This window comes from Amyelois transitella, chromosome 14 (genome assembly GCF_032362555.1).
Source record: "Amyelois transitella isolate CPQ chromosome 14, ilAmyTran1.1, whole genome shotgun sequence".
Lineage (NCBI taxonomy): Eukaryota > Metazoa > Arthropoda > Insecta > Lepidoptera > Pyralidae > Amyelois > Amyelois transitella.
Genome location: NC_083517.1, coordinates 4,009,731 through 4,298,088, shown reverse-complemented (window position 1 = coordinate 4,298,088; position 288,358 = coordinate 4,009,731). Strand labels below are relative to the sequence as shown.

Here is a 288,358-nt window from a genome sequence, read left to right as displayed (position 1 = left end):
AATAATTTTAATATCAAAATGTAATTTTAAATTATTTAAAGCAAACTTATCATCCTTTTGCGACGTAACTAAGTCTATTAGATAAATAATAATATTTAAATATATGAATGTGACCAATGGGAGTATACGTTAAGACCCGAGAGTCTGTGTACTACCATCTTTAAGGAAAACGAAAAATACAAGGGAAAAATAAAGTCTTAAAATAATTTCAGTTTGTTACTAAATTGGTAAATAATAATTGTCTTAATACTTTTATTTTAGTAAGAAATAGTTTCTAAGTATTTCAAGAGTAAAATCTTCTTCTTTTTCAAACTTTTCATGAACCAATTTCTCTATAGCCCAATGTTTTTTTTTTGATAATCGGTGTCGACTGCGACATTTCTTTACTAACTTTTACGAAAAGTCTCACTAATGTTAGAATTTTCAGATGAAGCCTATTCTGAAGGTTTTGTCTATCTTTGTGCCAAATATCATCCAAATTGGTATCGGACTTGTGTTTCATATCTATACTAATATTTATAAAACTGAAGAGTTTGTTTGTTTGTTTGTTTGAACGCGCTAATCTCAGGAACTACTGTTTCGAATTGAAAAATTATTTTTGTGTTGAATAAGACCATTTATCGAGGAAGGCTATAGACTATAAAACATTACGCTGCAACTATAAGGAGCAATGAAATAATTGAAAATGTGAAAAAAATCCTTGAGGGCTCCAATGATGCCCAAAATAACAATTCTACTCGGACGAAGTCGCGGGCACAGCTAGTAATAACATATTTCTACTAAAAACTATCAGTTTAGTTTCAACAGCTCGCCTAATCGTAAAACAGGTGCCTTTTAAACAGAGCAAACACCACCTCTGGATGGACAGGACGGTCAATGCTTTGTGCTTTCCTGAAGCTACGGGGAATTTGTCGAATATTTGCCATTGAACTTTATTATTAAGCTCCCAACTAAAGAATAGTCAAATTGTTGATCGCTTCATATTGATTTACTATCGCCTATTCCTCTTTAGTATTCAATATATTATCTCGCTTTTGCTTTTGCCGGGGGCTTTGCCCCTGAAGGAATTTTCGAAACAATTCGCTATTCGCTGCGTGTCACGTTTCTCAATCTCAATTCCATAACTTGGCTGCTTATAAATTATCCTATCAGGTCCAGTTTCTTCGAATCGTATGACTATTCACTATTCACTTCAGCTCTAATCACTCCGTTAGGGTTAAAGAAGTGGTAATATGTTAAGATTTGCGTGAAATAATTTAAGTTTGTTTAATTTATATTATACAAACATAAAAGCGCTCACTAATTACAGTAACAAAAATACGGTATTTATCCGTACAAGTCAAAAGGCTAGCAATATTAAATTTCAAACAACTTTAGTAAGGGTACGAACTACACAAGTTGTCACCAAGGAACGTCGTAAAATGAAGTGATTCTAAAACTTAACTCGTTTGAGGCCCGCAACTTTTCACATGAGGTGTGGTCGACGTAACCTGAGCGTTTGGTCCAAATTACACCGACCTTCGCTCTGAAGTGCTTTTTCTTCAGGTTTCTGTTTCAAATTGAAGCCCTGGTATTTATGTAACCTTTTGCAAGTCTCGGTGGTTAATCGTTTTTGGTTTCCCCGAAAAAGGGGATGTACACTATTTTGCATAGGTACCTACAAATCTTACTGCCGACACGTACTAACAACTTTTTTTTTCATTTAAAGTACCTACTTTTTTTTAATAGCTTGATGCTCTAACTCGTTACAAAAGTTGCTATTGATTTGGCTATGGCTTCGAAACTCGAGTTCCATTACATACAGTTTCTGTCAACGATAATTCCTGAAATGAGATTTTACAGAGATATTGAGACAGTTTTAAAGACAGCGCACTTGTCACGTCGTACATCCATAAACTAATAAATAAATGGGACAACATCCATAAACTATTCAGTTTTAACCTTTTATAAGTAAAACAAATAAATATACCTATAATTTACTTAACATAAAACAAATTTTAAAAAAAAACTTACAATAAAAGGTCTGAAAACTTATTCGAAATTCACTAAATGTCTCGGAATTTTGCAGCACAAACTCAACACAAGTGGCTTAGTTGCCTACTTAGGAGTACAGTCAGAGTACTCTGTTAGCAAGCAAAATGTACAAATAAATTGTTGGTGACGGAAGGCTTTATCTCAATTTCACATTAACGTTTTTGCGCTGCGTTTATTCTAACTGACTATCTCTTGCCGAGCATCGGTGGTTGAACGAAGCACGAATGAAGTTTAATTCTCGCTAAGCCGCGTGAGGATTAATACTATGGGTACTACTGATTACCAATGATTATGACTATTTTATTTGATTATGATTCCTTTATTTATATACAGTATCGTTTCCATATCAATAAAAAAAACATAATTTAACGATTTTTTTTATTGCGGACATTATATCATTGCCCTAGGTCTTGGATGTTTATCTATATAAGTATTTATTATAAAATATAGTATCGTTGAGTTAGTATCTCGTAACACAAGTCTAGAACTTACTTCGAGGCTAACTCAATCAGTGTAATTTGTCCCGTATATATTTATTTATATTTATTTATTTATCATTAGAGTACCCGAAACCGAAGCGAAGGAAGTATGCAGAGATCGTGGCAAGTGGAAAGATGTAGTCTCTGTATCCGGGAAAGAGGCGTGAATTTTATGTATGTATGTATGTACATTATATTATAAAATGTAGGACACTGCAGAATGCTATTTAAACATACTGTACCTATTATAAAAAAGACTAAAGTAAACATTTTAAGTGATCAATTTTTCTTGGAATTCTACATAAAAATTCTAATAGAAAAGTTTTGCGCACTCGCTCGCGGTATTCTTCATATCAACGCATGAATTTTCATCGCTCCATTCTTCACAGCCCTGAAATAATATTTATAATTATATTTTGCATTTTCTAACATTTTAACGATGCTGTAGTTTAAAAATTAAATAAGTTATTCTTTCTTTTTGCCTGAATAAGTTATTTTGTTTTAAGTAAATTAAATTAAATTATTTTGATTTATGCAGTCTGTATTAAAAAAGTCTCATTATTCTTATTCCTTAAGAAATTTTAGGAATTTGGTATTTCTTTCGTATTTTTCAATACAGAAATATAGCAAAATACTATAGAATTACCGGGGGTAGCCAATAACTATAATCCTGGAATGGTTAAGTATGGATTTTCAAGGATAATGGACCTAATATCAACTGATAGCGTTTTTTTGTTCATCTTATCCATTACAATATACTTAGAACATTTACTCTTAATACGAATGTATGAACAACATACCATAATATACTCCAGTTTAATGCAATTTTCAAAGTCCATGAGGTAACAAGAATCTTTGATCTTGTACTTGGAGAGGTTATCGCCAAAACAACGTTTCATTATATTATCGTAAACTTTAGTGCTTAAGAAAGACCTGAAGTGTTCTTCCATTATCTGTTTTACTTTATCTATATTGACATCACCGTTTTCATTCAACACACCTTTTTTCTTTGACCTACACTTTTGGTATTCGGAACACTGAAAAAATTAAAACATTAAAAAAATGACACTCATGTGCGCCTCAGTAAGTGCTTGTTCTCTTTGAGAAAACACGAATTAAAAACATATTTTTTTTAAATGTAAATTAAAAAGAGAACGGTTAATATTAGCCTCTCCCCCCTTGGATTCTGTACCGATCAGACGTGTCGAGTTTAACTCTGTGTGGAATATTTTCAAATATTTTTAAACAATTACAAAAGTTTTAATAAAATTTAATTCAAATAATTCGTGTGTGATTTACTAGGCGCTCAGAAGAACACAAGAGGCAGTTCAACGTCTAGTGTAGCGTGAGTAGGAAAGAATACGTATATAAGACAGTGACAGATATATTTTGCGCGGCTTGCCATCCTGCCTGCATGTAACTACTGCGCTGCCTGCTCAGGCGCACACACCCGCATCATTCATTAAACGCTGCTGACGTAGGAGCACACATCACCGTTACACCTTCCTTGCGCTTAATAATTGTGGCCGCAGCCTCGCCCCGTCTCTGTCTCGCTTGTACGGCTCTGCTACAGCCTGCTCACCCTTTCATCTAATTGACACATACTTCCGTACGTGCTGTTAAGTTCTCGTGCACTTGCACGCACACTCGCACCTTAAAGCATTATTATGTCTCTGCAACGCACTCCACCTAAAGTATCGCCTACTTCGCTAAGAGCAAAAAATCAGGAATGTTATGGCTCGGACTCCGCATTAAATATATCTTATTTGGAAGTTGATAAAGAGACCAGTGCGGAAATTTTTGGTAATATTACAAAAAGGTTTAAACGTCGTATTAACGACCCGCCAACCAGCTCCGACAGTTCTATGTGGGAAATTAAGGAAATGTTCAACACCATCCAACAACAAAATTCCGCTCTTCTTTCCAAAAATGAAGAACTCCAAAAGTCAGTGAAATTTCTCTCCAGTCGACATGACATCATAATAAATAAGGTGGACTCACTTGAGAAAATTAATAATATGCAAGTAAAACACATAGCTTAATTAGAAAATCGTCTTGAATTGTTGGAGAAAAGATCTAATGTTACTGCGATCGAAATGAGAAACATACCTAAACGTGGCAGGGAGCATGAAAATAAACAGACATATATTGGGTACGTAAGTGAAGTGGCCAAAATAGTGGGCATCGAGGTAAAGAGGGCAGAGACATCTATCGTACTAAGTCAGAAACTATTGTCGTGGACTTTGTGACCGCTACTTTAAAGGAAACGTTTGTCACCGAGGTCAAGAAATTTAATAAGAGCAACTTAATGAATAAAAAACCGCAGCTCAACACGGAATATCTACGCCTCCCAGGATCCCAGCGGCCAATTTATATTTCCGAAATGCTTACTTCTAAAAATAAACGACTGGCCTACCTCGAATTATTATAATAAAAAAAAAAAAATTATAATTGCTCGATGTCTGGTAAAGGAAAGGAAGCTGCATTCTACATGGACCTCCTATGGTAGAATTTTCGTAAAACAATGCGAGGATCAAGACGCCATTAGAATCCACAACGAAGAAAACCTTAAAATTTTTGAATTGTGACTAGTCAGATTTCCTCATGTCCCTTACTTTACATGTTCTAATTATTATTTTTTCATTCATATGTCTATCATTTATTTTAGTGTAACTTATAGGATAGAAAGCGTAGTCAAAGGTTTAGTTATAGTAATCCACACATCTCTCATAAATTCATATATTCACACCGACACCCAATTTACACAGTACTTTACAAACTCACTCACTTACCCATCCGACTTCCTTAAAAAAACTACTATTATTTACATACTTTTTGTATACCTCTTTCCTGTTTATGCCTATTTGATGGTTTGCTTACTTTGTCTATATCATTTTCAATCACAAAATAAATTTTTTCTTTTTAAAAATTTAAACAAAATATAATATGAATTGGAATTTAAATTCAGAACTAGACTCTCTGTCTATTTCAGAGAGTTTTATTTAGATATAGACAACATAAGTAAAGAATTCGACATGGGTATGAATAACTTGAAGGTTATCTCACAAAACATTAGAAGCATTTCATTTAACTGGAACAACTTCGCGACTTTACTAACTCGTTCACAAACTGACTGGGATATCATTGTTTTGACTGAGTGTTTCCTTCCATCGACAAATAACATACCCCCTTTAGATGGTTACAGTTTCGCCACGTCTGCTCCCTCATCTCATCTCACAAAAAATGAAGGTGTTGTTATATATTATAAAGAATCTCTCAAAATTAAGACGGATCAGGTTTTTATCTCGGATTCCAACTCTGTATTAGCTTATGTTAATAAGGACACCTGTCTTATTGGTATATATCGACCACCTCATCATCTGTCAGCAGTTAACTTCATCAATTCATTAGAACTACTTCTTACTAAACTCTCACATTACAAAAATATATTCATTATCGGAGATATAAATCTCAGTATCCGTCCTGAAAAATTTGATCCAAGATCTCATGATTATCTAAATATGCTAGCGGCCAATTCCATACTAGCTGGTCACACATTTCCCACGAGGGAAAAGACCTGCTTAGATCACATTATGTTAAAGACCAAATGTCAACCTCAATGCTTCATTTCTGAATCAACGATTACGGATCATAGAGCCATAGTGCTGAATATTAATCTTAAATCTCAACTCTCACTAAATAAAAGCTATAAAACTTTAAAGTTAATTGACTATGATGGACTAAATAAATCAATTGTCGATATTGACTTTACTCAAATTTACCAAATGACAGATCCCAACACAGCCGCAGACTTTATCATTAACTCATTACAGAAAGCTTTAACTGTTAATACTAAAATTAAGCAAACCACAGCTAGGAAACGAATTCTCAAACCATGGATAACAAATGGATTACTCCGATGTATGAAAAATAGAGATAACCTACACAAAAAACTTAGACGAGATCCTCAAAACATCATTTTAGCAACTACCTATAAAAGGTATAGAAATTATTGTAATATGATATTAAAAAAAGTTAAAAGAGATTATGACAGAAACTTAATACACGAAGCGGGAAACTCTCATAAAAAAATCTGGAATGCAATACGTGATATTACACAATCAACCAACAAGACTGACCATTCCTCAAACCTGGTCTTACCTGGTGAAGCTATGAAGAGTGTCAATAACGTTAACTCGTTTTTTGCCAATATGGGAATCAACCTTGCAAATAAAGTAGTTGCTAGAAAACTATGTATTACTGAACATCGTATAAGCAATACTCCACTTAGCTCATTTGTCCTACTACCTACCGACGAAAAAGAGGTTAGAAGTACTATTCTATCTCTCAAAACTGATAGTGCCGCCGGTATAGACAACATTCCTAGTCGACTATTAAAACAATATGTAGATTTACTCACACCGTATATATCATTTTTATGCAATCTTATCTTTACAACAGGTATTTTCCCTCGCGCATTGAAAGTCGCTATAATAAAACCCATTCACAAGGGGGGAGACAGAAGCTGTGTCGACAATTTTAGGCCTATATCTATATTACCTGCTCTTTCAAAGATCGTGGAACGCCTTCTCAACATCCGTCTGGTTAATTATCTTAAAAAAAATTACATATTGGCACCATCTCAATATGGATTCAGAAGAGGCAAATCTACTGATGATGCGGTACATGATCTCACAGATCTTCTTGTTCGGAATATTGATAACGGTAGCAAAAGTGTTGGTATATTTCTAGACTTTGCAAAGGCATTCGACACGGTTTCTGTCCCCCTGCTTATCAAAAAACTTGAAGCTAATGGGATAAGAGGACTTCCATTGACACTATTTATAGATTATCTAAGTGACCGTTTTCAGAGGGTTAAAATTGATCATCTAGTTAGCGACGAGCTTCCTGTGACTATTGGGGTTCCCCAGGGGAGTATTCTGGGTCCTACTCTTTTTCTCCTCTTCATAAACGATCTGTGCAAACTGAGTATACCCAACTGTAATATATTTACCTTTGCGGATGACACCGCTCTTATTTTCACTGGGAGGAATTGGAGTGAGGTTTATTGCAGTGCCCAGTTCGGTTTTGATATTGTCTCTTCCTGGGTTAGTGATAGCAAACTAACATTAAATATATCAAAAACTAAATATATGTTCTTTGCTATAAACAAAACCCAATATCCTACTGGTGGCTCCATTACTGCTCATATATGTGATAATAGCCTTTCTCCTTGTTCTTGCCCGGTTCTAGAACGTGTAGATTCCATCAAACATCTTGGTGTAACCATTGACACAGCTCTCTCTTTTAAACCTCACTTGCATAACCTAGCAGCGAAATTGCGTAAACTCATCTATATTTTTAAAAATCTTCGCCATGTAGTGGACCGCAAAATTTTGAGACTAGTTTACCAATCTCTGTGCCAATCTTTTATTGGATATTGCATAGGCACTTGGGGTGGAGCTGCTAAAACACACCTAAAAGAGGTCGAAGTCGCCCAACGAGCAATTTTAAAGGTGGCTGCATTTTTGAGTTTTCGACACCCGACTTATGATCTGTATCAGAGGTGGGAGGTTCTTACGGTCAGGCAAATGTTCATCCTCTCCATTCTTCGGAGAATGCACTCACAAATTGGCTTCAATCCGAATCTCTTTTTAAATAAAAGAAGAAAAACCACGGTTTGCTCTATTGAAAAATTCAACACCTGTTTTGCGCGAAGATTCTTCTGTTTCTTGGGAGCCCTTCTTTATAACAAAGCCAACAAAGTTAATAATATTTACTCAATGCCAAGAAACTCGTGTAAAAGATCTCTGACAAAATGGCTTTTATCTCTTGACTATGACTCCACTGAAGAAATTCTCCAAATCTTATCCTAATGTACCGAACTATTTCACTGACATAACACTGACAATGACTTACATCCACTAACATACCCTATCATCCATTCATACCGTCTCACAATCTTATACTGAACTTTTTTTCTACGCTTAGTTATAGTTTATTTAGTTATTTGTGTTAAAACAAAATTATTCTTCCTATTAATTTCATTTCTTCGATGTTTCTTTTCTGTGCCATGTCAAATTTTACTTAGTTAGGTATGTATCGTTAGGTGTGAGAGAGCCTGGTGACTTGTAATACAGGAGGTTTAATCCTACCTAGCTCAGGCACCAGTTCTCTCCACTATAAGTTTTACAACAGAAGTCTGTACTTACCTATATTCACCTATGTGGAGAGAAAATAAACAAATTTTTAATTTAATTTAATTTAATTAGTAAATTGTCTGCATTGCTGCATTAGTGAATTTTATATGCCGGTTAATAGTTAATTTTATACACTCGTGCTTTTAAGCGGTAATTACTTTAACACCTATAATAAATAACGTTAAACGTCAATATAAATAAAAAAAAAATATAAAGAAACTGAACACAAACACGTTACCATTGATACATCTGCAGGCAACTTTTCACATTCCTCATATTTTTCGTCTTGATTATGATTTTCAGCTATATTTTTTTGCACAGTTTCACGGTTGATAGGTTCGGCTTTACAACATGTGAAATTTTTTTCAACCTGTAGTAAATAAGTTAGTAGTTGCATAACAGAAAACGTATTTACTAGTTAAAAAACAAGCACAATACTTACTTTTTGTAGAGTCCTAGTTGTATATAAGGATGTTATTTTGGGCAACTATCAAATCAAAGCCACTGTGTGACTAACAGACACCGTACATCCTAAAATGCTAAGCGAAAATAACCAATGTTTGTCATGCTTGTTTCTTAGAGTAATAGTAGTCTTAGAAAATAAACTAACAGGTGTTATTGTTTACGCGGGCGGAGCTGCATACTTTACTAGTACAAGTAGAACATTTTCATAAACTTTGCATGGAAGAAACTATAAGTACTCACATTCTCGTAGAGTTTCATGCAGTTATCGAAGTCATCAGCATAGACCTAAAAAAACATTAAACGAACTTAAGAAAAAGAGGTACTTCCGATACTACTGACATTTTAACAGGAAATTTCTATTGATTTATTTTAACTTGGAATTTTACCCAAATTTTCCTTGTTATATTAGACAAGATTTGACTTAATGAAGAATAAAAACTATATATGTAGTTGCATAGTTTCAAACCAATACTTACCCCCGTCAGAAATACAGCTACTATGAAATATATAAGGCAAAACATATTTAACAAAAAAATATTTTAGGTGTGTAGGTAGCACTCAGGTTAGCGATTTTTATATCGTCCGTCAGCATAATACCACATTCTACCTATAATGATTTTATATATTTCCGTGTAGTTATAAATAATATGTTCACGTTCATTCATTATTACTATAATTTTAAAGTACTCTTTGTGCTCATAAAATGTTGCGCGCGGAAGTGTGAGATTTGAAGATTAAATACAAATAACGCTATTTTGTAAGAGTGACAAGTTGTCGGCATTTTATTTTTAAAATTGGTCACGTGAAATTATAATAAAGTACGGGTATGTAAACATATGAATCAAATCAGGCCGTCCTGGCGAAAGGTCTGGTCAAGAGGACACTAAACCGATTAGCTTGCATGTAGATAATGTAACGACATGTAAGGTAGCAAAATAATTAATTTGCATGTATAATAGTCGAAGATTGTACTTAAATATTAACCAATAGGGAACGTAGCAGCTTATTCATTATGGAAGGAAGAGATTTCATAAAATACATGAGAATAGCTACGTAAAGAACAGTGACAGTAACAGAAAGTTGAGTGCTTAGGCGGTTTGCTCATGCTCATGTTGAGAGAATGAATGCAAGCAGCCCCGTAACATAATTTAGCTTTCTATTATGACGTAAAACCGCGATAGATTTTCACGGGATAAAAATGGCGCGAGTGTCATGCTACGGAGGCAGGTTCGCTCAGCAAATATGCAAATCAAAATTAGATTAGGAACGTTGAAAGAGGAAAGCCTCGACGAACCTGTCTTGACTAAATCCACGAAAATCTCGGGAAAGGTCAGGTCAAGATGATCCTCAACCGCCAAACTTGCATAAAAAGATTGATAAGAAGAAATACTATAAGAAGAAACTATATGATTTCATTTTTATTGTGAAATAAAAAGTTAACAAACAAGAAGTTAGCGGAGATCGTGGCAAGTAACAATATGTGGTAGTCTCTGTCTCAATAAAATATAATTAAAATTATGTACATACAAGCTTTTTCCCGCGTCTGTGGCATGTTTGTTCTTATTTTTTAGCCTGCATGAAAAGAGTTATGAATGTGGATAAAGCGAAGTATGCAAGGAGTGTGACAAGTGGAAAGATATAGTCTCTGCCTACCCTTATGGGAAAGACGCGTGATTTTAAATATGTAAAGTAATATATGCCATACGCTAAGGGTACTTTTTTCGAAAAAGAAAAATGAATTATGTCTTTCTCACTACTCCATAAATTGAATAACTAACTATACGAAATTTCATTTAAATTGGATTTGTCAAATAAACCAGAGCTGACTAACAAAAAGAAACAGTTTTCTATTTAATTTAGAAGGATTGATTGTCACGTATTTAGTGAATGATAATCGTGTCTCGGTGTTTTCTCAAAATATAATTTGCCTATTTGTTTAATTGTAAACTAAAAGTTTAAAATGTGTACATTTAATAATTCGAATAAACAATAATTTCATATTATGGACGCTTGTTGTTTTTTTATTCGTTTATGTACGAGTATAAGACCAGTAATTTGTTAGTTGAAAAGAAAGCTACTCGTATGTCTTATGGATATTGGTTCTGTGTTGCTAGCCTTTATTTACAGAAATATTTTAGTTAACAAAACTGGGCAACAAACAAAATATAGTGATGGAGATAAATAGAATGGTCGAATCGGTTAAATGCTCGGTTAAAATTCGTGATGCGCAAAATAGAACAGGTTCGAATTCCCCCTCGGTCATGTACCAAGTTTTTGAGTTTATTTGTTACAAACATACAAAAATACAAATGTTTTCTCTTTATTAATCTTCTTCCTCCTGGCTTTAGTCCCGGTTGCATCCTCACCTGCTTGGAGAACAGCCCAGGGTATGCCTTTGACCATGGATTCTAGCTAGATTGGGTGCGTCAGGTTTTTATACGAAGCGACACCCATTTGACCTCCGCATCCTTTGCAGGCAAACTGTATTGGATCCATGGTTATACATCCAGTTGCCCGAATATGCAGGTCTCCTCACGATGTTTTCCCCCACCTCACCTGTGCCTTTCTGCACATCACGTATTTTAACCGGGCACGCTCTTGTTTCTCGTAAGTGTTATCAAGGGAAAGGCTACCAAACTTGTGATTCTTCATTTAGGCTTGCAACTTGTCGTTATTTGAATCTCAATTAGATCATGCCGTACAGCTGAAGTTGACCGTTATTTCAAAGCTGTTGGCTCTAGGGATAAAACAGTGATTGGATGAAATTTATGTATGTATATATATTTATTTATTTCATAACAATAAAACATCAAATAGAATGCAGACGTTTAATTAAAAAAGCTTTATATACCACGTTCAAAGAAACACAATTTAAATCACAATGAGGCGATTCAGGCGAATTTCTCGATACACTCTTCGACTAACTCTTGAATTCCTTCACAATGTCCCTCGTTATCCCATTCAGGGCAGCTCTGAAATTAAAAAATACATAAAATAAGTTTATTGAGCCAAAAATAACACAGTAGTTACATTCAAAGATAAAATAATCTTCCGTCAAACGAACCATAAAGTTACACGTCCCTGAACTAGACGCCTGTTGTTTTGACTACTCCTACGTATCACTATATCAAACGTATGTATGTCAGACATAGGTGGTGTGCCGTGTGAGTCCCGACATATGAAAATAGGACCTCCTATCTAGGAGTGATCTCTATGGCTTGATCCCCTGTATAAAAAAAAAAATATGTGATATGTGTGTATTTATTCACACTGTTGTTAAGGCTTTCTTCGAATGGATGTATTAAAAGACCACTAATTCATTTAGAGCAACTTTTACCAAGATCCAATAAAGGGTAGGTTCTCCAGGAAAGTTTGGTCTATCTCACTACATTTAAGTAGTCCCATGGTGGAACAAGTGACACCATTTTTTCCCATGAGACTAGTGAGACTAACGAATTCGCCTTAGTTGTCACTCAATGGCTAGTATAGGCCTGGCAGGGAATATTTTAGTCTCGAAAGTCCCATTAGTTAGCGGAGGTTAGACGGGAGACACCTCTTGTAAAACCTGCTTTACCTTATCCAAGATAAGCGCACTTCGGACTCCTTTTCAGAGAGATGAAGATTTACGCCATACAAGCATACAACGCACGTCACGTCTTTATCCCTCGCGGGATAGATAGAGCCTTGAAATGACTGATAGGCCACGCTTAGCTGCTTTAATCAATGATAGAATTGAGATTCAAATAGTGAGAGGTTCCCAGCCCATCGACGTAAGTCAATACTGGGTTTACTGCATGTATGCCAGAAGAAAGAAAATACTGTTTTTACTCACTGCAGTCATTTGTATCTCCATACACATCTTTAGCTTCAAGACGTCACAGTCGTCTTCCTTGCCGTATTTAGAGAAGTCCCCATCGATACAATTGTCTTTCAATAGTTTCAACAACTCAGGATCATTTTCGAAATCAGTTTCAAACTTTTTCTGTACAGCTGCTTTGTCTATTTTACCCTCGTTTGAAGCCACACCTTGCTTTGATGCCATGCAGATTTCGCGTTCGCACTGTAAATAAATACATAAATATAAATAACTATCTTTTACCCGTAGATAAGCGTCACCTACAAAAGAATACAGGTTTTCGCAAATTCCATGGGAACTGTAGGTTTTAACGGGATGAAAGTACTTTATGTTATTCTAGACTCTTCATTATACATATATACGAAATTTCAAGAAGCTTGGTTTAGTCGATGACGCGAAAAAAGGAAACAAACAAATAACTGTACAGTCGGACGCAGTTATTCCTAACCACACACACACACTTCTCTGCCTCCGACCATACTGTAATATAAATTAGAAATTTAGTACATTTTTTCTTTTTATAACGACTACTTATGATCTAAATTGTTTTGTAGATAAGTTGATAACAAAATTACTTACAAAGTCAAAAAAACTAAGTGCCTAAAGTTTTAAAAAATCTATCAAACTAAAGATTAAAGATTGAAAAACTTCTGTTTGAAAAAAGGTCTACTAGAAAAATTTTGATGAAATTTATAACGCGAGTAGCCGGTATAAATTGGTATAACATCATTTTTATCCCAAAATTCCCATGGGAGCGAGCCCCCAGGCGCAGCAAGTGACAAACAAAATTAATGTGGGTTTCAAACTTACAGTTGGTTTTCCTCCTTGCAAATGCATACATTCTTTCACAGCACTGTGATCATGCATTGGTGGCTTTAATGAATGTTCCCTTTTGCAACAGTGCATTGACCTCTGAAAATTTTAAAGTCTTAAAAACAAAAAGATAATAAAAATATAATAATAAAAGTGACAGCAATGAAATCAATTGATATTATAAATCATATTGCATTGTCGTAGAAAGTGGAAAGATGTAAGTTTCTGCTTTCCCTTTCAAGGAAGAAGCGTGGTTTTATATTTTTTTGTACGTAACTCGCTTAAAAATTCATCTCTCATTGAGAATACAAACAGAAATATGATATGATAACAGAGACGAATGCTTTAAAAAGTAAAATTCCAATTTGACTATTCCGAAAAATTTTGATGTGTAATAAATAATTAACAGGGGAGTACATATACTCACTGGATGAAATATTCTCATACATTTCTTTACATCGCCTTCGTTGTCAGCCTGTGAACAGCAAAATTACGTTTCAGAAAATAATAAGAAGAACAGTAACTAAAACAATACAACACACAAAAATACATGAGACATTAACGAAACGTTGTTCCTATTAAATGAGTTTCTTTTGGGGTTTCTTTGTAGCAAAGTTCTGTAGGAATTCCAGGAACTCTTGCCTCTTGTCTTCATCGCAAAGGAAGCCACTACGGAGTTTCAAATTCGGGTTACGTTATGGTAAGACTTCTTGTCGGCGCTTTTCTGTTAGTTTAATTTGTCATTTAAACATATTTTGTCCGCTGATGTATCAGTATTAATTATTCCTATATAACTCTTTAAAGATGGTGAATTTTAAGTATTGTGGATTCATGTAGAAATCTTATCAGAAGGAAAATATTCGCCTTTTTAAAGTAATTAATGTAGATATGTATTAACAGTTTTTAGTAAATACCGTCGACTACCAGCAGTGAATTCGTCTAATTTTTTTTTCAGCAAGTCAATTAACACACTATTAAACCTTTAAGCCATCTTAAAGTAGAAAGGGAGAAGATAACATACAAAATAAGATAGCACTAACTGTTTTGAAGAATGACACTTACCCAAACCGCTGCTAACAGAACAGTTGCAACTAAAACACGATACATGTCTGTATGTAAATAATTTTGATACAAAATTCCAAAATCAATGGTGTTTTATATAAAACTTCAGAAACGACGCTATGGTTAAATAGCAGAAAATTGTAGCACTTTATACACGGATAGACAGATTAAAATGTTTATTGTGATGACCCTGTACGTACCACGCAAGGTTACGCAGATCATTAGCACTTATTTTCATTAAACTGTGGATTTACTGCTTACTCATAATTTACAATTTGCGTATATTTTTCAGCAACAACCAAAAGAGAGCTGTTTTGCTGTCGGACTCTTTTGGGTATGACTAAAGTGACCATACGACCCGCTTTCGGCGGGATTGTCCCGCTTTCAGGCTGCCTGTCCCGCTGTCCCCAGCGAGAGCAAAAATGTCCCACTTTTGCAAACAAACTAAATTTTTATACTAATTTTAAATCAACATTGCACTCATATCTCGCTGACGACAACAGTCAGTCAAAAATACTAAATGTACAGACAAAATATTTTTACTGTTTTATTATAAGTATAGATAATTATTCATAATTAACTTATATATTAAGTATATAGTATATTTTTTTATTTACTTATGTACAAAATTCTGAAAGCGTCCCGCTCTGACGCAAAAAAGAAATGGTCACGTTAGGTATGACTACTTATAGATTATATTTGCGTTTGGGGGGATTGGTCCAATTCGCGTGTCCAATAATTGAAAAAGAAAAAACGTTACGTTGGACGTCAATGCATCAGTCGTGAATTGAAATAATAACCAATTTTTTATTATACCAAACACGAATTGGACAGATCCCAAACAAAGTTTATAATGTATCAACGTTATATTTCCAGTAGCGAGATGGTTCATCGACTGATCGAATAGAAAGCTTTTCATAGCTAACAATGACTTATTGATATTAAGTAATAACAGACTATGAAACGGGTTTTCATTCGATCCGATCAGATGAAATCCGGATTATACTCTCTCAATCACCTGTTTAACAGTCGATTGGGAATTGCCGTTAGATAGTCCACTATCGATATCGTGTTGATAGGCTATCGATAATATAAGAAAAAATACTATCGATATCCGTTTTTGTTGCAATGCTACCAGTAGTAAAAAAATAATTACGCGACAGGCGACATCTCTACGCTACAAGTCGCAACCGTCTTCTTCCCTTTGTGGCGGTCGAGCCCGAATCATCGCTCCCGCTACAGTATAGTTTTGCTACTTACTAAAAGTACATTATCTTACACTATTGGTATTTACGAATACAAATAGTATTTCTCTAAAATAGTTAGCAATGCATTGAAAGTCCTATCGGTAGTATAACATTTTTCAGTTAAAACTATCGATAGTTTGGCAACACTGATGAAAGGAAATCACCGCAAAATATTAATGTAGTCTAGTCGAGTATTATCTGGCTTGTTCAGGTAGCTAAAACTATTGTACAGTCAGCAACATTAAAGAGTCAAGAAAAGGAGCGATATAAAAAAACACGTAAAAAGCCGCACAACCAGAAGGTTGGTATAGGCATGAATGGTACTGGAACAGTACAGTCAGCAACATTAATAATTATAGGAAAATTAATACCATTTATCATTGAATTTAAGATCATTATAGCTTTTGATTATTTCTTTAAGCATTAGCTTTTTTGAAGTAAATATTACATAATAAAAATTAACATCAAACTAAATGAAAGCAAAATAATAAGGTTCTATATTTTTAATCGTACTTTTAAAAATACTTAGGAGTAAGTAAATAGCTTAGGAGTATGATTTACAGACATATTATGTATCGTAAATATTATAGTTTACTGTAATCGCGTAACCTTTTCAAATTTATATAAATAAAATTTACTCAACCTACTTGATATTTAATCATCTAGATAAACAAGATAAAATATAATTTCCTACCGCCAGTAATAAAGCGGTGAAGGAAATCGAGTTTTCAAAATCGAGTAATCACAAGAATATTCAGGTTAAACACGATTCTGTGAAACGGCGTCATATTCTGAAATCGAGAAATTCAATTTTATTACGTCATCCCGCTATCTTGCCGCGGCAGGCTTAAAATACTCGAAATTCAAATCTTCATAATAGTTACCAAAATTGACACGTTTGGATGTTATTTTCTTACTTAGAAAATGAGTAAGAATTATTCATTTTTATGTTATCTGATGTCCAGTCGTAAATACTTATTTCATCATTTAGGCTAAGCTTCTTACCTTCTTTTCTTATATTTACGGTCTTACTATTGTTGGTGAAGTTAAGTGGAGCATCCAATTGATCTCTTTTCTGTGCAATTTTTTTTTTATTTGTACGTTTCCTATTTCTGTTATTTTATCAAAATAATCTATACTGCAGAATTTTGTAGCTATTTATTAAATACACCCACCTTCCAAATTTCAACCTCATAATCTCAGAAAAAAATATCTAAAATACGTACGGATGGACACGGTAAAACTTTTCAGCTTTGCCATTTGGCTACAAAATCCTCAAAAGTTAAAAGTACAAGTTTTTTTTTTGGACAAATTACACAGATTGAGTTAGCCTCGAAGTAAGTTCGAGACTTGTGTCACGAGATACTAACTCAACGATACTATATTTTATAATAAATACTTATATAGATAAACATCCAAGACCCAGGCCAATCAGAAAAAGTTCGTTTCCCATCATGCCCTGGCCGGAATTCAAACCCGGGACCCCCGGTGTCACAGACAAGCGTACTACCGCTGCGCCACAGAGGCCGTCAAAAATTAAATAGAACTTATTCAACTTATTAAATAGCAACTTATAAACTTATCAAATTATTAAATAGAACTTATTCAACTATTTTGTAGCATTGGAGATTAAATGTTAAAGTTGCCTGCGTCATATTTACATTATATATACAAAATAAATTGAAAATATGTGAATGAAAATATTCGTACACTGAACAATTGAAGTTTTATTGCGAAACAGTAAAGAATTTCTGTGATGCATGTTGTCGTAGAAATATTCGCAATAGGACTTTATTTGTTGACTCTAGTTAATATTTTATTTTTTACTGAATTGTTCATGTTCCAAGGTCACTTTGCCAAGCTCCGTTAAAAAAGAGAAATAATGATTTTTTTATTAAGAAACAATTCTATATATACAACCTCCTACACAACATCGTCGGAGCCGCGGTTCCCCAGACATGACACCTAGCCTGGCGGAAGGTCTTCCCTTTGGTGGCGGTCGAGCCGAATCATCGCTCCCGCTACAGTATGAACATAATTTGGTTCACATTAACATTTAATATTATATAAACATTTAATGCTTATTAAATTATTTTGTTACTAAACAACCCTACTACGGCAGAAGCATAGAATTTTTATTGGTGCTGGTTAAATTAAATTATATTTAACTAAATCTATTAATTAAACCGCTTGCTGCACCACTTGAAATTTTGCTTTTTAATGTACCTTTAGAACTAAATTGCAACATGCAACAAATAAATCTAAATCCCATCCCAACTAATAAGTATTATAAATGCAAAAGTTATTGTTATTATGTTTCTCCTAATAGATTTCACGGGTCTATACACCCCGGATTTTTGAGAGCCTTGCGTGGGGATATAAATCTAACACGTTATGTTCTTCAACTGCCAAAACCCGTTCCCGGGCGTATCAATAGACGATATGTCCATGAACAGGTCTCGGCAGGAGGTGGATCTATTACCAAATAAGGAAAAGAATGGTGGGTTATGGAGTTGATGTAAGAATGGATTTAAACTGGGCTATTGCTGGCGAAGTTCGGACACCTGCCATAATCATTAATACGTGACTATTATGTGGCAGGTGGTGACTCGCCACTCACTAAATAGGCCCCTCATATCAGTCATTATGATTGGCAACAAAGGAGCAACATCGGCGTGGGTAGCTAAGGATGTCGAGAGGTGATACTGCGGGGCGTGAAATCCTGGTGATCCAGTCAGGCACCCCCGGCGACATTTTACACTTCCATCCTTCGAGCGTATAGCTCTGGTGACTCCACTCTGACCGACCGATTAAGGCAAGCCAGAGGTAGGAGTCCTGCCCCTCATCGGTTTCCACTCCGACCTTGGCGAAGGAAGATCGAAGGCGAGGAAGAGGGGCCTCCCCTGGCAGCACTCAGGTTCGTGGTGTCGCTACTCCCCAACAGCTCGCCACAACTGCCCTGCGGAGACTGATTGCACTGGGAAGGTGACCCAGGGGGCGATGGGGTCGTCATGTCCTTATTATTTTGTTTGTTTGTTACCTTTTCACGCGTTAACTACTGAATCAATCTTCTTGAAATTAATATATTAATAAGAGTCTGGAAAAGGGCATAGTGTATTTTTCATCTCGGTAAAAACTAAAGTTCGTGTGGGATTGGCGAAAACCTGTATTATTTTGTAGGTGGCGCTTAATTCGCGCATGTTGGCTGTAGAGTATCTACTTAATCATAAGTGAAAAATGAATTTAGCAATAATATATCATCTAAATTCGCGTTTCTAGATTACGCGCTTGTACATACATATTGGTAACAACAGGGAACCAACCAATTGGAATTTGAAGCCCCGTTTTGGTCGGATGTTGACAATTGGTAGAAAATCTAAGAACTGTTATTTTTGTTCCATTCAAGCGAAATGAAGACTTTATTTTTGCTTCGTGTACGATTGTTTGTTCGGTCAGATATTGAGACTCTATTTATAAAAGAGTACCATTTGCGCGTACATTGTTGTTTGACGCAACAAAACTTTATTACAGATGAAAAGGTGTTCGAGATGTTTATCTTCTACTTTCGAAATCACATAAAGATTAAAAAATTAAAGTAAGTATAGTAGCAAACCACCACACTTTGATGCAATGTGAAGAGGAAAACGATTCCTGGCGTTAGTTTGTCCCGGGTACATCCTTACCTCTCTATAGAAATATTCTGGGAAAGATACTTTCGATAGGGAATCTTGCAGGTGTATGTATTTTACTGTTAATCTCAACAATGTATCTTTTTTAATTATCATAATTGGAAATATAATAATCAATGTGCAGAGATCCAGAACAATGTAATCATTCTACAGGATAGACTTACGACAAAGAAACACATTCAATGGAAGCTTCCATATTAATCTATTAACGAAGAAAAAACAAAGTACTCGTAGGTATGTATGGCTTGCTTCCGGCGCAGACTGATTTGACAATTAAAGCGACGGGATAGGAACTCACCAATGTTCCACCAAACTTCAAATTTAATCTCTAAACCAACTATCGAAGACCACGTCTAGGGCATGAGGTTATGAGGTTCTTCAACTTCCAAATTTAAATATTTGACACCAGAACGACAGAGGAAAGAAATAAAATTAAAACTGTTTTATCACATTTATTTATTTCTTGCTTTCATGTTCCACATATATCTATAACACATTTTATAAGGAACGAGAGACACATTTTACTCTTAGTGATTCGTGAATTCATCTATTTTGTTTCTACACTAGATTTCAACATAATGTAATACGAAAATGTCGATTTCAGTATCTGGAACAAAAAAAAAATATTTTTCAATAATCTTGTAATAATCCGACTCTATTTCTAGATTTATTCAATCTCAATTCATTCATTTCTTATTTTAAGGAGTCAATTATTTGGTTATATGTTTAAATAATTTTTCACCTTAAAAAACTTACCGACATCATCGGTTTAACACCAGCTTTGAGGCCACAAGCGGCCTTAAACGACAAAATTGGTTGGAATCTCAACAGAACTAGTTTGAAAATCTTTTGATTAGACACGGACATGTCTTCCCACGGGATGCTGTACAACACTTGGGGTAAGTCATCACTCTGAAAGATAAGAATTTAATTTATTATAATCTATAGTGTAACTTTTTGGCTCGGAACTTCAAGAATCAAAGTAGCCTTTGTCTACAATTCAGCTATATTCTGTGACGCTCTGATTGTTATAATACAGGTGGTATTGTGCCAATTTGCGACAGTCCCAAGTCGAGAATCGTTTATACTAGAGTTTATTACTTTAGTAATTTCTATGACATACCATACGAGAAAGAAAAACTCTTCTTTTCTAAAGTACCTTAAAATTGAGACTTTGTGTATCCTATTTAATTACAAAAGTTATAAATATCTGAATTGAAGAAAATACATATATCTTACCTGCCTACGAACCTCTTCCAAGACAAACGACATTAGAACAAGTTCACCCATGTACACAATGAGCATTATACCATAAGTTATTTTAAACCCTTTCTCCTGAAAAATATTTATAAACATATACGAAGGAGTTTTTATTAAACAACAGACATTTCCAAAATTTCTAATGAGTGCATGAGAGAGCTAACAAAGGCCACTGTATATGTAACCAAGTAAACGCTGTGGAGGTCAGACGAGTGTCGTTTCGTGAAGAAACCACATTTACCTAATCCAGCATCGTGGTCACCAGGACTAACGCCAGGAGGATGATAAGAACAATGAACACAGAAGCTTCCTATTGAAATTTAAGAACTTAAAATTACACAGAGTTCTGCTGATCGACCTAATCATTCAGTTTGTTAGGTATGATAAATGATATCTTTGATATTTCAGTTAACATTTCTTCCAAAAGTTACTCCTAAAATTTGGCTGGTTTTTGAAAAGTCACCCAGTGCGTTAAAAAAGAACTTTATCGCTTGACGCAAAATTCATTTCTAAAACAAACAAAAAGTTTACCGCAAACATCAACTGGTATAACAACAGGCTGTCTTCTAGCAAATTCTGCAAATAATTTCCAGCTACATTTATTCCATAAGCTGATTGCAATTCATCAAATGTTCTGAAAATAATATCAGTGCCCTATATTATACGATGTTATGATGATTCATGAAAATCTGATGATAATGTTACATCATCTTAAACGCATCACCCATATTATGTTCACTTGTAGGAAATATGAAGTATTTCCATACATTTACATTTAGGCGCTCTATGCAATATCACATCACATGACGCAGCATTAACACCACTTACATATAGGTATCTATAAAATATCATGTCTCTTTCCTTTACAGGGTAGACAGAGCCACCAATGTCAAAATAATTACTGATTTATTTTCACCGGTACTATTACGCTCGGTATATTAAAAATAACGGGTTGCCTCTTAGTGTAACCTTAATTAAGACAAAGTTTGTTAAAAAATCGCATCGAAAACATTTTTCTTGACATCGTTTGTCGTATTCCCGGGTTTTGCCTGGTTAGGCTTTATTATTAATAAATTCCTACCGAACCACCGAGAGCTGACTCAGAGTAAAACAAATATTTGAGCAATTTATTTTGTGGTTGCTTAAAACGGGTTTCAAATCAGTTTGTTGGTTGAGAGCTTTTGGTGCAAAAATTTTTTTTGTCCGGTATCCTTTTGACATATTAATTGGTGTATTTTACTTACTTGACAATAAAAGTGTGGGTTTTAATAACTTCCACCAATTCCTTATAATGAGCTTCATTCGTCATAGTTTTATCTAAAAATCTATTTTTGATAGTATATTTTAATATCTTTATATGGGCGATCAAGTTGAAAACGAATGCTAAATTTATAGTGTCGAAAACTGTTATCAATGAACATCCACCGAATGTTAAATATGCACTTAAAATATGCATCAGGATCCATCTATTGTAGTTGTAAGAGTAATCAAACGGCATCCATAGGTACAAACATGTTTGTAGTCTTGTCGTTTTGTTCGCAATTAATTCACTGTTTTGAATGTTATTCAGAATTGGTATAATGACCCACGAGCACCAGTCAGTCATTAAGAAAACGCCGAGGAAATAAAATGTGCGTCGCGTGTATTTCTCAATTTTTATGATGTTCTGTAACAAACCAAAGAATGTGACATGTCCCCCACCAAGGGTCTATTCAAGAACCTTGTTGACAAAGTGTATGTCTTGTTTTCTCTTTTCTATTTTTACAGTTTCCAAAGTTTGAGGGAAAACACGGCTATCTACGTTTCGTGAATAAATTTCCAAAGAATAATCCCATCACCACCATTCATTTACAAAACTAGCCAAAACTAGATAGAGAGCTTGTTTTTCTCTAAAACGTAACAAAATGACAAAGTTGAGACATTATTATTAAGAATAGAATCGATTTATTTTCAAGAAGGTAGCACTTACCTATTGACGTCACATTATTCATAACTAAGACGACATTATTAGTCAAAGACGTATTATTACTAACTGCCTGCGACTATGATCGCCGTTAAAGTTCACTAACTATATATTTCCTCTTCTTCCAATTTTTTCGCAATAAAAGTTATTGTTCTTCTTCAGGGTCAAATCTATCTCTATAGCAAATTTCATCAAAATTGGTTCAATAACTTAGGCGTGAAAGCGTAACATATAGAGTTATTTACTTTCGCATTTATGACATTAGTAGGGATTTTAATATTACCTACATACATATATGGCTCGGCTGTTGATGACAATAAATAAGATGCACAGATTAAAATTCTACCTAGGCCATCACGAAAGTATGAACATGCTTTTTTGTTAAATCTAGATTGTGTGACATACCAATTTCACAAAGTCGTCTTTCTTTTTCATATAATAACTGCGCAGATGAATCTTGTCATTAAAATCTCTCATTAATTTTTCATAACTTTTAAATCGTGCAGAAATAATTTTTATCTAAAAAAATACAAAAGACTTGAACACATATTGATCGACCAATCCATCATAAAAATAGCCTCATTTTACGAAATATATAATGTATCATTTAATTAAAAAATAAAAGTGTACTTACAAGACACACCAAGGAAACAGGTAAGACCGAGAACATTATGCCCAAAGTCTCAAAATTTAGTTTTTCGTAATCAAAAAATGATATTGTCAACATAAATAATACGGTAGGAGCAAGAAGTTTCACTAAAGTCGCATGAGTGTAAAGAATACTTTGTAATTTTGGTGAAAAATTAATTTCCCACCATTTATTGTCGGCTAACCCGAAAATTGTCATTATAAATATTACGAAAATGTAGAACAGTTGGTCTCGTGGTGGTTTCCTGGAATTATATAACGGTTTTTGAATTAAATGTAAAATATAGTTGCCGTGTGGTTCCCGGCACCAATACAAAAAAGAATAGGACCACTCCATCTCTTTCCCATGGATGTGGTAAAAGGCGACTAAGGGATAGGCTAACAAGCTTGGGATTCTTTTTTAGGCGATGGATTTAGCAACCTGTCACTATTTGAATCTCAATTCTAGCATTAAGCCAAATAGCTGAACGTGGCCGTCCAGTCTTTTCAAGACTGTTGGCTCTGTCTTCCCCACAAGGGATATAGACGTGACCATATTTAATTATGTATATAGTTACATACTACTAGGGTTGAATTGAAAAAATCACAAACGAAGAAGTGTTATTCAGAAGAGAAGAATGAACGATTTTAAACGATAAAAATAGGAAATGGCAAATGATAGACTATTTAATCTTACATGACCAATTTTTCGAATCTATAAAAAAAGGAAAATGAGTGGAAGAAGAAGGCCAAGATAAAAATATAACAATTAAAAAAAATAACAGAGAAAAGAGATGAATGAAGGATGCTCCATTTAACTCCGCCGACAAGAGTTAGCTCTAAAATTTAATGATACAATTATCGTTAATAACATAGGTTTTAAAATTCTACGAGAGAAATATTATAGAAGTGAGTGGAGAATAAACAATACATGCCCAGGTACATTTATTGACTACACCAAGCAGAGACTTAGTCAATAAAACATACATCTTCATACATAGAGACTTCAGAGCCAACAGTCTTGAAGAGGCTGAAAGGCCAGCTGGTCGGCTTGAGATGAAATTGAGATGCATATAGTGACAGGTTTTTTTTTTCATAATAAGTCAAATAAGAAGCGTAGTCTTAAATATCGGTATTTTGATTATATATACCTAGTCTTTTATCGGAAATTCTGTTAAAAGCTAATATTGCGTTGCGCATGATTTAAGTGGATAAAATACGAAACGTTACTAGTTACAATTTACTTGAACTAAATTGATAATAAAAATAAACAGCTTACAAATAATACTCCTCTGCCATTTTTCGGCACAAAGGCGCTAGCGGTACTAGTAGAAACCAAAGCTAAGAGGTTATACAAACCGCGTAATCATGACAGGTGTCCATAACACAAGACTATATCACTGCAATGTTTTTATATCGTAAATATCAAAGACAAGCTTTTGCGCAGGGCATCGCTCCCAAGGGAATTTTCAGAAATAAAGTACAACATACATATAAATAGCCAATGTTTCTCATGAAGTTCTAAATACCTCTGTACTTAATTTCGTCAAGTCTGTTCAGTAGCTTTTGAGTTTATTCGTCAAAAACAAAACTACAAATCTTTTTTCTTTATAATATTAATATGGATACAGGTACGCTGAAATTTTCTTCGATAGTATTACCACATAAGGGCCACTAACAGAAATAGTATTTATTGGAGAAATATGTGAATCTGCTGTGATTTTAAGTGCTTTTTTCAATGTTTAATGGAATAAAAAATTAACGATTTAATATGAAGACATTCAATGTTATGGAAACAAACACTGACCATAAAGAAAATATGGCCGTCTTCAGTTAACGTTAATTTAATTAAACGAGCTTTGTCATTTGAGTAAACACTCGATTATAGCCCAAGATACTAGGAGGCGATCATTTTATAAACAGAAATAACTTTTAACTGGTTGTTTGTAGTTGAATCGTGTAATTGATAATGAACAGTTTCTGGTGGAAGGTCAGGTTTAAAGTACCCTAAACCTTCAATGTAGGTCAGATCTACCGTCACTGGTTACGAACCTACGATTTTGTACGCGGTTGAAGGGCTGAAATCTTGTAAAAACTTGACTTTCCCAATCCGGGACCGGAGTCATTGCATCTCGCCATAGAGGTGAAGGCGACTAAACCGAGGCGGAAACGATAAAACGTATTTTGGCACAACCACCACGCGTTTCATCAACTTTACAGGCTTCCTATTTCAGTCCACCATTTTCTTTTGCACATATTGCAAAAAAGAGAAATTTACACATCAATGTAGTTTAATTTGAACTTAAATCAAAATTTCAGTACACTCTGTACATAAATCTTTTTAAAATTGGCAATCCATAATATATATATATATATATATATATATATATATATATATATTTCTTTTTTCAATATTAAATCTCATAAATATATAAATCTCCCGTGAACAATGTATTCTCCCGTCCACATTCTATTCTAAGTATAATTTAATATTGTGAAGTTGACGTTGTTGATGAAAATGCTGCAGTGCAGTTTGTTACCGCTTCTTCTGCACTGACGCCTTGGAAGCGGCAGTAAACTTAGTTTTTAAGTAATTTATTTGACGTCAACCAAGTTGTTAAACCATACGACAATTATTAAGCGATATAATAATATCCTATAATAATGAATAAAAATTTTGAATTTTGAATTTTTGAATCAGAATTCATGCACCGAAACGAATACAAATCGCACCATATCGATAACTTTCCAACATTAGTGCAGATTTCAAAGGGAAATCCAATATCGATGATAGATGGAGCACATTAGACACTGACGACTCAACTCATACTTTTGAAATACCCGTTCAAAATTGTTTTTCTTGCTTATTCAATACAATACCGATGAAACATAACGGTTTATTATTATTAACTACAAAAGTATACTAGCTTAACTAGCCTAGTCAAAAAAGAGAAATCACGTAGTTGACTTTCCATAGCAACCTTATTTATAAAAGTCTGGAAGTATCTACTCATAAAAAAACGAAAATATTTATGCAAAATTTACATTAACATAATACTGGAAACCTCCTTTCCCGATCTTAACAATTTTTGTTCAATGAAATATGAAAGCAGGTAAATCCATGCATAATATATTACCTCGGGAATTCGACATTACGCGAACATCGGAAATATGAGCGATTGACCGTGAAAATGGTTACCTATACAAATTCGGGGAACATTTACCTGTCTTTTTATAACATATCTAATATTACATTACAATGTTAGGTATACTTTTTAGGTTAGTGCGCTTGTCTGTGCCACCGTTGGGCCCGAGATCGAATCCCGGTCCAGACATGACGAGAAATGAACTTTTTCTAATTGGCCTGGGTCTTGGATGTTTAGGTATTTATATAAATTTATTTTTATATATAGTATTGTTGACTTAGTATCTCGTAACACAAGTTAGAACTTACTTCGAGGCTAACTCAATCTGTGTAACTTGTCCAGTATATATTTATTTTTATATTTGAGTGGGAATTCTTAGTGCTTAATTTTGAAAAACAAGGTATTTAATAAATACAAATTTCGCTGCACATTATGCCCCTAAATTTTGGATTTCTGTATGAACATTGCTTAATTAGCTTTTAAATAAACTATCGCTAAAGATAAAGGGTGTTTTACCATAAAATTTTACTTCTGTCCTCCTTCAACAAATTTTATTAAAATAATAAGTCGTCGACGACGAGCCGTGAGTTATAAATGAGATAGAAGAAGCTTACAACCCCAAGAATCATCTAACCATATACATCAAATTATAATTGAACCCAAAACATAAACTTCCGGTAAAATAATGCAAAACAGGAAAAATCAGGTCTGCCCAAACTTCATCCATATATTATGAAGGATAAGGATGTCACAGAGGTAGGGAATTTGCGGCAATGGGCCGATTTTGTCGTCCAACGAACCATTCAGTTTTCCGGACTATGCTATTTTATGCTTACGAATAAAACAGACGAGAAATCTAGAGCGGTTTCAAAAGATGACCCTATATTTTTCACCTTAACCCTTAACCACTGACGTGTATTTACTTGCACTAAGGCTGACGTACGTCTCAGGGACGTACTCTTTTTTAAAATAGCTCTAAGTCAGTAATTACTTACGATAACATGGTTATTTCTTTATATATCGTTACCCCAGTTTATATTATACTAGGAAATAAAAGAACTGTCTTTTTATTTTACATTTATTTATACTTTTCATAACAAAACGAAAACTTATAAAAAATTAACTGAAACAAAGAACCTTCTCTCTTTTGGCGCAAAAACTTAACTTATCAGTCTAAAATGATCACAGAACTGATAATATCTTTGTACCTAAATTATATTCTATGAAATAAAAACAAAATAATGGCAATTTATAAAGAATTAAATTTCTATCTATCACTGACAATACGTCTCACAGACGTAGCGAAGTGTATATTTGCCTATTAGAGGTGCACCGCACATCCGCTCACACCTCCTGCGTGTGCGTCACTGGAAGGTAGGAAGGTACAGGAAAGGAAAAGTTCATGTGGGTACACTGTAAAAAGTTATTGTTATTCTTGTCGCGCGCCTACGTCTCACAGACGTACGTCAGTGGTTAAGGGTTAAGTATATCTTTAGCTTTTATTTCGTTTCTAGTCTGTTAAGATATCTCTGCTTATCTTTTTTTTTTGATATCATAAATCTGTACCCAATAAACTATTGAAAAATAGTAACTTTTGTAATAATAAAAATAATTGTTGTAAAAACAAAACTACTTTTCGAATTTCCGAAATAATTATTACTAGATATATCATGGGATAAATAACCCATAATGAGCTAGCCAACATTAAACAAGACTAAACAGAATTAGTTCCTTTTCTATCATGACCTCACCGGGATTCGAAACAAAATCCTTACGTTTTAATCCCACATAAGTCGTCAAAGGATTGCATATAGAATTTTTGTATCGGTTTAAAAATATACCTAATAAAATATAAAGTGTGCTTTAATCTGTTCACGTTTTCAGGTAACTTCATACCTCCTGTATTTTGCATCTGCACTCATCACTTCATTCCAATTTCCTGTGAGACTCGTTCTCGATCCAAGCTGTTGTTCCGGACAATAGATAATAGAGATGAGGAGATGTGAATCATAAAATCACGCCACTTTCCCGGTTGGGTATGCATGTACTACATTTTTCACTTACCATAATCCCTGCACACTTTTTTTGCTTCATTCAAATTGAATTGTAGATTTGTAAGAAATAAACACAATAACTACAGGACTGATTTTTGCAGAAATTTTTCAGACTTATACATCACAAATGATAGTTTTGTTCTGGAAAAAATTACATTTTGATATTGAAGAAAGTGATAAATATAGATGAAACTAACGAAGTATTCAGTAATCGTACGTGACAAGTGGAAAGAAGAGACCTGATAAAAAGTATAAATTTTAATTCATGTTTATGTTATTCAAAATATGTTACCACCACCACCTATTTTACTGGGAAATATTCTAACAAAGCTACTGCTATCAAAAAAAGAAACAGGTTCATTTCGCTTTCTTTCTTTTATCTGAGCTTCAGTCCGACTATGCTAAACTATATGGGTTCCACTTATATTTTATGTTTTTCCCTTGTGTAGCACAATGAAAAGTAGTATTTAAACAACTGATATCTCCATATCAGTTGTTTAAATACTTTGATATGATTAATACTTTGATGACCTTATTTAAATCGGCCTCTCAGATCTCCATCTGAGAGGCCGATTTAAATAAGGTCATCAAAGAAGACTTTTTTAATTCCTTTAAACTTCGACCTAGCAATGAATTTTCAAGAGTTCCTTTTTATTTTAGTTTACTCATACATATGTATGTATATGGATCTGTATTAAATTTTTTGAAAGCGTAAAGATTATTTTGTTGAAATATGTACATGCCGTATAATCACATCTTTCTCTTTTACGGGTTAAACAGAACAAACAGTCTCAAAAAACTGAAAGGCCACTCCAAAGCCATACAGGTTGCCAGTCCATGATCCAAAAAAAGAATCCCAACGGGAAGAGAAGTTTTTTTCGATACCATGCCAACATTGAAACTAAAGCTTTTAAGGTCTAATAAAGCTAAGTAAATAACAAAAAAGGCAAAATAATAATGACAAACGCAAAAATAAAATCACGATCTTCGTACCGAAAGTAATTACACAAAAAATACTCGCAAAGTCCTTGTATTTAAAATGCTGGCAGCTTCCTACGTGCTGGTTCAAAGGTACAAAATAAAGTGGAACAAACCGCGACCTAATTTGACCATCCCGCACTCACTCATTTACCTGAGAGCTCTTTACAAGTACGCTTATATCTCACAGCAAGGAGATGCAAAAACTCAAGTCACAACATCCCCACAGAATCAATTAAATTAATTTTTTTTATTGTACGTAAAATGTACGACAGATGGACTAAATGCCGCAAGGCATTCTATGCCAGTCGAACTTTTGGACCAAACTGAGATGACTGAGATGTACGGGTAGCGCAATAACTGTAAAAGATATAAATATTAATAATAGGTAACATATTAAATATATGTATATACCTCAAATAAAATAAACATACATATACTACATAAGTTGCATGATTGTGTAGAGTTTAAGAAAACTGGTCAAAAAAGAAGATTATGCAGTTACTCCAAGTAGTCAATACTATAATATTAACTTTTAATCGAAGCAGTCAACGTTCCTTTTTAGGAGATGTACATCCGATGTGACCTTGTATTAAAACCTACTCGAGAAGAACTACTTATATTGAACGTGGAGAAATTCTTTTAGAACATAGTGATTGTTCCCTATATAATTCTCTCAAAGCACATACATATTTCACTAAGGATAAAGTTAAACCCGACAATTTTTTTCTATTATTTTATCAGAGTGCATTATGTTCGTCATTTTCGTCATTCTTCTTTACTTTTATACCAGCTTTAAAATTAACTTAAAAAGAGTCCATGTCTGAAAACTAGTAATTAATTATATCCATACAATATTTTATCAAAATTGAGCCAAGCAACGGTTAAGTCATGAAAGCGTATTTATAAATGTGGATTAGTTTACGTATGGATTCAAAATTCAGGAGGATACTCGGACTTCCAAGTAGGTACGGCAATTAAACAGTTGGAATACATTAATGGTTATCCCCCTATTTGCATACAGCCTTCGTCTTGTATGTTGAAAGGATTATACATGTACTTCCCCGCCACTTAAATTTTAGAGGGTTCTCTTGTTGGTACAATTGGCTAAGTTTTACCTTAGAGTTAATAGCTTTTACTAATCTATGTATTATTTTCTCCTCTGAATGTAAAACTTTATTTTGATGACACTCCTACTTTATCAGTAACAACGTACGAGTACAATGCAAGCAATGCAGTGTTTAAGGATTCGAAAGGTAGGTATCTTCTTTACAATACAATACAAATGATCTTCTTTGTGTGGTCTATGGGTGCAAAAGGAAAGGAATTCCCGAAATTCCCACAGAAACTGGGTATTTAGTTCTAAGTAAGTAGTTTTACATAATAAAAACAATTACAATATACATGTATGTATGTCGCTATAGGATAGAAAAAGCCGTGATATATATACATATATCTCTAGTAATTTATTGTTAAATAAAAGCGATTCATTACTATTTTACTAAGCATTTAATTACAAAACGGATAGTTGTCAATGAAATAGAAATCTATCATAGATTCAAATAAAACAATAGGTATGTTTTTTATTATAAATTACCTTTTTGTAGCCTGCCATTAATTAAAATACTTTTATTAGCAATAAGATCTAACAATTATTGATCATATTTTGTATTTAAACATTAATATTTCATAGAATTGCAAATGGTTATTACAATTACTGGCTGTTGCCTGCGGTCCCATCCGCATATATAGTACAGATTCTAACTCATCCCAGTACCTCAAACAATAAAAACCTGTTCTGAATACACCATGATAATAAAGAGAGAATAAAATGCAGATGTTCATTCAAAATTCAATTTGCACATGCGAATATCAATCAGACATTCCAGATGAAATATATTGGCGAAAGTAATAATTGGAAATTACGATCCAAGTGTAAATTTAAAACGTAACATTCACTGCGTGCCGCAGTATGCTTTAAACCGATTCCAGTTTCAGTTATTAATCTTTTAATTATTCACACGTCATTACGAAGCTATTTATTATTCATCTATTTTAATGAATATAAATCAGAATTTATTGAAATATAACGCTTAACATTTCTGTTTGTCGCCGTTGTCATCGAAAAGAAAGCATAAATATCATCCATTCTCCGTCTCTAATGTTAACCGATGAATTAGGATTAAACTCTTGTTTTAACTCTAATTATTCCCAGTTGCAAAGTGGTACATAAGCTCTTGACGTTCGGACGGACACGGTATAATACTCAATGTGTCTAACATCTTGTTAGAACAAGATACTTCCGCTGAAAACCGACAGAACAAGCCTAGTTTGCTACGAAAATTTGAATTGGTTCAAATGACATGGTTTATCCCAAATAGAGAGTAAGAAACAAATTTTTATGCATCAATGAATATTTCATTTATTTATAAATATATATATATATGTACCTATATACATATAGAAACCGCAGAATCGATTTAAGTATCATAAATCAAATTCCACATGTATCTATCGTCTAGCTTTAAAGATATGATTGTTTATCCCAATTATAATTACTGATTCCCAGCAACGCGTGCCTGGCCATCTAAATTATAAAATTATCAATCCATTAGCCGTTATTACAAAATTTTGAGCTTGACAATAATGAACGAACAAAATTTCATTCTAAAATTAGTATAAAAAGTTTTAATGATTCAAACTGAGTAATTAATCCCTAGGATTTCTCTGCAGGTGGACACAATTTAAAATCATTGATTATTACTAAAAGGTAGATTTGTCTTTAAAAATATTGGTTAATTTTTTCTTTTTTTTTGTATAGAACCATTGAGATTTTAAATCTCTTACAGACTGAAGAAACAATGCAGCGAAACTAACGATAAAAAAATTAATCGTATATTACTAGTGGCATTAAAAAAGAATTATAGGGTTAAAGCTGTGAGCCAAAGGTTGTCATTATACAGGGTGACATTTAAAACAACTGCATCCTTTTAAACAAAGACTATAGCCATGCTTCTGAGCCGTTTGAGCCTATTTTTATTTAAATTAAACGTCATCATTTTCACATTTAAAAAACCCTCAAAAACTACGTCACACGCTTTATTAAAGACCAATACTACAAAAAGAAATTAAAACTAAACATGTAAATAAATGTCTGAAAAATAAATTATTTTTCTAGTATCAAGATCAAGTAAAGTACAGAGTTGTCGAGATCGCTCAGCTGAATGAATTGTGTCGTTGACCTCTGAATCTTACGCGTCGCTTTTCCGCCGGCCGGGGTGATATGACGTATTTAGGATCGTGGATTTTGATACTTTTATTTTTTTCGTCCTTTTTGAAATATGAACCGATAATTTTCTTTTAACGTTTTTAAATATCCTTGAGATGAGTACACTTAACAGTTAAATTTATGCAGTTTAATTAAAAGTCAGCCTGTATGCATCACATGAATAAATTTGAAGTAGTTTACAATTATTCATTAATGACATCAGATTCATGAGATTTTTTCAACAGATAAAAACCAACAAATGTGTTCGCGGCCAGTTTTGCATTTAAAAATCATAAAATGTATGTGTAGCCACGTGTGGTACATTAATAGCAAAAATATACATAAATCAAGAAGTACTTACACGAAGACTTCACTAATTAAAACAATATTGTGACTTCAGTCGGCGTATCTACAATTTTCAGTCAGAGCCAACCCATCAGATTTTGCATATAATTTCTAAAATCCCCAAAACTTTATTGCCTTGGCAGACTGCTCTCACGAAACTTGTTCATTTTCGGAATACCGCAAAATAAAGTTGAAATATTGTATCTTCAAGTTACGACACTGTTCAAACTTGTACCGCAACTTGGCGAAAATTGTGTAGTTAAGTATTTCTTTTATGTGTCGTTCTTTTCGGATATCATGAATTCGGATAAAATGAACATTGTTGCGTTTAGTTTAAACCTTAGGTTTTACTGCAGTGATAAAATTTTGTATGTTTGTCTCTTGCTTTCTTCATTTACTTGCATGATGTGATTCTTCAACAAACCAGCCTCAATAATTTTCTCCAGTATGTGCAGGTTTTGTCAAGAAGTTTTTCATTTACCAAACATATAAAACGAGCGCATGTTAAATAGTAAAGAAACAAGGTGTGTGTCAGTTACATTTCTTCCCGCTCAAAATAAGCTAGCTTCCTTTTATTATTTTCGAATCTTAATTCCACCATTCAACCAACCAGCTAAACTTGACCATCGAGTCTTGTGACTGTTGGCTCTGTCTACTCCGTAATGTATTAAGACATGATTTTGTGTGCGCAAGAACGTTCGCAAATTTATGTTTTTAAAATCATATCATCATTCATATAAATCGCAATGGAACTGCAACTGTCATCATTTCTTTCGTTTATGCGACATTTGGAGTGGAGGCTCGAGTAATGCTCTTTGTAAGGTAATCTTCTTCCTTGGAGCGAGAAGCTATTTCATCCTCTCCTTTTCTGAGTATACTACAATCTTTATTGATATGTGGCTGTACGCGAGAGCACCTGGAATATTATATGAGATGGCAACTTCGCTTACTCGTATAATATGAAACCACTTGTTTACTTTGTTGCTGCATACATAAACATGAATAATTTTTGTATAATACAAAATTCTTTAATAGCCATACTAATATTAAAAAGAGATAAACTTTTCTGTTACATATATCTCCAGCAATGCCCTATGGCATGGAAATGAAATAACGGGTCAAAAATAATCTAGTCATTATCAATAAATAATACGGATATGCACACGTAACGTACGTTTATTTTATCTCGGATGTTACGAATCATGTACAATGATCCGTGGTCACCGAGCAACTTATCGAAAGAATCTAAGCGATGAAAGTCGGAATATATACCAACTAATTAAAAAACGGAAATATTTTTCGTAAACAACGAAAAGCCTAACAGCTATTTTATTTACATGTTTGTTCAATAATTTCAATCCACTTCCGGTTGTTTGAAAAAATAAAAATAATTAAAAGTCAATAAATGACGGTAAACAATCATTATAATGAATTATAACGAACGTTTCAATATCACATGAGTAGGTTTATAAAAGACTTTATAAACGAATGCAATTGCTGTTAAAATTTGTACAAACAAGCCAAAAAATCTACACGCATTACTACAAAAATAAGATGTGTAATCATAATCATACATGAGGCAAAAATAAAAATCTAGAATTTAAAAAAAATCCACAAAGTTGGTAGTAAATTCTGTGAAATTTTAAAACATTTATTTTTTCTTAATTGGAAGATGTTTGCAATTCCACCGATACAGCCATCTTCGTGAACGTGGCTTTCAAGACTTATTCATTATATAGACGCATGTGTGTACTAAGGTGTCAGTTATCTCAAGTACAATATGAATAATACAATAAAAGCATCAAGTAAAAGTAGGCGCATAAATATTTAACAAAATATTTTGTTGCATATTGGCTTTTATGAACGCTACTTTATTTTTGGCTATAGTATTTTCCTCGAAATTTCTGAAAACACGTCGTATTTTATTTGTGAGGTTTCATAATTATCTGTAGTAAGTGACGGTTTGTTGGAAACTTACCAATTTTTATGTGATACTTAGCTTAATGCATGTTGCAGTGATATTATTTTTGTGTAACAAAACTTTACATCGTAAATATTCGTACAAATGACATAAAAGCAATATTTTTTTTTTTAAATAAAACATTAATTTACAATTAAGTATTTAAAAATTTTAGTATGTTTTCTTGGGATGATAGTGAATTTATACTTTAATAAGTTATTGATAAAACTGTCTACGATATAAGCTAAGGACAAAAAAAAACTTAGGTATTTATATAACAAATAATATATATAACCACCACCGCGAAGGAAATAGCGAGATGATCTCGATTTACGCATCTTATACCGTACATATGTGCAATATTTTTTTATTTAATCATTCTTCAGGTTAAAACCTATGAAATATTCTGGTTGTAAGCACAAACTTGTCAAAAGTCGAAAGATAGTAAACCAACCACCCATTACCTCCGAACATAAGGTTTCAGATAACATAATTGCGACATAAAGGACATATCACACAATGGCAACATAATACCTCTAAAACTTCGCGAACAACTGAGCTAGCGAACAATGCTTTCCGGATGGCGTCCTGAGACTTGAATTTTGTTTATCTACAATTTTACAACGCTATATAGCACGCTTAATGCAATGGAATACAGTATCTTTGGAATAAAATCTAACATAGTCGTTTGTAACAAAATTTAAGGAATCTCGAGTAAGGGCTTAAACGAATTTTAAATCTTAAATGTTGCTGAGTTTTAAATTGCAATATAGTCACAGATAACAATGTATTTTGATTCCTAAAGATGAGTATATAAGTTGGTTTGATTATTCTTTTTTGTTAATAATTCTTCTAAATGTTTATATAATAGCAAGTTCAGCAAACATTTAAACTAAATCTCAGATTTTACTAAAAAAGAAGGAATACCTACTTTTTTGAATATCCGAAATTCGACAAATCCATTTTACCAGGCGGTAAAAAGCCCTTATATCAAACAATCAGACAAATTGGAACATTTCATCTAAAGTAAATAAAATAAAATAAATATATACGGGACAAATTACACAGATTGAGTTAGCCTCGATGTAAGTTCGAAACTTGTGTTACGAGATACTAACTCAACGATACTATATTTTATAATAAATACGTATATAGATAAACATCCAAGACCCAGGCCAATCAGAGAAAGTTCGTTTCTCATCATGCCCTGGCCGGGATTCGAACCCGGGACCTCCGGTGACACAGACAAGCGCACTACCGCTGCGCCACAGAGGCCGTCAAGTGTGTCGAAAGTTGGAATAACTGCGAAAAGGATCGCGGACGAGAGCATATGCCAACTTGGAAACTTTACAATTGCTCTTTGGAAAATCTGTTTTGTATCTGTTGCGAATTCATTCACAAAATATTCGAATATAAATGGAAACGCGTTTTCCAGACCATTTTGCGATTTGGTGACTTGTTTGTGAGATTTTGTGATTTAATATACGATTATAAGGTAAACATTTATGATTATAGGCAACTCTAGTTTATTTTATAAAAAAAGTAAAAGAACGTGACTGCGTGTCTTTCATACGTAAATAATTTTTTCCATATGCGTCAATTCGCACGCGCTTCAACTTCAGGGAGATGAATATTCTCATTTGGATGTTGCGGGGTTTCATGGAAAATCCATGTGAGGAAAACACGCCCATTCTTGGTGTCAACAAGATAAGACAAAATACAGTCAAAGTGTATGATGCTTACAGGCAGAGCAAAAATGTCCTATAGGTTTTTCGTCACTCGGAATGATAGTATGACGAAGTAAAGGAAATATGTTTTTCTAAAAATTTAAGATAACCCCTTGGTCCTTAATTTAAGAAATAAAAGATTTTCCCCCTTTTATCCTGTAGCAGCCGAGCAGTCTTCAGCAGGCCAATTATACGGTCCATTAGTCGAAATCACACACAATTAATACAAAAACTCCATCGGACATGAAGCACTATATTAATTTGAAACTACAGCTTAAGTAGTTTAAAAATACAGGCTACATCGACATGATATTTTTATATCCATCTAATGCCAACTATTTGCAGCAAAAGCTATTCTTAATGGTACGATAAAATCTTTTATTTATGGTTCAACTAACGGCGCTGGACCTACATCCTGACTTGGCTCTTACCGAGGTGCTTTCTCTGTGAAAAATAAATATTTTTGAACATTTATCCTTCGTGAGTAGTTTGTGCTTATCTGTAGAGGTTGGATATGTTTCCTTCCGGTCCAAGTAGGGGACAATCAGCTGTTTACTATGCTTGTCGCAGTCATAGTATGTAAAGTATTAGATATCAAGCAATGTGTCGATAGGCAGTATTTGGCATAAGGAAGCCTGATTCTTCTCTATTGAAGGCTAAAATTATACAATTGTAAATAAAATTAACTGAAAAAGGCCTTTGGTTAGGTAGCTTAAAAAATTGACACCAATGGCGGCCACATTCGATAAATTAACCAAATGAGTTTTTAGTAATTAAAGACCTAAACTTACAAAATTCAACTTTTAATACCGAAATTCCTTAATATAATCTCGGGTAAAACTGTACTATAATGACAAAGGTTAAGGGATAAAGATCAAATTTTACTTTATAGAAACACACACTACCCGATAAATTTAGCTAATAAAGTTGACGAGCAAACAATTAGTTTGTATATTTAGGACCGTTGTCTTTGTTGTTTCACGTCCTAATTTGGGGTCAGGACTACGTGTTTGCCTTCAGTATCATATTGTAGGAAACAGAGGCAAAGTATAATATTGCACAAAGGATCATCGCCAATTACTAATAGTACGTTTTCGTATGGATAATTACGGCAGGTAAGTGCCCAACATTAGATTAATCTATTATAGATATACATATGAATAACTTTTAACACATAAGTATCCTTTTAGACTGTAAATACACATGATTTAAGTAGATTTTGAAATTTTTAAATCCATATAAAACATGTGACATTTATTCGAATTATTAACGTGGGTTAAAGTTTTAAGTGCATATTGAAATCAGTATATCAATCTATCTGTATATTTTTATAGATCTAGATAAACTTTATCAGGTCTTCCAATTTATATCATCTGGCATTCGTCCCGGATGCACCATACTCGTACCTGGAAAGGAGGCCAGGATACACGGAATGACTCCTGTTTATACTACTCTTTGATCTCTCTGACACTATTTTTTTACTTGGCGTTACTTACACTGTCATAGTTAACATCATATTATTAATCGCCAAGCCAAATAAGTAGGTAGTTCAAATTTAATCACCTTTATAGAACGCGACCAATTTTCCAGCCTTTGCAAATTTATTAAAATTGTGTGAAAATTTTAAATATTTAATATCCTCCGTGTATAAATTTCATAACAGCCTGTGTGTGTTTATAATTGAGTAAATAACAAAACAAATTTCATGCATGTTAAGATTATATTTCAGTTTCAAAGCTTTGTTTTTAGCAAAAGCGTGAACGGCATTATGGAATTACTTGCATATGACAAATTTTCGTGTCGACACGTTATTTTTTGTTGATTTTGCTATATAACATGAAAATTAAAAAAAAAAACAATATTGCACACTGCACACTTCTTATTATCGAAATAAATTAGCATCATTTAATCAAGCTTATTGTTTATTTATGCATAAATAAAGAAAACAGATCACACCAATCTTATAAAATCAAATTATTTCATCTGATTTTGTATTTTTTTTTACTATAAATAGGGTGTTTATTTATAGTGATAAATAACAAAATGAGATACAAAATCCCTTAATCTCTTGACACTATCGATATAATTATTACTATTAGTATATTTATTTTTTAAGCCCCAGGTTAACACCTAGGTTAACCTCGGCCTAGACCAGTAGACTGAATTAACATTCAGTGCATATTTGCCGAGGTCTTCAATTGAGCGCATGTAGTGCCTATTGTTATGCATAATTGAACAAAAGTTATGCAAAAATTCATGTTAATAGGAAACAATCCGTAAATACTAATCTGCGGGCGGCGGATCGTAGTGTAGTCCAGTGCATCGTTGATTGCAGCCACCAGTTCGTCGTCTGAAACATAAAAACAGTTATATAAAGTTTTCTTTAGTTTAAGTTCTTTTTTTATTTTGTTGAACAATAGTATAAAAAATAATAGTATTTTATTTTTCAAACTCTTTCAAATGATGGGGCTTATAAACTTGAGGTTCTTCTCTTAGACGATGTGCTAGCAACCTGTCGCTATTTGAATCTCAATTCCATAACTAAGCCATACAGCTGAACGTGGCTTTCAGTCTTATCAAGTACAGATATCGATCAGTTATTATTTTGTTATATATATTGATATGGATTTCAATCTTATACCAGGTTTCATGAGGAATTGATCAGATAACTCTATAGTTATTTTGTTCCATTCATCCATTGCGAGTTCTGCTAAGATTCCCAAAGGCCATGGAAGCAAAGTGTAGAACAAGACTTCAATAAGCAATATAGAGGAATATGAGTTTATAATGGAATGCGAGATCTGAAAGAGATTTAGTATGTTTTCAATATCTTTATAACACTTGTTGTTAATTAAATGTACCTTAAAATAAAGACCCTCTCCAGTTCCTTTGTAAGAGAGCACAGCCTCCGTTGCATGGCACGCAAGATGACGTTTTTATCGCTCGAAAAATTATAGTTGCTCTGTTTCACGTCTTAAAAAAAGCAAAATAGCGATAGTTTTTCGGGTGATAAAAAGGGGGTCACGTATGCTATGCTACGGGGGCAGGTCCCAATCCAATCTGACCACTTCCGTGACCATGTTCAAAATAAAACCTAACTGCTTGTTGCAATAGGTGAATGTCCTTTTTATTACCTTGGTCGTCGAAATCAACGAAAACTACGCAGCATTTATCTATATATTAAGATTTAAAAACAGTTTAATATACCTTGCTAGAATACGTCCATAAGGAGAAAAGAGAGAATGTTTTTACTGTGTTGAAAATTATAAAAATAAGCATCTGAAAAGTAATAATTTCTAGAGTTAATTCATATCTTAAATCTACATTTGTTAACCTTTTCATGCAAGCATTGTTATTCTGTATATGATATATTATTTCATATGATTTTTTCTTCCAAAAACATAGTTTAAAAATATTAACCTCTTATAATTTAGGTACGGTGAAAAATTTTAGGTTTGTATGAAATGGGTTTTTGTAGGTTCTGTAGTCTACTCTACGTCGTTTTCTGTCCGTCATAGCATATGCTGGCAAAAACATTTAAAGTGCCATCTGCTTCTTTTTCCGAGCAAATTGTTAAAGTGAATCAAGACAAAAAAGAATAGGTCCACTCCATCTCTTTCTCATGGATGTCGTAAAAGGCGACTAAGGGATAGGCTTAAAAACTTGGGTTTCTTCTTTTAGGCGATGGGCTGGCAACCTGTCACTGTTTGAATCTCAATTCTATCATTAAGCCGAATAGATGAGCGTGGCCGTTCAGTCTTTTCAAATCATTGACTGTTGGCTCTGTCTACCCCGCAAGGGATATAAACGTGACCGTATGTATGCATGTATGTTAGGATATGGGCTAGCAACCTATTTGCATCTCAATCTATCATTAAGCCATACAGCTAAACGTGGCCTTTTCCTGTATAGGATTAAAATGTGATGATTTAAGTATGCGTGTATGTCATAAGCAAAAGCCACACACACAAGTACTTACTGTATGTTGCATGGATTTTGTAACAGCATTTTGGTTATCTAAAACATGCTTATAAGCGTTAATGTATTTTTTGATACATTTCATTTTCTCTGAATTGCTTCGAGGCAGATTGTCGTATAGCGTCAGATTTCTACTTAATTTCAAACGTATTTTTCTTAATTGTATACGAAATAAATCGCAACAAATAAAAGATGTTATGTTGCCTAAGCAATTTGAAACTATAACTAGATCATAAATGAAATCGTTGATTGAAGAAAAGTTTAAGTAATAATTGACAGTATAATGCCAAACTAACTTTGATACGATAGCAATGTATAAATATGAAGAAAGATTGCTTTCGGCTTGTTCATATTTAAATCCCAAAGTAGCGTATGCAATTTCAACATTTTTACAATATTTAAAAATGAACACATTTCGAGAGACCAACGAAGTGATGCAGTAGAATACGTATTCTACATAAATAAATATATATACAACAATAACATAAACTGCAGTTGAGGAGTAGAAAATGTAGTAAATAGAAAACACGAAAGATATTAATATACAAAATGTACAATAAAGTTTCATTAAGACATCTAAAGGCTTGTATTCACGATTATATTTTTCAAAGTAGAAACCAAAAAACATTCGCGTTGACATAATTGTAATAATTGACAACATTTTGTAACGAAGTAGCGGAGAATACTTGAAACGTAAAATGACACAGTGAAATTACGAGTAACTTTACATTTTCATGCATAACATTGATTAACACGTGAAAACATTAGTGCTATTATTTTATATTGCCTCTGACACATGCAGGTTCTGTAGTGTTATTTTATATGAACTTATTTTTTCCTCTAACTAGTAATACCTATATTTCAAATTTACATACCTACCACCTAACTCAAGAATAAAGAATTATTGAATTTGTACTTTTCTTACTTATTTCTTTTGTAATAGAATAAAATAGAATGAAAAATGAAAATGAAATAAAAGAGATATCCGGCGTGCGCTTATGACCACTATCCTTGGGTACTTACCCAAGATTACCCAAGAAGACGGAAGATGCTTTCTGTAAAAAACTGACTTCAGTTTTTTACAGAAAGCATCTTCCGTCTGACCTCCGCATCCTTCGCAATTTTTGACTAACGATATAACAGACGAGACACTTTTTATCCAGGTATTATTTAGAGTATAAATTTACCAGTTTACATAAAGTTTTCCATTTTAATTTTAGAAATAGAACCCTAAAGATAATATACGTATAATCATCGTTGATAACGTTAATAGTACCTTAGTATATACATAGTAGTATGAAACTATATGCTATTAGTCAAATTAAAAAAATATTAATGCGTCGTTGTATAATGTATGCACCGCTGACTCTGTTCATCCCGTCAGAGAGAAATAAATAAATTATTTATCCCACGAACTTCGAGTTTGCGTTACGATATAATAACTCAACGATGCATTATTTTATAATAAGTAAATACTTACACAGCCAATCAGAAAAAGTTCGTTTATCATCATTCCCTGACCGGGATTCGAACCCGGGACCTACTGTGTCATAGACAAGTGCACTACCACTGCGCCATGCCACGGTCGTCAAAAATAAAGACGTGATATATATATATGGAATCAAACTTTTTATTATTTAAAACAGATTATCAAAGTAAGCTCTGTAATTCAGTATTAATTTTTTTAATTTTATCCTTCTTAATTGAAACTCCTACGCACTAATAAATTAACATGAAAAGCTTTTTTGAATAGCATTATAAGATTAATAGCTTTACTTGACGTTTTACAGGTGGTTGGTTCTTTAAAAAAAAATTTGGGATACTCGAATAGATATTATTCATTGCAATAATAATTATCGTTACCTTCTAAAACGTATATATAATATCACTCAAAATTTCTAAGTTTGCAAGTAACTTAATTACATAAATGAGTCCCAATAACGACCTGAAATTCAAAATGTAAATTAACTGTATTTTTGAATTCCCAGCTTTTCCACAATTATCCGCATTTAATAACACTTAAGGCGTCGCAATATCGGATTACGTACCGATACCGAAGCAATAGTTTCAACCCGTTGAGCGCTGTTGCTAATAAAATGTTTTGTTTATGCGAAAACGACATCTGGCGTCGGTTGCGATGTCTCAATTACGTTCCCTCGCACTTATAAAGAGCACAGGCATTTGCCGAAATTGGATCAGAAGATGCTCTTGATTTTGGGATTTTGGTGGCCCATTTGGGACAATTGTGCCCCCCGCAATTGGCGGGTTAGGCGCTACCTCGGTTTAGGACTGATTTCTGAAGTTACAGTTATTATTGTGATAACATGTGTTGTCGTTTAGATTAAACAACTTGAAAATTATTTACTTACCATCAGTTATGTATCTCGCATATTAGTATTATTCTGAGGATAGCGCTCAGCCTGTGTGACTTTTAACGGTATTTCAAAAACGCCTAGTAGGTTTCTAGGCAAATCTGAAATCATTTCATAAAGACATTAGAAGCATTGTTATTTTTCCGAACCCCTTGGTAAATATATGCTAGTTATTATTTTAAATGTTTAAGTAAGTATACAAAATACACGTTTAGTCCAAAATGTATTGAAGGAATAAATTTTAAGGAAGCAACACAAAATAAATGAGTGTAGATAATGTAGCACATTCGTGGCGTAAGACTTTGTTCGCTTTAGTTATGTTTACAAAATAATAAAAGTATAGAGACTATTATTTTTTCACACCTTTATCTTTGTACTTTCTCTTGAAAATCATATCTTTTATTCAGTCTTTCAACTAAAGAATTGTTCTTTAAATTATAAAAGCACACTTCTCTATTTATATAATTTTGTTGTCTATTTGCTACAGGTCATTACAGGATTTTTGATATTTTTTAAAAGGAATCGATTAAAAATTTTGAAAATCTTTGTTAATGAACTTGAAGCCTGTTTTTCATTCCCGTTAGTGGCACAAGTTATTTCACCACGTGAATATTATTTCTCATAAACAATATTCCTCAAAAATAATGAGACCTTGGATTATTTTGACTGATCTATCTGGACTCTCAATATTTTGTGTCTGTTTTTAACAAAGACAATACTGAAACTCCTGAACAATGGGGGCCCGATAATCTGTTCTAATAAAGGAGGTCGGCAGTTTAAATAAAGTTTGCTTACATTGTCTACGGTGCTCGTTATGCTCATTTAATATTTATCGCATCTTACACGCTATTGTCGAGAGTGCGTGAGCAGGTTTTATAATATAAGTTGTAAGCATATTGTATGTAATCTCTACAATAGTTGAAATTATAACAAGGGTGTTAGTACGAGTAGCAATTCTGTGTGCACGTTGGGGATTTCAAAGATATATAGTTCAACAAATCTAATTCCTTTTTTCATTTCGTATGTAAAGAATTTGTTCGCCCAAAACAATTATGGAAAGCCCACGATATAACTGAAAAAGCCCTAAGGCACAATTGATATCATGATTTGATTTGAACTCTCGCAGCGCAGAACATAAGATTATGAACAACAATGTTATCATAACACTTTCCTAAGTACGTTTTTCTTTCTTAAAGATGTAAATGTGGCAACAACATAAGTATTTAACTTCCTATAAACATATTAAGTAATCATTCAAAAAAATTTTTATTGTGAACAAAGGTTGTACAAGTAGTACAAGAAAAACCGTCCGGGGTTGCCTTTATCTATTACACTTTTGAAATAATGTACTTTCACTCGTATCTGCAGTGTAGTTTGTTCCGCCGCTTCTTCTACACATGCGCTTTGAAAGCGGTAGTAGTTATAATTATATTAAAGTGATGTGACGTCAATAAATGATACCTTGTATCCAATTTTGAAAATAAATCTATTCTATTCTATCTAAATGCCCAGCGAAATATCTACGACCATGAAAATAATACTTTCCAAAATTTATTCAAAAGGAAACAAAATTATTCGTTTATAGGGAAAGTTTGGGATATACAGGGTGCCTTGCAGGTTGCATATTCAAAATGGGCAATCATCTATTCTCATTCCAAATAACTAGAAAAAAGAAGTATGGGAATCCACGCGGGCAATGTGAATTCAAACGACGACGAATCGGCAGCTCTGCTGTGCCGGCACTCCAACAGTTAGCTACGTCGCTGGATGCGCGAGGGCACATGTCCAAATGATCTGAGACTTTGTGCACTATTTTGATTATTTTTCTCTATGAAGAAGTGTGATTTTGTTTAGATTTTATAAAGTTAGGCTTCATTATTGCATGTACTTAAATATGAAACGCTATTTACCTGACACTCTGTATGTATAAGTCAAACACGCGCGGATACACGTAAGAAATGTGAGAAACACCCCAGCAATCCCGTATGCGTTTAACATAATGCTACATTGATGGACAGCAAAAAATCTTCGGATAAGACCCCTTGCGAGGTTTAAGCATGCAAAGCCGAGGTACAGACAGCAGAAATATTTAATGGCAATACTTCAGTCTGATTTTATTTTCTAAGCAGAATGTCATAAAGTACGGCCTCTGTGGCGCAGCGGTAGTACGCTTGTCTGTGATATCGGAGGTCCCGGGTTCGAATCCCGGCCAGGGCATGATGAGAAAAGAACTTTTTCTGATTGGCCTGGGTCTTGGATGTTTATCTGTATAAGTATTTATTATAAAATATAGTATCGTTGAGTTAGTATCTCGTAACACAAGTCTCGAACTTACTGCGAGGCTAACTCAATCTGTGTAATTTGTCAAAAAAAAAAGTTACTTTTCTTAGTTCTTAAAACGAATATGACTAGAACACGCACGCGGCTTCGCCCACGAACACGAAATGTTCTGTTAATTCCTCTTCCTGTTGGAATTGACGGAAATTCTACTGCTAAATTTTAAATTCCTAGACCCTGCGATTTGGGCTGTGCGTTGTCAGTCAATGAGTGAGCATCTAATCTAAATAGAACCAGTTAAGCTTGGAAATTATGCATAATAGGAGAAAAATCTTATTTTCTTTTAACATACACCTTTCTAAACAGAACAAATTAGGATAATACTTATATTTGGACAGGTTGTATAATCAATCACATTTTTATTGTATCAATTTTAAGAAAGAAAGGTTTACCATTTCAAGTTGCAGCACGGAGAAATCCTGCGACAGTCACTTTGGGCACGCACCAGATGGCGCTACGTAAATAAAACGTTTTATCGCCAGCACTCATCGATAGCTTACAAAGTATACTCTGACCAGTAGTTTAGTGTTGTTATTGATAGCAACTTGTAGGGCAATGTAGAAATAACTTTTGAACTATACTCATACGTTGAAAGAAAAGTTGGAATGCAATAGATTGTATTTTGGCTTTCTTGCAGAAAATAGCAGACATACATACATACATTATAATCATTTCTATATCCCTCGCGGCCATATAGGCCTGATAGATCACCCAGTTCTCTGTTCGATAATGAGATCCTTTAAATTATCTAATCAAATAAAGTTACAATACATTAAATGGTACCTCTTAATCCATCGATTATAGTAAGTGACTAAAAAGTGTACCAGTTACATACATACATACAGTTTTTTTTTGTAATCAGTACTAGTCCAAGAAGTGTCCACGCTGACTAGCTACTTTGTCATATTATTTTATGTAAATTTTGGCCCTCACAACCTCTAGGGAAATCTGCAGGAAGGCATGCATATTTTTATTGGAATAAAGGATTATATCACAGAGTTAAACGGCTACAATAACATAATTATTTAGAATTTCGAAAACGTACGTACAAAACTAAATGCTTAAAAACTTAATGTCAAAAACATAGATACTACGTACAGATAAATGCTTGTTTTTTTTTTTAATTTTACAGATGTACCTACTTGGTTTTTAGCGGACCTTACATAAAATTCTTGGGTACTTATTCTTTGCTTATTCTGGTCCCCAGAAAAATAGTTTATGTGGTACTTAAACAGATATTTCCAAGAACCAGGATCCCTCTAGGAACTCTACACCATAGACAATGCTTCGTGAGGGAGCAAGGATGGTGCAACTAAAACTAATCCAGCACTTTACGCGATATGAGAAAATATCACTCTTGGCTTCTTACTAGGTCAGCAGAGTTGAGGATGAATGATATTTTATCGATGTCTATTAACGATATTGTTTTAGTGGCACACACTGAGAAACCTCCACCAGCTACATTGCGAAAAAAATATTGATAATTTCTTACTCTGCAGTTGCATGGATGATATGAAATATACCAGGCAAATACTATAACTTTGACTCATCGTTATTTTTTTTCTTCTGAAAGCCTCGTATTTGCCAATCCCAATTCATATTAGCGAATATTTTCAAAATTTTCATTGTTGTACCAAAAAGGAGTGTAATTCCATTCGTACATTCCATTCCACGAACCATCAATATAAGCGTAATCTCTGCCGAGCCGACTATGGGCTAAATTAATTTGCGTGGAATGAAATGTGACGACCTGCCGAGTGGACAAACAAAATTTCGATTTGGCGCCATTGCCCGTGATTCATTATACGTAATGGAACGTTGCGATTGCGACACTGGCCGGTCAGTCATCAATGTTTGTTATTTTCAAAGCTTTGGTAATTAATGTGTACGTGGTTTTGCTCATGTTAGATTTTTTTACTTAATTATTGAATGTCTGTAACTCTGCCCATGTAAAAAGTGAAATCTTGTTCATTTCCAGTTCTTGATGAAATTTTAGGTATATCCTTCACCTTTCTGTACTAAATGTTATGTACCTAGATTATTATATTAAATTTAATCTTCCTACGTCCAGCAGTTTCAGCCGTAACTTGGCACTCAATTACCATGAGCAGCATACATTGTCTTTATATATTAATCAGTTCAAACAAAACCTACAGAACAAGAAAATACATTATTCAGATTTTTTTTTCCATAAATCATCCAAAGTGGAGATTTCTAAAACCAACATGAAATCAACAAGGGATTGGACAAATTTATCTTTTATTAATTTCTGTGCTAACTTTTCAATTTTTCTGATCAATTTATCTAATGTAAATGTAGATTCTGCTTGGTCAAAAAAACATAAAAGCCTTTTCATCATTATTCAAATAAACGATAGCAAATTACTTTGGTAACGATATCTGCCAAATATTACGGGTCGGGCGATATCTGATAAAATATTACATGCAATATTGCGTGACGTAACAGCAGCCAATAACCAAATGCTGTTATACTTTTTATCCTAATCCTAATTTAGACACAACAGATGCATACATAAATCTTTTTAATCACGTCTTTATCCCTCATGGGGTAGACAGAGCCTACAATTTCAGAAAGACTAGTGTGACGTCGTGCCGCGTCTTCATCTTAGGACCACTTTAGCGCTCACGAACTTAAGCTCGCTATCCTCTGGCAGCTACTTGCTGGATCTCGTGTCTATAGCTAAAACTACGCCCTCTTAAAATTTGTAAAACTATTCTATCAAAGGTTGTAGTAATTCTATGGATTTTTAAATAATTTCTTACTAGCTGTGCCCGCGACTTCGTCCGCGTGGAATAGTTAATTTGGGCATCATTGAAGCCCTCAAGGATGAATAATTTTTACCGTTTTTTACACATATTCCATTTTTTCTTCGCTCCCTATAGTTGCAGCGTGATGTTATATAGCCTAAAGCCTTCCTTGATAAATGGTCTATTCAACGCAAAAATATTTTTAATACGAACCAGTAGTTCCTGAGATAAGCGAGTTCAAACAAACAAACAAACTCATTAGCTTTATATATAGATGTTATTAGGTATAATGCTGTAGAATGATATGATAAATGATTTTGAATTTTAAATTTCGTAATTCGCAGGCGAATTCATGCCTTGAGTTCATTGAAATGGCGATAACTTTTTTTTAGCCGATTTTGATGAAACAAACTTTAATGTTTGAAGAGAGTTATGAATGTGGATGAAGCAAAGGAAGTATGCAGAGATCGTGGCAAGTGGAAAGAGGTAGTCTCTGCCTACCCCTCCGGGAAAGAGGCGTGATTTTATGTATGTATGTATGTAAACTTTAATGTTTTTCTGAGTTAAAACAAAGCAATTGGTGAATGTTTTAACTAAATCGGTTCAGTACTTTCGGAGATAAACGTGATCATACATACAGACAGACAGACAAAAAATTAAAAAAATATATTTTTGCATTCTATTATTCATTCTAAGTGTCCCCTCTATCCTATTCAGTCAAAAATACTCAATGTACAGACAAAATTTTTTTACTGTTTTTTTATATGTACATATATGTTACAGTTAAAACTAGTTTTTAGATAGAACGCGTTTTCCCTAGTTAGAAATAGTTTTTACTAAATGCCTTTGTTAAAACTAGAATTAACTAATGCTCAAAATTAAATATCAGTTAAAACTAGTTCTTACTAGACAACACGCGTTTTTCCAAAGAGAGCCAGTTAAAACTATTCCAGTTAAAATTATATTGCAGGTATGTAACTATGTATTACTTAATTGTTTTAACATATAATTATATCGCGATTTGATAAAAGATGACTATTTTAATTTGGTTTTCAGGTCAGAATTCAACAAGTGCAAAGAAAAATTTTTGCTTCAAGCACTTGTTATTACAAGACAAACTATCGTGGCACTTTGAGTTACAAAGGCAACCATTTTTCTTGCAGAGACACCTTTTTGACATCATCCTTTTTGCATACACAGCGCATAAATCCTTGGCCTGTTCCTATGGCTACTTCCTTAGCAACAGTTCTCAAAGGTAAATTTGTATTCGGAACAAATACTTCAAGCAAAAATTTTTCTTTGCACTTGTTGAATTCTGACCTGAAAACCAAATTAAAATAGTCATCTTTTATCAAATCGCGATATAATTATATGTTAAAACAATTAAGTAATACATAGTTACATACCTGCAATATAATTTTAACTGGAATAGTTTTAACTGGCTCTCTTTGGAAAAACGCGTGTTGTCTAGTAAGAACTAGTTTTAACTGATATTTAATTTTGAGCATTAGTTAATTCTAGTTTTAACAAAGGCATTTAGTAAAAACTAGTTCTAACTAGGGAAAACGCGTTCTATCTAAAAACTAGTTTTAACTGTAACATATAGATCAATCTGACTTGCGACGTTTTACCAAAACGTCACACTAGACTAGAGCAACTTGTTACTATTATTAATTACATAAATTTCAATACAAACATATATGATATATGTTTTATGAAATGTATGTAATCAGTAAGTAACGTAAAACTTATAAATTTTAATTGATAGATTTTTAGGATATGGCAGTGTAGGCAGATGAGTGCCTGCTTACACTAACAGAGTTGTTTTAACCGGTTTAAAAATGTAAATCACAATTTTTTTCAATCTGACCTGCAAAGTTAATTTAGAAAATTCAACAAAGTATCAATAACATCTTTATTGTTATTTTCCTAAACATGCAAACTCCATTAGTGCAATTTTTAGTGCAATGGCTGAAATTACCAGCTCTCTTAATTTCATTCACTCGTACATACACGCTTGCGATATCACCACAATAGTTATCAACAACATTAAAACTTGCTTTACATTTTAAAACAGGCATTTATTAACGAAAATAACAGTAAGAACCAAAATCCAACCATGAATAAACAAAGTATTAAGATTTTTTTGTAATAATATAGTATAAAAAATATTTCAGAATACAAAATATCACTTTTCCTGAAAAAGGATTTTTACTGTGGAATCCAATGTTGAGATAATAAAAAATGTTAAAGTATCGCCCACGTACTGTAATATGTATATTTCCCTAAGGAAAATCCTACCTGAAATTTGCATAAAGTACATAATGTTATATTGTCCATATACACCAAGGTTTATGGCCAAAATTCAGATTACAAATATATTTACGCAGTTCATTTATTTTATTCGTGTAATAAATGATTTTTTTATCTTTATTGTACGTACTGTACTTGTAACATTTACAATTTGTAAAGTACAATAGGCGGACTGAAAGCTAATAGCATTACCTATAAACAGTCCACCATTGGGTTGACCATTGTGTGGGCGAAAATAAATAATGTATAGTAAATATGCTTACTTATTATACATAACATACCTACATATGCAGAGATTATTAACTCTGTCATGACTGCTATTTTTTTTTAATAAATCTACACTTCATCAATCAAAAATATCATAAAATTGTCATTTTATTTTTATCAAGCACTTACCTTATCATAGTAAAACCTTCCAATGTACTTTACTATAACGGGGTAGACAGAGCCATTGTCACAATATGTCAAGTTTATATCTCTTTTCCAATGATTCAATTTTAAGAAAAGCTTTTCTATAAAATCTAATTCTATACGGAAAACGAGAAGCACTTTAGAATATCAGTTTTCAAAACTACTTATAACATAACGAAATGGTTAACACGCTAGAACGAAAATTAAACCAGTCTAAGAATTGTGTCTCGCGAGGTATATTAAACCGAGAAGAGAACTTCAGAAAGGTGTTTAATTTAACTTTGTCTTTCAGTGAAACCTCGTAACTATGGCACAAATTTTATAAAGCGGTAATGGGCCAAAGGTACTCGTACAGTGGACCTCAGTGAAAAGTATTTTGCTTCTAGGTTATGAACGTGGTGTAACTTTTATATGGCCCACTGTACCTTTCGCCGTAGATTTTAGATATTTTAGATTTTGATTTTAGTCTTAGATTGGCATTAGAATGTACATAATTACATTTTTTTTGTAGTTTGTATCTTTGCACGTCTTTATTCCTTACGGGTATCGTGATAAGGCTTAATACCACGTTCAGCTATATGGCTTAATTAATGATGAAACCACCTCGAAATATAAGACCTTTATTATATATAAATTCTTATTATGAGCATGATATCTTAATACCTCAATTAAATAAATCTCATATTTGTTCCAATACACATACAATATTACACAAGGTATATAACCTATTACGATGCGATGTTATCCCTTAAACTCAAAGGCCCAGGTTTGTAATCCTAGGATTGCCGACAATTCAATAGCAGTGTTTGAAGCAGTTGGATTAGGTTAACTAACATCCAAGTATGTCCAAAGGTGTCCACATTATTCCTGTATGGAACATGTGTTCCCTAGAAATTATAACAAGGATAATAAACTTTGTTATTTTTCGAATTAGTTTAGAAAAACATAAATGATTTGACAGATTAAAAACAGAAGATTGGTTTGTTTTTGGTGTGAGATGGACTAGAATTGTCTTGTCCAAATATTAGTCGCGTCAATGAATATGTCGCAGGAAAATGAAGTAATCAGAGATTTCGCGAAATCCCTAGGAATATCACGAAATCACGGCATATGTTGAATATTCTTATTTACGACGCCTTTTTACTAAAATAGTCAGTGAAATGTCGTTTAACTATATTAAATCTAGTGAATGTCAGAAAAACGGATACCTCCGAGTAAAAATCGTCCAATGTATCTCTCTCCCTCTCTCTACCCAAACGAACACAAGTGGGAACGGAAGGAAGCCGCCGTGGAAGCGGCGCCGCGTTACGAATATGAGCGAGGGCAGCTCATAATCCTGGCAACGAAGCGGTAGGCGATGGCACCGTGTGGTTTTAGTGGGTTCAAGCCACACATAACCCTAACTTTAACCTTCCCGTACCCGGCCGGGTAGCCGAAGGTCTTTCCACACGTAAAAAAAAGGTTAGGTTAGGTTAGGTTAATAATTATGTAAGTACTTTTAAAAGGACTTAGCACGAACCTTTTTCATTCTTTATTTCACTAGATTTAGATTAGTGAAATGATATATCACTAGATTGAAATAGTATTTTATCATAAATATCACTAATAATTTTTTAGTAAGAAGATGTATAAAATAGGAATATTCACCATCTTCCGTGATTTCGTGGTACCTATACCTAGGGATTTCGTGAAATCTCTGAAATCCTCATTTCTCTGCGACAAATACATAAAAAGGGCTTTTGTCGGAAGTCCTCAAGAACAACTCCGATTTTCAAGACATTTAAAAAAAAATTTTTTTTATTTTATTTAAAATCAGAAATAAATCAAGAGGGGGAAATAATTATTTATATTGTTTTAACAATATATATACTTTTTGTGTGAGAATTTTTTTGCGAAAGATTCAATTATATTATGTACTAGCTGTGCCCGCGACTTCATCCGCGTGGAATAATTATTTTGGGCATCATTGAAGCCCTCAATGATGCTCCTTCCCCGATTTTTTTCACATTATCCATTATTTCTTCACTCCTAATAGTTGCAGCTTGACGTTATAAAGCCTTAAGCCTTCCTCGATAAATGGTCTATTCAACAAAAAAGAATTTTTCAATCCGAACCAGTAGTTCTTGAGATTAGCGCATTCAAACAAACAAACTCTTTAGTTTTATAATATAAGTATATATTAAAATTAGTATTGATAAATCTAAGTGCATATTTAAACTAAAAAAAAATATATTCTAATAGAATTATAACCAGAAATATGTACCTACAACTTACAAAAGAAAAAGAAATTAAAATAAAGTTGAAACGCCTGTGCAATACTATCTACTTAAACCTATTTCACTTAAATGGCTTGTTAGCGTATTTCATTTCATGTATAAGTTTGGTGTTTCTATACCGATTTCGGTGATTCTTTTTTATTGAATAGGTTTTACTTATATTATTTTTTAAGAATAACGAAAGAGTGTGAGTGTTATTGGTATTATAAACGTCAGAGTAAAGAAATATAATCGGAAATCTCCGAACTGCTAAGCTATTAGGAATTACACGTGTTATTGTGAGTCAACCATAAAAGATAGACTAGACTTATGCTGTGTTGGGATATTTTTTTAATAATTATATGTAGAATATTTCTGTTGGTTACATGGTTTCGCTGTAGCTTTAACCATTAAGGGTGCACACCCGACGGAAGCTTAAGAAATCAAGTAACTTCTCCCGTTTTCCCAACATTTTCTTTCACTGCTCTGCTCCCACTGATTGTAGCGTAATGAAAAGTATACTACAACTTGCTCAGGAGTATGAAGAATAACTGTACCAAGTTTCGTTAAAATCCGTCAAGTAGCTTTTCCTTAAAAAGCATAAATGCTGATTTGGATCCACAGCATCTTCAATTTTATTAACTTTAATTTTGCTGCTCATGCTCAATAAAGATTTAACTGTATCTTTCGCCGTCATCTTCATATCCTTAAAGTTGAAATCTTTCATTTTTCATCTTAAATTGATACCAATATCAAATGATTCATAACAATTTATAGTTTCGTTACCTACAACTCATATGGGTTTAAATGTTATATTATTACGGGAAATTTTATTTTTATATCTATTTTTTTGTATTACAACTAATATGTGAACAATTTTGTAAGGAAAAGTAATGCATACCTATATTTTTTATATAATTTGCATAAAAACTATTTAAAAATATAAATAATTATATCCCCCTCTTAAAATGTTTCTGATTTTAAGTAATATAAAAAACACAAAAATTAAATAAAAACCATCAAAATCGGAGCTGTTCTTGAGGACTTCCGAGAAAAAACCTTCATTGACGCGACTATATATAATGTAATAGCGTTTTAAGATATTCTTTGTAAACTCTTATTCCTATCTATACTAATATTATAAAGCTGAAGAGTTTGTTTGTTTGAACGCGCTAATCTCAGGAACTTCTGGTTCGAATTGAAAAATTATTTTTGTGTTGAATAGACCATTTATCGAGGAAGGCTTTAGGCTATATAACATCACGCTGCAACTATTAGGAGCGAAGAAATAATGGAAAATGTGAAAATAAAACAAGGGCTTGAAGGCATCCTTGAGGGCTTCAATGATGCCCAATATAACTATTACACGGGGTTAAACGGGGACGGAGTAGCTAGTTCAAAATAAAGAAGTAATCCCATGTAATCCCAGGATTGTTTGCCTCGATTTACTTTTAAAAAGCAAACCAGGTAGTTTAACTTTAACTAGAAAGTTTAACTAACTAACTTGCCGTGTGGTTCCCGGCATCAATATAAAAAAAGAATAGGACCACTCCATCTTTTTCCTATGGACATCGTTAAAACTTAAAAGTAAAGACACATGTGAAGATCGATATGTTTCATTCTACGTTAAGTAATGAATATAAAACAATCAAAGGGAAAATTGCAATCCTCGCTTATAACCAGAATCGTTTGTTTGAATCCAATATTACTAAATGCAACTTTGCTCAAAGTGTTCCGAGGCGTCAGCGTCAATAGCATTCATACGAGATTCGAGTGAGTAGTTTGCATTGGTAGCTCGATAACAATTGAATTGAAGGCACTCACGGCCATTTTCCTCTACCCACTATTTCCACGTCTAGGTACACATATAATAAGACAGTACAAATAAATTGTCTGTATATTTAATATTTTTCACTGAAATGTATAGATGTCTGTTTATGTATATATATGATTATGCTTACCTCCGAAAGTACTGAATTGATTAACTTAAATCATTCACCAATCGTTTGTTTAATCAAATCGGCCTGTAAAAAATGTTATCATCTTTTGTATGCTCTTAAGGCAAGAGTTCGAAATATGAAGAAGATCCATCCATACTGATATAATAAATATGAAAGTGTTTTTGTTTGTCAGTTTTTCAAGTCAAACCCACTGAAACGATGTCCATTAAATTATAATGTTTTAGCATACATATAGAGTACGATGAAGGCTATTGAATATTTTGCACGCGGACAGAGCCACGGGCTAAATCTAGTAACCAACTATGCTGTTTTGAAAGTAACAATGCGAGGAGAAATATAACTAGTTTTTGTTTCGCTACTTCGCCCACCTGAGTAGAATTCTGCACACTGTCCGTATGTAGTCTGATTTCAAACACAGTTCTGCGAATCGGGTATCAGGGGAGGTTTTAGAAATGGCTTTAATTGCTTTGTTTTATCCACTCCGGTGAACTTATCATAGCAGGTTACAAAATCACATATAGTTATATTAGAAATCCGAAAGTCTGTCTAACTGTATTAGCTTTCAAAACTCAACCATTTTTTTATGAAATTATGAATTATTAGCCGTGTGTTCCCCCTACCAATAAAAAAGAATATGACCACTCCATCTTTTTTCCATAGATGTCGTAAAAGGCGACTAAGGGATAGGCTATAAATTTCGGTATCTTTTAGGTGATATGCTAGCAAAATGTTCACTATTTGAATCTCAATTCTATCATTTAGCCAAAGATCTGTCTATCCCGCAAGAGATATAGTCGTGATTATTTGTATGTATGAAAACTTCATTATCTGGGGTGTAACATACTTCAAGAAATAAGGCGGACCCCGAGTCAGCCTGGACAGCAACCAGGAAGACGCAGAAATGAGAGAGAGAAACTAGGTTACTTTCTATAAATTCTCATGGGAACGGGGTATTTTATTGTATTAAAAACACGGGCAGACCTACAGGTCAAAACTTGTAATATATGGATAGAGCCAAAAGTCACAAATCGGCTACGTTAAGTTGGGTTGAGTGTCAGATTTTAACATTCTGTGCGAGAGAGTGACTTTACATACAGTACCTAGAGGATTTTTTGCCGTTATTTCTATTATCATTTTTTTTCCATTGATACTCATATTCTTTAGATTAACTCGGCAGAAGCATTGATCCTAAGGGAAATTAAGCTTACTGAAACCCGCAATGAATTATTACCTAATGAAAATTACGAGAAAACTCGAATGTAAAATATTTTTATTGTTAGGTACGCAAAAATGGAAATTATTAAATGTTTGTTTGTTTGTAATGTCTTTATTGCACAGAAATTTACACAGTTACAAGAAATAGTACAGAGTTATAAAAGAAATATCACTTGCAATGGCGGACTTATCCCATGAAGGGATCTCTTCCAGTCAACCGGCAAACAATGAAGGGAATAGATAATTAATTTAAAAAAATGTACTTTAGTTGTGTGCCAAATATTTGCATGCCTACATATTTATCGCGTCTTTATTCTTTACGGGATAGACAGAATCATAAGTCGCAAGACTCGAAATTTGTGCCCGTATAATAGTGGTATAAAATGTAGTGGTAGGTTCCTAGCCCAATGCCCAAAAGAAAAAATGCCAAGATTTTAAGCATTTTCCTTTATTGATATTTTAAGCATTTACTTAAAATAAGCTCAGGAGGGAAGAGTAGCAGATATAAGCCATTAGACTTACAAACTTAGGATTGTTTTCTAGATGATGGGCTAGCAACCTGTCACTTGAATCTTAATTCTATCATTAAGCCAAATAGCTGAACGTGGCCATTCAGTCTTTTCAAGACCTGTTTTATGTTCCTCTACGACTATTTCAATCCCAATACAATCATAACGTGGCCTTTCAGTTTTTTGAGACTGCTGACTCTGTCTACCTCGTAAGGGACAAACACGTGTGATTATGTGTATCTATGGAATAGTTGCGGCGGTCAGGCAGGAAAAAAAAACTGCCTTACCCAATCCAGGATGCTGGTCTAAAGGCGAACCCCGGGCTCCTCTCCTTAAAAGGTATAAATATAACAGGGATTTAAGAATAAGATTTCAGTTTTTGAGACAGCTGACTCTGTCTACCTCGTAAGGGACAAACACGTGTGATTATATGTATGTATCTATGGAATAGTTGCGGCGGTCAGACAGGAAAAAAACTGACTTACCCAATCCTATAAAGTTTGGAGTGGTCAGATGGGAGCCGGTTCACGTAAAAACCTGACTTACCTTATCCAGTGTCATGGCGTATATCACTTCTAAAAGGTTATAGGAAGCAGCCGGAACGAACGTAAACACATTCTGTGGTATACTTAATACTAGCGTGAGTATTCCATGTTATTTTCCGCACTCCAAACTATACCTGTCGTGTATACAAAATTTCATGGAGATCGGTTCAGTGTTTTAACTGTGACGAACAAACAAGTGCCGTGTGGTTCCCGGCGCCAATATAAATAAAATAATTATAAAAAACTTTGTTTTAAAAGTTTTTTATTAAAGCTTTTATTTAAATGCCCTAAAAATATCAAAATATTTTTTTAATCACATTAACCACATTCATTTATGATTTTACAGAATTGAAATTATAATAAAAGCTGAATTCTGATAATAGTTAACATGCATTGTCATCGGTTCTGGACCAGCATGCAAAATTTCAGCTCAATCGGATACCGGGAAGTGGTTCAAATTAAAGATTTGTTAACATACAAGTCCAAATAAAAAAAAAGCTTTTTTAATTAAAAGATTTTTTTATTATTATTATTGATTAGGACCACTCCATCTCTTTTCCATGGATCCGTAAAAGGCGACTAAGGGATAGTCTTATAAAATTGGGATTCTGTCACTATTTTGTATCACAAATTTATCCTTAAGCCTAACAGCTAACGGTGGCCTTTCATCATATAAGTCTTTCAAGACTGCTGGCTCTGTCTACCCCACAATAGATACAGACGTGATTATATGAATGAATTAATGACGAACAAACAAAAATGCTATGCTTCCTTTGAGAGTTGTTTTATTTGGTACAGGAATTAGCATTGCACCCGTGCGAAGCCGCGGCGGGTCTCTAGTTTATAAAACGAGCTTGCGTCTCAAATGTGCATTATTTAACTTTAACTGAGCCGGTTAGCTCGGGCTTTCAAATAACTATTACACGGCTCCTTAACTCACAGCAACAACTGAAAACACGCGTACATACATCGCGTACTGCACCGCTTTGAAGAAAGTTAATTTTGATTGTGCTGGCTAAATGTTTCGCTGTAAACAAACGTGTAGTCTGTTCAGTAAACATATGTACATATAATCACGTCTATATCCCTTGCGGGGTAGACAGATCCAATAGTCTTGTAAAGACTGATAGGCCACGTTCAGCTATTTGGCCTTAAGATAGAATTGAGATTCAGTCAATACATATACATTATAAAATATATAAATTAGTTATGTTTTTTCAATGTATAACATATCACAATATAGATATTTAAATGCCGTGTGGATTCCGGCACCAATAGAAAAAAGAATAGGACTACTCCATCTCGTCTCCATGTATATCGTCAAAGGCGAGAGGCTAGCAACTTGTCACTATTTGAATCTCAATTCTATCATTAAGCCAAACAGCTGAACGTGGCCTTTCAGTCTTTTTAAGACCGTTGGCTCTGTTTACCCCGCAAGGGATATTTTAGTTCTACTATCTGTGGTGTTATTTATTCATGAAATATTAAGAAAAAAGCTGATTCCCTAGTGGGGATAAGTTTAACTCTTAGGTCTTATATAATAGCCTGGGAGTTAAAAGTAAGACCACTCCATCTCTTTCCCATAGATGTCGTAAATTGCGACAAAGGGAAGCTTCCATGGTGGCCTGGTAGTGAAGAAAATTAACAAATTGTGTGCCAATTTGCCTTCCCGTTGGTCTAACTATCTGTAATTTTCTAAAAAATAAATAAATGTACCTGTACACTTTATCTCTTAATCCAATCATTATATCCAAATGTGGTCTCTTAGACTATACGATATTATTGTAAAAAATAAAAACGTGTTCTATGTATGTATATTGAAAAGTATCTTAATTACAGTTACTATATCCTACAAAGGGTTAAGTATTTACTTATTTCAAAAGTTATCTCTTTCACAAGTATGTTTTTTTAAATCCACATAGTTTAGTTCATACAAAATATTTCGTTAAATACTATTTTCTTTTAAAAGCAATTTTTTTCTCAAAGCCGAGTAGGGAAAAAGTTAATCCATCCGGCTCAGTTTAATTATAAAAAAAATATCTAAATTGAGTCATCACAGACGATAAAAAATCAATTACATAACAACCCGAAAGCCTTGAGCAAACGGAAGAAAAACACCGTACAAAAACTTTGACCTGAAGCAGCCTTGGTCAAACTCCTATGTAAATTCGTCATAAACAAACAAATAAACAATTTCCTTATTTAAAAAAATATTCCGGTAATTTTTCCACATAAATCTTAATAATTAAGGGTTGAGTTGGTTTAATACAAACACAATTTTTTTATAACCTATGTTTAACATACGTTTGTGTGATACATTTACAAATTTACCTAAATAATTGAGCAAGTTACGTTCGAAAAACCTGCATGCAGCTTTATTAAAAGTAGGTTATTATATTTTGCATAATTTTATATCTTCTGATGAAAACGAAATATATTTAAAATGGTTTTAACACGTGAAAAGCATTTATATAATCTGTGTTGTGGTGAGAAATTTTAATTTATTTATTAACATCCCATACATACATATAGTCACGTCTATATCCCTTGCGGGGTAGATAGAGCCAACAGTCTTGAAAAGACTGAATGGCCACGTTCAGCTATTTGGCTTAATACTAGAATGGAGATTCAAATAGTGACAAGTTGCTAGCCCATCGCCTAGAAAAGAATCCCAAGTTTGTAACCCTATCCCTTAGTCGCCTTTTACGACATCCATGGGAAAGAGGTGGACTGGTCCTATTCTTTTTTGTATTGGTGCAGGGAACCACAAGGCATACATCCCTTTCGGTAAAATATGATTTTAACTACGAGTATAATTACAAAATAAAACTTATGCTGCCTACCGCATATGTTTTTTTCTAACGAGGAAAAGATAATCCTCTTCGTAAAAATTTACCAAGGGAGCAAAATATTCTAATACAATAGTCATCTTCGAGACGTCCGAGATAAAATAAAGGTACGTTTAATACCTGTATTATTAATATTAAAATAACTTCAATTTTAACAACTAGACTAAACTTAATTAGTCTATTTGATTTCTTAACAACATCCATATTATTTTGCCACATAAAACAACCCTCGCATGTGTGAAAACGATACACTTTTTCTTTTATTTTTTTGGAATTGATAATTTACGATGTTTGCCTTCTGCTCGGATACTAAATCAAAGTAAAGTCGCAGATTTATTCCCGGCGAATAGTTTTCTAAATCCATGCGATATTTATACGACTGGAATAGGTAGGGTTTTGGCAATTAACTCTAGAGGTACTTACTTAGGTGTATTTGAAGTCAACATGTTTTGAGTACTTTTAGTTTTCAGTAATAGTTCAAAATTGATTTTATAGTTGGTAATACCTGTACTCGTTTTTTATGGAGCAGTTAAAATGTCTGAAGGTCGTCTGTATTTATCCTTACGATAAACATAATAAATATAAATAAATATATAAGGGGCAGATAACACAGATTGAGTTAGCCTCGATGTTAGTTGGAGGTTTGAACTATAATTTATAATAAATACTTTTGAAATTATTTTATACCAAAATAAAAGTTTAATATAGAGCACTACAATGTAATAATGAATGAATGAAATATGAAATTCAGTTTTCGTGCTTCACCCATAATTTCAAATAAATAATAAGTTCTGCTTGGAACAATGACATTGAACCATTTCATTCAAAGATTACGTAGAAATTAATTTTAAGTAATAATTTTATTATTGCGTTTCCAATAATTTCGTCTGTTTCAATAATTTTATTTACGTCCTTATATAATCACCAAACTAATCTCGTTTTCCCTTTTATGATAAAACAAAAGTCTATTCTAATTACCAGTCTAGATTTCAGAATGAAATAATAAGAAGCTTATTGTGAACAAAGTGGCACAATAACGATCTCATAATATAGGTACTTAATTATGCCCGTGGCTCCACACGCGTAAAACGAATAAACACATTTCAGGATTAAATAGAAGAGAAAGAAATGAAATGTAATGAAATGATATATTGAAATATTCTTTATTTACTTGAAACATGGCACAAATGGGTGTTAGAAATATATGTTCATGTTCCGCCAGAAGTTTGGCATGTAAATATTGTTTTTAAGAGTAGGTAATTTCTTGGTGACAAAGTTATTTCAACGTGAATTATAAACATAATTTTTAGTTGTAGGATCGAAAACAAAAACCATGGTATTTAGTTTTTGTCAACGAACATGGTGATTGACGTGTATTGTGTTATTAGTTATAATACTTTTTGTACACTTGACATTGAGAGATAGATGAGTAGATTATTTAATGAGTGTCTGTCGGTCACAATAAAAATACAAACACACATTTGTTATATTACTTTTCTCGAATATTTGTACATATTCAATGCGTTTATCATATTCAAAAGTACTACGTCTCATCTCATTTCTATGCTAATTAATGTAGGTACCTAAATAAGCTTGCCCCAAAGTTTGAGACTTGTAACTATAGTATATTAAATCAGCGATACATGCATATAATCACGTCTGTATCCCTTGCGGGGTAGACAGAGCCAACCATATTAAATAAACTGAAAGGCCTCATTCAGCTGTTTATTATTATAATTCAGCGATAGTTTATTTAATTATACTGGAATACATAGATCTTCTTCTAACTACTCCTAGATAATTCCGTCTAACCTCCGCAACTTTTGTTGGGGGACCTATCCCACGATTAGATCATAGTTACACATCTAGTTGCCTAATTATGGTGGTAACCTTACCATGTTTTACCTAATTGTTAGCAAACCCAAAACCACTCCAGTTAATTTACCGTGACATTTTAACTGCCAACTATAGAATTAGGCCATTTAGTAAAAAAAAACCTACTGACTAAATCCTAAAGCTAATTTTATTGAATATAAAAAACAGTTTGAAGGAATTCTCAGCTCTAACATTTTATTTTAGTAATAATTACTTTGAATAATTAAATAACGGTATCTTTAGAGACAGTCTGGATATTTTTTCCTGGAATCGTATTTAAAAGTCAGATGTCATTTATTTAATGTTGTGTTAATAAGCTCAGATTGAAATATTTTAAGCGAAAAATTTACAAGAATATTTAACTACTAACATGATATAAACAAAAAAATCACCGAAAAAAGATGATTACAAACAAAAATTTAATTTACAAATTGTACAGTCCCTGCATTTTTAGATTTTTGATAATATAAATCTGTCAAGCCAAGGGAAATTCTTATTAAACATGGGATTCTCCTTTTAGGCGATTAGCTAACAATCTGTCACTATTTGAATATCAATTCTATCAAGCCATACAGCTGACCGTGGCCTTATAGTCTTGTAAAGTCTGTTGACTATGTGACGTTAGGGATGAAGACGTGATTGTATGTACCTATGTAATTGTGGTATGAAAGCCACTGCTTAACAAGTCCCTCTTCGTTTTCTCTATTCTGTTCACATTAAAATTACCATAATTGACGTGAAGATAACAACGTTGATGTTGCTCGGTCCTTACAATAATGACATGCTATATATATTTTAGTATTTTTACTAACGAACTTCATAATAAAATGTTCTCAAAATCTATTTTATTTGGTTAATGAAAAGAACATGATCAACTTTTTAAAGAAATTCCGGAATAGGGAAAAAATAAGGAATTTTTTTTTGCAATCTCATATAATTAATTTTGGCTAATACTACTTTTTATTTCACTAAGATTAAAAAATACCTTAGAGTGTAAATACTTTTGCTGAAAAAAAACTTAGAACATAAACAAAGAAAATATAAAGAAGAACAGGTGACCTTTTCGCATCGCTACATTCTCGAAAGTTTTTGAGTCTATGTTACTTATAAGATTGTTCAGAAAATTTGTCTAAAATGCCTTCTTGTATCTTTGTTGTTTAAAAAATCTAGTTCCATTCTAAGTGTAAAGGCAAATTAGAATTAATCAATTGAAGACCTTACAGGCCTTGACCCCGCGACCTTCGGACGATCAAGACCTTTCAAGGTTAAATCCATTATGGAATTTATTGCTTTATGGACAACTGCCAAAAGTGATAGCTTTAGTAATTTCAAATACCTCATACAAAGGTAAAGATGTAAATTTTAGGAATCCTATTCTTGGCCACCCTTCAAAGCTTATTTATCTTGCCCGCGATCAGGAAGAATTAGGTCAAATGCACTCCAAAATTTAATAACTTTGAAAAAATCGTAAAGCTATAATATATATTTCTCCGGTTGATAGGCTCCCTTCATTAATTACCTTACTTAAAACCACCTATATTTTGGATCTTGGGCATAAGCTAGACCCTGGGAGCCCCTGAAGAAAACGCAACCGGTACCAACATGTTATTTTGTGTTGTTTAAATCGGTATAATAACAAATTCCTTAAACCTAATTTTCACGGTTAATGTGTCCTATTTTAATTGGTGAAATACATTATTAATTATTTACATACATATGGTCACGTCTATAGCCCTTCCGGGTAGACAGAGCCAACAGTCTTGAAAAGACTGAATGGCCACATTCAGCTATTTGGCTTAATGATAGAATTGAGATTCAAAAAGTGACAGGTTGCTAGCCCATCGCCTAAAAAAGAATCCCAAGGTTGTAAGCCTATCCCTTAGTCGCCTTTTACGACATCCTATGTGGTCCTATTCTTTTTTGTATTGGTGCCGGGAACCACACGGCACCACACAACACACACACAACCACATTATTAATTGATTATTTTAATTTACTAATGAGCATAACATGTTTTACAAATTCTTCTAGAATATAACAGTCCGTAAAGTGTGTGACGGATTTTTTGTTAACCCTGAACTGTAAACTCGATTGAAAATACGTCTCATCTATTTTTGGTGAGTCACCATTTTAAAAATCAAACCTTATTATCTTGCGGGCAGTAAAAAAAGGGTGAGGATTTCAAGTTGTTGCGATCATTTTTAACTACCTGAGCGACAACATCATCATTATGAGAAACCCCGTTTACACCATAGGCTGCTACTTAACTTGCTGAATGATGCTCCTACGGGGAGCAAAAACATCTAAGAATCCTTAAAATTTAAGGCAACTGGATATGTAATCACGATTCCATTAAATGTATAAAGTACTTAGCAGATATACAAGGAGAGTGTGGAGGGAAAGGTCGGAGTGGGAAGACCTAGACGAACGTATCTTGATCAAATTAAGGACGTCCTGGTAAAGGGTCAGGTCAAAAGTACCCGAAACCGCCGAGCTTATATGAAAAGAGTTATGAATGTGGACGAAGCGAAGGAAGTATGCAGAGATCGTGGCAAGTGGAAAGAGGTAGTCTCTGCCTACCCCTCCGGGAAAGAGGCGTGATTTTATGTGTGTATGTACTTACTGCAAATGTTGAACAAGTCAATAATTATTTTTATGATCGTGTTTCGGGTCGTGGCCTAAGGCAGAGAGTCCAGGGTTCTTTCCATAAAAATGAGTACACATTAGGAAGGATGATGACTTTGACCGGTTCTCAGGATCTGCAATTTGGAGTCTATTGACCCTGGGTATCATTCCCAAACGTAGTCAAACCAAAATTTTCTTTTGAGGCAAATCAAAATTACCTACTTCACCAGACTATACCGAAAAATTCTTGGCCAGTGAATTAAATTTTGGTGATGTTACAGGTACTTTAATTATAGAGTCAAATTAAGGTAGGTACACGAGATTAAATTTTGTACTATATTTTCAAGACTAATTCTCATTTGGTTTATAGACAAAATCACCGATCTATAAAACTGACAATATTTTTGTTTTTCAAGTAAAAAAAAAATATCAACCATTTGGTTCTACAATTTTATTAAAGTTTTTTCAAGTAATCACAATAATAATTACCTGGTCAAACACACAATTTTATCATTCGTAATGAAAATATAAAAATAGGTGACTCCATGTGTCTCAGGCACTTACCACTAACAACCTTTATAATTTAGATAATGCCGATGTTGGATTTCTATTAATTTAATAACCCATACAAGAGTTTGAAATCAATCTTCACTTAATTAATCATCAGTTAGCTGCGTTTACGTCAATGTATGAATTAGTATCGTAGCGTCTTTAAAGCCGGTCACACGCATGCGCGGTGTACCTGTCTTGTATACTCGCGTAACTATGATCGGTGTCCGAATTTAGGGTTAACTTTTTTAATTTAACCTAAATTATTTTAGTTTTTAATTAAAAATTAAACTATTATAAAATTTGACACAACGATTTATTTAAAAAATAATCAAACTAAATAAAAAGAACTGTTTCTGTTAAAGAAGCCAGCTTCGTTATTTTCATAATTTTGTGATGTGAAAACTGATAAACAAAATGTCTCAAGTACCATTAGTTCGCCGTGCGATCGTTGGCGCTGCTTTAGCCCATGGGAGTCCTAACCCAGATCAGGGTAATCCTTTGGTGATCGACAGTAACCGCCCTTCTGACCAATGGACCCCGGCTGCCTTAGAGAGGGCTGGATCAACGTTAAAAGCCTTGAACCGCATGGCGAAAAGACCACCAGTGCACATTTTATTTGAAGACATTGGATTCACTGTTAGTTCTCACAAAGGTAAGAATTTAAAATAATTTTTATGTTTTTGTACATACTTCTTTTTTTCTTTCGTATCTTCTATATTCTGCTCGTTAACTATAAATAAATACATGAAACATTTGAATAAATCGACTGAATGTATAAATATGCAAAAAGCTTTTTTATTTTACACACTCATTTCGCGTCTTTATCTTTCACAGGGCTGATAAATTAATAACGGCTGATAAATTAAGAACGGTACATAAAAAATAGGAATAAAATAAAAGGCCTGTTAAACTGTTTGGTTGCCTTTTTAAAATATCTATTTAAAAAAAGAATGAGATTGTTACTATTTTTGTATGTGATTACTCTGCCAACCATGATTTTAATAATTGTATTTTATTTTCAAAAAAATTTTAAACTATTTTTATAAAACCTATGTAATTTTTGTTTTAAAAGGAAGCCTGTTATATAAGTAGCGCAAATAGAATCTGCAAAATCTCTATATTATTTCATGCATCGCAGCACCAAAACAATAGTTAATACTTCACGTGGTGGATGCGGCTGGGTGGACATGGTCAAACCAGAAATGTTCGCTTCTGAAACATACCAGTAAATAGATTACAAATTATAGAATCATTGCTTCGTGGCAAAAATTGCTAAACCCTTTGGGATTTATGTTTTTGTTAAACGATTACGCTGTCAACTACTAAATGGTTTTGATCATTATGACAATGTTTGATTGAATAAACAATACTACCGATGTGGCACATTAAAAATTAAACCTGATTTATAAATACCCCAAATGGAATGCGTGAAGTCGCAATATTATTTCATCATGATACAAAATAAAATATTTGCTTCTGAAACCAACAGTTATAATAACGAATAATTCACAAAGTAAAAAAATCATTGCTACGAGGCATGAAAGTAGCCGAACCCTAGTGAAACTTAAATCTCATGAATACCTGAACATTTTTATCACAGTCCTTCATTGTTCACGCACTTATCTAATTATTAACGCTTACTTCCAGTTGCTTCTTTAGATGTTTTTACTTATATTTTTGAATAACGCTAAGACCAACGAATAAACTGTTGTTGTGTGTAATTCGTGGAATAGTTATTTTCTATTCAAACAAACTCTTCAGCTTTATAATATTAGTATAGATACGAATGATGATTTTTATTTGTTATCTACCATCTTATGATTAAAACATTGGCATCAACTGTGTTATACTCTCCACATGTGTTAGGTTTGGAGACTAACAAATAAGAAAACAGAAATGTGGAACGATAAGTGAAAAATCAATTATTTCATTAAATTTATCTATCTAGATCACTTTTATATCAGTTGAACATTTCTAGACGGCAATGATGTCACCATAAAATTATTTAGATGTCAGGTCATTACATAACTATTAGATGAACATTAACAAAAGCGCCAGCACTCAATTAGTCTGATTGACTAATTGACTCAGAGGTTTCAAGGAAATTGATAAGTTACTCCATATTTGTATCAAGTGAGATAAAATTGTTAAAGTATAAGTTGAACAGCAATATCGAGGTCAAATTTTCAAATTATACAAAATAGTTTGTTATATGGTCATTTTGTTTTTGTTTCCGGAAAACCTTGGCCTAATGATTGTCACCCATTGAGGTTTTGCTTTTTATGGCTGTTGTGTCTAAAACAAATTTTAGGCGAAATACTTTTTTTAATTCGTTATAAAGGTCCAAAAAATCTTATATCTATTTGACTACTCATAACACAGTATTTAACAAAGTCGCCCTCCGCCTCAGCTTTTTCCAAGCTTTCCTCTTTTAAGCCACGCAACGAATTTTGAAAGAAAATTATTCCCGTTATAGGTTTATATAAATAGAACTTTTCATAAGACACGGTGCAAACAAAGCTAGTACGGTAGTTTAAAAAAATGAGTTGTGTCTTTATTTCAGTTCCTAATTCTTAAAATATTATCCGTAAAATATAAGTTGGAAATTAACATCATGTACCCGATATTATTGCGTTTATTTGTTATTATTTCAAACATTTTCTAAAGTGATTACTTATAAATTGCCGTTTTAATTATCATTGTAGCCATATGAAATCTCGTGTTAGAGTTGATATGTATGTAACATTCTCGCTGATCCAGAGGGGCAGGTAAAGGCTTCATCTTTCCATTAACCACGATCCCTGCATCACTTCTTTCGCTTCATCTTCATACATCACGCTCTTGATTCAGACACGCACTGCAACCAAGAAAATCCTATGATAGAAGGAAGACTAGTTATGCCTACACATTCTGATTGTTCCATAGTATGCGGCAAAGAAAAATTGATAAAAAATATGAGCGGTTTTGATCCCGTTATCACCTTTCGAATTCGAAACCCAAAATCCAATAGGCTCAAACCTTCCAAAAACCAACAGGAATCGATCCCCGGACCCGACCCTCGACTAAGAGTGGGTACTTCACACATAACTAATGAATAAAGTTTAAGCACTAACCTATTGTTTAACTTTCGCTTTCAACGCTCGCTTTTATGTACTTACTCACTTCAGTCATCAATTTTATGGAGTGCAAATGGATTTTCTGGAAGGAGCGTCGGGTGTTCTGAAAGGTTTGATAAATAAGAATCGCCACATCGCTTACGTTGCTTATCGTGCACATTTCTATGCCACTAGCCATTAATAGCCAAAAGTTCATAGCGCCCTAAAGTTCTAAATAAATAGAATAGAACCACTACATATCTTTCCTATGGCTATCTTAAAAGGGACTACGGAATAGGCTCATAAACTTGCGATTCTTAGGCTCTTGTAGGCGATGAGCTCGCAACCTGTCACTGTTTGAATTTCAATTCCATCACAAAGCTGAACGCAGCCTTTCAGTATTTTCAAAACTATTGGCTCTGCCTACTCTGCAAGGGAATATAGAAGTGACCATAAAACAGAATAATACATATATAGCGATACATGTTACGTATTAAACCTTATAAGGATAACATCCATCCATATTATTTTTTAGATATCAATTTGCGAAAACCTTGAAAATGTGTTCCTAGATATTTGTTTGCAACATTTCTAGTTAGATATGATGAACTGTTGGTGTTCCTATTAAAATAAAATAAATAAAGAAAATAATGACAGAAACTCTTACGGTGAGGGTAAGTACCATATGGGAACCTTCACATTCAGGCAACTGAATTTGTAAATTTATTTCGGGTCAGACTCCCCTGCAAAAGTTGCGGAGGACAGACGAAAATTGCTTCATGTAAAAATCTGACTCACCGAATCCATGGCCAGCCCAAGGTCATGGGCAAAAAAGGAGCATCCCGGGCGCTTTTCTAGAAGACGATGTAACTGGGACAAAGAAGTTATAAAAAATTGCTAGCCCATCGCACGTAGAAAATCTTTAAAATATGCACGAAAGCTCCAAAATAAAATGGACTATGACGCAGACAGATATTTTTGTTGAGCTGTGCTTATAAAACAAAATAAAAACATAATATTTGAAACATGACTACAGAAATCTTGTTTTAATTTAACAGTATGGAACAGGTTTGTTCGCCGAAGATGATTAAATGTAGTTTCAAGATTAAAACCTTTTTTTGATTTCGTGTAATTCAAATTTTTTGAGCATTGAACGGGCCTTTTTTATATTTTCGGTATTAATTATTTTATTGTCTCTTTATTTTTAAATTAATACAAACCATCAATACTGTTAGGTAACCTCAATAAACGATGACTTTTTTTGAATTTTTTTTTTATAATACGTCATCTCGCCAATCATCGGTTGTTCATCAGAATTAAAATGTGAATTGCCTTATTATTTAAATTCATGCGACTCGTGACACAAGATGAAGAACACGAATATAACATAAATACTATTATCCTAATTAAATCAAGTGGTTCTTATATCTAAGTCTATAAAGCTAAGTATAAAATTCAAAAATTAAAAAAAAATTTACTATTTTTAACCTATTTCAAAAAAAGAAGAGATTCTCAATTCGACAGTTTTCTTTAAATTTTTTTTTTAACTAAAATACTCACGCCTCTTTCCCGGAGAGACTACATCTTTCCACTTGTCTGCAGACTTCTTAAATTTTTCATGCGACCTCGTTTACTACTCCTTTTTTCTGCCACAAAATGAAATCACAATAAGAAGAGCAACTTGTATCCAAATCTTAAAGTTGGTTGCACACTTGTGTCAACAGCGTACAGCGAAATGTCCGAAATGCAGAGTTTAGATAAAGGGCGGAAGTTTTCCCGAAACTCGGACGGGCGCATACAATAGCCCAAATCACGCAAACTGCGCGAATTGCGGACGTCCGCAGTGTGCAACTGACTTTACAGAATTGCGTTTAAAATGGATCCCAAATTTGATTTTTGCGTATCTGCCGAAATGCTCGTGATGTGTATGTAGTTGTTATGTTTTCAGATTTTGTGTTCCGTTTTCAAAGTAAAATGTGCATACTTTAAATGTGTAAACTATTCTGTATAAAAACTGACGACAAATGAGTATTTAGTTTGATACTAAAAAACTATAATAGCAATTTTATTGCTTCCATATTGATCTGGTAGCTAAGAGAAAGCATAGTGTGTTCCAGCTGTTTCTCTTCGCCTGCAGATTGTAAAAGTCAATCAAGGAAAAACTACTCAATATAGGAGATTCATCATTTAGGCGTTGGGTCAGGAACCTGTAATTAAATATTTAATTCATGAAGCCAACACAAAACCAAGCCAACATAGCTGAATGTGGCCTTTGTTGACTCTGTCTATCCTTAGTCTTATAGTGATAACGGCATGATTATATGAACCTATGTATTTTTACTTCTTTGTTTGTAATTTTGCAGTTTAAAAATGATAATTGACATCGAAGCTGGTGGTTGAAAGTCGCATTTTAAGTATTATTTACGAATGTCCAACCGACACTGAAATACGAGTATCTATTGTGATGCAAACGAAAATACACATATATACCTATTTTCTTTTCGGAATGCTTTCTTTGCTTATACACGTAACATGTATCGATTCTATTCTAGTTCCGATTGTAAAATTTGATATTCCATTTTATGGCGACAGTTAGCATGCGATGCCTCGTTGCATAAAAATGTGGGGTTCAGTCATAGAGAAAATATTTTTATTTTCGTTTAAGTATAACCATGTACATGAATAAACTCAAAAACTATTAAACAGATGTTGATAAAATTTAGCACTGATATAGACTTCACCCTGACAAATTATATAAGGAACATTTAATTTTAAAAATTAACAAATGGAGCGATGCCCCAAACTAAGGACAGTTCGTGGTATTTAGTGAAAACTATCTTTTCGGGAATGCCGTACAAAGTCTCAAATATGTTTTTAAATATACCTATGTCTTTCGCGTAGTTTAAGGTAAAAAACTAAATATTAGAAAATTTTGTAATCGTAACTTGTTTATCATTCTTTCGGAAACAAATTAAAAACATTTCGTTTTTAAAGTCGCGAAAAAAATAACATACGAGTAACTACATACTCCTTCTTTCATTCATCTTTTTAAAAATGGATTGCCATAACAATGTTGCTGCCAGTAACAGTGGGTCAAGTTCAACCTGTCGATAAGTGGATATAACCATTATGAGACTATTAAAATAATACTTTTAATGTAAATATAAAAATCTTCGCTACATGCGATGTGGGTAGCAAGGTCTATTAAAAAACATATTTAAAAATCAAGATTCTGTTATGGTTTCCATAACAAACAGCCAATTAGTTATTCTGATAGAAACTTTTGCGTGACTGATACCCAGGTGTCTACTTGTATCAGCTGAAAATATTCCAAAATTGTCACGGGAACGGCAAATAAACAAGATTTTTCGTTTTACGAAGCTTTTTATTATTTTGCTCCTATGACATATTTATCCTAAACTGCTCGTTTCAAAAAGTTGTAATGCTGTAGCCAGTACCTACCCACAAAATGTTTAGCGCACCCGCAACTGTCAACATCTTTGAATCTCGTGGCCTTCTTTTGACTATAAATTGGCGCTATTAATGACTTGTATTTATATTGCAGCTTTCGTTTTTACTACGCTTTTATTAGCTTGGGTTGTATGTATGTATGTATGTATGTATGTATGTATGTAACGGAATCTTTGAGCTTAATTTTCACTGATTTCTAAACGTCTGATCAACTTGAAACTTTGCACACGTATCAAGGACCGATGACAATGCAATATTTTGATAAGAGTTTCTCATTATCCTTATTAAAACTGCCAGGATTAATAAATTCATTTTTAGATCCTTCGTATGAGAGTAAGAGAGACAGAGATAGCACCAGTGCCAGTAATCTCCATACAAGAAACCAAGAAGTTCTGACGTATAAGGAGTCCAAAAAGAGATGTAATATATTTCCATATAATGTTACTATTAACCTGAGGCTTTTTTATTTCATCGCATCGCTCCATTTAGAATTACCATTAGAAACAATAGTAGAATTAGTAGAATATTTTAAAACAATAAAAAATATATAAGTAATAAAACAAAAGTAATAAATGAAAATTGAACAACTAAATTTACAATAATACAAGAATAAAGTTACTACCTACAGAACTTTGCGATATTTAATACGTATTTAACATATTAATGAAATTCTTGAATTAACATTAGGTATCTTTTGCCTATTTATAATAGCAACACTGTAATACTGGTTTAAGAAATGACTGACAGTTTATTTTTTGTCAAATAAGTTTTGCAGTAAGTTTTGAATTCGATTAGAAAACCTGTAAACTTTCTTTCTGTTTTTTATACCGGTGCCTGTGTATTTACCTATTTGCACTTTGTTTTGTGCTGATAACTTGACGTTATTTGTAGTTTGGAATCTTCCGTTGAGTCGAGCTTTGTTCTTCCGGATATTCGTGTGATTTTATCATCTGAGATTGGACTATGACTGTGTTCACTGTGTTGTGCAGATATTTCTTAGATAGGACTCCTGTAAAAAGTACCTGATTATTTGAGATAGGAGTCCCAAGTTTGTGTTTGTTTTTGTGAAAGACAGTTTTACAACGAAAGTGCCACGATGTCTTCAGATAAACATTGTTGCGTTCCTGGTTGTAAAGGCAGTGGAGGTATGTTTGAAATATTTTTGTTCCTGTATCAATCTGCCTCTTAATCTTGTGGTTTGATTCCTAGCAAGGCCACAATCGAAAATTATTATGTTTGCTGGATAGTCAAAAATATTATTAACAGTGATTTATCACTATAAAATTCTTTTCAACTGGGTTTAACAATCATCATACATACATATAATCACGTCTATATCCCTTGCGGGGTAGACAGAGCCAACAGCCTTGTAAAGACTGATAGGCCACGTTCAGCTATTTGGCTTTAAGATAGAATTGAGATTCAAATAGTGACAGGTTGCAAGCCCATCGCCTAAAAAAGAATCATCATTATGAGAATATTATGAGGTTTAATCCAATCAGGCCACATATAACTTTAAGAAAGTTAGTTGTGAAAACCTCTGGCGATGGGCGCATGGTTGCAAAAGTCTTTTCTAGTATGATAGTTATACTAGAAGTGTTAACTTCCAAAAAATAATTGTTTAAAAAAACTAAAAAACTACGCGTTTTATTGTTGAACTAAAAAATAGAAAATAAAAATTAATGACAAAGGAATTATAAAACAGTAGTAGCAAGTCGAACAATCAGTTATAGTCAATTACCTCCGATTAAAATTATAACAAAATTAAATTTATAAACAAAACAATTTAAATCGGAGTAAAAAGCGTGGGGTGCATTTTACTTCATTTTCATAACTCTCTTGTCATAAATATATGCTAATAGAATGATTTTAATATTTACTACATCAAGCACCCCACGCTTTTTACTCAGATTTAAATTGTTTTGTTTATAAATTTAATTTTGTTTCAAGTATAAATTGTTTCCCTTTCAATGCTCAAATTGTTAACGGGCGCTTAAATTAAATTTAAGACGAGTATAATTCTACTCGTATGTTTGGCTACGGGCTAGTCCATATTCAACACATAAGTTATTATGATCTGACTTAAATCATTGAATATAAAACCTTATTGGAAATTATAGTCAAAAGAAAACTCCTTCTCAGCTCAGTCAGTCAGCTCCTTCTGAAAAAGGACGCCACTACGCAAAAAATCAAGTAAATGATACAAGCCTTACAATTTCTAAAAACTAATAAGCATTCATAATCAAATATGCTTTTGGAAAATGTCGCCAATCTTACGCGGGCAAAACCGAGTGCATATACTAGTGTTGGGTATAACGACACAAAATCCCAACACATCGCCGCACCTCGTTAGCTATGGAAAAATTAATAAAACCCAAACGCAGAATCGCGCCCGAATGCACCGCGCCGCTGCTAACCTGACTTGCATGTACAATATTAGATTCTACTGGAACTGCCTGCTTACTTTAACAAGTTAACGTACTTTGTGTGAGACAGGACGGTCTTAAAACTGAAACCTACAAAGTAGCAAGAGAAATGTCGGAAAACGGGCCTTAGGACCCGAAGCTAAGTGGTGGAGGTGCAACTGGGAAAACGAGATCGAATCGGAGACGTTCTAGTAATAGGTCTAATCAAGTGTATGCTAAGTACCCTAGCTTGCACGAAAATTTTTATGAATGTGGATGAAATAAAAGGAGTATATCTCACTTGGCAAATCGAAAGATGTAGTCCCTGCCCTCCTCTCAGTCCTGATCTGCAATTCCCGGAACTTAATATGGCCAGCCCATATCTCTTCCGTGGATGACGTAAGAGGCGACATCACCTGAAATGATTGACTGTGTGTGAGCATCGGTGAACCCCAGGGCGGAAGCAATCAAGATAGACGCCAACAAACAGGTACAGATTAAATAGTCCTATTGTTATATAATATGTTTTTTTTTTATATTGTACATAATTTTTTCTTAATGGGCAATGGCCTATAGAGATATACTTGTTTTGGTTCATAGTTAGGTTTAAACTTTTCGGTTATATTAGTTTGGGTATTACATTAGCAATTTTAGGAAGACACTTTTATTTGCTTTGGGGTTATTGTAAACAGATTTCATTTTGTATATTAAAATTTTGTACAATATTAGGTATATACAGAGTCTCTTTGTCTCAGGTTTACAAGAAAAAAAATTCTTTAGATTTGAATAAGTTTTTAATAAATTGGTTTTTTTTTTTAAATCATTTCACATTTAAAAGTCTGCCCTGTTATATTTATATAAATAAAAATATAAGACACCTGCCCTAGTTACCCGCCCGCAAATGCTTTGTAACGATAACAGCAACGACCCACTGGCTTAACCTGTCTTCAGCCGCACTCCTGTATGACATTCACAGATAAACCCTAAGGATTAATAATACATCACAACATAGCCGAATTCTACCCATCTCACTCAACTATACATGATTCTTTATTTGGATTATAATATAGATATATTTAGCATTTGTTTATACCTTTCTTAGAAAACCCTCTTTCCAACATTTCAAATAATTAACGCATACAAACACTTTACTGGGGTACTTTCCTTAATAAAATGTAGTAATAAAAATCATGGAATTATAGATACTAAAAGATAAAAAAATAGATTTTATTTACCTAGGCTACAATCGCGTGTTTTACATTATTATCACGGAATAATAGACGGCCATGCTCCATTAACCAAGAAACATAATGTAATTTATTATGTCATTTACAAGAATAACACAGCGAAACTATATTTATTATTACATAAAAAAAAACTCATTCTTATGTGATATCATAAATTCCTAGATTAAAAAATAGAACTCGTAACCTTGACACGACATTTCGCAATATCAAATTTCTAAACTTTATTAGTATGATGATATTACTTTACTAGCCTCGGTATCAAATTTTTTATGCTTTGCTTATCCAGTACACTACGCCGCATATATACATAATCACCCTTCATTTACCCCAGAAAATAGTCAAAGACTTGGATGCCACGTTAAGCTCAACTTAAAGATGGAACTGAGAAGAAATATTATCAGGTTGCCGGTACATCGCCTAAAAGAATTAACACAAGTTTTAAGCCTTTTCCATGTTTGAATTTTAATTATTTTTACAATCTGCGTGGGAAAAACAGTACTTTGATACTTGTAACCTCGCAAGCATAAGCTTCTCAAACAGTTCGAAAAATGCGAAATTTTAAATAAAAGGTTCTAAGTTATTAGAATTTATAAAGTTTTCCTGCGACTCAGAACCGTTGTAACTTGGTACAGTTGTAAATATCTTACCTTTATTTGGAACTTTAATCAATATCAAAGTAAAGAGAACATCTGCTTGATTGGTCCCTTACATATTTATTTATTTTATAATTTCCATTGATTTAAAGAAAATAACAATTTGATAATAACAACTTATACTATTGTTCTTAACAATAGTATAAGTTGATATTATCAAAACATGAATGTCTCATGAGTTAAATTCAGGTGTGCACAAGATACAATATCAAGAGATAGCAGTTCGATGTTATTGTGAGTTAAATGCAATGTCACTTCTAGTGCAGTCTCCCAATCCTGCGGTACGTTTCCATATCGATATGCAATTTGTGTGTTTCGTGATATGGACTAGACGAGAGAACGTGGTATTCCTGGTGCCATTGAGTTAGAATTTCTACTTAGAGGTGGAAATTACGTGTTACTTAATTGATATATTTATAAATATTCATGCAATAAAACTATATGAGAGCTTAGACACGAATACCGTGTATTTTCATGATGCGCGCGCATGGGACACACCGCAGATAAATAATAACCTAACAAGAACGAATTTATATGACATCTCAAAACTAACATCCAATCCTTAAAAATTAAAGATGTGACGTTTGTACCTATGTACAATCTAGCTTATCATATTGCTTCTGTCTCCCTTGTAAAGAATGAAGAAGTGATATGTGTGAAATTTAAGCCTAAGGCTGCAACCAGGAAACCATAGGAAATTTAGGCACTGTATGTTTTAGTAGTTCACCTCAATGGTGCTATGAAAGATCCGCACGTCCGATATATTCTGGAAACGTGTGGAAACGCCGCTTCTACGTTTCTCCTGGGTTATACTCACTCATCCATTTTTGAATCCCGAATTCAAACCAATAGCCGTCTAGTGAGCAATATTTATAGTTAAAGCCAATTCTTCATTTTTAAACTTGCAAGTGAATGTATTTTTCGTGTTATGAATATGAAGTATCAGCTTGTAGATATAGTTTTTGATTTTTTTCAATGATTTTAATGCAAAGTATACAAAAAAGCTAGTGGCAAGTTGTTAGTCCATTCTCTCAAAAAAGGAATCCCGAGCCTTTCCCTTTATTAAATTTAACAATTTACGCGAAAAGTAAGCGGCTGGCAAAACACTACCTTTTTACCTCGCTACCTTTATACTTTAAGAAAAAGAATAATTTAAAGAAAAACATTTATTCAGACTTCTTACTGCGACTAAAAAAATAAGTTCATCAATCTAGTAAATTAATGATTCGTTAATGAACTATGACATTTTAATTGTATCTCGGAACTAACACGTGAACTACTAATTGTATATCAAGATTACATTTTAATAATTAGAATAGGGAAAACGATTAATGACTATTCGATTGTCGAGAATTAAAAAGAGGCCAGTAGACTGTGACCTGAATTTATGTTCCAATTAAATAGTGTCCGACCGAAGGTCTATTTTTGGCCGAAGCCGAAGCCGAAGCCGATTAATCGGCTATCGCCACAACCTTCGGCCGAAGCCGAAGCCGAAGCCGAAGGTTTATATTCACTCAGCACTCAGTAATTAATTTTGTTCAATATTGTCTACAAGCTACAATTAATATTAAAATCATTTCAAAACCTCAATATTGAAGGTTTATATACATATTGACTGTCTCATATAGAAGTTGATGATATATCATAGAGGTGGTTGGTTTAGAGATAAACTAGCTGTTGCCCGCGACTTCGTCCGCGTAAATTTCGAGTTGAATTTTAATCATACAGTCAGATACAGACAGACAAAAAATGTAAAAAAAAAATTCTCTATCCGTTTCAGTCAAAATATTAAATGTACAGAAAAAATATTTTTACCGTTTTATTATTATATGTAGTATTTTGATATTCAGTTTTTTTACATAAAATACTCAAACAATACAAAAAAAATATATTTTTAATAATAAAAAATATCTTGTAATTGTTGGGATTCGAACTTGGACCGCCAACTTCACTGGACCATCGAAGCCGTTGCGTTGGTGTCGAAATTAAAGTAGACTACATACATATGGTCACGTCTTTATCCCTTGCGGGGTAGATAGAGCCAACAGACTTGAAAAGACTGAATGGCCACGTTCAGCTATTTGACTTAATGATATAATTGAGATTCAAAAAGTGCTAGGTTGCTCGCCCATCGCCTAAAAAAGAATCCCAAGTTTGTAAGCCCATCCCTTAGTCGCCTTTCACTTATATTTATATGTTATAGGTATAATGTCGTCGTATAATGATAAATGACTTTGAATTTTTAATTTCGTAACTTATTTGCAGGCATACTGATGCCTTGAGTTCATTCAAATGTCGATAACTTTTTTTTTGTGAACCGATTTTGATGAAACAAACTTTAAATGTTATTCTGAGTTAAAACAAAGCAATTGGTGAAAGTTTGAAGTAAATCGGTTTAGTACTTTCGGAGATAATCGTGATCATACATACAGACAGACAGACAAGAAATTAAAAAAAAATATTTTTGCTTTCTATTATTCATTCTAAGTGTCCCTCTATCCATTTCAGTCGAAAATACTAAATGTACAGACAAAATATTTTTACTGTTTTATTATATGTATAGATAAAAGTTTGTGATTTACCTACTGGTAAAAAATAATGATTTGATTTCTTACAAAAACACTCGTTTAAATACACGTACGGACTTGTTTTGATGCATGCAATCAGCAATGTGATATTTTGACAGTGACTCCCCGCCGCCTCATGACTTTCGTAACAGTTCGTTCAATCTCGACGGTCGCTCGGACCTTCGGCGAAACCTTCGGCTTCGGCCGGATTTCGGGCCGAAGCCGAATGTTTCGCCGAAGGTGGATTTTTTGGCCGAAGGTGGCCGAAGCCGAAGCCGAAGCCGAAGCTTCGGTCGGACACTACAATTAAACAAACAAAGATTTGAAAATGGAACCAAAATTGTTCGATATAGCTGGTGGCAATCAAATTAAAGATTTAATAAAATGTTGCGTTTATTTTTTTTCTCGTAATTACTTAGTGAAACGACAAATGGTTTATTTTTTCAAGTTCTTACGCGGTCAGTTTAAATTTATTTTTATATAATTATATATCTATACATATGTGCCGTGAGGTTCCCGGCACCAATAATAAAAAAAAATAAAGAATAGGACCACTCCATCTCGTTCCCATGGATGTCGTAAAAGGCGACTAAGGGATAGGCTTATAAACTTGGGATTCTTCTTTTAGGCGATGAGCTAGCAACCTGTCACTATTTGAAACTCAATTCTATCATTAAGCCAAACAGCTGAACGTGGCCTATCAGTCTTTTCAAGACTGTTGGCTCTGTCTACCCCGTAAGGGATAAAGACGTGATCATATGTATGTATGTATGTATCTATACATATCGCTTTTTATAAGAGTTATAATTTTTTGCTTATCCCTCCGGGAAAGCCATACCTACTTATATTGAACATATAGATACACCTATTTTACCTCTCAACCTAAAGAGCTGTATTACGTTTTTGATAAAGCAAATAAAACAAATGGTGGTATGTTAAATTAAAGCTCGCCATTATTAACAATATACCACCAAAATTTTTTGTTTTATTTTGTTTTGTTCCTGTATGGCTTGTAAGCTTTGGTGTTTTTCGTAGAGCGCCATTTATAACCGAATAAAAAACCATAAGTACATAAGTTACATTTACTCTAACAGTAAATGCAAAATATGGAAAATTATAATAAAATTAGTCACCATCTATGCAAGAACAATACGCCATAGATTTACGACAATCTAGACATGTCGCGTCCATAGTCCATAGTAATAGTTTACACACACCGTTATCGACATTCCCCAGCCACTTGATACCATCTGTTGTTTAATTGCTGCTGTATGTCACGGTAATGGTCGGCAAACATATCTCAGACAATGTTCGGATAGATCAAACTTGGCAGCGACTTACTAAGAAAAGAATAAAACTTAACATACAGGAAAAGAATAGAACATACCATACATAGTGCCGTGTGGCACTTTAGAATAGGATCACTCTATATAATTCCCATAGATTTCGTAAATGGCGACTAAGGGAAAGGCTAATAAACTAAGGATTCTTCTTGTAGCCGATGGGCTAGCAACCTGTCACTATTTAAATCACAACTCCAACATACAACTATACGTTTTTTTTTTTCTCAAATCTGAAATTGGACTGTTTGACCTGTCTACTTAGCTAGGAATAAACACGTGATGTATAACTAGTAAATAGATAATTTAACAAAGAAAACTACCAAACTACTCGATATTTCCCATAAATAAGTTTAAATTCTCATCTCACCAGAGAGAGTAAGAAATAATCTACAGCTTGTCCAAACGACATGATGTATATAAATTGGAAGAAATATCCGAAAAAGCAATATTATTAATACTCCACAAAGAAATATGATGCTTCAAAGTCACAGGACGCTAAAACAAATTACTTCAATTTCCAATCCCTAGGGTACTCGTATCCCTTTTGACTGATATGCGACGTAAAAATCCTAGTTCTTTATTTCAAACGAATTCAGTACAAAGTGTAATATTTTACACTAGTGTCCGTCCGTGACTCCACCCGCAAAAAACTCTATATCGCGCTTATTTTCCTTAACGGGAATATTTTTCCTTTAGATCACATAAGGAATCATATGCCTAATGTCAAATCTTTAGAGCCAGCGGTTTTTCCTGTGCGTTGAATGAATGAATGAATGCTTTATTATGCAATGAATTAGTTGATACATCAAAAAGTCAGTAATATACATATGTTTAAATTTAGAGGGACAATAATATTTCATACAACAGGTTGTCTCGGAAGATATATATAATAACTTTTATTGCAAATTATAACAAAAATAACTTATCCTAAAGTTATCCTAAGGTGAAGTACAAAATGCAGCCTTATTGCATAATGCAATCTCTTTCAGTCAACTACAAAAACATTTCATGAAGAGAGAATTTGGTGTGCGGTAGGTACTCTACTTCTCAAATTTTTACCCGTAGTTAATTATTTAATTTAAGCCTTTGTTCAATTATCTCGGTTTCTTATTTATTTGTCTTTTGAAACACTAAGTTTATGAACCCTTAAACTTAAACTTGTATACTACTACGAATCATTAGCGTAAATAATTTGAATAATTTATAGGCAAAATTAAGCCTTCCGTTATGCAGACTGGCGGTTCTGACTGGTTTTTGGAAACGTTACACGTGTAAAGGAATAAAGGCTAGCATAATAATTCTTTTCTTTTTGAATCATCATCTAACTGGCGCTTTTGCCTCGAAGAGAAACTCCTTTTCTGACCAAATTTTTCTTTAATTTTTATTACCATAATATGTGTTTGTATTGAAACTTAATGACTGATTTCTAAGGAGAATAAGATTTTTATTATTTTTCTCGTATTTTCTCTCCAAAGCTCAGCGTGGTCAATCATTGTTTTCGAGACAGTTGACTCTGTCGAGTCCGTAAGGGATATAGACGTGACTATATGTATGTATGTTTCTCTCCATAATGGAGGGCAACCCATGAAGCCGTCAGATAGCAAAAGGTTAACCACTTTTTTTTACGCAAAACCTCCCCATTTGAGTAATGTAATTCTGTCTAGGCCTTAGGCCAATTTTAAATTTCAAAAAATACGCAAAGAAAAGGTTGTATATTTACTTAAAATTTATTTTGGCGAGAAAATAATAAATATTTCAATAAACAAAACCGTAAACAATTCATATCATTAAAACGATATAGTCCAATGATTGTGTGATCATTAAAGCTGTCGTCCTTTCACAACGGTCATCGACATAAGGAAGCGTCATTGTTCGAAGAAAGGTACGGAGTGAGAATCTACCATTTATCTTAATGGTCTCACAAAAAATATTTTAGTGTTAAAGAGAGCTTAAATACCTTTTATATACTGGGGCGTTTTTATCAATGTGCTGCAATAAACGTTTAATTTTTATGTAAATGTACGTTTTTTTTATTTGGTATTGAATAATTTTAAGATGAATATTAAATAAGTGACACAGTGAGTTAGTTTCAGACAGTTCTTCATGATTTTGTAGTCGGTTGCAAAGTATTGTAGGTAGGTATTTCCCCAAATATTCTCCCAAAGGGTCTCTGATTGCATAACAAAATCATCAAAAATATCTACAATCACAAAAATGGACATCTAAGTTTTCCTACCTACCTTATAATATTGTGTAACTTTATTCTAAGAGATTAAGGGAACAACGAACTATTGTTTTTTACAATGTTGAGTAAAAGCTTACACAGGTAGTAAAAATGTAGACATCAAAATCCATTCTGTACGTAGAGTCCACAGGGAACTTGGTGAGAAAAGCTCAGAGGTGCCTCTGTGATCTCATTAATACGTGAGCTACCTTCCTTATGTAGGGCTGCCTCCTATTCCACTGAAAAAAAAAACAAACCGTCCTTAAAATCAGAAGAACAGAATAAATAGAAAAGTGTGTAGATATTTTATGCGAAATTCCAGTAGTTTCGGCTGAGCTTGCATTGTCTTCAAGTAACATAGTAAGTTTATATTAATAAACTTATTGATATCTTTGTAAGCTCTCGCATATATTAGACGATAAAATGTATTTTATAGTTATATAATAAGACCTCCACAAACTAGTTTTGTGGAGAGGAGTAATAGTCGCACATCTAGAATTTGCATAATGCATGGTATATGCATAATCGTATATCTCATAAAATATTCAGTTGAAAACCCCTAGAATTTAAGTCCGCTGTATAATAATAAAGTGAATTAAAAACTTACCCTGGAGCACAGTCACGTTACTCACTTAAGTAGACACACACATATTTTGCCCTATTAAACCACAAAACCAAAATTCTGAAAACAAAGATACAAAAAAGCAGAATTTCCACAACCCTGCTTTAGACATTTACTTACCCTTACGTACGTGTTAACATACAAACTGACCAATGCTAATATGAACGCAGCAGACATACAGACACCCGGTTTCCTATTACAGTTCCAGATATTGCATATTACTAACACTAGAAATACAGAAATACCTACAAACAGAAAGCAATCTTTGCTTTCAGAGACATTTTAGATAAAAGGACGCGGTACCGCCATTTCTCACTGGCCACAAGATAGAATCCATTTTCCATTATTTATCTCTAGACCATTCTTTTGTTCTACAATTATTATGGCTTTTGAGAAAATAAGTCGCAGAAGTAAAGTGTGGAAATAATGTGAATGCCTAAATCCAAAAAAGTTATGTCATAGTTTTTTTTATTATCACATAATAAACTTGATCTAGATTTAAAACCACGGAGTGCTAAAATACATGGTAGGACACAGGGCTTCGCTATCAAGTTGCTTTCATAAAATTACCACCACGATATACCACGAAAAAATTTTACAATGTGAAATAGGTAACTTACTTAATGTTCAAACTGCAAAGTACCTTGTTTCAAGTTATAAATCAAAGTACTTATGCAACCACAATATACAAACATCTGCACATTATAGACACGCCTGTAATAGCTTTCACCCTTGGCCAAAACTGCGTGCCCTATGTATTGCGTAATTTACACTTTAAATTTGCAAGATTTCATGGAGATCGGTTACTATTATGGATATTCCGTTAAAAATATTATACAGTTGAAAATGATTCTCAAGTATTTTTCCCCGAAATCACTTTCTAAAGTTACATTTCCTATGGGTATGGACGGTAATGACTACTCCAATATTCAGATCTGGCTTCCAATTGCATCTAATGCATTCCTAACTTTACCCGAGGGATAACTGTCCTATTTTCAGTTCTGCACAAATGAAATCTCATAAAAGAGCTCAATATATTACAAGTCCAAAAGGAATTGGCTTCTACGCTACAAGATAACAAGAAATAAATTTTATAGGTATCTATGAAGAGTAATGTTAAAGTATTTTATAGACTTTGACAAAGAGCGTATTTGATGTAATCGAGTGTGAAAAGTCTCTCACTATTCGCTTCATCATTACTGTGGATCATAGCACTGAAAGTCAATAAACGCACAATCTTTCACCATCAATTTGTCACCTTTGTTGATAGGGATGTAACCCTTTTCAATTAGACATGTTGGTGACCAGCCACGTGATCTTTTTCCTTTGGTATTGCCAACAATGACCAGGTTTTCAAGAGCATCATCATCTCTTGGCAAAAAAGTACCTCAAATCTTTACTATCTAAAGTAGGCATTAAACTCACACAGTAAGTAAATCCAAACATAAACCTATACTCGAATATTTTGAAAAAAACATTTAAAAATTTCAATTTTTTATACGCCCCTGGTGATACGAGTAATACATAATTTTTGATTGTTTTTAACTGGTTTTAGTAGGAATCATATGTGCAATAGAAATTCTAGTGAAATGAAACTGACGATATATACCTATACTGTAATCATGATAAAGTTACCAAAATGTAAAGACTATTCTACTTGCAACGTGACATGAAGGGTAGCCATGCATCTTGACTGAGACACGGCCGGTAATGTCTGTCGTATATCTTACATATCTTTCACACTGGGAGAGCTAAGTGGTGAGTCGAATCAAAGTTACAGGGTACATAATCACCAAATAAACATTTAAATTTAATAAATTACGCTCACATTTTTTTATAATAAGTAGTTAATCATGATTTTCTTAGGAAATAATATTTTATAATGAGAACGCCCACTTTCTTTTGACTAAATTTTTTAAAGGAAATTCTAATGGAAAAGTTGGTTCTGAGGGATCTAGTAATGAATCGAGGTGAACCAAATAAGTTATTTTTATATTCTTATTCTTGAATGACTAATAAAGTAGCCTACTTAGTAAAGACTTAATTAATCTCTGATTAATGAAGTTATTAGGGAGGTACTTTACCGTATTTTTCTCGCGTAATCTGTTTTTCTTTTGTCCGTGACGAAAAATATTTTAGTTCTCATCCTATAAGAACTAATAGCACGGCGATGTTGAGTGTTAGTTGACACTCAACTCAAGGAAATACTCAACTGATGTATTGCAAATTTGCCAAAACTTTTGTGACAATAAATTTAATAGTGGCTTTACATAAATAAGTTTTTTATTTGAATTTAGTACCTACATATTATGAATTCTTTTTGTTTCATGTTCCCCAAATTAAAGAATAAAAAAAATGTTTCTATATCGTGATGAAAATTCTGCAGTCACAGATTTTGCATAATAATTCTATATCTGTGGCTGCCATTTAACTTCTTATATACCTACTCGCGCATTAAAAGCAATAGATAAATTATAAGTTTAACGTTATAAAGTGATACCTTGTATCCCACTTTAAAAATAAATCTATTTCTTTTTCTCGCCTAGTTGACTCTCACCTTGTGAATTAGGTTTCCTTGTATCTAGAGATCGCGTCGACCGGGCGAATATGCTTTTACTGTTTTAGGCATCCATCACACAAAACGGTGAGACGCGCAGCGAATCGCCGGATTTCACCGGCTCTGATTTTTATCGCGAATTGTCCCCATTTGTAGGGTCGCGGACACGTGACTGAAATTTAGGTGCAAATTAAAGTAATATGTCTCGAAAGACACAACATACATAATTTTCAAAAAATTTTTACGTTCACATTTTTTTGGGTCGCTGAGAACATGCTTATAGGTACATACATTTTTCAAAAGATTATTTTCGCTCTTATTATACTGAATCAATCCGTTTTAATCATACTTATGATAAGTTATAACCTGCAGAGGGTACCTGAATTTGTAATTTTTTTTATGAAAATCCACAAATAATTATATATAATATAATTTTTTTTTTTCATTGAAAAAAATCAAAAGCAATTGATACATATCATAAAAAACCTATGTCTGTTTGTGCACGCTAATCTTCGGATTTATTTATCCATATCGACAGACAATAAAACCAGCAATGCGGAATACCTTTTTATCAAACAATCCATACAAATACGAGTATTATAAATATGAAAGTCTAGTATGTATATAGGTTTATTAAGATTTCGATTAAAGCGTCTGGCCCAATCTTGATGAAAATAATACGGAAATAGCTGGTAAACCGAAAATATAGGCTATATTTTTCTTAAAATTCCTATTCAATTCTAACCCCGGACAGAAATCTAGTAGATTAAAACCCAAAGTTCTTTTTGTTCAAGTAACACTTTATGTTAGCATTGAATTAATAATAGACCTAATTAGAGTCAAAGTAGTATGAATGATTAAAGATTTATGAGATCATTAATTTTCCGCTTAAACATTAGAAGATGATATATCAAACTATTTTCCTCAATTTAAATTTAATTAAGCGCTGGTATGGTATTTCCACGACAAGGTTTCTATATGATGCGTAATTTGCCTACGTGTCCTCATACACATACTTACAAATTCATCTTAAAAGTTCAATATGAAAATCCGAGACCTTTATTTTTTAATATATTTTGTCAAGCTTAATGGATAAACGCGTACCAGATGGACGGACGATTTGGTCAAGATTGCTGAAAAGAAATTTGCTAGAGAGAAGAGGAATTAGCAGATTTACTAATCAAAAAAGACAAACAACATGGTTTGCGTAAAACCCGGTCGGAACCTCTATTATGAGAGAGATTATACTTATTTAGTCTAAAAATAAAGATATTTTTTATGTCTTGGTCCTATGAGAATGCTAGGATATACTTTCTTAGAAATATTTCCAAGGAACATAATATGTCACATTTATGTTTCTATCAGTCTAAATAATGCAAGAGATACATTAAATGTGAATTAAACTGAATTTTTAACAGATTTTTCTAGAAAGCCAAAATTACCTTCCAGTTATGTGACTATCAATTCTTAGAATACTTGATCACTTTATATTCACGTTCGCAAAATGTCTTCTAAAATACGGTGACGTCACAAATTTAAATGTAACCCGCAACTCTACTAAAATATGTGACAAGTTCAGCACAGTTGCGAAATTGAAAAGATAATGTTGACTTGGATACTTATAAAAGTTTCCCTCTACAAATGAGATAAAAAGATACTTTTATTTTATATGTTCTTAAAATAGGAATGTGTTTTTTCTCAAGACGCTTGTATCATTTAATTCATTGACTTAGCCAAGACGTCCCTGATTTGATCAAGGTACATTAGTCTTGGCGTTACGGTTCTCATCCACCCTCTTTTTGTGTAATTGTTCAGTCAACCTGCTTTCATTCATCCTTTCCACGTGACCAAACCATCTAAGTCTTCACTATTTTAAGAAAATTTGAGTAAAATGGACCATCATAGATTCTAAATAAGCTGATCCAAGAGTTTTGTTTTTTGATCTGATCTTAAGAATTCATGCCCAAATCGGAATCGTGTCATATAACGGAAATATGTTTATATTATTTTGACGAGTAACTTTATATGATTTAACTGTATATGGAAATCGCAGATCTGGTTTTACGAATGAGACGCGTTCGCGGTCAGGGCCGATGGCGAAATTGCGCCAATGTCAATAAAATACTCGTGTAAACTACATACATATTTGACATCATATAACTCTAGCAGTAACAAACGTAGCTTGATAAAATGGATATTGTTCTAAATAAATAATAAATTTAAAGTAATAAATAAAAACTGTTGTTGGTAAGTTTTATTCGTTTTGTTAGGAATTATCTAGTAGTACTTACTACTAAATAATTTCATATTGTAATGGATTCTTAACAGCAAATTCTTAAGAACGATCTTTGTGAAGTGAGATTTAATTTAAAACTATTTTTTCCAGCTCTGTAATTAATAGAGCATTAATATTTATGTTTATCAAATAAAGAGTGCTTTGAATCTTATAGATGGCAAATAATTATGTACCTAAAAAGCCTTATTTTATCAGTCAGTATCTCCTTCTAAGAAATTAAATTTGTAACAAAAAACATAACATCGCATAATATCGCAAAAAAATGCGGCCTGCTTAAAAATGCAGTAATTCCAACTGAAATAAATTTAGTCTGAATCGCTTTGAAACAAGTGTTTGGGAACCCTGAACTTCTTATTCAATTAGTGTAAATTATGAATAAGCCGCGCCGCAAAACTTTGGTATTAATAAATTGTGTGGGGAGTTATCTTGTGTGTTTATAAATAAGAGGGCCTTTACACTAAGATTAAGAAAAAAAAATCTACCCAATTACTAAAAGATATTTTTATATGTCGTCATATAGGGATTCTCTGTTTATTTTTTGATTTTTAATTCCAAGGTTTTAGTTGCTTTAATTCAGACATTCGAGTCTTTTGTTATTGTATTTTTACATACAATCGCTAAGGTCACAGTATCTCGAACACGCTTCATGTAAAATGGAGTAACTGCCATTACTTACAAAATGACAAACCAAGACTTTTATATATCCTACATATATGTAGAAATATCAAAATAGAAAGAACTTGCCTTTTTTCTCCGTAGTCTGAGATTTCTCATGAATGTGTATCATTCATTGAGTAGGTATTTTGAATATACATACGGAGGATAGAATATTCATCATTTGAAGTAAGTAATTAATAAAGTGGTGGTATTTATCTTTCATGTCTTTATTTCTATCAGTTATCTATTTAGTTTACATCAGATGGCAAGTATGATAGTGATATTGAAAGGAGAGTGAACGCGGGGAACATGGTGAATGGAGCTTTGCATGCCTTTATGAGCAGTCAGAAACTATCCAAAAAGGCTCGACTGGCTGTGCACAGGGGCGTGTTGGTCCCGACATTAATGTATGGGAGTGAAAGTTGGGTATGGCAAAAGAAGCATGAAAGCAGAATAAATGCGGTGGAAATGAGAGCGTTAAGGAGTATGATGGGTGTGAAATTGAGTGACAGGATAAGGAACAGCGTGATAAGGGAATGTTGTGATGTGAAAGAAGATGTAGTTACAGGAATAGAAAAGGGTATGTTAAGATGGTTCGGTCATGTGGAGAGGATGAATGAAAGCAGGTTGACTAAGAAGATATACAAGGAGAGTGTGGAGGGAATGGTCGGAGTGGGAAGACCTAGACGAACGTATCTTGATCAAATTAAGGACGTCCTGGTAAAGGGTCAGGTCCAAAGTACCCGAAACCGCCGAGCTTGTATGAAGAGAGTTATGAATGTGGATGAAGCGAAGGAAGTATGCAGAGATCGTGGCAAGTAGAAAGAGGTAGTCTCTGCCTACCCCTCCGGGAAAGAGGCGTGATTTTATGTATGTATGTCTTTATTTCTCTTGCATCAAAGTGGTTAGCAAATTTAACAAAGATGAGCTTAAACATGAATGTGTTTTTTCTCAAGACGCTTGTATCATTTAATTCATTGACTTAGCCAAGACGTCCCTGATTTGATCAAGGTACATTAGTCTTGGCGTTACGGTTCTCATCCACCCTCTTTTTGTGTAAGATGATATATATATATATATATTCTATTTATGTCATGTGGAGAGGATGAATGAAAGCAGGTTGACTAAGAAGATATACAAGGAGAGTGTGGAGGGAATGGTCGGAGTGGGAAGACCTAGACGAACGTATCTTGATCAAATTAAGGACGTCCTGGTAAAGGGTCAGGTCCAAAGTACCCGAAACCGCCGAGCTTGTATGAAGAGAGTTATGAATGTGGATGAAGCGAAGGAAGTATGCAGAGATCGTGGCAAGTAGAAAGAGGTAGTCTCTGCCTACCCCTCCGGGAAAGAGGCGTGATTTTATGTATGTATGTATGTATGAGCTTAAACATAAATAAAGCTTAGGAATTTTTAAATTAGAGCTTTTTAGAGCCATACGGTTGAAAGTTATGCTTTGCTTTTTATTAAAAAATGACATTTAGATGATATCCTTTGATTATTGAATTCAGAAAAATCCTCGCTTATGCATCCGTAGACCACATAAGGATATTTAATGCTCAATTTTAAATTTATACACCCAGCAGTTTGGGCTGTGCATTGATATGTAAGTCAGTCAGTTTCCTCTTTTGTATATTCAGGTATAAAATCATATTAAAAGGGCTATGTAAAATACCTCTACCTCCAGAAGACGGAGGTCTGTACTTCCAAGTAATCGTTTGACGGTAATGTTCAGTGATGCGCGAAGGACGGCCGAATACTCAAAAGCATTTTAGCTAAAGACTTCCATAACTTCCATACTAGTAGTTACTATGTAACGCTCCTCCGAATTTAATACATTAGACTTATTACGGCTACGCTCTTTTGGGAATTTCCTTATCATGTCCAGTCCATGTTTCTTATTCCTCTTTTATGCAATGGGCTGGTAACCTGTCACTATTTGAATCTTATTTCTTTCATTTAGTCAAACAGCTGAACGTGGCCTATTTGTCTTTACATGACTGTTAGCGCTCTACCCCGCAAGGGATATGGATGTGATTATATGTATGTATGTAGGCAAGTGTCCATTGTATCCTTTTGAACAATGAGTCAGCATGGAACCCTGGTAGGGTAAAACAGTTTTGATGTTGGATAAATACAATTATAAAAAACCCTAATTGTGGATGTTTGTCTATATAAGTATTTATTACAAAGTATAGTATCGTTGAGTTAATATCTCATTAACATAACTCAATTTATGTAATTTGTCCCGTAATTATTTATTATACGTACTAACCTTTATTCTAATCACGTCTCCTTTCTCGGCCGACATGCTGATATTGTTCATCGATTTACACTCTTGGCCTGATCTTTCCTAAGACTGTTTATACCTTAGATGTGAATCTTAATCCACCGTATATAATTCTTTACAAAAGGGTCAACTTCACGATTTATTTGTCGTCTTAATTACTAAATACGCACCAACGCAAAAGTTAGTATGAACACCTGGATTTTATTACTTTTTGTGAAAAAGAAAGTAAATAACTGTTCAGGTTACATAATTTACTCTTTAAATAACAAAAGGTACACAAATAATCAACTTAATTTATCACACAAAGATAAAACAAAACTAACTAAAACTACAAAAAAAAGAACATGTCGAATAAACACAAGGTATCTGGAAAAATTTAGAAGAGAACCAAAAAGACAAAATAAATAGGTTTTCACTAACGTTTTTCACACCTACGAAGTCGCAGTTTAACGCTAGGAAATATAATTTTAATTAAATCACAGCTTAAACAGTCGGAAGAGACATCAAAGACATCGATTTATAGGTATTTACATTCATCCACCTTTGTTTCTCTCCCGATTCCCGAATTATCCTGTACCGTTTATTTGAGCGACACACAAAAATGGACGGTGTTACAATGACGATATAAATATGGATAACCGTTTCTTGTACGGAGCTTATAAATGACGGCGAAAATAAAAACATTCGTTGTTAAAATTGCCATTGATTCTTAACATACCTACCGACATATAATTACGACTATATTCCTTGCAGGGTAGACAGAGCCAATAGTCTTAAAATTATTGAAATGCCACGTTCAGATGTATGAGAAATGAATTCATCGCTTTCACGGCAATCCGTAAGTCTCAGTTACAATCTGGAAACCCTGTTAGTACACCACGTGTAGGTTCGTAAAATGACTAGGACCATAAGTTAGTCTAATAAGTACATGGTTGTGCAGAATCAATTGGCCTGACACTCACTCGGTATGCAAGCGAATACTTAAGAAATTTTCCTCGCCTGTTGCTTACCTAATTTAATTCAAAAAAATTCTAAATTTAATTTTTTTTATTCATTATTGTAGGATACTTCATATCGCTTAATAATTGTCAAAACGTATGGCTTAACATTGGTTGACGTCAAATAAATTACTTAAAACTAAGTTTACTGCCGCTTCCAAGGCGTCAGTGCAGAAGAAGCGGTAACAAACAAAAATCCCAACAGTCTTTTAGACTTGTTTTTAAATGTTAAAAAAACGTTTAATTTAAAAAAAAACGTACTATAAGTTGTTATAAAAAGCTATTTTGATAATTATGAAAATGGTTATAAAGTAGTTAATTCCTACTACAAAATAATACATATTTAATGAAGAAGGCGGGGGATTGGAATCTAATCCAGGAAACTCCCAGATTTCAAGATTCCAGGACACTCGCCCACGAGTACTTTTCTAAAGGTCAAGTTGGATTTGTTTTCAACAAATGTCACTACAAAGCGAGAATCAATTAAAAAATAATTCATTTGAACAGACTGTCAGCACTGAACTGACACTCTAACGCCCTCAGCATTAACAAGGGTGATCGGATTGTAAGCAATCAATAAAGGTCCCTCTTTTTGCCACACAATCTTTCCGCGTCGCCCTCAAACCCACGCACGCGTTTGTTCTCCATTGATCCTTTCTTTTGATATCACTGAATCCGTGAAACTTAGTTAATGAAAAATTCAATAGCCCTATTTACGTGAGCGTTTGAAGTGCTTACGCATGTTAAGCAATTCCGGGTGCAGGAAACTTGAATGGGTGACCAACTCCGCAAGTGGCACAAAATTTTCCTTAAACCCCTTCGTGCCATCACTAGGTGGCAGCCATGCCAGATGACTCTTGGCGGCCTTCCATTTGGCTGAAATTTGCCATGTATGTTCTATGAGCGTTCCACAAAAATCCCACAAAAACAGGAATACCAATCTACAGCTGACTAAACAGAAAAATAGAAGATGGTGCAAAGTGCTCATAAGCATGTTGTTAAAAACGATACATGTTGCTGATATCGAGATGTTCAACCAAAACTTTATAAGTTTCTGACTACAAAACGTAAGGTGCAAAGGGAAACCAATCCGGCTCTGATATTCAATCTCATGTAACGCACACAAGCCATATTGTTTCCCATCACTTTGCGTTTCCGTTGCCGTCCGTATGTATTTTTAGCTTAGCATTTTTTGTTTAATACTTTTGATGAAATGCTATGTCCGCAATAAATACGCATTTAAAACGTGCGTATTTACAGGAATCCTGTTGTTTGTATTTTTGAATAGAATTAATACCATATAACGCCTTCCATGCAGTTTGCATACGTCGCAAGGCCAAATTTAATTTTATTTTGAAGTGTGTTTATTGTTCTTTAATACGTTCTATTCTTTGATTATTCTATGCAAACAGTAGCATAAAATTAAGGTTAAGCTAAATGTTTGGCATTCGTCAGGATGCCAAAAATTTGGCGGCAAAATTCGGGTAAAATTCTAACTTAAAACTTCATAAGAAAGTTCAAAGATACAAATTGTTTAATCTTTCAGCTGGCCTAAGAACGTTTCAGCAAATAGGTATAAAGCAGAAATTTTCTATTTGATCATTAATTTTATTGAGCCAATTTAAATTTCGTGTAGAGATATAAAAATAAATTAAAAGCAGAGTAGAGAGAACAGCAGAGTAATTGGATTTCTTATTGATTTTTTTCAATGTCATAACATCTTACTCACATTTGAATAATTTCTTAACACTACTTAACTGTCTACAAATATTTCCATACAAAGTCGATAAGATACAAGTTCATATTAAAGTTTTGCCTGCGTATTTACTCTCTCAAGCTCAACAACAAAGGGCAGGCAGAGTTTCCTAAGTGCAAACCGTAGAATATAAACTGTAAGAAACTTCTGCCTAGTTATACAACAAAGTCCTAAGATGAAATTCATTGAATTTCAAAATGTGCGTACATATTCCATGAAGAATAATTGAAAATTTATTTCACTTAACATTGAATATTGCTTGTAGGACATACAGAGATTGATTAATTCAATTTCAAGCTTTTTCAATTCCAGAATAATTTACTGTGAAAATAATATTATTAAAATTTATTCACAGAAACTATTATTTTTAACGGGACTTGCTCTTCGGGGCAGTCTGCAAGAAAACTGCAAACAAAATATAATATTTTTACTTCATCGAAGTAGAGTTACGCATTTCAACCGCAAAATATTAAGGTTAAAATAAAGTCACGACATTCACGAATAACATTGCTTATTATGTCATAAAAAACTCAAAAGCGTAATATAATTGTATACGTTTTAACCCTTTATACATACTCGTGTGAAGACCTCTTTCCAGGAGAAGAAGCCTTTTTTATTACATTGCAGTACAAGAAGTATATTTTTTCGCTTCATCTACATTCATAACTCTCTTTCGTAAAACTTGTCATTTTACATAACTCTTTTTACTTTTTACCAGAACGTCCCCGTTTGCATTAAAGTTTATTCATCTTAGCCGTCACCGTTTAAGAACACTCTTCTTGCATATTTCCTTTGCCATTTCTATCACTATACTTCTCACTAAACGATTTATTACAAACGCTTGACGCATTAATACTCTATGACAAAAAATTCATTTGACGTATATTTTACTTGAACCTCATGGTATGTGTAGATAATAAAATGTTTGCAAATGAGCCTAATAAGTCGCATATTTGTCGAAGCATTCAATTGGAAACGTGAGTGAAATTCACGAAAAATTTAAATGAAAGACAAATATGGAAGAAATGAAACAATTCGAATATACGTTGAGAACAAAAAATCAAGAACATTCCGAGTCATTGCTTCCGCGCTCGCATCACCCTTATAAATTTTTATAATTTTGCTAAAGCCCGGCTTACTCTTTGTTCTCGTACATTATGAGTCTGCGCAAAAATTTTGCTCTCTAGCTATTTAACGTTTGCACCCTCAATGAGAGATGCTAGTTTAGCTGCACTCAAAATATTGTAGATACCTACTTCTACCTCCAGGCGCTAATCCCGGTTACATCCTAACCTCTCCGTAAAGAAGACCGAGGTGCGCCTTTTGCAGTCAAAAATATTGTACTAAAGTGTGGTTCATATTTATTGTATGGTCTTATGTGGTGTATATATGTATTTCAAATCGGATGACTTTGTTTTGTTAATTTGTTATGTCCGACAAATAAATCTGTTGTAAGCATACTTTATAGATCACAACTTCATAACCATCACATTTAAGGTCTCTGCTGATGCATGACACTCACTGCAAAATAAATGATTAAAAACGATTCACTCTTTTAATACTTTTGACAAGATTTCAGCTTCATTTTCGTTCCTTAGAATTGGTAAAACTTTCATTTTATTATCCCGTTACCAACCAATGGTTTACATAGGTCGAGTAAGGCTATAATTACCGACGCGGCTTCCTAGGTAGCGACGGATTTATCGCCAGGAAATGCCTAGCCACTCACATTTGCGTCACGGTACCATGACATCAAACTAGTAGGCTACCTGTTTTCTATTCGCATACCTTTACTGACTAGGCGACTTGCAAAACAACGTTGATAATCAAAAATACAGTCGTATCAAATAGGTACAATGCCTTTTTCGAGAATATATTTTTTTTTTACGGTATTTTCCATTAAACATAAAAATAAATTATCACTAAATGCATTTAAATCGATGTCTGCTTTACAGATATTATCTTTATTACTTTTGTTAGGAATCATCACTATGAAGGTACATAACGTTTAAAAAAATCTCGCTGTTATCTAGTTCAAATTCCCTACATCATATCTCGATTTAGATAACAAAAAATAATTCAGCATTTAATACTTAAAACATTTACTTCAATCTATAACAACTTACTACGGTGGTAGCCTAACTTTGGGCTTTAAACTTTGCTCAGCAGAACTAAGTAGTGTAGTATTTTATGTGCAATACTAGACGCACATTTCCGTTTGTGTAACCTGACCCACCAATCTGCATAACTTGGCCGAAGTTCACATTGGTTTAGAGTTGTACTGGCTTTTATCCAACATCCAGTTATTTGTTTAAAAAAAATTCTCACCACCTACAACGTTATTGCACTATACAGTGTTCTATTCCAATGTAAAAAGTCTTACGTCGTAATTGTTGCAAACGCGAAATTACGATGTTAGAATTCTACAATTATTATATCTGCAATATGCCTATTTAAATGTAGTTATTTTCAGTTTATTAACTACATTCTTAATATGAATTTGAAAGTGACCTGTCAGTGATCTCAAAACTGTTGGCTCTGTCTTTTCCGTAAAAAATAAAGACGAGAGTATAATATGTATATATATGTTCAACATGCTTCGCCAAACTTTCTACAACCTTGGTCTATAACAAACTGTATTCTATAAGCTTATTTCATTCATCTAGTTAGCTAGAACATTGTGAACATAAAGGATCATACTAAGTTAAAGTTATAACTACGACTTGCGAAACTTATACCAGTAGGTAAGGTTGGTGCGCTATGCCCCAGCTAATTAAAAATACTAGTACACATTACAATTTTAAATTGTAGGCAGTAAGATAGCCGCTACGTTCAAATATACATTTTAAACACATAAAAGTATCACGTCTTTGTGTCTTACAGAGCATATGGAGCAAACAGTCACAAGACTAAAGAACACAAAGTGACAAGTTGCTAAGCAATCGCCCAAAAGGATTTCAAGCTTATAAGCCTTTTCTCCGATTAATTTTTACAATTGCACAGAATAAGAAGCAGCTGTCACACACTTAATTTTTATTCGCTACTAGATGAACATGGAAGCAATGAGACTCAAAAAATAAACCTGAATTATACAATTAGCGATTTCATTATATACTCACGGCAGTATTATTAATGTAAAAATCACTTAGTCTCACTGTTTCTTTCCTATAAACCAAGAGCTACTTGTATTGTATAGGTTTCCGCAATTAAATAGTTAACCTTTACACCTTTAAGTAATGGGTTTACGTAGAAACTGACCATGCTATTTCGTAGTCACTGCGTGAAATGATGGCTCACGTGTAGACGTTCACGTTGATAATAATAACTTACGATCATTTATAGTACATGATTGAGGCTTGTACCGAGACCAGTATGGAATCATCTTTAACTACACGTTCGTGACGTAGATTCCCTTTTCTGTAACAAGGCTTTTTAAAAGCCGTCAAATAATCGGCGTGTTTTTAGTTATCGTTATGGCATTACCTTGGATGCGGTCAAAAATGTAATTATACATTGTCTCGATGTTCTTAGCCCTATTTGGCTCAATACATTCATATCTATTTCACCTCAGTTTATTAAGTAATACCCATATATCTCAGTGGCTAAAGAAAGCATGAAATTAAATATCCCTTCCTTTGCTTTTAACTGACCGCTTTATTGTATAAAAAAACACGCATTCCACTTATACCATCTACCAATGACTGCATTACTTGAGGCGTCACGCGAGCGTTTTTGCATTGCATTCCGTTTCATGCACTGCTTTGCAGTAACTATTGCATAATCTATTTGCACACACACACATCCATTGACATAACCAGCAATCAATTAGTATTATATCCTTTATTTCTCACTCTTGCTTTCATGTTTCCGGTGGCTCCTTTCGCCGCTATGCTTCGTGATAGAGTCACGTAGGGCCAGTTCACACCAATACGACACTGCAATCCATTATATCAGAACAACTCAAAAAACACTTTATGTAGTAGACATTTCCACCATAAAAATGTTAATTGCCTCTATAAAAATATCGCGTCGCGTCTCGTCTCAGTGTGCACTTACCATTAGATTGCATTAGGTTCTGTACAGTACCTCAAGTAAGTACCACCCAAGAACCCGGACATAATGTATGTCTATTTGTTTCAGGAGAACGTAGAATCCTGCATAATGTGTCGGGCGAGTTTCGGTCTGGTGAACTGACCTGCATCCTCGGACCTTCAGGCGCCGGCAAATCTACACTGCTTAACATACTAGCTGGATACACGTAAGTTGAGAATATGGGAAAAAAAAATAAAAACATATACTTACGGGGTAGACAGAGCTTGAACAGTCTTGAAGAGAATGATAAACCTCGTTCAGCTTTTTGGCTTAATGATACAATTGAGATTCAAATAGTGACAGCTGTAAAAAATTAAAATTGGTCTCCGGAGCCCAATTGACACCACGTCGTTATTTTTACAACGAAATTTGACTTCTTGCACGGTATACCTAATATTTGTACCTTTTTAGAATTTCCTATCTCAAAGATATTTCTTTTAAAATCATTTATTTATCTAATAATCAAGTTTATTTTTCTCACGACGCTGAGGAGTATCAAATTGAATAATAAATACCAGCTATATCAAATCTCTAGTTTGCGTTCTCGAAATACTAAACTTTTGTTCAACCCAATCAAAAGAAGACGTACAAGGTTTTTGTTTAATATTTTGCCACGAGGTAACCAAAAATGCTATTAACTAAATTATTTAGTACCGTAAATTTTGGTTATTGAAATCCTCTTCTAAATAATTATTGTGAAACATACGATATTAATTATCCACCATCCCTTCAGTTTATTACAGTAATTATATTATGTAATGGAGCAATTTTGCCGGCCAGCGTAATTTTCCTCATGAAAGATCAAGGTGTAGAGTAATATATAATGCGTTTAACATGATCCACATCGTCAGCAATTTTTATTCATGCATGGACTGGCCATTATAGTTTCAAATAGAATAATCTCTCTCTCATCTCAACGAATATACTCCATTTATATCGGTTAGTTTAAATTTTTCTTCTTTTAAGTTTGAAAGATTTCAATGCAATATAGCTATAAACGATAAATAAGGCTCTTAATTGACTACTTCAATGTACTAACTAAATAACAAACAAGTACGAGTAAATTACACTTGAAAACTTTTAGACAATTTCAACACCAAGCTTATTTAGTATAAATTAAACCCGATTGAAACTGCATACTCTAAAGTGCACTATAGAATAATCTTCCAGTCCACCAAATTAAATTAAAAGGAAGAAGAATTCCTATTAGGGGGATAAGTCCGCCATTGTAGTAACATATTTTTTAACTCCATTATCTGATTGTAAGTCAAAATTTATACATATATTATCTTAAACAATTAATCAAATATACCTAATTAAAAAATATACATTAATATTAATTATTTAATAATAATAAAAAAAAAACTATTCTAAATTAACAACAAACAAACTAAAAACATTATTATTCAAATTTTGGCCCCTAGAAAGGGTTCCCATCACGGAGGCAGCATTATTATCTGATTATGTTTCGTTGTTTTAAAAAGATTTTACACACAAACAAATCTCCCAGAGGAAGAAGCTACGGCTTGTCCATTTACCAATTCATCACAACATGATAAATATAGTTGTTACATTGGCTACTTGACTACCATTTTATTGCAAATACTCATGTCCGTGAGGCTAATGATAGACTCTCCATTGTATTTCTCAACCTCTGCCCTTACATTATCCGAGAAAAAAAATTATACACTGTCACAATCAAACAATAGCCACAGTTTATCAGTCATTTAAGAATTAACACATAGGTACATCCTTGATCAAGTTATGTGGTTTCTGGTAGTAGACTAAAGGATGAAAGAAATAACAGGTAGTGAAGACGAACTGACAACTCTTTTGTTAAAGTCTGTTGGTTACTTACATACATACATACATATAGTCACGTCTATATCCCTTACGGGGTAGACAGAGCCAGATGGAGTTGGTTACTTAATACACATAATGCACTGTTGCACTGTTTTTCTACACTGAAGGCTGTAGGTTTTGCTATCCTCTGGGTCACGGCAAACGCGTCGTAAATACATGTGTATTTATTTATCATATTCCATCGATAATCAAGGAAACTTAATGTATTCATTACCTACAGATAAATACATTGAGGTAAGCACATAATTCTTTGTCTGTGGAAGTAAGCATAAGTTCATTAAAATGTTACTGAGAGCCCGATAGCTTAATTGGCAGGAGCATTAGAGACGCTTACGCATATTAAGCAACCCCAGATGCAGTCTTCACTTGGATGGGTTACCTCCAGAAAAGACACATAATTTTTTCAAGCTCATCCATGCTTCAGGAGGCACGTTAAGCCACGATCCCAGACATTTAGGCCAAATACATGAAGCATGTTGACTGCTGGAATTAACTTCCTAATTACTAAAACTTTGCTTAGGAAAAACATGCTTAGTGCGTTTACAGTAGTGAACGTGTACTTTGCCTTTAAATTTCTAACCAAAATCCAAAAAGATAATAATTTTACATTAAATTTAATAGTCTTTCGATTACTAGCTCCATCATTTAGCCCTTGAACTATACATGAATACCTGAAATACACATATATTTTCTCTTTGAATTGTACATCTAAAGTCTACAACAGTGTCATCTCTTACTGTCTGTCCTATTCAAGATTGCTTGAATGCAATCATAGCACAAGTACAATGCTTTGTGAAACTAGCAAACTCGGGTACACTAAACTGAACTATACACAATGTAGTACGTTATTGTGTGTGTTTCTTAATTATCGACTTAATAGATTGAATCACGGCTCATCAGAATCGATAACCTTATTCATCTTTTTTATACAACTTTTTACTTTGTAACATAACCATATCACGTCTACCTTACGGGGTAGACAGAGCCAGTGGTCTTAAAAGCCTCAATTAATAAAACAAAAAGGTAAATAAAAAATTACATCTTTAGGTACCACTGAATCCGTTATATATTTATTTTCTCATAAACATTTTATTAATGTCTAGTACAAAATAAACATAAACTTGAATGCAATTGAATTTTAATTGGAAAATAAATAAAACTGGTTAGATTACTATGATCGATATATATACCCTTTATTATAAATATTCATGAATGATATCTATCAAGTACACCCAGGTAAAATTATACAATTGAAATAATATAATTGCTTCTAAGTCTACCGTAGACTAGTACGAGTAAAACAATGAACTAAGAATATCCTAAAATTGTAATAGAAATGTTAAGTAGACATTTAAACAAATATTATCAACTTTAAAATCCTAGACCGCTAGAATATTTAATAATTATAAGTCAAATTTCTCAAGTATTTCTACATTTTATTTTTAGGACAAACGGAGTCAACGGCCGCATCACCGTAAATGGTCATGCCAGGGAAATGAGAGTTTTCAAGAAACTGAGCAGCTACATCATGCAGGACGACCTCCTCCAGCCTCGGCTGACTGTGCAGGAGTCCATGAGGGTCGCAGCCGATTTGAAGCTGGGAAAGGAATTGGGAAGGGCAGAGAAAGAACTCATTGTAAGTTACTTTTTCTATAAGTAGGTACTATATTTGCAAGCTAAAAAATTTACATGCTTAAACAGTTACATGAAGTAATAAACGGCAAAGAAATATTTAACTACAAATTACCTATATTTTCTTCATCATATTTGCACGCCAAGAATGAGAAAAGAGTAGTATTTGCGTGGTAAGTCTATGGGGGTAGTAATCAACCTTAAACTGAGAAAGTTATTAAGAAGGGCGGAAATTTTTTTGTAATATTCGATATTCGATTATCAGATAAATAAATGGACAGTGTTTATCAAAGTTAATTATTTACCAGAACATGCCATGTTTAATGTATTGGGGAAGTTAAAAAAAAAGAAATATGTTTACTTGTCACAAATGTTTAGCGATAATGCTTTGGCAAGCCTGTAATAACACCCCATAAAATATAAGCTTCAGCGCAAAAGGCACAACGAACTTTAAGCTTTACAAAGGGCTGAGAAAAAGCTATAATTATATGAGTTACTCTTTTACCGAAACCAATTTTGGAGAAAAAACACTTCTTATTTAGAAACGGGTTTCGGAATTTGATTTCAAAAGTGACCAAAGGGTTAAAACTTGCACTGCAATTTTGATCATTTGATGAACATTGCAATGCATAAACATGATTCTTGGTATTCTTCTTTTAGGCTTGGCAACCTGTCACTTTTTGAATCTCAATTCTATCATTAAGCCAAACAGCTGAGCGTGGTCTATCAGTCTTTTGGAGACTGTCTGTCTACCCCACAAGGGATATAGACGTGATTATGTGTATGTTTAAACATGATATAGGATATGGATGTATTAGGTTACATCAATATTCCGCGGATGTTTTTCTGAAATAACACATTTCAAATTTGATGGCATAATCTTCCCCGACGATTTCAATAATCTATTTCTATATATTACAAGCTGAAAGAAATTTGCAAATACATTTCTACGCCAAACATCCGGGTTTCCCAGAAAAGGACGGAAAGTACAAACATCCTTATTCTAGTCCCAAAGTAATGAGGACACAGGTGTATAGCTCAAATAGGAATTGCTTACTAGCATATATTTTCGACTAAAGTTTTTCTATTACTGTTGATCAAACCCTTAATAAGCGTAGGATTCCCAAAAATGAATACAATTATAAAAGTTTTTTTCAAGAATCTGCAAACATAAACAAGTATAAAGTATTCACAATATTCAATTACTGCTGCAAGAACACATTAACATAGTTATTATTTTAATGTTTGTAAATCTATTTTAGAATAAGATAATTTTAAAAAGAATTCAGAAATTTTGTACTAGCAACCTATCACTATTTGAATCTTAATTCTATCACTAAGCCAAACAGCTGAACTTAGCCTATCAGTCTTTTCCAGACTGTTGGCTCTGTCTACCTCGCAAGGGATATAGACGTAATTTTATGTATATATTTATAATTTTGAAAAATCCTTTTCGAAGTTTCCACGGCTTCGTTAATAAATTGAATTTAAGTTGATCAGTCTTGTGTGAGATAAAGACAAACATCCAATTAGATTTATGACCAGAGATAGAGTTACTTCCACATCTTCAACATTTTTAAGGTACAAATAAGCTAACATTTGCTGAGGAATACATGAATCACATGTACCGTTGCCAAGTATCGAATGAAGGACATCGATTTATCACTGGAATATGTTTGTTATTCGATTGAAGAATTGAATCAGTTAAGGAATATATGCTAATCAATCCTTTGTTAAACTTTCCTCCAAGTGCAATGTGCGCAACGGAACTAACGAACATAAAAATTATTAATAGAATTAAAACCATTATCAATTCGAATAATACCCATCAAGTGTCATCGCCATATATTCAGATTATTTTACTAGCTGTACTAGCGTCCGGTGCCTCAATTTACAAGAGTCCTGTTGCGGATTCGCTAACATGGAAATTATGTAGTCCATGTGTAATTCATATGTAGAACAGTGCCGTGTAGTCACCGGCACCAATACAAACAAGAATAGGACCACTCCATCTCTTTCCCATGGATGTCGTAAAAGGCGACTAAGGTATAGGCTTACAAACTTGGATTCTTTTTAGGCGATGGGCTAGCAACCTGTCACTATTTGAATCTCAATTCTATCATTAAGCAAAATAGCCGAACGTGGCCATTCAGTCTTTTCAAGACTGTTGGCTCTGTCTACCCCGCAAGGGATATAGACGTGACCATATGTATGTATGTATGATGCTTCTTTTGTAGTGCGTTCTTATTTAGGTAATGGATAGGTATTATTGTCTATAAAGTTTCATTCAAATTCCTTCAGTGCATTTTGCGTGAAAGTGTAATAAACATACCGACACAATAAGTATGTGTAGGTATTTTATACTCGTTTCGTACTAGTATTGAGACAAAAATAATATGAATTTCTTAAAAACTATGCAATTAAAATAAAACAATTACTACGAAAAAAAGGAAATTAGTATTAGTAGTTATGAAATATGAAGTATGATTATAGCTCTGAGTACCTACTACTAACTATACTTTTGAAATTAAAAAAAAAAACTCATTAATTTAAATAGGTAGGACCAATAACTCATTATATATGGTAATAATGTACGACTGGACATTACGTTAGGGAAAAACGCACTATATGCAATTACCCACTTATACCTACGGTGAGTACTGATGAGTAAGTGCAACAAAAAATAAGAAATGTCATTGTGATTGTCAATGATGAATTCATTATTAATCCATAAACGTACGCGCAGACAATGCCCTTGACTGACCCGACGAGCATGTGACCCCGCAGCTTTCTTGTATCTTTTTAGTTCTTTTTTATTTTTATTTATTTAATCAGATTATTACAACAGGTTTGGATAAATAATACTAGTTTTAACGCCCACATATATTCAAAAGTAACTTGGTTTCTAAAAGACTAGCTCCGTAATGAATAAGGATGTGAGAAATATTTTTATACATAGTAGGTACTCGTATAGTAGGTATATACAATAGACATTTTATAAGATCTAGATAAGATTTTATTTATTTCTTTTTTATTTTAACTTTATTGCACAAAAAAATTTACAAAAGGCGGACTTAATGCCGTTTAGCATCTATAACAGGCTACTAGCCTTGATTGCCGTAAAAAGTATTTAAAATCTATCATATCTTAATCTTATTGCAATAAAAAAATGCTCATAAAAAGTATTTCACTCATGTGAAATCGCGCGTAAGTCCTGGTTAAAGATGTCTCCAATATTATATATTAAGTGTATAAAGGTGTGCCGTGTGGTTCCCGGCACCAATACAAAAAAGAATAGGATCACTCCATCTCTTTCCCATGGATGTCGTAAAAGGCGACTAAGTGATAGGCTTACAAACTTGGGATTCTTTTTTTAGGCGATGGGCTAGCAACCTGTCACTATTTGAATCTCAATTCTATAACTAAGCCAAATAGCTGAACGTGGCCTATCAGTCTTAACAAGACTTGTGGCTCTGTCTACCCCGCAATGGATATAGACGTGATCATATGTATGTATGTATGTAAGTGTATAAAGGTACATTACCTGTAGGTAAATCTGAGACCTTTTTTACATATCGCCCAGTACAAGTGAGTGACTTCCCTTAATTGGATACGGCGTTCGTGTAGGGCACATAATGAGCTATTTCGGATACCTTCAAAGATCGGGGATTAGATTGCCCTTTTTAATTCGACCGTCACGGTGAAACGTGACGTTCAGAGATCACAGATTGTAGCTTAAAATGTTTGGGGTCACGGCTGAAGGATGACTTTGTTTTGATATTTTGTAAGATTTTTCAACGTCGCAAAAATACCTACTACTTATAATGACATATGTTTGTAAAGAGATTTTTCTTAGAAGGATAATTTTGTAAAACAATCAAGGTCTCCTTTGCTCAATTATTTACTGAGAAATATTCACACTCTTTTTGATTTGACCAAATGTCGGAAATCGTACTCCGGTTTCTGAAACCTTAGGGTCGAGCCTAGAAAAACGTAACGAAAAGAGTAAGAGATTTTAACGTATTCACTTTCCGTCATTTATAAATAAAGCAGATATTAAATGCGCACGTAACGTAGGTAGGCACCTTTATTCCACCGCGACCATTCGTCGCTCGGTGACCACGGATCATTGTCATATGATTCGAAACATCCAAAATAAAATAAAGGTATGTTACGTGCGCTACGGTGTTTAATTCCTAAAGCTTGCATGAAAATATTGATGAATGTAAATAAAGCAAAAGAAGTAGTATAAGCTACATTACCCTTGTTCCATCATATTTAAATGGTTTTTTTCTTAACAACAGATAGAAGAAATCCTACAAACACTCGGTCTATGGGATCACAAGGACACGAGGTCGGAGCGCCTCTCGGGAGGCCAGTCCAAACGCCTCTCCGTAGCCCTGGAGCTGGTCAATAACCCACCCATCATATTTCTGGACGAACCTACCACGTGAGTTCATTGATTTAATATTTTAGTTCTTGATTACTCTCAATCCATCATTAAGCCATACAGCTAATTACCCGCGGACAATTTCTTTGGAATTCCTTTTTTTCTAATATATGGGTTTTGTTTCGACTGTGCCTGAGTATTTATTAATATTTGATAGTACTAAAAGAGAAGACCCGAAATTCCCTAGGGAACGGGATAATAAACGACATATTTTATTTTCGCGATAAGAGAGGCGGGCATAATCTTGTTGATATTATACTTTTCTTAAATTGTTAGATAAGTTCCATACGTGCAAATAAAATTTATGTACGTAGTAGTATGAGTATATTTTATATTATTTCTTACATATAATTTTTGCCAGTGACCTATCTACATTACAAATTAGGTATTGGTAATGTAGATAGGTGGTATTCATTTTTATTTATGTTTTAACTAATAAGGTATGTTATTAAAATGTAAAACTTGTCTTTCTCATTTTTAAAATAATGCCATAGTAGACTTAAGTTGTTTTAAAAATAACCATGTGTGAAATTTAACATCAATTTGTAGTTAGCTCATTAGTTTCTTGTGTTTGTAACAATATCCTTTGTACAAATAACTTTATGGCACATTCGTGTGAATCAGTTAATAGGCTTTAAGGTTTTAAGTAACAATCTGTGTTTTGTTGAATACTAATTAATAAAAAAAATTAAATACTTATAACTAAGACGAACAAAAAACGTTTATAAGTAGGTAACATATGTTAGCAGTAAATTTCGTACCTACTTTATTTTATTTTTAATTTACATTGAAACAATAATTTTAATGCAAGGATGCTATCAGAAGAGATATAGAGTAAGTGGGGGCTACCTAATAATCCTACTGCTATTATAAAGGCGAAAGTTTGTATGGATATTTGTTACTCTTTCACGCAAAAACTACTGAACCGATTACCATGAAATTTGGTATGTAGGTAGCTGAAGACCTAGAATAACACATAGGCTACTTTTTATCCCAGAGTTCCCGCGGGATTGATAGGGTTTCCATGCGGACGAAGTCGCGGGCGGCCTCTAGTATTATCATAGTTTCAATTTAATTGAAATTGAATTTTTTTATTATTTCACTAACTACCGCATACACCATTTCACCATTTCAGGCTTCTAAAAACAGTTAACAACATAATAAGCCAGGATAATCCTATACAGCTGGGGAAAAGCCGGGATTGTCTAAGAGTAATCGTTATAATTAATTTCATACGGCCTTTCCTGATCAACCAAAAAATTAAGACGCATTTCTATTAACAGAAATAAAAGCAACGTTTTTTACTGTTACCAATGCACTATCATTTTCTTTTTTTTTTTAGATTTGTTATCATCAAAATTTCTGTGATCACGAGTGTCAATTTATCCGCACCTTATTGATTGGTCTTCATTTATGACTCGGATTCTGCAGACATGATATTATTATATTGAGTAGGTACATAATAATTAAAAATCATGTGTTTCAGTGCTTTAAACATATTTAAAGATTTGGTAAAGGTAGATCACCTTTACCAAATCTTTAAATACTAATCTTGACATGAGTGAGATAAAATTTTGATGAATTAACATTAGACTCCAAATGTCTCGCTCTCTCTCACTACTATCTCAATAGTAAATATAAATAAATAAATATATACGGGACAAATTACACTGATTGAGTTAGCCTCGAAGTAAGATCGAGACTTGTGTTACGAGATACTAACTCAACGATACTATATTTTATAATAAATACTTATATAGATAATCATCCAAGACCCAGGCCAATCAGAGAAAGTTCGTTTCTTATCATACCCTGGCCGGGATTCGAACCCGGGACCTCCGGTGTCACAGACAAGCGCACTACCGCTGCACCAGAGGCCGTCAAATGTCACAAACACAAATGTACAAATAGTAGGTACATAAAGTTTATATCTTATTTAAAAAGTAGCTATATTTTTGTAACATCGAAAATTACTTAAATTTCCTAATTTTACAAAAGAAATTAAGAAAAATTTGTACCTGATTGTCTTATCACAGATCTAAAAGTTTTTTCCTGTAGCTTTTCATTGCGGAGCGGCTTAATTGTTTTCTTGGCCAGACCACTTTGAAAATACAATTATTGTGACCGCCTTAGATTAAGGATAAGAATAAATTCAAGATATTGTTCTAATTACTTTCTACTATATAACTCTTATGTATTGTATACTTATTCTTTGTTTGCGATTTACCGTAGTACAATTCATTTAAAAAAGAAGGGCCGCGGTCGTTTCAAAATTTAATGAAAAAAGCATGTACCTTTTAATAATCGTCAAGTTATCGCGGAAAACAAAAACTAGCCTACCAAGAAATGAGGGTTACGCCCGAGACTTTATTAATTAATTAAATCTTTATTCCGGTAGGTAACTAAATAAACCAAATCAGACTCCATTGAAATAGGTAAACAAAATACACAATGAGCGGTAATTGGCTTAATCACCGACCCAGCTATAAGACTTTATTGATCGTAAAAGTCGCTCGTGTTTAGAAAATTGAAACATGTTGGGCCGGAACACAGGAATAAAAATCAATTGCATTCACCAATATAGGGCTTCCTACATGTGCTCATTTGCGCTGAGAACTTTGACTTTGACACACGCAAAAAAGGATTTATACCTTACAGGATGGACAGCGCAAAACTCACAGAACTCAATCATATTCCATTGCCTAAAAAAGGATCTTAACTTTATAAAATATTTTTTTACAATTTGAGCGGGAGAAGAAGTTAACACAAATCCTGTACTTTCTTGGCATCCAAACCATCATAGATTCATAAATCATGACCATAGCAAGTTTTACTATTATAATTGCTACCAGGCTCCTCCCCAGAGGTGAGGATGTAACCGGAATTAACGCGAGAAGGTAGAAGAACCATCACTATCATGGTCATGAAGTTTAAGGCTGCTTTCCAAATGCTTGTGTTCAGAACATATTATTAACACTTCCACGTGAAAAACGTCTTGAAATGAGAATCAGACTAATCTGTTCATTTGATGCTGACAGGTTGCGTTAAACTTTGACGAGGGTATCCAAAATTACAATAGCCAATTATCGATTTGGCGAAATCAACATCTTCCAGAATGGATGTACCTATTGTTTGGAAATAGATACTTCTATTGTTTAGAATACAAATAGATACATGTTTATCACGCCTCGAAGGGATAGGTGGAAGATATGGATCTCCACCTACTGCGTCGGACCCCTACAAATTTCCCTAGCTTCCTCATGATTTTCAATCATTCAAATGACGTGAAGAGACACAGTAATAAAATTATCTTACATAAGTACTTTTTTTTATACAGATAGGTTAACTGGCAGTATAAAAATTTAAAGAGGAAATTACAAAAAGGAAAAGAAGTGAACTTGGCTAATCGTAAAACCATTGCAAATCAATGAATAATTGGTTAATATCGGAGTCAACTTCAGATTCAATCGTCTGACATAATCTGGAATGGTTTCAGCTTAAACAGAACCAATTACTGTTATGCACCCTTTTGTAATCTTGTGTTAGAACACTTCTCACAATCAGAAAAAGCCAAAAAAAAGTGATAAATAATTTGTTTCATTTGTACAAAACTGAAAACTATTTTATAATAACTCATAAATTCTGTTGGGCCAGAAGAATTGATTGACTTAAATTTTGTTAACCTCGTTAATTCAAAGTATCTACCCCATATTTTTATAAATACGAGAAATGAGAGCAAAAAGTTATTAATAAATAGGTTTATTACAACATAATCTGGATGCACAGAAGAACGTGGCCTTTCATTCATTTTGAGCCTCTTTGCTCTGTTTACCCCATAAAGTATAAAGATGTGATTATTTGTATTTATGGAAATCTGAAAGAGCTGAATAAAATAAATCCTGGAGCTAAAGTTAAAAGAATAAAGGGAGCATATCAACCACTTTGAAAGTTAGGCTGCCAAGGAGCTCTCGCCTCCATTAAAATTGAATAACAAACATTAATTCCCAACGACATTTTGGGTTAACGGTTTAAATTTATTAATCCTATCTATCATCTGATGTATATACTGATTACATTGGTTTTCTTTGTTATTCATTATATAAAAAATATGGCATGTTTAGTTGAAAAACTCATTATAAGAAGTAGGATTACTTTGTTGAAATTCATGTTTAAATTGGAGTTAAAAAAGATTACACTGACTTTTCTTACCTGAATATGACGATCATGATGCTAATCCATTTTCGTACAAAAACATATTTCCTACACCACTCAAGTCACAGGTGCAATTAACATTACACATACCTGCCAACGATTTGATTCTTATTTTCATAATCTGAATGTATTGGTTAAATCTTTCACTGATATATTTTCTGTGAACTAGACATTGAATAAACCAAGTCATTTATATTACAAATTCTCGTATTTAAGTCGATACAAGTATTTAATTAACGAGAAACGCTTTTCACCAAAGTCATCTCACACTTAACCTTTGCATTTCATACATAGAATATAATTCTGTTTCTTGGGATCTCGGTAGTTTTTAATTAATTCCCTGCTCCTTCATTTAAATAAACTATATTATATCTATCTCACAATATTTCCTATTACATTTTCTTGGAGAAAATGACTGCAGAACCCAATTACCGAGCTAGTGAGCTCTGCATCTAGATTTATTTAATTTTCCTTCTGAGAACTGAAATTAGCTATAAAACAAAAACAAGAGCTACTGAGAGCATTCGTTCATTACTTAATTGCCCGACTGTACTTGTATTAAATAAGAAATGTGCATTAATTACACGAACTCTGTGGTATTAAAAAAGAATGAATATTTATAACAAAAGAACAGAAAAGCTTTATATTATCCCTTACTTCCTTTTTCAATCCTTACTAGTCAAAGCCGTGAATTCAGAATCTTTAGGAACATCAAAAATATGTGAGACTGTCATGAAAATCTGAGTGAGATGGTTTATACGAGTATTATTAATACATACGCAATACTTTTAAAACAAGATATCCGTGTTCAGGTCATGTCCAGGGTCAGATATTGGAATATAATGAACTGTAGTTATAATTATCAAATTTGATTGATATTTAACCAAACTCATCATAATATAAAAGAACTAAGTAAAAAACAGTACAAATCGCGCATCAGGGTTACACGTGTACTTTTTTATTTATTTGTAAACAGAATTTAATTTAAATGTGGAATTTATTTTTATTTTTTATTTTTTGTAGCGGCCTTGACGTCGTATCCATCAGACAACTAGTAGTACTACTTCGGCTTTTGTCGCGACAGGGGCGGACCATCGTGTGCACTATACACCAGCCCTCGGCCTCCTTATTTGCACTATTTGACAGAGTGTATGTGTTGGCTCGCGGTTTGTGCTGTTATCAGGTAAGTTTGATCACTTCTTTTTTTAATAAGAGGTAGCTTTGTTCGGCGGGATTTAGAGGAGAGTGTAAGTCTAATATTTTGACAAAAAATTCATTCATACATACATATCTTCACGTATATATGTATACTTTGCTGGGTAGACAGAGGCAACAGTCTTGAAAAGACTGATAGGCTTTGTTCAGTTTTTTGGCTTGATGATAGAATTAAGATTCAAATAGTGGCAGGTTGCCAGCCCATCGCCTAGAAAACAAAAAAATGGCGCCAATATTACCAACTCCCAATCCATGAACCACCGACACACACATTAAGTACATCGATAGTCGGTATACTAAGTTTTAGGTTAAAAACGTAAATACAATTGTTTTTTCAATAAAACGTTAACTTACCACATTTTTTTACGTTAAATTATCCCCAATTATAGAACTGTTCTACATCGCCTCGGCCTTTTTGAAAAATTAAGATATGATGTGATCTCTAAGCAACATTTTGCTAATTCGTTCTGCCAGGCGTGATGACAGACAGTACGGTCTCAAGTATGTAACTTAACTCGATTTAATTTTCGTCAAGTAACTTCGTATATGCAAGCGGGGTCAAATTAAGCTTGGTTCGAAGGGGAAAAGTTAATTAAAGTTGTGGACTTTTATAATTAAAGTGCAGAATAGGTTTAGATATAACGTCACCATCCTCCTGTTTGCCTCGGTTACGTGGGCCGCCCGCTAATGACCACGATCCAGTTGTGGATAAGCCAGATTTTCACACAAAGATTGCCGTGTGGTTTTCTGCACTTTAGAATAGGACCACTCAATCTCCTTCTCGTGAATGTAACAGGCGACTAAGAGATACATAGGATAATAAACTTCAGATTCTTCTTTCAGGCGATGGGCTAGAAACGTATCACTATTTGAATTTGGCCTTGCAGTGTTTATGAATCTGTTCTGTCTACGCCGTAAGGGATAGAGATGTGATTTTAATGTATGTATTTTATTCCCGCCCTTAAACTGAGACATCTAAGAGACGGAAATGCTAAACCAATGAAAACCACAAATTTTATTTTAAGAATGAAAAATCGTCCGATCAAATTTACATTAGAGCTCTCATTTACTGAAAATATCATATGAATACGAGCGTAGTTACCATGCGAGACCGTATCCGATCATGATAGCATATAATTCATCGGAATTCTACTAAATGTATAATCGACAAAATAAAATCTATACATATATTATAAAGAGGTAATAAAGCCTGTAGCTTTCATTGTTTATTCGTAAAGACCTAACTTCGAAAATACAGAACTGATCATATGAATTATTTCATCGTTAAAATGGTACATTTTCTGCGGGTGTCATAGGCTATCTATCACAACAACTACTTTAATTATTTTTTGTAGCTTAGGTTCAAATAATTATTAGTTTTTATTTTATGTTTATTTTTTAAAATTTATTATAGACATAAACTTATTTCTTGAATCAGGTTCGAAGATCACTTTCGGGAAATCACTATATCTAAAGTATTTACGATTGACTGTACTTCGGGTATCGAATATCAGCAGCGGAATGTGTCGGAAGTTCCGGTGTGTACCGTACCGATACCGATAAAATACAAACAAACCAACACGGAACGGTATTTCATATATCACGTGTTTATCCCTTCCGAGATCGACAGATCCGCCAGTCTCCAAAAGACTGGAAGGCCTCAGTCGACTGAAATGCATTGCATTAAAAATTTAATAGTTACAGGTTGCTTGCCCATCGCCTAAAACAGAGTACCAATTTTATGCATTTTTTCCTTAATTGACTTTCACTATTTGCACGAGAATCGAAGCAGCTGGTGGCACACACTAGCTATGGTTTTTATTTAACCGAACAACATGGATCTTTTTTTCAATTAAGGTGGATTTTTTTTCAGTTAAACTTTTAATACGTTAGGTGCAAATGATCTCGCGTGTGAGTTATTTGCATGATGGTTATTTTTGTTTGCGAACAAAAATTCACCTGATATATACTCGTATTTTGTTGAAATAAATGTTAATTTGAATTCCTGGATTTTTATATTAAGTTTGTTATGTGTTAAACTTACCAAATATTTTAGAAGATTTCGTGGCAAGCAGGCGTTGGGTTGTAAAATCTGCTAAATCATTACACAACACAGCCAGCATACCCAGAATGCAATCAAGAATTCAATATGATTAGAATCATTTCTAATTCTGATCTCTCTCATTTTAACGTGTCCCCGATTGTAGGTTAAATATGCTTTGTACCATTATCCACTTTTGAAGGCAGCATGTAACTTGCGTAAAATCTGTTGCTAAAAATATTTATTATAATTTTACTGGTCGACGTCGTCTGCCTGACATTGGTACCTTGCGAATTTTCCTCTACTCAAAATACGTCTCAAGAGAGAGATTTCCCTATTCTACTCTTCTGAACACATAGCTAATCCGATTACGATATACATAGATGATTCGTAAGTTATTCCCTTTTACACCTCAATCAAACCGAAATCAAAACAAAGAAAAATTGTATTTAAAAAATTAAACCCATTGTGTGAAAAAAGCCAGTGAAGTTAGAAGAATTTCTCAGTAAAGAACTGTAACATCCGAAAACGATGTTTGATACGTCAAATGTCTCGGAAAATATTCCATTAACTTAGGCGTATTTGTTCGAAATAAGTGATGAATGGAGAATTAAATAAAGTTATTCTTTGTGACTGCGAGCACCGTTATTTTGTCTAACGATTTCCTCGTTTCATTACACTTTTTGTTGGCTAAATTGCATAATATCGTAAGAATATGATTGGGTATCGATAGAATTTAAAGGTAAGATTTTAGAGTTTAATAAAACTATACTATTATTAGGTATTTTGTGTATGAACGGGATGACTAGTTAATAATCCCGATCTAAACTATATTATAAATGCGAAAGTAAGTTTATTTGTTTGTATCTTCATGAATATATACCTAAATAAAGAGTCAGGAGGACGTAGGGTACTTTTCATTTCGGTAAAAACTTAACTAAATTTAAAGTTAAAATTGAAATTTGCGAAAGACGTGTATTCTTTTGTGGCGTTAAACTTGTGCGTGAAGGTGGCGCAAAATTCTCATTGTAATTTCCTTAATAATTTAAGTATGTACTTAAAGTATCAAATTAAGTTCTAAATCCTATTAAACGTAGAATATCAAAAAACATTGATGTAAAAAGTACGAGGACTCACCTACTTACTCTAACATTTTATAGGCTATGAACCTACTTTGAATAAATCTCTAACTTATTCCCCGCCTGAATAATTTCGAAGTAGTTTAGAACAGAAGTAATTTATGAAATCTGGGACAAAAGAATTTCTCAACTTGGAGGTTCTAAAATTTAAAACAATTGAAAACCTGCAGCGCTATTACATTATTTGAGTTTTATAGTTTTCAAACGACGCGGCATTAGGTTGATTCTCGATATTTCTGTAGTATTTTATTAACTTTTATTTGCCTAGCAAAGCCGTTCGTTAAATCAAAGGTATTCGATTTCCATCAATGCTTGCCAAAACCTTTCAATCCTTTAGTAGATTTTGGATGATGCAGAACAAACAGACGAAGTTCCCAAAAAGTAGTAACGTACTTTTAGCTTCGGTTCAAGCCCAAATATGTCCATAATATCACAAAAATCCACACAAGTACGACTTTTAGAATTTGAAAACCGCAAAAAGGAAAATGCGCGCCATTTTGTGAAAAGAGCAAAAATATTAAATTCAAACCAGCATAATAAGTGAAACAGTCTTTATTAACTGTAACTTTCTCCCCTCGACGAACAATGTACTTTAAGAACCTTCTTTAATACCTCCCTGTAAAGACCATTCTCTTTGGAAGACAAAATAAAATAAATACTCTTATAAAATACGAGAGGTTCGCGTAATACTTTTGTTCAGTAATGCTTTTCTCATTCGCAAATACTAGACACTAAGTAGCAATTTTGATGAACTACATTGTCTTCTAAAAAGAACATCATCTCACTCGTCTTATTACCCGATCAAAATGTGGATGGAATGTGTGGTTGACTGTGTCTTATTGTGAATAATGGTTTGTATTTATTATAGTAAGTGCCAGACTTAGGTGATTTTTTTAAAATCAAACTAACGTCGAACTTCTAATTATTTGGTCTAGAATTCTGCCCAGCTCTTAATTCTCGTAGAAAAGTAGGTTAAGTATGTTGCATCTTACGTTGAGTCTATGTTTTCCCTAAATTTATTTAAATCGGTCTAATACTTGTTGTCCATTACAAAAGGAAATAACAATTGCAGAATGTCTGAAAATAAACCTTTATTTTTTTATCAACAACATGAATACTTAACCTAAAGCTTGTTTAAAAGCTTACCGTCCATTACCTGACAAAACCTTTTTAATACCGGCTTTTAACCATAAACTGATCGTTCGATAACAGCCTGTCATGACTTCCGAGGGATGATTTTGTTTAACCCCTAAGAAAATAACGGGTCTGATGGAAATAGGTTTCCTATCTCCTATTTTATCAAGAACTTATTAGACCGATTCTGTTACTATACAAACTTTGGTGTTTATCTTCAGAATTGTATCGATGACAGCTATTTTGACTTGTTTTATTCATCACATTTACTAGAAGAGACTGCTTTTTGAAATTTAAGAATAATGTATTTAGACATTCATCGTCCCTTTTGGTTGAATTTTGAAAACATCTGTTACTTTAAATTTATATCTATTCTATGGACGTTCCGATACATCCAATACATCCATTGTACAGTACAGCTTTAACGCATGAAATCTCAATGCCAACAAAATAATACAAAGTACACAACGCAGTGGAACTTTAATAAAGTGAACGTTCAGCTATAAAAATAGAGAGCGGATGTTTGCAACGGACGTAGGAACTCTGAGCAACAGTTTATTAAAGTTTCTGGAATCAGGTGTAGGTGTTGCATTGTCGCAGGATAACGTCTAAATAGATATAGCGGCTTTAAGCGTCAGTGGTTGAATAAATAAAATAAAAATTCGTTTATTTCATTTACCACAAAGTGTACAAAGATACATTGTCAGGACTCTCTAGTAAGCAAAAAATGCTTGTGCCAGATAACCCTGCTCTTGCTTAACATACATTTCTAATACTTGTTGATAATCTAATATATTTAAACGAGCAATTCTTTTCTTGTATATATATAATCAGGATCTCGGAAACGGCTCCAACGATTTTCATGAAAGTTACAGATTAGGGGCTTTTCGGCTCAAGGAATCGATTTATCAAGGTCCTAGGTTCGAGAAAAGCTCGGTTCCCAAGATATATAAACATTTTAAAAACCGCGTTTTAAGAAACTATATCAGCGCCATTTCTGGTAGACCGAGCAAAGCTCGGTAAACCGGGTAGATACTAATACAAAATAAAAGTAAAAAATAGGTTTACGTGTTTACATTACACATCTTTAATGGCTAACTGATGTTATTACGGTTACGAAAAATATCTCTTGAAGAAAAGGAACAACTAGAGGTGTAAACATGGAAGAACCCGACCCGGACTACTACTAATATTTACGGAAAAACCACCGTTCTTTGTTTCCTAACATGGAGTTAATATGGAGACGCTCTGAAATTTAAGAAGAATACTATATTCCTATTTCCCCATCTACGTAAAAACAACAATTATTAGTGACTTTACCTAGATTAGTAGCTGTTAATTAAGCTATTTTGATTATGATTCGCATGATTCGTAATTAAAAAACTTAGATGCTGCTTAATTACAGATGGCGGACTGATTTTATTCTAAAATATGATACGTTTTGTTACAATATTCTCCGTATGTTCCGTCCGATTGTGTACAGTTTTACACTGAACTCAGTATATAATTACATGAATATTTACAAGATTAATATTTTATTACATTTGTCCGTAGGGCGCAGCTCCTCTCCTGGTACCGTACCTAGCTGAAGTTGGCCACGTATGCCCCACGACCCACAATCCAGCTGACTTCGTACTGGAAACTCTCCATGGAGACGTGGAGGTACCAGCTCATATGTCCGAACTCTGTCAAAATGGGAAACTATGCCGGAAACTGGATAGAATGACTGCCAGAGGTGGAAGGTAAGATAACTATATAAACTTAAAATAACTGTGAACCACCACTACATACCAATAGTCTATTTCCTTTGCGAGGTAGACAGAGCCAAAAAAAAAGGCCGATATGTTCAGCTTTTTGTCTTGATGATAGAATTGAGATTCAAATACTAACAGGTTGCTAGCCCATCGCCAAAAAGAAGAGTTCCAAGTTTATAAGCCTATCCCTTAGTCGCCTATTACGACATCCATTAAAGAGAAAATGAGTGGTCTTTTTCTTTTTTTATTGGTACCATGAACCACACGGCACCACCAATCTATCAGAAAGAGCAATAAAGCAATTTAATTATATTTACCGCAGTTTTCGAGAGGACGATAAACAAACAACAGGGCTGTGTTTCAAAATAATAAAGGTACATTTCCCCTTTTGACACCAAAGCGTTAAATGTAAACGCAATGAAAACAAAAAGAAATCGTTAAATCGAGCGCTTTAAAATACTGCCACTAAAATGTACACTGAAAGCATCGCACAGCTAAGCATAATTTATAATTAGTGGTTTCACTGAGAGTTTAAAACTTCTCCGCGAAGTTTATACTTAAATTTTCGTTTGTTGCAGAAAACCAGTACTGCACTCAGACGAGTCTATACAAAGGATATTCGTTGAGCACGTTGCTAAAGAGCAAATGCAGAAAATGGAATTCCCGACTACCTTCCTCACTCAATTTCTGATTCTCTCCAAGCGAATGTTCATTCAGACTAAAAGGAATTCAGTACGTATAAAAGCTGTCAGATGCATGAATAACACTTACAATTGATACACCTAGAGGTTGTAAAGGAATTGTACAAAATGGAGAGGCAGTGTATTGCACCAATGAACTTGCGGTACACACAAGAGTCATCAATACACGGTCGCAGAGGGATTTGATCCTGTTGCGAGTAACATACTACGATATAACCACTCGTCCACTGATACACTCGAATGCTATAGCTTTTTACCGCGACGACGCACAATCCCACAAAAATGAACCACCTATTTGAATTGAATATCGCACTACAAATAACTTATACTTCTCACATATTTAACCCTGTTAATTTTAAGGACTCCCTTAAAATTTAGTTTATTTAATTTGAAATTAACTAAATATGAGAAGTCCATGTAATACGAGCACATCAATAAAATTTTCAAAATCGCTTAACATTTTTAGATCTACAGTTGATTCGTTATGCAGCTGAAAATCGGAGGTTCCACATTGGATTTATAACTCTTTGTTCGGCGTAGGTGTACAGTCAGACACGACCGACATATTTGTTATTGGCTAGGTTTTTGCCTGCGGTTTCCCTCGCGCACTATAACTTTTGCCACAAACACGAAACAAACTCTTCAGCCTTATAATATTAGTATAGATAGAACGAAGTGTCATAGTAATCACCCGATAGGTACTTCCTAGCATGAGATATTTAAGCAAACAGACTGATATTTTAAGTTGTTAGTATTTATTCATCATATATACATACATAAAATCGCATCTCGTCTCGGAGGGGTAGGCAGAGACTCCGTCTTACTATTTGCAACGTTCCCTACATACTTCTTTCGCTTTATCCACATTAATATGCTTTATCCAAGCTCGCCGGTTTAGTATTCAAATAATGAAATTACTTCATTTAAAGTTACACTAACTTATGAAGAGTAATTTGAATACTAAATGCAAGGGTAAATTTGTATACTTAAGAGGTATTGTTTTATATGCAACTAGCGACCCGCCCCGGCTTCGCACGGGTGCAAAATTATAAATGTTATCTATACTTATAATAAATCTGTAGAGAGGTCAATTCTGTACATGGAATATATTTTCAAAATAACTATCAGGGGGTGATTAGTGATCGATAGTGATGCCAAAAATGCAATCAGTAAAATTTTTGTCTGTCTGTCTGTCTGTCTGTCTGTCTGTCTGTCTGTATGTTCTTTATAGAAACAAAAACTACTTGACGGATTTTAACGAAACTTGGTACAGTTATTCTTCATACTCCTGAGCAGGTTATAGTATACTTTTCATTACGCTACAATCACTAGGAGAAGAGCAGTAAAAGGAAATGTTGGAAAAACGGGAGAAGTTACTTGATTTTTTAAGCTTCCGTCGCGTGTGCAGCCTTAATGATTAAAGATACAGCGAAACCATGTATAACGGAAATATTCTACATAAAATTATTAAAAAAATATTCCAAGACAGCATAAGTCTATCTTTTATGGTTGACTCAGAATAACACGTGTAATTCCTAATAGCTTAGCAGTTCGGAGATTTCTGATTATATTTCTTTACTCTGATGTTTATAATACCAATAACACTCACACTCATTCATAATTCTTAAAAATTAATATAAGTACCTATTCAGTAAAAAAAGAATCATCGAAGTCGGTATAGAAACACCAAACTTATACATGAAATAAAATACCCTAACAAGCCATCGCGCGTAAATACTGAATCATGCTATAAGGATTATTTTTGCGTAACGGTTGCCGCGCTCGACGCGGCTAGCGGAGGCAGGGTATAAAAGGGGCAGGAGGCGAGCGCAAGCTTCATGACCAAGGCAGCCAGGGGGAGACTTCACGCAGTTCTCTCTTCCAGCCTCCCCCTGAGGACGAAGCTCGGGATCTACCAAACGTACGTCAGATCCCGCCTCACGTTCGCGGCCCCGGCGTGGTACGCATTCTGCTCTGAGACCAACAAGAGAAGACTCAGAGCCCAAGGAAACCAAAGTCTCAGAGCAGTCGTCGGAGCCCCGCGCTACGTGAGGAACTCGACGATGCTCAGGGACTTGAAGTGGGAGAACCTAGATATTCGAGAGGGCGGACGCGTCATCACACAGCCACCTGCGCGGCATCGCGCCGCTGCACTCCGCTCCCTCCGGGCCGTCGGGTGAAACCCTCTACTCGCTGCCTTGCGGCTGACGTCGTCGACCAGTGACGACGCCGCCGCTGATGGGAACTCCCAGTGTATGAAGACGTGAAGACCCAGGCCGTCACGGCCGTCCCATCGACCTGCCTACAGTCGTAGGCAGCGATGATGCCATTGAAGAGGGCCAAAAGCCCTGACCAATCTACTCCGACTCCACTAAGGGAGTATGGGAAGACCCGACGACGCGACGGCAAGACAGTATTGCACAGGCGTTTCAACTTTATTTTCATTTCTTTTTCTTTTGTAAGTTGTAGGTACATATTTCTGGTTATAATTCTATTAGAATATATTTTTTAGTTTAAATAGGCACTTAGATTTATCTATAATAATATTATAAAATTGAAGAGTTTGTTTGTTTTTTTTAATGTGCTAATCTCAAGAACTACTGGGTCGATTTGAAAGATTATTTTTGTATTGAATAGAACATTTATCGAGGACGGCTTTAGGCTTCCTCGATAAATGGTCGTTACATTATATAACGTCTAGATGCAACTATTAAACTATTAGGAGCGAAGAAATAATGGAAAATGTGAAAAAAATCGTGGAAGGAGCATCCTTGACGGCTTCAAAGATGCACAAAATAACTATTCCACGCGGACGAAGTCGCAGGCACAGCTAGTTATACATAAAAACCTTCCTCTTCAATCACTCTACCTGTTACAAAAAACCGCATCAAAATCCGTTGCATAATTTTAAAGATTTAAGCATACAGACAAACAGACTAAAATAGCGACTTTGTTTTATAAGTACTATGTAGTGATAATTTAATTTTTACAGTATTATTATTACTTTACCATTTTTTTTTATTTTACTATTATTGTGCGTGGCTGAGTGTACCCGCTGCGTAAACTTTGAATATACGAATAGTATTTCGATATTAACTTTATTGAACCTCGATGTTAATGCACGAAGCAAGTTAAAAGTGATTCGAAATAATTCTTGAACTCTTTATTCCTTTTACCCCTAAAACTTCTTGTTGGTAATTTTGAAGTATGCATAGTCTACCTCTCTGCTAAAAAGCTAACCATACTCCATACCATTATTATAAAGAGAATAATAATGTGAAATTGTTGATTTCTTTTTATAGCGAATAAGCTAAAAACTACTAGACCCATTTTGACGAAATTTGGCACAGAAATATTGAATAGACCTTTTAGGTCTTTAAGGTCGAGGTTTAAGATGTTCTGGAAATTTCCACGGGAACGACGCCCCGAGCAAGAGCTAGTGTTTTTGTAACATTCAATTGTTTCAGTCTTGTAACTCATGTTCATTCCAGTTGACGCTCTGGATCCAGTTGCTCCACCATGTGGTGTCAGCGTTCTTCCTCGGCAGCATATTCTTCCTCGTGGGCAACGACGCCAACGCCCCCATCACCAACTTCAAGTTCTGTCTGAGTTGCCTCGTATTCTTCATGTACACATATATAATGATTCCTGTCTTGCTGTGTAAGTTCATAATAGTTTCTAGAATACGTTCGCGACTCCACCCGTGTTATACGAAAAAGAGAGAGAATTTCGTAAAATTCTCTTTGAAATGTAGAAAATGCCTCAAGTGCAAGTGCAATTTCAGAGTTAATCTATTACAAACGAACAATTCCTCTTCAATATTTTTTAAAGCTGAAACCACTGGGGAAATGAAATGTTTGCCTCTCTTATCAAACCTGTGCAAGGGAACCTAACCCTTATTGGCTCATGGTTAAACAACATTATGTGCAATACTTTTTAACTATTAGTGACCTGCCCTATTTACTTTACTATTACAAACTTAATTCAGAAAACCCTTTTTCCAAAAATTTTAAACAGGAACAAAATCTGTCCCACCAAACTCTAAAATTATACTGACAGAGAAAATAGAAGGACTTTACTGTATTAATGATTTAATTTTACAGTTCCAACAGAAGTTCGCCTATTACGTCGAGAGTATTTCAACCGGTGGTACAGTCTCAAGGCGTATTACGCGGCTCTCTCCTTCTCTTCTCTACCTGTAATGGTAAGCATTCATTTTCAAATAGGTATTTTTATATTTCGATGTTGGGATATTTTTCACAATCATTATTTTGGTCAGACGGCATGGTCTGAACTACCAAAATAAATTCATTAACTTAGTAAGTAATTATTTTAGTTCATGGTTCCTCTTATAAACCTATAATAAAATTTTAAATCATCCAATTGGCTCCATAAAAAATACACTTTGAAATAAGTAGACGCCAAAAACTTTTAGCAAAAACATAGTATTATATCTGAAATTCTTATTTTTCTGCACTGTACCATTATTTTATTTACTTATCTATAAATGTCGTGTTTAAACTATATAGCCTACAAATTGTTCACTATTCTGAAGTCCAACCTTTAATAAACAACAAACTGACAACCAAATGATAATACGGTACAGGGTACGTCCCAATAACAAGTACCTAACTACGAGTAGTAAGTAATTACCTATATAAATTCAATCGATTTCCTACATCATTTCTGTTCTAAGCGGCAACTTTGTAAGAGATTTTAAAAGAAATAGAAAAAAAAAAGTTTTTGTGTATCTCGTAATAAGATTTAAAGTACCTCGACCTCGACGGCTTCTGTGGCGCAGCGGTAATACGCTTGTCTGTGACAACGGAAGTCCCGGGTTCGAATCCCGGTCAGGGCATGATGAGAAACGCACTTTCTTTAATTGGACTGGGTCTTGGATGTTTATCTATCTAAGTATTTATTATAAAATATAGTATCGTTGAGTTAGTAACTCAATCAGTGTAATTTGTCTCGTATATATTTATTTATTTATTATTTACCTACAAACTTATAAATACTTGAACTGGCTCTTTCGTATTATGGTTCAAGAGATAACTTTTAACCTTATCTTCTTTATTACCGGACAAACAGCAAGATCGATGATAATCGTTTCAAAATATATTTCTTGTAGGTAAACATAAGTTTTGTAAGATTTAAAAAACCATACTGTAATTGAGTCCAGTAGAAATTGCTAATACTAACTTAATTTTTTACCGTACCTTGCACCATAAATCCCTAAGTAAATATAAGTTCCTCACGTGTAAAATAAAAAGTAAAGGAAGAACATAATTTAAAAGAAGTATATTTTTCAGCAAATACATACTTATCGAAATAATTTTTTACATACATACATACATAAAATCACGCCTCTTTCCTGGAGGGGTAGGCAGAGACTACCTCTTTCCACTTCCACTTGCATAAATTTTTCATGCTTTTTTTTTCAGTACATATAGATAGGAACATAATATGAAAAAGAAAGTAGGTATGTCGTACAGTTACAGTAATATTATTTTGACATCGGTGACCTCATTGCTGTTTTATTGGGAGTTATTATTATAACTACCTTGTATGTTATCGCATTATCAAAGAATAAATTCATTATACATACCTAACTATACTTTTTGGTTGATCATTACATCAAGAGCAGAGATAAAAATTATATCATCAAAAATAGGTTAGATAAAAAAGTCATGATTTAAAGAATGTGCAACTTAAAAGAGATGGAAGAACCAAGGTCTCGATTATTTTGAGTTTTCATTTTATAAGATGTAACTGCAATACTAAGTATCTAAGTCTAAGTAAAAAATATTAGGTATCTACTTACTTGATATTTTTTTTTGGTTTTTACAATTTGGATTCCGAATCCCTAACAATAAAATAAAAGAACAGAATTCACACAACATTTTGCAACTATTTCAGTCACGTTCATTTTAGATTTTCCAATACGATAACTACAAATCGTTTCTGTGAAAAAAATTGGTAGCTTTATTTTCGTATTTCGCTATTTGTTTTAGTATTCCTCTGTAATATGTAATGCTTTTAATAGAGAATAAACCACTAACTTATTGTCAATACAGAAACTGAAAATAAATGGCAGAAATAAAAATATTAATAAATACGGGATCACACAGATTGTGTTAAAATAGTTCTAGACTTCTGTTATGGGATACGTTCTTATTCAACGATAGGAGTACCTTATTTTATAACATGATATAAACATCCAAGACCCAAAGATCATAAGGTCAAAAGGAGCACAGGGCTCCTCTCCGGAGAGATGTCAATGTAACCGGGATTGACAACTACAACAGCAGGAAGTAGAAGATAAACATCCCGATATTTGCATCTAGGTCAATATAATACAAATTTATATATTTTCTGTGTGGTACCCGGCACCAATACAAAAAAGAATAGTACCACTCCATCTCTTTCCCATGGATGTCGTAAAAGGCGTCTAAGGGATATGCTTACAAACTTAGGATTCTTTTTTGGGCGATGGGCTGGCCACCTGTCACTATTTGAATCTCAATTCCATCATTGGGCCAGATAGCTGAACGTGGCCATTCAGTCTTTTCAAAACTATTGGCTCTGTCTACCCCGCAAGGGATAAAGACGTGACCATATGTATGTATGTATGTTGTATATAGGAGAGGGTAGACATAACCAAAAATAATTTACCAAATACTCATAACTTATTAACAAATACCTACCAAAAGTCTTATAGTCATTCTCTCCTTTCAGGTGATCCTAGGACTTCTCTTCGTAACTATCTGCTATGTGATGTCTGGACAACTTCTGGAATGGGACAGGTTCATTCTGTTTTCAGTCAGTGGAATTCTGACAGGACTGTGCTCTGAAGGCCTGGGGCTCGCTGTTGGCTCGGCATTTAGCGTTACGGTAAGGAATTTCAATAGTGATAAAAACTAGATTATGTCTATAGTACGCAAAATCCCCGTTCGCTTGAGTTTTTATCAATATTCTAAATATTGCTAAATTCTCACGCGAAATTGAAACTGTGATGAACCATGAAATTAAATTTATTATGAAATCGAAATTTCAAAAATCCCGCTGGGACTAATAATCCCTCTGTAAAGTCGAGTAGATTTTTAATTAACCTTATCATTCGCGTGTAAAATACGTAATACTTATCTTTAGACTTGTTTCAACTTATCACAAATTTTTATCAAAGCTTTTATTATTTGGCTAAGGAACAGTATTCCTTGTTCTATCAATCATTAGAATTTTGGTACCAATTACTGAGTATTATAACTATTTAACAGTTTCGGGCAATCTCTATCAACCTACCTAAATACTTTTGCCGCCTTGCTAAGAAACTCCTGGATTATAAATAGTAGTGCTTTGCTTACAGTAAAAAATAGCATCGTATTGAAAAAATCTAGGTCTTAGCGTCTTGGCCTTGTTGCGGTGCGTCACAGTAAGTGACTAATTGGTGTTATTAGCTGCGACCTAGTGCTACATCGACTAACGAAGACGATTGTGATGGTGTAGTTAGCTGGCTTTACAAAAGCCGTTTTAGTTATAAGTTTATACATACATACATATACTAATTAAGTGCCTACTTACCGTTCTCTTCAAATACTTTACATACATACATATAATCATGTCCATATCCCTTGCGGGGTAGACAGAGGCAACAGTCTTAAAAAGACTGATAGGCCACGTTTAGCTATTTGGCTTAATGATGGAATTGAGATTCAAATAGTGACAGGTTGCTAGTCTGTCGCCTAAAAGAAGAATCCCAAGTTTATAAGCTTATCCCTTAGTCGCCTTTTACGATATCCATCGGAAAGAGATGGAATGGCCCTATTCTATCTTTTCTAATGGTGCCTGATACTTTATTACGGCTTCAAATACTTTATTACAACTTGTTTTTTGATCATTTTCTAGGTTTTCTTGTTTATAATCGGTAACTTGTAATCAACTCAACTGATACCGAATTACTCAATATGAGATGTTGCCGAATTGCCATAAACTGTACACGAAGATGTCAACAATATCGGTTCAATTCCATGAGTAGTATAATTCAATGGCGGGGTATAACTTGGAATGCCATTTAATAATTTTATACTTTTAACACCTACCAATACATGAACCTCTTTGTATTTTAACAGTCTACTCGTAACACCTGCTATTTTCCTTTTTCCAGAACGGATCCATTGTCGGGCCAGCCACTGCAGCGCCTCTCCTATGCCTCTGCTGCTACGGGATGGGTTTTGGGCCCTACATCGAAAAAACCATGAAAGCTTTGATGTCAGCCTCCTATTTAAGATACGGCTTATCGGGTCTATCCTTAGCTCTTTATCAAAATAGAGGCCCCATGCAATGCAACGAAGACTTCTGCCTTTACTACGACCCCAAACTTATTTTACGAGATGTAGGAATGGCAGATGACAGTTATGGAATGCAAATGGCGGGTCTATTAATATTCACTTTCATACATAGGTTACTGGCGTATCTAGCTCTAAGGTATCGCCTCACAGCAGAATTTTCAAACAAATTCATGGCCTATATAAGCAAATTTCTAAAGCATAGATAATAAATCACAATTTAAAAAACAGTTACCTTCTCGAACATTAAAATTTAAAACAAATTGACGACCAAAAAATACTTGCCAAGATTAGAAATTTAATGTTACCGAACTACTTAGATCAATATAACTTCAATATACCTATACCTACGTAGTTATAGTTTTGGATTTATATTATTTTAATAGTTAGTTAATCCTTGGACAGGGTGTAGAATAATAATTAAATTCAGCTCAGGTATCGCAAGTATTATAATTAAATTAAAATTATGTAGGTTTTAATTAATTTTAGACGTAAACATTATCATATTTAGGTATAGAGTTATCAATAGGTGAAGTTTGATGTAAGTTATTTTTTTTTTTTCATTTTACATAATATGTCGGTAACATTTATCCCTGAGAAACCCCGAGAATGTTAGGTATTTTAACACTCAATAATGGTTTTTAAGCAAATGTTACGCTACCTAACCTGTATAAATAACATTTGGGAATTTCTTTATACACTCCATTAAGTAAATCTTAATATCAGCAATATTACAAAGTTTCTAATATTGACCCTGTTCGTAAAAATTTGTAACATAAACCGCATTTAGATAATCCGTGCCGTGACTGTATAAAGAGTTACTTGTCAAATAAAATCAACGGACTTGCTTTCACAATGAAACATTGTTTAACAATCGCATTAATTATACGTCGTTAGGTACATTGTATGCACATGGGTCTAGTGGGTACGTCGTAATGTATAGGTGACTATAGTATCCTTGTGAATTGTTTTCAATAAAATAAAAAGAACAGTTTGAGTATGACATGACCCATACAAAATAACTTTTGTGATTTTTAAGTATATATACATATATATATATATAAGATAGAAATTTTGACTTGTAGGTAACTGAAAATTACTTGATACAAAACTGCCCTACATTTATTGTGTGATAAATACCTAGTACCTCCTCATCATAATTTTATTATAATTTCTATTGTATCCCTTTGAAATAGCGCGTAGGCAGGTAGTTACCACTAAGTGTATCTGTGATAGCAATTTTTTTAATAAGGTTTTGATACATATGTTTTGATAAATAAAATCTAAGTAATATATCAAAGCAAGGCATTAGTAGTCTAAGTAAAATACCTAGTTATGATACTTTTAATTAGTCCGTCCAAGAATAAAAGGTAAAGTAAATTAAAAATAAGCCTGACTCTTGTTTTAATTTTCAAATCTCTTATTCTTTGAAATGCCATTTATTCCCACAATATTAAATAAAAAATTTGAATGATGTAGTTCAAATCAATGCGATTTGATATCACGTACATAACTAGAATCATTTTATGTTACTACTAGGAAATAATATACGTAAGAATATATAGTTTAATTGTTAATTTAGCTTTCTTTGGTAGGTAGGTATCCATGGTTAAGTTTTACAAGCAAAGCTGATAAACTGACCAACGAAATTGACTTAGGTACCTATTTGATTTAATTTTCTGTGAGTACCGCATGTATCTACTTTATTCCTACGTAAGTACCTACTTGGTAGGTTTTGGGTATAACGTTACAACATTATGAAATTAATGACCTAAAATATGATTACATGTTTTATTTTTATAAAGGGTTTTCAAAATTTCAGCATGTTTTTATTTCAAAGGCACAAAACGCAGAATCACAAAAATAATGCCAGCCTGCACATTGAGGAAAATGAAAACTGGATGAAGTGCGGTTAGAATAAGTGATGAATATTACACGTCCAATAGTCAAAAAATAAGTTTGAGGTTTTTTCGCGTAAGTATAATCACTTTGTCATTTGTCTATACTATAGTAGTTACAAACAGATTTCGGACTCAACCGGTAGGTATCCTCACTCCAGGAGAATGATGTAGCCGAGACAAAATGTCTAAAAACGATCATTGAACATGAGTTTTGAATTCTTCAACTTTCCCCAAAATGTTCATGAATGTTCAACATTGAACAGATTTTATAATAAAAAGAAAAATTTATTTTTATATATGGTTTAAAAGTGCTGATAAATATCGGTTCTAACAGCTACGTGAATGCGCGGGAGTGGCTCGCACCTAGTCTAAAATCTGCATACCTTCATGCCAATACGAAGCTATTTCATTTACTTTGCCAAGTGGTAACCTGGCAGTCATGCAATGCTTCCGGACTCCCCCAACTGCGATAATAACCTTTCAATGTCATTTACTTACGCAATGAATGTAATAGCTAAACAAAAATACTTTGCAAGATTTTCGCTTAGGTGGGTACTTACCAAAAGTTCTACAAATGAACGTGGTTGTGTCTAATATGATATTTAAAAAATCATGGCAAATCGTTGCGTTGTATTGAATTTTGTGGAACAGCGTGCATTATTTCTCTCTTCCCCGACTTCTATTATAATGCGCAGTGTGGAGCCCGGTACTTTAGAATAAGATCACTTCTTCTAGTTGCCATGGATGTCGTACTTGAGATTCTTCATTATGGCGATGGGCTAGCAACTGTCACTATTTGAATCTTAATTCCATCATTGAGCTGTACCTACAGCTGAATGTGGCTTTTCAGTATTTGCGAGACTGTCGGTACTGTCTATCCCCTAAGGATATAGACATGACTATGAGTATGTCTCTCTCACTCTTACACACTCGACGCTATGCAGATTATTAACGAACGTTGATCTTCTTTTTCTTCTTATCTCACTATCAATATTAACCTCAGAGATAGAATATACATACCTATGTTTATTTCTTGTCAAAGTTATTAAATAGATTCGCCTTATAATGTCTTGAACGCTCGGCTATATTTTCTCGAACGCTCCTGTTATAGCTGCTAACAGTAAGCTAACATTCATAGTTACACATTTCACTCGTAATGACTGTATACAGAGCATATTTTTAAATACGAGGAATTAACTTTTTTGGTGCTCCTGAATGTAGGTAAGTACCTAACATGAGTTCCAAAAAAAATAAACGACATCCTATCAAAATAATTAATTTTAAAACAGAGGTAGGTAGTTACTATGCACGAAATATTCTTTTTAACAATTCTTGTATAATAAAAATAATATATGGGTTGTAGTTATTATTTTTATTACAAGATTAATATCGTATCGTTACTCGATATCACTTACATGTCATGTAAATTATGTTCTGCTGACGTACAAACTGATACTTATTTCTATCGATAACAGATAAGAAAGATCAAATCTTCACTGAATCAACTAGTCATAAACAGAGATAAGGCTTATTTTAACGCCGTTCTTGTATCTTTAACCTTTAGAATTCTCTACCCATGGCACCGAAACCACAAATTTAACTACATTGCACGAATTAGAATGTGAACGAACAAAAAAACAATATATTTTAGATGTAAATTATTGCATACACCAATAACTAAACCTTTTAAGCCTTATAGTTTGTGGTACCCCAGCAAGAATAGGGCTACACCATCTCTTTTCTGAGAATGGCGTAAGCCCTCCAGAGGCGACTAAGTGGATAAGCACTTAAAACTCGTGTAACGGATCGCATTTACCAAAAGGGTTGACACAGGCAGGAGCAAAATCTTTTATGCGGACCCTGTGCCTCGAAGCATAGTGGTTGAAGGTGAAACCGGGAATTTTTAGATATGCCTAATGAATTAAGGGGCATTTACTTAATAAAACTGTGTGAAATATTTCTTCACTGAAAGCTGTTTCAGTTCTGGCAACATTGATGTTTTCAAATAGTATCTTAGAATAGTATGTTACTATCACCGCTACCGACACTTATAGATCAAAGCTGTTGGTAAACAAATTTCTTGGCTCAGTGTGTGTCAACACATTACCAATTGCATTGTTTTATCGAAACTTAGAAAAAATAATAATCAAAATATATGAATGGAAGCTTAAAAAAAACAATACAAAAACAATCAAAAATAATATAATATAAAAAATATGATGCATAATATATATCATAAACTTAAAACGAAGCAGTGATAACCATGGCTTGACCTCGATAAATATTTTATATCTTACACTTGAACTGATATTACATAATTTTACTGAAATTTTTGTCAACTAAAAATATTTAGCTTAAAAAGTGATCTTATAAGTTACTCAGTCAGTCCTTGCAGACATCTAAAGCATCTTGCTTTTCTTCTGCCAGTTCCTTGCCAGTTTCATCCAACATTTTGCGGGCGAAATCACTGATTGTGAGCCCTTCAACAATCTTCCATTTGCCATTGCTTACGGTTACAGGGAATGAGAAAACAACATCTCGAGGTGTGCCATATGATCCATCAGAGACCACACCCATGCTCACCCAGCGGTCACCAGTACCCAAAAACCAATCTCTCATGTGATCTGAAGCTGCTTTGGCTGCAGACAAAGCTGACGACATCTTCCTGGCAGCAATGACGGCAGCACCACGTTTCTGTACTGTGCTTACAAACGTGGTCTTCAAGAATTCATCATCATTTATAACAGCTGGCACTGGTTTCTCAATACCTCCTACATTGACCAGAGCATTGGATGCATCCGGGAACTGTGTGGATGAGTGATTTCCCCAAATGATGACATTCTTAACGTCACGCACTGGCACTCCAATCTTAGCCGCAAGCTGAGACTGGGCACGGTTTTGGTCAAGACGGGTCATAGCTGTGAAGTTCTCTTTAGGAATGGATGGTGCATATTTTGAGCAGATCAATGCATTTGTGTTTGCAGGATTGCCAACAACTAGTACTTTGACATCTTTGCGTGCAACTTTGTCAAGAGCCTGTCCTTGTTCTTTAAAAATCCTTACATTAGCAGAGAGAAGGTCCTTTCTCTCCATGCCTTCTCTTCTAGGCATAGCGCCTACCAGGAAGGCAGCAGCAACATCTTTAAATGCTTCCTCTGGGTTTGCAGTGGGAAGTACTCCAGCAAGGAGGGGTAGGGCACAGTCAGCTAATTCCATCACAACACCCTCTAGGACCCCCATCATTGGAGCAATATCAAGAAGGTGGAGGAACACAGGCTGGTCAGGGCCAAACACAGCTCCTGATGCAACTTGGTAAAGCAGAGAATAGGCGATTTGTCCCGCCGCACCTGTCACCACTACTTTAATTGGAGCAGCCTGAAATATAAAAAAAAATTAACAATTTAATGACATTTTTAGAAAACCTGAGATCTTGTGTAAATTTTAAATATATATTTGAGAAACATTTGCTTTGCAAAATTAACTAATTAAAAATCAAGATGTGAACAAAATTTGTTAAATGAATTATTATTTTAGTACATAGTTATTATCATAATAAGAAAATAATCCTTATTGTACTAAATTAATTGAATTACCATAGAAACAGAATTTTTGACAACAATTGGTACTGTATCTGCGATATTCGAAGTATTTGGGGCACAGCAAAAACATGCCATTATCAAATGCAAATATTATTGCTACGACCTATGTTCTAATAATCAACCTAAAGTATAATCTCAAGCGTAAATGATATTTTTATCTTAAAATCAACAGATAAAACAATACGTTACCTATCTTAATTTAACAAAATTGCGATAAAATAAAGCGCTGCGAAAATATTAGACATGTAGGTAGGTACCAACTATCATTTTGTTTACTATAAAAATATGGGAAAGGTAAGGTCAGCTCAATGTCGTTGAAAGCAGTTATTATCACTATGTAACTATTGAAAAAGCAAAGCTACATACCATTATCCTCGATATTTCTGCAAATAATTTAAAATCAGAACACGTCTATTATCAAATGTAACCTTAGACTTGACGACCTTGTAGTTACTTCAAGTGATAAATAACGAAACGAAAGAGCGAGTACTCCGGTCTCTAGCCGGCTGATTTATTTAGTTGAATGGAATTGATTATATAATCGACCAGCAGAATCCACTTCACAGAATGTAAAGCAAGAAATATTCGTGCTGACGACACGAACAACTTTTTCAACAACAATGCTATACTAGTCAGTATTTTGACAATAACAACTCTGTTATGTTAATGTCAGTGCTATCAATGTCAAAATGTTGAAGAAAAAGAAATGTCATTCATCTACGACGAGGGGCATATCCCATTCCGGAATTTATTTAGACTTGAAATGAATGGAACCCTATCTTACACGCACAAAAAAATCGGATATAAAAAATAAATTATACCTTTAAATGGTCCATTTCCATAGCCTGTGCCCTATTTGTATGTGATAAATAAATACTAAACATATTGCTCTATAATAATAAATAATAATCTATGTAACTGACTACTAGATCTTTAGATAATACAGCTTAAACTTTCAATGCCTGTTTCCCAACAATTTGATTTTTGTAAGTGTGAACTTTGAAAATTTTTTATTCCAATAAATGTTATTATGATTAATTTTTTTTTTTTATTCCATATGATCAACCAACTATTTAACTATACAAATATGGCCTTAACTCAATACCACCCAAGTGGTACCTTTATGCTTGGACTGCCACAAATAATTGTGATGATTCTGTACGGTACACACATTTATTACATTTTTATTCATTTTAATAGAGGATGATTTATATTCATGAAATATAAGTCTAATTTCACTGATTGAGTTAGGCCCGAAATAAGTTTGACATACATACATTCATACATATGGTCACGTCTATATACCTTGCGGGGTAGTTAGAGCCAACAGTCTTGAAAAGACTGAATGGCCACGATCAGCTAAATAAGTTTGAATTTTCATTAAATAGTGGTTTAAGTCAGATATTATTTTACTGAAAGGCTAATCATCAACTTTTACTTATGATTTTTTTCTAGGAACATTGTATTAATAATAAACGCTAAGGATTTATAAACGAACAATTGTTGTTTGTTATAACACAAAATGCAGTCTCGGTACGGCCTCATTAGATTTGAATTCTTTGGACTTGGTTCCTCGACCGTATAAAACACTACAATAAAAAATGTGTCAATGTGTGTGACACAAAGTGTGACATAACAATATAACCTCAAAGAAAATCTTTTTCTTTCGTGAACCTGCCTGCAGTACTTATAAAGAGTGAAATATTGCTGAAAAGTAAAAGTATTTAAATGTATTTATAATTTCAATTCTACAATGTCGTTGCTCCGATCCACGAAGTTTGTGCGATACTTTACTGGTGCGGCGAGAACACTTATCCTTAATAGTGCCAAAGCTGCCGAGACAAATTCTCTAATTAACCCAAAAACTTTATGTGGAATTAACAAGTGAGTAGGAAATTGTAACATAAATTGTTCTATTGTTTATTATTAGTTTTTAGCATTCATAACAATAGATAGGTCATCAACGTCGAAGAAGGCAATCCTTCCACATATCTACTATTTACATAAGCTACTATATAGCTCTATTCTCAACATGACTTTTGACTTAATCACTAATTTTCAGTGCACTAGTAAGAGACTATGCAACATCCAAGAAGACAGAGAGCTTAGAACCACTGCTACAGAAATTGGACTCTGAAGTTCGAAGATTCGGCAGGATTTCCAAGAAAGATATTGATGAAATTTTTGATGAAATAAGAGCCAAAAACAATATTACCAGCTCACAATCGTTACTTGTCATAAGATGTTGCGGTATGTTTTAAATACCTACCTTTTTATGTAACATTATCTCACAGTAATGGATCCATCTTTTTGCAAATAAAATACATCAGAAATTTTGAGCAAATAAGTTAGTTTTCCTCACCCACCAGAAACAAGACATACTGTAACTATGTTTATTTTTCACAAATTAGCATCATCCTTCGAACAAAATTATCCACAAATATGTCAAAGTTAAACACTAAACTGCTCTTTAATCAATTGAGTATGGAAATAGTACCTTCACTACAGAAAAAAATATTATATTTCTAATTTATATTTTTAGGAGAGTTAGTACCAGAAGAATTGCCAGAACAAAGAACCCTGCTGGTCCAGAAGATATGGAATGTGCTCACAGAGCGAGGGATTCCAATGGATATCTCCCACTACAATGCATTGCTCAGGGTGTACATCGAAAACGAACATCCATTCTCACCGGCCAAGTTCTTGGAGGAGTTAGAAAAGAAAGGATTACAACCAAACAGGTAAGCATCCTTGAGTTCATTTGAACACATGTTTTGCAGTAGTATAGAATACTTTTCTTATTATTTTTAATAAAATACAAGAACAATAACCAATACACAAAACATCTTTTACATGTTTGTTGCTCAAATCATGTCAAGCATGTTTTCACTAAGCAAAGAGAGTTGGTACTGGTATTAATTTGATGAAATACATCTCAGCCAAGTCAAACATTATTTTGTTTTAGAGTTACATACCAAAGGCTCATGTGGAGATATTGTCAAGAAGGTGATGTAGAGGGTGCCACTAAAGTTCTTGAAAAGATGAGAGAACTTAACTTCCCAGTGTCAGAGCCAGTATTGAATGCCTTAGTAATGGGTCATGCGTTCCATGGTGATACTGAAGGAGCAAAAGCAGTTTTACAAACAATGGCCGGTGCTGGACTGGAGCCCTCAAACAAAACTTACACATTACTGGCTTGCGGCTATGCTAAACAAGGGGATATGGCCAGTGTTGAAGAAGTAATCAAAACTGCTACAGAAAAAGATGCTTATTTTACTGATAAGGTATTATTTCAAATCAATTTGTTCTTTACAAAAATGAATATTAAATTAGTCATCCCCAATTCTATATATCTGAGGATGAGTAAAAATAATCAATTGTTAAAATATAGCTGTGATTCTGTTTGTTATGTCCCTGCCCATTGATTGAGTGTGTGTCTATCAGGCCCACAACTATTGGCTGTTGAGTGTTTCTCTATGAAAAATAACATTCTCTCTTATCTTTGGTCCTTGTTAATTTTCTTATGATAAAGGTATTTGTTTATATATATTTATGAGTTTATTTATTAATTTCAGGATATTCTAGATATAGCAGAACAACTAGCTCTTGGGGGTCATGGAGATAAGGTGGAACAACTGTTCCCACATCTCTTGAAGAGTGTTGGGTACAATCAAGAAGTTTGCAATGTTATATTCCGTCTTCTCAACAAGGGTCAAGATGAGACTGCCAAGAAAATCATGACAACAATGCCTAAATCTACAAACACTGAAGACACATTGTTCAAGGGAGCATTCTTTGTAAAGCACCTTTTGAAACTTGGTAGACCAGTAGATTCTATTATCAAAACTTGTAAAGACTTACAAGATGAAGATTTGGTACCGAACGCATTTTACATTGCAACCGAAGTTGCGCTACAATTAGGACAAACTGAATTGGCTCTAAAACTGTTCAAGGAAATTGAAAAAAGCGGCATAGAAATTCGCCAACATTATTATTGGCCGTTGTTAGCACAGAAAGGTAAAGAAGGTGATGAAGAAGGAGTACTGCAACTCTTGAGGAATATGGCTTCAGAGAATATTGTGCCATCAAGTGAAACTCTGAGAGAGTATGTCATTCCATATATGATTGGCAAAGACACACCTCAGAATATTATACTGAAATTGCAAATCAGTGGCATTCCCACAATAGTGTGCGCAAGAAATGTAATGTTAGAGCTTTTGGAATCTGGAAAATTGAAAACTGCAACTGAAATCGCTGTCGAATATCATCCTAGAGGTCAATATAATATACTCGCAAGACCTCTTCTTAATGCGCTGAGTAAAACAAAAGATATTGACTCTTTTGTTACAATTTTGCACATAACTAGTAGTAGACAACTGTCCCAAGAAGAGGACTCAAATGATGAACTCCAAAAAGATGAGAGAGATGTAATTGAAGCAGGGCGTTTAGTAAAGTCTGCTGTGAAGCTATTGTCAAAAGGAGAATTGTGTGAAGAACTCCTTAGAAAGGTTTATTCAAAAGGCATAAGAATAAGTTCAGAGTCTGCAGAAGCTATTCAATTGTATTTAGGCGAAAAAATGACTACTAGTTTATCTGAATTGCTTACACAGCTTACATCAAGTGATTTAGAATTAGCACCCGTCGAAAGCGTGAAACGCGAGTCAGGACCATGGAATTCCATACAGTTAGAACAACTAATTAAACGCCTGAAAGGAAAGGAGGGTACAAACGTAAATCGCCTTCAAAAACAATTGCTCACAGCATATATAAAGGAAAACAATGTTGCTAAAATGAAAAGTTATCTAGAAGAATTAAAAGCAGATAATTTCCAACTCAGTCCCGCTATTTTAGCGCAACTTTATGAATTTTATTGTCAAAATGATGAAATTGAAAAGGCTAATGAATGTAAGGATCAAATATATGAAAAAAATCCAGATTTTGTCTTGAACAAGTTTAAGTTGGTGCAAATGGCTTACGCCTTGATAAGGGCCGACAGATTTGATGAAGCTTTGAATTTTTTGAAGGAAAACAAATTACCGCAGGATGATGATGCATCTGGTTTTGTATACAATTCTAAATGTTGGCAAATGTTGAACTATTTGGCAGAGAAAAAAGAAGATGCAAAAGTAAGCAACATGTTTTTATTGAATCATTTTAAGTAGTTTACAATTTAAATAATATTTATCAGTGTTTCTTCAGCAACTTAAGATTTTAATCAGTAATCTGTTTTTTAGGTGAAGGAATTAACCAATTTGCTGATAGAAAATAACTATGTCGAGGCTTCTAACGTGATGTTGGGACCAAGCATCAAGGCTCATGTGTTGAAAGACGATATAGAGGGTGCTCTTAACGAGTTTGAAGAGTGTTGTAAGAAGTACAGAAGCACTCCTTGGAAAGGAGAACTCATGAAGGCACTTATTTTAAAGGAAGATGCTTCTAAGCTGCAGTGGTTAGCCGATTTAAGTACTCAGGTATTAAAAGTCCAAATTTTTTATTAATTTATATATCTTTTAATTTGAGCTTCCATGCTGGCTTGGTAGCGAAGAAAAAACATAGTGTGCTAGCTGGTTCTCTTCCCGTGCAGATTGCTAAAGTCAATCAAAAGAAAGGGGGAACTTTGGATTCTTCTTTTACGCGACAGGCAAACAACCTGTCATTATTCAAATCTATCATTTAGCCATCCAGCTGAATGTGTTCAAGTCTTTATTGGCTCTTTCCAGTCCGTAAGCGATAAATACATGATTATACTATATGTACATATTTATTTTGAAATTTACACATTAACGTAAACATAATAAGGTCAAAGAGCATTAAATGGAAAATATATTTCGAATCTCACATGGTATATGATAAAATTATACCTTTACCCTCCTGGATACCTTTTATCATCATCGTTGACAGGGCGGTATTTCTCATCATCCCTCTCTCTAACTTTATGGTTATAAGGAGAGAAGATAATACATTGCCTTTCACCATTAATGAATAAGGGAGTTGGTCAGATAGCTGGTAAAAATAAAAAAAATACTGTATCTTTAAATTATTCAGATCCATGGTGAGGTGAACATCCTTCACGATTTGGTCCTCGCTTTCGTTGAATGCGGTCGCCTGAGGCAGGCGCGCCGCATCCTGGAGACTCCGGGCTTGCAGACGCGGAACAAGAGACTTGACGACGCCTGCCTGCGATATGTCGAGGTAACTTTTCTTGTCAATGTTCCTTATGAGCTTTCGTCCGTGACTCCGCCCGCGTGTCAAGTACCGTATGCCCCTACCACTACCCTAAGAATATGCTAAATAGGATAAACCTTACAATATTCTTTATGTAGGTATTTTTCACATATTTTTTATATTTTACCCATTATAGCTTTAATTTAACCTTTGCAGGAAGGCAAATCAGAATACCTCGAGGGCTTACTGGAAGCGACTAAAGAACTCTCCCATATTGATCGTTCCAATATTTTCTACCACCTCCTAGTCACATACTGTAAAGCCGATGAAACTGACAAAGCCATAGGGCTCTGGACTGTACTTCAAGAGGAAGGCGAGATACCAAGCGATCAATTCCTCATTTATCTCGGAAAACATCTGAAGTCAAAGAGCAGAAAAGTCCCGTTTGTTGTTCCCAATGAAAAAGAAGAAAATGTAAAAAAATCTGTTCTAACTGAAGCGAAGCCAAAAATAGTTGCAGATAAACCAACCAAAACCGAAATAAGTAACCAAATCGAGAGTCTCGTCAAAGACGGGAAACCCGAGGAAGGAATGGATTTGGCAATAAAGTGTTTCAAAGAAGGTGTTACACCCAAATCAAACGTTCTCAAATTTCTGTTGAAAACACTCTCTGAAAAAGGTAATGTTGAGAAAATAAAAGAACTTGGCCAGTTTGCAAATGAATCGCTGAGAAGGAAGATAACATATGATGATAAGCTGACTTTGGCTGTGTTCAATAGCGGCTCTGGATCCCAGCATATTAATAGTTTGCTGGAACAGGTGAATAATGCAAAAACAGAGGCTGAACTAGAAGAAGCTTTGAGGAAATTCCCCAGGAGTAGTGCTTTAGCTTCAATCGTTAGTGATGAGAATTTAGTTGCTAAATGTAAGTTCTTTTCATACTTTTCAATCAAAGATGTAATAAATCTTCACAATAAAATGGAAAGTGAATAACTACCTCGAATGGAGACAGCACTCATATAGCTGGTAAATGTTCCATACATGAAGGTGTAAATAAATAGCTAAGAAGTTGATGTACTTAATTCATATAATTTTTTTCTCTGATAATTTAAACATATCACAACTTAATGTTTTTTTTATACCTGTAAGTATGCATTGTTTAGCAAATTATAAAAAATAGTTATTTTCTATTTTCAGGTCATCAAATTGCAGAAGTGGCAGCATCGAAAGGATTCTTCACACCTGCAAATCTGTTGTGGATGGAATATTTACTGGCTGGCAAAGACCAACAGGCAGATTCTCTATGGAAAAGTGGTCTGAACAAATCAAACGTTATTGTGTTCAGAAGACTTCTTCAAGAATGCCATATAAGACAGGAGCCACAATTAATTGAAAAACTTATCAGTATCTTGAAAACGAACAAGGAATTATCATTAGGTTCAGTTGGCAACGCATATTCCCGCCTTATAAATATTCATTTGATCAATAACAGAGTCGAAGAAGCAGAGAATGCCCTTAAAACCGCGTTAGATTATGGCGTAAAAACTGAATTCTTTAATAGAAATAGCTTGGAACGACTTAAAGCAGCAGTGGAAAGTGCCGGAAGAGAATTCAAGTATTCTGTCAATTAAGTTTTTTGCATTTATCACATACTTGTAGTATCTCTTGTAACCACTTTCATTTCGTGTGTAGTTTTTTTATAAGTCTCAAATTCCTTTTGTTGTACAAATGCTAACTGTCTATAATTATAAATAAATTATTAGTTAATAATTTTGATTTCAATTTTATTTTGGAAAAATGTGACTTTAACCTTTTCCAACTCAGCCAACGGAACTCAACAGAAAAAGAATTACCAGCGAAACTTACCTACTTATCATTATAATAAGAGTATAAAGTTGACAAACCTTTCACTTGACTGATATTTAGTTCTAAGCTTCTTTAGTAGGAAGGAAAGGAAGGAAAAGGAAACATATTTTATAAAAATAATCTCAACCTTGGCGTTTAACTTCAATCAGTCAGGTATTAAGCAAGATGATACCTCACGCCAACTCGAATAATACCTTGCCTTGAAAATCCCCAAGTTGTATATGTCGCAGGAAAATGAAGTAACCAGAAATTTCCCTATAATCCCTAGGGATATCACGAAATCACAGCATATGTTGAATATTCTTATTTACGACGCCTTCTTACTAAAATAGTCACTGAAATGTCGTTTCATTAAATTAAATCTTGTGAAATGTCAGAAAAACGGAAACCTCCGAGTAAAAATCGTCCAATGTATCTCTCTCCCTCTCTCTACCCAAACGGACACAAGTGGGAGCGGAAGGAAGCGGCCGCCGCGTCACGAATATGAGCGCAGCTTAATGCTCCTGGCAACGAAGCGGTAGGCGATGGTTTTAGTGGGTTCAAGCCCCACATAACCCGTCCGACTTCCCGTACCTGGCCGGGTAGACGAAGGTCTTTCCACACGTAAAAAAAAGGTTAGATTAGGTTAATAATTTTGTAAGTACTTTTAAAAGGACTAAGCACGAACCTTTTTTATTCTTTATTTTACTAGATTTAGATGAGTGAAATGATATATCACTAGATTGAAGTATAGTATTTTGTCATATCACTAATAATTTTTTAGTAAGAAGATGTATTAAATAGTAATAATATTCACCATCTTCCGTGATTTCGTGGTATACCTAGGGATTTCGTGAAATCTCTGATATCCTCATTTCTCTGCGACATATATATCGGGAAAGAGATGAGGGGCGGGGAGGGAATTCCAGGAAAAGATTTGGCGAATCGTAAGGTAGAACGGATTTAAAAAAAATAGGTCACTCGAAATCATTTTTCAGTCTAAACACACGGATTTAAAAAAAAAAGCTTATACTAAATCATTTTATCATTCTGAATAATGAGTAGGTAATTATGTAGTTTCCATTCCAGTTCACATTTTAGTGTAGAGTCGACAACCAACGATTAGGCAGCATGGGTTTTGATCTTGGCCTGTCCCTAAAACTTATTATAACTAAAAATATTTGGCGGGAAATTTGGCGTCCCATTCCATTCCCTCCTTCCCAAGACAAGGTTTATCACCGATGCGATTGAGGATTTCATTGGAATTTTTAAAATATCAAGCTTTTTCAAAATGTTTTATCCGGCTGAGTCGTTAAAAAGAGGAGGAAGATTTTATTTGTGTTGGCTTGCTGATTCGTGGCCGGAGCGTTTTGCTACGATATCGCAAAGACAAGTGTGGTCTCACGATGTTAGAAAAATATGGTAAAACTTATTACGTATGCTATAAATATTATTATTGATTAATTATAAAAATGTTAAGTGATGTCATGACGATTTACACCTTTCAGCGACGATTTGTTGCATGTTATGACAAACGAATCCGGGCGGCCAGTCAATAGGTTTTCTCTTCGTCTTAGTTCTCAGCTATTGCGCGGTCTTGTGAGGCTTTATCAACGAAAAGTCTCTCTATATCTTGGTAAGTATGTTGTTAATTTTGTATAATGTAGGTTTTAAAAATTATGAATAAAGATGTTTTCAAAATAATTTCTTAATTCTGTATCTGTTTTGATTTCAGTTGATCTATGTATGACAAACGCTAGCGTATTCAGACATGCCAATAAAAAGTAAGTATTTATTAGAGGTACCTTACCTTCTCTACTATATACACAAAGTTTCAGGTAAAAAGTTTAAAAAGTTAAAGAAAAATGAAGTTCAAACTGATTATGTGTCTTGCTTGCCCTAAGGGGCACTTGTGGTGTTGGGGTTGTACCTATTATTGGCACTATATACTAGCATTCGTCATAATACCTGCCCTAGGATACAAGAAAACTTGTTTTGAGCATGACCCAATTTTTGTGTCATAGTGGCATGTATATTTGCCACCTTTCTATTTTTTGTTCTTTTTTAACAGATGGCATATAGCAGAGGTAACATTGAATGAGCATGCCCTACAGCCTTTACTAATTCTTGAGCAACCACAAGAGGTAGTACCGGAGCCTGAAAATGAGCAACAAATAGCCCAACTAATTCAGGTTTGTAATATTTCCAAAAAAACCTGCCTGAATATCCACTCAACAATAAAAACAATTTCTTTGAGAAATAAACCTACTAGTACTGGTGTTACAACTAATATAAATAATAAAAAAGGTTTTTTTTACAGAATAGTGGAAATGTAGTGGATAACATACAAGATATAACATTAAAAGAATCAGCAATACCTGATTATCAACTGCCATCGAATGTAAGTACAAACCTTTTGTTTGTGTAGATGTTTAGATGGCAAAAAATTTTTGATTTAAAACATTAGCAATGGTATCAACATCCTTGATTCGAGAAATAGGGGGATCTCTCTGCATTGGCTTTGGCTGACATTGGCTCTATGAGAAATTGCTTCGGTATTCCCGTTTGTTGCCTCTTACGACATCCATGGGAACTAGATAGTGTGGCCCTTATGTTTTGCTTTAACCTTATCTTTAACTCAATTATTACCCCACAATTCACTCAACACTCACCCAACTCACAGGAACAGGAACTAGCTAGATATATGTCTACTTACGAAAAGACTTAAAATCCTGGGACATTAAGATATAAAAAATGGGAAATTATTACACAGGACGGATTCGGTGAAGAGCATCCGGGACAAGCATTGCAGCTGTTGGTGGACCGCACAATAGAAACCATGCTGCACGCGGATGCGCCCGCGCAGCAGCTGAGTGCGCGCGGCGCCGCGCTCGACGTGTCCGAGCTCGACAAGAGCCGCCTCGCGGCGCATGACTTGCAAATGGAAGCTGCCGCGGAATTGGACCTTACTATGTTTCGTAAATGTTTGTATACTTACCTACTTGCAGAGTTCCTTCTAGTCTAACTTGACTGTTAAATGGTTTCAGAGAAAGTAATTTTGTAATAGATAGATTTCATTAAAAATTACCTATGATGCACGCAGATCGAAACTTCGTTAGAAAAACTGCACGTTCAGGCAATTGAACCTTGTCCCAATATGGAATCCCTATAAGGTTGCCTCATAAGGAGGATTTATATACAACCCTGACCTGACACCAGGATCGTGCCTTTTATGCCTTTAGAGATTTCAATACCTATTAAGTGAAGGTAAAAATTCTTCAAAAAATTCTAATTTATCGTAATGTTATTTCAGCAACCAACCCAGATTTATTAGCTGCTGGCGATTTTGAAAAAGGTATGTAAAAACACTTCATTTTTACATTCTCACGATCCCTACGGGAACCTACGTAATTAATTTAGGTAAAAAATCATTGGTAACATCACTCACTAAAAGGCTATTGCTATATTTACCATATCAAAAGGTATTAAGTAAGATAAAAGGTGCGTAGTGGAATGCACTTTTAGTTCCTTTAGTATTGGTTACTTTTACCTATCTTATCCAAATTTTTGATTGATGAAACACTACCAGCTCTATTTTCAAAAATGACAATCGATTGGCAACATTGGCAAATGGTTCGGGGGACTTATAATGGCCCAAGAGTCTTGGACATAGTCTTAACAACTACCTACTCGTTTCTTTATTGGTAGCTACTATTGGTCATCTCTGTTGAAGTTTCTAAGACAGATAGTTTTTACACGTTCAAGTAGATTTCTGAAGAAGATATTATTTACCTTAGCGTAAGAATTAAGTATCCAGTTTTTATGTTTGTACAGAAATTCCTGAAATTCCCGAAATCTCGATCCCTGACATTCCTGTTCCTGTTCCCCAAACAGATAAGTTAGTACTTATTTTTTTCAACAATGACGCTAAAATATCACATTTGAAAAAATAGTTTTAACTTTTTGCGCCACATCTTTTATTAAACCTAATCAATTAATAGATGTGGCATTTTTATATCAATCGTATTTTTTCGTAACAGTTAACTCTCAGAAAAAAAAATGTAGATCCTAGTGTTACAATATAAAGTCAATGATAAACTTAGATACCTTATTTAAATTCAATAAGTTAACATATAAAAGTAGAGATTACTAGAGAATATTATAATACAATGCTATGCATAACTTTCTATTGCACTGCAAAAGCAAATTCACATGTAGGTATTGAAAAATATCCCACATCCCACTTTCATTATTTTCCGCCTACTGTCCATTCTTTTCCTGTTAACAGCCTTTTTTTAGTTTGTAAAATTATGAAAAGTGGATCTTCGTGGATGAAATCTTAGCATAACCTATCCTAGTAGCCGCGTCCGCTGCGTTGCGGATATGGAGTTAGAAATTTCATTTATTTAGGTAGGTACTTCTTTATTTCTTACGATTAAAAAATATACGCGTAATATTCCGTGTTACAGACCATCCCCTGACCCTACAAGGATTGAAGCGCCGATAGTAACTGAAGAACAAGCAGAAATTTCGCGCATGCAGACAATTCCAGAACCACCAGCTGAAATTGAACTGCAGGTGCCTTAAATTTTGGTTTGGATTTGAAGTGCTTTGTATGTTTTATTTCAATTGCGTCCTTCTATGACCACTATCTAGAAGTGTGTAACCAATTTTAAGCACTCTTTTGAAGCTTTCTAGTAGTAGATGAAGAAATTTAATGGCTACAAACGTAAAACCACTTTGAAATCAAAATAAAACAACTCCTTTATATCAAATTTTAACGCGGGAAATTACAATTTTTACCAATTTTTTTTAAATGCCTTCAAGTTTTTATTATCTGCGGAGGGTTTAATAAATGTAGATTATAAAGTTCCGGTTGGTAGAGTTTATAAGATATAAAATTTATTTCTTCTTATCCCAGGAGCTGGAAGAACCACCAACAAAGCGTCGTCGCATGAACAAATTGATAATTGACAAGAACACGAAAATTAGCGCCAATATACTGCATGCAAGAATTAATAACCCCACAGTTGAATTACGATGCGAAGTATAAATAATTTTTTTATATTTTAATGTATTTTTGGTTTATTTAAAAAAAGTTAATATATATGTGTAATAAAGACCATTTACGATGATAGGGTCATCTATCGCCTCTTGTTTCAATGAAAATCCATTCTACCTTCTTATTAGGAAATTTCTACCAAAATCAATTTTTCTTTTTATGTATTTTTTTACAGTTTTGTCATCTACCCTCATACATTTTACAGGACCCTACAGATGATGTGATCCAGTTAAGACTACCCGTAGACTTGTATTTCCGAAGGCCGGCGCACGGCGGTTACAAATTTAAATACAACATTGCGAACGCAATAACTCGGCTGTTTTTGAGGAATCTAGGAGTTGTTGCGAATCAACTGGCCGTCAAAAGGGAAATGGAGGTTAGAACTTTTAAATTGATATGTAAACTGTGTTTTAAGAAAAATTGTGTTGTGTTAATTTTCTGTACCTACCAAACAAAACCGTGACAAGGAAATAGGGCCAACAAACGCAAAAAGAAAAGTTTTTTGGAGATGTTACTAGTCTTGTTCTGGCACTCTGAAGTCGAAAGTGTCGGTGCATTTGAAAAAACATCACCTGGGTAGAGTTTGACCGTTGGAGTTTGAGAATCGAAGCGTTGATAATTCAAGTGTCGGAGTAGGTATTGAGAATTGTTGTTCATAAATGTATGTCCTGTGTATGGTGCTAACCTATGAATTACTTACGTGATGTTTGCAATGTCTGCCTCAGGAAAGCCTAGCATTTTATGAATGAATTCGAAGGGATGAAACCTTTTTCAGGAACCGAGAATACACAGATCGCTTCGACCCCGCGAAAGATCGGTTCTTGAAAGAATTGAGGAGGAAATCGTAGTTCAGGGTGTCCTTCAACCAACTCATCAACCAGTTGATCAACAAGTCGAGCCTCCGGGCGAATTGGACACTACCAAAGAAGCGGCAGGGGTTTTGATTGATCAACCGATGCAACCAGAACAGCCTGTACAGATAGAAGTTGATATATCAGACATGCCGACGCAAAAGTTGGACACTCTCTCACAGGCTGAAAAGAGGAAATCTGATGTTGATACTTTATCGGTAAGAGGCATTTTTCAAGTAATTGCTGCCTATTTTTTTATTAAACCAAGGTCAAAATATAACCTTTTATTCCTATCCAGCGTAAGAGACTTCGAGCCTCAGATTTTGCATCATTCAGACTGAGTCAACAGCTGGCTATTGAAGCAGAAGTAGCTACTGCAGGTAAGTGAAAGATTTATGTATTTGTTAGCCCAAAAGTCTGAAATTGATTAAGGATTTGGGCTAGTTTTTTTCTACTCGGGTCCGATTATCAGGAACACTTTTTATAAGTATATATACCTACAATAATTTCGTTGTCACTTTTCAAGAGTTTTTACGTTCTAGAAGCAGAAAAAGAGAACATACCACACCCATTGAACCAGCAGTCTCCCACAAAATCTCCTAACAAGTCCCAGAGGACTGTTCTGAGCATGTTGGAACAGGCTGGCTTAGCGGATGTATGTGAACCGCGCGTTACTGAAACAAATCCTGAATCCTTGACGGAGAGGACCGCAAAGAGAGGTGGAAGTGAGGGATCTGAAACTCCTTTAGGGAGCTTAGATAGAACGAAGGTGTCCTTAGGGGACTCGGATAAGACTACGGATTCTATTAGACAAATTCGGTAATAGCAACTTGCATTTGGTTGAATCTTTCTTATGGCAGTAACTTCATTCTTATTATAAATGCATACACTTTAGCCGTCACGCAAGATATATGGAACGGATTTGAGGATTATCAGAAAAAGGATAGATTATCAGAAAAATCAGGCCACAATTTACACGCGAATAAAGCCGCGCAGAAAAGGTCAAATGAGCGTCGGTGGTAGAATCGATAAGTGTCCGGTTAAAATGCGTTTTGGCATAAAGGCAAAGGTCCAAATCCCACATCGGCCTTGAACCACTGATAATGTTCGAAGTTATGTACATTAGTTTAAAAACTAACCAATACTCTTACGGTGAGGAAAAACAAGTGACAAGCATGTCTAATACGGGAGGTCAGATGGGAGTCGCTTGGTGTAAAACCTGACTCATCCAATCCAGCATACGTGGTCAAGGGCTAACCCGGGGCTCCTCTCCAGAGTGATGAAGATGTAAACGGGACGTAAATGTAAAAGAAAGCCGCGAAGAGAAGCAGCTATTCTTATGAATAATGAATATTATGATTCAGCCGGATAAGAAGGCAAAAACAAAAATATGTATTCTTCTTCGCAGTTCTACACTGCTAAGTAGGTACTGCTTATGTTAATAAAAGCTTAAGCTTGCTTGCTTTTGAATTAGCTTAATGATGTTATCTGTTACAGCGAACAATGGGGAACAGTAGGAACTATGACAAAAATCATGAAAGCCATAAAGCGTGGTCCCAAACAACCAATCACTGTGTGGTACCTAATGAACAGAGGACCGATTTTACAAGAATATAAAAATGTGATCGCCGCTCGCTGTTTCAGCTCTATTTTAAGTAAGTACCTGAGCAAACGCTTTCTTTTTTTTGTTTATTTGTTGGTTCCAGCAGTATTTTGGTCAAAACAAAACTAACGACCTGAGTTTCTGGTCTGGAGGGTTTCGTTCATATAAAATTTATTGGCTGCAAAATTATTAACAAATAATGTAAAATAATGTAAAAATATCAATTTTTACATTATTTGTTTTACTGATAGGTACAATGCGTATATAATTTTATAATTTTTGAATCTGTATCGAATAAGGAATGCAGCTACATTGCATCGCCTGCCATCTGTAAGTATAAATCATCAAAATTTGCAAAAAGCAAGCCGATAGAGGGAGCGCAGGGTCTTGTCTCGTAAATAAAAAACATTTTCTGCTATAGCTGCTTCTTTCCTCGCACTGACTGTTAAATCTAATCACGGGAGTCTTATAAACATGGGGTCCCTTTGTAAGCGATGATCCAGCAAACCTATCTCTATCTTGGAATCTCAATTCTATCAGTTTTCCAAAAAAGAAATTGGCCTTTGAGTCATGACTAATGATTATGTCAATCCTTTAAGGGATAAAGACGTGATGTGTGTAGACTTTATTTTTCTTTTTTTACAGAATTAAAACATCACGGTTTTATTATAGTCCGTAAAGATCCAGAGACTTTGGAAATAAGAGATATTATTTTGGGACCCAGATTTGATTAATAAACATTTTTTATTCATTTTGAAGTACATATGTACCTACCTATTACAATTTAGTTTTTGTTTACTTTCGACTAGTTTGAATTGTTATGTCTTGTTATGTTTTCGTTTTGTGATGTTATGTTTGTCTAATAAACTATTTGAATGAAACAAGCATTTGATATGAACAAATTTATTTGAAGAATTTGTATAATGCGATATGATTTCTGTACAATTTACATACGTCATCAACTAGATTCAAGTCAACTAGATATTATTATGAGTATCTTAAAGTGGCTTAATATTTTTTACAAATAGAGTGGATAAAGCTGTACAATAAACAGTTGACTTATTATTTTAACGTTAACCTTAATTTACATAAAATACAGTCATTTACACTATTGAATTGAATAATAATATAATTAATAGTTACTCTTTTAAATTCTTAGCATCTATTTTTACAATGCATAAGCTTTAAACTTAGGTAAGAAACATTTTCATATAGACTCTTAACTGGAGTTTCGGCTCCCTTGGTATAAGCATATCACTATGTTTTAGATTTATACAAAATCAGTCTCTACTATATGTTACCGAGCTCTGCCTTGTAATGGAACGTAGGCTATTGGATCTAATTTGACAATATTACAGTTAACTCAGGCAGTCATGTCGCTTTAGGACGATCAGATTAGGACGTTTGGACAAAGTTCAACAACAATAGTATAATTATATATAAGTTAATCGCCACACCAAGTTTTACCGTGTGAACCATTTAATTTATTTGCTAATTATCGCTAATTAATCTTCACCAGTCAAGCACACTTCAGTTTTCACAGCCTTGCTACAGTCGTTCCAAGCTCTCACTCATTTGATTCTACAGTCTGTCTTTAGCTCATTACCAACCAATCGAACAAAACGATATAATTTTTGGCGTATGTCCGACTGCCGGTAATGTTAAAGACTTAGGAATGACAATAATTGTGTTAAATAGCTACCATAATTCGCCACAGCAGCTTATGTTTTAGTAAACATAAATAGCAACAGACGTTTGCATAAAACATTTTTAAATTCATTATGGAATATTTCACTAATATTTTTTCTAACGTAAACATAATTTACAGGAGAAAAATTTCATAACTTTAAATGCCATTATAAAAAATGAAAACATTATGATTAGACAGTACTTATTACATTATTTAAATGGAGTATATATTGCCTCGGCTCTAATTGCAGCATTTTATTACATCCGAAATAAATATCACAGATCACTCGAAACATTCATAAAAAGGTGTGCCTTTTGATATGGAATGATAAAGAAATAATGGAATTCAAAGAAATATTAAGAAAATACTAAGTAGTAGTAGTTACACGCACACATTTTAAATGTATCGAGTCGACCCGCAAATATAGGTAAAAAAAAACTGTCGCGAATGCACTGCACTTAATCGATTACGCACTAGAAACCGCCGATGTCTAGAGCGTTGGTTCCATTTTTGAATAAAAATCGTTAACGTTGGTTAAAATATTGCGCGTCACCCAATCTTACGCATTCACGCTAGAGAATCTGTATCGTAATCCTCGTTATCTAAATCGCCGCGCGCGTAATTCATGCTCTCAAAATACTGCTGCGGCTTGCCGTTCCACAGCGAGTCGTCGCGGGAGTTCAGCGACTTGATGGTTCTGTCTACGGAGTCTGCGTTTTCGTAGAGGATTGACTTGGAGAGTTCTAGCGCGAGGTTGTGCGGGCTCTCGTAGGCGAGGCGGTAGAGGTCGGCGGGCAGCGGGCGCGCGCGCAGCGCCGCGCTCAGCGGCTGCAGGCGGCCGGCGCGCCGCACGTACTGCGCCGCGCACTGCCACGCCGCGCGAGCCTCCGCCGCGCTCTGCCAACAGTCCGCACTCATTACGCGATTCCCACATCGCGCACACGTCACCAACATGCCAGTTTTAAACCGATCAATTTTTTGTACTAAATTAAATATACGTTTATTGCGTGTGCGACTTACGAACTTTAAATTTGAAATTTTCTAGACATGTTGATAGCATGTGTGGCTCGGATTAACACTGCGAAAATCGTTTCTAAACCTGAACTCTTTTACCGTAATGTCCTAATCGGACAATACAATGAAACTTTCATTACTTACTTTTTTGTATAATAGTCTCTAAGACTGTTTATAATTCTCAGATTTCACAAACGTTTCACATATTATTTAAGTAATAACGCGGGACTCGCATAAATTATATCTTAAAAAAAATTACATCATAATGTCCATATAAATTTTCCTAACCCATATTTTAAAAATATGCCTTTATTTCAGCGTTCAGCAACGATTTACAAATAACAACATCACAAACAGTGCGATCCCATTTCAATTTCAGTGCTTAAGCACATGGTGGTGTGCAACTAACTACACCTTAAATCAGTTCAAAAATCTTACCCTGTATATAGCCCCGATATTATATGCTTAGTTAAGATCAGGCGGAAAATAAGCCTGTTAGCAGTGGGAATAGCCGAAGCATTAGTTAGCCTTATTTCAGTATTAGGTATAAAATTATACTTTTACTACGTTACCCGGAAGGGCATAACACAAGAAAGTGTGATTTGTGCACCAAAAATCGTCTAAACTCGTTTTGATCAACTGTGCACAGCATCGTGGGTATTTTAAAGTTTACATCGTGGTTAGCCAATCTGCCATTATGCCACTATGTCAAACAAATTAATATAAGGAGCCAAACAAAATAAACACAAACTAAAGTGATGTTTCTAATTAACTCCAGTGGCAAATACGTGATAATGTATTATGTTTTGTTTTACACTTACCATTAAGGTCAGGCCTGAAATGTGTTCATAGTTTCATTGTGTAATCATTGCGATTTCTATTGATTCTAAAACTTGAAATATAATTTATACTTAATGAAGGAAAAAACTTAAAACAAATTTATAAATGTAACCCACTCCAACGAGTTTCGAGCAGGGCATTGGCAGAAAAATAATGCGACGGAAAAATAGAAAATAAACAGCAAAGGTTGCAAGAATTCCAAACAATGAAAAATTGAATAAACTAAAAAGGTCAATAAATATATAAATAAAAAAGATTAAGAACTCATTTAAGTCGTATTTTCAAACAGCCAATACCGTTTCACGAAACCCTTACAAACAACAAGATATTAGTAGGTATTTGGGTATTTTATGTATGTGTGGCATAAAAATCTCATAATTAATAACTTATATTAATAAAAAAATTAGAGCATGCTATATAATGCGGGGTTGAATATAGTAATTAAATTACTGCACAAAATAACCCCTTTGAAATCAAGATTACAAAATGCAATAACTAAGATTATGTATACCATTAGGTATACAATACAAGTATACCAATATTTGACAGCACATTGTTAAACTATAGGTAAAGGATTTTTAAGCCATCACAGGTGTTCTGTTCTAATGATCATTAGTAACAAACGTGTTATTAGTAAGAGCATGCTTCCTGCACTACGCACCGAAACGATCTACTAAATAAGAAACTATATCGGATTTACGTAGCTCTTCACGAACATTGACAAGGTTTATATCTTATTTCTTCTTCCTTTTTATATATTCGGTAACCCTCCAACATAGAAAGAAAGCAAAGATAAGGCATGTGCTTTATCAATGATCGTAAATACCCATACTATGGTAAAACCAAGGATCTAGAACTAAAGCGAAAACGAAAACAAAACTTACGATCGACATAATGGCATGTGCGACGCGGCGGCCGCTCGCGGTCACGGCGCCTCGCGTCCCGCGCGCTTACAACCAAAACCAACATGAGATTATAGGGTCACGACAGTTAGCGAGTCATAGTGCACGATCACACGGTGGGTTTAGGGTTTAGCACTCGGCTACGAGCCGGAATCTTTAGAGAACCAGGTACTCCAGAAGGGGCGGCCGCGCACCTTGTTGTCGTGAGCGGCGGCCGCGCGCCGCGCCGGCGCCGCGCCCGGCTCGCGGCGGCCCGGGCTGCCGGGCGGCGCCGACGCGCGGCTGCGGGCCGACGCGGCCGAGCGCGCCGACAGCGCGGACGGCGGGCGCGGCGGCGCGGCGGCGGGCGGGCGCGGCGCGGCGCCCTTGTGCGCCGTGTGCAGCGGGATGCGGCTGGGGCGGCCGCGGCGCGGCGTCTCGGAGATGCGCGCCTCGTCGTCGTCGGCGCCGTCGGGGATGGGCAGCGGCTCCATGTCGCGCATGCTGCTGTGCGCGTCGCGGCTGCGCTCGAAGCTCTCGGCGCTGCGAGACTTGCCCTCCAGCTGCCGCACGCGAGCTCGAGCGCCTTCTAATTCTATACTCTTCTCCTCGAGCTGCAATTACATCGAGGGTACTTAGTAAACCTTTACATTAAATGACGTGTTAACGCAAGACAAAAATATCGTTGTTTTAAGAGCTGGTCTGACCACCTACTGCAAGCTCATTAGACATTCTGATAACCCCTTAAATAGTATAATTTCATTCTATTTTCCATATAATGTGTTTGTTTGTACAAACCCTAAATTTAAGGTCCTCGTTCAGATCTCGCGCCCGCTCTAGTCTTTCCAGCAGCAATGTTCGATGTGCTGCCGCGCGTCTTAATCTATCACAGTACACCTGAAATAAATAATATTGCATACGCTTTAAAAACAAATCCAGCGTTTAAATTGTACACAGAATTATGATAACCAAAATACACATATTTCTTAATTACAAAACATGATTTGTCTAGACAGATTTGTTTTATATTATGTTGATTTTATATAGTTGATAGTCACCGTGATAGTAAAAGAATGAATCTTTAATAGGAACAGCAACGAGGTAAAGCGTATCTACGGGAAAAATATGTAAAGAAATTATTGCTTTCATTCATTTTATTATGTTTCATCCAAAACATTGATGTCATTCTATAGACACGTTTGAGTAAGCTTATTATTAAATCCTAACTGTAAATCGACCCATTTGAATAATATGAATATTAATCATTGTAATTTAGCCATAGGGGGTTAGCGCGGTATTATGTAGGAATTAGAAAGCAGACAAATTGATCAACTGTTCTTGCTTATTTTCAAAAATATGATTCTTGGCCACAAAGTCAAAATTGCGTATTCGATTAAATAGGTGGTGGGGCTAAAAACTTACTAGGTACCTCCAATCAACCAAATGTTAGTAAAATAAAATCTTTTCTAATAGCTTACACTGGTTAACCGCCATTGATATCATTATATTAACATTTAAAATCGGATTTAATCGGGACAAAAAGAATCCAAATGCATTTATTTGCAATTTCATTAGACTTGCTGGCCTTTTCAATGTCTTAAATTACGTCATTCTCTGCTGAAGTAGGATTATATACTTTTGCCCACGCCTACGAAGACACCAGTTGCCAAGCTAATTTACTTAAGTATTTTTAGAATTCAGTGTAAGGAAAAACATGGCATTTTTAAAGCAATTGTTTTTGTTTCAAAATCGAAGTAAACTGTAATTAAGACGAAACAAGCCTTAAAAAATGTATACCATAAATATACCTCATGAATCTTGTCACAACTTACTTACTTTTTCAATAAACTTCAGAAAATAAAGAAAAAAACATTCACATACATTTGCATAAACAAAAGAACTAAAAGAATGCGATATGACCTTAAAAATCAAATCAATCTGAGTGCACTTACGTAATTTTTAACAGCTAAACACAAGGAAATCCTTAGCAATCAATCAGTATATGCCAAGGTTTATGACGTGGTTTTAAATTAGAAATGATTGTTGAGCTTAGATGATTATAGACCAATTATCTAAGAACTGCAATCATTTCTTTTAGGTTTAGTAAGTACGCATAAATTCAAGGTTTTATATTCTCACTCGCACATGGGTTTCACGTATTATTTTATTTTATATACACAATTAGCTACCAGTTTCACGTTGTTATTTATAACAAACTACTTTCTGCAAAAATCTATTTACCTTATTAATTATTTTTTAATTAGGGCATAATAACCCAGAGTAAGCGAGCATTAATTAAGTTTCCTTATGTAATAAAATATTTTACTCATCTATACTATCTCTCTAGAACTTAGTATACTATATGAAAATAATGGACGTTCTGAAATAAAACAGTTATCTATGTTTTTCCGCAATTTGACTATTTAGTTCAAAGCAATTAGAGAATGCATGAGGTTATCGTACCGTCAAGCTTATTATTAGATTATCCCTCGTGTAATTGAGAAAGAGCCCACCGGCGTTGTTTACGCGAGACTACGTAATTCTAAGGAAATGCAATTACCAGCTTGCTGAAAACGTGGGCGGCCGTTGTGACGAGACTATAGAAGACCATTAGCGTATTGCCCATCTGGTGTTGTGTGCACCAACCTTAATGATGGCGCTTGGCCACACTTCATTGCTTCTTCGTCAGTTCCGCGCAATTTTGCCGAAACCACGATTACATCACGGCATTAGACTATCCTCGTTAAAGAAACGATTTTCGGCAAGCAGCACGTACTTAGTTACCTCACTTGTTCTGAAATTAACGACCTCATGCAATTCCATAAAAAAAAAATTGTGACACACTTTTTTCATTCCCTCTGTGTTAATTGTCATGATGTAAGTTTCTTTCCAACTGTTTTCCCGCTGTGCTGTTTCCTTAGACGTGTCTATACGTAACATGTAAAAGGTTTTGTTAATTTAAGCAACGTCTACAAAACTGTTTGTAGAAGTAATAGGTTTCGCACTGTGATACCTTTTTGTCGCTTAACGAATCGATGGGAATTGCGATGTTTGCGTAATTTGACGCAATCTTACTAGCATAATGACAATACAGCATTCAAACCATAATTTCAATTTCATTTTTCCTTTGTCCCGGTTTTATAATAGATACTATCGGTAGCAACATGAGCTGACACAGTGAAAAAAAAAATGCGCCAAACATACCTGATTCTGAACGGTGGAAGTGAGCAACTGCCGCTGAAGTTCCACGGGATTGCTCTCTAGTAGAATCGCCGCGAACTTCTTGGAGTCTGGTGTTGCGACGCGCGGCGGCCGCGACGGCGTGTCGAGAGCGGAGTCCAGCCGGCCCAGCGGCGACGACGCGGCCGGCGCGGGCGCGGGGCTGGCGGCCACCTCCGCCTCCAGTTGCGCGGCCCGCGCCAGCAAGGCGTCTCGCTCGCATCGCAACCTTTGGATGTCCCCGCAGTCTGCACATCCACCTGATGTCAATTTTGGATACTTGTGATAAAGAGCAGAAAACAAACGTATAGATTATAATTTTCGATATGAGAAAGACTGGTACGTAGACAAGATTAACTTTACATTAAAAAACCAGACTTACATAGAACAGCAAACAGAAATCAAATTTTGCCTTCGAACCTTCGTTAAAAAAGTCTCATCGACGGTTCTCACGTTAAATCTTACCTGATAACGCCCTCGCAAAAGACTCTTCAGCTGTATCACCAGAAGGTCTCTCATCGAGTTCCCCTCGCAACAGCTCCGCCTCATCTCGTAACCGCACGCCTTTCCTTTGGATGACATCGAGTAACGCCCAGAGGTCGTCCTCCAAGGGTCTAGTGCGGGAAGTCGATGCTGACGCCGATGCAGATGAGGAATGGGCGTCTTTCCCGCAGGAGGTCTCAGTACTAAACCCCGAGTCTTGAACGGATGGCTGTGGTTTCGTTCTGGTGGCGTCTCCGCCTCCGCCGGCGAGTTTCCGCCGCACCCGCACCCCTGGCTCCCAGTCCCGGCGAGTGTCGCTGGCGGGCGTGGAAGGTGCCATCTTTGAGCGCAGGTTCGGGAATGTCTCGATGACGAGGTCGCGGAACTCGAGGAGAGCGCCGACCTCATTCTGAAGTTCCTGTGGAGTTTTAATTTTTTTTTTGCTAATTAACTAGTTTTATGCAAAAATTAATAAATATAGGAATACAGAAGATGGAGAAATAAAAAAAAATAAACGAAAGGATAAGACGAGCAAAATAATTTATTATTGCCGACGCATCTTCTGTGTGAAGTGCATGAAGACAGAAGATTCGACGGACCACAGAGCTCGAACTTAATAGATTAAACAGAAAGCTTCTAATAGGAAAACAAAATTAGTCAGCTAATGAAAAACTTGCATTGATATTATCATTCATGTACAAAATCTTAGAAATCTGGAGTCATGTGAGCCGGCTATCTCTATTTCATATTTATTTACTGCTGACTCCAGAACCAAAGAAACAATTTAAAAGGTTAGGTTAAGAAATAAAGTAGTTAGGTTAGTTACTGACCTGTAATGCGACGAGGGACTTAGCTTGCTCCGATATCAGGTAGTGGAAAGGTCCGGGCGGCGAGCGCAGTTGCATGCACTCCATGCCCGACCCGCCGGAGCCTCCGCTGGCGCTGTCGGCACCGCCCGTCTGAAAACAATAACAATAGTAGTTAACACTACAGAAAAATGCAATCATGACATGCATACAAAGGCGTCAATTTAACGCTGCTTTTAATTAAAACAATTGCAGTCACAAAGTTACGTGTTACAAGTAAAACTTGGAATTCCTTCAAATTCTGAAATTTTGGATAAATCTCTCTTATTACACCCGAGATCACATGAATCTACATGCAACATTTTAAATTTCTTGACCTGTAGCGGTTTAAGCTGTTTGACATTTCAGTTAACCAGTGTCCTCTTTTATTATGTTAATAAATTGGTAAAGTTTGACGAAGTTTATTGCTGATTATATCGCCAATGTTTTATCAACAATATTAGCAGCAGCAGACGTCGACATTTTAACTATCAATCTATAAGATCTCTACATGAACATAAAATAATCTTGTAACATATTTGGGCATGAACACAGCTTTAAAAGTTGTGGTGTTGTTTTTGCCTGGTTTGGCAATAGTTTTATAATGCAACGAGACAATGGTCGCAAAGGAAGAAAGACAGCGGACGCGCGCACTCAACCGAGACTCAATTTTACGCTAAGCAACACCACGACATTTTGTTTTCCTTCGCTAATGTACTCTATGTACACTTTGGACTGTCGTCGGTTTCAGTAAGTAAATGTAGTCAGCATCACGTGTTGTGAAATCTAATAGGTATTTAACTTGAAATAGAATATGTAATCCCAGTTCTACTTAAAGAAAATGAACCTGATTTGCTGTTGATTGATGGAGCAAAATAAGTATGTAGAGATTTATTTAATGATTATACATCCGGGAAAATGGCTTGATCATATATTATGTATTCTAAGCCTATCCTTTAAATGTACAAGAATTAACCTATGTAATAATACTGATACTGCTAGCAGGTACCCAAGTTTTTGTGCAATTCACAGTACATGAAGCAGTTCATTCTAGAAGTAACGAACTACGTAGTATACAATTGACGTCATCAGAAATGAGAAGCGACTACAAGAAATAATATCACTGGTAAATTGGAAATCGATCGCTTGCCTTGATTGAGGTGTAGTTTCTATTGAGCACCGAGAATCGCCACTGTTTCACTTTCAATCTTCCGATTAAACGAGTTATTTTCCGCAATGCTCGAAAATCTTCCTTCTTTTAACTATTAAATAAATTAATGATTTGATCTTGACAATAACGAATGTACGATACCAATTTTTGTTTTTATATTTGCTATATAAGACTTATATCACGAAGATTTTAGAAAACTAATTCGAAATTGTTTGATCCTGACCATCAAAACTGAATCACTGTTAACTGTTATTCATTGAATAACAGTTCTGAAAATCTATTTACATTTTTAGTTGGAAAAGAAGGCCTCTTTTCATTCTGACGACGCCATCAATTTTAAACAAATACTCGTATGTTGATGACGACAAAACACATGATTATCCTTACGAATTAAATTGAAAAATGTGGAATGTGTGATAATGATAAACTCATATTATTTTTATGAATGTGATAACATTCCTACACTAGTAAACACTGCTTGTTTGTGTAAAATAAATATGTAACTTTTGAATTTGTATAAAAGCTGTCTAAGGAAAAGTCTGATTAATGAGATTATGAATAGGTATCACTTATACCTAATCTTTTACGCCTCATTGTCGATTATTTGTGCTGCAAATTGTTTTTTAGGATTACATATATATACCAACGAACGACATTACCCGTGTGAACCAGACCCAACCCATGGTTGTTGATTTGGTTGCATTTATTTTTTCCTATTACCTACAGTTCATTTCAAAATGACTGGGCGAACCAGGACGTATTATTTGGTCTCTAAAATTTTAGAAATATCACTCTCTATACCCTTTTATTCTAAGACCAATGTTGCATCTATAACGACTGGAAGTGGAGACAATTACACTGGCTTTCTAGAATGAAATTAAATCAAATAAAATAAACTATCCAACTAACCGAAACAGCAGTTATTGACATCCGAAGCACCTATCGAAATCAATCAGGAAGGCAGTAATGTTCATTATGGACTATTAAACTTATTAAACCAGAAAAATATTATTCTGTGTTGTTAATTTTAATGTTTTTTGTATTAAAAATAACAACAATTAAAAATTGCCTCAATATATATAGACGTCTATGCTATGTAGGATAATTTTGTAAGCAATTGGTTGCGTATATGGAAAATAATGGAAATAATCGATTAACGTTCAATTTTCGTTTCGTTCCACATGCAATATTATAAACTTCGTATTTATTTTTAGATTTGAACGAACACTAGAATCTCGTAACAAAAATGAACCATTTTTCCTATATCGTTATCTAAATTATAATGATCATGTAGTATTCTGCTTCTTAATATTGCAAGTAGAACAAAACTGACCTTGATGCCTCGATGTCGCCAATGAAGATGTTGTCAATCAAAAAGAAACTATCAACACATTACATCATGATTAATCAACATATGTCAACATCATTACAGGTATTAGTAGTCCACCTATAAAATTACGTCGCGTAAAATTAGCACGGACGTAAAAACATACACGCAATTCCGGCCCGTGTCCGGTGCGTGATTCCAACAAAAATCTTAGCAAAAATTGCGGGTTTACAATTATTAGTTGGAAACTTGTTATGTCCACAATGGCTGTGAGAAAGCGTGCTGCAATTACCGGGTGGCATGCCGGTTGGCTGTTGACAAACCAGCAAAAAGGCTTTTTATCCAACGAAGCGACCACGTTTTGGTAGCAATTTTTAGTTTCACTTTCTTCAGTTGCGTCAGCAAGGCCGTTTTACACGGTGTTATTATAACAATCCACTAATGCGAGGTGACATTAAGCCACTCACATGATTAGATGACGCTGCCGGATCTGCCGATTGTTTATTTTCACTCTTCGAGACAACAATATGTAAATTATGACTGACGCATAAAGATTAGCATGAGTTCATGCATAATTAGGCACTTTCGAAATATTTCTGACCGGTACCTTTCATAGCTTGAATATCTTATAAATACTAACGTTAAAGGATAATGTATATTTTTTATAATTTATAAAGCAAAATTAACTTTTTCAGAACATTATTATCATCTTATTCTGCTAACATATTTAGGTGGGTATAGTTGTCAAATCGTTATTGTTATTGTTAATTTATCAAACGAATGAATAAGAAAAACATCTCTCAATTCAAAGGGTCATTATCTGTGAAATTATTATATACCTACGTTGTGGACCAAAGGCTCTCTAATATTTAACACCCTTCGGCACTATTAATTCTTTAAACCTCGTGAAAGTTAACTAATATAGCCTAGAGTACCTAGTTATTATAATAAAAGTTAATAATTCTGTTTGACATAGGAAAGCAACTGTGTGGTTTTTACTTGGTTTAAATTTTAAACCAAGTTAAAACTTTAATAAAGATAGTAAAAAAAGGCATGCAGAAAACCGGAAGGACCTAAGGTGTCGCTAACTGACATCTGGCGCTAGCCCGTAGAAGTCAACAAGAAATGGGGCAATGATCAAGACTTTACTTTACAAGATTCTACTTCAGTTAAACCTAAGTAGTGATGGAATTAAAAATAACATTCGTGTTTTAAAGTAAGACATAACAAGAGAAGTGATTGATGGCTATTGACAACAGATAAATGACACAAAGGCGAAACAGATAAAGACAAAGATATGAGTTGAGGACCCGGGATGAACGAGGTCAATAGATCATGATAAGATATCAAACGCAAACATATTGACAATGCACAATTGATGGGATGATGTATAAATAAAATACACGAATGAACGTCGGTGCATTGTATTTTCATTCTAATTTTTCTTCAAGTACAATGTATCCATTTATGCACACTATGTTATTTTTGTTAGTTAGTTACCCGCTTAAGAATACATTTAATTATTTTTTAACCATCCGGAATTGACACAACAGTGCAACACCCGCTATAATTTCAGAATAATGTTAAGTACATCGGAATCAACAACCACCGTATCGATAAAAAAATAAGATACAAACATACATATAATCACGACTATATCTCTCGTGCGAGAGACTGTCTGAAAGAAGAATTCCAAGTGTATAAATAACAATTATAAATAAATATTCAAATATTTGATGAAGTAAGTATGTACTACTGAGAAAATAAATGAAAATATCACAATACATATATGTCAGACGAAAGCTTAAGACCAATTTTTCTCGCGTATAACCTACATGACTAGAAATTAAAAAGAAGAAAGCATCCAGGCATCCAAGAAAAACGAAATATTTACTCACGTCACATAAAAATAAATATATAGAAATTCAATCTAATATTTTACCGATTACTCCGTCATTTATCATCATTAATTTGGCTAAAGATATTTCAAAACACTCAATTGAAATCGTGATACTTCTCCAACGGATTAGCATGTCATAAATCTTACTTTATTTTTATTAAATCCAACGATACTTAAAAAAAACACAAACAATTGTGATTGATGCGTCGTAGTTCAAGCTCCACACATCACGACCGTACCGTTAGTAAATTAGAGTACTTAATCGTTTTTCTTTTACGAAGTCGTACATACTTGTTACCGAAGTAACTGTTCACTGTCTATCATCAATACACAATATTACTATACCTATAACAAATGTTATTACCGAGTTAAATAGCTCTGATGATAGTGTGCTTTTTTTCTTCGATGGAGAAATTTGTTTCAAATATTTGTATCGTAGTAGATTGTAACGAGTAAGTGATATTTTTTTATTAAAGTTGGAGTATAAATTTAACGTACGTTTTTTTTTTATTAAAACAATTTATTACATTGCCGACGAACTAAAGCAAAAATAAATAACATTTATATTTATGTCTGCTGGAGAAGAAATTTAAAAATATTTAAGTACAATAATTTTCGTAATACGACGATTACAACATACACTAAGACAAACGGAAAGACTAATAAACGTAGGGTTCTTCTTGTTGGCGATGGGCTAGTAACCTATCACTATTTGAATCTCAATTCTATTATTAAGCCAAACAGCTGTACGTGGCCTTTCTGTTTTTCAAGACTGTTGGGTCTTTCTACCCCGCAAGGGAAATAAACGTGACTATATATATATGTTATGAATGTACCAAATGAGAAAGGTTTCGAAGAAAAGGACGCTGACAGATACCAATGCTTACAATGAAGATTACAAATCCACTGAAATAATGAGATAAATTGAACGATGAAGAAAACTAATCACCATTGACCCAAAGGTGTTGTACTCGTACCTAACACTTTGCGTAATAGAAAATTGAACATATTAGTTTGTTTACAACATTGAGAATTTATAGATATGAAAATTAACAAATTCGACAGGTTAAATTTGAAGTACGCAGTGTTAAATGATTACGTTTACAAAAGAATAAATGTTATTTCGATTTCATAACAAAATTACAAATGCATTTTAGGGGCACGTCACTCAAAAATGATGCGTCTGACACGGAATCACAGACCCGATTGTTGCAAGAAGACTAAACGAATAACAAAATATTAAGTTATCTTTCTACATACATATTTATAACTGGCGACTGATATGATGAACGGTAAATAAGCTTTTTGATTAGTATGTGTAGTGTCTGACAACAGATTTAGTTTTTATGATACAATAATAATAAACCGTTATTAAGACATATTAAACTCTAAGACGAATTATCTTCAACTATTCTGAGGCAAAAAAGAAACAAAACAAAGTCTGAATAAAACCAGGAGCAAAAAGCAAATTGCTATACAATGTCGGTTATTAAGCGAATGAATACTTTGCTTAAATAACACATGATTGAGGTACATGTTATCCGGTAGATTAATATTACCTCATTACGATGATTGATATAAATATAGTTGAATTGTTGCCAAATGGAACAATGTATTTAATCTTTTTTAAAGATCGTCCATGAACGGCTCTTATAGGCAACACAGCATATAAGGCCAGACAACAGTATTAAAATGGTGGTGAAACAGACTGCAAGACCGGCACCGGAGAAAAATCGCGTGAAACCATGAGGATTTAATCTTGAGAGTACTGACTAAGAATTACCTCGGATAAAATAAGAAGATTTACACATTTTACTTAGCTTATTTCCTACTGATAATCCGTTTGGAAAAATAGGAACCGATACTACAAATCATAACTGATGAAAAAAATTATCAACAAAGATCGCCATACATTTTTCTTAGAAAAAAAGCACATAGCTTAGTTATATATCTCCTTGAAGGGCAAGTGACTGGTAGCATTGCTAGATAAGCATTAATAATGAAACAACTTTGCATAATACAAATATTAGTTACAGCGTTGGATTTCAAAGTCATCATTCTACCATTAGGTATTCGTAACATATGGCGTAACTTGTTGATGGCTGCAAAGATAATAAAAGCGGAATTAAAATTGTATCTTACAGTTGTATCGTGTAGTAGAAGAGTTTGTTACAAAATTACACGTGGTTCAACCAAAATGTTAAGAATCGGGCACACGGAACTTGTATGCCGACGATGCAGAGCAAACTCCGGCCGACCAAACCGTCGTGCGTGAAACAAGCACATATTGTAAACGAATGCTTCAATGAATGCCAACAATTTCCTTCCTGCACTATTGCATAATATAGAAATATGAATAAAACAATAGAAAGAACATAAAGTTATGTCATTTAAACAATGGGTTGTGTATGCCGCCATATTTCATGTTATTATTATGCTTCCATGCTGGTATGGTAACGAAGAAAAATAATGCCAGCACTTGTTTTGAGAGTCAATCAAAGGCTCTTATGAAACCTTAGCTAGCAACTTGTCAATATCTCTGAATTTCGATTAAATAATAAATAGAAATAAACATCAAAATTAGGAAACTCGTAGGATGATCATCAAACACGGCGAACATTTAGGGACATTCACGGTTCATTGTTTCAACAGGCGTGGGTGACCGATTGTTGCACCCACCAGCCGTTGCGCTGATGAATTGCACCGTGCGAAACGAATTAATCCCAATTAACTACACACAATACAACGGAAACACCGACTAAAGAGGTCATTATGCCTTAAATATTTCCTATAATTATTAACCAACAATACACCAATGATACAAACATATCTATATATACAACCACACACGTAGACAAAGACTATGGATTTTCACTTACAATACAATCCTACAGATTTCTCTTGTTTCCTTTACATTAATTATTCTTTTATAAATATGCGACGATTTTGTTATGTTCCATGTGTGTGTAATATATGAGAATATGATGCTAATGACGGGGTATGATACGGATATGTCAAAATAACAACTTGTATAGCAATTTTTCATCGCTCAACCAGTACATTATTCTAAATCGGCTCAATTACGCTATAATTCGAGGTCTTGTGCGTATTGAGGCTACGGCCACTAGTATCCGGCGAGTGTTATACACTGAGTCACGGACCGTCCGAAACTGTTATAGTTTTAATTTGTTTTTACTAGCCAACTCAGCACCTATCGTAAATTTGGTTTGTCAGTGGTCGCATAATATGGACTAAATTAAATTTTAAATAAAATCTAGGCATTCTTTGTTCGATTTGTTAGTTATTTGTCGCCTTCATTCACGAGTAACAGACAAAATCCTCCACAATTGTTCGTCGCTGATTTATATTGAGGACAATAATCCTGTCAAATCTTTTGGTCATCTAGCTTTTCGACCCATTTCGTGATTTAGAACAATATGCAAATTAAAATATTTATCTTTTTAAAGAGAACACCTACTCAATTCGGGAAAATCATTATCAACACAGAAGAAAATAGGTAATAATATATCTTCCCGGAAGTTTAACGACCATCGATGAGATACGAGAATTTCCTCATTGGCTTTAATCTATATTACATTACAAGTGTTATGTATATTGTAATGTATGGAAAATTAACTACCGCGTTAGTATTTTTTGCTACTGGTTGCTAATGACACGGCACTGTTTAAACTTTCAGTAGTTGTGCTGGGTTGGGATTATTAGGATAATCGGAAATACATACATTCCTAAAAATTATCTGTTAACTGAACTACAGTTCAATAAGATCGCCTAATCGCTGTAAGAGATAAATTACAACAATCTTTCCCAACTAGTTCCGATGAAGTCATTTTAGAACTTGAACACTAAGCATCGCTATGGTTATGTAGATGATTTTTAATCTTACGCTCAAGTACCTAACCTGGGCGACCAAGCGAACTTTTAATTTAACTAAAAAAATAATTGCCGTGTGGTTTCCGGCACGAATAGAAAAAAGAATAGGACCACTCCATCTATTTCCCATGGACGTAGTAAAAGGCGACTAAGGGGTAGGCTTATAAACTTGGGATTCTTCTTTTAGGCGATGGGCTAGCAACCTGTCACTATTTGAATCTCAATTCCATCTTAAAGCCAAACAGCTAAACGTGGCCTGTTAGTCTTTACAAGACTGTTGGCTCTGTCTATCCCGCAAGGGATATAGACGTGATTATATGTATGTATGTAAAAAAATAAATAACCAAATATGTTAATAGATCAACAAGGACACGGCAAGAGGTGACTGTAATATTTGACAATGAACAAAATTCATAAAAGATTTTCGAATATTCTATTAAAAGCTGGAAAGAAAGTATAAATATAAATTGAATCATTCGATAATTCATAGCTGATATATTGATTGATTACAGCTTGCAGCTATAATACTAAATAAGTCGTATTACATGGTGAAATACCTACTTACAATCATAAATTGATTTCTCTTTTCTGAAGTACTTGAGAAGTAGTAGTAATGTTTACGATTTGTAAAAGGCGAGAGCGAGGACTAATATTAAAATATCTCGCAAGTAAGTTCTTTACAGGTGCTTTAAAATTTCATAATTTTGTATAGCTATTTATGTGAAAACACTTTCTATTAGTTCATATTCACATAATTATAATGAAAACATCGGGTACAATAAAAGTACTTATTAAAGACTAAAGACCTGAAAGTTCCTTCATATCGGGATGCCATAATACTGCTGAAATTTAAACATGTGGCGTTATTTGTTGCTTGCGTCTTGAATTAGATTGTAAGTTCATCAAGTTTAGTCTTAATGAAATCAATGTAATCATCAATCATTTTCAATAAAATATTTATTATATCGACACTTTTGTCTGCCCTTTATAAATTTTAACCGCACTGACGTATGAGTAGACAATGAATCATCGCATAAATGAATGAAGTCTCCATTGGTCGGTGCCCCCTTAAACAAAAATAGATTTGTTGCTATTGTGAACATATTCTTCAATGTGTGAACGTATAACTCTAATAAGGAAATGGCTCAGCCGCCAATACTACAATGTGGCTATAGTTGTTGAACGAACAAACTTCTACCTAACTTCAACTTCTTACACTCGAAACAAAATTAAATTTAAGGCAGTCTGACGTTAATTCATTAAATTAAAGTTTGTGCAGTACATGTTATAAACAGCTGAACGAGGCCTATCAGTTTTTTTATAAAAATACATATGTATAAACTTTGCTTATATATACATAAGCAAAATAAATAATAAAGTTTACACGAAAGTCACCTACTTTAAAACACGAGAGAGTTTATCGACATTGTTTATGTTAATTTGCCCACTCAAATGAGCCCAAGAAAGATTAAACATCTTAAAATATCGCCATATAAAGTATTGCCGGCGAACATATATGTGTTGTAAACAAGGAAATGAGTAGTAATGTAGGTCGGCTTTATAGTTCCAACCATAACTCTTTCACCTCCCACAATCGCGGACGGTGTAAAATTCGACGCACGTGGGCAGTATTTTTAGGATACGGTTAAATTTAAATTCGTCGGAAAGTCAGGGTGCATTGTAACGTTACATAGCGCGGAGAGATAACTATACCTATAATATTTCTAAATGACACTCGAAAGAGACAATCGATTGTTCCGAGTTGTAGGACACTTTCACCAAGATCCTACTCACGCCTCTGATTCAAAAACTTATGTGATCTAGATCGCTGGCGCGCGTCGGATTAAAATCGGCGCGCTGAATAATTTTAAATGCATGACACGTCTTATAAAGGTTACGGACATGAATAGACAGACAATATGAAACTGTTAAGAAACACTTTCTACTACCTCGTTTTTCGTGTCAGATTTAATATGTATACAGAGTAGGTACGTTATCGTAAAGTGCATTAAATTCCCATTTCCTTGATAAACGTAACATTACATTATCGATCCGGGAAAGATAAGAATGAATAATTCTGGTTATACGATACGATTCTAAAAGTACGATCTTTTGCATAGGTTAAAATGTATTGAAAAGATTGTTTATTTAATTATTCTATTCTAAGTTTAATTAATATTGTGAAGTTGACGTTGTTGAAGAAAATGCTGCAGTGCAGTTTGTTACCGCTTCTTCTGCACTGACGCCTTGGAAGCGGCATTAAACTTAGTTTTTAAGTAATTTATTTGACGTCAACCAATGTTGTCAAACCATACGTTTTGACAATTATTAAGCGATATAATAGTATCCTATAGTAATGAATAAAAATTTAGAATTTTTTTTTTTAATTGAAATTTGGAGAGATAAAAAAAATAGCACTTAGATAATAGAAAATAAAAACTGATCGGAATCACATTTTAATGGCAAATTATTTATTTCGTTCAAATCTAAAGAGTAATCATGAATTTGCCGGATGTTATAGCAAACTTTATAAGACAACACTGATACAACAGCACAATGCCGTGTAAATTAATGAGCGCGGCGTAATAAGATCGGCGGTGTCTCATGGCAATATGTCACTGGAAACAGTACACCTGGGCAGGCAGACAGGCTCTGGTTTCTTGTGGTCCGATAATGGATTTACTGACGACGTCTACTTTCTATTAACTTCCTTAGCCGACTTCATACTTGTAATCGACTTTGACAAGCTACAATTAAACAACACTGATAATATGTACGGTTTATGATTCATAATAAGAGTAATTTTCATAATAATTCCATGGGCGCATTTAGCGAGAACTACCAAGATTTACATACATACGTAGACAAGTCACGTCTATACTTATCCTTTGCGAGGTATACAGAGCCAACAGTGTTGAAAAGACTGAAAGGCCACGTTCAGCTGTTTGGCACCATGATAGAATTGAGATTCAAATAGTGTCAAGTTGCTAGCTCATCAACCAAGCCAGGCCAATACAAAACCAAGATGAAAACGATAAACTTCTATAACGAGTCTTAACCCGCAAATCAAATGTTAAAGTAAATAAGGTAGTAGTTAAAATAGGTTGTTGCAGTAATACTACAGTTAGTTCATATGATTCCCCGTTTTAACGGCCATATAAATGAATAATCAGTTACCATAACACACTTTAATTGCACAACTCGCTTGCCGGTTGCAAGACTTGGTAACACAGTAGTTTTCTTGGAATTCTTCAAGACGGATCAAAATAAAATGATTCGTTGTCTTGTTTAAAGTACATGTAGTAACAGAAAGCATAACTACTCGTAATTAAAATCTGTAGGTGTAGTGATAATGGTGGCATTTTAAAAGGCAAATGGGGCAGAGAAATAACTAACGTCCTATTGAAACACTCGTTAATCAAGTATGAAACGGCAAAAACGATTAAAATCATCACACAGAATTTACGATTGTGTCATATTATCAACTACTACCTCCGTATAAGAAACGGATAAAGTTAAAAATAAGTCATTATTATGGAAATCCAAATGAACAGTTCATATAATTCGTGAAGGCGGAAACGACAGCGGAAGCCGCGTCACGCTCCGCAGCGCCAGCGCATACTGTTGTGACGTCACAGCTTGGGGACCTGGACTGACAATTGGTTCTATGGTGGGTGATTTTGTTATTCACCAGTTAGATGATTATGGGTTTCAGTTACCAGTTATACAATAATGAATATAACAGGGGAATTTTTTGGAAAATTTTATGTATTAATTTTTCGTGCTTTGTCTTTTTTATTCCCATTTTACAGATGATACATACATACACATACATACATAAAATCACGCCTCTTTCCCGGAGGGGTAGGCAGAGACTACCTCTTTCCACTTGCCACGATCTCTGCATACTTCTTTCGCTTCGTCCACATTCATAACTCTCTTCATACAAGCTCGGCGGTTTCGGGTACTTTTGACCTGACCCTTTACCAGGACGTCCTTAATTTGATCAAGATACGTTCGTCTAGGTCTTCCCACTCCGACCTTTCCCTCCACACTCTCCTTGTATATCTGCTTAGTCAACCTGCTTTCATTCATCCTCTCCACATGACCGAACCATCTTAACATACCCTTTTCTATTCCTGTAACTACATCTTCTTTCACATCACAACATTCCCTTATCACGCTGTTCCTTATCCTGTCACTCAATTTCACACCCATCATACTCCTTAACGCTCTCATTTCCACTGCATTTATTCTGCTTTCATGCTTCTTTTGCCATACCCAACTTTCACTCCCATACATTAATGTCGGGACCAACACGCCCCTGTGCACAGCCAGTCGAGCCTTTTTGGATAGTTTCTGACTGCTCATAAAGGCATGCAAAGCTCCATTCACCACAGATGATATGTAGTACATTTCCTTGGGCAGAAATCACCCAGTAATATCATAATTTTACATAACCCCAAACTTTAGCAAAATCCGTGCTGTGTTTCAGCTTACAATTTTAATATTAATGCGATGTTCATATCAGGTAATAACGATTGACAAACAGGTTCAAAATTACGATACGATACTTGTCTATCAAATATTGTTTAGAACTATTGTTAAAAATAAGCACGTGTGTGATGGTAACATCGTTATCACAAAATTATTCATGAATGTTTGAGAACTAATGATGAAATTGATTATAAAAAAACGATGCATGCAAGTATGTGTCATGATAAGATTCAAATTCGCAAGCACTGCTTAAACCACTCTTTCGTTAAAATCCAGAAAAATCTATCAGTTAATAGTGTGACAAATTGGAACAACGACGATGACAAATGCTAGCATGTCCGAACGTGGCCTTAATACCTTTTTGCATCAAATAACCGTGACATCCGCCGAAAAACCTCACTTGTTTTTCACTTGATTCACGGTTTAAGTATTACAAAAGAGGAAAAATAATTTGAATATAGGCTGGAAAAGACTACAGGAATGATTTCGTATAAAATCATATCGATCTTCTAAATAAAAGTAGTGATCTTACAAAAATATTAATACAAATCCAGCAATCGCTGATAACGCGAATCGCTACCAAATACGTCATCAAAAATGAGACGGTGACACTCATGGTGTTCTTAAATTACAGTTTAAGACGTTATTAATCATTCTGTAACAAGCCGATCGATTCATTGCTCTATTATTAGTTACAACTTTGTGTTAACACAATGGAGTACAATATAGAAACACGTGACAGAAATACATTAGCATGATACGATAACAGAATAGTATCGGTAAGTAACACACTTGATTTCGTTCCGTTGATTAAATAAGCGAGATATCATAGACATTTGTGGCAGTTTCTCTCGAAGCATAGAAAGTTATTTGAGTAATTCGAGAGCAGCATCCAATGCATGCAGTATCGAATCCAAATCGTACGCTTCACATCGTTTCACGAATGTGATGAGTCACGCAGGTAACCATGATATGATATCATACCATATCAATTGAAAATGATTAATACGTAACATATTATATGGCTGAAAATAGCACGTAGGACAATTATATGCTGTTTACTTTCACTACAATTTTACTTCCGGTCATGTATGAAAACAGTGCAGTCCCTCAAAGGAAATTTTACTGCAATTTTGAGAAATAAGCTATTTTTCTAAATAAAAATAAGCGTAAAATACCAGAAGTCCTGGCTTCTTAAAACAACCATTTGGCCTTTTTTATTAAACAGTGATAAAAAACAAGCTGCAACTACAATAATGTGGATAATGACGTCGGCTGCAGAGACTGGGAAGCCGAGCCACTAACCCATTTATGTGTTGTGGGTGGTAATTGAATTATGGGCTTGACGCCACAACAAGACGGTAAGATCTTGATGTGTCAAGTGTGATTTTCCAAAAGACATAAAATAAGAGGTAGTTTTCAATTCTTTTGCAATTGTTATGTTCTTGTTTGTTACGTAGTACAAGTCTCAAACTTACTTCGAGGCTAACTCAATATGTGTAATTTTTCCTGTATATATTTATTTATAGACCGATTCGGATGATACATTTTTGGTCGAAACGATTTATTTCTAGGTGATCAAATAATCATCAGGTCAAAATTTGAAAATGGAAACTTGAAGAAACCCAGTGAACTTTTTAATTTATTTTACTTATTTTTATTTACTGTTTTTAATATAATTTCTTGAGCTATTTAAACATTTCCGTATGGAGTATAAAAATTTAAACATAAATTATGAAATATGAATAAACCACTGTCACTTCGAATAAGAAAAAAAATTATTTGGCTATTTAAATTTATAACTTTTAAATGTTCTTTTTTTGAGCAAAATAAAAAGGTAAAATATACATGAATGTTGACATAAACAAGTATTTAACAATATTTAAGATGGTCAAAATGTCTTAAAATTTTCTTTGTATGTTTATTTCGTACTCACTAAAAGAGAATTTATACCATATCTCCTTACCTGAAAAAGAAAGAAAATTATTAGTCACTAAAAGTTATGACACGAATTATTATATGCAAAAAAACGATAAAATAATTTAAATAAACGTGATTGAACATGAACTTGCAGCGAAGACAAGTTAGAATATCGTCTTTTTAAAGTTCAACGTTCAACTTGAAATCACACCAAGAACCAAACAAATGAGAACTCTTAGAATTATTTTCAAATTGTTTCTGTGCAAAAACAAGTCAAGTAACTTAAAAACTTGTTTGCAGTGCATGTGAGTATTTGCTATAATTATTTGGTGCGGTGACCGCGCAGCATACTTAAATTGATTGCGGCTATAGGGTTGCTAAATGTTGGGATGGTTTGCATCATTGCTCTATTATAGTATTTTGATATATCTACTTTATATAATGGAAATACATTTCCGGTTATTATTTTAATAAACGTAATCTAGGACCATGACGCAATCTCCCGAGCTATAGTGAGCAATCTTCAAGCACGTTTGACCATTTGAATTATTTTATCCGTTTCCATTAACAAAAGCTATATTATTGCAAAGTCATTTAATGGCTATTACGTCGTTGCATTAATTAAATTTTTATTTCCTATATCGTTGTCTTTGAAAGATCATGCATCACTCAATCAAAATTATCTTAATCTCGAAATTATGAAGGGACTAAGGTGTTGTTCAATGGATAGGTAAATCTATTTACCAGTTAGGAAATAGGTTTGTAAATAATATTTTTTTTTTAATAAATTGATTTAAATAAAAGTTACTGAAATATTCGGTCGTGCCCTAGCTAGATTGAACTCTTCTATTGAACAATATGTTTTTGACGCAGCGCATTGTTCGCTGTGGGCAAACAAACGTGTGCAAAGCAAACAATAACTGTTCATGAAAAACAATAACTCCTGACTTGACTACGATATTTACAGATTAATAGCGAGGTACCTATATGGATTTTTTAACAGCTTTGAATAATATTACGTTTTTGCTGAAAAATATTTTATTTCTAACCAGTCATGCGCGATAGAATTTTGTTAATTTACCATATATAATTCATTGAATTTGTTTGTTTGGTTCCATGAATCGCAGAATAGTCCTACGTCCGTTCTGCATGAGAAGTATCCTCGGCTGCGCAACGGAACGTGACTTGTCCGCCAATATCCAATTGAAACTCCCTTCACGACAGAAATCATTACTCTATGTGCAATAACGAATTACTTAATCCGACTACACAGTTGTCGCCTTAGGTGATAGCTACAGTTTCATAGCTTACACTTAAGAGATATAAGGAAATAATTTTTCTAGTACTGTAAAGTCTATAAGTATTAGTACCTATCTACTAAAACGAGTAGACAATAAAAGGTGATATCGGCTGGGGTGGTCGGGATCTTATAATCAAGAAAAAGCTTGAATGATTTTATTTTTAAATATTTTCTTTGCAAGAGTTTTAGCTGATATGTAATAGTGTTATATTTTACTTAATTCTCTACTTCAACTTTCAAGGCCAAATATTTATTATGGACCGTGACCACCACACCGTGAAGCAACCTTAGCGTGGGGCGATTCTAGTGTGTTCGTTCAATGGACCATAATTTCATAGAAAATAAATAACATTAACAATGAACAAAAAGCTGGAATTCATCTTATAGGTCGGACGATCTAGCAAACTCAGTCACTATTTCAGTCTCAATTCCATCATTGAGCCATATAGCTGAACGTGGCCTTGCTGTCTTTTCGGGACTGTTGGCTCTGTTTTTCCCGTAAATGATCAATACATGGTGATTATATGTACCTATATTAAACAAATGCATCCCGATTGCGCCAAACAAGAATTAACCATTCGGTTCACATGCTCACGAGTGCGAAGCATTTGACACTTTCTATTTTTGTTGACGCGTCAACTGATTTTTGCCGCTTTGTGTGACATAATTTATACCCCACAGGGATTCACTGCACTTCCTTATGCTATGATATTATGCAAAATAAAAACCAGTATATATAGACATAAATTTCAATATGTTACATTCAGCCGAAATAAGAAATTAGTAAAATTATTCAATCCACTAACAATATTTATGCAAACAAATTGCATTTCTATGCAAGAAATGTTACATGGTAGTTTGAAATAAACAGTTACTCTAAGTAATTTCATAAATCTTAGAAAATGCCAGGTCGTCGTCCGTTCGAGACGAATGCACCAACCGCAGTGATTCGCATGCGGTCGCTGGTGGTATTATTATTCTATAAAACACGATAACCGATGCCATATAACGCGACTTTGAGGTATCAAAATACATTCAAACCAGTAGCAAGTACAAAATATTTTACATCTGATTGCTGATATTGAAAGCTGACCTAGAATATACAATCTGGTGAACTGAACCAAGTAACAAGGCGTCTAATCGGATTATTTGATTTACAGCATTGAATCAAGTGGTCCCTAATCGAGTTCGCATCGGCTACCGAGACCAAAGAGGCGAGGCCTGCGATCTAGAGATAACTGATAGAAAGCGCCGTTGAAACAACACCAACCGCGTTACGCGCTTTGAACAAACTCTAATCGGAAACTGGCTTCGTAATACAAATAAGTTAACTCTGCAATAATCTATGGTTCACGGATCGTTTATCACAGATTGTGGATTAAAACTCTGTAAAACAGAGTGTGATTCAAGTTAAAACTTTACATTGCGGGTAAAAAATAAAATTGCTGTGAAGAAATGCTCAGTCTGGTATAACAAAAATCATATCATAAATCTAAATTAAATATCATTATACCTAATAAAAGTTATTTGGAGCAAAAATTTGGCGGTTGTCGTCCTGACACACAAGTTGCAGAATTTATTGTCCCGCTGGCCAGAAAATGCCATTTCAAATCAATGCGCCCAATGTCAGTCAGATACAAGGTCGCCATTCACAATAAAAGTTTGAAACTTCAAAACAACTAGTCACAAGAGAAATCACTTTAAGAGTAGTATGGGTTATAATTTGTAATTTCATAGATTGGTATTACATTAGGAGTGTTAAGTATAATGGATTGATATAAAGGGTTATTAACAGGGATTTAAACAGGAGACTGATCAGACTATCTAAACTCAGTAAGCAATAGGATACTTCTCCAAGAAATGCTATCGTCACAGGAGCAGAATGGCTGCCTGTTTATTTCCCCTTTACATCAACGACTGCACTCTCTCTCACTTTCATTTAAATATGACATGCATGAAAGTTAAACGTGTCATGCTGAAGATTTTAAAAGTTTTAACGTTGCCTGATAGACACCTCCGCTTTTCGGGGATTTTTAATGTGTGTATTATACTTTTAACGTGATCAAATGCTCAAAACCACAAAAAAAACCTTAAAAACTTATTGTATTTTGTATACAGATATTGGGATAGCTCATTTGGCCACAAAAACTCTGTCTTGTTTTCATACAAATAATAGTCCCACTGACCACAATACCTTTCTAAATATTGCATTAAACATGATAAGATTTTTTTTCTGTAACAAAAAGATAAAAAATATAAAACCTAAGATAGTTTTAGGTGGAGTACAAAAATTGAAAAATACTGCCTAGTGTCGTATCGGAATTAGATAAAAAGTGAAATCACTATTTTGCACTGTGCTCTCGATTTTAACGCGAACGACGAAGGAAAGATGTCGAAATCATGAAATTTTGTTGGAAGATAAAAAAATGAAAGCTACAATTTTAGGCAACAAAATAAAGGGGAATACAATCTTTACATTAAATATTTTTTTTCCTTATTACAAAAATTTACAAAATACTAGGAATACCAAAAACAAATCAACTTTTCATTCGCATGGAGCTTGTTTGTATCAAGCATAAACTTAACTGAATTGTATGGAAAGTTGAACATTTTTTCAGCATAACCTTCAGCATTGTCTATGGAATAATTATTATATTGAACCACTAATTCACATAGTGGAAGCCGCAACAAAAGTAGAAATACCGCCATACGAGTTTCCGCTTGTTTTTATTTTGAACCCTTTTACAGGAAATTGTTTATTTCAACCCAACGAACTTCACGTCACTCTCAAGCGAGATATCAAAGGGCAGATCAACTGTCCAAAAAATTTGTTGGATAAATAGATTAAAAAGTTTTTTTCTTTTAAATTTCTTAATTGGAAGAACACGTGGGTAGGTTAGGTAAAGTTCATATAAATATTTGATCTCGCGATCCATATCTAATCATTACTTTGACTTACAACCATAACAAATACAAGTCTTATCATTGTTTTAAAATAACGGATGAAATATAAGATATTTTGACAATAAGTTCTCTTGGATTTATGGCTTTTGTAGTAATATGCCAAAAACTTAAAATAAACATAAAGTTTCTTCAGGCAGTCTGTTTTGTTTGTTAATAAAAAGGTGTAAATTTGAAAAGAAAAACCTTTGGAAATCAGTCCATACTTATAATGGGGAAAACTAAATTTTTACAAAAAATTAAATTCAGGGTCCCAGTTTTCAATAATAAATTGGTAATAATAAAATTACTATTTAAATTGTTTATACCTTCGACAGATGTTCTCATTCACACATGCAAGTGATCTTTCAAATTTTACCTATGTCAGAAATTTTTTATCAATATATTAGACAGGATTTTGTAATGAAAATTTCAACAACTTTTGTTGAAAAACACTTTCGGATGTCAACGGTATCTAATCATCATTTTTATATCAGTGATAGTTTCATCCCAACGATAAAACAATGTGTCACTTGGCACTTTTAAGGCAAACATTTTTTATTATGATATTTCATGATACTGAAATATAGTGCATTCAGTTTGATCACTTTCTACATTCAGGCAGATTTTATGGGTTAATAAATTGTGAAGGCAAAGTATTAACTCCAGGTACAGATGTAATTATAAAACTAAAAAAATATTTGAACCAACACAAGAAAAAACAGCCACCAAAAGAAAAAAAAAATACTATTAGATGCAAAGTTTGATTTTTGCACTAATCGCCAACTGGTTGGGTAAGTAGTATTTGTCTTAAGAGTTTTTTCACACCGAAATTGTAGTATTCTAGTTTCGCGTTATGTAAATAAATACCGATGCAAGCGGTTTTTCGAGTTCACATTTAAGTTTGAAGCACAATAATAAAACCATGACGTAAGCTCGTATTCAGGTTTTGCAGCCGTCATATGAATTTATCATTCAATTGGTTATCCCTTCACAATTTGCCTTGGGAGTGTGACTATATAATTGTCGTTAAACATATGCACCGTTAGGAAATTATGGTTAGAAAGTGCAGTTGCAGTCGTGTGTAATTAATTAGGGTTCATGAAATATATGTACCGTGGCAGTGTCTGTCGCCGCCGTTTTGCCGGTGTTTGCGGAAACTAGATCCAACCACGAGTTCCTGCATGGCGGCCGTTGAGGCGCGCCACCACACAATCCATCAGTCAGCGGATCCCCGGGTGGAATTATACCGCAAGCTGCAACTCAACACTGGCGACACTCGAGAAGGCCCGACTGTTCACTGGGCCGTATCCGACACACGCACTCACTCAATTGTCACCGCTCCCTTTTCTGCATATCGATACAGTCACAACACAGTTCCTTCAATGACAAGACGACAAAACCAAATGTTTTGGAAACAATGGCAATGATTGCATGCACGGTGCAAATCGAAACGATCTGGTTACACGACGATTATCACGTAGGTAGATATTTGATAATAAAACCGATTCCAATGTTTTTATCACCAAGCGAAATATATTGTTTGCTATTGAGAAATATTTACCGTTGTTAATATGCAAAGAATCACAATAAACTACTCGTAATTCGAAAGCCACCGCGATATGATAGAACGACTAAAGAAATAGTCCGTATGTTCCGAATGCTTTTACAATACTAGCTGGATTGGACCGCTGGAGGCAGCTGTGCGGGACTGCGAAAAAGAGAAAGAACTATAATATGACGTATAACACAAGTTCATAACTTGGAATTGGAAGTCAGCTGTTACAAAATGAACTGTGAGGTGTTGACGATAGAGCACATTTTCCTAATCGAATCACCTGTAATCAAACACAGCTGAGTCAGTTTCCTCGAACATTGCGTGTGGAAATTCGAGTTGGTTGGAGTAACACCGTCATTGAGGGTAAAAGAGACGAATACATAGTATAGTCCGACGGAAAGCGATGTAGACCGAACGCAGACCGACCGCCAAGGCCGGCGCACGTCACGTTCTACAGGCAGACTTGATGTGCCTTCAACTCCATACACAGTCTTTATTAATAAGGTAATTTATGTTACGGGAATCATATTTTTATTAAAATCATATAATAATATCACGTCCTGATATGCAATACTTATAACGTTACTTTGATAAAGGAATACAAAGAAGTGTTAAATATTATCAGACATCTTTTTTTTACGTTGCAATCAATATCGATATTTTGTGGCATGTTAATACTTAACATTCAAAGTATCTAAGACATAAGACAAGTACATATTAGATAAGTATCTAACAAGAATATCGCAATGGCAAATGTAAATTGCCTTATTTTACTGTAAATTATTCTACCGTATTCTACACCTACCAACCAATAATTTTTCATATTTCAATTGAAAATTTGAAGTAAATTCATATAAACAGAGTTTGTAACAACACTTATGATCAGATTGAGTGGGGCATAAAGATGCTGTTGATCGTTTTAGTCTCTTCGACATATTGTGGTGTCTACTAGTTGTATTCTAATCCTTGTACGCAAGAACGTTGGTTCTTTTTCTGTTATTTTTGTTGAAAAACAAGGTAATCTAGGTCAATCAAGTTAGTAGTCATTCGATTTATGTTAATAATTCCTCTTACATCTGTTTTATTTTTCAGAAAACAAATAGCTAGTGCTTATATGAAGTATTTCCTTAGTACAGAAATTCGGGACGTCTAGGCGATACTGGGAGCGGGGAACACAATCAATATTAAGTCTGCGTGGGCGGGCGGGTGAATGGCCCGCCCGCCTTCGCGGCTTCAGACTACTGGATGTAGGCTTTATTTCTTCAAATTTATCAAACAAAGATGTGTCTTAAATCTATTAGATGAGACGAAGATATATAAGGTGGGGTGAAAATTATATGTTGGTCTGGAGCACCCAGTAATAAAGTAAACAGAACGAGGTAGGTTATGTATGCAGAAAACGACAACAACCAATTTTAGATTAGAAACATGGTAAGTATATGTAACCAATGAAAAATATTTTCTCCTCGTGATGACGATGATTGCAATAAAAAACTCGACCGTTTAACTCCGAAGTAAGGTTAAGTGAATAAAAAGAAAAAAAATATTATCTGAAGTTGACTACTTTCTTTTCGCTGGTAGTAGCGACTCGCGAGTCTTCTCTCGTCCAGTTTGTTAATATATTGTAAATGTCAATGAATGCTGTCGGACCGGTCAGAGAAAAAAAACGTAATTGACTGCCATCGGAATTGCCTCCGGTGTTATTTTGAAAGCTGCAAATTATTTTTAGACGCGTCTTGTACCGTCAGCCATAACACTTAACCTTTTCGGATATTTTAATTGATTACTTAGCAAAGAGAAACTGGACATGTGACATTATTTTTTGTTGTCTGGAGGCTGGCTGGACACACAGTTGAACCAATTAATGTTTCACAAAACGTACCGCATCGTCATGTGAAACATTAATGGTTCAAGTGCAGGTGTATGATAATATAAGTCAAATAAGTAACTACGTAAATCTATTGTGTGAATCTTAAACAGCTGTTTGTTCATTTCGTACTATATTATCCGAAAAAGTAGAAAAGAACCCACGTTTGTAAAATAAAGTCATTGGTTGCTATAATGCAGATCACTATCGGAACGTGACAATATTGTACTGAATAACTAAAAATAATCTTCCTTTTCATTCGTGTAGAAATTCGATGTAGCTAGTAGCATGTAGCATTGGGATCCTCAAGTTACAAGTCCGATTAGCAATGACTTAATTGAATACTTACTATCTAATATCTATCGTAGCTCTGATATTTTTAAGCACGAACGGGTCTTACATTTATTTGAAAAAACGTAACAGAGACGGCGAGAATAGATCTCTAATAGGAGGGGTTACATGCATGACTGCGCGCACGTTTCATATTGTGGTAAATTTATAGTCAACCGGACATATATTTATCATTTAATCAAAATATAGATTAAACACGAAATACACATGTCAACTCTTTACCTTAAACAAGTAATGCATACCATCAGGCAGACCAGTGTCAAGAAAATAAGTATGTATAAGCAGTAGAGTAACCACAATCATAATGATCAAAAATACCATTAACGTTATTTCGATTCGGTAAGAAGGGAAAGGGTCACATGTCGTAACTATAATCAGTTAGACAGTCTAGTAACGAAGCCGTCAAAGCATAAATCAGACGCAATGCAGTATGTAGTGTGTAGCTACACCATTAACATAGTAATGGGCGGAATGAGCTGAATCCTCAATGTATGATCGGGCGGGGAGTGACCCCACATAGCACCGGCGTACATCGCACGAACTCTTTATTTGAAATGCACAATGAACGTCCTACCGTCACGACAATGTTACACCGTGGGAGTTTCTCAATGTCATATAAAAACACGCAAATAATATAAAAAATTGCATAAAAAGTAAATTCTGCTCAAAGTAATTATGTTAAACATACTGACAGTTAATTATATAACCCATAAACTTTACTTTAGAGTCAAAAGACTAGAAAACGTGGACAAGCCTAATTTGTCTTAGGGGTATTCTATTCCGCCAATTGAAAGAAAATTAAACACTCAAAAATTCCATTCAACCTCTTTTGTAAGCGCGACTTGTGAAATACAGATGAATATGTAAATCTTACCAACACCGTCAAACTTCTCTTTGTACAAGATCTAATTATGAGAGATGACGGTGTCTTAAATTCTACTCAGATAAAACGCAGGATATAAAAACCTATTAAATGATACATTAATTTCTGAAATAATTTAAAAACACATAAGTTTATGGAGCCAGAAAATATCACTACTAGTGGATTCGGGTCGTATCATGCATAAAAAAAAACGGAAACTGAAAAAGTGAGTTGAACTAGAGCGCTGAGGGTTCAATTCTAAACAAATATTAAATATTGCAATACATAATAACTATAAGTAGGTTGAGCTATTGGCAAATCGAAGTTTTATAATTACATATTCATATAATTTATCGATCAAAATGACTGCGTAACACAACAGTTTTGTAGGTACCACAAAATTTAAGCATAGCTGATGACCAGACAAATTCATTCCGATCACTTTTCATTAGTAGACGCCACATAGGCGCTATGATTGAGTTACTCTGACAAAACGCCCAAATTATTAAAAATGTCTTTATCAGTAACCACTGAAATCGGGTTCAACCAAAGAATGTGATTGAGTAGGATTTAATATACATATTTACTACTACAATAATATTCAATAGAACATTTACTTTATTATTTTCAGAGTTTTGATGATTTGGTTATTGGTCAAATAAAAACAAACATAGCAAGGAAGTGATAAGATTGAATACTAAATCTGAATGTCGACATGGAATTGAAAATTTATATAAATAAATTTATTTATGATGTTTGATGATATTATTTATCACTTTCCAAATGAGATGTAAACAATGAACGTATTTATTCTAGCAGAGATGTTCGGTTGTTGCCTCTGTGACTATAATTTTGGATTGACGTTGATGACAAGACAGCTTTCGATGACTGATCGAATAATTATGTATAGAGGCGTGATACTAGATCTTTCAAAATGTTCTTTTAAGATCGAGAGCACTACTAATTACCCCGTCAGATTATATCACCGACAACTGCATTGTGTAATTTATAAAAAAAAAATGAGGACTTAGTGAACAGAAGTAGCGCATCTTTTGTTGGATTAGAATCGTCGCGATGCTTGTTTGCGTAACATGTATGAGAATCAAATTACATTTACACTGTGAATACTTTTTGCAGGCGTGAGAACAGAGCTATCGTATACAAGGACCTCTACGCAATAAAGCCTGTATTAAGATTGCAATATCAAAAATGCAAATAATTATCATCCACATCATACCATGCAATTAAATGAAAGTTGCAAAACTTAAAGACAAAAGCTTAATACAAACTTTTCAGAAACTGAGATATTCTAACAACGCTTCGTTAGTGCAAGTTGATGACACATTAAAAAAACATGAATTACACACGGAATATATTTTGAAGGACAAAACAACGACAGTACGATGTTCTGTAATTCACACTATACTACGTGCATTTATTTGATTTTGCAGTAAAGACTAGAAACGCGATACCGGACGTGTGTGAATCCATATTAATCCTATTACATTCAATCATTCATTCATATACTCACGTCTTATCTCTTGCGGGGTAGACAGAGACAACAATCATGAAGTAACTAATAGGCCACGTTCAGCTGTTTGGCTTTATGATAGAATTAAGATTCAAATAGTGACAGGTTGCTAGCCCATCGCCTAAAATAAGAATCACAAGTTTATAAGCTTATCCATTAGTCGCCTCTTACAAAATCAAAAATCTATTACCATTTCAGTTAATAAATTTTAATGTAATATAATAATAAAGTCTACTAAAGATGTAAAAGAATACTGATGTCGTGTAAAATATTAAAAGAAGAAAAATATTGGGGTGATGAAAAATACTTCTAAACAATTGTATCTGTATTGAAATTTTATGATCAAAATTGTCAAGACTTAAAAGAAGAAAAATATTGGGGTGATGAAAAATACTTCTAAACAATTGTATCTGTATTGAAATTTTATGATCAAAATTTTCAAGACTATCGAAAATTTGTGTTATAAAATCATTGTTTTCGCTACATAAGACTAATCTGCCCTCCGCCTGTTTTTTGCGCTTTCGTCTTTGAACCCACGCAACGGATTTTGATGCGGCTAGCAGAGTTATTTAAACATGCTTCTAATGAAACCCTGCGAAGCTGGCCTGGGCAGCTTTATATATATACCTAAAGAAATACTCTAATGAAATCATGTTCAGCAGCGTGGTGCAATTAGATCGGTAGTTCTGCGATGGTTTGCCGCATCATTTGCAACAGCTCTTAATCCCCGGCTTGCCACGTCACGCCCCAGTTTCGAATAATTGCATTTGCACTTGTTACGCGAGGTCTGACAGCGAACCTCAACAGCCGTTGAATATAATGGCTTATGCTTATGGTGGTGTCATAAATACACACATACATTTATCACACCCCTTTTCCGAAGGATTAAGCAGAGACAAAAAAATTCCACTTGCCACGACCCATGCATAGGTACTGCTATCGCTTCGAATACACTAATAAATCTCTTTATGCAAGCTTGTCGGTTTCGGGATTGCTTGATCTAAGCTATTGCTAGAATGTCTCTATTTTGAACAAGGTAGGTCGTCTAGGCCTTCCCACTCTTCTCCAATATTCGCATTAATACTCCACTTGTTATTTTCATACGCTAAGTTATTGTATTTTTCTCTTACGTCCTGAAATAGTTACAGAAATGATGATTTGTTTTCCACAAATTAAAGTAATGTTAATTGCTCAAAAATACATATAATTGTAACGGGAATAAACAATTTACTGTACAAAACGTACAAATTTTAAAGCACACATTGATTTGAAAGCTCCAAGTAGAGAAATTAAATACGGGTGTAAGACAATAGTAATATTTCCATAGAAATATGTTAATAAGTTACATAAGTTGACCGCGACCATGTAATGAAATCAGATACCTAATCGAAAACTTTTACAGAGTTCTTACGTGCTATTAAACATCGACTTTTATTTATTGATGTTGACGATATTTTTTAAATGCCTAACATACAACAACATATAACGAATTTAGAAGCAAATATCACATATCGATATAATAAATTATTTAAAGTTAAAGATAGCAATGATTAACAATTCTCAGATTATTTTATAATTTAAATTTCAAAATCATGTCCAAAACAAACATTCCATGTCCGTTTCACTGTGCTGTAGAGAGAAATATTTAGAGATTAATTTAATTGTTAGTTATCTGAGCTTTAATTAAAAAGAAATGTCACTCAAATAGCAAAGTATATCAATTGTACTTTTACAATTGATATATTTTGTATTATTTGGATACTTCGCTTTTCCATCATTCCATATTTCAAAACATCGCGTGATCGTCGAGCAAATTACTGTAAGACCCTTATGTTGACCGACAAACTTAATATTCTTAAAGATGATGTCGTGCTTCTTCGACCTTACACCCGGCCAATTAAACAGATAGGTAGTCATTTTAATGAAACATCCAGCTATTATTGTCCGGCAAAATTCAAGTAGGATTATCTTAATTAAAAGATATTATTAGAAGAATATATTATGAAATCTGAAAAGATATTATTAAAAGTTTTTGGGAAGAAATTGACATGGGTTCAAAACATTACCAACGTTCTACATTAATCATGCGTTTAACAGGATTTAAAAGGCAATATTATTTCACCTTTTATGCTTTCTTGAGAAAAGTTGTTCAGTATGCTTGAATAACGAAAATAATTAGATAATAGTAGTCAAGAAGTTTCTGCCTAACAAGTCAACTATTTAGTCGTATGCGGGTTATCAGATAGCACAGTGAGTTATGTCATGAAGCGGTGCCTGCCGGAGTCGTCACCGCCCCGTAGGATAACAATATCGTGATGCCAACACGAATAGAAAAAGACATTTGGTAAATTGCTGATTTTGTTATGAATGTTACGAGTACGACGTAAAGCTGAATGCTCATTAGTTTGAATGCTCTTGCGGCAAGGGATAAGTCTACGTAAAGTCACACAACTAAATGTATAACAGAAGATATAGCATACTGGGTTCGGTTTCTTTGTGAATTATATTTACTAAAGCTCATCACGAATGGTAGAAGAGAATGCTCCGTGTACCTAATATCCCTAGTACTGGATCGTGGTCATATGTAGTCATGGGCAGAAAAGAATGCACTTATTAACAAAATTCACATCATAATAATGCTATCTTCAGATTGTGTGTGCGATTTGGTTTTATATTTACAGAACTTTTGCCTGCCAACCTTGATCATAAAATATTGCTATGCTAAGTCATTAGCAAGGTCGGGTTTAAAATGATAAGTGGAATGGTACGCGGATGAGTCATCAAGTAAGTCCTATACCATCGTTGGGTTCAAACAACTTTGAAAGAGTGGTACCTATATAATTACTTCCTTGTAAGCCTCGACATGGTATCATTGTTGACTTTTTCTAATGGAGCACGTGCGGGTGGAGCGGCCTCGAAACAAGCGACCATGAAGCTCACTCCGCCCTTCCCACCACTTTTTCATACCTTTTTTGCTACTGGCATGATACCGGATCGGCCTTACAAAAATATTTATCATTATCAATTTTGTTGATATAAGTTGATAAGCTTAAGAGACACTCCGTTGTAGTTTTAAATATCTGGATAAATATTATCAGGAATGATATATAAACTTTCCATATTCTCAGGTTATTATGACATGATGTTTATATTTATTACAGACATTGTTGTAGACGAGACGTTCCACAAAATTTCACTTTCTTTCGTTTAAAGCAAGCGTAGGATGGGCGTGACACTGCCCGCGGCCTCAGTCTTTAAAGACAGGCTGTCGATTGCATACTTTCCCTGTTTTTATGGGAATCTCATGGGGCGTCAATGATATAACAATACCGTGAAAGCAGTAGTGAAAACAGAAACGCCTCGTGGACGTACGACCAAATCGACACTTTCCGAATGATTTATACATGAATAAAATCTTACATATAAATGTTTATCGTAGCATAATATAAAGTATATACACCAGGGATAAGGTGGACTATGATTTTCTTTTGGACAGAAAAAGTAGTAGTTCTCTATCAGCTTTCTTCTCTTTGGCAAGCGACAAGCAATGATACTATGATAATAACTGGTAAACTAGGCATCGGGGAAACTAAATTATTGGGACTGAATAGTTAAAGTACAACCATAACCCCAGTAGAAGACTTAAGAATCTAAGTATCAAGATCTCATTCTAATACCTGATAAAACAAAATATACCTAGGTATAAAACAGTAGGTAATTTTTACCTTGGATGACACATATTCTCAAATCGAGTACCTTGGGTTCTACCTACAGAAACGGAAGGCTAATCCGAAGACGCTGTTCCTATAACTCCTCCACGCATTTTACAATAACTTTCATCAGCAATTATGTCCCAACCCACGCGATTTATACAGTAAGGATGAGCATAAATCATTCTGTCAGTGCTTTCAAGAATAACACCTAAGCGCCGACCTTATCTGTAGAGTGGGTGTTCGCAGAATTAGCATTGACATACATTACTCTAGCAATTGCAACGACATTCTTGCCATTTTGGCTCACAATTATGATGAGGATTACGAAAATTTAAGCTGTCGTGAGCAACGATGGGATCGAAACAAAACATCAATAATTAAATTAAGGATGTAGAATACGTAAATTATACAAGAAAGCATGTTGTTTCCTGTGTATACTTACCGTGATGTTACAAGAAATCTGTTTCTCGATTGCATGCTCAACTTACTAGTTTCAAAGCTCGGAAACGCAGATGCGTGTGATAAGAATTAATAATGTAAGTAAAAAAATTTCGTAGATAGGAAAACTTAGTTGCAAGACAACAGTATCAATGTTGTCTTTTAGTTGAAGAAAATATGAGAATAGTGTAGTCTTATTTAATTCTGATTCAAAAAATGACTTGCTATTTTGTTAACTTACCTATAAAACTTTTTGAACTCTTGCATCATTTAATCGATATTCAATTAGTACTTTCGTTTGAATATTTATTCATCAAATATCTGACTCATATAGTTAATTATACTATGAATAATCTCGACGGCTCATGCAGATGCGATCAACAGCTGTCACACGCCTACATAACAATAGCGAGTTGAGACTAATTTGGCTATTGTATACAAAGACATGCGTTCTTGCGAAGAGAAATTCGACAATGCACTTATGAAGAAAGTTTTTGAGAACTCGTCATAACGTCATTAAACAAACGAGTTTGTACATTCAACAACGTTACATCTGTTTGAAGAAAAGATAAAAACACACGCAATTTTATACAAGTAAAATGATAATTATTTAAGGTGAATCCTTTGAAGATATCGCATCTGTTTCGTTCTTTTTAAATTTATCAAAATTCAATCACGGTCAAAAATAGATATATAGTTAAATTCCTCATATTCATTGGATTCCACCACTGCCATTATATGATGGAGATCACCGTGCAAAATCTAGTCGGCTAGGTGGAAGAAAGTGACATGGTGACCCGCTTAAACGAGCGTTAGTAATTGAACGGCGTCTGCTGTCGATTGGTGGGCGGGGCTAGCCTCGTCCGACCCATGTCTTTGCACGTGATACACTTTTTATATTTTATTGTCATTGCATACGTGAGCCATGGTGCATCCTTAATAGAATTAGAATAATCGATTTAATAACATTTAGATGCTAGTTGGAAGTTTGCTCGTGTAGCTTCAATTTCGTCAATGTTAGCGTTAGCTAGTATGCATATAATGCAGTTATATTAGATTTCATTATTTTTATCATTACTCATAATTAGAAAACACTCACTTCGTGTAATTAAAGTTTATATTACTCCAAATAATTACCCCATGTACATATTTTTTCAAATTAATTTCTAGATTTATCTAAGTACTAACTAAACTACCAACTGGTTTAGCTCACATGGAATTTAGATCACAAAATTGGCAATTGCGATTAAATTAGTAGAGGCTTAGCCGAAATAAGCATTTCATTACTTTAATTAATGGCCGGCGTGCACGAAACAAGTCTATGATCGAGTACAAATTTTGCATAAAATACTTGTCAACTTAGCCACAAACTTCCTTTCCTAACAGTTTATAAAAAAATACAGTAGTTTACTCACTTTAAAAACGCCCAAGTTGGGATTCTTGTATTTGTAACGACAATCCTATCAAAAAAGACACGCGCGATAACTTTAACTTTTCATCTTTTGTAAATATATCTTGTGGTTTGGTTGGCAAGTCTTGTTTTTCCCCATCTTACATGTATAAATAGTAATAAATTCATTTTTGTATGGTTTTATTACTCTACTGCATAACTTCGTCAATTTTGGCGGTTATTTGCTGAGTTATGACGAAAACCAATTTAAGAGTGATCTACTTTCGCAATCGGAACTGACAATGTACAATTGTGTAAATGTGGTAATGATACCACGAGAGCAATTTAAACCCGCAGATGCAAAGCAACATGTGCTAAGTGTAATGATCCAGCATCTCCAATAAATTTTAAATTTTGACGAAATTAATGTAGAATTTCAATTCCATCATTAAGCATCCATAATACAGTCTTTCCCAGATTGTGGCTCTATCTACCCCGAAAGGAATATAGACGTAATTACATGTACATACATGTATGCAAAATGTAGATCCATGAAATTCGCTAACTTGGTGGCAATTAGCTGACATTATGTTGCGTCTGCGTCGGTGTTTAATTGGAGCTATGTCCGAATCATGTAATGGCTGGGCGGATGGCGATTAAATTGCGACGCACGCGTATCACGCAAAGCACTTCTACTTTCGCCGGTTACAAATGCAAAAGGTTCGGCTTTACGTGATAACAGTCAAATTATCGGCACTGTTTCCCTCATATCATTTATTCGTATCGCACTATCATAGCTAATATAACACATGCATCTAAAACAATATGATTTGATATGATTATCGAGTCTTACTCACCAAATACCAATATTAACAGTAACACAATCTCAAAAATCTTTTCAGATGATTTGAAGCTCTAGATCCCTAACGTCAATCGTCACGTAACATCACATCATGTAACATCTCATAACGCCCTATAAAGATAAAATTATTTTCCGGTGGATACAGTTACGACTTCAAATTATCGAGTAGAGATAAGTTCGACATAAGTACCAAAAACGGCGAGATCGGTTGGCAATGCCTGATTGATTGGGCGTCAGTATCGTGAACTATGGCTTCCATTACGTTTCACTTTCTCCTAAAGATGACCAATAAATCAATACTAACGAGCGATATATTGCTGTAGGCAATAATGATATAATTCGACCCGAGCACGCACTCACAAAAGACCAACTTATTACGTTTAATCAGCATCGAAGTGAAATTGAACCGGAAGGTCGAAAGGAAATCGATGAGTGATTTAGTTATTGCATTTTACAGACCACACGGGCAGAAACATACTAATGAAAGTAAGATTTGAAAGTGATAATTCGTAGGAATCAATTATTCTGAAGACAATAGAAGTTTGGTAATATAAAGTAGACAAAGATCCACAACAGTGAACTCACCTGATATAATCGTATAATTTGGTATTTCTAGCTGGTCAAGTCGTGAACATTATAACGCTCGTGTGGACACAATCAAGTTGAGTTGCTTTGTAGTAAAAATTATGTAATATGAAGAAAGTATTTAAGGTTATATCATGCACATTTTCTCTGATGACAAATCAATACTTATGTGCAAATGCTCTTACAATTCTGCTCGAGTGTTTGAAGGGTTAACTTAAAAACACTCAGTTGATACTCGAGTCAAAAAATAAAGACAAGCAAATCGATTTACATGCTACGCTGCTCTAAAATAAAGGCAAGAAAACTTTGAATAGAGAGTAAAATCGAAACGAAGCAAGCAAATAAAATCTTTTTTGTTGCACTTTTCTGTCAGTTAATCTGTTTGACACTTCGACTTACCATTTTTACTTTCATAAGTTTTTGTGTTAGGGTAATACCTACTTTCCATCAATAATGCTGTGAAATTTTATATCTGTGACGATTGAGGAGCGTGTACTACATTTTAAACAGATTGCTCCGGAAAAGTTTAAAACTGATGTTATTTTTTGGTATTTCAAACACACCTGTTTCGCGTGTTAAATTAGGGCTGTTCCCTCGTTCGGGGACTACCTGTAGTGGGTGTGTCTGACACCAAAACCTTTAAAAAATAGGTTAGCGTTATTATTTAAAAATTTATTGTTTTTTTGAATGGCATTGGGTCCAAATTGTGTAAATCAGCAATAAAGTCGCCTTTTACGACATCCATGGTGAAGAGACGGAGTGGTTCTACTCTTTTTTTATTGGTGGTTCCGGAAACCACACAACATTACTATTTGTTATTTTTCTTTATATAAAACGTACGATATTTATATACTAACGGTAAAAATATTTTTTTGTATCAGGGAAAAACGCGAGATAATTAAGTATTTCGATCAGAAAAGATTACATTTATTGGCAAATGGAACTTCTTTATCTTCAAAATATTCTAAAATTGATAATAATCATGTTTGTAGAAGTGGGTAGAAGTATCACTCACGTAGTTGTTATACCGGAAGATTAAACTGCAAGAGCTTATCTACGAAAGGTACTGAAACGAGATGCAGATAATTTATACTTAGCCTGCTGGTTGGCTAATCGGATTATAGAAACGTTAGAAACCAAAATTAGCAAAGGATATGAAATATGTAAGAAAAGAGGAATCGCTTAAACGAGACCAATTAAAACACTACTTAAATAAACAGGTAGAATGTGAATCGTACGTGTGTAGGTACTTTTATTCTGTGCCGCAACAAATTCCTGCAGTTAAAACAATTATACTGGTAGTTTAGCGTAACTTTAATGGTATGTTTTAAAGACAATTACAAATGTTACGACAAACTGACTCCTAACTTTGTACGCTTAATTGTTGACTTTGCTCTATAAACACACATCTTTCTTGTATAGTGGTTCGTTAACATAAAAAAATCGTCGTCGATGATGGAACCTGTATAATTTAGTGCCAGTGTTAATTTGATGCAAGTGGCTGTTTCCCGTAAACTGGTTGCAGCTAAGATCGTCACGTCGTTAGGGTTATCAAAAAAATTTTTGTATGAAAGTTGTTAGCATAGTTATTCAGTGACTGATACAGAACATAAAAAAAATTTGTTAGGTAAAGTTAGGTAGGCAAAATGTATTTTTTTTTAATTTACTTAATTTAATAAACCAAAAGAAATCCCTATGATAGAATAAAATTCAAATAACTATTTTTTCTAAAGACTTGTCTGTAATATATCCTCCAGAATTACTTCAAACATAAGATTAAAAACATTTAGAACAAAAATAATATTTTTTGATGTACGGACATAAGCTGGCAGCCCTAAGATGATTTAAACGATACCGGATCGGTACCGGATGATATCTCTAGAAATCGCCGCGGATGTCATTCCTTAATGCATATTAAAACCAACTTTATGCGACAGAAAAAAAGATTTTATGAAATCCATTAAAATTTTGTTTAAAACATTATCTAACAATTTCGGGCATATTAAATCGACGCTAAAAGTTGTCCATCGCGGTGAAAGGGTTAAAGATTGCAATTTATCATAATACAAGATTCATTTCAGCTAAAAAAATACTGCTTTCTTCATTCAAAAATTCCATTATCATATGAGTCATCGTGGAGTAGATGACAGATACAATTGTGATTGGAAAGATATTGAAAATTCAGATACAAAAAATGTGATATCATCTGTAATCTCGTTCAACGCTTATGTATCACGACGGAACCACATTAGTTTTAATAAATCTTAATTGTACATGCACCGCAGTAACATAATAGAAGAAAAGAATAGTGTTCATTTCAGAGTTAGAATTTGTAGCATCGACATAAATTCCCAGAATCATCCAGAAATAGAATTGAAATTAAGGAAGTGCACCCGGGCATCAAATCGTTACGGTTTGGCGAGTGGTAAAGTCTGATGGTGCATCGAAAAGAAATTCACAAAGATAAGAAAGAAAACATCAAAATTAAAGCAACTCAGCTTTTATTTTGTGGTAGGCTGCCACGCGCGATGTCGTTTTCATCGCACGAAAAACTATCCCTGTCCCATTTCACGTCATAACTGGTATATTTGAGTTCATTCGTATAGTATATCCTTCTCCTCTTGGCGTTGATCCCGGTTCCGTCTTCACCTTTCTCTGGAGAGAAGGCCGGGGTTACCCTATGACCTAATCAACCTTTGCGAGGAAACCTATACATGATCAACATTAATTAGATGTTTATAACTCAGAAAAGAGAATCAGTGGTCTAACAGTTAAGGTCCCCAAATAAAAAGTACGGTGCACTGAGAGGCAAATGTTCAAATCCTACCGCGACCAAGTACCATCGATTTGAGTGATTCAAAGAAAGTATCGTTTGAATTTAAAATGTAATAAAATTGAATGAATAGTTGTAGTTGCATCACCCTATTGATATAAATAATCACAATACATTATGGTATGGTATGTGATAAGACGTCAATTTCAGATACAACAGGGATTTACATAATATTTGTGCCATTGCGCAAGCAAATAACCTCGCGGTGTGTGGGGTTTCCATCGCGTAACAGCCTGTAGCTACCGATTCCCTTCAAATCAAATAATTGTTTAATAGGATCAAGTCATTTTGAACATTATTTAAATAATTGAATAATATAATGCTAGCGCTAAAAAATAAACTCATGTAAAATACTTTTTAACGTTTTATCCTGGCCCGGCCTATTTCGGTGGTTAAACTATAGTTTGGGTCTTCGGCCATATGTTTGGGTGAAGATTTTCAGATTGTATTTAATATTCCGCTGCGGGTGCATGCCGCCTGTTTTCAAGGCTTAGAAAAAAATATAACACTAAACTTCGTAGTTACCTTAAGGAGTTTGGTCTACTTTAGGTAAATGTGCTGAAATTGATACTTTCTTTTAAAAAAAATTACAAAAAGGCCGGGCGTTGATCTATCACTACTTGCCAAGCCACCTAATCGATTATAGTACAAGAGAAATTTAAACATGATTACCCGTGTTTAATCAGTAACGTAATAATAGGCAAGCAAAATTTGTCATGAGCAAGCATTTTCTGCCAGAGTGGAAGTTGAATGGATAACTAGGTCCTATACTTCACACACGTAACAGAAGAAAATTCATAAACTCTAATACAATAGATTATACGTTAATAAAAATAGCAATAATATCACAAATTTCAGAACATTATTGTCAGTTGTATTTTTCTTTTCACCAATAAAGATGGCAATAAATATTATTAAATTGGAGAAAACCGAAAGTGTCATTATATGCATCAAGAGTCGAGACGCACGATTACACTGCAATCGATATAATATAAAATGTAACAGGTAAGCGACTTGCAGTTAGAAAACTACGACAAGTGTTTAAGAAAGAAACTGTGAAAATGTCCACATAATCTTAAGAGTTGTTAAAGCACTCCATAAGAAGTAAAACTTGGATATGGAAATAAACTGTGGATGATTGTGGATGATCTTGGGATGAAGTAAAACTGCACTTTCGCTTAACTTGAAACATGCACTGTAATAAACAACTGAACTTATTGATAAAATAATTATAAAACAATTTAGTCTTATTGTATGTACTAGATACAACATTGCAAAAAGATACCAATGAGCACTTGAAAATTTTCTTTTTTTACTGGCCAGTTATGACACATTTTGACACAACAAAACAAAAGAGAGGTTGCATATTGCTAATTATTTTAACCAAGAGCATTCTAAGCCATACAATTTAAAAGAAAACAACCAATACACCTTCAATAAATACAGCTTATTTTATTAGTTACTTCATTCCAGGTTATGAAATTTCTCCACACAAATATATCAAAACATCATATATCTTAGTATGAAGAATCCGAAACACTAAAATACAGAATTGCGTAAACTGTACATTAAGATAAAATGGAATACTGTCGATTCATGAGCAGTATCGATGTAACACGAAATTAGTTGATGCAATCAGAATAAAGCAAAAAGCGAATGGACTGGAGCGAATCAAATGGATGACGGTATGTCACTTGAAGCAGTCAACAAAATACTTCTTTAAGAGATCAAACAACAGTCTCAACTGTGATGTACCGGCATTCGTTGTCAAAAATTGGGGAAAAAAAGGAAAAATGTCAATTTTCACCAGGAAAACTATTTATATAATGTTCTAAATGGTTTTGGCTCATATTTTTTATTAATTGTTTACGTGGATCCCGTGTCTTGTTCGATGGTTCGCTTAAATAACTTTCTTTATTAACAGCGAAAGCTGCTAAACGAAACGAGTTTTTATAAAAAGCTCTTTCGATTCTGAAGATATTTCGATTTAATTGATTCACTTTACGCTTTGAATAAGAGATGTTTAATGAACATTTAAAGGGTTAAAACACATAGTGCGGGATGTGAAGTGGACGCGAAGCCGGTGGCTGGCGTAACGGCAGGTGTATGGTCCCCATATTCTTTTTATTTCATTGTAATGATATGGAAGAAAACACAAAATGCGAACATAGTCTTCTTCCATATGGATGAAGTGCGCGACGTGTACAAACTACACCTTGTTGCGCTGGAGTTTTGATCATCTAACTAAATAAATGACACTATTTTTTAAGATACTGGGGTGATAAAGAGGTTTAATCGAAATGTAACTATTCGATTTTTAGCATTGTTATGTATACCTATTATTGTTGTTGATCTTTAATATTTTTCGTGCAACGGTTTGTTTTGTGCAACACTAATCAATTTATCTATGTTTACATTACATACAAAAACGCACCGACTTCCTCACTTTCTTTTTAGAAAATGAAACTTTTTTCATAGCTTCAATTCATTGGCGAATGCTGCCGGTTTCCACACAAATTGGACACAGTAAATTAATTAAATCAACTACCTACCATAACACTTTGCCACGAGACATTGTTTCGCAAGACCAAACTGAACTGGCAAAATTTTACTCTGAATATTGCCAACTAGGTAGATAGGTTTTGCCGCAAGCACGCGATCGCTCAGTTCCTATGCTTTATATCGAGAGTACACGAAACTAATACGTCGATAACTTGCAGTGGTGGCTAACTATTGAGCTAAGTCAAGGTATCACGAACCTGCTCGCTGCTAAAATCAAATTATGTGATTAAAAGTGCAATTTGCGTGTAATTCTTAAATTGATAGCTCTTATTATGCCGCTAATGAATAAATATATTAAGATGAACTTTTTTCGAAGGGGAGGTTTTGAATTTAAGCATTTTTATTAGTCAAGAATCACAAAGCAACGAAGCGGGAGCGGCGGGCTTTAATGCTGTGTCTGGAACTGAGCAGCATTACATCAATATTAATGGATTGCTAAAATTTATATAACTTTATGATTGGAGGCCAGAGATGGCAAGTTATCTTTACATACAATATTGAAGACTATTTATCTGTTTTCATATGCATCCGAGGTAAAATATTTATGTAGTTATTCTATCAAAACTAATGTATTCTCCTTTTCTCCACACCTTGTTAGTCAGCCTTTCAGGGAAGGTATCATTGTAAATGAAATGTTATCGATGTCATAGTAATTAAATAATATTAACTAACACCAAGCTTAACAGCTCTCTTAATTAGTTGATTTTGAAAGAGGAAAGGACTGTCTCATCTACAAAGTACTATGGAATATTTTTCTCGCTAGTTACAAGATTGCGAGCCAACTACTAAATGTACATTTAGTAGTTGGTACCTCGACCCTAGGAGGGGAAGGTTCACGCGAGCGCCAGGTATTCCCTGGTACCACCAACATCAGCGCAGTAAACATGCGACCTTATAGCAATAAAAAATTTACATTTATATATGTATTTAACTATCGAATGCTGCAAAGTGAGCCCACGTAAACTCCTTTTTCCCGTTTCTCTATGTTTCGGGAAATCTACTCTTCGTGGTTTCTCTCTAAGAAATCTGCATGCCATATTTCAGCTTAATATGACCTCGCTATTTTCTGTTGTGGGTTGTCTGTCTTACTTAATGTGAATAAAGAAATAACACTCTTGCCTCTTCAATATATTTTTTAAACACCAATGGTTAACCTTACTTAATTACCTTCTTCTTCAAAGTTAACACATGTTACAGTATACTTACCTATTGCACCGTCTACCAAAGTTATCCGATCACTACAAAATATATTCTGCACTTTCAAAGTGAGTGAGTAGTAGGTATTTAAATTATTGATAGGCACTTAGAGCTATCAGTGTCTAGCTTGAACTACTTTCCATTATCAAAGTTCACGGACCTGCCTACGCGTTCTTCACTTGACTACGTCAATCGTCCTATCGCCGCAAAGCAAGATTACGAACACGGACCACATTTATATGCTTGTCTTTAATGATCATGGTGCTATAAAGTCAAAAGTTATGATCGAAACATAAAATATAATAAAAAATGTAACCGAACCGAAAATTGATTTGGGCGTCTAATAAAACCAACAGAAGCAAATAAATGTGATTTTTAGAATTTCTGTCTTGGCTTAATCCCATTTTAAACTGGTAACATACAAAAATTACATCTCCACCTCTTTAAGGGGGCAATACAGGTTGTCTGTTTTTAGAATGTCAGTGATTTAGTTTTACGGCGGACAAGTTACGGGCAACTACTAGTCTGTAATCTACGCTTTTAGATTTAGTTTCTAACATTTTACATGGTTACAATAAAGACGTAAAACACCTACTGCAAAATACAATTTCTGCATTGCTTTAGTGCAGGTGGAAGCGTGAGAGTTAATTAAACAGCGACTGTGTGATAAAGCTGCTTAGTGCAAATTAAATTGTGTCAGATGCTTGCCCCACATCGTATTGTCTATCGTGGGATAAAGACTATTATTGTTCATCAGTAAGTTGGTAAAATAGAAAATACCGAACAATGGAATGTTATTATTTATCAAATTCCCAAGCTCAGCCGCGGAACTCAACAGTCGGGTTTGGGCCTAACATCCACTTAAAAGAATAAATGATAGTTACAGTAGATAGATAGTTATAAGTAGTTAGTTCGCTAGAAGGCTGATTCGTAATCAATGACCTATTATTATAGTCAACACACGTCAACTCACGCCATTTTGACCAAGTTGCTGTTATGCGGGCTTTGCAGTTGCAATTAATGTCTCTGGACGCATGAAGTACAGATACCAAGTATTTAAATGGTCTGTGCTTTAGACCACATTATCACCTATGAGCGGAAATTTTCATTGTGAGTCATCTAGTCTTTGCCACATTTAGCTTCAGACCACCATTCTCAAGTGACTCCTTCCGTGTTTTCGCATGTCGCACTAGATTCTCCCTATCCGAAACCGTCAGCGCGACATCATGAGCATACATAAGTAGCAATGGGTTCTGCATCTAGGCTTGTCCTGTCCATGTATCATTAAGAACTCTTTTTCTAAGTTGCAAGGGCTCTCTCCCAAAAGGTAAGGATGTTACTGGGACTAATGCCATAAGACAGAGGTATACCACTTTGGTTCAGGAATCATGGCAGTTTCATACTGCATAATAATTTATATTTAAACCTTATCCCCTCAAGGACCATGGTTCAATAGCACACCCAGGGCTCTTATCCAGAGATGTGAGTATGTATGTAACTAGGATTGATTAAGAAGAATCATTTATATTTTAAACTAGCTGTGCGCGCGACTTAGTCCGCGTGGAATACTCATTTAGGGCATCATTAAAGCCCACAAGGATGAACAATATTCCCCGTTTGTTCACATTTTCCATTATTTCTTCGTCCCTAATAGATGCAGCGTAATGTTATATAGCCTTAAGCCTTCCTCGATAAATGGTCTATATAACACAAAAATAATTTTTCAATTCAAACCAGTAGTTCCTGAGATTAGCATTTTTAAACAAACAAACAAACTCTTCAGCTTTATAATATTAATATAGATACATACTTTTTCCTAGAATAGTTTCGTTAGTAAACATTGTTTTGAATATTACTAACATCTGAATCTCCATCTGTTGACCGTTGACCACAAATCAACAATGGGTTTTATTCTTTTCTGTTTGAATGTTTTCAGAGTTCTGTTCAGTTTCAAGTTCTGAAAGGATCTGCTAAAAGCTGGTAAACCAGCTTGGTCTATAAGTTGTCATAAATGTAGGACACAAATGTGACCTGTGGTTTCCAGCACAAATAGAAAAAAGAATAGGACCACTACATCTCATCTCTTCTTTTTTACATGCTGTAAAAAGCGACTAAGGGATAGGCTTATATACTTGGTATTCCTCTTTTAGGCGGTGGGCTAGCAACCTGTCACTATTTAAATTTCAATTCTATCATTAAGTTAAGGCGGCTGAGCATCGCATTTCAGTTTTTTGATGACTGTTCCGCATGGATGGCTCTACCTACCCCGCAAGGGTACCCTTGCAGGGTAGGCAGAGCCAACAGTCATCCAAAAACAGAGCCAACACAAACTATTTTGAAAAGTATTGATTTCAATCGTTTAAATATTTGCAGTTAAGCTATGAAACAGAAAGTAGGTAATTATGAATGCAATAGAAATTCTTAATTACTTACAAGGATATTTCATTTTTAGTGAAATAGGGTTAATTATAATCATATGGCCAATTTTAAAAATAAACGCTCAAAATAAACAAGGAACAGAAATTGTACTTACCACATTATTAAAATTGAAGGTTGCAGCTCCTGAGCCAAAGTACTCTCCATTTATCTTGTCTCCCATTGTTAATTAACTAACACTAACTATTGAACGTTTTTATTACACACCCAGTTACGATTAGGCTCAAAGACATGTTTTAAACTATGATTTTCATTGTTTTATGCACTAAATTAAAAATAAAAGCGGTTTTTGGGAGCGTCCTAACCAGCATTATTTCGAGACTATAATTTAACGTTTTTCACAGTTTTAATGTTTACTAATTGATTTTAAACTAAAACATATTTTACCTATTAAATATTTAAGCGTAAAGTTAAAAAAATACCCGAAATACACCACGAAACATTTTAATTTAGACAAACTTATGATCAAGTTGACAATATTACCTTGACACATTTATAAACAAAAGTCAAAGTCGTTCGCCATATTGGTTGGACACATAGACATTTTTATATATTTTTACATAGTCTATTTGGAATAGACTTTTATAGCTTTGTGGCCAGTGAATCAAAGTTAAGACTCGAAAATCTAAAGAGTCGTTGACGCACAGACAAAATTTTTTTATCTGTGCTTGACGTGATAACAGTGCTTTCTTAAATAAATAAACATAAATTAAATCATATTTCCCGGCGAAGTAGGCACGGATTACTTTCAACTTACCTCTGCACACTACTACTTTAGGACTTTACGTCAGTGGCGGGGCAACTGTCACTGTCAGATGTCTGTCAATGACAGTCAGTGTCACTACATGCTATTAATTGTTTATCAATTTATGAAATTTTCAGAAATAAACAAGATTTATAAGAAGAATTAATCAAAAAAAGTGCTAAGTTAATGTACAAAGATATATTCTGCACTTTTTACTTCTATACCTCAAATGCATAATATTATAGATTCAGATAGTGAAGATGAACTTCCTCCAGGATGGGAAGAAAAGTCCACCGAAGACGGAAATGTCTATTTTGTTAAGTATGTTCTTATTTCTTCATTCTGGCGTTAGTTCAGGATTATTCCCTCTCCACTAGAGCCCGGGGTGCACCTTATTGAACTACTTCTAAATCGATATATGATTCATGGTTATTTGGCCATCTGACCGTCATCAAGCAGTCGAGTTTAGTTGTAGTCTTGGTACCTAGTTAAAATAAAATTCATCACTATTATGTCACATGTCACTAATATGCAATATATTTGCTAAATACCTGAGAGTGTAATTTACATTTAAAAGAGAAGAGCTTAGAAACAGATGGCAGAGAGAAACTTTATATTGTACTAGTGATGCAAGTAACATTACCCCTTATTCATGATTTTATTTGTTTAAATGATGATGACATAAACATGTATTAATGCATGTCATGGGTGTGTAGTTTTAGATATCTGAATTAATTTTCAGTACATGTACCAGTAAGATTCAGTGGACTCATCCAAGAACAGGCCACAAGAAGATAATCCCCAAAGATTTACCATTTGGATGGACAAAAATGATTGATGAGGAGGGAAAAACAATATTTGTTCAGAAAGAAACAGGAGATAAGACTTTTATTGATCCTAGACTAGCCTTCTCTAAGGAAGAGAAGAAACATGTTCATGATTTTCGCCAGAAGTATGATGCTTCTTCAACAGCGTTTCAGGTAAATATATAAAATCAAGCTCTTTATTTACATGAAGTGTACTAACTTGTTTTTTTATTTTAGTCTATGCAAAAGAATACAACCCAAAGGGATAATGCTTATTAACTATTTCTCAAAAACCATACAATAAATCATCTTGAATGGGTGACAATTGATGCACAGCTGAAATAACTGGGTATAGAAAGCTGAATTTTGGTTATATTCTGTAACAAGTGAATGGAAGCTCTGATAGGAGATATTATGATCTTCCTCCAGAAAAAAAAAGTATTTTGATAATGAGATGTTGCTGGAAAAGGCTAGTCAAAAATAGTGCTTCCATGATTTCTTCACCATAAATAATTACTGCTATCCATAGATGAAACCTTAAAAAAAAATTATTTATATCTGATTTTGAAACCAAAAAATAAATTGTAGGTTATTTTTGTAAGTTTTCTAAGAGCATTTTGCTATTAGGTTTAATGCAAGACTCGTCTTCACAGATCCTCCATGGAGTGGATTTATCTGGAAAATATGCACTTGTGACTGGTTCCAACCAAGGCATTGGGTATGAGACTGCAAAGTCTCTTGCAAGGCATGGTTGCAATGTGTTATTTGCTAACAGGAACATGGAGGCTACTCAGAAGGCGATAGAAGATATTGTCAAGGAAACAAAAGCCTCTGAAGACAACTTGAAGGCTATACATTTAGATCTTGCATCACTGCAGAGTGTAAAACGTTGTGCTCTTCAAGTTAAAACTGTATTTTCTGAGTAAGGCAATTTCTATTTTTGTTTCTGTCAATACTGTCACCATTGCTGGCTGGTGACAAAGGAATGCTTATTTACTGATGGTATTCATTTGCCATGACACGAAGTTGTCTTTGAACATTTGTGGCAATTTTTTTAGGTTTGTCCACCCTACCAGACTTCTAGCATGTTATGTTAGCTGCGCTGCTGATTGGTCTGTTTATTTGTATATTCGCAGCTAATCGAATGGCAGTTCTTCTATCTGCCACCTGTGGACTCCCATTACATTTCGATTGACATACCTACCTGGGGTTTTTCCTGTTTGCATCATCCCTGCAGAAAAGTTAGGTCCACCATCGCTTATAATCCTGGAGTTAGTCAAGCAATTACACCAAAAGAAGTTTTAACTGTTATCTGTGTTGTCAATTAAGGGAAAGGGTTATTAATTTGGCATTATTTTAGGTGATGGGTGACCTGTCACTATCCAAATATCAATTCCACTAAAGCCATCTAGCTTATGTGATTAAGTAAGTCTTTTTTAGACTGTTGGCATGGTCTACACTCTACATGACTGGAAGAGATTGCTTAAATGATAAGTCCGCCTTTGTACGTCATTATTATCTCAGAATTACCTGTGTTTTTTTTCTGTTTTTCTATTTCTTATGGTGCAATAAAGAGTCTGTCTATCTACACTCCGAGACATAAATGTATTTTTGAGCTCAAACTCATATCTGGTAATATTTTATTCACAGTCATCTGGACATGCTAATTTTAAACGCGGGAGTGTTTGGATTGCCGTATACTGAGACAGAAGATGGCTTAGAGATGTTATTTCAAGTGAACCATCTGGGGCATATGTATCTGGCCTTGTTGTTGGAGCCCTTATTGAGGAAAGGAAGCAGAGTCGTGTTTGTGTCGTCAGAATCACATAGGTGAGCATTATTGACGCGCCGTCCAGCACGTTCGTGAAGCGTGCGCCTGTAATTGCAATGAAACGCGCGATTGTACGTCGTTTCACAGCAGTCTGTACCTTGAAACGCACGTATTGTACGCTAAGAGAGAATACTGTGAAATTCCTATACTTTATTGATACTTTATCGTCAAAGATCAAGTATCACCTATCGCTAAAGCGTATAAAAAAATATTGCTTGTAAATTTTTAATTTGAGGATTAGCTTATGATTCATTGGCTTTTTTTCTTTGAGAATCTAGTCCTATAGCACCTTATTTAAGTAAATAAATGTAATTGAATATGTTATGTTCTATTTTACAGGTTTGCAAGTTTGAAAAATATGTTCAATCAGCAAAGCATTAGCATGAGCAAGGATCAGTATGGTGCGATGATGGCATACAACAACTCTAAGCTATTCAATGTAACAACAGCCAAGGTAATGTTACAGCACTTGTCTCTTTCCAACATTTATAAATAGACCCACAGATTTCATACATGCAAAAAAACCATCTTATAAGGGGTTAGATAAACATAGCAGGAAAACCCTTGATGCAAATGCTTCCAGTCAAGCAGAGTGAAAATGTTTGGGGGAAAGTCATGTCCTCATAAGACCTTCCCCCAAAAATTTTCACATCTTAGATAATGAATTGCTTAGTTGTGGCGTCATCTCCAAACGTCACATGCCATCAACCAATCACAACGAAGATGCGATGCAATCAGCCAATTACAGCGAGTATGCTCGCTATATCAAAATTTCTACTGATAAGAGTACATGTACAACAGCCAACATTTAACTTTCAGGTACTAAGCGAAGAATGGAGAAACAAGGGTATATGTGTGAACTCCCTCCACCCTGGCAACCTGGTGCACACAAACCTATGCAAATCGTGGTTCCTCATCAGACTTCTGTCGTATTTTGTCAGGCCTTTCACTAAATCTTTGGTAAGTGTCGTAATTAATAAATAATAAAAAAAATATACGGGACAGATCACACAGATTGAGTTGGCCTCGACGTAAGTTCGAGACTTGTGTTTCGAGATACTAACTCAACAATACTATATTTTATAATAAATACTTATATGTATATTATATATTTTATATAATAAATGAAAGCAATATTACCTAGCGCAGCAACAACTATGTAAGCCGACGTGTCCAGGATATATACAATGTTGAACAAACGCCATTAAATATTACAAGGGGAAGGTGCGAACCAACATTGATCAAATCAGGCAGGTATTGGCGAAACGTATAAAATATCCTAAATATGACGACGACTATGCTTGAACAAAGTGTTGCCTATGGATGAAACGAAATAATTATGCGGGCATTATGGCCACTGGAAAGATGTATTCCTTGCCTAATTCTTCGGGAAAGAGGCGTGATTTTATGTCTATCTATGTTATTTATATTGTTTTATTATTTTCAGCAACAAGCGGCCGCGACTACTGTTTACGTAGCGACTTGTGACGACTTAGACGGCGTCACCGGGTTATATTTCAACAACTGTTTCTACTGCGAAGAATCTGCCTTGGCCAAAGACCAGGACATAGCCAACGAAGTTTTCTCCATGTCACTCAAGCTGATCAAGGAGAGAATGGGCCCAGAAGGCATTGAGAAGTATTTTGAGAAATATTCAAAGAAAGAGTCATGACGAAACAACGATGTATTGCCGATAGTTCACCAAAGAATTTGGGTAAAATGATATTTGAGTGGAGCGGTTTCACAGCATTTTTTTAAATTAAAAAAATATTTTATATATAGCATAGGTATAAGAAGACATGCAAAATTTGCTATATATTCAAAATATATTGTGTTTAAACAGTATGTGCAAGAAAATCGGAGACAAAGGTATGGAAGGAATAAATAATTGTCTCATATATTTTAATTTGATAATTTGTTTCAATTCATGTTTTAACTATAACTAATATTATCTTTTATATATCAGAATAGACAAGATATCAATTACGGTCGTCAGCAAAAATGTAAATAATAAATTGGAACTACCTTCCGTTTTACCAAGTTTGTTTTCTAATCATTCCAGTGTTAAAAGTATTATTTTATGAAAATCCAAATAACTGTATTTTGTTTTTATGTAAACATTATTTTATATAGGTATATTAAAATATGATTTGGTTTTACCATTTTATTAAGACTTACAAATAATTAAATGAGTTTTGAAAGCAGAATTTTTCCTTTTAATACTAATATAGTAGACATAAAATATTTTGAATTAACTAAAAATCACAGACTTAATTGTACATTCAGGTAACAATATTTTCAACATAAAAAAATAACTATCTCTACTTGTTCGAAACTTTTACAACTTTTTGACTTATTTTATACAATCTTTTTTTTTTTATAATCTTGTAACTTTCTCGTTTATAGTGGGTGGTTCTGTTTTTGCTTTCGGTACAAGAAGTGATGCGACGCTGCATACTGAAAACAAGATAAATTTGTCTAAACAAACATACGTAAAAAGAACACGAAATTTGATAAGCCTAATCATAAATCCCCCACTTTGTTTCGATAAGAATGAAGTAAAAATTATGTAATGTCAACGTCCGTTAATAGCGGCCAGCCGCCGATCTATATACTTAGGTACACCACATTTACAAAGTCTATAAACAACTTTAAGAACGCTACGAAAAAATATGACTACAAATATTTCGCTGTCGTTAAAAATATTTACCCAACAGTAATCCACCAAACATATAGAAGGTGGCTTCACACGCAGCATTTATCATGACTCCTGCCACATTAGTGCCCACGATGGAACCACATCGACCCACCATCATCGTCAGACTGACAGCCATGCCTCTGTTATAAAAAAAAGGGTATATAAATACAAACAAATATTCATACAAGTTTGTCTCTGTCCCTTTCGGGTGGACAGAGTCAACAGTCTCGAAGGCTGAATGGCCTAGGCATCATTCAGCTGAATAGATTATTGTGATTAAGAGATGGTACAGGTTGCTCGCCCGTTGCCTTTAAAGAGAATCCCAAGTAAATTAGTCATTTCCTTGATCGACCTTTACATCCTGCACGGGAAAAGAGCTGGCGCACGTTTTTTCTTCGCTACCTGATCAGGATGGAACGATATACGCTTGGTGACGATATTTCAATGAAGGGACGCCATCTGTTGGCATGTATGTGTACATAATTAGTTATTATTCTGAGGTGGAAACTTTCCAGTAAAAACTGATGCTTAATTGTGTACCAATAAATATTTGCGTTAACGTATTCTTTCGTGATTGTTCATCTGTACTAGTATTATAATCTCTGACTCGGTCTAAGCATCGCTCATTCACAGTAGGTATACCCATCTACGTACCTAAGATGCGTTGGGAAAATTCCCACCGACGAAGCGTTGACCGGCCCAATAGCCAAGGCGGTTAACGGAATCGATGACAGCAGAACAGCGAATACCATGTCTTGAGTCACGTGGTTGATGAGGACACAGAAAATGCCAATGACCAAGAAGACCAGGATTAGAAGAACCTTTTTACCGATGAATTTGACCGTTATACTGACGGCTAAGGCTATGAAGGCACAGCTAACTGTAGCGATCGAGTTGATGACAAAAGTCATTGTGTCTATGCTGTCGTCACATTTTGTTTCTTCAATTGTCTGAAAGATAGTGAAGTAGTATTAGTGAGTATAATATCTAAATGGAGAACAGTTATTACATTTTAAGACTTTGTAAGTTAAGTAACTATATAACAGACGAAGTTTTTATATAGGTACTTTGTTATAAAAATGTGACAAACACAAAATTGTTGTATCGGTTAGTTAACCAGTCTTTGCAAAAAAGCGTTAAATATAGTCATACGGAGCAGAGATGCGATAACATATTGACCAATGACATTGCATAAAATTTCCGCTCCGCAATCGTACCTATTGTATCTCGCTTGTTGTGTCGTGTCATGTCGCTTCTTCGCTTCGTCGCTGCCTCGTTCCGCGTCAATGGACAGGCAGTCTTACAGCCTTACCAAAGGAAGAATGTCAGGGTGGCACATTCTAGTTTCAAAACCACTATAACCTATGTTGGCAATTCACAAATAGCAATTTACTTCAGTTTAACCTGATTCAGTCCTTGGGCTATGACTCCGCAGGCAGTCAATCCCTCGCTGTCGCCAGTCAGCACTCGATTCAATACGTCAGGGACCCACATGTATAGGCCATTTAATCTGAAAAATTTAAATACATAAAATATAAATGTAGGTACCTTGTAACAATAAACGGTACCTATGTAAAGAAAGTAAAATCATACCCTAAAGAGCCTTAAAATGAAATAGGAAGTTCAAAATGGTTTCGAAGTAGGAAAGATCACGGTAAATGATATTAAGACTATGTTAGGTGAAATTAGTGATAGAAGAATAAAATAAATAAACCATTCTATTGACTTAAAACCTAATTGAAAACTGATATCTGCAGCTGACCATATTATAACGTTCAAAGGAAGACTTTATTATAGGTGCCTTGAGTCGGAAATCTGTCCTTTCGCATGAAATTGGTTATTTTTTCTTGAACGTGAAAAGATAGTTTCATTGTACTAAATATTTGTTTATCTTAAAGGATTATCATTAGGCCAGCAGCAGGTATCGTTGCGGACAATAATGAACAATGCACGTAATGAAGATAAAAGAATTATCGTCGTAATTATCGTAACGAAAGTGTTAAATAATAAATTAGATATAAGATAAAAGTAATAAATAATGTAAGCCATAAATAAATAACTATCTTATTTACTTGATTATAAAAACATTCAGTGCAACATGGTGAAATCTTTAATTATAATTTAAATCTAAGATTAAAATAAAAGCCGGCTGGTCTGGTAGCGGAAAAAGACACAATATGTGCTAACTCCTTCTCTTTCCGCGCAGTTTGCAAAAGTCAATCAAGGTATACCCTTGGCTAAAGGCTATTAAACTTGGGATTCTTGTGCAAGCAACCTCACTCAGTCACTATCTGTAGATCAATTTCACTATTAAGCCTGATGAAGCTGATAGTGGCATTCTTTCTTTTCATGAAAGTGTCAGAAGGTACGGTCTACTTCGATTATGAGATAGGATCATAGATCATAGTTATTTAACAATATACAAATAAAAATACACTCACATACTAAATACGCCGAATAAAAGGAATCCGTTTAAAGCCATCCACTTCAAGTAGGGACGCCGTAATAGCGGGACCGATTGGATTTTTAGTGATTGCAAGAAACTAAGTTTTTCTTCGGTACTAGCGGGCGGCACTTTCAGTTTTTTTATCTGAAAATATTTTTTGTGTTATAAACTGTAGTTAAAAGATGGTCAAGATGTTGACAAAAGATGCGACGGGTCGGCAATGGGTCTTCATATTTCAAGACAGAGGGATGACTGCACTTTTGATTACTGTAGCGAGAGGCGGATTCCGTAATCAGGGAGTGTGGAACTGAGCTATCCGGTGGTGTTAATATTACCTACTTGTATAGTCGGATTTGAGAAATAGGAATATACTTAGGTAGTTATTGCGTGGCTAAAACGACCAAGGATCCAGTCGGCGATTGTTACTTAAAGTGCAGTACGTCTGAGAGTCACCGACAATATAGTCTTATCTTACAAATCCTTCAGTGTGCAATACCTATCTTTGCCTTTGTATCCACAAAATGTGATCGACTTTCAGCATGGCCTCATGTCGTCTCCCATTTGTTTAATTGGCACTCAATAGGTATGTATAATAAATCATATAGTGATTTTATGAGCCGATTACCTTTGCCTAGTTACTACATTTACAGCTTGGAGGCACATATCCGATGATAACAATCAACTTCCATTATTTTCAATTAGATAAGATTTTTCAAAGACATAACGATAAACTGAATTATGTTGTCTCATCCTTATCATTTCGGTACGAGTATAAGTAACTCAAAGTTCTAAACTGTCTATTTTTCTGCTTAGGCACTTTTACAGTTAATTCAATACCTACATGTTTTATGTTTTCTCAATTTCTTAAAAAAAATTATATTGCTTAATTAGATTGCTTTAACAAAATAGCAGGAAACGTGTTTCAATATTTAAGGAATAAAGACCTCACAATATTTGAATTGACTGGACATAGTACCTCTAGACGAACATTGATTAAAAAATATAAACATCAAAAACAAGTAATACAATAAAAATATCCCTTTATCTATACTTACTGCCTACTTTCTGGTACCATCGAATAAGAATAATGTTCTTATATTAACCAGATTGTTTAGATCTATTAGTGTTTTCACGTGTAAGATAATTAGTATATTACGCATATTGGTGTACTAATTTGTGTTTCTTATTTACCAAGAATCATTGCCCACATGCGACAGTTTCGCGTAATATGATTTTTATACCTATGGCTAAAATTGTCGGAGGTACTTACCGGAAAGTCTTCTGGTGATTTGCCTTTATTTCCCGCATACATATTCTGCAATACTTTTAATGCCTCATCATATTTGCCTTGCGATAAGAGATACTTCGGGCTCTCCGGTCCAAAACTCATGAGGAATGCAGCGATGAAGAATGTGCAGGAATACAGTATGCAAAGCAGACGCCACGGTCTAAAATCATATGCTCCAAAGTTCGATCTGAAGTTAAGGGGCAGTATGCCAAAACCAAGCACTGAAAATCATAGAATTGAAGAAAAAGATGACCAACACAAAACTTTGATAATGTCACCGGGACGCATGTGATATCCGTAAGGGCAACGACATTACTGGCTACAGGATAGGCATAATTTATTCAATTGTAAAAAGTAAGACTTAATTTTTCCATTAATGTGGACTTTCCACATCATAATCAATGTGAATCCGAATGGCCAATGATCACGCATTTCATGGACTCTGTATCGCGGGGAAAAGAGTAGTTATTAAGAAAAATATTTCATATAATGACTTACCAGGTACAAGAGTGGATCCAAATATCTGCATGGCGTTGGTGATTGACAATGTGATGTCCCTGTGACGTAGAGGCAGCATCTCCCCAATGAACGTGTATGGAACGGCTGCTGGACACGCTATGCTGGCAACATATTTATTCAATCACAACTAGCTTTGGCCCACGGCTACGTTCGCGTACAACGTCGTATACACACAGAAATCGGAATATAATATTATAACTCTTTTCCAGAGAAAAGGCATAGACTACATTTTTCCACTTGGCACTAAACCTGCATAGTTCTTTCGCTTTATCCACATTTATAACTCTCTTCATGTAAAATCATCGGTTACGGGTACACTTGACCTGATGACCTGTCGTTTATCGCTGCGGGATAAATCTATTTAACTATAAATATCGTTAATTTGGCAATAATGTTCTTTAGATAGTATAGGGAGCACTCGAGACGATTTCCGACGATTTCCCGACATTCCCACGGGAATAAGAAAATAGGCCATTGTGTGCACGAAGTTGAGCGCGCCTTGAGCCCTAACAAATACTTGAAAAAAGGACAAAAATTACATTTTATTCCGAAAAAAAAAAACTGTTCTTGTAGGATTTGCGATAAACAACAATGTGTGCGAGCAAAGTTGCGCGAGGAGCGAATTTTCAAAATAAATGTCTGGCGTAACAAAGAATTTGATTTATGCAGTATTTTAAGAAAGTAACAAGATACCATAGGGCTGTAATAGTTTTGAAGATTGTAAAACTGACGAGTTCCGGCATGAAAGCCGACACTACTCCGAACAAGCCGGCCGCTAGGGAACTGAAGATTATCATCCTTTTTCGGCCTCGCGTATCAACCAGGTAGCCCCACGGGAATGACGTCACTACGATCCCTGAAATTGGAAAATAACATAACAGGAGTCTCATTGATTGATTTTAACCTAATATTTTTTGCGTGGTGATGCACGTAGAGGCGCAACATCGTGGGGAAACCTGTTCATTAAGGATATATTTTTTTTACCCATCGGTATATTTTTATTGTATGCTAGTATTTAAATTTCTCTAGCCTACTGGTTGTTAAACCAAACTAGTTGGCTAGTGTTTTTGTTTTAAAGCATTTAGGATATTCGATGTGTCAAGACGGAAATCGCTTCAAGTAAAAACCTGACTTACCTAATCCATGATCATGGTCAAAGGCGACCCGAGGCTCCTTTCTAGAGAGGTGAAAATGTAACCTGATGGCTAATGCCAGGAAGAAGAAGAGTGATTTTGCCTTTGCATTATCACTTCCCGGCATTTGTCGCGGGATACGCCTATGATTATGATACGGCTATGGAAAATTATTATGACACGGAGCGATTGCCCTCCGACTTCCGTTACTTTTTATTATCAGAGGAACCTATCCCAGATTACGTTAAGGAGAATATATTTAATATACATACATACATACATACATAAAATCACGCCTCTTTCCCGGAGGGGTAGGCAGAGACTACCTCTTTCCACTTGCCACGATCTCTGCATACTTCTTTCGCTTCGTCCACATTCATAACTCTCTTCATACAAGCTCGGCGGTTTCGGGTACTTTTGACCTGACCCTTTACCAGGACGTCCTTAATTTGATCAAGATACGTTCGTCTAGGTCTTCCCACTCCGACCTTTCCCTCCACACTCTCCTTGTATATCTGCTTAGTCAACCTGCTTTCATTCATCCTCTCCACATGACCGAACCATCTTAACATACCCTTTTCTATTCCTGTAACTACATCTTCTTTCACATCACAACATTCCCTTATCACGCTGTTCCTTATCCTGTCACTCAATTTCACACCCATCATACTCCTTAACGCTCTCATTTCCACTGCATTTATTCTGCTTTCATGCTTCTTTTGCCATACCCAACTTTCACTCCCATACATTAATGTCGGGACCAACACGCCCCTGTGCACAGCCAGTCGAGCCTTTTTGGATAGTTTCTGACTGCTCATAAAGGCATGCAAAGCTCCATTCACCATGTTCCCCGCGTTCACTCTCCTTTCAATATCACTATCATACTTGCCATCTGATGTAAACTTTGATCCTAGATATACAAACTCTTTCACTTGCTCCACTTTTTCTCCTCCAATCAAAATATTACATGCTGTCATTTCTATCTCCATTTCAAAAACCAGTGTTTTAGTTTTACTTACGTTCACTTTCATTCCTTTCTCTTTTAAAGCTTCATGCATACAGTTTACCATCTCCTGTAACTCCTCCGCTGATGACGCCAGTATAACCTGATCGTCGGCATAGAGCAGACATTTGACGAGTAACTCATTCATCCTTAATCCACTTTTAGACTCTTTCAAATCTGTCAAACAGCTATCCATAAATAGGTTGAACAGCCACGGTGACGCAACACATCCTTGCCTAACGCCTTTCTCAATCTTAAACCACTCAGTGTGCGCTCCGTTTATCCTGACACAAGCACTCGAATCCTCATATAAGGATTTCAGTGCTCGTATTAAGAGACTGCTCACCCCATGCATAGAAAGTGCTGACCACAATTCATTCCTCTCAACTCTGTCATAGGCCTTTTCCAGATCTACGAATGTGCAATAGACTTTTTGACTCTTGGCCAAAAACTTTTCGGCTATGCACCGCAAGGAAAAGACCTGATCAGTACATCCCATTCCCTTTCGAAATCCCGCTTGAGCATCCCATATTTTGTCATCAGTTTTTTCATATTTAATATACCTAAAATAATATTATTATTTTTTCGCTAAATAGATTAATATTTAACTGGAGTGATAAAGTACCTATCTCCCTAACCGTCCGGCAAAGACGCGTAATTTTATTTAGATAATGTATGTTTTAAGAAATTTTTAACGCACGCTGCCATCCTGGTTCTAACTTTTTGCAATAAATCGCCCTTCTTAAAAATTAATTAAGATAAAAGAAGAAAAAAAAAATAACATAAATATAGATAATTTAATCTAACATTGGGTACTAGATGAATAATGTAAAAGATCATTGAAAGTAGGTAATTATATACGAAGTCGATTGCGTGTTATTAATATCAACAATTGTTTCAGAGAAAATTAATTAAACGCCCTTCTATTTAATCGTTAAGTAACTATGGGAGAATGACAATAGTGCATCCTCAAAATCATGTTTCAAGAACATAAAAGAACAATAAGAATAAAATAATATATGAGACGGAGACAGACTATGGAAAAAGAATTTAAATTCAAGTATAATACAGCATTTCTAGATAGGTCTAGAAATGCTGTATTATACTTGAATTTAAAGGCATAATGTGTCTGGCTTTCTGCGCATTTGAGGAGCTGTCAAATAAATCTCATAATTGAGACGGTTTTACGGAAAGCAGTTGTATTTTATAATTAAAAGAGTATTCCAATTAGGTAATGCCAGTTTATAAGCAGGGCAGGTATTCCTTTGTTGCCTTGAATGTTAAATTTTCTTCGAAAGAAATTGTTTAAATGACTATTGTTGTGTTATCACGATATGGTTAATAGTTTCCAAGAGATAGTTTCATAGTAGGTCTGTTCCCGTTGGCTTTGCCTTCAATTATATTGGCTGTGATATGTAGAGAAGTACGCCCATAACCCGAACAAAATTATTAGAACCGTTACATAATACAGGAACGAATATACGATACAGAATATACGATAAGTTCTTGCATTTTTCTACCTTAACCGGTGCGCAGCGTAGGTAACAAAATGCCAGTTTCGAGATTATTTTAACAATAACTTGGATATATTTTTTTTCATGTAACTGATGATCACTAAGTAGGTAAGTTCGGCGGTTGGTACGAAAGTTCCATGTTGTTCTGGTTGGTAGTGAAGAAAAAACATTGTTTGTGAAATACATCAAGGATGTTCTGACTTTCTTATTTAAGGTGATGAGCTACCGACCTGATCCTGTTTCTGCATATCAATTCCATGTTCAATCAATTGTATGTCTACCCCGTAAAGAATAATGACCTGGTATGTATATGGTAAAAAAGTTTAAGAGTTACCAACCTAAGTATGGCACTGAAGAGATGATCCCCCTTTGAGCGTCCGTCATGTCCAAGTCACATTTAGCTGCCGGCAGGACGAAAGAGTATCCCATAGGTTCCACAATCGACGCTATCAGGAACAAAGCGAGTACTAGCGAGTATTTAATGTTGTACCATCCCATGCCTGGCGGAAAGATAAAGGTATTAATACTGATGATGCTGAAATGTGAAGATACCTGTTATTATAATCTAAACGTCTCACCAGCCAAAAGAAGACGCCTTTTTGACTTAACAACTTACTCAACTAATTCTATCGTAAAAGGCCAACAAGAGGATAAACATCCAAATTCATCTAGTGCAACATAGCTTTCAAGCTGGTCTCGTAGCGATGAAAAACCTTTTTACTATTTTTTTTAAGACTGTCCGAGTCCGTTGTCAAGGAAATCGTTAATCCATACCTGTCCTTTTACTTTACATTAAAACTATCAACAACAACCCTTACCCACCCTTAAGAAAAAATAGACATGGAGGACGCCCTCCCCCTAAATTGCCTTACGCCATGAACGGATGGCGCCTTGACAACTTATTCAGTTTTTATAAAACAAAACGCAATTGATAAACATTCTCAAGCCAGGGTCGGATTACGACTTGTAATTTAGATAATAGTCATGACCTGACCGGGTCGGGTATTGATCGTTGAATGGCTCAATGTAATTAAAAATTAAAAGGGACAACTAATCTATTAACATTTAGGTATGGAGATGATTGATATGGATCGAATATGTTTGAAATTTACGGACAAAAGTATTGACTGAGAAACTTATTGGTTCTAAAAAAACGTGAAAGACTTTATATTGAGTTTTTTGGGATTACTTCAATCCTTATTTTATAGGAGGCGCTACAAACACTACCTAGCAGTATTATTGTTCTAGCTAGGCTTCTATTAGGCTAAACCGATACATTTTATAATTCAACGGCTTTAGTTTGTAAATAAAGCTGTTTCATTAAAAATAATTACGAAATTTAATTATTCAACTACATCGAATTAATTGACTTCATAAGTATTGCCGGTTACTGAATCTTTGAAATTATCGACCAATGAGTAGGTACACATCACGCATAACTCTCGTACATAATCAGGATTTTCAGTGTAAGTAGTTTTCAGAATAGTTTATAAAACGAATCTTAATTTTTATTGTATGTTGTAAACCCAAAAGTTTATTGACCTGGTTTTATTTTTTGTCAATAACAGATATGTTAGTGTTAATAAGCCGAATTAAAATGTATATAAAAATGTATATATTACTTAACAAATAAATTTATTTCAGTAGCTACTTACCTACAACTGCGAGGGCTTGGTCCAAATCAGCTGAATTTTCATCACTTTTGTCAATATTTTCACTTAAAGTATTTATATTTTTCTGCTCCATTTCAATTGAATAATCACTAATATCTTACTTTATAATTTTAAAACGATCATTGTAAATTTTTTGAAACATGAAAATGGTATTTTAGTCAATTTGCGTCACCATGAGCACGACCGCTTGTTTCGAGAATCACGACCGATGTAAAAGCCATGAAATGAAAATGCAACAAAGCTAACAAATGTACCTAATAAAATAATAAAAACATTAATGTAATGTGATAATTATTATCAGTGGGATAGGAATTAATGTAACGTAGGTATCTATATGTTGAATTTAGATATAAATGCTGTAGTTCGCCAAATTATTTAGTAGGTAGTCTCTTATTATCAAGCGTGCGTCTGTTATACTGGGTCAGTAGGAATCAACTATTTCAAAGACCTCTTGCGTGGCGTGGCACGGAATCATTCTTATCAATCAAGGTACAGAACACAGATCAAGTGCATTCTAACGTTTTACTCCAATCTAGAAGGAAAAAAAATTGCACAGTTATTGCAAAGGGTCGAAAGTTAAAAATGAAAAAAAAAGATTCAAAAAGGTTCAGTTCAGGTTAATTTCAGTTTCACATAATTCTTATGTGAAACTGAAATTATTTTGTTTCATATTCTCTTCAATGATGATTTTCTCAAAGAGATTAGTTTTTGAGATGGATGAGACATGAGCTGTATAAACAGTGTTATCTACAATAAAAGGCGACTTATCAAAGATTTCTTTACTCCTTTAGCATTTTTTGTAACAGCCGCATTTTCTGCTAGAATGTGTAAGTTTAGGGTTGTTTCTTTTTGTTCTGTGCCAATTTTCCTTCAACCAGAGTTGTTGAGACGCTAATACATCTACATCTTTTTTTACATCAGAAATTAGACGTTGCAGTGGAATTAATTGCTTTTCGTAAATCTTTGACAGAAGGGTTTGAAACGTTTCGAGTTCACGCTTTTCACAAAGTTGTGATTGTTTTTTTGTTTGTGTTACATCTGTTTCAGGTACACTCGATAAATTTTCTGAAACATAGAATTAACTTAAATTGTATACTTAATATAAAATAGTTTGTAGGTACAACATAAAAACAAATAGGTATAAGATTACCTAGATAGAGCGACGGTGGTTGAATCGATAAGGTGCCCGGTTAAAATGCGTGCGGCGCAAAAAGGCACAGGGTCGAATCCCACTCTGGCCATATATCAATTACTATTTTCGACGTTATGTACATTAGTTTGAATACTAACCGATGCGCTTACGGTGAGGGAAAACATTGTGAGAAAATAATTTACCTTCAGGTTTAGGACATGAAGAAGGCTTTTGAAGATCACTTGCTACAACTTGAACCATCATGTACTTATGGGCGTCAATTGGAACTTTGACCACATTTTTGGGGAACATTTTAAATTGAGATTTGATAATTGTAACATTGTCTTGCGGTTGTCTTTTGATATCTTTCAAGGTATCTAGTGATTTTATGACACTCTGGTTTTGATCATTTACATACAAGTGAAATGCGAGGTCCATATTTATGACGTCTGGTTTTACTTTTGAATCGCGTTGCGAAAATGAAAAAGTACTGTTTTGTACGTTTATTTCACTAATAGGTTTTGAATGAGATCTTGATTGAAATTTTACAAATTGATTATATGGGTCTTGAGTTTGATCTTTAACGTCATTGTTACTACGTATATTTTTGCCAGTAAAATCTTCTTCTTTAATTCCACTTAAATCAAATGTTCGTTTACTGTCCAAAAGATTATGTTTAATGTCCATATCTCTAGCAATCTCATCACTAATTTGATTTTTAGTAGACACTTGATTTTGCTCTTCATGAGAAATTAAATTATCAAGTCTCTCTACATTTTGCGAATTAATGCTTAAAGAAGGAGATTCTTCATTATGAAGTGAAATATTTTCGTATTCCGGCTTCAGGCTAATGTCATTGTCATTGTTTTTAATAAATAACGTATGTTCAACACCAATATTATCTAAAGCTCCACTATCACCTGCTGTGTTTTTGATTGGAACTTGATTTTGTTCTTGCTGAGAATTTAAATTATCCCATCTATCGCTGCCCGCAGTATCAAGGACTAAATAGTTAGAATCTTCATTTTCAATCAACGTGTTTTCAATTTCTGGGCTGAAGCTAGAGTCGTTTACGTATTTACTATTAATTCCATCGCCTATTTTCTTTGAATTGTCTTGATGTTCTATTTCCTTTGAATTATCTTGATGTTCTATTTCCTTTATATAATTATATTCAAACTGATCATGAGATTGAATAAATGTTATTATTTCATCATCATTATTTACTTCTGGCTTTTCACGATAACCATCTCCGAGGATTATTTTTGAAGATTCACTTTTGATCTCTTTTTCGTTATGTAAAATATCGTTAATAATTGGATCAGTTTGTAAAATATTGTTATTGTCTAATACCTGTATATCATTTTTATCAGGCAAATTATATAAAGACGAGTTTACTTTCATGTAGGTTATATTTTCATTCAGGTCCATGTTTTCATCTTCGCTAGACTGTGTTTTTCGAATCGGGAATTCATAATTATTACCAATGATATCGGTTATCATTAGTTCTTTGTTATCACTATTATTTAAAATTTCGACATTTTCATCGGTATTTGTTTCTGGTTTCGGGAAACGTGATAAAGAATCAGTTACAATTTTTTTACCTCCGTTAGAATTTATCAGAAAAGATTGTTCATTTTTGTTTAAATGTTCATTAACATTTTTTTGAATTTCTTTATTTATGTCGGAGGGCTCGTTTTCATTTGATAGATCACCATTGTGGTGATTAGTTGTGGTAATTTGTTTAGCAACTCCTGCCATTAAAATAGGAATTGTTAATGCTCCTCCAGCTTTCAAGCAAGTAGTAACAACGTTTTCGTCATTATCTTGTATATTTTGTAATGATGGATTTGTTTTACTTTGTAAATCAATATTGTCGCTACCCAATCCTAAAATATCTTTGTGTTCTTCTGATACATCTATAAACTCATTATCTTTTATGTGTTTATTCTGAAGCGAAATCTCAGAGATGCTTTTATTTTCGTCATCATCATTGTCTTTCCCAGATCTTAACATGTTTTTTGACTCAATCTCTAAGTCTAAATCTCTAGATTTTTCAGTTACTATTTCACCAGGGTAAAGTTTCGTCAATATTTTTTTACTATCAGAAGTATAACTTTCTGAAATATTATTATCCGACTCGTTACGTTGAATATCCTTGATATTTTCCCTTTCAGGAGAATGGCTTCCACTTAATTTTTCAATGACATTATTTTCCTTACCCATTTTACTGGAAGAATTAGTAATGTACATATCGGAATACTTAGTATCTATATATGGGTATTGTAAAGTAGTCGAATCATGTTTATTTATTTCTGTGTTACTTTGAACTGAAATTTTGCTACATGCTTTTGGTTCATATGAATATATTTCTTCATCAAAAGGGGGGTCCAAACATCCACCTGAAAAAAAATTAACTTTTCCGTAAATATTAAATTCTACCACTTTTATAAGTCGCATCGACAATATTCGACGGCGCAGGATAACAAAATGTAACGCTGAATGAAAACCTAATAAAATAACGACCTTTTAACAAGTAAATTGAATTCCTGCGCTCATGATAGTGATTTAAAGCGGTTAGTTTAGTTCGCGGATTCAAATGGCGCGCTCTGATAGGCTCAACCACTCAAATATTTTCGCGCTGTACAAAAATTTTAATTACATCATTGATTGGTACATCGGTGTTACTTAAAAAGTGGTAAAACTAATAATGATGATTTGGCAAAGTTTTTGGAGTGATGGGCTAGGATGGGCTTGTCGATAGTGGTTTTTATCTTTAGTTTTCTCCTGCGAAGTCCACAAGAAGAGACGGAGTAGTAGTATTCTGCTTGTAACCACATAATGTAGGTATTATACGTGTTCGTTATTTTTATAGTTTTAAATAAAAATTAAAATTAAAATTTCCCGGACATCATTTCTATTCTACTAATTATGTTCAAAATATGTATTTACGTCGAGGGATTAGGATTAAGATTATGAAAATAGGTAAGTTCCCACCTAAATATTTTAATGCAAGTACATTTACCTGGTTTACATGTTTTTCCAAAAAACATAGTTGGTTTTTGTGTGTGAAGCTGCATATCCTGAATATTTTTGGACAGACCAAAATTATGTTTTACAATTTCACTAGATTTGGTCGCTACAATTTTACTACTATCCATATAAGTATCATCCTCATTATCTTCTGAACTTAAACATCCTCCTGTATAAAAACTTATTGTATTAAATGTATTTTCGGGTTGGTAAAAAATAAATGTTAGTTAGCTACTTAATACACTTATGTACCAAAAAACCGTTTCCGCTTCTTAACAGGTTTCTTGTCTGGATCAGTATCTACAAATACTTTAAATGACAGAACAGTTTGGTCGCTGCTGACTAGTCTGATTTTTTCTGGAGATTTTTTTGAGTGTCCAAGTTTGGGAACTGACACAACGCCCTGCTTGAACAATGCTTCATCTTTTTTACGAACTCTAATTTTGAGGTTCAAGGGAGTTGCTTTGGAGGTTCCAGAAACTTCTAAAATATTATTTTGTGGGACCGCTTCCACTTCAAATGCTAAACTGTCAATAATGCGTTCTATTTCTTCATTGCTGGCCATTTCCCTAAAATTATTAAAATAAATTCCCCTTTATTCTTAGGTCTATCGACATCACTAACTTTAAACTAGTATAAAAAGGTAAAAGCTCTGTTGATTCGACCGGACTTTGAATCTGATAATAAAAAAGCCATATAAATCATATCTCATTTTATGGCTATGGTCAGTTGTTTAATAGTTTTGGATAAGTAATAAGAAATGTTTCTTCTCTAGCTTTTCCGTGCTTTATAAGTTACGGCAAGCTGTTGGTCATAGCTGCAAGTTATAGTCGGAAATTCCCATAATAAATGACTAAACATGGGCGCAGATTGCCCATGTTTAGAATTTTAATATTTTAAGAATATGGAATTTCGAGAATATAATATTTGGCGAATACGAGAAATAGGATCCTAACACATATTCAATCATGATAAAAGATGCTCAAATGAGTATACCTATTACCTTAGTCGCTTTTTACGACATCTATGGGAAAATTCTATTATAAACCACGCGGCACTATAGTACGTATATCGTATTTTGTGCATTAAATTCTTGGGCTGTCTTTTTTTACATTTCAATGATTAAATTAATTGTAAAATAAAATTGAAATCAAAATTCGATTAAGAATTTTATCTTAAATTCACTTTATTTCACAATTTTTACCCATCAAACACAAAAGAGTAGACAACACGATTGGATTTTGATTTCTTTCGAACATAGTTGTATGACATAGGATTTTGATTTCCTTTACAAACAAATCCTAGCAAGGTGCATTTTCTTATTATGTCATTCAGCGTAGTCTTAATCGGCGCTAGTTCCTTTTCTACTGCTTTCATAAAGTCAGCAACTCGTACTTCAGGTAAAACCCTTTCATATGAATTATTACTTATTGGGTAAAACGATTTATCATCAATTTTCATAATTCCATCAAATCCTTGCTGTCCATCATAATTTTTAATTTCCTTTATTGTTTCAAAACCATACGTTTCAATAGTACTTTGAAATTGAGTAAGATTGTTTAAAGTAATACGTTTCGGTTCTTGTATTTGCAAGACGATAAAATTGGAAAGCCTTCCTTTTATATGATCAGGTACACTTTCGTCAGTGTTGACTGAACAAATTGGAGATAAACTCAGCTTGCGATCCATTTTACAAGCAAACGAAGAAACACAATCTGATGTATCGTTGAAAGACACAATATCTGATTGATTGCGATGGTTACCTAACTCACTCATAAGTTGAGTGCTCGTTATTTTGTCAATTAAATATACTTTTTCAATGTGATACCTATTATTAATACTTATATTATTAATAAATTGAGTGCCTTCGTCTTTTAATTCTGAAAAAAGGAAAATAAAATCAAATCTGTAAAATCAATATAAAAAAAATCTATGTGTTTTAAAAAAAATATGTGCACACTGGTCACTCGAGACATATTCGAAGAATCTTTGTTTTTAGTAGGTACATTTATCTACATAAATTTTGCAACACATGCTAACACGTATGTCGTTCTTTCCTTTACCTTTTGCTTTGTATATATTTTTAATAGGTACTTGTCCAGTATTGCTAGATGTGACTGGATTATGTTTTGTCCTTTGAGTTTCGTTGATATTTGTCCCTGTCGCTTGATTTTTTGTAGGTTTTAAGTCTTCATTTTCTACAATTTCTGACTGTTTATTCAGAAGTAAACTGTCACTTAAAACTTTTGTGATATAACCAGATTTGTCACTTAAAATGGTGAACGATGAAGATGTTAATAAATCGACACAGGAGTGGTAAGTTTTTATTGCATTGTCATCGTCTTCTTTGGTCACTAATTTCTTTTTTAGAATTACTTTATATGTTATTGGTATTGTATATTCTATAGTATTATCTCCATGTTGCCACTGAATTTTATCAAGATTTTGTATACATGACACTTCTGGCACAATTTCCAAACTACACTTAGAGTTACTTTTACACATATTTTTGAATAGAGGTGTAAATCTCAAACGAAGGCACGAAGTATCCATGTTGTCTGTCTTTAAATACATTTTAGTTTATTCTGTAAAAAAATAATAACAAGAAAAAAAGGTAAATAAGTACCTAATCAAATTTAAACAAAAATAATTTAGGGACACAAAGAAAATAGAGTAAATATTAATGTGAAGATTGTTTCTTTTTCCGCTTCAGTCAGGAAGTCAGTAAGAAACCTCACAACCCTGGAGAGGAAATAAGTTCCATTCTATCATTATAATTTTGTAATCTACTTACCTGCCTCGTGAAATTTAGGTCGTCTTGCAAGCATTAGTGATATTCACTTATATCAACACATAATTTTGAAAAGAATCATATGAATCCGTGTACTAAAATTTTGTTATTTGCCACGTAATGACATTTCGTTGTCACAAAATAAGTTTTGGTATTTTTTATTCATCCTATAGTAAAAGAATGAGGTGGTCTACGTGTACATATTTATAACGACTATTTCTTACTCGCAGCTTTGCCCGCGAATTTAGCACTATTTATAAAAGAATACAGGGTTTTTCGAAAGTCCCCCAGGAACTATAGTTTTACCGGAATGAAACCCTATGTCCGTCACTAGACTCATAATAATTATAATACAAGGGTTACACAACAAAATTAGGAGTCAGTTCAGTCTATCAGTTTGCTCAGAATGATGGGAGAATTATCGTCTAACCGGTTAACTGACGGACTGATGATCCAGAATAAAAAAATCAAACATTTTAAATATTTTTATCATTTAGTTATAAATGACAACTAAACAGACTTAAGTATGGATTCTGTACAGTTAAAATGAATTATCAGCAACTTCACTTCGATTTCTTGTATTTCCAAATCTTAGAAACAAACAGCAACCCCAAACATTTTACTAAATGTCTAATTTGTGTAAGTACTTACTTAAATGTTACTGAAAAATTAAAAAAAAATTAAAACCATACCAAAGAATAAAAATTTAATCGAAATATGTATTAGTAAATTGTGGAAAAGGCATAGAAGACTGATGAGGTGGTAAGAATTAACGGATGAGACGACAAGTTATTAAGCTAAAAATCATCGTCATGAAAGTTACTTTATTATATTTACAGATAAATATTATATTTATTAGGTACTTCCCTGCTATACGGTTTTATATCTCGTTGACGCATTAGGAGGTAAGTTAATTACTAATAAACTTAATCTTTATGATGTGTGAATTAACACATAACGAGTTGGTTAACACATCATAAAAATTAACATATTTTTTATTAGACATACTTGAGTGGGTATCAAGATAGAAATATCTCATAAAAACAGCGAATCCCAAATCTTCTAGTAACTTGCATTGCCCCATTATTGGTGCTTCAGGTCTATCCACTCCAGTTTTTAGGATGCTGTTACGTTTTTAAGAGCTGTATCAACTCCTTGCTTTTTTATCAGGAATCCCATAATTTCTTTAGTACTAAGTAATTAATCGGACCAGATTTCGTAACTGAGACATATAACCCGTACTAGGAATAGACACCAATCCAATTGAACGGCCAGTGTAGTAAAGTATTATAGTTAACTCAGTAATAAGAAGGCTTTGGCTGTAAGAAGTTTGAGAAAATTAATAAAAACTAATTTGCTTATGAACTAGGTACTTTAATATTAAGTTACATCAAAATACTAACAGCTTTTAAAATGCCATTCAGTAATAATTTAAATACAAACATCATGGAATTCAGTAAAGGTGGATTCACAACTCTATAAATGGAGTAACTTCGTTTAGCCAAAGGTTTTTTTTTAAATAAAAGTCTTCTTGGGTTACTATCTTTTAATTCCAAACTCTTTCTACTTTACAGAAAATTACAAGAAGCGTTTCCCTTTTTAGAAACCTGTCAACGATATGCGAAAAAATTATTGCTCGACATTATGTTTGAATAATAATTATTTACAAAAAAGAAACGGAATTTTGATGGAGAATAAAAAATACTCTCTGTACATATATAATAGACGAATACAAATAAGTTCTCAACTTTAATTTTATTTACGTATCATATATAAGTACATGTTTCGTCAAAAAGTTTCAAAGAGTCACTTAAAGATTTCGTCAAAATATCTTGCATTTAGTTTCAGTTTTTGATTGTCATGCGATATTATTTTTAACTTGTATTATTTTTAAATTTCAATCCATAGTTCTTGGACTTTTATAATTTTCTCGATAATAAAGTAAAAGTAATCTTAAACCTTTTTACGCTTGAAGGAATAAAATATTCGCATCCAATTTTTTTATTCATATTATAATCCCGCTTCGTATGAAATGATACTTAGTATAAATATTAATCATCTATTTCGTTGAAAGCTTGTAACAATGTAACAATTCCATCAGTGATCCTATTATTACCTACTTAGTAAACAATTGAAAACTACAGTATAGTACAAAACTGCATTTTTAATCAATCGAAATTATTTTATACAATTTTATTTATATTATAATTAATTACAGGATGTACAGTTACATCTAAATAAATATATTTATAATTATACTATCACCTATTTTGTCACGATATAATATACATATTTTCGTATGATTATATTAGGTTTCACGTTAGATTTACGCATAACTTTCTAAAAACTTCAAATTACCATGAAGAATCAGATAACTTATCTTATGATTTGATTTTTTTAAATTTTTGCTTTCTTTTCTACGGAAATATATTCCGATTTTAAGTTTATCATTTGGTTTCATTCTCATAGGATCATATTAAAAAAATGATACTATTTTTGTATCCTCCATATTATCAAATTTACTATTGACTTTTTATTTGAATGGTCATAGTCTTATAAATCATTTATGAAATTTTTATCTACACTTATACCTACTGCATATGTCTCCATGATTAAAAACTAATGACTAACTGTTGAGATCATTATGAAAGCTAGGCGGTGAAAAATTCATCGTATGTATTTAAACACATTCATTCAAGTAGGTTCATACTCTTCAAAAACCACCAAAAAGAAAAAAAATATTTACTCATAAAATTTATGTTCATATAGGTACTCGTAATTATCGCAGTACACAATTTAAGACTAAATAAGTTCTAATTTAATTCACATTTCATGGCAGATTTAATATATTGTTAATATTAATCCAAACGGCTGCACTTACTGATAATGGTCCATTATCCACTTTAAAGAAACTTATCGATAAAATCAGAGCTGAGTGACCTTAAACTCGCGGTTAGAGAGAACTACCGACTTTCTATTAAACATGTTCTTCATCTTATGGCATAGCCCAGAATAAAAAATATTCATAAAAAAATACTTTTTGTCAGATAAGAATTTGCGCCTGAATTTTAATCGTGTTTGTAAATTTAAGAATTGTGTGTTTATAATCTTAAGATTTTAAAACGGTATAAGTAAGTCTGAACTGTGAATTAACATACTTATGAGGGTAATAGAAGTGAATATGTACTTATGAAGTATGCACAGTAGTAATAACTTAAACAATTTTCAAAAATCTAGAAAAAGTAAGTATTCTTTTAAGGGTTTGGGCTTTTTTCTATATACTGATAGTATACCTGACGCAGATCTCTATAATTATTTAATAATTCCAACGAAACAATGTATTATTGTTGTCTTTATGGTAGCTCTCATTTGACCGATTAACAGGCTATTAAAATTATTTGTAATTATAAGTAAAGTGTCTTATGCTACAGTACTTACTACTATTGCATAATTGTCCCACCTACATATGTCGTGCGAGGCACTGCATTATGATTTACGATCCTATTCCATAGAGAGTATTTTAATACTCATACTATTCCTACTCAATTTTGTAACTTCAATCGTGCTCTGTTTTTTCTTACCAACAAATACATTCCATTTATTATAATCCACATTCGGCCAGGATCAATGTGTAAATAGATACAAAAATAATGTTTATTTCCGAAAATAAAATAATGCAAAGAAAACTAATAATTAAGATATAACATAAAATTCAAGTTGGTTAAGCTATTGTCACAAACATGCTTACAAATAAACCTTCATTAAATCTATTAGAAAATTTAATTATATATACATGAAAATTGGAACAAATACAAGCAGTAGTTACCGAGGTAGTCCTAATAGCAATATACTCTAATATTATGATGTACTTTAATATTTTTTAAAGATATGTTTTAGAATATCAGAGTATAAGACATCTTGACCAAATGTGGATAATATTTTGGACATTCTTAGATCTACACACAAACATCACCTTCGGCTTTCTATGAGTTAGCGGCCAATTCACATTTTCTATATAAGATTTAGGTGGTGAAAGAAATCGCCCACTCTAGGTGTAAGTATACTTACTACTTGCATATTGAAAGAAAGAAAAATTGTTTATATTTATATTGTGATTTTTTCTTTCATTATATAAATTAAACCATTAAAAATACAATAACTTTAGAATTTAATTTTAATAATTAACATAAATAATGACCCAGTTAATTTGAAACTTGCCAGATTTCTTATTATGAGTAAAAATTTACTTTGAGCACTTAGCTTTTAACAAAACTTCTCGTAATTGGAAGAAATTTTTTTTTTTGAAAAATAACTAAGCGGCCGCCACTCGTCCTTACATTATTTAGCATAACTTTTCACTCCAAGCCAACTTTTTATGTCTTAGGTACCTACATCAAAACCTGGCTACAATATATTTTTATACTTTATCTGCACCTGTAAGATACCATTTTAATGTTACTCTCTCTAATTTTTATGTAGATAGACCACAATATTTTCCTCAGTTGAAGTTTTATTTAGATGAATTAAAATTATTAAGTACTATATGTGAGATATAGAAAAACTGTACTTAAAATAAAAAAGGTTATCAATTTATTTTATAAATATAATATACTATAATATTTCTAAAGAAAAGATTGATCTTCTCTTTTACGTAGTATTAATTAATCTGTGCAGCCAACGCTTTTCTGTTTTTTTTGTACAATTATACAACCATGTTGTTTTAAAGTGCGTAACTGAGTACTCAATGGAAGTGTTAAATGTTGAAATTGGTGTTAACTTAGGAAAACATAGAACGAGATAAAATTAGGTAGACTTTTTTGCTTAAGTATGCTTATAGCACTATAAAATATAAGGAATGTCGTAAAAATCTATCTCAAATAAAAATAATAAAAACCTTTTGAAAATTAAGACTTGCACACATAGGAGACATATTTGTACAATTTTGAAATAAGACTAAAATCTTTTACCTTGCCTACTTGTGCAAGTCAAAAAATTTACCATATTATATACTATTTTTTTTTGAAACCTTGCTTATATTTTTGATTCATTCAAACTTTATGTACTACTTGTATGACTAGTTTAACTCTATGATGACTAGCTGTACGACTATGTATGTTACAAAATGACTAGATTTCACTCATCCATTTTTATGACTAGATTTTTGTTATTATAATTAATAAGTAAAGCGGCGTTACAGGATTCTATTAAACTTTTTTATTATAATTATTATTTACATACTTAATTTATTTTCTATTGAAGAAACATAGAAATAGTACTAACCTAAATCACACATTTTCACACATTTACATACCTAATTAAAAAGAGAGCAATACGGTCCCCGTAGATTGCTGGAACATTTACATCTTAACACATTTTGAATCATTAGGTATTAGAGTATCTTAAAACTTTAGCATGATAGTGTCGTCCGGAAAGACGCCTTTCCCGCAGGCGTCTGTGTGGAACGCACCGATAGGAGTAGGCGTGGCTCAGGTGCACAGTCCCGAATTGTCTACTAATGAGCGCGCAAGAGCATCGGCCGCGGCGATATCGCTCACTTTGCCTTCAAAATGACCTCGCACATGGAACATGAACTCTGCTTTCCCCGCAAACTCCTGCCTACACATGAGACAGAGATGGTGCGCATGAGTGTGCTGTCTTTCAGGCGCGTAATGCGTGTTGTGCCCGTGCGTCGTAAAGTAACCTCCACCGCCGCCACTCTCGTTGACGACGGTAGCGGTGGACACGGAGGCCGTCGCAATGCCATGACCGTTTAGTATTTGCTGGTTTTGGTTGTGATGGTGAAGTAATTGCAGTTTCTCCTGGTTCGACAGGTGCACTTTTTCCTGCTGCTGCAATAGATTGCACGGATTAAAAGGTAGAAAATACAAAAGTTTTGTTAAAAATATAGAAATTTACAATACTTATATTATAATATAAAGAAATTTGAGAATACGTCACACATTTTTTGGTATATATATCATCGCATATGTAAAGTGGATAGATTTTAGTCTTTTTCATGCATTCATTTGTAGGCCAATAACTTTTAATTTATAATAAAATGGACTTGGTATTCGCAACAACCACTTTATCTAATAAAAACTACAAACACATTAATTGCATGCTTCATTTAATGATGCACTACCTATTACAAAAAAACATGATAAGTATTGACCGGAATAGCAGAATTATGTGTTTCAGAAACAGAAAGAAGACGCCACTGAAAAGGCAGACAATAGCAAAAAGAAATCACATTTAGTTTAAGGAAGAGAACTATGGTAAAACAAAACGGAGGAAATAAAACTGAACATAAATATAGCCGACTGTAAAAACTTTGTAGAATCATCAAGGCTTGGTAAGTATTTTGTATATTGACAGAAAATAAAATATTAACTAACGAAACAAAGATGTTACAACAACAACAACACTTAACGACTATAGTCAGGGCAAATGTTCATACCAAAATCTCTCTGATGTCTACCTGATGCTGTGTGGCTTGCATCTTATCCTGGAGGAGCTTATTGTCTGGCAAGTGTGACTTTGCATGAGCGCTCCATTCGTCCCTGGTTGCGAACAACCTCCCGCAAAGTTCACACGACCAGGACACTACCATTCCTGCTGTAGCCGCTGCCACTGCGGCCGAGGCTGCACTCGTGTGGACTAAATTCGTGTTCTGTAATAAATTGTATGGATATAAAATATGTTAACGTAAATGATTTACCGCTTTCTAAAAACTTGGTCTATGCATGTCTGTTCGGTGCTTTTTTAAAACTCAAAAGTAGTTGTTAAGTTTAATAAAAGGAAATAAAATCCACAAATGTCAACCCTAGTTTGACAATATTTCGTCTATTTTACTACAATTTTAAAACAGTTAAGTTCAAGCTACACATGTTGTTAAATTCTGTGATAATTACCGTGAATGTGTGTCCGGGTACTTGACACACTTGTATTGATTGCTGGTGTGAATGTTGTTGTTGTTGCTGCTGCTGCTGTTGTTGTTGTTGTTGCTGTTGTTGCTGCTGTTGTTGTTGCGCTGCGGCGGCGGCTATTTCAGCCTGACTTGGCTTTGTGTCTTCTTGTTTAGTTAATTGTGGTTTTACGTCATCCAGTTTTAACGCTGGAAACATTTGATGGCTTAGTAAGAAATGAAAAGTTTCCTTCTTTTCTTTCTACTTATTATATGCATTTATTACATTTTAGTAACCATCTAAGTTCTCGAAATATTAAAAGGTGTAAAGAAAAACGAAAATAATAAGCCTAAATATAAATTATCACTGGTCTTAATAAAAAATATCCATTTCGATAGAATTACAATAGTTCTTTCCAAATGAATACATTTATGTTCATGATTTGGTTCCTTAATTTACATAGAATTTAAACGTCAAAATGGCCACAAGAAAAGCTTTTAGACATTGTACAATAAAGAAAAAAATGTAATTACTTTTGAGAAGCAACTCACGTGGTATCGATATAGTCCTCTTTCCAAGAGGTGCGATGTTGGATGGAGTGATATGTTTTAATTTATTCATATGTAGTACTAGTTTATCTCGTCTGGCAAAAGCTTTGTTACAAACTTCACATACGTATGGTTTTTCTCCTGTAAACAATAAAATAATAATAAATAAATAATATTAAAAAAGTCATTGTAAAGGTTCAGGTAACGAGCACAAACTTGTCGTTACATCAATCAGATTGTCTTTGATCTTACAAAAATTTATATTTAACAGATACAATTGAGCAAATAAAGAATGAAAAGAAGAACATCAATTTTTCGAATAAAAACAAGGTATCTTTAATTATGCCAGCATCTCAATTCATGAAGCTGAATTACTTATTATCATGCATTAGCTGATTATACTCGTATAAGCCAAATATTACCTGTGTGTATTCTCATATGAATTGTCAATTTGTCTTTGCGCGCTAATCCTTTTCCGCAAACCGTACATTCAAATGCTTTGCTTCCTACAACATACAAAAAGTAGTGTTGATATAGGTACATTTTTTATAACTATCTTTTGAAAGGTTATGTTGTGGTATTATGGTTATTGGCTAACCGGTAATTTGATCATAGCAAGCATAGGTTCAAGGAACATGCAATATTCCTTTTTCTTAATTCCTAAAATTTATTGATCAATCTTTTTATCTCCCTATCTTACCTTCATTAGTAGAGCTTGTTGGTTTGATAGCTGGATGTTTTCGAACTACTGTCCCCTGTAATGCTTTCAATCTAGTTCCAGGATGCATAGAGCCACCTTCTGCGTAAGGTTCGGTAAACGGTATCAAGTTTGGCCTCGGAATGCTATTTGTTACATCTGGTGACCTTAAAAGAGAGTTTGAGTTTAAATCTCATTACGTAAGCATAAGATAAAAAAAATATTGTAGAGATTTTCTCTAGGTTACACTACACTAGGTACTTCAAAATACATATCGCATGGTTAAACTAAATTTGAGTCAGTCTTTTTATGATAAAAAAATTCTTCAAGCGGTGTGATGTTTCAAAAGACATTATAGTAATATGCTAAGTGCCATACATATACACCAAAAATATAAAATTGGTCACTTACCAATTTCCCAGACTCTGCAACACACGAACTCCCCCTTCGAAGCCCATGCCCACATCATCTGGTACCGTGAATGTGCTATCTGGGCCACCGGTACTGGAGCTCACTTGTGGAACTTTAATGGGAGAGTTGATGGTAGCATAGTGGTGCTGTGTAGAGCTGACTGTAGGGGGCGATGGGTGACCTTGATGGGCATTGCCGTTCTGTGCTTGCTGAAATAAAATACTTCGTCAGTCCACGAAATGAGTTAGATAGGTAGATATATATGAGTAGATAGAAGTAACACTTTTAAATGCTGCCTGTTTTTTTTCTTGTTTAAACTTCAGTGTACATAAATAAATCTTTTATTTGGAGCTTAATACGCAACACCCATACAAAATAACATCAAAACTAATGATACTGGTTACGGACCGGCCCAAACTACTGGACCGATCGAACTGAATTTTAGCATGCAGATAGTTAATATGACTTCTGGTGAATTCCCGCGGGAACGAAAAGAAGACGTTATTTTTCGTTAAACGCATGTGCTGCGGTCGCTCTCTAGTTATGGTATAATCAAAATCACTTACTTGCATTTCTTGGTGGTGCCTAGTTGCATTGTTTGTGTTGTTTGCTTGATGTTGTTGTTGTTGTTGCTGTTGTTGTTGCTGCTGCTGCTGCTGTTGTTGTTGTTGTTGCTGCTGCTGCTGCTGCTGCTGCTGCTGTTGTTGTTGTTGCTGCTGCTGTTGTTGTACTTGCTGTGCCTGCTGTTGATAAAAACACGCTATAGAGAACAATACTTTTTGTTCTAGATGTTTTTAAGGGTGTTCATATTTTGCTTTGATATCATCACTATCATATCGCTTTGATTTACTGAAATAAAAAAATACTACCGAATTAAGAATTCCTTTTTAAAGTGAGTCAAAAACCAAATATTGTTTATATTTATAACCACGTAACTAATATTTTCTGTAGTTACCACTCGCAAGTGAATTTTTAGGTAAGGTTTGCCATTATTTAAGTAACTTTTTAATTAAATAAATTATACCAGGAAGTAGACTGCTAGTATAATTTAAATATCAAACTTGTGTCACTGCTAGAATAATATTATCCTCAACAACTCACTTGTTGCTGCACTTGTTGTTGTTGGACTTGCTGTTGCTGTTGTTGCTGCTGTTGTTGTTGTTGCTGCTGCTGTTGTTGCTGTTGTTGTTGTTCCCGACGAGCAGCAGCCGCCGCTTGAGCCATATGTTGTTGCACAGCCACGTGAGCTTCAAGATACGCCGTCTTTTGAGCCTCCGTCATTTTATCCATGTTCACGGTGCCGTCCTGCAAACAAACACATACAATCGCCTGAAGATAAACTTACAATTTGTATGTATATTTATATTATATGTAAGTGCTAAAATCTGTCTATCTGTATACTTTATCAGATAAACCACTGGCCTGATTTTAATGAAATATTGTAAATGTCTAACAGAGGTTCCTTTTTTGAAAATTATTAGTGGAGCGAAGCCCTGGGCCAAAGCTTGTACAAGTTTAAATTTAATACTATTGTAAAAAACGAGTTATGTTCAAATCTTTAATAATCTTAGTACCTACGCGGAATAACACGGCGCCTTCAAACGTCTTTGATGCGGTCTGAGGGCCCGGAGGGTGCCACCCCCAGTGCATTCACCCCGGGAAAGTGAGATCGTCCCTAGCCCCAACGACTTTCATTCCATAACACGTTGCGCCCTACACTTAATTGCCTCAAACTCAAGCCGGGTTCAACGAACTTCAGGGAAACAGACGTTTCCTATTGTCTGCCTGCGGGTTCAATGACTTATGGGGTGCATAGATTGTTATTTTATATAATATTTTTTTATATTAAAAAAAAAGATAAGACGAAAAGCTGAATCTGAAGTGAAAAGAAAACAGCATTTATAATTTTAACTTTTCTTTCGAAGAATCCTACGATCCTTTTAGTTAGTAGCCAAAAACACCGTTATAAAAATCCGATAAAATTATGTTGTGCATAACACATACACATAATCACGTCTAGATCCCCTGCGGAGTAGACAAAGCCAACAGTCTTCAAAAGTCTGGAAGGTCTCGTTAGGTCTATTCAATGTAGATTTATATAGTGACCTTCTTCCCAACTTTATTAATCTTTTCCTTAGTCGCCTTTTACGACATATTTACGGGAAAGACATCGAGAGATCCTATTCTAAAGTGCGGGAACCACATATTAGTTATATTGTGCGGTTTGTAGGTATTTAGACTTTTATTAGTTACTTTATTAGATATCTTTGATACAATTTTGGCTGTAGGTCATCCGGATAAATAAATAAATAGGAAACATTAAGAATAACGATTTTCTGTCCGATTGTCATATCAAAAATATCACAAAATACCTATCTATCTCCCTATGTGAATACCAACTTAGGTATCTATTCGGTATAACAGTTTCAAATATAATAAAACTCATTTCCCTATTGTTTGGGGCCGGAGATAAGGGGTGAGGGGGATTATCATGCACTGATTAATAGTAAACTCGGGGCTGAGTAAGGTAGGGTATAGTACATGTAGATCGAAAATAATTGCTGCAAGTATAGCAGATTAACATGACGAGACCACTAGATGATGTCTAAGGAAGCTGACCTCGGGAAGGATGACTATGCAAAACTAAAATAAGTGAGAATTTTCTTTAATGTGGGCTGGATTAGACACAAAAAAGATCACATTTTAGAATGTTATAAAAAAAGGAATATCTAGTAATTTGTAAGTATTTAAGATATTTTTAAATCAAAATATTTTATACAGATTTCAATGACTAAAATGCACATTTATTTAATAATTGTCCAAATTATTCTGTGAAGTAAATAAAATTTTAAAAAGCCTTTTGGATTTATTTTATTAAGGGTAGTTATCCTGAGAAATTCTAAGTAAACGTCGCAAATAGCATAAAATATTTGTTAACAGTTTGTTAAAATATTTGTTTTATTTAGTAAAGTTGCAATACTTCTGAAACTCTACAGGTGGTAAGAAATTGTAGTTAAGTACAACATTTTCAAGATTTTCGTTCATTAAATTAAAATCTTTAATCAACTTACTGCAAGATCCCATAGCTGGTTGTAATATGAATTCACGATCATTATCACAAAAACTATTAATTATTTTTCATTACAAAAACATAAACAATCACTTCCTATATTCGTTACTGAAATCACAATATGACAGTACATTACTGACAATCACATATTTTTTCACAGAAACTTAAAACAAAAGATAGTAAGAATTTTTTTATTGTAGAAATCTTGGAACTAAATTACCAGGCGCACATGAGTATCGAAGAGTTGTTTACAGTAAAGACTCGAGGCGTCTTGGACAAGTGAGACCGGCGAGCACCCGCGGCCCTTTGCACGAGCCGAAGGGCTTGCACCGCGCCAAGTCAAGTGCATCGATCCACTTTTCTTAAACGCACCTGAAGCGTTGGGGTGGAAGGAGGAAGTCCGATCTCGGAAAAATGTCTAGTTCGTAGAGCCAATTATTGGCGAGATGCAATGGTATTCGTTAAAGAAGTTATCGACTCTAGTCTTGGTTTATTTTCATTTGATTTAATTCGTAGGTGGTAGAAATGGAATATTTACTGGTCAGAATACATTTTAGTTACTTTTTATTTATTTTAAAAGCAACGTGGGACCAAGTTGAAATAATGGTGTTCCTAAATCGGTTCCAAACTCTCTAAATAACCGACTAACACATCGGTTAATGTAGAAAGTTGCAAAGATTCAAACCCAATGCATTATGTACTCTACTCTACAATTAGAATGCGTGCATACTAATACTTTTAACCAAAGGTACATGCGGAACTGAATGAAAAAAACTTTTGTAACTGGTAGTAGTATTGGTAACAAATCAAATTATGAGGCTTTTACCTTTTTAACTCCTGACTGACCAAACGAAGGGTGGTTTTAAGTTACATGTGCCTGCTTTGTCTGTCTGTAAAATTGTAGTAGCAAAACGAACAGAGCTATATAATGCGGATTTTTAAAAATTAGAGGCTTGTTTGCTTATTAATTTGGATATAATTTGGATAAAATCTGCCTTAGATTGCCAGTACGAATATTTTTCACTTATTGCGTTGACTCCCCAAGTAGAAGGTAGTCCCCTTCAAACTGGGGAGACGTATTGTCCAACGTATATCCAATCTAGTATTGGACTTATTACGAAATGGCTTACTGAATTGGCCGTCATTTAGTAAATGAGTTTTACTTTTGACCAAAAATAGTAATCACTATTGAAAAATAAGTATCAAAATATTCAATTTTCATCTATCATTATTCCTGTCGATTAAATTTCCTACAAAGAGAAATCACTTCATGTTTCGGATTTGCAGTACGGATACGTCAACGATTTTTAAACTTTTCACTCACTTCAATATAAATAAACCCTAAACCAAAAATAGGTCTCGTGCAATGCATTGACGGGGCCACCACGGTGGGGAAACTGCGTTTGCCTCTCGACGGGGGGACCCAGGGTGGGAGGCCGTAGTAGGAACATCCTTCACCCGCCTAGGTCAGGGTTAACTGAACCCCCGGCCACGGTGAACCGCCTTCGACCTTGGATGCGTGTGCAACGTCATTGCAGGGAATGCGCTATGGGGAAATCTAGACTGATAAATATAGTTTTCTGGAATGATTTCTCTGTTTTGACAGTATTAATGAAAAATTAATGGCCATAATATTTTAAGTTTTACTAAACAAGCAGACGATTTAGTTATAATTATGGCAGTATTCGAGGATTGTGTGATTCTTTTTGTCTTTGGTTTTGGAATTCAAAATCGTTTTAATGTATATGGTAATATTATGGCATTATCTTCCTTTTAGACTTCGTATTATTAACTTGTTATAAAAAAAAGATGTGTAATGAAACTAATATCATGTCTTTCTTTTTTATTGGTTTGTTTTTGATCAACTTTTTTTTATGTTGTTCAATAAATTTCCGAGACGTTTAAATCTTGTAGCCGTCTACGACTTTCTCGTAGCTCGTAGTGAAGATATTTTAAAAATAGTTTTAAGAATTCTATGGCTCTTAATCGTCATTCAATTTGATTCCGGATATTTTGCATATTTGAAAAGTCCATCAACTTCGTCTGGTCAGAAATTTCCCATGCAGACGCCAATCAAAGGGACGGTCGTAAAGCCTCGACGGACATGCGTAACCAAATGCCGAACATCTAAAAGCCGTAAGACACTCCACAGTCTTAAAACTACTCCATTAAAGTTCATAATTCACTGCCGTGTTAAGTTTTAAGATGAGCGTGTCCAATCGACATTGGCTCGTGATCCGTTTTTCTTAGGTTTCAAATCGTATGAGCGGGGCATTGTTAGTGGTTGTTTGTTGTTTTGAGCGTTATGTCTTTCGTTTAAGGTTGAGATTAGTGGGTCCTGGGGGTGGGTGGTAGTGGGTCGATACGGCCCAGGCGCGCCGGGATCGATAGAGGGGTAAGCAGCCCCGATCGTCTCGCCCGGCGCCGCATGCCTACACACGCATAGTGAACTCTTTATCTGTTAACAAAGGGCCCCAGATTTATGTTAACATGGTAGTCTTGACTTCATAAGGGAGTTAACAATGCCTGATTTGAATTTCTCTTTATTTGAAGTTCTTATTGGTTTGAAGAGTAAACTGAAGAACATAAAATACGTAACATTTTCATAAAAAGATGATCGGACCTTTTATGTTATAGTGCGCATCCTTTGTTTATTGCTGCTTACAACAAATAAGTATGTTTATTACTCGTATTGATATTAATGGAACATATTGTAGTGGGTTTGCTTAAGTTAGCGCATATTTTTTCTCCTCACATTTTTTACTCTTCCTGTAAGTTGACAATTGAAAATAATCTAAACTAAAAGAAATTCAATTGTTTTATTGATTTACACAGTAAACTCTATCGGCAAAAAAGGTAAACGAACCATGTTAGAAAAAGCTAACCTAACCTAAGCTAGTTCGAATCATAGCATCAAGTATAATTTGAATTTCTTTTTTAAAAGTGTGCAAAGACCTTTATCTGCCCGCCCGTCAATGGTAAACCGGAACCTTATGGGGGGCTAGATGTAACTCACTAAAACCAACGAAGATAAAAGTCAATTACGTACCACATATGCTGATAGAAATTAAAATAACTCGGTTAGTAGGACAGGAGTCGTGTGTGTAGCTTGCAATTTCGTATACTGGCGGCAGATAAGCTTTATTCGATATTGTTTAAGTTATCTATCGATCAATAACTGCGTTTATCTACCTGGAAATACCTGTAGGTACACCAGAGGATAGTTAAAGATATATAGGAAAATTGATTGCGGAAATTAATTTGCTGAATCTGCATTAATTTTAGGTTTGGTCCCTAGAGTTGTAAAGGTTTGTTCACACATACTTTTGGCCAAACGTGATCTTCCACTCATTTCGAGATCGCTATCTCTGTTTACCTTTGTTCCTGTTTCTGACAATGGAATAGGTGCACTTCATATCTTTCCCATGGATTCTATAAAAGGCGACTAAGGGAATGGCTTATAAATTAGGGATTGTTCTTGTAGGCTATGGGCTAGCAACCTGTCACTGTGTCGCCTTGATACTGGGAGCGTGGCTCTCTTACAGCTGCTAGCCTGCTGACTGCTATCTAGAAGACTAGACTAATATCGCTGAGTCGGTTCCCCATAACACATAGGTCTCGGCTAGCCTTTATCTGTGATGTGTCCTGTATATATTTATCTATTTTTACCTGGAAGTTGATGGTGGAAGTGACGATCCTCATGGACTCCGCGTAGTTCCGAAGCACCGAGTCAGTGCTGAGACAGTTCTGGCGCCACTCGTACAGCTGCTCCAGCCTGGTGACGCATCGCTCGCAGATCTTCTTCGGCAGGAAGTCATCCTTAGAGATCTGATGGGAAAATTAAAATATTACACTTATAATATAATATTTTGTTGAAATATCTTGAAAGAATCCTAGTATGAACCTGATTGTTCAAATTGAGGAAGAGGTTTGAATTTTATCTAGGATTGTAAAACTATGGAAACAGCATGTTGTTATGTATAAGTACATTTCACATGCGTAGCAAATTATGTGCGAGCTCTTTATTCACACTAAAAAAAAGAGAAAAGATATGTATTTTTGTTTGTTTGTACGAATAAACTCAAAAGTACTCAACTACAGATAGAACAGACTCTTAGGAATAATATAGGCTTTTAATTTTATGTGTAGTTTTACCACGAGAGCGAAGCCCTGCACAAAAGCTAGCAATTTTATAACAGATCAAGGACAATTTCATGTTGTAGGCGCGGCCGACTCAAACAAGAGCTGTCGAATTTTTCCATTGGAATCGAAATCATAAACTGTTTTATCTTCTTTCTCCTAGCGTTACACCTGATTTATAAATATTTACAAAGTGATTTTTGCTAATAACTAGGTACCCTTTAAAATAGATCATTTCAGTTGAAATTGTAATCTGTTATCTATACGCCAAAATTTAATAGAAAAAAGCCATGTGAGGTTGATAAACATATTCTATTCTAAAGCAATTAAAAATGATATCTAAAATAAACAAAATTAAAAATAAGGTATTATAAAAACAAGTCAAACACCAATCTAAACAAATTAAAGGATAAAATATCAAAATTATTTAGGGCACTTATTGACAGTAGCTATTTCTGGGTCGTTATAGTAGGCCGGGTCAGGATGCGGTCCAGTTCGACTCTTAACATCTCGGGATAGCCTCCACACGCGCCCGTGACTCGGAGCGTTCCTCGAGAAGAAGCTATCCTGCAGTCTCCAGCCGCAGTCCCATCCAGAACATTCTCGAAAGTAGTACTTCTGTTCTGGCTTCATTCTTGACCTATTTTTCAGATAAACTTTCCGACCGTAAAACGGGATGTCTTTGTAGATTATTTTTTTTTGATTAGGATCAACTACACGCATGATTGGGTCTAAAGTAGTGTCGGTGTCTGGTCGGGCGAGCCTGGGGTCTTCTTCAGGGTCTCCTAGTCCCACGTCGACTATAGAATGGCCTTTTTTCATGTCTGCGACTCCTGGTATGTGTTTTCCGTCTCGGAGTGGTACTTTTCTTCTGTTGTGACCGGCTGTGACGTGGTCTCTGCTGATGGCTGCCATGCCATCAATCATGTTTTGTTTGAACACGTCATACGTGGTGTAACCCTTCTCTTCTCTGTGTAAAGTGGCCGCCTCCTGCAGTTTGTCTCCGTACAAGCTGTTCCATTTCATCCGCAACCGAGCGGTCTTCTCGTAGTTTTCGACGAGGAATTTAATAACGTCCGGATTCGTGAAATCTATGAGAGGCATTTTGTTTTATTTGTTAAGTGATGAGATGTTTATTAAATATTTTTGCAGTCGAGACGTGGGTTTATTAAATTTTAAAAATTGCAATGTTGTCTGAATTGGATTCCCCAAATATTTTTAGGATATTGTCAAATATGACAACTTTATAATTTTTTTATTGAAGTTTGAATATAAAAAGTAATTTTTTTTATTTGTAAAAAGATACAATGTCATGCCCGTGAATGAAAAATTCTTGTAAACTTTAGGATATAATCCATGTCGGGTGTACGAATGGTAAGTACGTTTCGCGAAGCCATTTAATTTTTTTAAACATGTAATTGATACTTATATTTATTACACGCTGTAAAATGTTAGGCAAACACTTTACATTAAAATGAATATTTTGTTATATACTTATAATGAAGACAGTTTTTTTTTCGCAGACTGATAACCCATATATCAATATGGAGGGCAATGGCATGCGGATTAAGAAGCACGTGTCAATCGCGGCTGTAATCCGTTGACCTATATCCGCCGGGGTCGATGTACTGCGTAAGGTGCTTGCACTTCACACATGCAACTGTTGTTTTATGCAATAGCTGCAAAAGAGTATTACAAGCGATATGACAATTTGTATTTTGAAGCTATTTGTAATCTGGCTGTATGTGGCCTTCGAGTCTTGTCTAGACTGTTCTTTCTACCTTAAAGATATAATGAATAATCTGTCTTTTGAAATAGTATTCATACTATTAAAATTTTGTTATTTAAGCTAACTTTTAGCCTAAGTTAAATATTGTGAGAACTCAAGACAACCAGGCGTGAATACAAAACTATTTGCTTTTTAAAAAAATATAAAATATGTTAGTTAAATTTGATTTATCACACAGTTAAATGAATGTTAAGGTCCTTTTGTCGATACTTTTGTAAGTAATAATATTAAATATAAAAAAATCTTTATAAAAGAACGAAAACTACACACAAGTAATAACTATATTAAAAAAGAGAAATATTTTGTTATTTAATTTTATTGCTTATTATTATTTTTAAATTAAAATTAAATAAGAAACATCTCAACTTCTTACAGTTCAACAGGTTTAGCTATGGTGATTATGTGCCATGGCTTTATTCCTTGTTGTTGTCGTAGCCCCGCGTAGCGCGCAGGCGTCTACGAGCTGCTACGAGCGTCTACGGGGTCTACGGGCTACGATCTCTTTATTGCACATTCTTATTCTTCTATTGCTTTTTTTGTTTATGTTTACATTTTTTAAAGGAACTACTACTTTGATATGTTAATCTATTAAAAGAGGAATCAAATATAATAAAGAAGGATAAAAGAAAGCTGATACTTTACACGGTCAAGGACACAAGGGCGTAACATAACTGACTCACCATAGTAGGCAGACAAGTCCTCAATTTGAACAAGATCTGCCTCTGCTCGGACTCCTTATCGAAGATGTGGAGTCTCGGGCCGCTCTTGAGGGAGCAGAGTCGACAGAGGTCAGTGAACGCCGTGAAGTTCAGGTCTTCGGGCTCTGTCATGGCGAAGCACCTGATGAGAAGGTCAAGAAGGCAGGAGTTGTCCATGTATACGGCGGTATTTGTCGGAGTCAGGGTCAACGCATGCCGCGGGTGCAAGGGAGGCGCGATCGTCCCGCCGTGGCGCCCGGGGGGTACTGGGGACGCCGGCGCGCGCCACCCGCCGCCCGGTCCCCCCGCAGGCCGACACCCCCTCCCCCTCGCGTGTCCTCGTCTCCCTATATGGCCGGAGAAGTAGTACGTGGTAACTGCTCTTGCAAATCTTAAGAAATAAAAAAATAAATAAAAAAAAAACTAAAAAAAATAAAAAATAAATAAAATCTTTTATTAGGCAGCAACATAGTTTTAACTTAAAATTTTAGGTGCTGGAGCCATCTTTAAAGCAAAAGAATGCTTGTGCCAGATGACTCCGCTGAAATAGATGCATATAATCACGTTTATATCCCTTGCAGAGACTGTTAGGCCACATTCAGCTGTTTTGTTTAGATATTATGAAGTCCAAAATTCGGTACTTTACTTTTTTATTTCATTAAATTTACACACAGCGCATACACTTTCTAAAAGTCCAGATGGGAGTCAGGGTAAATTTTCATGTGTTTGCTGCAATAGAAAATATATGAGGAGGATATATCAGAAAGGGAAAGCATGAAAATAGTTATTAATGTGAATGAAGTGAAAAAAGTATCCAAAGAAAGGTAGTCTTCGCCGACCCCTCCGGAAAAAAGAGTGAATTTATGTATGTGTGAAGGAAATTACACTAGAAATGAAACTGTTACTGTCAACAAAATTAAAAAAAAAACTTATGGTGTACAAGGAGCAAGAAGTGAAACTTACACAAGGATAAAATCTTAATTGTACAGTTTTTACAGTAAATGCTAAATGCACGACACTGAAATGTATTTGTAAATCGCAAAATATTGTCCGTTACCACGTTTTGCCGCTCAGCAGCGCCTGTTACCTTCAGGGTGGCTTCGTCCGGAAAATGCGTGACGCTTTCCCCACTTAACTGCGATTACCAAGCTGATATGCAATTGATTATGTTCTCACAAGTTTTACTACGGATATCCAAAACAAACGATCAGACGTTAGAAGTAGGTTAACATACAGAAATCGTAATATAATAGGTCTTTAGATTGTGTGTTTCAAGGATCATTTAGCTCGTAATTGTCATAAGAATGTTTTCTCTTTTGCGCATTCAAATGAACAGATACATCAAATTACTAATTCTAATTTGAGTCAAAATTCTAACAGTACTTACTTCTTGTTATATTGTGTTTCAAGTAGGTAGTTTAAGGTATTAGGTAGGTTATGAAATTACTAATTCTTGATAGAGTCATTCTTATTGAAATTGACTTGAATTGCAGTATAATGTAATACGAGTTACAGTATAAAATGAAAAAGGCTACCAAAAACTATTACATCTAGTACATCATTATGGTTACTTATAGTTGTGATTACCAATCATCATCTATTCTATAATCTTATATCATTACGAACTCTATGTATTTACTCAATAAGTCCGTATGCGCGATACGGTATTAAATACCTATGTAATGTTTTTAAATGTATGCATTAAATGTTCAGTCAACAAACATTGTAACAAACCTCTAACGACGTGACAGCGACCTCAATATGTCTTGTCAACCTGAATAGACACGAATCTCATTATTTATAAACAGACAAACAATATTTACTTGTACTCTTAACAGAGGAAAATTTTCATCTGCGAATTCACATTATTTATTTCCCTATTTTTTTAAATAAAGGATTTTAGCATTATGTCCGTTGGTTCCACGGAATCGAACGTGTACCACGCTTATTCTGAGAGAACTTTGGCTATAATAAAGCCCGAGGCCTACGAGGACGCCGAAGCGATCGAGAATTTGATCAGGCAAAATGGGTTTCAGATATTAGCTGTAAGTTGTAAAAAAGTATTTGTTATTAATACTTACAAGATCTTTGATTATGTCTAATAATTTATAGGTATTATATAATTTACAAAAGGAATAAAGTACTAATGCTTAATCCTTGAAAATCGAATTCATCACTGTGTTAATTTTTTTCATAGTTGGTCCAATAGTTTTTAAGTTTTCATGGCAAACCAAAATAACAAATATTTCATTTTATAATTCAGCATGGATTAGCAATTCTGTGTCCATACTCTGTATCTAATATCCATCCTCCTGTTTTAAAATTTAAAACTCGGCCGTCGTCTGCGCAAGGGTTGGCATGCAAAACGAGGGGCGCTCATTACGCGTCACATACATGCGGTGCTCAGAGGAAAGTTAGGGTTGTCTCCACTCTGTTTGCTTTTATTTGGTACATGCTAATCCATCTGTAAGGATTTTGATCATCAATATTTTTATAAAATCAATGCATGCAAGTCGCTTATATAATTGTTGTCGGGAGTCGTTGTCTAGCCCCTGTAGCTCAGCGGCAGTGTGCCTGTGTGCACTAGGCACAAATCCCGGCCACTGCGTGATTAAAAACCCTTTTTCTGATTGGCTTAGGTTTGGGATGTTAATCTTTAGATACGTAGTGACCTTAATCACTTTATCGATTTAATTTTATCTGTTTGGTTTTATTATTTACAAAACTTTAATTTACAAAATAAATTTTTACATAGATTTCTAGATAGGACATCAAATATTAAGATTTATGTTGCTTTTTTTATTTATATTTTAAAAAGGAGATTTTATAAAGATGATTAAGTATATTGCCTTGCATTTGTTTTTATCATCTTTGCTTAATCAAAATCCGATCGTGTAGATATTTTTCGCTGGATATCGTACTGTAGGTATAAAACAAGTCTCAAGTAGTTCTAAATTATAAGATAAGAGAAGTAAAATGTAAGCGTTTTCGAATTTCTAGTTAGTAGTTGAAAGTTAATATATATTTTTTTAACTGTGGCATCCCTATTCGTAAAATAGAAGCTCAAACATTCGAGCACCCTATCTCTGGTCAGTGTTATCTATAGAAACCGTACAAAAAAACTAATTATACATTCCTATTGACGTTTCGAGGGTCAGTGCTAGGGACAGTTTTATGAAATTAAATCTTCCTGGCGGAGTAGGGACTTCAATGTAATTACGACTTTCGCTTAGGTGCACTTCCTAATGGAGTATTTTGAAGTGGAGAGGAATATGAATATTAAAATGAAATTGTGTTTGGTTTTAGATATAGGTACCTACTATAATACATTTATTGCTTTTTATAGTCAAACTCCAACTAGAAGATAATTTCTCGTATAGCTTTTCGTAGTAAATTTCCAATGTCCTTTGATATGCTTAATATTTTTATTACCAAAATAAGTATCTAGGTATTTTTAAAGAGACGCAGCGTGCTACAGTTTACAAAAATTTCATATAGGGTACCTACTTAGACACTTACCTACATTCAAATTCACTATTAACAAACAAATTGAAAAAGCAGCGTTAAAACAGGGGATAAAATTTATCTAAATTTGACCTCCCTTTCATTTGATTTGGTTGTATCCTACATTATGATAAAGTTTCCCGTACATTTTCGAAAGTGAAAGTATTTGCCATTTTACAGAGACGCATCGTCCGCCTGACTCCCGAGCAAGCCGCGGAATTATACCGTGGCCACTACGGTCGTCACCATTTCCCCCATCTGGTGGCCCACATGTCCAGTGGGAGCATCATACCCATGGTGCTGGCGGCCCCCAACGCTGTGCAGAAGTGGCGCACGCTCATGGGACCCGCAAGGTGATAACATTGATATATACTATGTTTTATATAGCGATTATTATTTTCCTCACCTATTGGCCCACATGCCTAGTGGGAGTAGCATAACCCTGATGCTGGTGGGCCCCAACGCTCATGGGACCCGTAAGGTAAGATCAACATACAGACAAAAAATCAAGCCTCTTTCACGCAAGGTAAGATTTACTTATATTTTTTTATCGTGAAGATATTCGTCTTGATGTAAGGTATTTGAGGGACTCAATCTTTGGTACCACAAAATGTATTTATATTACACCCCTTGGAGTAGTCGAAATTACTTAGAAAATATAAAAAATTGAGATTCAATTAGTGACGTGGTGATGTCATCAATACTGTAAAGTGCAAACGTCTTTCCCCCTCTTATAAAACAGAAACTAGGAGGGTGAAAACAAGTACTTATTTACATTCAGGCAACTAGGTTTGGATTGGTGCTATGACAATTGAGATTTGGTGAATTGAGGGGCGGCTAAAATATATTTATACATTGCAGCGTGGTGGAGGCACAGGCTTACTGGCCGGAGAGCGTGCGCGCATGCTACGGTCGGCGCACTAAGTACGGAGACTACTTCAACGGTGTGCACGGCAGTCAGAACCACGACGAGGCGCTGAGAGAGATACATTTCTTTTTCCCACAAAGTACGCGGGTCCTTATAAGAAAATAAAAGTTGGTAGGTTAAGTCTCTGCCACCGGTCATGGGCTCTGCCAGCGGTCATGGGGTTATCCATTATTACAAATTGTTCTTTTAAGTATATAATAATATGTGAAAGTGGGTTTGTTTGTCCGTCTTTGACGTCGAAAGCATGAAATTTTGCATACTTATAGTGTGGAGTACATGGACATAGGGAAAGGTCACGCGTTCGGAGCCGTAGGTAGGCGAGCTAGATATCCTATGAGTTGCGGAATCGCAGTATTAAATTAAAGATAATCTAAGTAGATAGACCCCTACCCCGACCTCTTCTACCTACCGATGTCACCCATATATGCCATACAGCAATTATTCTCTCCTATCCTAAAAATCCTTTATCAACAGTGATAGTCGGCCCGATCCTCCGCGCGTGGCAAGTCAACGATTACATACAGAAGCATATCACGCCCACATTATTGCCAGCCTTGACGACTTTGGCCCACGAAAGACCAGACGAGCCCGTCTTGTGGTTGGCTGAACATCTGCGCATGCACAACCCTAACGAACCGGAGTTTGGGCCACAGTACGTGGAGCAAAGGGAAGACAAGCGGTGTCACACCCCTTTGCCTTCTGAAGAGTCGTTTGCGAATATCAAATAGTTTCAGTTACAAAACGTATTAATAACAATGATTTTTGTTGATTGCCTATGGTTTGTTAGAAAACATATATCACCTTTCTAGAGTTAGTCCTGGTTGCGTTCAATCTGGAAAGAGGCCCGGGGTCCGCCTATAGTCCCGTACGTACATACCTGCATATCGTCACGGCTTTACCCCTTACGGATAGTCAGTCTTTTAAAAACGCTAAGGTTTCCAAAGTGGTGTGATTAAGAAGTGACTCCCGTCCGACCAGCTTGGATCTTGGTAACAAATTCATGTACTAAAACAGGTACAAAACATTCACATAGGAAAATTATGGGATTTTTCATTTTAACAGATGTAGAATTTCGAAATAAAACAGATATGAATTTTCCCAAACTTTATTATAGAAACACTTTAGAAATGAGTTATCACAGGCTAGCGTGTGTAACTATTGATTTTAGCGAGCGAACAATAACATTTTTTTATAGCATGCTTCATGAAGTAAACTTACACGTTGGACTTAACTAAAACAAAATTACTGTGACTATGTATCTTATTACTGTCTGACAAGCTTTTTGATAAATACAAATTAAATGTACCAAACGTTAATACAACTTCCTTAGATTTTAAGACATTTATCTCTGTTTTATGTCAAGTAAGCGAAATAATAATTTACCACTTTGATACAATACAAAGAGAATACAAATACAACTTAAAAAGTTAAAAATTTACAAGAGAACAAACAGTGTTTATATATCTTCTAATTCTGAAGTTAGCCGGTTAGTAAAAAGGTCCAACAATTATTCTGAAGTGAACGTGTGACATTATTAGATTTAATTTTATTATACGCCAAATTAGCGCTATTATTATTCCTACCAAGTAATATCATATTAAATACGATACGATTTATGCAATGATTTCTTCATACCAATTCATCAAACAGATATTCTTATTGCCATTTCTTATCCATCCAGTAAACTTTTAGGTAACTAAAGTTTTTTCGTATTCTCAAAAAAAAAATATCGATAAGTACATTTTTAATAAATTTTTTTATTATAAAGAAGGCAATTACGTGTTACCTACATTTTATTATGTTTTAAAAGAAAATTAATATATTGGTGTACGCGACAGTAAACAATAGTCACAATACAATATATTTCGTTAATAAACCAAACTTACGAACTAACATTTTGGTAAAGTATTACAAAAATAAGATAAAAAATGGAGATTACAATCTTGAGTTGATGATGACCCCCGATGTTAATATTCTGAAAGGAAAATATTACCTTTAATAAAAATGTAGTGTCACTAACTTCATCTGTAGTAAAGAAAAAATAATCCTTTATTCCCACTTGATAGTTACTCAAGTTTGGCTTTGTTCAAAATAATTTGTTCAGTTTCAAATAAGTACATTGTTCAATCTTTTCAAGTAAGCTCATCAAGTTAGAGTACTCTTCGTCTTATCTTTTTGTAAAACATCCTCAATCTGATAAAGGTAGGTTCGTTACGGCAACGTCCGTGTTTAATTTAGTATAAACGCAGAAAGAGAGATGAGACATAATTGCCTCTCAATGTTAGTGAATAAGGGTGGCGAAGAGGTAGGCCAAGTTTATTTATTGCCTATATTTCTGCCTACTTTTGCTTCTTCCACATTTATCTACATTATGAGCGTGGGTATTACTATCTACTTACGAGTAAGATTTCGGAAATTACCCTCAGAGTTGCCGAGCGAGAAAGGTGTATTTAGTTGCAGTGCCTTTTGGTTCCCGGCACCAATACAAAAAAGAAGATGACCACTCCATCTCTTCCCATGGATGTCGTAAAAGGCGACTAAGGGATAGGCTTACAAACTTGGGATTCTTTTTTAGGCGATGGGCTAGCAACCTGTCACTATTTGAATCTCAATTCTATCATTAAGCCAAATAGCTGAACGTGGCCATTCAGTCTTTTCAAGACTGTTGGCTCTGTCTACCACGCAAGGGATATAGACGTGACTATATGTATGTATGTAGAAAGGTATATTTCCAAACTTATAGTAATGCAAAATCAACTAAAAAAAAAACCGTGCCCGGCAGGGTGAGCGCTGATCAGAGCTTAAGCTGTTAAGACCAGTGCAATGATCAGATCAGATCACCTGGGCAGCCGAGCAGTTAAATAAGGACGTACATTAGTGCAGCATCCTATGGTCGCGATCAGTGCCCTGGCAGCTGAGAAGTTAAATAAAAACGAGATAAGGACGTACATTAGTGCAGCATCCTATGGTCGCGATCAGTGCCCTGGCAGCTGAGAAGTTAAATAAAACGAGATAAGGACATACATTAGTGCAGCATCCTATGGTCGCGATCAGTGCCCTGGCAGCTGAGAAGTTAAATAAAAACGAGATAAGGACGTACATTAGTGCAGCATCCTATGGTCGCGATCAGTGCCCTGGCAGCTGAGAAGTTAAATAAAACGAGATAAGGACATACATTAGTGCAGCATCCTATGGTCGCGATCAGTGCCCTGGCAGCTGAGAAGTTAAATAAAAACGAGATAAGGACGTACATTAGTGCAGCATCCTATGGTCGCGATCAGTGCCCTGGCAGCTGAGAAGTTAAATAAAACGAGATAAGGACATACATTAGTGCAGCATCCTATGGTCGCGATCAGTGCCCTGGCAGCTGAGAAGTTAAATAAAAACGAGATAAGGACATACATTAGTGCAGCATCCTATGGTCGCGATCAGTGCCCTGGCAGCTGAGAAGTTAAACAAAACGAGATAAGGACATACATTAGTGCAGCATCCTATGGTCGCGATCAGTGCCCTGGCAGCTGAGAAGTTAAATAAAAACGAGATAAGGACATACATTAGTGCAGCATCCTGTGGTCGCGATCAGTGCCCTGGCAGCTGAGAAGTTAAATAAAAACGAGATAAGGACATACATTAGTGCAGCATCCTATGGTCGCGATCAGTGCCCTGGCAGCTGAGAAGTAAATAAACTAAATAAGGACATACATTAGTGCAGCATCCTATGGTCGCGATCAGTGCCCTGACAGCTGAGAAGTTAAATAAAACGAGATAAGGACATACATTAGTGCAGCATCCTGTGGTCGCGATCAGTGCCCTGGCAGCTGAGAAGTTAAATAAAAACGAGATAAGGGCATACATTAGTGCAGCATCCTGTGGTCACAATCAGTGCCCTGGCAGCTGAGAAGTTAAATAAAACGAGATAAGGACATACATTAGTGCAGCATCCTATGGTCGCGATCAGTGCCCTGGCACCTGAGAAGTAAATAAAAAAACTAAATAAGGACATACATTAGTGCAGCATCCTATGGTCGCGATCAGTGTCCTGGCAGCTGAGAAGTTAAATAAAAACGAGATAAGGACATACATTAGTGCAGCATCCTGTGGTCACGATCAGTGCCCTGGCAGCTGAGAAGTAAATAAATTAACTAAATAAGGACATACATTAGTGCAGCATCCTATGGTCGCGATCAGTACCCTGGCAGCTGAGAAGTAAATAAATAAACTAAATAAGGACATACATTAGTGCAGCATCCTGTGGTCGCGATCAGTGCCCTGGCAGCTGAGAAGTTAAATAAAAACGAGATAAGGACATACATTAGTGCAGCATCCTATGGTCGCGATCAGTACCCTGGCAGCTGAGAAGTAAATAAAATAACGAGATAAGGACATACATTAGGGCAGCATCCTATGGTCGCGATCAGTGCCCTGGCAGCTGAGAAGTAAATAAATAAACTAAATAAGGACATACATTAGTGCAGCATCCTATGGTCGCGATCAGTGCCCTGGAAGCTGAGAAGTAAATAAATAAACTAAATAAGGGCATACATTAGTGCAGCATCCTGTGGTCGCGGTAGAGGCGCACGTAGCCGGCGTGGTCCCCGGAGCACATGCCGATCTTCTGGCACGCGCCCTTGGTGCCGAACTCCTCGATCAGGTGGATCACGCTGTCGCCGTAGATCTCCATCATGGTGTGGCACTGGGGGTACGAAAATATAATGATGATTTTGTTACGTGCCGTGTGGTTTACGGCACAAATAGAAAAAAAGAATAGGACCATCTTTTTCCTATGGATGTTGTAAAAGCGACTAAGGGCTTATAAACTTGAGATTCTTCTTTTAGGCGACGGGTTAGTAACATGTCACTATATGTATCTCAATTCTATCATTAAGCTAAACAGCTGAACGTGGCCTACCATTCTTTTTTAAGAGGTTTGGCTCTGTCTACCCTGCAAGGGATATAGACGTGATTATATGTATGTATTTTATTTGGTACAAGCTTTTGTCGGTAGGATTATCCATAGGTGGCTGGTTCATATCCGGCTCGACGGACCAATGATCGGATGGTGGACTGTAGATGTGATATTATAGTTGAACACGAAACTGGACACATTTTTTTTTGTTATTAATTGTCTTAAACAATAGTTACACTCTAGCAGTTACAAGGCATAAAAACAGAAAGACCCGTGAAGCGTCAACCCTATATCTCCCTAACCCTAAATCTGGCTTTCTGGCTAATGATACAAGATAAGTTTTTTTACTTTCGGCTATGGAACCCTCAAAAATCCAGTTACTTAATTATTATTGAAAGTCTCACCCGAGCAGAGTATTTGGCCGGCAACAACCCGCACGCCTTCTCCACGATATGAACAATGTTCCTGTCCACTTTGTCGTTGCCGAGAACCTTCTTCACCGCCATCACCACCACTTCGCACACGGCGCAGTCTAGGATTTCCTCTGAGGGTGAAAAAAGGTACATTGCAAAAACACGTTTTTGGAGGAGAACACATGAATGGTTATAGTACCCGGTAGGTATATTTATTTATCCACTAACATATCTCAAGGCCATTCTCTGTAGTGTATGAACTTTGCAACCTATATTTTTGGTAATCTTATGTCAAGTGAATTGTATAATTCTTTATAAAAAAAAAGTTCTTTACACCCGAAACTCTTTTTAACTATGTAAAATTATGTATGACTCGCTTAAGATGGGTCGGAGATTGCAACACTTGTAACAGCGCACTCTTTCTTGACTCCCTACAAAATCTTATTAGTGTGTTTTAGTTGTGTGTGAAAAAAAAAGACGTGATATGTGTAAGTTGTATTATACATATTTATGACTCATAGTTGGCAAATAAACGTTTGACTTTGACTTTGAAGTTACCTCTGACAGCCACGAGGTCGGTGGGCTGGCACAGCTTCAGCTCGGAGCAGACCTGCGCGGGCTCCAGGTCCTGCGCCAGCAGGCTGATGACCAGCTCCGCGTACTTCTCCACGAACTGGTCGCACTCGGCCCGCACCGACTTGGGCATGCGCTGGCACACGTTGTGGACTATCTTTTTGATCTCGTCCTGAATGACACAAAGTAATTAAATATAACTAAATAAGCAGGCCGAAGAGATTGTGGCTGGAAGTCGCAAAAGATGATATGCCAGCCAATGGACTGAAATCCGAGGACATCGAAAACCGAACTAAGTGGAGAGGGAAAAGCGGACCCCGGGCCCCGCACCGTTTTGTGGAGGGTGCAACGGGGAACACGCAAAGATGAGAAATAAATACTGCAAAAATAGAGCTACCTTTACAAGAATACTATTCCACCTTATAAGACCGATATTTAACGATAAAGGATTTTTAAAATAAAGAAGTAATCAAACAAACATTTCACATCTATATAAAGTTTGATTTTATATTTTAGCTAAAATACGGTCGAAATGCAAACCTCCTTTTGAAGTCGGTTAAAAATGAAGTGGTACCTCGTTGTGTTTGTCCTTGATCTGGTCATCGATCTCCTTCATGACGAACTCGCAGATGACGCACACGGTCTTCTGGGAAACATCGCCTCGCACCGGACGGCCGTTTACTGTGTCGTCGGGGATTTCGTTCGTTTCTGGCAAAGAGAATTCTTATATTAAAAAAGTATCATCTTTGCGTTGGTAAGTGTTGCTTTTTCTATGGGCCAAATTCCTGGCTGTACCGTGTGTTGTACATTAAACTAAGATAGGATGAACAAAGATCCGCGTTGCGGCAGAGATCAAGGATGTCAATAAGGGGCACGCCAAGAAAAATCTGGCTTAACGTCGCGAAAGATGGCGGATAATGGTTGAAGAGAGTGGGAGCTCAGAGTTCGTATATGACGATGATCAAGCAGTGAAAGCCTAGCTTGAATCACACAAGATACCAACCCGCCTAAAACTTATTCCGCTTAACTTTAATAATGTGAATTCTGCACTAATGTTAACTTACGGATATCGCCTCCCGCTTCTTTCTCCAACATGCGCTTAGGCAGCATAGGTCTCCTCCTGTTGTTCCTATCGGCCATTCGCTCCGGTGTCTCATGGAACGAATCAATACTCTGCGTGGTCAAATGCAGCGGGTCTTTGACGTTATCTTTGCATATTTTCAGAAACACGCAAATCTCTTGGGCGTTCATATCGGCGATCAACATTTCTACAAGCTGGTTGGAGTAGGCGTCGACGAAGTCTGTACATTGGGTTTGGAATTTCTTCGATAGATGCGTGCAAAGGTTGTCGAGCGCTTGGCGGATTTCGGCCTGGGAAATGGAGATATAATTCTATCATAGCTCAAAAAGAAACAATGAATTGTTAATGAGCAAAATATCCTTAGAACTGGAAATAAACAAATGTAGCATGTAATGTAAATACCTAGCTTTTACCCGTAGCTTCGTTTGCACGAATTTGAACCACAGGTTTGAACAGGAAAATATAGTTTTAACCGAGATTAAATGTATCCTATGTCGTTCTTCAGACTCTTAATAATTATATATACGCAAAATTTCAAGACGCTTGGTTCAGTAGATAACGCTTTAAGAGGTAACAAACAAACTTACTTTCGCATTTCTAATATTAGTTGGGATTGTAATATTCGTCAAAAACATAAAGTGTGGTTACACTTGGTTTTATGTTGTATCTGTGGAATTATCTGTGCCCATTTTAAAATTGATTGCGTAATCAAGGAATTAATAACTTTAGCTTCAAATGTATAGAGTTCACAATATAATTCTCATAACAACCTCAGTGCTGTTCTTCTTCAGCATGGTCTGTAGTTGTTCCACGGCGAAGAGACATAGCGGGCAGTTGGAGGATTCAGAGTTGATGGTCACGCGTCTCACTTCGCTAGTTTGTGGGCACATGCCCAGCGCTGGGCAAATCTGTAATTGCAAATGTTTCTTATTTTAATTTTTTCAGATAATATAATATCAATTCTAGATTTTGAAACAGAAGTGAATTAAATGTTGCTAAATAAAAAATAAATCTCCCAGGAAGAAGATTTTATCGTTAAATATTTACATATTGTCCTTATTCTAGGCTGGAATTGAATACGATAAAAACTTGCGATTATATTATAAAAAAATTGAAGTGAAATATTATACTAAACTTATCACTTAAAATTTTATAATTTATAAACCTGCTATTCTGTAGCATTGTATTTTATGAATTAAAATGTTCAAAAAAATGTTCATAAATAACCGATGACAGTTTCTTTCTTCTTACATTTAAAAGCTAATTCTTGTCGGTGGATTTAATTGGAGCATCCTTCATTCATCTCTTATGACTGCAATTTATTTACAGCATATATAATTTAAACTTCAAACTTTCTTCAGTAACGAGAAATGTCTGACATATTAATTAATACGACCAAATTCAGAACCTCCTTTTTTGGAAGTCTGTTCTATATTCAAATTCAATAATAAACTCACACTAGCCGGATCAATCTCCTGCACCAGGAGCGCAATGACGGCGGGCCCGTACTCCGTCACGAACTGCTTGCATTCGCCCTCCACCGCCTGGGGCAGGTGGTCGCACGCCTTGTCCACGGCCGCTTTGATTTGATCCTGAACGAAAGCATACGATAATTATTAATACAATTGTAATGGTAAAGGGTTTCAGGTGAAGGTATGTGTTTTGTTACTATTTTGTCAATTTTTACAAAATTTATCAAAATCGTTTAGGCGAAGGGCTGGCAATTTATAATTTAAATTTTAATCCGATTATTTAGCCTTCAGCTTAAGTCTTGAAATAACTGAATGGCCGCCTTCGTGTTTTTCGAGACCATCGCCTCTGTCTGCTCCGCAAAGAATAAAGACGTGATATGTAGGTGTTCTAAAAGGGAGATTTTTTTTATTATGTTGTTACTAAAGATATCAATCTCGCATAAGTTGTAAATATATATTTTAGAAAGACATATATATTTTATATATTTCTGAAGAGAAACCCTGGCACATAATAGTTAAGTTTCGTCTGACCTCCGCAACCTTTGCAGGGTAACCCAACTCATATTGAATTTTGGTTATACATCCTCATATTAATATTTTTCCACACCGTAAAGCAAAAACTTTAAGGTTATAAACATGCAGTTTGATAAATATGTTACCTCTGTCCTCTCATCGCTCAATTCAACCTGGAGATAGTGCAGGAAGTACTGGCAGAAGGAACAGGTGGTCTTTCCTTGCGGCATCTGCACGAACATTCGTTCTATGGGCAGAGAGGACTCGCCCATGATGCGGACGTTGGTTTGCTTTGACACTGGTACACGGCCGATTTGAGGCTGAAACAAAATTACGATTTATCATGTTTCTGCATTTTTTATTTTATTATTTTGAAGCCACGGTATTGGAAGTGAATAATCACGTAAAAAAGATTCTTCTGGAATAGATAGTCTCAAGGTCGCCTAAGAAACCTGTTTAATTATTACATACACCTATTATACACACACTGACACCATCCTACTACTATTATAAAGGCGAAAGTTTGTATGGATGTATGGATGTTTGTTACTCTTTCACGCAAAAACTACTGAACCGATTACCATGAAATTTGGTATGTAGGTAGCTGAAGACCCAGAATAACACATAGGCTACTTTTTATCCCAGAGTTCCCGCGGGATTGATAGGGTTTCCATGCGGACGAAGTCGCGGGCGGCCTCTAGTCATATATAATCTACATATATTATCTAATTCCGAGTCTCGCTGTCGCTCTATTGCACTGCAAGATGTCAGTAAGTTTGACCGCTTTGATACTAGGCAATAATTTGTTACTGGTAGAAGTTACCGTTGAGTTAGTTCCCATCATAGTGCACAGTTTCTTGGGCTCGAGGTCGATCACTAGTTACTGGTAGATCACGGAGTAGTATTGCAATACTTAATTCAGCGTGCAAGGGAATTTTACGAACCTTTTCAATAAGTTGGAATCGCCATTTCATCTTCACTTCCTGTTTCTTCCCGCTAATTCCAATCACAGTGAAGTTTCTGAGGCTCAAGGTCGTTCACTAGGTTCTTTTAGATCACGAAATAGTATTGCAATAGGTACTAAATTCAGGAATCTGAGAACATTACTAACCTTCTCAGTAAGTTTGACCGCTTTAATAGCCATCTCGCCGGGCAACAATGGCGCCACGGGCACTTCCTGTTTCTTGCCGCAGATTCCCATCATAGTGCACAGTTTCTCAGGCTCCAGGTCGTTCACCAGGTACTGGTAGATCACCGGGTAGTATTGCTCGGCTAAGTGCAGACATTCGGTTTTGAAGTTGCCAGTTTGTTTGCAGAGGCCTGAAAATTTCGTTCAAGTTATACGACCTTATCACTAGTTTAACAGAGAATATCTTAAGATTTTCGGTGATTTGTTGTCAAAGAAATACAAAATTTGTGAATAGAAAAAAACAGCTGTATGGTGGTTTTGATTATTTTTTTTTGTGTAAATTCAAAGGTTTGAAATACAGAACTTAAAAATTCGATCAAGAATATGCTTTGATTTAAGATCCTTCACGAATTATAAATAAATAAAAATATTTGTCTCGCTTTTATTTACGACGACATACCAGTAAGCACCCTGTAGAACTCGCTCTCCGTGGTGTTTGCAATCAGCACATCCCGGAGATGTGTTACCATCTGTTCGCAGAATTCGCATGGTACGTCACTGAAACATCAAGTATAGTTCAAATCCGGCCAAATTAATCTGAATCTGGGCAACGAATACATCTTTTTAGGAATGCCGTAAATCATTACTTTGGTTCCTCTATAACAAGCCAAACAGGGAATTATGACGATGTAGGTGTTATTCAAAAAAAAGATCCTCCTATGACACACGCCTTGCGGAGTTAGCCCGTTTTTCACGGCAGATACAATGTTTTTCAGTAAAAAATCTTGATGATTTTGAACTTGTTGTAAATTAATTACTTACTCTCTATAATGTACAGTGCCGACCATATCCAGGAATTCGAACTCATCGTGCGTAAGCGCATTGTCCACTCATGTGACACACGCCTTGCGGAGTTAGCCCGACCTTCACGGCGGATACTATGTTCTTTAAATACAAAACTCAATGAATTAAATGATAATGAGTTACTTACTCTCCATAATGCACTGTGCCGACCAGATCCGGGAACACGAACTCATCGTGCGTATGGAACTTGTAAGCGCATTGTCCGCTCATGTGGCACACGCCTTGCGGAGTTAGCCCGTCCTTCACGGCGGATACTATGTTCTCGAAATATTTGAACACCAGCATTGAGCAAGAGTCTGATAATGAGTCCATGTTGCGGCAGACCTGATGTAGAAAGAGATTGTGTTGACTACTTTTTTCTAACACTTAAATATTGCCGTGTGGTTCCCGGCACAAATACAAAAAAGAATAGGACCACTCCATCTCTTTCCCATGGATGTCGTAAAAGGCGACTAAGGGATAGGCTTACAAACTTGAGATTATTTTTTTAGGCGATGGGCTAGCAACCTGTCACTATTTGAATCTCAATTCTATCATTAAGCCAAATAGTTGAACGTGGCCTATCAGTCTTTTTAAGACTGTTGGCTCTGTTTAACCCGCAAGGGATATAGACGTGATTATATGTATGTATGTACTTAAATATACTGCTATGGTGTTGCCAGACGTACGCCTTTGACAGTAACTTTCAATATTAAACCAACGGGTCAATGTGATTATGTTAATCTATCGAAAATGCGCTCTTAAAAATGCCGTAAAAACAGAAAAAAAAAATGTTTATAATACCTGCAACAAGCTAACGAGGAAATCGTCGTAGCTGGTCTGGTCGAACTTGTGCCGCATCACGCCCACGGTCGAGTGGCAGTTGTCGCAGCTCGCACGCAGTTTCAGTTGCTCGTTCTGGGGAAAAATGAAATGTTCAAAATCAAACATTTATATTAACAACTACTTTTGTTATAAACATTGATGTAGTGTTATTATTCATTTCTGCAATTTAAAAAACGTAGGAAAAATGTCGTGTGGTTCCCGGCACTTTGAAATAGAACCACTCCATATCTTTTCCATTGATAAAAATATTCAAAATCATCAAGATTTATACTTAAAAAATATTGTATCTGCCGTGAAAAACGGGCTAACTCCGCAAAGCGTGTGTCATAGGAGGATCTTTTTTTTGAATAACACCTACATCGTCATAATTCCCTGTTTGGTTTGTTATAGAGAAATCAAAGTATTGATTTACGGCATTCCTAAAAAGATGTATTCGTTGCCCAGATTCAGATTAATTTGGCCGGATATATTTCCACTTGCCACGATCCGGGCATACTTCTTTCGCATCATATACATTCATAACTTAAGAAAGCAAAATAGTAATTTTATCAATTAATCTCTTTCTTATATTTGCATGTTCCCAATTGCACCCTCTGCCGCTATGTTTCTCGACCTGAGGTCCGGTTATATTATAATTTACATTTTAACGGCTGCCTGAATATCAAAATACCCTTGTCAATTTCCGTCTATCCCGCTAGTCCAATTAAGTTGTTCCAGTAGCCAAAGGGACAAGTGACACTAACAAAATCGTCAAATAGACATTCAATTCATAATTGTCACCTTTTCATGAACATTGTGTATTCATGTAGTATTCATTACCTTCGGAATAGAAACATAATCGATTTTTCAACTGCTTAGTATTAATTAATTGTGCTATTATAATTTCAAACCAGACAGAATGTGAGCATTATATTTTAACCTTTTATTTATAATTAGTCTTTATTATAAGATATCGCCAATGACAAAAGATAAAGTGTTTGCGCACAGTGACCCCGTGGAGTCGTCATCTCGCGCGATATTTAACTGAAACATTTTTTATAAATAAAATAATATTTTATTTTTGTGTCTTACAAAGTTTTGAGATAGAGACTGATTGATAGTTACATGCATAATGTAGAATATAAAGTGAATAAAGCATTTATTACTTTATTTTCATCGGAGCAAAAGCAATGAAAACACTACTAAACATATGTTTCGAAAAATAACATACTTATATAAAATCATGCCTTTTTCCGGAGGGATAGGCAGAGACTACATACTATTTTTACACTTGACGTGCTCCACATTTACCAATCATCATTCAAGGTTAAGAGAACCATAATCGAAATAAAACTATTAGTGAAAAGTAAAAGTAACATTCGTGTGTAGCCCAGCCTGGCTATTTTTATCTTTTTATGTCAAATGTCATAAATATTTCAGTATCACGTATGAGGTATCGCACGTATTCGCGTACTTATAATTTTACGCAATCAGTAGGTAAACTTTGAGCTGATGCACTCGCAAATACCAACATACAGTTTATTTTTTCACGATTTTGTAAAAATATTCAATACGAAGGGATATTTTCTTGTGATTCGTGTCATTAAATGAATTAACCACTTCTGCTTTGCGATCGTAGGATGCGCGAGGAATCATCATTAGTCAGAAGATGATGATGAGATGAAATCTATTATAACTACAACAACATGCTATTTGTACCGTTAAAATTCTAAACACAAGGTTAATTTTTCTAACGTTGAAAAGTATGTACTTACTTGAAAAGTATGTTCAAAAATGTTAAACAACATTTTGCTTCCATAAATCACATCTATATCCATTGCGAGGCAGACAGAGTCAGCAGTCTTAAAAAGACTGAAGGGCCACGTTCAACTGTATGCCTAAATGATGGAATTGAGATTAACATAGTGACAGGTTGCTTACCCATCGCCGACAAGAAGAATCCCAAATTTATGAGCCTTTCCCGTTGTCGACAATGTACATTGTCGACAACGGGAGATTTTATATAAGTATGTTATTTTTCGAAACATATGTTTAGTAGTGTTTTCATTGCTTTTGCTCCGATGAAAATAAAGTAATAAATGCTTTATTCACTTTATATTCTACATTATGCATGTAACTATCAATCAGTCTCTATCTCAAAACTTTGTAAGACACAAAAATAAAATATTATTTTATTTATAAAAAATGTTTCAGTTAAATATCGCGCGAGATGACGACTCCACGGGGTCACTGTGCGCAAACACTTTATCTTTTGTCATTGGCGATATCTTATAATAAAGACTAATTATAAATAAAAGGTTAAAATATAATGCTCACATTCTGTCTGGTTTGAAATTATAATAGCACAATTAATTAATACTAAGCAGTTGAAAAATCGATTATGTTTCTATTCCGAAGGTAATGAATACTACATGAATACACAATGTTCATGAAAAGGTGACAATTATGAATTGAATGTCTATTTGACGATTTTGTTAGTGTCACTTGTCCCTTGGGCTACTGGAACAACTTAATTGGACTAGCGGGATAGACGGAAATTGACAAGGGTATTTTGATATTCAGGCAGCCGTTAAAATGTAAATTATAATATAACCGGACCTCAGGTCGAGAAACATAGCGGCAGAGGGTGCAATTGGGAACATGCAAATATAAGAAAGAGATTAATTGATAAAATTACTATTTTGCTTTCTTAAGTTATGAATGTATATGATGCGAAAGAAGTATGCCCGGATCGTGGCAAGTGGAAATATGTAGTCTCTAGACTACCTACCGTTCGGAAAGAGGCATAATCATATGTGTGTATGTAAGCTGACAGAGGGGTTTCGATTTAATCCAATAGCCGAGAATATGATCCGAATCGGAAAAACACACAACACAACGCAAGGAAAGAGAGGAGTAGACACATATTTTGAAGGCAATATCAGGGCAGATAGAAAACAAACCTATTACCAGATAAAAATACATAACACTATTTTATAAAAACTTGAACAACAACTTTATCAACAGTCTCTTCTATGTATTTGCTAAAATTGGTTAAATGTATAAAGTTAAATTCCGCCAGGGCCCCATTTAGGTGAATTTCTGTCCTACAATGTCTTTATTTGTTGTCAGTAATAAAGGATTTGATTATTGGCTCATGATAAAAATTAATCTCCTGTTCGTCATGTGTATCACGTACTAGACTAATCAATCAATAATTCTGCTCTGATTCATTATTCGACAACGACAATATTTGATAACATATTTACATAAAATAAATGATAAATGAAAAAGTACAATCTAGAATTAGCATGAATACGAGAATTAATATTTATATTAAGAAATACTTAGACTAGGAAAAAAAAATTAGGCTTATATTTACGCTTAACGAGTTTCGTCAGTCCACTTAGTAAGTCATAGGTATAACTAAATATGTAGTACTAAAGAGGCATTAAAATTTAAGTCGAAGAGGAATGCGTTAGAGAAAAAAAGAGAAGCACGATGTGGCTCATATAACCGAAAGGTTGGTCATGGTATAGAATAAGATTACTTACGTGTTTATATATTTATAACTCACAACTGTATGCCGTATGGTTCCCGGTACCAATAGAAAAAGAATAGGACCATTCCATCTCTTTCCCATGGATGTCGCAAAAGGCATCTAAGGGAAAGGTTTACACACTTGGGATTCTTCTTTTAGGCGATGGGCTACCAACTTTTTACCATTTGAATCTCAATTTCCTCCGCACGGAACATAGACCTGATTGTGTGTATGTGTGTTACTAACGTATAACAAAAAACGGGTCGAAATCATAGGTTAATTTAATATATCCCTTTGAAACTTATGATAAATAATAAAAGATTACTTACGTATTTCTCAAGTAGCTGGTCGATCCGTGCATTGTTGCACAGTCCGGCCACCGAGCACACTTGTTGCGGGTTCATCTGAGACGAGAGCGTCTCCACGAGCTCGGGGACGAAGTCGTCGGCAAGTTTGACGCATTCCTTTGTCACAATCTTGATCGGTATCAGCTTGCAGGAACCCTCGAACACTTCTTTAAGTTCCTCCTGTTGGGTAAATAAAAAATATATAAATAAAGTACATTATATAGCTTAGTATTGCATATTATAAGTGACAGGTAATAAATTGTACGCCAAAAATTGCGCACATGAGTATTCTTTGTAAAGGGAACGATTAATTGAGAGGTTTTCGGGTGTAAACTTGTATTTTCTAGTGGGCCTTAATTAAGTGCCTCTTTTAATTTCTGCCTCGGTATTATTTACGAAGTGGAGATAAAAGTAATATTTTTGAGGCGAGAGTCCTATAAAATATGTTGTTGATTTCAGCAAAGAAAGAAATAAGCATACCTACTATAATATGTAAAGTAATCATAAGTTGTAACTTTAAGTGTTCCAGAATCCATTCACAATCTGGTTTGGTGTTATCGGTCACTGACCCGGGCTTTGGGCTTGTTTGACTACCATAGAGATAAAGATGAAGGGCGTGGAATACCAAAAAACGGTATTATCGCTCCTTGTACCCGTTGGAATTCCGGGAGACAAAATTGCCTTCGTGAGATCTCCTTTATGTTTGTACCTACATACTACCATCAAAATTTCCTTTAGTTAACGATCCTAAATTATATTTGATAACTAAACGCGTAAGCAAAATTAAAAATGTTTTGTATTAAGGTGACCTCGTGTAAAAGATACCTCGTTCCCTTCTTTATAATAAACATGTGTCATATTTCGTGCACGTTGTGAAGTAGAACACAAACAAACATACATTTTCTCATTGTATACATCAATAATTATTTACCTGGGTTTCGTTGCTCAACAACTGGTCACGGGCCTGCTGGACCATGTCCGTGCAGATCTTACAGATGCTGTCCTCGTCTTCGGGGAAGGTCATCTTCGGCCACACCTTGTTGACGCAGTGGCTGGTGGCGTGACATTCATGGACGGTACTGGATTGGAGGAAAGACAGCTTTAATAAATTTTAAAGCAAATATGAGGGCTTTGTCATCAATCAGCTTGATATTAAGCAAAATTAGATGTAATGTAGTACACGTAGGATTATTTGGTGCCTTTTCACTCCTCCTTGAAATTACTTAAGTTGTTTAGTATGATATTGTAAAGTTATTATGTACCGTGTGGTTCCCGGCACCAATACAAAAAAGAATAGGATGACTCCATCTCTTTCCCATGGATGTCGTAAAAGGCGACTAAGTGATAGGCTTACAAACTTGGGATTCTTTTTTTAGGCGATGGGCTAGCAACCTGTCACTATTTGAATCTCAATTCTATAATTAAGCCAAATAGCTGAACGTGGCCATTCAGTCTTTTCAAGACTGTTGGCTCTGTCTACCCCGCAAGGGATATAGACGTGACCATATGTATGTATTATGTTTATTATACATTATTTATTATCACCCACACAAAGGATCTCTGATTAATCCAATGGCAGACTGTTAGATAATGCTATTGTATACCTATTGTACGCCTATTGTACTTTAAAAATTGTAATTATTATAATAAAGAATCAATAAAAAAATAAAAGATTTGGAAATGTGAGTTATGATATCGACCCGCATATGGGTTAAAATAAACATTATATGTATTATATCGTAGAAAGGAAGGGAAGAGAATCAGTGTTGCATGGACCAACCGAGTGAATCTTAAAACAAGAAAGAACGTAATTTCTTTAAAATTAAATTATTTCTTAAACGCCAGTTATTTCTTTATACAAAATAGTTTATAAAAACAAAATTATTCAATAAATATTTCCTAAATAAGTTTTGATACAGTACTACATATGTTGTTTAACTGTTCTTTTGTCCACCAAAATTTTATTTTTTATTGTTTTTTCATTCCAGCAACTAGTATACCAAATATTCTGGTAGTCTTTTTCTCGTCATGGCGTGTTCCCAGTTGCACCCCCTACCAACTAATCTTGTAGTATTTGTGATTAACAGCAATGCACGCGAGCGAAAATCCTAATCCAATAAGCATCGCCAGATTAAATAGTCAATTTCTTAACCTGCATGTATTACTAAACGGGATGGTAAACATGATGGCAGACATTAGTAAAAGACAATGAAACTAGCAACGAAACCAAATTTCAACAAAGCGGATCGATTCGCTATATTGTTTAGCTGCTTATATAACGCGGTATACGATTTCATAAGCATTTTCCGTTTGGCTCGGATAGGGTTGTCAGTGTCAAGATATACCTATGTCTTCAGGCAGAGTAAAATACGGTGTTTGTATCATCAGCAAAAGTATTATTTAGGTGCATTATGTCTTCATATATAAGATACCATAGAATGAGATGAAAACAGTTTGCAGTATCACTATATGTATATAAGATTTCCGAAACATACATAAGTACATAAAAAATCACGCCCTTTCCAGGAGTTTTACTTTTGCTATAATCCCTTCATACTTCTTTAGCTTTATCAACATTCACAACTCTCTTCACACGAGCTCGTCGATGTATGATAAACAATTTAATGTTTCCGAAACATAGGCCAAATATAATCCAATGCCACAAGAAAGCAATGCTGTATAAAACGCAACATTTCATAACAAAACGTGATATTTACGTTATTTTAGTCCGAGTAGACAACCCTAACTGCGTAGTGCGAGCTGACTTATGTAAATATTATTGCAAACAATTGGTTTTGCGTCAAACACGAATCGCGCATCGCCGCATTATCTAAATCGAGTTAATCGAATTTCGGATTCTTGTTAGACCGTTATTGCTTAGTATAATGTTTTGATGATGAAATTAACTTTAATTTTTAGGACTTAAATTAAACCTATAAAATTAATTATAATTTGACTAAGTATTTAAAATTCATGAAAACGGATTTGTGGTTTTTGAAAATACAAATATAATACATACACTTTTTCCGTATATGTAATAAGTTAGGATTTTACAAACAGATTTTTAGTTTAAATTATCTTTTGCCCGCTGCTCCGCAACTTTTTCATAATCGGTTTAGTGGTAAACTGATAAGAGGTTACAAACATATTTCCGCAATTTTAAACTTCAATGTTATCCCGTTTTAATAAAAACATGTTTCTTGAATGTATGTACTTATACATATAGTTACTTTTATATATTGTCATTTATAAAGAATTTATCATCTCACAGATACAATCGAAAGAGTTGCCTACCTGAAGTTGCTGCACCAATAGGAAGGCCCCCACGTGCATTGTTTGGCTCCGACCAGGTGTTCTGTGACAAACAGCGGTTACAAAATGAACATTTATTGACATTGTTCAGTAGGCACGCATTTTTTGTGGTTGAAGTAAAAAGTCGGACGCGAGTCATGTCAGGATAAAGATTCTAAGACTGTTTGATGTGATTCACTTCAGAGCAAGTTTTTCAATAACGTCTTTATTCTTTAAGAGGTAGACACAGCCAACAGTCTCGAAAAGACTGAAAGCTATTGGACAGATAATTATAATAAAGCCAAAAGTAATGGTAGCATGAATGGCGTCATTTATGTTAAAAACAATATGGACTTAAATACAGAGTAGTAGAAGATAATGTGAATATATATTTTTCAAGGAATGTAAAATAATATACATACCTACTATTAATAGCAATTATGTCAACTTACCTGTTGGTTTAGGTGGTACAACAGCCGCTTTCTTGCTCTGAAAGAAGACATCTTTATTACTGTTTTATTTTAATACACAAATTCTGCCTAATTCAAGATAGACCAAATTAAACAATTTCATGGAATAAGTCAAAAGTTGTAATATTTATGTAATTGTAATATGCCATAAAGATGTAACAGTAACAATCAAATTACATACCTAATTATGACCTCTTTAAGTTTAAATCTTTTTATGTGTACTCCACATTAGAATCTTAATATTTTTCTTTCCCCTTTTCTAAAATATTTTGTTTTGTTACATACAATTAAAACCTACATAATTACTTAGGCGATGTTCAATGTTGTTACTCACACCAATAATTCGATATGATATGAGTCAAGTCAAGACTATTATTATTCATTTGACTAAGGCTTATTTGAACTACCAAATATGTAGAAATAACCAAACATAAATTTAATAAAATATCCTTATTTTATCAATCTCTTTTTTTGCACTATATGTGTATTAATAAAATGCAAAACAAATGCACAAAACAGCTGGTTGAAGGCGTAAAATGTTTCCTTTCTTCTTTACACAGTAATACGCCATTGTTACTGTATGAGTAAGAAGTCTTCGAACTCTATCTACATCCTGGAATATGAGTTATTTTTTCACTCACACACACACACATATAAAGCCTCTTTAGGCAAAGACTACATCTTTCCATCTGTCAGTTACATCTACCTGTAGTGTTACTTACATCGGTTTTTTGCTTCATCCATGTTGAATCTTTTCATGCAAGCTCGTCGTTTAACTCACCTTTTTGGCGAGAATATTATCAATTTTCTGATTGTTGCACATGCCAATGACTTGGCACATGACATCGGCGCTCGTATCCGACTGGAGAACTTTGAAGAGGTATTGATCCAAAGAAGCGGTGTTGTCTTTGCAGATCTTAGAGATGGCGACGTCGGGCACATCGCGACAGGCGGATTGCACGCGAATGCCTAGGTATTCCTGTAAACGGTTCGTCTTTGAGATGACTAGAAAATATTTAATGTACAAACTTGATATATATGTTCAAAGAAGTTTGAAATGTTATACAAACTCTTTCTTGTTATGTTCTTGTTTATCTGTGGTGCGGCGTCCCATGCGCGCGCATCTTGAAAATACATGTCATTCGTGTCCAAGCTATCCTGTGGTTTTATTGCATGATTATTTATAAATATCTATAAATATATCATTTGGCGACGAATGGGATCAATTTATCCACAATATTGAAGGAAAATGGCATTCCTAGGGAACTTACCGATTTTTGATCACAAAGTAAGCGAATGGCTTATATTCAAGGGTAAGTTAACGCAATTTATAAAGATCAACAGCGTTAAGGAAGAAAACCAAAGCGGTATTCTTTTAACTCATCTTGATGAAGAATCATATCGCTTGTTGCGTAATTTAGCGTATCCCTTGGAATTGGACACATTAGGTTTCACAAAATTAATTGAGTTACTCGATAGTCATTTTAAACCAAGACAAGGCTCATTTGTTGACAAGGCGAAATTTTACGGAGCTAGTAGAAGTCCAGGCGAGAAATTAGGAGACTGGGCGGCGCGATTGAGAGGTCTAGCAAGCTATTGCGACTTTGGCACCGCTTTGGAAACGAATCTGAGGGATCGTTTCGTCCTCGGCTTGGGCGCCGGCCCGGAACGCGATAAGTTGTTTGAGCAAAATGCGTCGACGCTGACGTTGACGAGGGCTATAGAGTTAGCGGAGCAAGCGGCCTGTGCTAAGCAGGCGAAAGTCATGTGTAAAGAAGAATCTGCTATATTGAAGGAAGAGCCGATACTGCGAGCAAAATTTCAAACCGGCCGAGGCGATCAACAGCGGCCCGGAGCGGCGCGCGGCGACGTAGCGGATTTATCATGTCGTTGCTTGGTTTGCGGATTAAAAAATCACACAAGTGAGAAATGCCGCTACAAGACTTATAAATGTCAGAAATGTGGTGTCAAAGGCCATCTGAAGAAAGTGTGTACAGCGGCTAAAAAATCGTCCGACCATCAGATTCATCATTGCAATTCGACAATGGAATATCAAGCCCCTGAAAACATTGCCTTAAATTGTGAGGAATGTCAAAATTTTAATTTGAGGTATGTAACCGATAAGCCAATTTTGATTGATGTTTGTTTAGGTGGTAAAATTATTTCCATGGAATTAGATTCAGGCTCTGGTAATAGCGTAATTTCCGAGAAATTGTATGAAAAATATTTTTCAACCTATAAATTGCACCAGAGTTATTTAAGAATGTGCCTATATGATGGAAGTAAAATAATTCTCTTAGGATATTTTACTATTGAAGTGTTCTATGGTAATACAAAAAAGCAATTAAAGATTTTTGTAGTGAGAAATGGAGGTCCTCCTCTATTAGGTAGGGATTTTATGTCTGCATTTAATTTAGTGATAACGAGCGGCTTATACTCTGTTACAAATAAGAATGAGTTAGAGCAATTACTGGCAAAGTTTTCGAACTTGTGGCGTGACGAGCTGGGTGCGTTTAATAAGTTTAAAGTTAAATTACAGCTTAAGGATAACTCCAATCCTAAATATTTTAAACCACGAAGTGTACCCTTTGCTCTCAGAGAAAAAGTAGAACAAGAAATTGATAGATTAGTCAAGTTAGGTATTCTTGTTCCCGTTAACCATTCTGACTACGCTACACCTATTGTTCCCGTTTTAAAAAGCGATGGTCAAGTCAAGATTGCTGGTGATTTTTCAATAACATTAAACAAAGATCTTATTATTGATAAATATCCGTTACCTCGTATAGAGGAAGTGTTCGCGAAAATTGGAGGTGGTGAACGGTATAGTAAAATTGACTTAAAAAAATGCCTACAATCAATTTTTATTAGAGGAATCGTCACAGGATCTCACTACAATTAATACGCATAAAGGGCTTTTTAAATATACTCGTTTAGTTTACGGCTTGGCGAACGCGCCGGCAATTTTTCAGAAGTCAATGGAGTCGTTGCTTTCGGGCATTAAAGGGGTAAGTGTCTGGTTGGATGATATTTGTATAACCGGATCAGATTCGGATATTCATTTAAAGAGACTGCACGAAGTTCTGAGTAGGCTGAATGATGCTGGATTAAGACTTCAAAAAGAAAAATGCGAGTTTTTCAAGGAAAGCGTACAATACTTAGGTTATGTTATTAGCAAGGAAGGACTTCAAACTTGTCCCGATAAAGTGAAGGCTATTCTAAACGCGCCAGAGCCGACTAACGTCAGTGAGGTAAAGAGGTTCTTAGGTGTAGTTAACTATTATAGAAATTTTATCCCTAATGCGTCTTCATTATTGAACCCTCTTCACGAGCTATTGCGAAGTGATGTTCCGTGGGAGTGGGGAGAGCGACAACGGCGCAGCATGGCGGCCGTGCGCCGCGAGCTAGCCTCGGAGCGCGTGCTGGCGCACTTCGACCCCGCCGCGCAGCTCGTGCTGAGCGTGGACGCCGGCCCGGCCGGGCTCGGCGCGGTGCTGTCTCAGCGGACTGCTGACGGCGCCGAGCGGCCCCTGGCATATGCATCGCGATCCCTAGCGGCTAGCGAACGAAATTACAGCCAAATTCAAAAAGAGGCGGCCGCCATTATATTTGGCGTCAAGCGATTTCACCAGTATCTTTATGGCCGTGATGATCCTTTCATTTTAAAAACGGATCATAGGCCGCTAGTATCGATATTTAACAATAAGTCCGGTATACCGGTAACTACAGCCTTGCGTTTGCAAAGGTATGCGATTATATTATCGGCTTATAATTATACAGTACAATATGTATCTAGCGAAAACAATGCAGTAGCAGATTTTTTTTCACGCGCTCCTTTACAGGTAAAGTCAATCGACGAAAATGGTAAGGATGTCGACAGTCTTTATGCCCTGAAATTTTTGGACGCGGCGTCACCGGCTACCGCCTTGAAAGATATCATACTAGCGACCCAACAAGATGAAACCATAATGACTGTAGTAAAATATTTGCAGTATGGTTGGCCCAGAAAAATTAGTTGTACGTCTGTTTTACCGTATTTCCAATGTAAATCGGATTTGCAGTTTGAAAATGGTTGTCTTTTGAGAGGACATAGGATAGTGATACCTTCAAAGCTTAGAAATAAGATGTTACAGGAATTGCACGATTCCCACTTAGGTATAACTAAGAGTAAAAGTAACGCTCGTAGTAGAATGTGGTGGCCGGGCATCGACGGCGACATCGAGCGCTGGGTGGGAGCGTGTGCGGCGTGCGTGTCGGCGCGCGGGGCCCCGCCGCGCGACCCGCCCGCGCCCTGGCCCGCCGCCGCCCGCCCGTGGCAGCGCATACACATCGACTATATGACTATAGGGCAAAGGGTATACTTGGTGGTTGTGGATTCACATAGCAAATGGTTGGAGTGTTTGTATATGCACAATGGAACTTCAACGATCGCTTTAATTACTAAACTTAAATTATTATTTGCTACTTTTGGTATTCCAGACGTCTTAGTATCTGACAACGACACGAAAATAAATTCTCTCGAATTTAGGTCATTTTGCTTAGCAAATGGTATCAAGTATATGACGTCACCTATTTACCACCCTCCTAGTAACGGACAAGCCGAAAACTCTGTCAGAACATGTAAAAAGATGTTAAAATGTATACTTAAAGAAAATTTAAGTCTGTGCGAAATTCAGGAACATCTTTTAGGATATTTATTCAATTATAGAAATGCCGTGCATTGTACCACCGGAGAAACGCCAGCCAAGTTAATGTTTGGTCGTACACTTCGTACTCGTCTCGACCTTATTTTGCCATCGGAAAGAGAGCACAGCTCAGTGCCTGTGCCGGGTAGGCGATCGTTTGGTATAGGAGACAAGGTGTGGTGCCGATGGTATAGTGCGCGGATGGAAACTTGGCAATTAGGAATAATTAAAGAGAAAGTAGGTAACAAAATGTACAAAATTTTTATAGATAGTTTAGATGAATATTGTATCAGGCATGTTGATCAACTGCTTAATTATACCGGCGGTGAGAATGAAGTAGCTGATGGCCATCTACTTGATGATGTTTCTTTATCGAGTCCTGTTACTGCTGTCTCTTCCCAAGAACCGGCTGCGATAACTCTAAGTGATGAAACTCAAATGAGTTCACAACCTCATCATGTAACAAATAATAGAGACAGGGAAGTTGGCAGAGATTGTGAGGAGGAGGAAAGTGAGAGAATCATTGAAATTGAAAATGACTCCTCAGCCGAGCATAGTTCTGAGCAAGTGCAGGGCGTCAGTAGCGATGCAACGGTGGTAGATCCGCCGGAAACTCTCACTCGCCCTAGACGAAATGTTCCACGGGTTGATTACAGAAAGTATTTGTAATTAATATCTACTAATTTAACAAGTTGTTATTTTTAGTTTAAATGTATCTAATAAGTATTATGATTAATGTACATAATTTTCAACAGGTTCTTAAAATAAGTGTGGAGGAATGATATATATGTTCAAAGAAGTTTGAAATGTTATACAAACTCTTTCTTGTTATGTTCTTGTTTATCTGTGGTGCGGCGTCCCATGCGCGCGCATCTTGAAAATACATGTCATTCGTGTCCAAGCTATCCTGTGGTTTTATTGCATGATTATTTATAAATATCTATAAATATATCAAAACTACATACAATGTTGATACAATGGGCGGCCTTAATGCTAAATGCATTATGTGACAGGCAACCTAAATAAAGAAATTATTGGGTAAACATACATATATACATATAATAATCTACATACCAATATTACATATATATTATATATATATATATATATATATATATATATATAAATAGTATAATAAAAATACAATACATATACATAAATCAACAACAGCAATTTTCACAAGTTATTCTGGACCAGGAAAAGATTAACCACCTGAGCCTTGAAGCTCGCCCGTCTATGCGCTTTCTTAATGGAGGCAGACTGTTGTTCAGTAATATGTTAAAATATGAAGGACTGTTTTTCCCTATTTCACTTTAGTAAGTAAATTACGATCAAAAAGATTCAAAAAGGTTTTTAATTTACTGATTACGCATTCCACTACCGGACGCTCGGTCGGTCAATTCATGCAGATAAGCTGTTTTCTGTACATACATATAATTTTAATATTGAACAATTGCAACGTTAACTTTGGCCTTGAATAATATGACCTAGGTTTGATGTATGTTAAAATTAAAATAGACTTATATGTATATTTTTTTTAATTGCATATAATTGTTAAAGATCACGTCTCAGGGCCTGTAATGATATAATGGTTATACAACTATACTAGTAAATAAATGTGACATCAATGATTGACTGCACAGAACAAGGGTACTTATTGGCCAAAATTAATATAAACTTTTTTAGTTTCAGCTTAAAAATATGAAGTAAGTATATACAACCAAAAGTAATTTATCATCAGCAGACAACAAACCTCATTTATCATGTCCTTGACATCTTTGAGTTCCCTGAACAGCCTGACGAAGGAGTCTGAGACATCATTCTTGGTGACCTTCAGGACCTTGGGCTCCCACACCGTGCCGATGCAATGGCCTACCGCTCCGCATTGCGCTCCAACTCTGGTGGCGAAAAATGATACATATTAATATGTATTGTCATTTTAATGAATTTATTGCAATTTGCTGCAAATTTTTACCTAAGAAAACAAATCTTCTGGAAATGGTGCGATAATTCATACATTGCTAGAATTCTCGTAAACTATGCATTCAATAGTTGTTGACAATCAAGACACTTCTGATAGAAGTCCTTTAGGAAACTAGGAGTTAAGAAAAAATCAAAACACCAAGATTTTTTTCAAGAGTATTTCAAGTCTAATATTTAAGTACCTTTAACCTTAAAGCTCTACCACAATGCTACATAATACCTAAATATTCTCATAAACCAATTTAACTGAATTTATTTGAACTTTGATCAAATAAAAAAATATCAAAAACGTGAGAAAGTGTGTGTAAGTCAAACTAATTTCAATCATTTGATCAATAAAATTAATTCTACTCGGGTCCCCCTCTGGTCAATGGACTTTAAGTATGTTGAATATCAAATTGGTCTCATATCATACAAAAAATACCTAAAGTTATACAAGTTTATAAGGGAACTACGCGAACAACGCTATCAGCGAAAAAATATATCAATTCAAATTTAGTGTAAGTTCCTAATTAGTATAAAAAAATTACATACACACAAATAATCATGTCTATATATTTCTTGCGGGGAGACCAACTTGCACCCCCAAGTTGTTAAAATACTGATAGGCCACTTTTAGCTGTTTGCCATAATGATAAAATAGAGATTCAAATAGTGACAGGTTGTTAGCCCATCTCCTAAAAGAAGAATCTCAAGTTTATAAGCCACCTTTTACGACATCCATTGGAAATATATGGATTGTTCTATTCTAAAGGGCTGCGACTACACGAAATATTTTCAGTAAGTAAAATATCGTGAAACCAAGAACTTATCTGCATGCATCTCTACTAATATTACTTTCTATCTTATGCTCGTATATTTTTTGCCTTTTGGCAACTAAGTTTTTATGCCACGAATGAACGAGTATACAAGGCGTACTATATCTTCTGACCTCAACCCTGTGTCTAGTATGGTATAACTCGAGTTGACTCATGCAGAAATTACTAATAAAAGATACCTACCTGTGACTCACTAGATCTCGAACGTAACCACATCGGCTTTGTGAACGTACCTACTCTCCCTTTTAGTCCCGATTGCATCCTCAACACTCTTAATAGGATGCCGGGGTATGCTTCTGACCATGGATCCTGGTTTGGGTGAGTCAGGTTTTTACACGAAGTGACTCCCATCTGACCTACGCAACCTTTGCAGGGAAACCTAACCCGTATTGGATCGATCGATATTTAACAAATAAAATAAATAAAATAAAAAATTAAATAAGATCATGGTTACACATCCAGTGGCCTGAATGTGCAGGTTGCACATGTCTTAGACATATTTTCCCTCACCGTAAGAGCATCGGTTAGTATTCAAACTAATGTACATAACTTCTAAAATAGTCATTGGTGAGGCCGAGGCCGAGGTGGAATCTTAACCTGCTGCGCATCATGTATTTTAACCGGGCACCTTATCGATTCGACCACGAACGCTCTCTTACGTCTAGTATGTAATGCAGTTAATTAATTTGACGGAAATAATCTGGAATAAGTGATGTTGTTCAAACGTGAATAGAGTTCATTATAATGTTACTAGCGACTCGCCCTGCCTTCACACAGGTATAATTTATAGATATAAACCTACCTCAGAAAACCCTCTTTCAAACATTACCGTCAAATCAAAAACAACAAAAGTCCGTCCAGAACTTTCAGATCAGCGCGTATATACAGACAGAGAAGATATAATACCGTATAATATTTAGTGATTTATTTAGGGGAATAAGTGCAAGTGCTTTTAGTATTTTCAAGACTGTTGGCTCTCCTACCCCCAAAGTGATAAAAATGTGATCTGGGTTTGTAGTATAGGTGTATGACGTCAGGAGTTATTTTATTTCATCCTTTTTCAAAAGAAGGATTTGTCAAGGAATTCGACTATAAATACCTTGGCTTAGTATCCAATATATAAATGAACACTAATAGGTTTTTTTTAAACCTGCATCTAGAATACCACATATTCAAAGGGGAACCTGGGTTTTTAAATCCCAAGTACCGTGTGCTGCAACAAGCAGGTCTATCGATTGTATAGATAATACTTAGAATAAATATTTATTTACATAGATGAAAAGGTTCAAGGTTTATTCCTATGAATTAATTCAATTTGAACCTTTTCGAGTCCAATTTCAGTTCCGTAATTTGACCAATTTGTATGATATGAAGTAGATTAGTCACACATAAATACTTGTGAATCATTCAATCGTTTACCTCATGATGAGCGTAAGCTGAATGGCTCATTTTGTAATATTTATTAAAGCCATAGATTTTTTATTCAGTTACGCATTTGATACATAGATCAGACAGAGGGACATCAAAAAGAAGCATTTTCCTCAGCAGTGAGATATAAAAACCCAGAGTTTGAATGAACGAATATTTCGGTTCAGGTGTGGATGAACCAGGTTTGACTGTTTTGCACTTACTATTATACACATATTCTGCCTACGCCGTATTCTCGGTGCTTTCTATCCGAAATTCTCTAATAAAAACCTATGAGAGCGCTATTATGAAGACCCGATCGCGCAGCAGATCAATCGCCGAAAATAGAACTGGATTGGCCACACGCTCCAAAGGGCAACCGAGGCAAGCCCTAGACTGGAATCCCCAAAGAAAGCGCAAACGTGGCCGGCCCAAGATGGAGGTCTATTAAGCAGATTCCGCGGTCGAAAATATGTTTATGTAAACAATGAAACATTTTGATACAGAAATTAAATTATTAATGTCATCATGCCAAAACATACATAGTTACCTAGTTACAAACACTTAAAATATTGCGCTCTTTTTGGCACAGAGAGATGAATGAATTTACCTTTGAGATGTTGAAAGTAAATGAACATTGTAATTTCTTGACTTATGGCATTGAATAAAAAAAGGTCTAAAGAAGCGTAATGGCAAAACTAATCGACAATAAGCAATTTTGTTTTGGGTGATAACAGAGAAGCAACAATGTTAAAGGTTAACTTAACTTTTTTGGCAATATCTTTAATGTACAAAACAATTTGCCAAATAATATAAATTGTTTATGTCTGTCAGGTAACAACAGCCATATTAAGAAGATATTTCGTTTATTAAAGAATAATATTTTATTTATTTATATATTTTACCATACATGTAATATTATTGTTGACAAAGGTGAAAATAGTAAAAACATATGTTTATGTAATTTTATGGACTCTATTAATAAAATTAATATACTTATATTTTAATGTTTATGGAAGAAATCTTATCTATATTGCAACTCATAAATTTTTATTACAAGTTTGTTCCAATATAATTGAACATTAAAAATACAAAATATGTAGTGATAAAATGTCACAGATTATTTAGTCATTATTCAGTGAAGGTGACCAGTTTCTTTCACAAATATTTTATACATAAATATAATCACACCAAGAGGGGTAGGCAGAGTCTAAATTATTTTACCCAACAAACATTTTTTTTTGGTTTTGTTTAAAAGTTTTGCAAGGAAAGTCAAAGAGGAAGTGTCTTTGAGAATTGAGCATGCTCGGGGTTGTATCTAAAAACTTGTGTGCATCAGCAAGGATATCTTTGGACATAGACATGAATATTGTTTAATAAATTTTACTGGATTCAAACAATAACACTAAGTCAAGAAAATTGGGTTGTTGCAAGTTACATAAATACAGAATCAATTAAAAATTACTCACTTGAGGCTTCTGCACCAGTATTCAGGTCCTTTAGAACATTCTTTTGGCACTTGTCGAGCTAACGACAAATCTGGGAACAAAAGAATTAACTTAATAATACAATAACAACATTTGTAAGTTTCATGGCACTGATCACAATGAAAATCCATCCAAATGGTAAAATAATTACTTACCTACTTAATTATAAAATTAATATAGATAGTAAGTGGATATTTCAGATAAAATTTCACTAACAGATATCAAAATAAACATCAGCAGTAGCTTTGCTGTAACTTCTATTAGAATCATTGCTCATTTAATGGAAAACCTGTTTTTTAAAATGGAATTTGATCACATTATTCACATTATGTTTACATAGACTGTAATATTATCAGGTGTGGAACGTAATACCTAATAACTTTACAAAAAGAAGGAAAGTTTGTGGTTTAAAACTGTTTGAGGATAAAACAAAATATTACTTATACCATAATATGTGTATATATATAGGAGAGTAAAATAAATTGAATATTCAGCTTAATTGTCTACTAACAGTTCAATTCAGTCAAAAGATTGGCTGAATTTTGACAAAATCTGAACAAATTTCCCAGCAAAAATATTATGTATCATTGCAGATTATGCAGGCATACCCTATTATGTTTTTTTTATATACTCTAATTTGTTTAGTTGGCAAAAATTTATATGGTTGGGTATACTGGATATTTTGTGTAGAAAGAGTGCCCTTATTATGTTTCATTATTTGTAAAATACTACATATTATTTTTATAATGAAAGTAAGGGTCAGAGTGTCGGAAAGGGTGCGCACTTTTTTGGGACTTAGAAAAATTTCGCCGATTTTTTTTGCCCTATTAACCCCTATTTTTTATGATGCCAGGGCTTAGGTATGACCAAAAGCATCCCTTAAAGTCATATGAACTTTTGCGCTGCATGCGATATTTTCGGAGTTATACTCATTTTTTCGTGAATGGTTCTCAGGATTTAGAAAAATTTTGCCGATTTTTTTATGCCCTATTAAGCCCTATTTTTTATGATGCCAGGGCTTAGATACGACTAAAAGCATCCCCTAAGGTCATATGAACTTTTTCGCTTGGGGTCATAGTTCCAGAGATATCGTCACTTCTTTTACATAATCGTTATTTAGGGGGTGAATGGGGGGGTTTCCAAAAAAGTGTCCCATACAAACGTTGCTTGCCAAGACCACGTCTATGCATTAGCAATGTAAAAATGGGGGCTCATCATGACATTGCAACCTTCAAAAATATGAGTAAGTCCTGTGCACCCTTTGCTACAATAGCTCCGACGAGACGACACTTAGAAAAAAAAAAATGTTTTTTTTATGCCCTATTAAGCCCTATTTTTTATGATGCCAGGGCTTAGATATGACCAAAAGCATCCCTTAAGGTCATATGAACTTTTGCGCTGCGGGTAATAGTTCCAGAGATATATAAGGGGGTTTACAAAAAAAGTTCATAGGTAGGACCCTTAAAAATAATTTCTTTAACACCTATAAACCTAACCTATCCTAACCTTTTTTGACTGAGTTCGATTGCTTCGCTCGCTCCGCTTTGTGTGGTTCATAGCCTAACCTAACCTAACCAACACAGTTGGGTTTGTGTCCCAGTGGTTTTTTTTATTGCGGGGGGCTACCGCCCCCCGACCCCCCCCCCCGTGCAAGGGGGCTGCGCCCCCCTGCACCCCTTGCTGTCCTTTTGCCGACAGCTACTACAAAAGAAGTAACGATATCTCTGGAACTATTACCCGCAGCGCAAAAGTTCATATGACCTTAAGGGATGCTTTTGGTCGTATCTAAGCCCTGGCATCATAAAAAATAGGGCTTAATAGGGCATAAAAAAAAACATTTTTTTTTCTAAGTGTCGTCTTGTCGGAGCTATTGTAGCAAAGGGTGCACAGGACTTAGTCATATTTTTGAAGGTTGCGATGTCATGATGAGCCCCCATTTTTACATAGCTAATGCATAGACGTGGTCTTGGCAAGCAACGTTTGTATGGGACACTTTTTTGGAAATCCCTCCATTCACCCCCTAAATAACGATTATGTAAAAGAAGTGACGATATCTCTGGAACTATGACCCCAAGCGAAAAAGTTCATATGACCTTAGGGGATGCTTTTAGTCGTATCTAAGCCCTGGCATCATAAAAAATAGGGCTTAATAGAGCTTAAAACAATCGGCGAAATTTTTTTAAGTCCCAAAAAGTGCGCACCCTTTCGTATACCCTAACCAAAGTAAGCTATTTACTTTTATTAGTTTCATTATGCTGGAAAAAAATAATGTAGGTAGACAAAAATAAAAACATAGTTCTTCAAGTCGAACCACTAGGAATACCTATTTGTGATCTTAAAAATGAACATGATTGCATGTCTATTGTTACGCTTGACTGAGAAACTAAGTTAATGCCTATAATGCACTCAATGGTATATAGTTCGCGAAATGTGAATATACTTATAACAATACAAGGACAATCAAATTCCTATGTAAACCAATTAGCGATTTCCAACTTACTTGAACAAAAGATAACTAAAAGACAAACAGCTAACGTGTTTGTCATGACGGAAACAATCGTCTTCTTGCTTATATCTGAATCCGTTCACCGTTTAAAAAATACTAAACGAATACCCGACAATTTCACTTTGTTTAGAATTTATTGCGTATTGATTTGATAAACAAGTGTCAAGTCACTATGTTTGACGATTGAAACGAAAACACCGCCAGCTGTCGGCCTATAGCTGTCGCTGTCGCTATCGCAAACAATAGTGAAGGACATTTGTTGCGTTGGTGAAACAAATAACGTTCTCCTATAACATGCTTTTAAAACCCGTTTTTAGTTATTAGTTAAAGTAGCTCTAATGATCTAAAATTTTATCGAAATCCATTCAGTAGAGTAGAGAAATTGAAGAATTACATATTATATTATAGAATAAAGATAGTATGAGCATCTTTGTGTGACTTCTGAAAGGCATTCTATTAAATGTAGGACAAACGTGTGCGACATGGTCATTTACAAATTCCGAAAATAATAACATATATTTCGTTTCAGTTTGAGCATATCTCTTGGTATAATGATCCTTGACTTTTGCGAAGTAAGTGAATAGGGATAAGGAGAGAATGAGTTTACATAGTGAATATTATGTTATTATCATAACATATAATATTGCAATGCAATGTATAATTTAATTTATGTTAAAGACCTATTCTTCTATAATATAAAAATGAATCGCAGAATGTGTTGGTAAGCGCATAACTCAACAAAGCCTGGACCAATTTGGCCAATTCTTTTTTAAAATGTTCGTTGAAGTTCGAGGATGGTTTTATTAAGATTTCTTTTGATTAGAAAAAATAGAATTATTGCCTTTTCCGGCAATAATTCTATTTTTTCTAATCGAAAGAACCCTAAAAACAACCCCATAAGTTTTCTAACTAAAACGTAAAGTCAATATGAGCTTGCTTTTGTATGAAGTTCACTGTTGTCTAAAAAAGTAGGTGTGTTCAAAACGTCATAATATTTAAATGCACTTCATTATCGCTGTACAAAATTCAAATTCAATCATATTTAAATTTCAAGTTTAAATTATTTGCCCGATTATAAAATAGGCAAGGACAAAATACAGCTACATTACAAATATTTTTGACAGAACGAAGTCTGTCGGGCCCGCTAGTTAATAATAAAGATGATGACAAAGTCTTTAACCAATATAAATTAGTACATATCATGATAATGTTATGTACCTCGTTATATCTCAGGTACCCACTTTTTTGTGGAATGATGCGATCATTTCACTAATGTTTTAGTTGTTGTTAAAACTAAATTAATAATGACTAAAACAAACATTAGTCATCATAGCAATTTTTTGGTCTACAGCACAGGGATCGTACCAAGTGGACATCCATAGTCTTTGCCTATCTCAATGGAAAGCAGGCATGATGGTATGTATGTTCGTTCGCTAGCTAAAAATTACGAGATAAAATAATGATTAACGCTTAAACATTCAACGAAATCGTTTAATAGAAATAACCGTTTTCAATAAGTGTTTATAGTACAACACTATATTTAGAAACAGTACAATTGTAGTGCCATCTTTACGAAACAATTAACATTTAAAATTGAAATGCCAAATTATAACTGTTTCGTTTTGCTATTTCCCAACAGACTGCGCTAAAAACTTGTACTATCCGACAATAGATGGCGTTGTTATTCCATAACGTCATTGCCAACTTCCTGCAAAAGAGATCCTTATTTCCGATGTTTCCATGCTCTGCGAAGATCTTTGTTACGATATATATTTAAAAATTATAAAACCAGATTAGTAAAAAATAATAAATGTTTGAACCTCATGGTGCTGCTGCAAATGAGGCAGAAAACCTTAAAATTCGCTAATATGTAAGTATCGACAATACGTATATATTTGAACCTTTTTGGGTAGAAACTCTGGGACCGAGGGGCCCATCTGCCCATCAGCTTTTCCGACTATTGTCGAAAAAGATGATTGAGGATTCTCGTGACCGGAGGGCTAGAAATTATCTGGCTCAGATAATCAGCATTGCCATTCAAAATGGAAATGCTGCGAGCCTTCTGGGCACACTCCCGCAAGTTGATGCTGCACTATGCAGAGGCTGTAAATTTTGTAAATTTAATTTTAGTTTGTAGTTTTAATTTTTCTTATTCGAAAATGTTATATTAATTGGTTAATATATATACTAAGAACTTCCTGAAAAAAATAATCTTGAACCTCATTTATTAATAGAATAAACGATAATTCATGCATATAATAAAATTGAATCGAAATTAAATAAATCAAAAGGTGTCATTTCATCCGTGGAGAATAGACTACCTAGTTAATCATCATAACACCAAGCAATTTGAAAAGAGTGACAATCCAGCGGATGAGATATTTTGTGGATGAATTGTCACCTAAGTCTTATTGAGAGGACGAGTACATAACTAGGTATTTGCATGAACTATGATGTATTGTGCTTTTCCCTTTACAAAAAACATACATAAAATCACGCCTTTTTCTCTGAGGCGTAGGCAGTGACTACATCTTACCACTTGTCACGATCTCTGCATACCTAATCGTATTTCTTTCGCTTCATCCACATTCATAACTTCTCACGCAAGCTTGTTCGGTTTTGGGTACTTTGATCTAGCCTTTTGTTAGGACGTCCCTGATTTGATTTTAACTAAGTACTTTCGTCAAGACTTCTTACTCCAAATTAATGTGCAATCTGAAATATTAAATTTCTCCAATAATAGAAGTTACTTGCCTATACTTATTTTATTTGAAGAATGAATATAATCGACGCAAGCTTGTAAGTATCTTCAACAAATTGGCTAAATGCGTAGTTCCGATTTTGCCCTACCCTTATAAAATACATGAAATACTTTTATGACTCTAAACTAAACTAAACTCTCTAAATACTCATACTACAATAAGATATATTCATAAAAATATACCTACTGTAGTTCAACTACAAAAAATACCCTTTAGTATAACCTTTAAAATAGGTATCTATATATTTCTATAGTTTAACCAAGAAGACCCTTCGATTTCGCTCATGTTTAAAAATACGAGGTGACCGGAACAAAATGTTATTTCAGTTTCTCGTCGGGCTTCCTGTGACACAATTAGGAGTTTTTCCTGTGGGAACGGTGTCCCGTAATAAAATTAAGGACGCCTCCGGCGCGCCCCGTAAGTCCGTGTCTTCGGCGGACGTAAAACAAATCCGCCCGCGCCTCTGGACGGCGGACTTTCTTTAAATGGAATTTGTATGGACTTTTTCCTTTCCGTTAATCAAATGTACCTATATTTAAGATTTGTCATTCTTAGGTACCTATTTGAAATTTTATAATTAATTTTAAGCATAAGCACTATGTGTTTCAGGAATGTTTCTATTTTGAGAAATATGTATAATTGTATATACATATTATAATTATAAATATGTACATATTTTAGGTTTAAAGTTTGTTACTAAGGATTTTAGTATTTTTTAAATCAAGCTATTAAATCAGATTATACCAAGTTCACTGAAATGTACTACTTAAATTAAAATAAATTTAATTGGAATCTTTTCTTACTTTTCAACTGACGATTGCACAAGTATAATTTGATTATTCAACATTTCACCATCTGGCTCTTTACCAAAGACCCCAAAAATATTTTCATCTTCCAATTCCAACTGCAGTTCTTACATAACCCTATTGGAAGTCAATAAGGTCCGAGCGATCAGTTATGGTCTAATCCAGTGCAACCGCCGGCAGCAATAAAAAAGAGTTATAGTTCGGGAGAAAAGGAAAGTCCGCGTCTTGGCCCGTTAGTCGAGGATCAAGGGCTCACGACACGGCGGGCGATAATCATAATTTTTACTTACAAGAGCACCAAGTACGGCATTAGTTCGCGGAGAGCGACAAATCTTGAACTTTCCGACTTCTCTAGCTTGCCTCGTACATTTTGTGGACTACAGGTGCTTTAGAATTCGCTATGATATCGCGCAATTTGTAGATCTTCTTACCCGCGTCTTGGGTAAGTGTAAAGGTAAAGTACAGAAGTGTTTATGGTTACGATGTAATAGGAAATCAACTGTTTTCTTTTATATTCGTTCATTAATGGGTAAAATTTATCAAAATAATTTGATGAAATCGAGTTTGTGAATTATCGTCGATTGTAAAAGGAGAATCTCAGGTTTAAAAGCCTTCCGCTTTACTGACTTTTGGCATTCAAAGCGAAAAGAGAAGCAACTGGCACATACGTACTATCCTTAGTTCCGCCATAAAGGAAAAAAAAGACGATTGACCATCTATTAAGTTTTTATTATTAACCGTCACCAACTCACCAAGGAAGCTAGATGCTACATACCTAATAAAAAAATAACAAAAGCCAACCTTATATTCGCCTTAAACTTAGTACATAAATCCAAGTGAACATCATAAAACATATTCACAGATGCAATACAATACATAAATGAAAGTCCGACGGAGGGTGGCTAGACGGTCGATTAAGGAAGCAAGTGCAGCGTTTCCAAGGCAACGCCGCCATCTTGAAGGCCCCCTGAACCCCCTCCCCGTAAACAACCCCCTGTATCGTTGCACTGAAAACACTCGATATGTTTAAAAGGTCTTTGGGCCGCTCCGTAGAATCCAAGCCAGGCTATATTGCCAATTTATTGTGAATGAGTGTATTAATGTTATTTTTATTTGGTTGGCGTAAGGCTTTTTTATAGCGTCGTTGTGTGATTGTAAGATGTTATTAGTCCATCGTTGTTATATTAGCTTTTGTCTGCGTTTATTATAGCGGTTATGTTAGGTAAGGAGGTTCGACTTGATTTTTTTACCTACTCGGTTTTGCGTAAGCATTCAATCTCCTTTGTTCTGCGAGTGACAATACTGTCAATTTAATTATAATTACTTACGATTACGAATTTCATAGTACATAAGTAGGTACCTAGTTATTTTATTACTATCTTCGCAAACAATTAGTAATTAGGTAATTCGGCACGATAGTTATTTAAGTTTGTTTTATGAAGAAAGCTAAGTTTTAAGGTTACCTATATCATAAAATCTTAAAACCAATTCGGATTAATAAATGAATTGGATTAAATTTTTATGGTTTCGGCAGACTGAAAGGCACTTAGGTACTATTTTCTTGTAAATATTATATAAGGCAACTAAAGAATAAAGGCACTAACAGTATCTTGGGTGCTATTGGAAAATAAGTGTCAAATTTAAAATTTCATTTGGTGAAATTTAGACCTTTCTCCTTTCGTTCACTTTCAAAACTAAACTTCGAAGCCAGTTTCTTAGAGTAGAAGAATAAGTAATTACCGTTCAGCTCATTTCTTTTTAAATTAATTTTATGTACATGTTAAGCGTAATGATTAAAAGGCGTTCACTTATTTCAATTCTTTTAAATATTTATGCCAATTGATTATTTGATTTATTACTTAGGTACCCGGACATCAGGCAGGGAGGTTGTAACTTGACAATTGTCAAAAAAATTATTTTGATATAAAACTGTAAAAGCGTATACAAAACAAACCGTGTCTTAGAAACATGTCCATATGTTAATACCAATTAAGTTCATAATATTAAAGTACGCATTCAGCAAGCTGTTTTAATGTATTATGTAGAATTATAAAGGCACCTCCCAGCTTAGATGCTGCCTATGATTTATTCATGAGGGCATAACGACGTTAAATTTGAAGATACCCTATTTTGCTATAAATATAGAGTTTTAAGCAATTTGTTTTCTTTGAAGGGTTATTAGTGATTCCATAAATTAAGGAAAGAGTTTCTTCCATATTTGCGTTGCGTGTTAGTTCATATTTTACATCATACAAAATTATTTTGCTCTTAATTATACCCACAGATCACTAAGAGACGCAATATTATAAAGTTTTATAAATATATTTTATTACTTTAAGGCCACATTCAGCTGAATGGTATTGAGGTTTACCTAAATAGTAAAAGATTGGTTTAAGCTTATCGCGTAAAAAAAGAATATCAAGTTATATGTTGCTTTTCCCTTGATTTATCCTTGATCGGCTTTTTCTTCACTACTAGTCCAATATGGACGCTGAACGTGGCCTTCGAACATTTTCAGGACGATTAAGGCTCAGTCTACCCTGTCGGGAATAAAAACGTTATGTGTGTTTATAGTAAGCATATCTCGTGTGGTTCTCGGCACTTTAGAATAGGACCAATTCATATCTTTTCTGTGGATGTAAAAGGCGTCTAAGGAAAAAGCTGATATTATTGGGATTCTTCTTGAATATAAGAATATAATTCTTAAGAGCTAGCAGCCTGTTACTATTTGAATCTCAATTCCGTTATTTAGCCATACGGTTAAACGAGACATTTAGTCTTCAAAACTTTTGGCTTTGTCTACCCCGCAATGGATATTGTGTAATTAAAACTTGACTCACCCAATCCAATATAATAAAAAAAAGACCACTATGTTTACCACGACTAACGCCAGGGGGAAGAAATAGATATGCATGAGCACCTAATTGTAATATCCTTTTGCACTTGTGATTGTTGTATGTATCTTTAATCTGTAATTGTCCTATTCGTCTTATTTATATATAAAGACTATCACACAAACGACGAAACTAATAAAATAACCGGGTCTGAGCGAACCAGCAGGTCACCAATAAGTTCGCACAGAACGCCGACGCTGACATCATCAAATCAACATTTGCAGATTCGCAAAGCTTCCCTCGGAGATTTAGAGGTGGAAGGAAAATAAAAAAGTTCGTAGAGGAATCCCGGTTGATCCCAGCGCCTTTATGGTAATGCCGGGATGCGTGTATTCGACTATTCAATTTATATTTTTTCCCTTCGCCTTATTTCTTTTCGTGCGAAATTATCTATCTTTCGAATTCCGTTTCGCACTGTATTGTGTACGGATTCGATGTTTGCGAATAAGGTACGACTTTTCTAGAAAATATCACGGATAACCGCGGATTGGCTTTGTTCGACTTCAAAGGAGTTTCGTGAGGAAATATTGTGTGTATGAAAACGCTGCCCGAACAAACTTCGGCTAAAATTGCAGTGCCGCGGGCGATATAAGTTTGTTTATCTAGAAAGTCAGTTCTTGAAATGTCTGTTCAGATATTTTGTACATCACAATTCGTGTGCAATATTATTTTATCGAAAAGAATTGATAAAAATATTTATAATTAGGTAGTTACTCCTTCTTAAAAAAAATACTTTAGTTTTTATAGCTGCCATATATTTTTATTTATATACTATTTACTGACTGCTTTTCTCGTTTGTACAATGATTCTAGCAATGACAATCGGCTAGCAATTGAACGCTTCCTAAATCTTAATTTTCTAATGAAGCTACCCAGCTAAGTGTGACCTTCGTTGTCTTGTGATTATTATCTCAGTCTACGTATTTGTGTGTAAGTGCATGAGAATCTATTTCCAACAACATCAATGAGGAATATTAATTCTGAATGAAATAAATTAGAACATATTTTATTATTTGACAGAGTGCTATTTGCCTCTGAACCTTGGACCAGCGTTCAATTCCCAGTCATGTTAAGAATGGATTCTCATTAGCCTGAGTCTTGACTGTTAAAATATTTATTTAGAGTACTTATCAAATATCTCTATTATTGTTGAGTCAACTCAAAATGTCAAACCGGACCCCAGGGTCAGAAAAGTGTTCTGTGTTCAGAAGCCTAGCTGCGGAGGGAGGGAGGGAAACTGGGAACAGGCAGAGATGAGACAAAATCGTCCCACTTGTACCACCATTGGACTATTCAGTGGGACTAATATATAGGATGTTCCTTGATATTTGGCGATTCATTCTCCACTCATATATTCAAGAACGAAATCGGGGCGGGCCGCTGGTACCTAACGTAATAAATTATAACTTTAAGCTTAAGATAATGGCTTTCACAGCGAGATAATGCCGGCAAACAAGTAGCGAAGTGCTTCAGCTTATGTCATATTTCCTATGCTGTAGATAATGTATTACTAGGCTAGGTATTGTATAGTACATTATCTGTAAAATATTTATATCTAGGCCATGTACCAATAAATCTTCTGTGAGTTATCTACATTCGTTTACGGGAGTTTTTGGGGGATGAAAACCGGCACTTTCAGGCAACTGGATGTGTAACCATGATCTAATATGTGTCCTTGCAAAGGTTGTGGAGATGAAATGGGAGTCTGTTCGTGTTTTCCATTTTTATCCAAGATTAAGTCAATGGTGCGTCTGCGCTCTTCTCGGGAGAGGTAAAGACGCTATCGGGACTAACGCCAAAAGGATGATAATTATTTGTAAAATATTTACGACTTAACTTTATAGGGATATAGAAAAAAAAAAAACTAAAATGTCCCTAATTTGCTGCTGCCGTATTATTTAAATTGAATGTAGGTACTCCGCGTGCTTTTATATAATGAATGAGTAATTTTTTATTTGATTGAAGTAAACTTATAAACCTTTCAATGATACTAAATATAAAACGATTATTCTATAATTGTGAAACAAATTGTGATTTGTTAGAAGTTATCGTTATTAGTTAAACTGTGTAATATGTCACTAAAATGAGCTCTCAGAGACGAACTCCATAAAACAATGCCTAATGTACAAAATATGTATTGATTAATAAAAACTGATTCTGCTCACGATAACTAAACATAAACTTTCATGGTTACAAAACTACATGCATCTGCCATAGGTAATTATATAAAAAAAACTGCTAATTAGGAATTCGTCATCATTATTTTAAAAAACCTATTTAAAATGAAACAATGTCAATGGTGGGTTTGGCCACAAGATCTAATAGATATTCAGATCCGTCTGAAATAAGCATAGTTTCATCTTTAAAGTACTAAAAACAACAACATCGGTAACTTCGTAGAAGGATAAGAGATTCAAAGATCCTTACCGTTTTCTATATAATTTGCAAATATTCCAAGATCGTTACAAATTGTATCTGTGTAAGTTATCTCTCCATACTCATTTTAGTTTATGTTACTAGATTAGGGTGCTCAATGCTCATCTGCGGTCATTAAGACACATTGCCCACCCGGCCCCGCAGCCCGCTTTTTAATTCAACTTTCCTCCTTCTTCGCCAATTTGCATGATTACTTCTTTTTTATTATGCTAGGGCGACGCTCGCACTCTAGAGATTGTCTTTCACTTGAGTTCAGCTAAGAACGTATGTTTTTATTTTAAGGTTTGGTTTGGTTTTTCAGTTTCATTTAGTTTTTTCTGCAGTTTCGTCGTATTTTTCTTGCTTTGCGATTAAGATTAACTTATAAGGTGCATGTTCTTTTTTATAATTAATTAATTTAAGCAATTAAATAAGTTTGGTTTTCGTAATTTCAAAGTTGGCCATATGGTGAATTGTGTTATCATTCTATAGAATTATTACTTAGTAGGTACTAACATTAAAAAAAACGAGAGTTTAATTACGAGTGCAAGTGATTGATTAATATAATAAACCAACGTTAAACTCGCTTAAAAAATGAATGCGGTAGCGATAATCATCTCTACATTGTTAAGAACGCTTTTGGCCCAAACAAGTCAGTATGTATATCCACGATCAACTTTAAATCGCGCGTGGCAACAATTTTGAAACAATTACCTCGAGCCGGGGTATCGTAAGATTAAGACAGTCCAACGGAATTAAGGTTTGGGCGAATGGGGCGACCTTCTTAACGGCAGACTCCACAAATTGCAGACCTTAACGAGGGCATAAAACTCGGGGCACACTCCCAAGACGCCGCAGATTGCGCTCAGACTTACTCCTGGATAAATGGTCTGGAAGCAGATTATCATTGGCTGGATTTCCATTAGTGCAGACCCCTGCCAGCCGCGCGTGAAGTTGTTATTATTTTCCACATAACAGAGCAGCGTTTGCCGATTTAATTCCATTAGGTCGTGTCGTGTCTGGGTGACATGACAGTAAAGATGTTTCAGTTGACGACGCGATTTCAATCCTCGCCGGATTGGATCCCCAGATACGTTGATTTCACGATTATGTCATTCAGTTTATTGTGTTCACTCGCTGGCTTCTATATCAACTACTGCTTTGTGACTTTTTATTTCTATAAAAAATTACAGTGGATATAAATAATTAATTTTAACCGCCATCGTCTATCTACCAAACTTGTTTTTCTTTACTATATAACCTTTACAAAAATATGCTTTTTTATGCAATAACAGACTACTTAACACATTTTTAGGCAGATACGACAAATTATATAGTGTGGGGAATCAAAAAATGGGTAAAAAGGTATGTAAATTTAAATTAAAAATATCACTGAGTTATTAAAAGTACTAAATGTAGTATATAATAAAAATTAAGATAACTTGACAAGTTATTATACTTAGTCATTGTCACTTGGCAATAGCCAAAGTTACAATACTTTTGTTAGATTATGCTTCCCCTACTACAACGAATGGATCGGGATTTACCTACTTGCATCGTTATTTTTACTCCTAATCCCGGAACCCCATTTCACCCGGAAAAATATTAAAAAGGTCTCATTTAAAAACGTTACACGTAGCGGGTATTTAAATGGATACAAATTACTTTTGTGAATTTGCTTAATCCGTTTTAGTTGCGTGGCGTGCTAAACAATACTACGATGATGAAGCTATATTCGTGAACTTCTGGTATAAATATAATCTAGCTAAAAAACTCAATATTTAATAAAAATTAATATCTGATTTCAAGACAGACTTTTTCATGTGACTATTTATGGGGATCTGTCTACCGTGATTAGGTATACTATCACAATAGACGGTTATGATTTAGAAGTCACTCTTTAACTTCTTACCGCATATATATTCCATCCATCCATCTATTCCATTTGTTACGTAACAGACTTCAAAGCTGAAAATCCCTTATTATGATACTTTTAATGCCATAAAAATATTTATTATGAATCGAACTTGTACCTCAAACTAAACTTTCAGAAGCCGTCGAACATTATACATAAATACTTACATTAGGTAGGTAGGGCACTATTATTTACTTTAAATACCCGGAAACCAAAAAACTTAACCCATTCTTCGTCACCGTCGGGAAAATAAAGTACATAGTGTAGGTATAATAACCCGAATTGGGCTGCTTTACGCCTCATCTACCGCTCGTTATGCCACGATCGTAAATCTTCATTCCCCGCACCCTCCTTTCAGCCCCCACTCTTGATTTCAGTTCACTCAAACCGTATCATAAAACTAGTACATATGGGATTAAAATACTGAAATTTTGGTATTTTTAGTATGAGTGCAATACAGACTTACATATAGTCACCTCCATATCCCTTGCGGGGTAGAGCCAACAGACTGAGAGACCACATTCAGCTCAGTATGGCTTTATGATGGAATTGAGATTCAATTAGTGACAGGTTGCTAGCCCATTCCCTAATGATAATAATCTTTATTTCAGACACTTAAACTATGGACACCAAAGAGAAAAAGACGTTAATATATTTATTAATCTAAGCAACCGAAACGAAAGCATGTGAACAAAATGGACGAGTAGCCTTTTACAGATGGAGCATTTTGAATGAATTCTCTTTGTATTGTTTGCAATAAATCCCAGTTGGAACATTTATTTACTGCTGCTACCGCCACACCCATGCATATACTCGTGAGAAAGTTTACGACTATTGTGTCTTAAGTTATGATATCACACAAGTACTGTTCCAATAAAAATTAAACTTCAGCTTTTAACATCATGCCCAGTAACACTATACTTAGTTGCCCAGGGTCGAGATAAAGAAAAAAAAGATCATGAAATTACATCAGATGTAATTGTGTTAAAGATATGGAGAAAATGTACCTACTGTGTTATATGATCCAAGCATGGGCACAAGCCTTCCTTTTTTTTAGCTTTTTTGCGACGTCATAAGAATTTGTTTACTTGAAGTAATTTATTGCTTTACATAAATCTTAAACTGCTGAGTCGAGACATGTACGGCCTTTCAAATCAAATAACAAACCAATAAAGTAATAGCGAGTTAACCTATGCGAGACTACCCAAGTTCCAAATTCATTAAAGTCCTCTTACGAATCAGCCATCCATAGAACTCGCATACTATCAGTACAAACTACGTAGATACCTACATCTGAGTGAATATTATTTTGTAGTCAGGATTCAGGCACGGAACACAATTAACTTGTAAGATCGTCTGCGGAGGCTGCATAGCTCCCCTCACCCCCTTAAAGCACCCTCCTTTCCAAACAAAACATCAATAAACTCCCTCGACTATCCTAATTCCGATCTTATTTCTTCAACGTTAAAGTAGGATTTGGGTTTGTGAATTTTAAGTTTTATGTGGCGCATTTATTTCGCGTAGGTATACCAGTCCAGTTACCCTTGATTGGTTGTCGTTCCTCTAATCCGCTTTTGATCCTTTCCACCCAAAACCTGGCCCTCTTCGGTGGCAACTATTGACATGGCGCGTATTATACCTGTTTGTTTGTATGGACTTAATTATGTATGGACTGTGGGGTTGGTGTGATCGGCCTCTCTCGTCCTCCTGGCCTCATCATGGAAGATGTGATATGCCTTGGTCTTTTTTGTACAAGTAATTTTAGACTGGTAATTCACCGTATAAAACTCTGCTTAATCTTTTCACAGTACGAAATGTGTCTCGTGCATGTCATAGAAGGCTATATTATCAGCGGATCTCAATCTTTAAAAGAGTTACTGAAAATTCAATAGGAGATACTGCTACTATGACACAGCAGTTCGACGTAGCCATTTCTGATTGGCTTTGATCCACTTTTAGTAGAATATTTACGGTAAGTCTGAAAAGTCAATTTTTTTTTAGTTTTACGGATTTCGATTTTATTTTATTTGTTTATAGTATATAATCAAGTTTATACTCTAAGTTTATAGATGTTTCCATGTAAGAAACTTGGAGAAACCGAGGGAACCGAGAAGTTAAAAAAATGTTTGTATTTTTTATTTTACAAAAAAATGAATAATATTGTACACCTACGACGTCATACTATGTAAACAGGTATATGTGACCAGTATTAATTATCTTCGTACGTCATACACGTTCAATAACATCATAAATTGGTTTCTATTTGCATATTCAAAGTAAAATCTTTTTTAAGCCTCTTGTGCTCAAATAATGTTAGTACTGATATAATATGATAATTTTAATGACTATCGGATG

General features: G+C 34.6%; 16 protein-coding genes across 17 annotated transcripts; 5 read left to right on the top strand and 11 right to left on the bottom strand.

Annotated features, from left to right (window-relative positions):
- Window positions 1–12,069: 12,069 nt before the first annotated feature.
- LOC106130856 (uncharacterized) lies at window positions 12,070–14,998 on the bottom strand. Its single transcript, XM_013329787.2, has 5 exons — window positions 14,910–14,998; window positions 14,275–14,322; window positions 13,845–13,946; window positions 13,011–13,238; window positions 12,070–12,150 (listed from the first exon to the last, which is right to left on the bottom strand). Exons 1-5 carry the CDS (start codon window positions 14,952–14,954, stop codon window positions 12,070–12,072), a joined length of 504 nt encoding a protein of 167 aa, XP_013185241.2. The 5' UTR covers window positions 14,955–14,998.
- Window positions 14,999–20,392: 5,394 nt separating this feature from the next.
- On the bottom strand, window positions 20,393–24,994 carry LOC106130855 (uncharacterized). The gene is made up of 8 exons (XM_060947745.1): window positions 24,975–24,994; window positions 23,712–23,961; window positions 23,474–23,581; window positions 22,350–22,771; window positions 21,637–21,739; window positions 21,085–21,180; window positions 20,602–20,757; window positions 20,393–20,452 (listed from the first exon to the last, which is right to left on the bottom strand). The coding sequence occupies exons 1-8, from the start codon at window positions 24,992–24,994 to the stop codon at window positions 20,393–20,395; spliced, it is 1,215 nt and encodes a 404-aa protein (XP_060803728.1).
- Window positions 24,995–65,904: 40,910 nt separating this feature from the next.
- Window positions 65,905–128,192, top strand: LOC106130901 (ATP-binding cassette subfamily G member 4). Its single transcript, XM_013329843.2, has 11 exons — window positions 65,905–66,390; window positions 98,057–98,174; window positions 101,318–101,507; window positions 105,808–105,953; window positions 111,189–111,348; window positions 117,249–117,436; window positions 118,027–118,180; window positions 121,641–121,809; window positions 122,253–122,353; window positions 124,888–125,043; window positions 126,314–128,192. Exons 1-11 carry the CDS (start codon window positions 66,153–66,155, stop codon window positions 126,701–126,703), a joined length of 2,010 nt encoding a protein of 669 aa, XP_013185297.1. The 5' UTR covers window positions 65,905–66,152; the 3' UTR covers window positions 126,704–128,192.
- A 2,389-nt stretch (window positions 128,193–130,581) lies between these two features.
- Window positions 130,582–132,627, bottom strand: LOC106130900 (malate dehydrogenase, cytoplasmic). Of its 2 annotated transcripts, none has more exons than XM_013329842.2 (2): window positions 132,361–132,627; window positions 130,582–131,770 (listed from the first exon to the last, which is right to left on the bottom strand). In XM_013329842.2, exons 1-2 carry the CDS (start codon window positions 132,361–132,363, stop codon window positions 130,778–130,780), a joined length of 996 nt encoding a protein of 331 aa, XP_013185296.1. In that variant the 5' UTR covers window positions 132,364–132,627; the 3' UTR covers window positions 130,582–130,777. The 2 variants fall into 2 exon arrangements, with proteins under 2 accessions (XP_013185296.1, XP_013185295.2); XM_013329841.2 differs by lacking the exon at window positions 132,361–132,627 and adding an exon at window positions 131,989–132,145.
- A 969-nt stretch (window positions 132,628–133,596) lies between these two features.
- On the top strand, window positions 133,597–139,903 carry LOC106130899 (leucine-rich PPR motif-containing protein, mitochondrial). Its single transcript, XM_060947781.1, has 9 exons — window positions 133,597–133,878; window positions 134,057–134,244; window positions 134,537–134,735; window positions 134,960–135,278; window positions 135,570–137,120; window positions 137,229–137,465; window positions 138,040–138,186; window positions 138,376–139,084; window positions 139,357–139,903. Exons 1-9 carry the CDS (start codon window positions 133,748–133,750, stop codon window positions 139,788–139,790), a joined length of 3,915 nt encoding a protein of 1,304 aa, XP_060803764.1. The 5' UTR covers window positions 133,597–133,747; the 3' UTR covers window positions 139,791–139,903.
- A 1,392-nt stretch (window positions 139,904–141,295) lies between these two features.
- LOC106130853 (uncharacterized) lies at window positions 141,296–148,290 on the top strand. The gene is made up of 16 exons (XM_060947744.1): window positions 141,296–141,426; window positions 141,513–141,640; window positions 141,740–141,788; window positions 142,076–142,196; window positions 142,325–142,405; window positions 142,778–142,988; window positions 143,318–143,359; window positions 144,474–144,484; window positions 144,517–144,582; window positions 144,926–145,051; window positions 145,272–145,442; window positions 145,842–146,135; window positions 146,216–146,297; window positions 146,460–146,736; window positions 147,415–147,572; window positions 148,166–148,290. The coding sequence occupies exons 1-16, from the start codon at window positions 141,296–141,298 to the stop codon at window positions 148,252–148,254; spliced, it is 2,037 nt and encodes a 678-aa protein (XP_060803727.1). The 3' UTR covers window positions 148,255–148,290.
- Window positions 148,291–148,422: 132 nt separating this feature from the next.
- On the bottom strand, window positions 148,423–198,135 carry LOC106130852 (uncharacterized). The gene is made up of 7 exons (XM_060947813.1): window positions 197,721–198,135; window positions 156,478–156,606; window positions 155,630–156,065; window positions 155,150–155,424; window positions 152,744–152,842; window positions 152,161–152,559; window positions 148,423–150,107 (listed from the first exon to the last, which is right to left on the bottom strand). The coding sequence occupies exons 1-7, from the start codon at window positions 197,784–197,786 to the stop codon at window positions 149,778–149,780; spliced, it is 1,734 nt and encodes a 577-aa protein (XP_060803796.1). The 5' UTR covers window positions 197,787–198,135; the 3' UTR covers window positions 148,423–149,777.
- A 317-nt stretch (window positions 198,136–198,452) lies between these two features.
- LOC106130886 (WW domain-containing oxidoreductase) lies at window positions 198,453–203,096 on the top strand. Its single transcript, XM_013329824.2, has 7 exons — window positions 198,453–198,689; window positions 199,111–199,348; window positions 199,828–200,096; window positions 200,825–201,004; window positions 201,345–201,459; window positions 201,825–201,965; window positions 202,453–203,096. Exons 1-7 carry the CDS (start codon window positions 198,598–198,600, stop codon window positions 202,675–202,677), a joined length of 1,260 nt encoding a protein of 419 aa, XP_013185278.2. The 5' UTR covers window positions 198,453–198,597; the 3' UTR covers window positions 202,678–203,096.
- Window positions 203,097–203,154: 58 nt separating this feature from the next.
- Window positions 203,155–213,499, bottom strand: LOC106130885 (synaptic vesicle glycoprotein 2C). Its single transcript, XM_013329823.2, has 10 exons — window positions 213,262–213,499; window positions 211,945–212,106; window positions 208,650–208,812; window positions 207,936–208,057; window positions 207,420–207,658; window positions 206,145–206,293; window positions 205,108–205,213; window positions 204,358–204,653; window positions 203,716–203,843; window positions 203,155–203,462 (listed from the first exon to the last, which is right to left on the bottom strand). Exons 1-10 carry the CDS (start codon window positions 213,350–213,352, stop codon window positions 203,383–203,385), a joined length of 1,536 nt encoding a protein of 511 aa, XP_013185277.2. The 5' UTR covers window positions 213,353–213,499; the 3' UTR covers window positions 203,155–203,382.
- A 184-nt stretch (window positions 213,500–213,683) lies between these two features.
- LOC132901763 (probable protein phosphatase DDB_G0279461) lies at window positions 213,684–215,978 on the bottom strand. Its single transcript, XM_060947812.1, has 3 exons — window positions 214,615–215,978; window positions 214,063–214,344; window positions 213,684–213,811 (listed from the first exon to the last, which is right to left on the bottom strand). Exons 1-2 carry the CDS (start codon window positions 215,912–215,914, stop codon window positions 214,067–214,069), a joined length of 1,578 nt encoding a protein of 525 aa, XP_060803795.1. The 5' UTR covers window positions 215,915–215,978; the 3' UTR covers window positions 213,684–213,811; window positions 214,063–214,066.
- Window positions 215,914–218,221, bottom strand: LOC106130851 (uncharacterized). Its single transcript, XM_060947743.1, has 4 exons — window positions 217,697–218,221; window positions 217,437–217,613; window positions 215,986–216,813; window positions 215,914–215,930 (listed from the first exon to the last, which is right to left on the bottom strand). The coding sequence occupies exons 1-4, from the start codon at window positions 218,007–218,009 to the stop codon at window positions 215,914–215,916; spliced, it is 1,335 nt and encodes a 444-aa protein (XP_060803726.1). The 5' UTR covers window positions 218,010–218,221.
- Window positions 218,222–218,644: 423 nt separating this feature from the next.
- LOC106130849 (uncharacterized) lies at window positions 218,645–220,004 on the bottom strand. Its single transcript, XM_060947742.1, has 2 exons — window positions 219,508–220,004; window positions 218,645–219,324 (listed from the first exon to the last, which is right to left on the bottom strand). The coding sequence occupies exons 1-2, from the start codon at window positions 219,995–219,997 to the stop codon at window positions 218,645–218,647; spliced, it is 1,170 nt and encodes a 389-aa protein (XP_060803725.1). The 5' UTR covers window positions 219,998–220,004.
- A 5,127-nt stretch (window positions 220,005–225,131) lies between these two features.
- Window positions 225,132–238,527, bottom strand: LOC106130848 (zinc finger protein 585B). The gene is made up of 12 exons (XM_060947811.1): window positions 238,476–238,527; window positions 235,536–235,694; window positions 229,910–230,101; window positions 229,363–229,539; window positions 228,797–229,005; window positions 228,389–228,552; window positions 228,111–228,194; window positions 227,692–227,829; window positions 227,267–227,397; window positions 227,147–227,221; window positions 226,714–226,905; window positions 225,132–226,084 (listed from the first exon to the last, which is right to left on the bottom strand). The coding sequence occupies exons 1-12, from the start codon at window positions 238,476–238,478 to the stop codon at window positions 225,722–225,724; spliced, it is 1,887 nt and encodes a 628-aa protein (XP_060803794.1). The 5' UTR covers window positions 238,479–238,527; the 3' UTR covers window positions 225,132–225,721.
- LOC132902487 (uncharacterized) lies at window positions 236,430–237,110 on the bottom strand. The gene has a single exon (XM_060947719.1). The coding sequence runs from the start codon at window positions 237,108–237,110 to the stop codon at window positions 236,430–236,432; it is 681 nt and encodes a 226-aa protein (XP_060803702.1).
- Window positions 238,528–240,400: 1,873 nt separating the features above from the next.
- Window positions 240,401–243,657, top strand: LOC106130846 (nucleoside diphosphate kinase homolog 5-like). The gene is made up of 4 exons (XM_013329777.2): window positions 240,401–240,538; window positions 242,178–242,350; window positions 242,859–243,004; window positions 243,400–243,657. Exons 1-4 carry the CDS (start codon window positions 240,401–240,403, stop codon window positions 243,651–243,653), a joined length of 711 nt encoding a protein of 236 aa, XP_013185231.2. The 3' UTR covers window positions 243,654–243,657.
- Window positions 243,658–244,014: 357 nt separating this feature from the next.
- Window positions 244,015–275,435, bottom strand: LOC106130912 (uncharacterized). Its single transcript, XM_013329859.2, has 21 exons — window positions 275,207–275,435; window positions 272,689–272,758; window positions 268,765–268,909; window positions 263,111–263,308; window positions 262,312–262,348; window positions 261,863–261,923; window positions 259,500–259,647; window positions 258,551–258,748; window positions 254,660–254,773; window positions 254,004–254,200; window positions 253,473–253,570; window positions 252,995–253,203; window positions 252,030–252,203; window positions 251,356–251,490; window positions 250,669–250,806; window positions 249,882–250,188; window positions 249,392–249,525; window positions 248,803–248,989; window positions 248,236–248,375; window positions 247,468–247,618; window positions 244,015–244,900 (listed from the first exon to the last, which is right to left on the bottom strand). The coding sequence occupies exons 1-20, from the start codon at window positions 275,250–275,252 to the stop codon at window positions 247,469–247,471; spliced, it is 2,886 nt and encodes a 961-aa protein (XP_013185313.2). The 5' UTR covers window positions 275,253–275,435; the 3' UTR covers window positions 244,015–244,900; window position 247,468.
- Between the last annotated feature and the right edge of the window lie 12,923 nt (window positions 275,436–288,358).

Bases quoted from the DNA above. Each gene is read 5' to 3' on its own strand.
- LOC106130885 (XM_013329823.2), bottom strand. From the start codon at position 213,352: ATGGAGCAGAAAAATATAAATACTTTAAGTGAAAATATTGACAAAAGT. The intron at 208,813-211,944 runs GTTGGTAACTCT...TTCCAATTTCAG, and splicing joins CTCTTCAGTGCCATACTTAG to GGATCGTAGTGACGTCATTC. The intron at 205,214-206,144 runs GTGAGTGTATTT...TAAATTTTTCAG, and splicing joins TTATTCGGCGTATTTAGTAT to ATTAAATGGCCTATACATGT.
- LOC106130912 (XM_013329859.2), bottom strand. From the start codon at position 275,252: ATGACAAACACGTTAGCTGTTTGTCTTTTAGTTATCTTTTGTTCAA. The intron at 262,349-263,110 runs GTGAGTTAAACG...GTCTTCTTTCAG, and splicing joins ATAATATTCTCGCCAAAAAG to AGCAAGAAAGCGGCTGTTGT. The intron at 254,201-254,659 runs GTATTATAAACA...TTTCTACATCAG, and splicing joins TCCTCGTTAGCTTGTTGCAG to GTCTGCCGCAACATGGACTC.
- LOC106130851 (XM_060947743.1), bottom strand. From the start codon at position 218,009: ATGGCCAGCAATGAAGAAATAGAACGCATTATTGACAGTTTAGCATTT. The intron at 217,614-217,696 runs GTACATAAGTGT...GTTTTTATACAG, and splicing joins GAAGCGGAAACGGTTTTTTG to GAGGATGTTTAAGTTCAGAA. The intron at 216,814-217,436 runs GTAAATGTACTT...ATTTTTTTTCAG, and splicing joins TGGAAAAACATGTAAACCAG to GTGGATGTTTGGACCCCCCT.
- LOC106130853 (XM_060947744.1), top strand. From the start codon at position 141,296: ATGTTTTATCCGGCTGAGTCGTTAAAAAGAGGAGGAAGATTTTATTTG. The intron at 145,052-145,271 runs GTATAAATAATT...TACATTTTACAG, and splicing joins CAGTTGAATTACGATGCGAA to GACCCTACAGATGATGTGAT. The intron at 146,737-147,414 runs GTAATAGCAACT...TATCTGTTACAG, and splicing joins GATTCTATTAGACAAATTCG to CGAACAATGGGGAACAGTAG.
- LOC106130849 (XM_060947742.1), bottom strand. From the start codon at position 219,997: ATGGATACTTCGTGCCTTCGTTTGAGATTTACACCTCTATTCAAAAAT. The intron at 219,325-219,507 runs GTAAAGGAAAGA...TCCTTTTTTCAG, and splicing joins AAATATATACAAAGCAAAAG to AATTAAAAGACGAAGGCACT.
- LOC106130899 (XM_060947781.1), top strand. From the start codon at position 133,748: ATGTCGTTGCTCCGATCCACGAAGTTTGTGCGATACTTTACTGGTGCG. The intron at 137,121-137,228 runs GTAAGCAACATG...TCTGTTTTTTAG, and splicing joins AGAAAAAAGAAGATGCAAAA to GTGAAGGAATTAACCAATTT. The intron at 137,466-138,039 runs GTATTAAAAGTC...TAAATTATTCAG, and splicing joins TAGCCGATTTAAGTACTCAG to ATCCATGGTGAGGTGAACAT.
- LOC132902487 (XM_060947719.1), bottom strand. From the start codon at position 237,110: ATGCCTCTCATAGATTTCACGAATCCGGACGTTATTAAATTCCTCGTC.
- LOC132901763 (XM_060947812.1), bottom strand. From the start codon at position 215,914: ATGATAACCGATATCATTGGTAATAATTATGAATTCCCGATTCGAAAA. The intron at 214,345-214,614 runs GTAAATTATTTT...TCTATGTTTCAG, and splicing joins TTCATGTCCTAAACCTGAAG to AAAATTTATCGAGTGTACCT.
- LOC106130846 (XM_013329777.2), top strand. From the start codon at position 240,401: ATGTCCGTTGGTTCCACGGAATCGAACGTGTACCACGCTTATTCTGAG. The intron at 240,539-242,177 runs GTAAGTTGTAAA...GCCATTTTACAG, and splicing joins ATGGGTTTCAGATATTAGCT to AGACGCATCGTCCGCCTGAC. The intron at 242,351-242,858 runs GTGATAACATTG...TATACATTGCAG, and splicing joins ACGCTCATGGGACCCGCAAG to CGTGGTGGAGGCACAGGCTT.
- LOC106130852 (XM_060947813.1), bottom strand. From the start codon at position 197,786: ATGGGAGACAAGATAAATGGAGAGTACTTTGGCTCAGGAGCTGCAACC. The intron at 156,607-197,720 runs GTAAGTACAATT...TATTGTTTTCAG, and splicing joins CCTTCAATTTTAATAATGTG to ACGGGCGGTGCCGACAGCGC. The intron at 152,560-152,743 runs GTTTGTACAAAC...ATGTAATTGCAG, and splicing joins ACGAGGACCTTAAATTTAGG to CTCGAGGAGAAGAGTATAGA.
- LOC106130848 (XM_060947811.1), bottom strand. The intron at 229,006-229,362 runs GTAAGTGATTTT...ATTTTATTTCAG, and splicing joins GGCACCACCAAGAAATGCAA to CAAGCACAGAACGGCAATGC. The intron at 226,906-227,146 runs GTAATTATCACA...AATTTATTACAG, and splicing joins TACCCGGACACACATTCACG to AACACGAATTTAGTCCACAC.
- LOC106130900 (XM_013329841.2), bottom strand. From the start codon at position 132,069: ATGGCATGTTTTTGCTGTGCCCCAAATACTTCGAATATCGCAGATACA. The intron at 131,771-131,988 runs GTAATTCAATTA...TTTATATTTCAG, and splicing joins TCAAAAATTCTGTTTCTATG to GCTGCTCCAATTAAAGTAGT.
- LOC106130886 (XM_013329824.2), top strand. From the start codon at position 198,598: ATGCATAATATTATAGATTCAGATAGTGAAGATGAACTTCCTCCAGGA. The intron at 198,690-199,110 runs GTATGTTCTTAT...ATTAATTTTCAG, and splicing joins GGAAATGTCTATTTTGTTAA to TACATGTACCAGTAAGATTC. The intron at 200,097-200,824 runs GTAAGGCAATTT...TTTTATTCACAG, and splicing joins GTTAAAACTGTATTTTCTGA to TCATCTGGACATGCTAATTT.
- LOC106130901 (XM_013329843.2), top strand. From the start codon at position 66,153: ATGTCTCAAGTACCATTAGTTCGCCGTGCGATCGTTGGCGCTGCTTTA. The intron at 118,181-121,640 runs GTACGTATAAAA...TGTTCATTCCAG, and splicing joins TTCAGACTAAAAGGAATTCA to TTGACGCTCTGGATCCAGTT. The intron at 121,810-122,252 runs GTAAGTTCATAA...TTAATTTTACAG, and splicing joins AATGATTCCTGTCTTGCTGT to TTCCAACAGAAGTTCGCCTA.
- LOC106130856 (XM_013329787.2), bottom strand. From the start codon at position 14,954: ATGTATCGTGTTTTAGTTGCAACTGTTCTGTTAGCAGCGGTTTGG. The intron at 14,323-14,909 runs GTAAGTGTCATT...TGCTGTTCACAG, and splicing joins TTCTGTTAGCAGCGGTTTGG to GCTGACAACGAAGGCGATGT. The intron at 12,151-13,010 runs GTGAGTAAAAAC...TTTTAATTTCAG, and splicing joins TGGAGATACAAATGACTGCA to AGCTGCCCTGAATGGGATAA.
- LOC106130855 (XM_060947745.1), bottom strand. From the start codon at position 24,994: ATGGCAGAGGAGTATTATTT. The intron at 22,772-23,473 runs GTATGTCACACA...GGTTTGTTACAG, and splicing joins AAGACGACTTTGTGAAATTG to AACATCATAAAAATTGAGAA. The intron at 20,453-20,601 runs GTAAGTTTTTTA...TTTTTGTTCCAG, and splicing joins GTGTTAAACCGATGATGTCG to ATACTGAAATCGACATTTTC.